Source organism: Bubalus bubalis, chromosome 1, assembly GCF_019923935.1.
Source record: "Bubalus bubalis isolate 160015118507 breed Murrah chromosome 1, NDDB_SH_1, whole genome shotgun sequence".
NCBI classification, from domain to species: domain Eukaryota; kingdom Metazoa; phylum Chordata; class Mammalia; order Artiodactyla; family Bovidae; genus Bubalus; species Bubalus bubalis.
The window spans coordinates 109,092,044-109,311,464 of NC_059157.1; the positions used below are offsets into that span (position 1 = coordinate 109,092,044).

Sequence of the window (219,421 nt, forward strand, 5' to 3'; positions counted from 1 at the left end):
TCTCAATACCTGTGGCTGGATCTCTCCCCTGCCAACCTGCCTGGAGTTCCTCTGAGAACCTAAACAAATGTGTTCCTCCATGCAGCCCTTGAACCTTGGATTTAATTCTGACCATTTGCCTGTCTTATCTCCCTGTGGACTGGTGCCCCAGTTTGGAGCTCACCTTTGCTTTGGTGCTTAGAACCAGCACTTTCAGGCTCAGCTTTTTCTGGCAACTCTTGTTGCCCCTGGCAGACAGCCTCAGTTCTCATGGCTCTCTCCTGACACTGAGCAGTAGCAGCAATGAAAATAATACCAAGACAGACTGTAGAGTACAGAATAAGAGCAAGGGCTCTGGAGCCAAACTGAAGCTGGGGTTCAAATCCCAGCTCGGGCCCTTAGTGAACCTATGACGTTGAGCAAGTTATGGAGCCTTTCTATGCCTCAATTTTCTCATCTTCAAAACATGGATAAAATGGGCCTGTTTATGCGTGTGGATTTCCCCTCAGAAGGAACCCTGGGAGAGGGTCCCAGCTGAGCTCAATTTTCCCAGGGTAACACTACCACAAAGTGTTCGCTGGTGGTGTTATTCCCGCTGGCATATGCATATAAAGGTTTTTTGTGTCGTTACCGTTTACTGCTTATATTACACTCCACTAGAGTGTAAGTCCCTAAGAAGGTCTTAGGACACCCGCATTATGCATAATTTACACAAGTTGTCACATAGGCGTTATTTAAGCCACATAACAAACCAGTTGCATAGGCAAGGGAGGTCTTATGACCCACAGAAAGGTTACTGAGCTGTAGGTCGCCTGATTCCAAGGCCAGGGCACCGCATTACGCCCTACGCCTCTCTCGCCACACGGTGGCAGCACAGAGCACAGTGTGGTCGCTGGACAATGTCTGTTAACTCGCTTAGAATTCCGAGATGTACAATTAAGCAAGAATGTGGTGTGTGGCGGCACAGTGAAACTGGTTTTCATGGGAGGTTGACGGGATTAGTGTTATTACTAACCCATTACACCTCAGACCCCGCAGAAACCCAAGTGTGGAATTTTAAAGAGATGCAGTTCCTACAGTGTGCAGCAAGTGTCATCCGAGAGCTACTGAACAACCCAGGTCACCCCTGCCTGAGACCTAAAAGTTTAAAGAGAGAAAACTGGTGTCGTGCGTATCATGTAACACAGGACACCGGTACGTATCAACCGGACTGAACAATCCTAGAAAAGAAAGAAAAAACATCGTACCATCGCAGACCACAGCTTTTAAGGAGATTAGGTATAACCCATCCTACATTGCCCCCTTCCCAATTTTAAATCAGGAAGAGTCTCCCAGGGGGCGCTACTTGTAAAGAACCCGCCTGCCAGTGCAGATGTAAGAGACACGGTTCGATCCCTGGGTCAGGAAGATCCCCTGGAGGAGGAAATGGCAACCCACTCCAGTATTCTTGCTTGGGAAATCCCATGGACAGAGTAGCCTGGGGGTCACTTGAAGTCCGACACTACTGAAGCGACTTAGCACGCATGCACATCACCCCCTCCACCCCAATATCAATCAGGAAGTGTTTCTAGGATAAAGCAGTGTGCTAAGTGCTGGGGAGTGGCAGGAGTGTCTCTCAAAGCGGGATCCTCTTTTCTAACTCCATTTTCCTGACTCTAGTTCAATTTCCCAGCATTTCTTATCTGAATCGTTGAAATAACCCCTAACTCATTTCTAAAGCTTAGTTTCTCCACCATTTTGTCTTTCTATAATGTAAGTCTTATCACTTCTTTTTCTGCTTTTTAATCTTACAGTGCTCCAATTCATAAAGACCCAAAACTCTGCAAGGCATATAAACACCTTGAACCCTGGCCCAAGCTATTTGACCAAATTCCTGGTCTTTTTCAACAACCACCCATACACAGCACTACCTACCATTCCTCAAAATTAATAAGTACTTCTAGGACCTCTGGCCCAATTCATTTGATTATTCTGTTTTTGGTGCCCAGAATATGCTTTCCTCCCTCAGTGAAGGCCTGGGATTCTCATTACTCAGGTCCCAGTCCTAAAAAGTCACTTCATTGTGCCATATATTATTGCAAATGAGGTAACTTGCTGTAAACTTTCTGGATAATAACTTGGCCAAAAAAAAAAAAATCAAGAGGCTGAAAATGAATATCTTTTACCCAAGTATTTGCCACGTCTGTGTGTTCTGAGGGAAACAAACTCAAAAAATTATTAAGAGGGAATTATCTGGCAGTCCAGTGGTTAGGATTTCACACTCACACCGTTGAGGTTCCACGTTTGATCCCTGGTCAGGGAACTAAAATCCGATGCAGAAGAAAAAAAAAAATTATCCACAGAAAAATACATTACAGTATTACTTACAACTATAAAAAATATAAGTAACCGAACTGTCCTGCTTTTGGAGAATGTTAAAGACGGTAGCTTTTAAAATTTTTTGACTGTTGTATATATATTCACACACCAAACATACGTTTGCATGTTTATATACAGATATATATATAATCTGAAACAAAAGCTTCATGAGACAATACATGTCCTTACTACATACAATACATTCAATTTCATTTTTAAAGTATTGATTGCAACTCACCTAACCTATTAGTGAGTTGTGAGCTATAATCTGAGAAACACTAGATTAAAAATGTGATGACACTATAATGGAATACTATGTAGCTACACAAATATTTCTTAAAAACCACTGAATAAGAATAGATTAATGTAAGTGATTAAAAACAAGTTACCAGTTATCCATACAGCCTGATTTTAATATTTTTTAAGCATGTGTGCATTGGGATGATTCTCTGGGGCCATAGATAAGAGATAAGAGTACTTTTTCGCATCCACAATTTACCTAATATTTCTTTGCCATAGTTTCTTGCAGGAAGCAGAACAGAAGAGCCTATGATTTACAGTCCTGGAGTCCTATGTGGAGTCAAATTAACTGTAAACTAGATTCTTTTTTTCAGTAAACATTTATTAGCCATAAACAGTATGGGCTGAGTACTCAAAAGCAAAGATGCTGCAAATCTACCATAGGGGTGGCAGACATTGGAAGAAATGAACGTGCTGGTGCTGCAGATGGACATGAGATGTACAATGGACGTCCAAAAGAGAGAGTCCTCATTTCTGCTGAGAGGTGATTCCTGAGCTGAGGTTAAGGATGAGTTTGCCCCCAAGGAGCAGAGAAGAAAAGAAGAGCATTCAAGATAGAAGAATGGAGCAGTGGGGGGCAGAACAGGGAAGGGTGACTCTGCAGGGTGAATTGTGAGGTATGAGGCATCTTGGTATGACAGGAGCATAAGGTAAGGTAGAGGTTGCAGTGAGGAGTGAGGTTGAAGAGCTGAGCAAGGGCAAGGGCACAGAGGGCCTGTGTGCCATGCCAAGGGCCCAGACACTCTGGGCCCCTGGATCTTAACAAGGATGCACAGTTTAATCTCCTGTGTAGCTTTACAAGCTGCAGGTGCCTGACTCACCCCCAGTAATACTGGGGTAATTCATTGGTCCTTCATGAGATCTACCATCTTTCACTTTTTGTTCAGTCTCTTTCTGTAGGCAATGAGAGGCTAGTTAAGGAGTGTAATAAGCAGAAGTGTTATATCACATTTCCAACCAGCAACAGTGTAGAGAGTGGATTGGAAGTGGACAAATTGAAGGCTGGAAGCCCAGCTAAAGAGCATCATGATAGTCCAAGTGAATAAGTGGGAAAACAAGGCAGCTGGGAAAATGAGGAGGAGAAGGATCTTGAAATGCCAAGTCCCCAGCCTAGGCTTCTATGGAGGCAGTGGAGGTGGCAAAGGGCAGGTTGTGGGCTGGGAGGAATAGCTCCCTCACAGTCTCCTGCAGCCCTCCTAAATAAACAGGTGAAATGAAACCAGGCATTTACTATGCTATCAGAATTATAGGAAAAATCTTCCCCTTTCCCTTCTCCCTCTTGCCTACTCTCCAATAGATTGCCACACCCAAGCTTCTTCCTGAAGCCGCTAGTGTCTGGGGGTCGAGAAGGGAGACAGGAGGTGGAGAGAAATCAGGATGACTGCCTTTTCTAACACCTTGGGGAAAATAATACTTACCTCATGGATTCAAAGTGAGAATAAATAAGAAAATGTATGGACTGTGTCTGGCACATGTAAACTCTTGATAAGTCATTCCCTTTTTCTGGACAGGAGTGACTAAGGCTCCAGTCCTCCTCTTGTCTGATGAATATTTCTACCTAGCTGTTTTCCTCTCTTAAACATATTTATAAATTTTCTAGTGCAAGACTAAAATGACAAGTTTTCACTTTCTTTTTCAGGCAGAAACGGAGGAACTTTTTTCATCATATGGAATAATTAAAGTCAGAGCTAGGTGAAAGATTTTCCCCTCTTTGGGCTGTGTTTCATCAACTGAGAAGAAATTCTCTTTCCTGATAATCCTCTCTGAAATGTAACATTCTTTTCACCTATATACTCAATGAAAAAAAAAAAAATTGCTAGCAACACATCGGAAGATTCCTTGTACCCATCTACAAGTTAATTCCTCTTCAGTGCTTGCAAGTAACCCAACACACTGCACTTCAAAAAAAAAAAAAAGGCTGCAGAGGCCTCTATTAAAGCTGTTCTTTTTATAAAAGTGCAGTCACAAATCAATGCATTGTTAAGGAAGAGTTTTCCTCCATAGGCCTCCGGAGATGTGGAGACTCAAGACTTGCTCATGACTTCTCACTGGGGGCAGGGGGCTGGGAGTTTACACAATGGGAGCTTTCAGTTCAACTTATTTCAGAAGAACCTAGCCCAAGAAGTCAGATACCCACATCAGCTGTGTCCCCTCCTTTCCAAGTGTGAAGCCCAGATTTTTTAAGAACTGGGGAGAGGGGTGTGCTGATCTAAATCATTCAAATTTTTCTCTTAATTTAAAAATGATCACAAAGGCACATTTCTCCTTCTCTGGAAGCATCAATATCACAAAGCACTATACACAAGAAAACCCAGCAATTAAGAGCCCGTTGCCTACCATTTGACTCTTGGTCCCAGCGCTGCTACTAAGTACCCTGGGGCTACTTAATTCATGGAGCTACTAGAAATGGTTTGTTCTTGTGATAGAGATCCTAAATATTGGACCACAGGCCAACTAACGCCCACAGACATGCATACTTAACTTGAAGAAGGTTTAACTAAATACTTCACTGCCAACTTACACGATTTAGGAGATAAACAAATCAGTACTTCCTGCTTCTCTTGAAGATTCCAGAGATTTGACCACCCTGGGTCTTGGGGTCTCCTGGCAAGTCTCGGTGGGGGTTGAGTAGCTGCTAAACTGTGGGCACAGAGCCAGTCTCCAGGCTGGCTGAGGTCTCCAGCCACTATCACCCATCTGGTCCAATTCTCTCATTGCCTTAAACTCTCTGGGCATTTGCAGTTGTCATGTCAACACTAAAGGGACTGCGGCTTGGAAAAGCACAGCCTCTACCAATATCATCATAAAGGAATGGCTCTGTGAAGTTGGAGGGGTGGACATGGCCTAGCCACTTGATGATTGGGCAAAGGGAAATGAAGAAGATGGAGCATGACGAGCTGGTTGTGCATGAGACTCAGATCTTCTGAAGTCTCTCCACTGGAACTTTTCTCCCCTTCCTTATAAAATTCAAATAAATGACTTACAAAGTTAAAACATCAACAGCTCCAACTTGTTGACTACGCCATTTTACATGCATTATCTAATCAAATCCTCAGAACCATAATGATACTCAATTTAAAGATGAAGATAAGGCTAGAAAGACTAAGTAACTTTACCTAAATTCAGTTAGAAAGTGATGAAGCTCAGGGTCCAGCATAATCAATACGAACAGTTAGCAATTTCTACCAAATTCACCCAGTGCCTTTGTTAGGTAGTTAGAATAGGAAAAAGGAGTACATAATGGCGATGGCTAAAAGACAAAGAAAGGAAAAAGCCGCAAAAACAGAACAAAGGAAGGTCCGAGGACCAGAGTGAGAACCTCAGGTAAAACAAACAGCCTCCTGGCTAGCCCAGTTCACATAGGGCAGGCTCAGGGGGAGGGGAAAAGCACATATAAAAAGAGGACACAAAATTGAGCTGGGGGCTTCTCTTCTCTCCTCAGCTTTTGGGTCGGCCTGCCCTCATGCCTTGAAGATGTATTTTCCTTTGCTTGCCAAATAAAACGGAGCTATAACATCAGTCCATCCATCACTTTGAATCTTTGCTGCAACGAGACAGAACCAGGGAAACTACACACCCCCCAACACCCTTAAGGACATTTTGTCCCCCCTCAAAACTTCTCCCCTAAGAGAATTTCCTCAAATCATCTTCCTCTCATAACAGCTCTGTGGAGAGTAAAGGTGGTGAGGGGATCAATATATTACATAAAAAGCAAATACACTAGGAGACCAATGAAAAAAAATGTAAAAGGCTGTGGAACTCCCTAATGAATACGGGTTAAAACGTAAGACTCAAAAACTTGACTCTGTAGAGAAAAATAATTTCTAGAAGGTCAGAGATGGAACTCCCCAACCATTAAAAAACACCTGGACAAAGAATGATTAAAAGGAATTCAGAGTCCTGTCTATGCCATGTCAAATTTGAGGCAATGCCAAGACTTTAACATTTATCAGCTATCTTAATGGAGGAACAGTCTATGAAAATACATGAGCAATACTGTGGGCTCTATAACTTCCTGGCTTTGTGACCTTGAGCAAATTACTTAACCCAAAGCCTTGGTTTCCTCATCTGCATGATTAGAATAACACTGAACATGTAAGTGTGTTGTGATGACTGAATAGGATGCACACAAAGTGATTAGCATGCTCTGTGGCATACAGTTGGTGCTCTGTAAATGCTGATGTTTCCCCACCCTCCCTTTTAATTCTTCTCAGTGATTTAAAATTGATGGTAACCAGAATATAGATCTACTATTTTCTAATAAAATGTGGGAAACTAGGAAGCAAGCATTTATTAAACTACCGAGTCTTTTCCTTTCTCAAAGAATCTGAAAGGGCTAGTTTATATGCACCAGCAGTCAAATAGCACCTCTGGCAAGAAGAGTTGGAATACTGAGTAGGTATTCCAGGTAAAAGTAGGTAAAAGACCTAACTATCACCTGGAAACTTAAACTTCTGAACTACTACTGCTGCTGCTGCTGCTAAGTCACTTCAGTCGTGTCCGACTCTGTGTGACCCCATAGACGGCAGCCCACCAGGCTCCCCCGTCCCTGGGATTCTCCAGGCAAGAAAACTGGAGTGGGTTGCCATTTCCTTCTCCAATGCATGAAAGTGAAAAGTGAAAGGTAAGTCACTCAGTCGTGTCCGACTCTCAGCGACCCCATGGACTGCAGCCTACCAGGCTCCTCAGTCCACGGGATTTTCCAGGCAAGAGTACTGGAGTGGGGTACCATCCCCTTCTCCGAACTACTACTAATAATGGCTAATATTGAGTGTTTGGGTTTCACTGGTGGCTCAAACAGTAAAGAATCTGCCTGCAATGCAAGGAGACATAGGTTCGATCCCTGGGTCGGGAAAAATGCCTGGAGAAGGGAACAGCTACCCACTCCAGTATTCCTGCCTGGAAAATCCCATGGACAGAGGAGCCTAGAGGGCTACAGTCCATGGAGTCACAAAGAGTCAGACACGACTGAAGTGATTCAGCACGCACCTTTAAGATTGTGAAGACTCCTGAAATAATGGATGTAAAGTGAATAGCATAGTGTCTGGCTGTAGTAAATACTCAATGAGTGTGTGTGTGTGTTAGTTTGGGTTAATTAGGGATCTTCCCAACCCAAGGATAGAACCCATGTCTCTAATGTCTCCTGCATTGGCAGGTGGTTCTTTACCACTAGCGCCACCTGGAGTAGCTACTGTTATCTCTATTTTGTAGAATTTGAGCCTTCAAGAATTTTTTAACTTGTCCTATTAAATGGACAACTACAAGGCATCCATGTACTTATACACAGATGTAAAATTTGTTCAAGCCCAAAATATAAATCTGTAAATCTGATGAACATAGGGAGCATTGATGGATGGTATAGAAATGTAGCTTCAGTGGAATTTTTTTAGTCTAAATTATCTAGTTATCCAACCTGCCAAAATTATATATCAACTGAACTCAGTGTTAAATACACAGCAGGCACTCACACTTATTGCTTTAATACTTTTGTCTCTATCATTAATGTCTTATGATTAAGTCAGAATTTTGTACCCTGCCTTTACTTAAAATAGGGATGAATACCTTATTCACAAGGGAGCTGTGAGGAAAAGCTATAAATAACTATATACACATAAAATTTACAAGTCTGCATTGCATTCACCTCTCCATATTTTACTGTAAGACTGAGTATTATTTTACTAAACACAAGTTAGATGGCTCTCTGAAAGAGGGCCCTTAGAAGGCAAAACAGTTAGGACCCCAGATCTCTCCTCCAGACATGGGTTCCTGGCAGATTACTGACGAGTTTGGCCAAACTGCTTAACCTCTCATAGCCTCAGCTTCTGGAATTGTAAAATATAACTGATGGTTATCTTTTACATAGGACTGTGATAAGGTGAAATGAATTAATGCGTGCATGCATTTTAAAAAGTGCCAGCCATGTAGAAAGCACAAAACAAGTAACAGCTATTATTATTATGTAAAACACTTCACAGCTACTTTACATGGGTTTCTTCCTAATCAACGTATTTATTACGTTACCTCTACAGCTTTTGCAAAGAATACTGCATCCCTAGTGTAACAGCAAATACCACCAAGGAAAGTGATAAAATCATTTGCCCCTTGGGTTAATGACTCTGATGCACCATTACTTAAGGAATTTACTGATACTTGACTACTACTTTTAACACCTGAGATTAAGAGATCAATCCTATGTTTGGTTTCATCAAGTTAGCATATCCCTCAAGTACTTTCTCTGAGCAAAGCAATGTGCTAAGTGTTGTGACCACAACCACGATGTAGAAGAAATCCTCTTCTACAGAAGACAGAAGAAATCCTCCTGTCTGCTTAAAATTGTGTGTGTGTGTGTGTGTGTGTGTGTATATATATATATATATATATACACATATATATAGTCATATAATTATGATACTAACTGTAATTATTTGCTTATAGGTCTGATTCCTCCTGTAATATGAGCTTCTCAAGGACAGCTGGGGTCACTGATTTTCTCTTTTACCTCCAACACCTAAAACAGTGTTTAGAACTCAATAAGGGATCAAAACTGATTCTGGCATAACTCAAGTTGTAGTCTAGCAGAGTTCAATCTTGTATGCAAACACATGATTACATGCATACAAAAACAGGAATGTAATACAGACTATGATAATTCCCTCATGGGTAGTAAATGCTGTATGGACAGTGAGAAGTAGTAGCACTTCTCACAAGACTGAAAAAGGGTTTTTTAATGGAACGCAGAGTATTTGTACTTGTGGTTCAGGAAGATTTGGGTGGGGATAAGTGGAAGATGGGGGCTTCCCAGATGGCACTAGTAGTAAAGAACCTGCCTGTCAATGCAGGAGACTAAGACATGGGTTCGATCCCTGGGTCAGGAAGATTCCCTGGAGGAGGGCATGGCAACCCACTCCAGTATTGTTGCCTGGAGAATCCCATGGACAGAGGAGTCTGGCAGGCAACAGTCCATGAGGTCACACAGAGTCAGACACTACTGAAGTGACTTAGCATGTAGGCAGGTGGACGATGTAGGAAAAAAGGGAGTAGGGAAAAAAAAAGAGGGAAAAAAAAAAAGAAAAGAACAAGCAAATTCAAGAAAAGATAAACAGATCTGGAGCAAAATTTGCATGTAGAAGACTAGCAGACATTGAGAGTGGAAAGATAGTGAACCACTAGCAGAACGAATGGGATGAGTCACACCGAGGAGTAAGAATTTTATTTATGACACAATTGAGAATCCTTAAAGGTATCAAACAGTAGAGTACTATAAGATGTGTTTAAAAGTGAAAGTGAAGTCACTCAGGCGTGTCTGACTCTGTGACCCAGTGGACTGTAGGCCACCAGGCTCCTGCGTCCATGGGATTCTCCAGGCAAGAATACTGGAGTGGGTTGCCATTTCCTTCTCCAGGGGATCTTCCCGACCCAGGGATCGAACCGGGTCTCCCGCATTCCAGGCAGACGCTTTAACCTCTGAGCCACCAGGGAAGTCCATAAGATGTGTTTAACTGCTGATTATTTTAAAAAGTAAAGTTCTAGGATTTCTGGTTCCAGCCAAGATGGAGTAGCCCCGTTACAAGTCCTATTGTAAGATACATTTTCCCTCTTACAATGAAAAAAACCTGGACATACCACAACATACAAGCACAGCAATACTGTGAAGTGGGAAGACAACTCACAGGACCTGAGTCGGGAAGCGGAGCCTACATTCACACCTGGCACCAACAAGGTGAAACCAGATGATACCAAACAGGTTACTTGACACTCCACTTCCCCCTCCCCGCCCCCTTCCCTCCCAGTTTCAGCAGGCCCAGCAGGGAAGGGCAGTCCCCACCCCATCCACCATGGTGAGGTAGAGTGAGGAGCACTCCTGGCCCCTCCTCCTCCACTGGTGGACACAGGGCAGAGCTGAGTTTCTGTTGCCACCCTGAGGCAACAAGTGGAGTGAGTCAGCACTCTGCCTCCTCCTTCCTGGGTGCCAGCTGGCCCAGCAGGAGCTGAGCTTACACTCCCACTTGAAGTCCATGCCCTACCTTCAGCAAGAGGGTGAAAGTGGGCTTAGGGGGAGCATCCTTCTACCCCATCCATCTGCAGAGAGACCCTGTCAACACTCCACTTTCACTGATGTGGGGCCCAGCAGATAACACATACACTCATCTGGCTCTGGTGCCACACCTCAACAAAGACAATGCCTGCTAAAAGATAAAATAGTAAAAAGAGGTTCTAGAATCTCACAATATCCAAAATTGTTCAAGAAAAAAAATCACACACTACCCCAAGAACCAGGAAAATCACAACTTGAATGAGAAAAGATGATCAATAAATGCCAGCATCAAGATGAATCAGAGGTTGGAATTATCTGACAAGATTTTTTAACACATTCATAATAAAAATATTTCAATAATTCTTCAATAAGCAATTATGAATTCTCTTGAAACTAACTGAAAAACTAGAAAATCTTGTAAAAAAAAAAGGAATGAAGTTATAATACATGCTACAATGTGGATGAACATAAAGCATATTAAGTAAATTAAGTCAGTCCCACATATACACATACTGTATGGCATCATTTATATGAAATCTCCAGAGTAGGCAAATCTGTTGAGACAGAAGGTAAATCAGTGGTTGCCTGGGGCTGAAGGTGGTATGGAATAAGAAGTGACTCAGTGGCTACAGGTTCTTTTGGGAGTGATGAAAACCATACTAAAATTAGATTTTGGTGATATTTGTGCAACTCTGTAAACATACTAAAAACTACTGAATTGTATACTTAGATAAGTGAACTTTGTTGTGTAAATTATATCTCAATGTAATATAGATTGAAATTTAAATTAATAATTAAATTTTCTTTTAAAAAGGAATCAAATGTAAGTTATTAAACTAAAAAATAAAATACAGTAACTAAAAAACTTGCTGGCTGGGCTTGACAGAAGAGTGGAAACAATAGAGGACAGAAATCAGTAAACTTGAAGACAGCTCAGGAGGATTTACTCTGAACAACAGAGAGAAAATAGACTGAAAAAACGAAGAGGGCCTTCAGAACCTGTGAAACAAAAGATTCATCATCAGAGTCTCGGAAAGATCTGAGAGAGACAGTGGGGCTCAAAGAGTATTTTAGGAAATAATGGCTGAATACTTTCCAGATTTTTCAAGGGTAGAAAGAAAAGAACTGTCAACCATGAATTCTATACCCAGTGAGGAATGAAAGGGAAATAAAGGCATTTTTTGGACAAAAGAAAACTAACATAATCTGTTGCTTGCAGACCTACCCTTACAAATTGGCTGACAGGAGGTCTTTAAACAGAAAAAAGAATGATTTTTAAAAAGGAATATTGGACCAAGAGGAAAAAAATAAAGAAAAATGAAAAAGTACATTCTTGAGTATATACAATGAACTTCTCATGAGTTTTTAAATTGTGTTTGATGATTTAAATGAAAATCATACACCATCTTATGATCAAGAAAAAGATATTTAAAAGTGGGGACAGAAAAGGGATATATGTGGAATCAGTGTTCACACTTCACTGGAAATGGTAAAATGCTGATACAAGTAGATTGTGATGCTATATATGCTTATTGTAATTCCTAGAATAAACACTGTAAAAATTATACAAAGTGATATACTCAAAAATACTAAAATACAGAGAAGAAATCCTAAAAATTATTCAAGTAATCCACAAGAAGGTAAGAAAAGAGAAGCAAATAATAGAAAATCGAGGAGAAAAAAGGAGGGGAAAAAATAGCAGCTTTAATCCCTGAATATATCAACAATTACCTTAAATGTAAATGGTGTAAATACCCCAATTAAAAGACAGGTATTTGCAGATACAAAAATATGATCCAACCAATGTGCTGTCTATAAGAAACTTCCTTCAAATACAATAACAGTATAAGAGTTGTTGATCAGTCACTAAGTCATGTCTGACTCTCTGTGACCCCAATGACTGCAGCACACCAGGCTCTTCTTTCTTTCACCATCTCCCCGAGTTTTCTCAAATTCATGTCCATTGATTCAGTGTCAGACTTCTAATGATAAAGAATTGAGCTGGGCTTGCCTGGTGGCTTGGTGGTAAAGAATCTGTCTGCTAATGCAGGAGGCACAGGTTCAATCCCTGGTCCAAGAAGATCCCACATGCCCCAGAGCAACGAAGCCAGTGCATCCCAGCTGCTGAGGCTGTGCTCTAGAGGCTGGGAGCCCCAACTACTGAGCCCATGTGTCACAACTACTGAAGCCTGTGCACCCCAGGGCCCGTGCTCTGCAACAAGAGAAGCCACAGCAACGAGAAGCCTGCACACCCAAAATAGAGAATAGCCCCCACACTCTGAAATTAGAGGAAAGCCCAAGCAGCAGCAAAGATCTAGCACAGCCAGGGGGAAAAAAAAAGAGTGGAACTAAGTAATTTTTGGAATACTATATGCTCATTAAAATTTAACAGAATGGAAAAATGCTTATAACGTCAAGAGTCATTAAATACAAAATCATGCGTCATTAGCATATAAGTAAAAACAACTTTGTTATATGAATAAACTTTTATTGAATTTTAGATAATTAGAAAGAATAAAGAAATACAAGATAAATGTTTTTGAAACATCTGACAGTATCATCTTTTTTGTCATTGGTATTTTCACTTTTCTTTATAAAAATTATAGACATTCATTTATTTAAATTTTTACAAAGTCAAGAACCATCAAATGGAAAATATAAGTAATGCTGAAGTAAATTCAGCTTTTCATCAATATTGGGATGGTTGCAGTGGCTAGGTTCAGAGCTTAGCCCTCTTGGAAAAATAATGTACGCGGCAGCTGTTGGTTTCCATTATTCAAATAAGTCTGAAAACCAGGAGGCCACTTCCTGTGACGACTGTTCTTGCAGGAAAAGAGGGCAAAAAGCATAGTGGGATGACAGAATGAAGGACAATAACAGGGAAAGAAAAGATAACCTGATCGAATCACAGGGTCAGAATCATAAAAAATTTAGGAAACAAATCTGGGACGAAACCATTTTTGTGTGTTGCTTAAAGTGTGGTTAAGGCGAGACTGTCACCAACACAAGCATGGCCAGGTCTACAGAGCACACAGTGTGGAGAGCCTGCGGACCACCTGGTGGGCTCCCAGGCTGGGTAACTGACCACAGAGAGTCTCTTTACAGTGGTGTAAAACGCATTTGGGCAAAATTGCAACCCTGAGCTGTGACAAGTACAGGGCAGAGCCTCCCGGGAGCATATCTGAAGACAGTCCTTTTGTCTCAGTCTTATCTCTTTTGCAAATCTAATCATTATAGAAACAAACAAAAAAAAACGACGACAAAGCAACTCCTGCCCTCCCTTTAACAACCTAGAAACCTCGACTTGTCAAACAAGGAAAGTTACCTCCCACAGTACAAAGGCATGGGGTGCTGCCCTCATTAAGAGCGACCTGGTGTGACAGCAAGGGAGACCTGGACGGCCCTGCTCTGACAGGCTGCCAGGAATTCCTTGCCACACACCTGCATGACCTAGGTCTTTCATGAAGGGCCTCCTGCCGGGTTCAATCCACATATTTTCAATGAACATGGTGTTAACAGTAGTCTTTACCTTCCTAACCCAAAGCCTCTCACTTATTTTCTTTAAAAAAAAACAACAGTTTTCTTTTTAAAAATATTTTCCCAGGAAATAAGGAACAGTAATTGTCATGGACCTACAACAGACCCCAGAAAAACATAGACAGGCAATAATCTGTCAATATAGCAGTACTCCAAATATGAAATTCATGGTCCAGGAAGAGATAAATAAATAAATATGACGGGGCTTCTCCAAGAAGTTTCTAGTTTTCACCCATTCCTTACTGACTTTTGTTGGTGTAAACAGTTTTGATTCTATGATACAAGAGCCAGCCCTGTGAAGACCAATACTCGCCATTTATGCCATTTGGCCCCTACAGCGGGAGGGGATGGGGAGAGGCCAGACGATGTACAGGGGTGCTCAGTATGTTTTCTAAAGACACCTATCTTTTTAAATAATTTCATTATTTAAACTCCATGTGGCACTTTATTCTCTTGAAAAATTATTACGTTAGGCGTGAATTAAAAAAACAAGCCCGTGTGGACTGCAGATGGGTTTTCAGTGCTACTCTGCTTTTACACCTCCTTCCTTGGCTTGGCACATCTGTGAGATCCAGGTTTCTGAATGGAATCCTGTGACCGCTCTGGTGGGAGAACGTGTCTTCATGCCGGAACATTCCAGTTCGGTTTACAAATCTTAGTGGCCAGGTCACACCACGGCCTCCTTCTCTGTGCTTTTTACTAGGATCATTGTCAGGAAACTGTCCTTCCCAGCGCTCTGCCACCCCACCCTCCCCCTGGAATGAGAGCATCCTTAGCTTTTTTTTCTGCACATTCCCTCGCCGGCGTCCTATACCAGGGACCCGGCCCGACTCTGGGCTGGCACCATGACAGGGACAGCGCCGATGCGCTCCAGGGTGGCTTGGCTGACGGTGTAGGAGTGTGTGTGCAGTGACGGTACAGGCGGAGGCCGGGCCTTCCTGCTGACGGAACCGTTGCTCCTGGACACGGCCGGCGGTGATGACCCTCTGTTGGCTGGCACTACCAGGGTCTTATGCGGGGCTGGGGCCAGATGGCTGCCGTTGGCATAGATGGCTGGTACGCTGGCGTTGCCCGAGTGGAGGGAAAAGGACTGGCGCAAGTCACCGAAGTGGCCGAACGACTCCGTGTTTCTGCGCGCTTTGGGGTTGCTGCTCCAGTAGCGGCTGTTGTAGGTATTGGAAGAGGTCAGTGTGTTGTTCTCCGAGGAGGATATCTCCGTGTGAAATGCTTTGGCAGAAGAAGAACATTTGGGTGGAAGATCATCCTCTCTGAAAATGAACAAAAGTAAAGCTGTTGTCAGAATTTACCCAATGTCCACCCTACCCTTCTGCTCAGGACTCTTTCTTCTCATATTCAGGCTAACATGTCTGCGAAATTCACCCCCTCAGGACAGACCACACTCTCAGGAAAGCAAACAAGGCAAGCACCAGGCCTCGGTGCTGACGTTCATTCCCTTTAAGACAATGCTTAAGAAAAATTCTCCCTCAGCGTCTCGGTCTCCAAGAGAAAACAAAGTAGTATCAAATATTCCAAAGACTATGTCTTCCAATGTAGTGGAAATATATATATATGCGTATATGTGTGTGTGTGTGTGTGTGTGTATATATACACATAGTGCTCTAAATAGGAAAATATTCCATGAAAAAATCCACTGAGCTAGCTGCTATAAAATAGCTAAGAAACCATCCTATGGATGTAGCAACTTCAAAATCTCCTAGGGTTGGCTTAATTTGCATTTTGGGGTATTTGAGAAATCACTGTGGTGTGCTAATGAGAGGTTTTTCCCATTAATTTTACACTGGGATGAAATCTGTCCAAACCCTTAAGAATTATAAGAGCCTAAGACAAGTTCTTAAGTTAATCTAAGATACTAACTAATTCACCTAACATTTCTTGAGTACCAGGCATTTTATTAGATGTTTCATACGAAAAAAAAAAGACAGCTCTCTACCCAAGACAAGGGCCTAAGTCAACTTATGTGAGAATGTGGTGCCTGGATTAGTCTTGGAGCTGATGGAAAAATGTATTGAAGAGATGGATGAAGACGGACCGGAAGTATGGTCCAGGAAGAGGGTGGGAGCTAAAGGAAAAGCCTCGAGGCACGAGGGAAGACAGAATAGACTGGAGCTGTGTATGTCATTTTTAATAAGGATATTGACATGATGCCATCTAAGCCTGAGCCTGAACCTCCTTATTCCCACAATACACCAAGGGTCACCTTTCTCTCAATGTCATTTGACATTCTTTCCTTACGATGTTCACATTCTTGACTCAATTGTTTTCAACCAAGTCATATTGGTTTGGTCTATCTGTACAGGTGGTGTTCTTTCTTGTTTATGATCTCATCATTGATAAATGCCAATATTAAATACACGTTCTAAAGTAATTTTCCTACTATGGCAGCCACCTAACCCCACCCACCCTGAAGCTATGGGAGGAAATGAGGGGACTCTTCGCTTGTGTCCTCCTCACTGGGCACACACTAGACTAGCCGCTGCTCCCAGTCCGTGATCCAGTAAATGCAGCTAAGCAGTCAGCCCGAAAGAGTGATGTAACTCACAAGGAACGATCATTTGGCCACTTTCACTGTCTTGGTTAAAGTCATAAGATTAGCAAAGAAACCTTAGCTGCCAAATAGAAATAGAATAGAAACACAGACACTGGATATGCCAATGTCAGGATAAATTATCTGACACACAAACCTTATTTCATTAGGAATTTCTTCTTCCTCCTCCTCTTTATTTTTGCTTCTCCAGTAAAAGAATGCCCCTAAAATTAGTGCAATGCAAAAAATGATAATAACTGCACCAGTGCCAATGGCTCCAGCTATTAGTCCAATGCTCCTGGGCTGGGCTGCAAAATATATTTAAGGTATATTTAAAGAAAAAAAGGAGAGAGAGAGAGAAATAGAATATGCTCATACAACTTCATAAATAGTTAAGACTACCCAAGAATCTTCTTAAAATGCACAAAATTGCCTACAGTATTGTACCCATCTACAGTTAAATCTTGCTTAACCTTCTGTATCCCCAGTGGCTAGGACTAAACAGGCTCACAAACATTTATTGAATGAATAAACAATTAGACAACTCACAGCTGCAGGAGAGTCACCACCACAGCAGAGCAGGAAAAAGACCATACCTGACTACTTGTCTGTGTGTGCGCACACTAAGTCGCTTCAGTTGTGTCCAACTCTCTACAACCTATGGACTGTGGCCCGCCAGACTACTCTGTCCATGGGATTCTCCAGGCAAGAATACTGGAGGACTGCCATACCCTCCTCCAGGGGATCTTCCCAACCCAAGGATTGAACCCAGGTCACCTGCACTACAGATGGATTCTTTACCACTGAGCTACCTGGGAAGCTGACTACCCGGGAAGCTGACTACCTGCCTAACCTGCCCACAATGAACCCAGCAAGCAGTGGGATAACTTAGCACCTCCTCTTAGTCAGATCATTCCCTTTTGCAGCTGGAATTCAAATAACCCAGGATTCTCAACTAGAGAAAAAACATCTGCACTACTTAGGTATGACCTGGGCACCCAACATTTTAGCAGACATAAGGGATTAGAAGAAAATACAAAAAGGTCTTGCCATGACCAGAAGGTCACTCCAAACTTTTATATGTCTCCAGCGCTACACAATCAGAACTGATTTGATTCTAATGATCCTGAGGAGAAGATATTTTACCATAAAGAACAAGTCATATTGCTCAGGCTGAAAAGTACACTAATATATTTCGGTAACATTTTCAATAATGATTAAAATCAAAACAATTTCTCTTTTCTCTTCAAATGACCTAAGTCCCATTAAGCGAAACTCTTGATTCCCTGGTTTAATGAGGATCTTGGCATTTCAGAACCAGAGTGGACATCAGAATTTCACATACTTACGAGAAATGACCTGGAGATCCAAAAGACAGGTGCTGGTCCCAATGGCGTTAGAAGCCACGCACTGGTACAAACCTGACGACAGGGCGCTGATGTTCCGGATAGTGACTGTTCCCTGGACCTGGTCTGTCACAAAAATAACAGTCAAGTGAGGATTTCGGAAAGAAAATAGGAAACCAGAGAAATCAGCAGAAGGCTATAAAAAGAAATGAACAGTGAAGAACTATCAATATCATTTTTCTGGAGAGAGTTTTTGGTTTATGAATGTTAAAGACTAAATCATAAAATAAAGTTAAAGACCTAGAGTTACAGAAAAAAGTGAAATTAGTTGCTCAGTCATGTCCGACTCTTTGCGACCCCATGGACTGTTGCCCACCAGACTCCTCTGTCCATGGGATTCTCCAGGCAAGAATAATGGAGTGGGCTGTCATGCCCTCCTCCAGGGGATCTTCCCAATCCAGGGATCGAGCCTAGGTCTCCCACATTGCAGGCAGATTCTTTAATAGCTGAGCCACCAGGAAGAGCTACAGAGGACTGTCCAAAATAAGGGCAGTCTCACAGCCTAATCTGCAGATTAATGTGAGGTCCTAAAGGTAAGCAGCCTTTCTTGAGGAAATGTTGGCTAATGCCCATTTTAGAGAATCTACGATCATAAATACTGAATTGTAATTCTGAGGAAATGCTGTAATACATAAATGAAGTTAAACCCATTATACTAATATTTGCTTCATCCTTAATGGGGAAAATATCCACTCTGTACTCCAAGGTATAGACTGTTACTCCCTTTCAGTAATGATTATAACCATTCGTCGTAAGTCCAGCTCTTCCACAAAGTGGACACCAAGACAAGCAAGAGGTTTACTGGCGGCAATGGCAGTAAAGGAAGCAGAGAGGAGCCTGGAGAAAGAAAGGAGAGGCTCTGACTGCAGTGCAGGTCTGACCAGCATGAAGGGGAGAGGGGAGAAAGGAGGGGGCGTTTCAGACTGCAGCACAAGGTTGCTGAAGCTTCCACCAAGCTGATGGGGAGTCTTGGAGACAAAGTCACCTGTTTCAGGCATCTCGCTCCTTGCAGGAACAGGCCTGTATTAGCAGCCCCGCTGAGAATGGTGACTGGCTGGGAGCAGTCCAGGCAAAGCCTGCCTGGGAGGGAAGCAGTGGTGGATGCTGGAGGAAGCCACTGAGGCTGTCAGTCATGCTCCCCACAGCAGATCTGAGCCGGGCATTTTCAAGGTGATCACAATGATATTACAAAGAACTATTTCAGTGCTTCACATTCTAGTCATTTATCAACATTAGGATAGTTTATTTATTCCTTATAAACAAAATGTAAATGACTTGATAAAAACCAAAGTTAATAGTTATTACTATGTGCCAAGTACTGGCTAAGCTTTTATGTTATTATCCTGATCATTATAATCACTCTTAGAGGCATTATTATTATTAATCCCATTGAACAGATAAGGAAACTGAGGCTTCAAAAGAGTAATAAGATTACATAACTGGGCACGAGGAATTACAGCTGGATGGAGGGCTCTCTTACCTCTTAGTTCAGGGTTTCACTGCCTCTCTTAGGCAGAACATAACAATCAGTCACCTCAGCTCCTCAAAACAGAAGCACATCAGGAAAGGCTCCTGATGGCTCGGTTTCTGGCGCAAAGTCCACACTCCTCGGGCAACACCTGGGGCTCTCGCTACCCAGTGCTGACAACCCTGACATGAAACTAAGATTGAATTACCTAGTTCCTGCTGGCAATCTTCACAGATCAAAGGCAGAAGCAGAGTCATTTAAGAAATAAATATTTATTGAGCACCTTTCTGTGTACCAGGTAATTTCTGAGGATGGGGATACAATGATGAACCAGAGAAACGCAGCCCTGTATTTTAATGAGACAAGTAGGCAAGAAATCATAGTAAGTGGGGTAAGTGCCATAACCAGAGGATATAGGATGCTGGGGAGCACAGAAGAGGGACATCTCATGATGATGAGCAAATTCTCAAAGATCCCCCAGACAGCAACAGCCGTCAGGGTTATCTCACTGCATTCTAACATAATACAAAGGATAGTGTTAACAAGGACTCTGAATCATCAAACACACTCAGAAATTAACATCAGTATACAGGCCAGGAAAAGGAGGGCTTCTTTTGTTTTGTTTTTGCTATTGCTTTTCAGTGGAAGAATGTAAATAATCCAACCCATACTACTATATGGATATTCTTACTAAATGGATATCTTACTTAGACATTTGAATTGTACTGTACACACCCAAGTCAATATACCTGGTAGTTATTTGGTTCACACTTGTATGTTATTTCCTTTTCCTTAAGAACACACGATTCTGATGGCTACCAATGTCTGGGCTTTTCAGTGAACTCACTCAGAGAGTTGAGCCGGTCTGGAGGGAAACTGTTTTCTCCTCCTCTGTGTTCTATTTGATTTCCCAGGCTCTCATAAATGTCTCTCCCATGTGTTTCCCAGTACCCTGTACTCTCTGGAACTTACCCCATTTATTATAATTTCTTACCTACGTGTCTCATTAAGATAATGGACTGGGTTTTTCTTGTTTATCATGGTATCACCATCCTCAGAAATTACCCAGCACATGGAAAGGTAAGCAACAAAGAAATAAATGGGCTATCTTCGCTTGAGTGTTTATTGTGTACCACATGCACTATACTAAGAGTTTTACATGTCTCTTTAAGTTTACAAACCTTAAGTTTTATATTCTGTACTTTTCAAAGGTGACAAAGCTCAGAGAAGCTATGCAATTGGTCCAAGATCGCACAGTACTCAAGTAGCAGCACATAAAATCAGGTCTGTCTGTGTCCAAAGCTCATAATCACCATACCACGACTTGGCTTTCTAGTAAGGTACTTAATACCATAATATTCTCTGGGGTACACCTATAGGATACTTTCTAACCTTGCAATCAGGGTCCCAATGCTGTTAGTCTTAAACTAAGCCATCTGTGTAAATCCATCTTCAATACATTAGCAAATATTATCATTCAAGAAAACCATAATCTTTGGACCACTAACCACCCCCCCCAATTCCACACACTGTATTACTGTCTTCATAAATCCTGAAAGTCTAGAAACTTGATCAGCTCACACTAAGCCACTGATTGTGTTGACATTTCTATAGAGAGAATTAGGAAAAAATTTAACAGCTGATCTAAGCAGCCTTCTGGCATGCGGAAAAGGTAAACTGTAAAGATTCATGCTGAAAAAGTTATTTTTAAAAGGTGAAGTCACTGTTTTTCCCTTTTTTCCCTTTACCTCTATAGACACCATAAGTGGAGTGATTCAAGACAGTGTTTTTCCATGAGGTGGACACACCATGCTGGAGTTAACTTGGAACAGAATCAGGGGATGAGGCAGACTCATCAATAAGACAGGACGAGCCGGAAGCAGAAGAGGGCTGTTTCTATGCAGTCAGGGCAATCAGACATGGGGCACCTCTGCCGCCAGCACCAGACTGCTCCACGCCACGGAGCAGGGCCCTTTCTGAAATGAGAGGGGCCAATCCCCCAATGGGTCACTTCACTTGGCCTGCTCTGGCACAGACTAACTTGTTGAAATGAAGTTGTAGAATAAATATTCTTTTGATATTCTTTCTTTTAAAGAATAGGTGAAGTTCAACAGGGTGGAACTACAATTTGGAAAGCAACAAACTGCATCACACTCCGCTCCATTTTAGTTCACAGCAACACTGTATCCCACATAAGATGCTGACCTCAACCAGAAAGCCCTACGGAATTTAGAGAGAAATAAATACAAGTGCACATTTCCACTTCCATCCTTTCTCCTTAGTTCCAGAATCACTTCTCTGCTGCCTAGTCAATGGTAAACTGGCTGAGAGTGTGTGTTCTAGACTCAGGGTGGAGCCTGTTCTGCCACTGGCTAGCTAGGTGGTCACAAATGTGCCACCTCTTCTTCTGTAGGCTACCGTGAGGACTAAGTGACATAATGCACAGTGCCTGGGAAGGCTTCTAGGCAGGAATTTCCTCTTGGCATGGCTTGATAAATTTATATCTTTTTCTGTTTTATAAGGAAAATCAGTCAAGAAATTGGGAAAATGCTAAATGTCTCAAAATTCCAATAAATATTAATATTCAGGATTTGAGATTGAGAGATCAGACTTAACAAAATCAAATTACTCAATATGTTATATGATTTATGCATTTCTAAAATAATAAGTGACCATAATAATTAACAGTGAATCATTTCTTATATAAAATTCAGAATAATTCTACATAAAAAATAATGAATACATGGTTTATTGTTATTTAAACATATGACATATGACATACTATATATTTTAATAATATGTAAAAAATTATTTCAATTAGATGCAAATGTTTGATAATAAAAAGTAATAAAAATGGGAATATTAACACAAAATAAAACCTATTTAAAAATTCAAAGATAATATGACAAATACTTAATATTTAAACTCTGTCATTCTAAAAGAGAATTTCAAAACATGATACAGCATTAAGTATCCAACAGCCTTGATCTTTGTTTCATGCCAAGTTTTTCAGACATAGAAAATTTTATTTCCTTTTTGTGTTGATGTTGGTTGAATTAAGATGGAGATGGAAAAGGGAAACAGAAAAATTACACAGTAGGATTGTGGATTTGTCAGTTATGTCTTCTTTTTTTCAACCTATCCTGGGCCTCTGTTGTTTATAAGTTGTTCAATTTCACTGCTTCTCTATGCCTAATATGCACTTTTGTGTTAACTGTTACTGGCTATATAACTGGTTTCTTTGCTGTTCATCTAAAGCATGGGGCACGCTCCTGCCTCAGGGACTTCATTCACCTGGCTGTTCCTTCTGCCCAGAATGCTCTCCAGCCCTGATATTCACATGCCTAACTCCTTTAACATCTTCCAATCTTTGCTAGAATATCATCTTCTCTAGGAGGCTTACCCTAAGAAACTTTTTCAAATTTCAGGTCCTCATGCCTTAGCTAATCCATTTTACATTCACCTATTTCTCTCCTAATGAATTTATCACCTTGTAACAGTCTCTGTAATTTACTGATTTATTGTGTTCAATCTCCCTCCATTAGAGGGGAAGGATTTATGTTCACTATAAGGGGAAGGATTTATGTTCACTGACGTGTCTCTAGCACCTAGAAGAGTGCTGGAAACTAGTAGGTGCCCAACAAGCATATGTTAAATTAACAAATGAATTCAGAGCAAAAATGAAAAAATAAGTATACAAGACTATACTTGAGTGAAAAAGCTAGTGGGAAACTCAACATTCAAAACACTAAGATCATGGCGCCCAGTCCCATGGCACTCAGTCTATTTCATGGTAAACAGAAAGGGAAAAAGTAGAAGCAATGACAGATTTCATTTCTTGGGCTCCAAAATCAGTGTGGACGGTAGCTGCAGCCATGAAATTAAAAGACACTTGCTCCTTGGAAGGAAAGCTATGACAAACCTAGACAGTGTATTAAAAAGCAGAGATAACAGTTTGCTGATAAAGGTCCATATAGTCAAAGCTATGGTTTTTCCAGTAGTCATGTACAGATATGAGAGGTGGACCATAAAGAAGGCTGAGCACCAAAGAATCGATGCTCTTGAACTGTGGTTCTGGATAAGAGTCTTGAGACTCCCCTGGACTGCAAGGAGATTAAACCAGTCAAATCTAAAGGAAATCAACCCTGAATATTCATTGGAAGGACTGATGCTGAAGCTCCAATATTTTGGACACCTAATGAGAAGAATCAACTCATTGGAAAAGATCCTGATGCTGGGAAAGATCAAAGGCAAAAGGGGAAGCAGGTGGCAGAGGATGAGATGGTTGGATGGCATCATTGACTCAATGGACATGAATCTGAGAAAACTCCAAGAGATAGTAAAGGACAGGGAAGCCTGGTGTGCTGTGCAGTCCATGAGGTGGCAAAGAATCAGACAAGACTTAGAGATTGAACAACAACAACATACAAAAGTATAAATAAAAACAAAAGTTTGGTTTAGGTAGGATTGATTAAAAACATAAAGATGAAAAGGAGCAACAGAATTAGGAATGAAAAGGGGAACATATGTGCATAGAGTTTTAAAATTCATGAGGGAGTAATAATAATAATAATGACAATATAAATGCTAGTATTTATTAAGTGCTTATACATGCCAGATGTTGTGCTAAACATTTTACATGTGCTATCATTTAATCTTTAGTTCACCCTGTGAGACAGTTACTATCATTGTCTCCATTTTACACAGAAGAAGACCAAGGCTGTCACACAGCCAGTGGTTCCTGGAGCTGTGATTCCAAACCACATTCTCTTGACTCCAAAACCTGCACTCTTACATACACACTTGTGTTTTCACGTAGAGAATACAACTTGATGCTACTATGCATAAGCATAGACAAAAGAGACATTTTCTAGAAAAATAAAGATATAGAAAATCTTAATAAACCTACTACATTAGAGAAACTAAATCAGTAGTCAAAGAGCTTTCAAAAAAAAAAAAAAAACCCAACAACAAAACAACAAGGCAAAGCTTTGACAAGCAAATTCTACAAAATCATCAGATAACCTATGTTTTCTTATCCATACTGTTTCACAGCATGGAAAAATGAGGAAGGGCTACACAACTCAATTTATGAGGGTTTACTATACTCTGATACTACAACTCAAGCAAGGATAATAGAAGACAGAAAAATATGGGCCATTCTCACTTATGATCACAGATGATCAAGTTTTATTAAACTTGATGAGATGTTCTATTAAACAGATGAGAAAGTTCTATTAAAATATAAGCATACCAAATATTAGTAATTTATTTTAAAATAATGACAAATAGAATTTATTCGAGAAGAGGAGGGTGGTTTAAAGTTTGGAAATATATTAATGCAATTCACTTATTGACACTGGGGGTGTATAATTCTTTATTGTGGAGGCTGACCTGTGCCTCACAATGCTCAGCAGCATCCCTGGCCTCTACCCACTGGCTGCCAGTAGCATCTTCCTCCCAGCTGTGACAACTGAAAGTGTCTCCAGACATTGCCAAGTGAAACAGTCCCTGGATCAGAACCACTGATGCATAGGCTGATGAACTGTCTCAATGCGACCTGGGCCAACTGTACAGGCCTAATGGAACAAGGGCCAAACTGATGTATTTTGCTTCAAATAATATCCATCAAATATAATTTTCACTCCTTTTAGAATATAAAGTATTTATATGCCAAAAGGACAATACTAAATCCACTTTGTAATTCCTCTGTATAAAAACAAACTGCATCTCCAAAGGATGCTGGTTCTAAATTTATTCAGTCTTTAGCATCCACATATAAACTATATGAAAACAACTTTTTGGTAACTTTTATTGTGACATAACTTTTAGTTTACAGAAAATTGAAAGAATACTACTAGGAATTCTTGTGTATCATATATCATCTACTAGGATTTAACAGTTATTTATATTTTGTCCTATTTGGTTATTATTTCCTCAGTACTTACAGAAATATCTTCCTGGACCATGTAAGAGCAAATAGAAGACATTGCACTTTTTTACCACTAAGTACTTAGTATTTCCTAAGGACAAAGATATTACATAATCACAGTACAAGTATCAAAGTCAATAAATTAAATTGCTACAACAGTATTATCTCATGCAGTTTAAACTCAGATTTTGTCAACTGCCCAGTAACATCCTTTAATAGCTGTTTCTTCCCCTGTCCAGTTTGTAATCTAGGATTCTGTATTACACTTAGTTGTTTTAACTCTTTGGTCTCTTTATTAACTTTGTATTTTGTACTGGGGTATAGCCAATTAACAATGTTGTGATAGTTTCAGGGGAACAGCGAAGGGACTCAGCCATACATATACATGTACCCATTCTCCCCCAAACTCCCCTCCCATCCAGGCTGCCACATAACATTGAGCAGAGTTCCCTGTACTGTACAGTAGGTCCTTGTTGGTTACCCATTTATACACAGCAGTGTGCACCCGTCCATCCCAAACTCCCCAACTATCCCTTCCCCCATCTCCCCTCGCCCTCGCCTAGCAACCATTAAGTTTGTTCTCTGACTCCTCAGTCTCTTTCAGTCTAGGACAGTTTGCCTGTGTCTTCATTCCCTGCTGGATATTTCCTCGTGATTGGACTCAGGTGATGTGTTTTGACAGAAACACTGAAGCAATGATGCTGTGTCCTTCTCAGACCGTAAGACATGAGGCATACAACAGCAGTTTGTCACAACTGGTTGTGTGGTTACAGTGGTGTCCACCAGGCCTCTCTACTATAAAGTTCCTATTTACTCTTTGTGATTAGTAAGTTATTTGTGGGAAAATACTTTGGAACTAGTAAACATGTTTCTCATCAAACAACAGCTCCTATTTTGACATTGGGGATGATTTTCTAACTGTCATTCCTTCTACCAACATTGGTAGCCATTCTAATGTAAGAAAATGCTCTCCTTTCTCCCCCATTTATTTATGTCTATCAGCAGGGATTCAGGGATTCTCACTGTATTCAGTGGATTACATTATTATTTCAATGATCACACTGTCCCAGATTTGTCCTAGAAGGAGCTCCTTCAAGCTAGACCTATACATAGTCAATTCTAATCCCCAAATATTATGCCCTGTCACTACTCAGACTTCTGGGGTGCCCTCTTCTGGAGTCACTCTTTTCTCAGGAATGCATACTGAATTTATATTAAGGATATGTATACACATTACTAAGATAAATCTTCTAAAAGAATTCTAAGTTATTTTGGAATTATATGCTATTTTGTCTATTGCATTAATGCAGATATTAAGAGGTAAATTTAATTAAAAATCAGACTCATTTAATGTGTATTATTATAATAGATGAAGTTATCCAAAGTTAAGTCTGACAACCAATTCAGAGTTGGAATTACAAGACACATGCTGTCATCTTTGGCAATCATGTTCACTTTTACAGCTCAAGTACCAAAGAATATGCAAGTTGCAAAGAAGATATCAAGAAATTTGGCTAATATCTATTTATTCAGAAACAAGTAGGTATGGAAGGCTCTTTCTACAGATACTCACAAGTTACATACAACCATTTTTAAACTTTCATTTGTAATTCCAAACTCAGCCCAATATTTCAAAGAAATGTTATAAATCATTAGAATCTTAATGCTGATACAGAGGTGTTGGAGATGATATTGTTAAATCCCTTTATTTTACAAAAAGACAACACACACACAAAAAGGGTAACACAGGCCCAAAGAGGTGAACTGTCATAGAAATAGTTACTGGAAAATCTAGGACTTGACTATAGTTCTCAGGATTTAAAGACAAGAGCTATTCTAAACATGCCAATTACAACATTAAGATTAATAGATCAGTCCACACACACACACAAAAAAGCTATTTAGCCTCACAGTATGGTTAAAACATCTAGCAATAAACAGTCAGTAGGGAACAACAGCATTATAGTAATCATTATTAGAATAACCCAGAAGTTATTATGGTGAAAAAAGGCTTTTTAAAATAATACTGGGATAGGTTAATTAAAAAGTGATAGGAAGATCCATTAATAATTTCTGTGGGGATTTTTAAAGGAAACTGAAAAGCTCTTAAGAGGCTGGTGATCTTGGTTCTTTAATGTCCAACTTCACCATAGAACTTAGGACTTTTCTTCCCATGACAAGTATACACCATCAATATGATTCAAACTTATCAAGCATAACTAAGGTTGTTTGGGACCTCTCCATTAATTGTCAGCTCCTTAAGTTAAGATCTGTAAATCTTCACTGAGAATGCTAGAAGAGATATGATCTGTTTTAGAGGTGATATAACACACAAGATAGCAAAAATTTATTTCTTTGAAACAGAAATTATATGTATAATTCTAGAATTTCCCTCATTTCATAAATTTTCCTCAGTTTTCAAGAGTGTTTCCTTTAATATCAAACCTAAGCAGCTGGATTTACATGCAGAAAGCCCTTGATGATACTCATGCCTCCTCCATCTTTACCTGTCTGCTGTGATCAACTCCTGGATCTCCCATGATCTGAGGCCTTTTCCTGCTCTCTTTCCCATCTTCCTCCTCTAATTAGACTTGAGGCTGAAAAGGATGATTAACCCCCTCATGACTATGTGGATGTTTCTCATACTAACATAGGCAATCGTTTCTTAAGTAGGAAGTAAATTCTCAGTTATAAACTTCAAGGATTATTTTACAGTTAGCAATTCAAAGAAACTACCAATTAGCTATTTTAAATCTTCACTACAAAGAAACAGAATTTCCATATATAGTTACCACTGGATAAGATACATTTCATAAAGTCAGCAATGAGAAGATGAAAGAAAATATTTTTATAATCTTTAAAGCTAAAAACACAAAACAATCCTGATAGCTTTTCAGCAGTTACAAATACAGTGTGTTCTTTTTCAAAATCTATTAAAGTTAATTACTTTGTGAATCACCTGAGAATTGAAATTTTTCCATGATAATGAATTAAATAAACAAAGCAACATCATACATACCCTGAGTGGCTGTTGGAGGTAGTTTGAGGGTATTGTCTAACTTCTCCCAAAGGTAAGTTGGTCGAGGAATGCCTTCCTCTGAGCTACAGAGCAGGATGACATCGCTGCCGATATCCTGTGACCCTTGGATTTGGCAGTGTGGGGCAGAAGGGGGAACTGTAACAGCAAGAGTAAGTAACAGAGGATACATTTACCATGAGCCAGAGGATGACAGCAGAGACATCAACATTCAGCACACTGGAACCTCAGATAGCACTGTTGGGGAACACGTACCAGAAGACCACCTCATGAGCAAAGCCAGTGAACACTGTACTATTCACAGGACTTGGTCACGAGTGCAGGGCCAACAACTTCAGCTGGCAGGGAGCAAATATGTAAAAAGGGCAACAGCTTCTGATTATATTTTCAAGATACCTTAGGGCTTTAGTTTCACTGTTTTTTTCCTCCAAAGATCTATACTCAAATAATTTTTAAAATCCTTCTGTCAATCCTTCAGTAATTGCTTTTAAAAGCATTAATGAATTCACACACGTTCACAGAGGCATTATTCACAATAGCTAAAAGGTGGAAATAACCCAAGTGTCTATAGATGGATGGATGAACAAAATATAGTATGGATATACAATGGAATATTATTTAGCCTTGATAAATAAGGAAATTCTGACACAGGCTACAACATGGGATGAAGCCGGAGAATATAATGTTAAGTGAAAAAATTCAGTTATAAAAAGACAAATAATGTATGACTCCACTTATATGTGGTCCCTAGGGTACTCAAATTCACAGAAAAAGAAAACAGAACAGTGATTTCCAGCAGCTGAGGGGATGGAAAAATGTCATTTAATGGGTAGAGTTTTATCTTTGCAAGTTGAAGAAAGTTCTGGAGATTAGTCCAAACACCACTGAATTGCTCACTTAAAAACTGGCTAAGATGGTAAATTCTTGTCATATTTTACCATAATTAAACTTTTTTAATTGATGAAAGAGCCCATTTGTAAAGAAGATATTTCAAGGAACAATACCCACTTACCCTGCCAGCTACTCTTGGCTAAAACCACCTTAACATTGGTCTTAACTCTAGTTAAGAACACAGTTAACTCTACCAACAAAACCAGACACACTAACTTTATACCAACTTGTGTTCTATAGTAGGGGGAGTCACAATGAGGTTCAAGTGTATCTGCTACTTGATAGTAACACATGGACATTTTATTATCATTAAGAAAGACAAGGACACAAAGGATGTGAAACACAAACTTTTCCAAGAAAGAACACTAAAGGAAGAAGGTGGTAGTTTATAGTAAAAAAGCAAGCAAATAAAAATATAAACTAAGCCCATGGCTTGGACTCTCATATTAGGTAATGCGTGCAGTAGAGTTTAAATATAAGTGGGTGGTGCACTTGAAATGCTAGTGACTTTTCAATAAATGTATTCAACCCTGAAAAAAATGAATGAATGAGTAGAACATGAATGCTCTATACAGAGGAACCAGGAGAGAAAATGGGTGGGGGGAGAGAAAACACTGAAAGGGTACAGGTAGAAAGACTGAAAAATCTCAGGGGATCTCAACTGCTGTAATGGGATAAACCAACCTCAATTTACTGACTTAGCACTGCCACTGTGATGCTACGAGAGGAAACCCAAAATAATTACTTGAAGGTGGCATTAACTTCATATGAATTAAGCATTTTTTTCCCTTCTTTAAAAATGAAAAAGTAAACAAACCTGAATCATGTGGGAAGCTCATTATCTACACTATATGTGTGAATATCAAAATAATGTTAAATCTCAACAGTATTCTGTATTTAGTACACAAGAGTGTTTTAAAATCTGTGTAAGTTTAATATATTTGAGCAAATGATAGTTTGAAGACTGTGAGAACAAGGCCCCGGAGCTATAGCATTTTCTCATCTGAAGAAGGAAAACGGCAAGAACCGCCAACACTGGTATCCCCGAGTGACTCAGCGTGGAAGGGAAAAGAGGGAGCATGTGCCAGGGAATCCCGGAGTCAACTCTTAGACCTGAGTAGGATGGAGGACAGTCCGGAGCATCTGTCTTCTCTAAGTACTTCTGTCTCCCCAAGTGAGCTCAATGTACCCACTTCCACCACAAATACCCACTTATGAGGCACCACTTTATCTCAGAGGCAGCAGAACTGAGAAATAAAACATGTTTAGGATGAACTTAATTTAGCATGAGATAGTCTACCTGCATGGTATAACGGAAAGAATACTGGTTTGAGCAAAGAGATCTGCATTTTAATCCGAACTTTATCGTCATTCATGGTCTACACAACCTTGATGTTGGTGGCTGTTGGTGGTTTAGTTAGTAAGTCGTGTTCAACTCTTGCAACTCCATGGACTGCCATGCTCCTCTGTTCATGGGATTTACCAAACAAGAATACTGGAGTGAGTAGCCATGTCCTTCTCCAGGGGATCTTCCCAACCCAAGAATCAAACCTGGGTCTCCTGCGTTGCAGGCAGATTCCTTACCGACTGAGCCACCAGGGAAGCCCACATAACCTTGGAAAAGGCTCTAAATCTATTTGGTCTCAGTATTAAGACTGAGTTGATCATATAATTTATCATTCAAACAATGATATTTTTTAAAGTAAAAGGAGGTATTATTAAAATTCTGCCAGAACAAGAGTTAAAGCTTAGAAGAGTCGTGGGCCTATTTAGCATCACATAAATAAGAAGTAGTAGCAAATTTATTCTCATGTGTGCGAAGCTCCCTGCTCCCTACACATTATCAAATATTCATGATTTAATTTGCATCCAACAATGTCTTATCCTATAAAAGCTTGGGCTTCCCAGGTAGCACTAATGGTAACGAACCCGCCTGCCAATGCAGGAGATGCAAGAGATACGGGTTCAGTCCCTGTGTTGGGAATATCAAATGGAGGAGGGCATGGCAACCAACTCCAGTACTCTTGCCCCAAGAATCCCATGGTTAGAGGAGCCTGGTGCCACAGTCCACAGGGTCGCAAAGAGTTGGACATGACTGAAGTGACTGGGCACACACATAAAAGCTTAGGAAAAGTGAGGGGCTACTTTTGATGGTATTTTTACTGCTTTTCTCCACCTTCAGGAAAAGTCATTTAAGAAGTAAGCTTTTGAGAACCACCTGAAATGGAGTAATGGGTGTAGAGACTATATAAGGAAGCACAGAGAAGCAGAGTCCAGATGTGGCTACAAAGAGAGAGGACAGGAAAAAGACACAGCAGTCAGAGTATGCAGAAGAAATGGCAGAAGTAAATGTGCTTGGGAGTAAATCTGTAAGTAAAGCCAAAGTACCTGGAACATGTCCTGTCACTCACCTAAAACTGTGAGACCAGTGACCCCAATATTCCTGCCACCTCTATCTGGAAGGTTGTTAACCAAACACTGGTAGGTGCCTGTATCTGACAGCTGAGTGTTGTTAATGAAGATGGAGACATTGGTGGCTGGCATGGTGCCTGTAAATCCTACCCGACCATGGAACCGGGGGGCACCGTCAAACATCTGTCCACCTTGATAGAGAATGACCTGCAAAGGAAAGCAAAAGAAATCATTTGGCCAGTGCATCTCCTTTTAGACACATAACCATAACTATACAGTAAAGAGCAGACTATACAAACATGGGGAAATTTTATTTCTAATCTTAGAGTTGTCACCAACTTCTTACTACAGCACCTTCTGTAGGTATCCAGGGGGTTAAATTCCTACATACCAAACTGGAGCAACACTGTATCCTTACCTAGCTCATCAGAATATATAAAGTGCATTTTATGATACCTTACTATTGGTCCATAAATATTTTTACCAGTTCAAAAAATTAATTGCACAATAAAAAGTTAAACTAGCACTGACAGTCTCATGCTTACTAGGTCACAAAATGATAAGATCAAGTTATAGACTGAGTATAAATGAATGTCAAAAAAGGGAAGAAGAGTTACAATCCATGACTGCTTTTCTTATATCAATTTATTTATTAAAGTCAACTATTCATGAAAGAGGACTCAGAATGAAGTTGCAAAAAGCTCTTTGGGCTGACAGTGAGGTACCTGGTTTTATCCAAGCTCTCTCTACCTGTAAATATTTGGGTGTAGTCAAGTCTTTCCTTGCCTTTATCACTGACTCCTCAAATGATGAGGTTGAACAAAATGATCTCAGTCTAATTATGAAAGGCCCATGGACTAAAGAACTAGAAGAAATTACTGTTAAACACATCTATTTAAACTTCCTATCAGAAAACCTGGCTTATCAAATATTTTTAGGCAGTAAAAATCCTATTGAAGCAGAGAAACTTCATAACAGAAATTAAGTTAACTGGGAAGGAAAGGTATAGTCATGGTCACAATTCACTAATTTTCTGAACATTATTTTCTGTAGTGGGTATCACATGTAATGCGGTCTTTTACCTATAACTGATATAGCTTATGAGGTAGTAGCTTCTATTTGAACTTCCTGGAAGATGACTAGTGTGCCTGGCCTTATTTTAAAATACTTCTGCAATTAACCAAATAAATCAAGTACTATTGATACTATCTAAAGTTACTTCCTTAATACTATTATCCACCTATGTCAGTGCTAGTCCCTTCCTGTCAAAATATACCTTTCTTTTACTGTCTCAGTATTTCCTATCAACAATGTCTTCTGATAAGATTCCAGATTCCTACATATTCCTCAGAAGGATCCTCCTGACATGTGTTAATTTTTTTTAGTCTTTCAGAAAGAGGATAGCTTCTTTTGATAGTTGGCTAATAATGTAGGAACAGGACTTAAAACAGCACAGGCTGAAAGTATCACCTTATTCTAGAAATCAATATGTATTCAAGACACTTTCCTACCCACCTCTTATAAAAAGATTAAAATTTCAGTGGCAGCACAGGATGGAACAGAAGTACCTGCTCAGGCTGGTTTGCATTGGAGAGAGGAATGACCATCCAAATGACATTGAGGTTAATGAGGGCGGCGCTGGTGGTGAAAGTGCACGGCAGGACTGCTGTCTGACCCCGGGCAACTTGAACACTCCCAGGGCTCTCAGAGACTTCCAGGGAAGCTGCAACACCTAGAGAAGAAGGACAGGAGGTCATGTGATAGACCAAATCCCTTCCGAGAAAGTTTGTGTTTTATGTTGTCAGTAACGTAGACAGACTGACATGATGGTACTTATTAAACATCTACTGACCATTCATTAAGTCAAAGTAATAAAAACTGTTCACCCCTTTACCTCTTAGAAACTATAAATAAAAAATTTTAGAGGCTACTTATTTATTTTATAAGACACTATATTTGTCAGATTCGAATACAAACTCGGAGAAATTAACCGAAAGCATTTGAGCAAAGTTTTAATGGTGATGAGGGATGAGACATAGACCGAAAATATTTTGAAGCCTCATTGCACAATAGAACACTGTAAATTCAACAAAATATGTCCAGGATCTATACTCTGAAAACTATAAAATGCAATGAAAGAAATAAAAAAAGACTAACTAAAAGGACAGATATGCAACCCTCATGAGTTGGAAGATTCAGTATTGTTAAGACACCAATCCTACTCTAACTGGTCTACAGATAGAGAGTAAAACCAATAAAAATTGAAGCAGATTTCCTGTAGATACTAATTATAAAACACATGAAAAGGCAAAGAACTAGAACAGCCAAAAGAATACCAAAAAAGAACAAATTTGGAGAAGTTACACTATCTGATTTCAAAATTTGCTATAAATTGGCCATAGCAATCAAGACAGTGCAGTACTGGCATAAGAACAGAGCCCCAGACAAACAGCACAGGATTGACAGTTCTGAAATAAACCCTGTATTTATAATCAAACGCTTTCAACAGAGGCAGAAGACAATTAAATGAGGGAAAAATAGTCTTTTCAACAAATCATACTGGAATAGTTCAATATTAATATGCAAAAAGTTTAACTCAGACCTTACCTCACCACATACACAAAAATCAATTCAAAAAATATATCATAAACCTGAATGTAAGCATTAAAGCTATAAAACTTCTAGACACAAATATAGGAGAAAATTTTTGTGGCCTTGGGTTAGTCAAAGAGGTCTCAGATGTGTCACCAGGACCATAAATTGTAAAAGAAAACAATAAACTAGACTTCATTAAAATTTTTAAAAAGCTTGTACTTCAAAAGACTTAATTAAGAAGATAAAAAAATCAAAGTATAGAGTGGGGAAAATATCTGTAAATTACATACCTGATAAAGGATTTGTATATAGAATATATAAAGAACTATTACCACTCAATAATAAGAAGACAAACAACCTAATATTAAAATGGGCAAAAATCTGAGTAAATATTTTAACAAAGGTAATTAGTAAGCACATGGAAAGATGCTCAGCATTATTACTCGCTAGGAAACTGCAAGTCGAAACCGCAATAAGGTACCATCACACAGCCACTGGAATGGCTATAATCCAGACAATAGGAAGCGCTGATGAGGGTGTAGAGAAACTGGACTCCTCATTTACTGCTGGTGGGAATGTAAAATGGTACAATAACTTCAGAAAATAGTTTCAGTTCCTTAACAACATTTAACATAGACATGGAGTAAACTTACCATACAACCCAGAAATTTCATTCCTAGGAATCTACACAAGTAAAATGAAAATATATGTCCATGCAAAGACTACGAATGCTTATAACAGCATTACTGATCTCATACTTGTGGATGGAAAAAATATAAATATCCATTAGCTGATGAATAAACAAAATGTGATATATCCATACAATGAAATACTATGCATAAATAAAAAGCAACAAGCTACTGATACATGTTACAACATGGATAAGCCTCTCAAAAACATTTTGCTAAGTAAAAGGACCCCAGATTCAAAAGCCTCAGTTCAGTTTAGTTCAGTCGCTGAGTCATGTCCAACTCTTTAATACATACTGCTGCTGCTGCTACTAAGTCGCTTCAGTCATGTCCAATTCTGTGCAACCACATAGACGGCAGCCCACCAGGCTCCCCCGTCTCTAGGATTCTCCAGGCAAGAACACTGGAGTGGGTTGCCATTTCCTTCTACAATGCATGAAAATGAAAAGTCAAAGTGAAGTCGCTCAGTGGTGTCCGACTCTTAGTGACCCCATGGACTGCAGCCTACCAGGCCCCTCCGTCCATGGGATTTTCTAGGTAAGAACACTGGAGTCGGTTGCCATTTCTTTCTCCAATGCATGAAAGTGAAAAGTGAAAGTGAAGTCACTCAGTCGTGTCCAACTCTTAGTGACCCCATGGACTGCAGCCTAACAGGCTCCTCCGTCCATGGGATTTTCAAGGCAAGAGTACTGGAGTAGGGTGCCATTGCCTTCTCCAAATACATACTGCATTATTCCACTAATACGAAAAGTCCAGAAAAAGCAAATCTACAGCGAGAAGAGGCAAATCAGTGGCTTGGCTGCATGGGACTAGAGAGAAAGGAAAAGAGACTGATGCAAATAAGTTCAATGGAACTTTCCAGGGCAATGGAAAACTAAAACTGATTTATTCTGATGGCTGTGTGACCCTACAAATCTACTAAAAATAACTTAATTTTATATTTACAATGGGTGAGTTCTTTGTAATATAAATTATACCCCAGTATCGTTATTAAAATTCAAAAAAAGAAAACAGTAACTTACCAGAGCTAACTCCTGGCAAGTCAAAATCAACTGTTATCTCTTCTGAAAAGAATGCCCGCCCTCTGGGACTATAGAACAGTATGGGAACTACAGGAGGTTAAGTCAGAGGAATCCAACAAAGAATTTATTCTAAGTATGAAAAATACATTAAGTCCATGGCGGTATCTCAAACTGTTTTATTTTGAAGTGATATTATCTCAATTCTCCCAAAAAAGTAACAAAATAACATATTGTTATGATTACAATTAGTATTAAAAAAAATGTTCATAGCACCTTTCTTCTATAAAACTTCCTGTTCTTCACATATAGTCTGATGAAACTCTGGGGAGTTAAATTTGCAGGATAAAATGTTTCATAAAATGAGCCATCTGTGGTAGAATATAAAGTACTTGATAACATCGGGAAAAGTCTTTAAGTTAAATAACATTAGAGAAAGTGTCTCAATTTTAAAAAGGAAAGTTGAAAGAACCTAAGAGGCAAACAGCGAAGGTTATTTGATCACAGAACAGGCAATGGCAGGAAAAAGCCACCTCCTGGGTAGAAATAGGTAAAGGGAGGGTATTTGTTCCAAAGATTATTATAAATGTGGTGGAGATTTGTTTTTTTAAAGTAAATGTGGGTGCTTCCCTGGTGGCTCAGTGGCTAAGAATCGGTTTGCCAATACAGAAGACACAAGTTCAGCCCCTGGTCCAGGAAGATCCCTCATGCCACACAGCAACAAAGCTCATGCGCCACAACCACTGAGCGTGTGCTCTAGAGCCTGAGAGCTGCAACTGCTGAGCCCACAGGCCTAAAGCCCACTCTCCACAAGAGAAGCCACCGCCATGAGGAGCCCACACACCACAACCAGAGCAGCCTCCACTCACCACAGCTAGAGAAAAGCCCGTGCCAGTGAAGACCCAGCAGAGCCAAAACTCAATAGATAAATAAAATTTAAAAAGTAACTGTGGACACCAAACTGGCACAAAACCTCCATCACTTCATTCTTGAGATGTTACTCCAAAGAAGCACAGGGGATGCACCCCATCCCCTTTAACTGTACAAGATAACGTACACCCTCCACCCTCAAATCACTAATTTCAAGCTGAAACTTACACAATCTTTGACACAAATTTTAAAAAGAAAAAAGCAGGGGGGGGGGGAGTGAAAGGTAAAGAATGAAAGATAGAGATGTATGTGGGAACACTACCAAAATACAGCACGATTCTAGTAAAGGAAGAGGAGATTTGCAGGACCGGGGTGGGGGATGAGAAGTAGGAGCAGGTCTGCTGGCAGAGGGCAGACTCCAGGGTGGCAAAAGCTGTGCAAGACACTTCATTTACCTCGCGTTTTTTAATTTTTTTTTTCCTGAAGTACAGTTGAATTACAATGCTGTATACTTCTCTTTTTTACATAAGGTTAACTATAATCTCAGGCACTGAGATAACTGCAGAAGAAATATTCTAGATAAGCTGCTTTCAAAACTCATAAAAGCATACATTTGAAGTTGGATAAGGCCTAGTTTGAAATCTGACTCTTTTATCTGCTTTGCTGTGGGGCCTCAAATAAGTCACTTATTCTCTGATTACACCACTTATTTGTAAAATAAGGCTAATACTTTCATCATCAGAAGTGTGTAATGAAGGCGGTGCCTGACGCTGATGGCTGATGGTGACCACTCCCTCAGTCACTACTATAGCTGACGACACACACAGCAAGTCCACATTGCTGTTGTTCAGTCACTAATTTGTGTCCAACTCTTTTTGACCCATTAACTGCAGCATGCCAGGCTTCCCTGTCCTTCACTATCTCCCAGAGTTTGTTCAAACCCATATCCATTGAATCAGTGATGTCATCCAACCATCTCATCTTCTATCACCCCCTTCTACTCCTGACCTCAATTGTTCCCAGTATCAGGGTCTTCTCTAATGAGTTAGCTCTTTGCATCAGGTGGCCAAAGTACTGGAACTTCAGCTTCAGCATCAGTCCTTCCAATGACAATTCAATTAAGCACTAAAGTGAAGAAGAACTAAAGATGAAACTTTAAAAACAGAAGAACTCTTTTAAAGAACTTTTGTAAAGAAGAACTCTTGATGAAAGTGAAAGGGGAGAGTGAAAAAGTTGGCTTAAAACTCAACATTCAGAAAACTAAGATCACGGCATCTGGTCCCATCATTTCATGGCAAATAGATGGGGAAACAGTGGCAACAGTGGCTGACTTTATTTTGGGGGGCTCCAAAATCACTGCAGATGGTGACTGCAGCCATGAAATTAAAAGATGCTTACTCCTTGGAAGGAAACTTATGACCAACCTGGAGAGCATATTAAAAAGCAGAGATATTACTTTGCCAACAAACATCCATCTAGTCAAGGCTATGGTTTTTCCTGTGGTCGTGTATGGATGTGAGAGTTGGACTGTGAAGAAGGCTGAGCGCCGAAGAATTGACGCTTTTGAACCGTGGTGTTGGAAAAGACTCTTGAGAGTCCCTTAGACTGCAAGGAGATCCAACCAGTCCATCCTAAAGGGAATCAGTCCTAAATATTCTTTGGAAGGACTGATGTTGAAGCTGAAACTCCAATACTTTGGCCACCTGATATGAAGAGCTGATTCATTTGAAAAGACCCTGATGCTGGGAAAGATTGAGGGCAGGAGGAGAAGGGGACAACAGAGGATGAGATGGTTGGATGGCATCAGTGACTCAATGGACATGGATTTGGGTGAACTCTGGGATTTGATGATGGACAGGGAGGCCTGGCGTGCTGCAGTTCATGGGGTCGCAAAGAGTCGGACACGACTGGGCGACTGAACTGGAACTGGATATATAAACATATACATGTGCATACACATACAAACACTCTCTCTCTCATTTAATACTATGAAGTATTTTATGGCTTCCCAGGTAGCTCAGCTGGTAAAGAATCCTGCAATGAGGGAGACCTGGGTTTGATCCCTGGAGATCTTATGTATTTCATAGCTCATATATAAGATATTGAGGCCCAGAGAGAATAACAACCAGTTCTAGGTCACATAGTTCAGGGTCACATAGAAAGTGGTAAGCCTTGGGTTCAAATCCAGACACTTTATCTACAGAGAATGTATACTTAACTACCACACTTAACTAATTAACCACCACATAGCACATAGAGATCAGTCCATAAATGTTTATTATTACTCTCACTACTCTATTACAGAATCACAAAATTTTAAATTAGTATGGATTTTTGCATAAAGTCATCAGATGAAAACTCCCTCATCTGCTTCCAAACCTACAAGTCAGCTTCGATCTGCCTAGTCCTCTTTTTCCTCTCTCCTCTTAGAGAAGCTCATCTAAGGTGAACCCCACCCCCTCATCTGAGCATATTTTTTATATTCCATCCTCCTGGCCCTCTTAGTAACCTTATCACAGACTGTCCCCTCTTGTGTAACCTCAACCTCCCCCCTCCACACTTAAGACTTTCTGACAGCATTTAAGCATACTCAAGTATTTCCACTTAGTGCAAAATTCCTCCTTCCCTCCAGCCCATGGTTTCCTCCAGGGGCTGCCCTCTCTCTGCTACCTCACCACTGATCTGTTTGAAAGAGTGGCCTATACCCACTCTCTCCAGACTCTTCTACCATTCAGTCTTTAATCCACTCTGGCCAACATGACTTCTTAACAACAGTTCTCCCTAGGTTTCCCAGAGATCTCCTGATGGCTCCAAAACTCTTTAATTCATTCTTGGACTCTCAGGAGCATCTAACAGTGATGACCATTTCCCTCTCCTTGAAACACAGTTTTCCTGCAGCTTTGGTGATACAATTTATTTCTGGTTTTCTTTCCATATCTGAAAACTTCTCATATCTTCAAGTAGCTATCTCAAAGGTACCTCAAGTCAACTTGTCCAAGATCAAATTCTTGATCTTCACCCCTATGCCTGCATCCCCTATATACCTATCTGGCTCCTTTCTAGAGTTCCTTGTGCTAGCAAAGGGCTCAACTAGCAAACAAGTTGGATAAGTCAGAAATTTATAAATCTTCATTGATTCTTTCTACTCTCTTACCATTACCCAAACCCAATCCATGATCAAATCTGATCCATTTTACCAATTAAATTTCTCTTGACTTCTTCAGTCAGAGCCTTTGCCCTGTCTTCTGCCTTTCCTCTGATTTGCTCTGCTCCACACCCAATGCTTTACTTAATAACCTCCTACTCGTGCCAGCAAATTTGGAAAACTCAGTAGTGGCCACAGGACTGGAAAAGGTCATTTTCATTCCAATCTCAAAGAAAGGCAATGCCATGGAATGCTCAAACTACCGCACAATTGCACTCATCTCATACAAGAGTAAAGTAATGCTTAAAATTCCCCAAGCCAGGCTCCAGCAATATGTGAACAGTGAACTTCTAGATGCTCAAGCTGGTTTTAGAAAAGGCAGAGGAACCAGAGATCAAATTGCCAACATCCGCTGGATCATCGAAAAAGCAAGCGAGTTCCAGAAAAACATCTATTTCTGCTTTAGTGACTATGCCAAAGCCTTTGACTGTGTGGATCACAATAAACTGTGGAAAATTCTGAAAGAGATGGGAATACCAGACCACCTGACCTGCCCCTTGAGAAACCTATATGCAGGTCAGGAAGCAACAGTTAGAACTGGACAAGGAACAACAGACTGGTTCCAAATAGGAAAAGGAGTACATCAAGGCTGTATATTGTCACCCTGCTTATTTAACTTATATGCAGAGTACATCATGAGAAACACTGGGCTGGAGGAAGCACAAGCTGGAATCAAGACTGCTGGGAGAAATATCAATAACCTCAGATATGCAGATGACACCACCCTTATGGCAGAAAGTGAAGAAAACTAAAGGGCCTCTTGATGAAAGTGAAAGAAGAGAGTGAAAAAGTTGGCTTAAAACTCAACATTCAGAAAACTAAGATCATGGCATCTGGTCCCACCACTTTATGGCAAACAGACTGGGAAACAGTGGCAACAGTGGCAGACTTTATTTTTCTGGGCTCCAAAATCACTGCAGATGGTGACTGCAGCCATGAAATTAAAAGATGCTTAACTCCTTGGAAGGAAAGTTATGACCAACCTGGAGAGCATATTAAAAAGCAGAGACATTACTTTGTCAACAAAGGTCCGTCTAGTCAAGGCTATGGTTTTTCCAGTGGTCATGTATGGATGTGAGAGTTAGACTGTGAAGAAAGCTAAGCGCCGAAGAATTGATGCTTTTCAACTGTGGTGTTGGAGAAGACTCTTGAGAGTCCCTTGGACTGCGAAGAGATCCAACCAGTCCATTCTAAAGGAGATCAGTCCTGGGTGTTCACTGGTAGGACTGATTTTGAAGCTGAAACTCCAATACTTTGGCCACCTGATGTGAAGAGCTGACTCATTTGAAAAGACCCTGATGCTGGGAAAGACTGAAGGCAGGAGGAGAAGGGGACAACAGAGGATGAGATGGTTGGATGGCATCACTGACTCAACAGACATGGGTTTGGGTGAACTCCGGGAGTTGGTGATAGACAAGGAGGCCTGGCGTGCTGCAGTTCTTGGTTCACAAAGAGTCAGACACGACTGAGCGACTGAACTGAACTCATTCTTCCTATTAACTCAAGTGTTATCTTCTAACAGAAAAGTCTTTCCTAACACCTCATGGAAAGATCAGGGTCTTGTAAAGCAGTGTTCTTTCATTTTGAACATATTCAACTTGTCATCATATTTTGATCAGTGTAATTAAGATAATTTCATTAGAATGCTGTGAGGTACACGAATAACTCCAATACAGTAAGCCCACAATTAAAACTCAGTAAGTCAATTTGCACATGAAAATACTATGGTCCAAAGAGACAGTCCTGCCAAAGGTCTTAAAACTAGGACCTATTTCTTCTGACTTTTGATGGAGTATATTTTCTACCATTTCAAACTCTTCCCCAGAGCGTACCTCCAAAAGCAAAGGATATTATTACTTGTAGTATGATTAAGGTGATGGGGCACTTCTTTACCAACAAGACCAAAACTGAGCAATTAAAAACTCAATTTATTTGTAAACATTAATGTATCTGCTCTCCTGTCAGTCTCACATACACAGAACTGAACATAAATAGTCTGCTATGTTCTCGAGCTATCAGAATTCTCTATGAACAGAATTTGGCAAGTCATCCAACACCCTAAATGTCAGATATAAGATACAAGATATCAAAACAAATTTTAAGACTGACTATACTGAAGGATTTGCACAAAGATGGCTGAAAACTGGAAATGCAACTTTTAGGACTACATAGAGAATAAATTGCTGAGGTGTGAATGTCAGTAAAGAAACTCTGTGGAGAGGTGTGGTGTGCAGTCAGTTCCATTCCACTCCTAGCCAGCAAAGCACAGATTCCCTGAATTCAGATTCCCTGAATCTGTCACGCAAAGCACATCTGAGTGGATGAGAAGTGAACGCACGTAAGAGCTGGTGCAGGGTTGCCTTAGATTCTGTCTGAAAGGGCTGTCTAATGAGACTTCCGGCAGAAGGAAGCTGGAGGCTGACCTCTGGACTACTGAGTGTATCACTAGCATTCTGAGAACTATACATATATATCTGTATATAAATTGAGATTTTCTTGCTTTATTTTTAAACTCAGAGTAATAAAAAAAAATGTGTAACCTGCTTAAATTTTCATCTCGAAAAAGTGGATCTTGAATAAATTTAAACAGACTCTTGGAAAACAAAATGTTGCTTTGTGATTGTGTCTCAAGATTCCTATTTAACATACGGAATAAAAATGAAAATTTCTTCAAAAGAGTAAAGAAGGAAGGAAATGAATGTGTTTCAAAATTTAAATAATTAATTTTTTCTATTTTATTATTTTTTTAATGAAATACTTTCTTTTAGAGTGTATTTCCATGTTTGAAACTCTAGGCAAGAATTTAAACTTTAATGCTAAATAACTGAATTAAAAATTCATTTAAAATATCTTACAATTTGCAATGTTTACATGTAAAATGCATAATTTAAGAGTTGAACTGGCAGCATTTTGCAGACTTGAATCTTTTCTTAGTACTTTTGCCCAAGAAAAATTAAGTCAACTCATGAATTCTGAATGACTCTTAGCAATTAAACAAGAAAGACATAAAGCACATGGCCCTGTTTCCTCCCAAGAGTTGAAACCATAAATAACAGTTGTCTATACTCTTTCTTTAGAGCACTATTTCCCAAGATTTAAAGCAGAAAGATTCACATTTTCTCAGACAAGAGGTACATGTTAGAGGGGAAAAAAGCTGGCAGCAAAGAATCCTTAGAAATCTGAAGAAGGATCATCCACACTACACAGCCAAGAGAACAGAGGAATTTGACAGTGATGGGCTGGACTCAAAGGACACAGGCCTCCCCTGCAACTCCATGAGAGCCAGAACACCCGAAGTTCAGAAGCAGCATTGGCGCAAGCATTCCAACTGAGATGTTGAAATAGTGTTTGCCGATGTCTACAGAGCATGTTTTCATGTTTCAGTATCAGCCCAATTCCCAGAACACTGCTCTGGGAATATGGTTAGCAAAGCATCAAAGGATTTTATGGTACTTGGGGAGACCTATGCTGTACTTTCACCCAAAATGTTAGTATCAGCAGTCACATAATGTGTATTGGCTTATATGATTCCCACGTGATTTCTTGTGTTATTTCATGGATATAAAAGTTGTAAAATTCACTTAGTTTGTTCAAATTCAGCTTTTTAGTTCTATCAAACTGAAATAAATTTCAAAAAAAACAAAAATTTTATGCTATACTCATTTCCCGGAAGAAAATATGGAATAACACAAGTCTCTAATGTCGTAGGGATTTTTAAAGAAATCATTTTCTCTTCATATATTTCAAACAATTTTTAATCAGATGAAATAATCTATCTTTACAATTGTCATTATTATATAACATTAAAGTGAAAGTCTTACTCGCTCAGTCGTCTCCAATTCTTTGCAACCCCATAGACTGTAGTCCACCAGGTTCCTCTGTCCACAGAATTCTCCAGGCAAGAATACTGGAGTGGGTTGCCATTTCCTACTCCAGAGGATCTTCCTGACCCAAGGCTTGAACCCAGGTCTCCTGCATTGTAAGCAGATTCTTTACTTTCTGAGCCACCAGATGTTCATTATATAATATTAACTGCAATCTTAACTAGAAAACAATGTGTTAATTGATATTAAATTAGGTGCTGGCCATCAACACAGCACTAAACTAAATGAAGAGTAAATATTTGGTTAATCTGATCAATGTAGATGGCTCTATTATGCACAGGTCATCTACATTAATCAATTTACAGGATCACTGCCAAGTCTCTACTTCATTTTATGCCATATTAAACAATATGCATACTTTATTGTTGGTATACAAAGGCAGGCTACCATAAAATTACACATCTTCATCTTCTGACTGTATACATGTCCCATGGTATTACAGTGTTATAATTCCATGGTATTATGGTGTCTCTTTAAAGGTCACAGCAGTGCCTTCTCACTGACTCCTCCTTTACAACAACAAGCATTCCTCAAGAAACATGCCAAGGACAAACAGCATGCCAGGGGCCCCAAATAATGAAACTATTTCCTTAGAGCAGGCCCGGAGGTGAGACAGAGGTCCAGAGGGAGGTCAAGGCCTTGTACTGAATCAATGCTCACACTCTACATTAATTAGCATGCTCCTCCATGACTCTGCAAGCAATCAAAAGTATACACACATGACTATTTGGCCCCTTCATGACATGGCATATCTATTACATGGGTGACTTCTACTCAGCAATAACTCCTAGAATGTGATGTGACCTTATCAGAATCTTCTAGAGTGAGTCTCTCACTACAATCACCCTCTTCTGATTTTACGCCTGGCTTAGGGCACAGATGTTCTACTCCATTTAGGAATTCCCTTACAGGACTGACGACAGACTAGCAAAGTTACAGATGAATTACACAGATATTCTGTTTGGCTTATATTATATGACCCACTCAGCATTTTTAAGTACTTTAAATTACAACTAAATAATATAAAACTCAAGATTACCAACTTATTTTAAAAACTGTAGGTGTTAGTAATATTGGGCTTCTATTTCTCGTGGCAATTGATTAATACTGCCTCTTCAGACCAATTATGAGCTCTCCCCATTGCCACAGTCCCCACCACTCCCTACTGTTTACAATATGGTCCACTTTACTCAGTCAAGATACCCGCCTGTCTGCTATGAACATCTGGGTTTGCAAATCCTTTTGTAAAACTGAGTAATGTGATTAAAATTATATGTATAAAGAAGCAAGCCACAAAGATAGACCCAGTTCTGCAATGTCATGATGAAAGTGATAATATGATTGTTACTATAATCAAAATCCCCTTCAGAGAAGGCAGAATGAAGCAATTCCTGAAACACAGATCACCATGGTTTGCAGCACAGGATCTCATTCATATTCTGGATACAAGTGATTGTGCCAGGATTCAGCACCACAGATCAGCAGCTGTTCATGAGGTAACTGTCATAAGATCCTTGTCAAAAGATGTACCAAATACAACAGTGCTTGGCAAATCCAATAGGACCTTTCTCCTGTTGGACAGTTTGAGAAAGAAGCAGCAGGTGAAGAGAGGAGAACTAGATCACCAAAAGAGGAACAGAGAGGTACATTAAATAATAAGTGGGTCAAAATCACTAAGAACATAATAGTCTTGTGTATGCACCTAACAACAGAGCTTCACAGTTCATGAAGCAAAACCCGATAGAACTGAAAGGAGAAAAAAAAATCCAAATCACGGAGATTAGAACACTCTTCTGTCATTAACAATTACATAAAATAACTATATAAAAAATCAATAACAAAAGTAACAAACCAGTAAAAATACAGAACACCTAAACAACCTGCCTCCTGAGAAATCTGTGTGAAGGGCAAGAAGCAACAGTTAGAACTGGACATGGAAAAATAGACTGGCTCCAAATTGGGAAAGGAGTACATCAAGGCAGTATATTGTCACCCTGCTTATTTAACTTAGAAGCAGAATACATCATGTGAAATGCTGGGCTGGGTGAAGTACAAGCTGGAATCAAGATTGCTGGGAGAAATATCAATAGCCTCAAATACACAGATGACACCACCCTTATGGCAGAAAGTGAAGAAGAACTAAAGAGCCTCTTGATGAAAGTGAAAGAGGAGAGTGAAAAAGCTGGCTTAAAGCTCAACATTCAGAAAACGAAGATCATGGCATCTGGTCCCATTACTTCATGGCAAATACATGGGGGGGAAACAATGGAAACAGTGAGAGACTTTATTTTGGGGAGGTTCCAAAATCACTGCAGATGGTGACTGCAGCCATGAAATTAAAAGACGCTTGCTCCTTGGAAGAAAAGCTATGACAAACCTAGACAGCATATTAAAAAGCAGAGACATTACTTTGCCAACCGAGGTCCATCTAGTCAAAGCTATGGCTTTTCCAGTAGTCACATATGGACATGAGAGTTGGAGTATACAGAAAGCTGAGCACCAAAGAATGGATGCTTTTGAACTGTGGTGTTGGAGAAGACTCTTGAGAGTCCCTTGGACTGCAAGGAGATCCAACCAGCCCATCCTAAAGGGAATTAGTCCTGAATATTCATTGGAAGGACTGATGCTAAAGCTGAAACTCCAATACTTTAGCCACCTGATGCGAAGAGCTGACTCCTTGGAAAAGACCCTGATGCTGGGAAAGATTGAAGGCAGGAAGAGAAGGTGATGACAGAGGATGAGATGGCTGGATGGCATCACTGACTCGATGGACATGAATTTGAGTAGGCTTCAGGAGTTGGTGATGGACAGGGAGGCCTGGTGCGCCGCAGTCCATGGGGTCGCAAAGAGTTGGACACAACTGAGCAACTGAACTGACTAAACACTACCAATGAACTTAACATAACTGAGATTTTTTTAAGAACACTATCCAACATCATGAAATACATAGTATTTTCAAGTGCACATGTAACATTCACCGAGACAGGTCATATTCTGATCTATAAAACTTTAACAAATGTAAAATAATTAAAAATCACACCAAGAATATGAATTAAATTGGAACACAATAACAGAAGGAAATCCAGAAAATCATCAAATGTTTATAAAAATCCACTTCTAAATAATTTATGGGTCAAAGGTGAAATTTTAAGAAAAATCAGAAAATTTTTTGAATTGCATAAAAATTAAAACACAAAATATAAAATTTTATGGGAGGCAATGAAGCACTATTTTAAGGAAAATTAATAGCATCTAAATGCTCACAGTATAAAAGGAGAAAGGTTTATAATCAACAACCTTAGCACCTACCTTGAGAAACTAAGAAAAGTCAGAAGCAAGTTGAAAGAAGAAAAGTATAAAATAATATAGAATTCAGAGCTTCCCTGGTGGCTCAGTGGTAAAGAATGCATCTGCCAATACAGGAGACACAGGTTTGATCCCTGGTCCAGGAAGATCCCACATGGCATGGAGCAACTAAGCTTGTGCACCACAGCTATTGAGCCTGTGCTCTAGAGCCCGGGAACTGCACCTATTGAGCCCATGTGCTGTAACTGCTGAGGCCCAGCCACCCTAGAGCCCATGCTTTGTAATTTGAGAGGCCACCACAATGAGAAGCCGTGTACTGCAACAAAGAGTAGCCCCCACTCTCTGCAGCTACAGAAAAGCCTGTGCCCAGTGACAAAGAACCAGCACAGCCAAAATAAATAATTAATAGAATTGTTTTTTTTTAAAGATAATATGAAATTTTAAAAATGAAGACAGGAAAATTATTAATGAAGTAAATCACTAAAATCACAAGCTGGTTCTCTGAGAAGTCAATAATTGATAAATCTTCAGCCAGACTGATTAAGAGTAGAAAACAGAAGATATAAATTACCATTATGAAAGAAGGGACATAACTACAGATCCCAGAGACACTGAGAGAATAAAAAGGGATATTATAAACAACTTTATGCTAATATACATTTGGAAATTCAGATGAAATGAACAAATCCCTTGAAAGACAGAAACTACCAAAGCTCTCTATAAAACATATGACCTGACTAGCCCTATGTTCATTTAAAACAATGAGTTAATTTGCATTTAAGAATCCATTGACCAAGATAATACCAGGTCCAAATGGCTTCAATTGTGAACTCTGCCAAATGGTTAATGAAAATAATGCTAATTCTATATATAAATTCTTCCAGGAAAAAAAAGGGAACACTCCCCAACTCATGTTATGAGGCTGAAACTACCCTGATACTAAAATCCAACAAAGACAAGATATGCTAAGAAAATTACACACTAACATCCCTTCTAAATGTAGGCATAAAGCATTTAACAAATTATTAGCAAATTGAATCCAGCAATATATAGAAAAATAATTAATCTTGACAAGTGATATCTACCCCTTCAAATGCAAGATTCAGTATTTGAAATCAACATAATTTATCAAGGCAATATACTAAAAAATATAAATATGTGTATGTGTGTGTGTAGTCTTTTCAATGAGTACAGAACTGCTTTGTAGAAACAAACTGCTTCTAAAATGTATATGTAAAAGTGAAGATTAAAACAGCCAAATTCTGAAAAACAAAGAAGTCCAAGAACTTGCAATATGTGATTTTTAAAATATACTGTAAGCTACAGCACTTAAGAATAGGACCAGCTAAGCTAGTTCAAATTCTAAAAGATGATGTTGTTAAAGTGCTGCACTCAATATGTCAGCGAACTCAGCAGTGGCCATAGGACTGGAAAAGGTCAGTTTTCATTCCAATCCCAAAGAAGGGCAATGCCAAAGAATGAAACTACTGTACCATTTGCACTCATTTCACATGCCAATAGGTTATGCTCAAAATCCTTCAAGCAAGGCGTCGGTAGTACATAAACTGAGAACTTCCAGATGTACAAACTGGGTTTAGAAAAGACAAAGGAACCAGAAATCAAATTGCCAATATTTGTTGGATCATGGAGAAAGTAAGGGAGTTCCAAAAAAAACATTTACTTCTGCTTCATTGACTATGCTAAAGCTTTTGACTGAGTGGATCACAACAAACTGTGGAAAATCCTTAAAGAGATGGAAGGATTAGACCACCTCACCTGTCTCCCGAGGAAAGCAACAGTTAGAACCTTAAAAAGAACAACTGACTCATTCAAAACTTGGAAGGGAGTATGACAAGGCTGTATATTGTCACCTTGCTTATTTAACTTTATGCAGAGTACCTCATGTGAAATGCCAGGCTGGATAAATCATAAGCAGGAATCAAGACTGTTGGGAGAAATATCAACAACCTCAGGTATGCAGATACCACTCTAATGGCAGAATGTGAAGAGGAACTAAAGAGCTCTTGATGAGGGTGAAAGAGAAGAGTGAAAAAGCTGGTTTAAAACTCAACATTCAAAAAACTAAGATCATGACATCCAGTCTTACTACTTCACGGCAAATAGAAGGGGAAAATGGGGAAGCAATGACAGATTTTATTTTCTTGGGCTCCAAAACCACTGCAGGCAGTGACTGCAGCCACAAAATTAAAAGACACTTGCTCCTTGGAAGGAAAACTATGACAAACCTAGACAGTATTAAAAAGCAGAGACATGAGTTTGCCAACAAAGATCCATTTGGTCAAAGCTATGGTTTTCCAGTAGTCATGTATGGATGTGAGAGCTGGACCATAAAGAAGGCTGACTACCGAAGAACTGATACTTTTGAATTGCAGTGCTGGAGAAGACTCCTGAGAGTCCCTTGCACAGTAAAGAGATCCAACGAGTCAATCCTAAAAGAAATCAACCCTGAATATTCATTGGAAGGACTGATAATGAAGCTCCAATACTTCGGCCACCTGATGTGAAGAGCTGATTCACTGGAAAAGACTCTGATGCTGGGAAAGACTGAAGGCAAAAGGGGAAGGAGGCAGAAGAGGTATAATAAGGTTAGACAGTATCACTAACTCAATGGACCTGAATTTCAGCAAACTCCAGGGGATAGTGGAGGACAGAGGAGCCTGGCATACTGCGGTTAGTATTTAACCATAGTATCCAAAAATTCTAATCCTAGGTATTTCTCCAAGAGATGTAAAAACATACATCCACACAAAAAAATCTTATATACAAATGTTCATAGCATTTTTACTCACAATAGCAAAGAAAAATTGGGAAAAACTCAAATGCACAGCAACTCGAGAATGAAAAAAATAATTGTGGCATAGCCATACATTGGAAAATTACTCATTAACAGAAAGGAACCAAGTTCTGACACATACAACACAGATAAATATCAAAGGCATTAAGCTAAGCAAAAGAACACAGAAACAAAAACTATATACAGTATGCATTCACATTTTTAAAAATTTGTTATTGTGGTAAAAGGAAAACCATGGGGGCAGAAAATGGGCTTGAGCTTGGGCAGAGAGGAAAGGGCATTCGGAAGACTACATGGGGGCCTAACTTCTTTGGGCCATCAGTTCAGTTCAGTTCAGTCACTCAGTCATGTCCAACTCTTTGCGTCCCCATGGACTGCAGCACACAAGGCCTCCCTGTCCCTTACCAACTCCCAGAGCTTACTCAAACTCATGTCCATTGAGTCAGTGATGCCATCCAACCATCTCATCCTCTGTCATCCCCTTCTCCTCCCACCTTCAATCTTTCCCAGTATCAGGATCTTTTACAATGAGTCAGTTCTTCGCATTAGGTGGCCAAAGTGTTGGACTTTCAGCTTCAGCATCAGTCCTTCCAATGAATATTCAGGACTGATTTCCTTTAGGATTGACTGGTTGGATCTCCTTGTAGTGAACAGATTCAAGATTAATCTGATTTTCAGTTCACACAATCATTGAGACATCCAGAAAAACAAGCTCAGGGCTAAATTTCTTGGGAAACACCCAAAACTGTTCTGAAACTGGCTTGATAAGAAAACTGCTGTATCTGTCCGTGTCACCAAACCCCAAATGTCAGAACCCTACTGCAACTAATACTAACACCAGGTCTCCACCAGGCACTCAACCCTACACCACCACCTCCCCCAGAGCCACACTCTCTGCTGCGGCCTACGCTCAGCACAGAGCCCGTTTCGCGCATGGTTCTCTTCCAACTCACAGTTTCACCTCAGTGCCTCCAACTGGAGAATGAGGTCTAAGCAGCAGAAGAGACTAGAAATTTGAGTTCTATTTCTGACCCAGGGAAGATGGATCCATAATGTGGACATTTCTCCAAATGCAGAAATGATGCTCAGTATATAATGACCAGACATGAATAGGACAGATGTTGATAACAACAGGCTATAAATGAAAACACTAAAAGTTCTCTCTCTTTCTTCTCCCCTACCTCTTCTAAGCCTTTCTTTGTTACTTAAGCACTCTGTATTTCCTCACCTCAGAAGCTTTTGCAAGCTGGAAAGCTGGAACTAGCAAAGACAAATCGGCTTCCTATCTCTAGGGAAAGCCTGGGCTCACTGAAGAAACTGTCCTGAGGAAGAGGAGGCAGCAAGGGCTCTCTCTGAGCTTGAGAGAGGAGAAATGGGGCTAGTAAAGGGCATGGATGCCGGCCAACTTCCCAGAGAAGAGGGGCTCCAAGCTCTGTTACCTCAGAGGCTGAGGGAAACCACAGTGCCTCAAAAAAGACGGCTGCCCCTCCCCCTGCAGCTCAAACATGGGGAATGTTAGTAGTTATGCCACAGGGGACCAGAGGGGTCCCTCTGCCTGTGTTTTGGCTCTGTACGAGCCTTTGCAGCGTGGAGGAGGGAGCCCCAATAATAACTGATATTAAACTTACTGCCAGCTTGATAAGAGAGCTTCAAATTTGAATTTAACTTAAATAGATGAATAGCATTTCTTGCACACCTCTACAGGTCCTAAGAATAAGTATGATTTAAAAGTAAATCTGAATGCCCCAAGGATTATATGATAGGCTTTTTTTTCCTTAATCTCCATGCTTTCAAATTTCAGAAATCACTATTTACAAAGAGGGCAGGGCATAGGGAGAGAAAACTGACATTCTATGAGCTTTTTTTTTTTCAGTGTTTTCAGTTTTCAGTGTTTCAGGATTGTCTTTTAGTAATAGGAGCAACCTTTTGCCAAATCTGAACATGCAAGTCATTGGCCTTTTCCAGGCAGTGGAAAGTAAAAATGTTTTTACTGTTTAGCTTTCTAAAGAACTTCTAAAATGTAGGCTTTTAACCCAGACAATGACTAGGGTGGGAAGAATGTACTTTTCTTTTCTGGTGTAGTTTTGTTGTGTTCTCTAAAGAAATTACAGAGTTCTTTAGTTTATATTTTTATAGGCCTTTCTGACATTGTGATACTATAGCTAAACGCCAGTATCAATGTGGTTGGCAGACTGAAGTTTTATATTGGGAATACTAACTAGAGTTTCCAGATGGCAAAAGGCCAGATAAATGGGCTTTACTGTTAAATACAACCACGTCCTCTCAGCTTCACCATGTGGTTGAATATGGTCCCACTTGGCTATAATGAGCAAGCTCCATTTGTTTAATGAAGCATTCATATGATAAAAGAGGCTAAATCAAAAGTCGAGTTATTTATGAACCAATAAAGCCATCTGAAGCCATCAGGAAGGGTGTTATATTCTGAAACCAATTAAATTCTTTTTTAAAAAACGATTCAACTGAAATTTTATTCTTGTTCACCTATAACACTGCCTCTTTCCAAACTAAACACTACTTTTTAAACATTTTTCTTGATTTGCAGAATATGTTTGTGTCCATAACAGCTTATCTAACTAGTTTAAAGCATTCTTCGGTGTGTACAACATGAAAAGATAAGAGACTTAAAATGTGGAAGAAGTAAGATCAGCAAAACAAACAGACAACCTACAGAATGGAAAAAATATTTACAAATCATATATCTGACAAGGGGTTACCAGCCAAAATATAAAAATAACTCATGTAATTCAACAGCAAAAAAATAAACAAGCAGTCCAACTGAAAAAGGGGCAGAGGATCGATCTTTCCAAAAAGGATATACAGATGGCCAACAGGTATATGGAAAACCTCACCTTTCATCAATCACCAGGGAAATGCAAATCAAAACCACAATGAGATATCACCTCACACCTGTAAGAATGGCTATGTGAAAAAGCCTGGAAATAAAAATTGTTGGCAAGGATGTGGAGACAAGAGAATCCATGTCTGTACTGTTTGTGGGGATATGTTGATAAATTGGTACAGTCACTATGAAAAACTATATAGAGACTCCTCAAAAAATTAAAAAATAGAACTACCATATGATTCAACAATTCTGCTTCTCAGTATTTATCTGAAGAAGATGAAAACACTAATTTGAAAAGATTTCTGTACCCCCATGCTCATTTCAGCATTATTTACAATAGCTAAGTCATGGAAACGACCAAAGGTCCACAGATGGATGAACGGATAATGAAAATGTGACATATATGTACAATGGAATATCACTCAGCCATAGAGAATGAAATCTTGCCACTTGCAATAACGTGAATGGACCATGAAAACATTATGCTAAGTAGAATCAGACAGAAAATGATAAATATATTATCTTACTTATATGTGGAATAGAAAAAAACAGAAACACCAAGGTCAAGAATATAGAGACCAGAGTATTAACTGTCTAAGGCAAGAGGGTGGTCCAAATACGGGGTCTAAAGGTACAAATTTCTACTTCTAAAGTCATGAGGATACAATGTGCAGCATGATGACTAGAGTTAAAAAACTTTATTGCATATTTCAAATTTCAAAAAAATTAGCTAGGAGAACAAATCTTAAAAGTTCTGACCATAAGAAGAATAAATTTTATGTATGGTGACAGATGTTAACTGGACATACTGTAGCGATCACTATGCAATGCGCTCTTGTGTGTGCTCAGTCACTCAGTCACGCCCAACTCTTTGTGCCCCTATGGACTGTGTAGCCCACCAGGCTCCTCTCTCTGTCCATGGGATTTTCCAGGCAAGAATGCTGGAATGGGTTGCCATTTCCTTCTCCAGGGGATGTTCCCAACCCAGGGGTCAAACATACGTCTCCTGCATTCGCAGGCGGATTCTTTAGCACTGAGCCACTTGGGAAGGCCCTTCATTTTGCAGTATACAAATATCAAATCACTGTGTTGTACACTTTAAATTAATACAATGTTTATATCAATTATATTGCAACTAAAAAATGTGAAAATAGGGAATTTTGTTATCTATCCTAATAGAAACTTAGAAATCTAAGAATGCAGACAGGCAATATGACATCAGAATTACATCCTGACACAATGTGTCTAAGTACTCTCCATGACCTTCAGACCCTGCTGAATATGGCCTTTGCCTGTTTTTCTAACCAGTCTCACAGCCCTTTCTCCCTCATGGACTTTTCTCAGGTCCAGGAATACAGTGCCTCACCTGGATTTATATGTTCTCTTCCCATAGCTTGAAACAGTCACACGCACACCCCATAATGATCCTTCTAATTCCTAGTTATAACTCAGATTTCAAATTTTCCCTGGCCTCCAGAACTGTTACATTTCCCTTGAAATGCCTTCACAGCAGTCTATACTTCCTTAAAACTGTCAGACTTCCTCAACAGATTCTGAGTAGAAACTATATGCCCAGGTCTAGTATGTTCAATAATACAACAAATGTTCAATATGTGTTTGATAATATTCATCAAGAATTTATATGCCAAATACTCTAAGTACTTTTATAAGCCTAGCAACTAACACGGAGAAGGCAATGGCACCCCACTCCAGTACTCTTGCCTGGAAAATCCCATGGATGGAGGAGCCTGGTGGGCTGCAGTCCATGGGGTAGCAAAGAGTTGGACATGACTAAAGCGACTTAGCAGCAGCAGCAGCAACAAACAAGACTGGGAAGTGACAGGATTAGTAATCATATTTTAAACATAAATGCCAAGGTCTAAAGATGCTGCTGCTGCTGCTGCTATTAAGACGCTTCAGTCGTGTCCGACTCTGTGCGACCCCATAGAAAGCAGCCCACAAGGCTCCGCCATCCCTGGGATTCTCCAGGCAAGAACACTGGAGTGAGTTGCCATTTCCTTCTGCAATGTATGAAAGTGAAAAGTGAAAGTGAAGTCGCTCAGTTGTGTCTGACTCCTAGCGACCCCATGGACTGCAGCCCACCAGGCTCCTCCATCCATGGGATTTTCCAGGCAAGAGTACTGGAGTGGGGTGCCATTGCCTTCTCCCTAAAGATGCTAAAAAATACTAAAAAAAAAAAATTCCCAGATAAAACTGGGATTCAAATCAGTGTCTAGTCTGACTCCAGGGCCTTTCCTAACCACTACTTCATAAAGCCTCCTAGTAACAATGGAAAGAGCACAGGACTTAGAATTCAGGGACAGCTACTTACTAGCTATGTAACTTTGGACATGTTCAACCTTTGAGTCTTAAGTTTTCTTGCATTTTTAAGAAAGGGACAAAAATGTCAGTCTCACAGGGTCACTTGGATGAAGTGTACCTTAAGGACCTGGCTTAAAGGAATCCCTTAATGCATAATAATTGAATCTGATCTCAGGAAGATAACCAAAAGTAGTATTAAGTAATAAAAAAGAAGAAAGTATATATTCACTTAGGATCACAATTGTCTGAATGGCATGAAACTCCCCAAGAAAATTATGGGCATATACTTATTTTTGACATATATCTACAGCTGTGATATTTTAAGTATTAAGAGCTATACAAAGTTAGGCCAGATGTCATGATCTTAGTTTTTTTTATATACAAAGTTATACTTAAGCATATAGTTAAGAGAAAAATGCTTTTGGTAAATGGATTACTGCATATTCATATCCTCCATGACCCAAGTGAAAAGGTAAAAGACTGAATACATTCACATGACAAAGCAGAACTGAAGTTCAAGCATTTAAATATAAAGTAAAAGTATCAAAAAAACAGTAGAAAACAACCCAGTAGAAATAAAAAGGCAAATCTAAATGAAACCAAAGACTGCACAGGAAGGACAAGCCAGAAGAGAACGGGGGAAGGTAATGGGGCTAGGAGGCCCTGTATTGTTGACAGTATCTGAGCCACTGATTAATGTTATTTCTAAGCAGATTAACCAAATCCCAACTGTTCTACATCAGGTCCTTTCTCTAAGCCTGTCCTCTCTCTGACTAGCAAATAAAGAATAAATTAAAATTTTAAACACACAAATAAAACAGAAGAAAAAAGCCCACCCACACAAAACAGAAATGTACCAAGTGACAATTCACCCTAATTTCCTATTATTTCCTTTCATTCTGTGCCTCTACTAAAATGATAACACGACAAAGCTGACAAGTAAAAACAGAGGAGAATTAGCTCTTCTGTGTAATTTTTAAACCACAGCAGGAAGCCATCCACTGTCAGCAATAGGTGGTGCAGTACTGGAGATCATCACAGGAGTGGGAGGGCGTAAAGAGACGGTGCAGGGGGAAGGTTATTTCTGTCCCAGAGGCAGGAAGAACTCTTAACCTTCTGATGCTTTTCCTTATCATAACCTTCTCCATAGCAACCACAGAATTGCAGTGGCAAGAAACAGATGAGAAGATAAGAAATACACGTTATACATGCGTGTGCACACACACACACATACACACACACACACTCTTACATATAAATCCTACAAAACTGCAGAATTCAGTAATGGTTTTTTAAAATATTACACAGTCCTTTATAATCTCATATTTCTGTGGAAGATTAACCACTAAAAAATAGAACTAAGCAAGCATGGTATACTTGTTTTTCTTTGGCACTTATATTTGGCAACTTATTTATAGCACTTCACAACAGATTTAATCTCTAAAATGAGCCTATTTAACTAAAAAAAAAAAATTTTTTTTGAGGCTTAACAGATGTCCCAATGTTTGGTCCAGAAAAACAAGCGTTCACCTCACCTACTATTCCTAAATAAGAGTGTTATGACAGTAGTGTAAGACTGTGACTTTGTGTCCATTGCACATTATACAGGAGTGAAAAGTTTAAAACTAGAAAAACCAGAGAATGAGAAAAGCTTACTCCACTGACAAGGGCTCTTATGCAGGTAAAAGCGAGAAAGGACTATAGTCATTCTTTGGGAACCAACTTGCCCTAGTTTGCAGTCACTGTTCCCCTATTCTGGCTTAACTTTGACATTCAAGTTCAGGATTAACAGAGGCACATAAAGCATCAGGTTTCATCATGAAGAGGTCCTGCACCCAGGCAGCTGTCGGGAAGCATGATGTCATCAGAAAAAGCATGGCATCCCAGAGCACCACTGCCTAGAAAGGAAAAGAAGTTTTAGGGTTGCAATGGGAATGGCAACGTTAGATGAATGAGTGTCCCCTGCAAGACCTACTCCTTTGAGGAGCAGACTGTATTATACATCTTCTCACTGCTGCCATTCCTACTCTCTGGGTGCCTCTTAAAACCTACACTAGAATTCAGCAGGTCTCCCCATGAGGAATTTTGGGATGTTTTCTCACCAGTAGGTTCTCTGACTAAACGGTGAAGTCTTATAACTGGCTCAGTTCAGATATTTACATCCGGTAATTTGCATGTCACGGGAAGATAAATTTTTATGGATCCCCTTATTAAAATATAGGGAAAGGAAAGGTAATAAAGGATTTGGACAATACAGGTTAAATGGATGAGGAATAGGGAGAAAGTATGTTAATGAAAGGTATATTATTATTTAATAGGAAAGAGTATCACTAATTCTTTCTAGGCATGAGAAGGGAACTAAGCCAGAGTACTGGTGTGTGTGGTGGGCAGAAGACAGGGGAGGCGGGGGAGAGAAGGACGAGGCACTGGCTGGGGCCCAGGGTCTGGGAAGCATGGGAGAAACATACTCTTCATGCTCCACTCGGCCCCGAGGCTCACGGGAGCCCTGGCTGACCACATTTTACACGTTAATTCAGGCAGCCAACCAAATGCCAGGCACCAGGACGAGTGGCAAACATGAGACACAGTTGCTACCCTCACGGAATCTACAATCTAGCAGAAATACAGCTGTCAATCAACCAAATACAACAGTGATAAATGGTATACAGAAGATCCCACTTTTGATTCTCTCAGCCTATGTACAGTGCCGAGTCCTCAGGTCTCAGGAGAAATACCATGGAAGCAGGGTTGACTCATGGTCTGCAACTGCCTCACAAGAGCCCAGACGGTAAACTGGAGGGCACGAGTCTTCCCTGGAGTCCTAGGACTATGTGCCCAGCGCAGAGGGTGTGTGGGCGCCCACTCTGGTTATCCAGCCCTTTCAGAGCTGCCTCAGGTTCAGAGACGATTTCAGTTGAATTTTGATCAAACGACCTTCAGAGGAAGCCCAGACAGGCTGGTCGAGGGGTGTTTCCTTTGGCATGAGAAAAAATGATGGTGAACTGGAGACTCTGAGCAGGAGAGATAAAACTTGCCGCACAGCTGCCACTTCTCTGCAAAAATTAAGCGGCTCCCTGAGAATAATGGCTTTAGAGTGAAATTTCTCCAGCCCCACTGTAGTCACAATGAGACAAGCTGCATACAAGAACATACGTGCTTCCACCGACTTCTAAGGCAAAGGACTCTGAAAATTATAAGCGCACTCAGATATAAGGTAATACAACTACTTTTACAACATGAGTAATACGTTCCTACCATGTGATTCTTAAATTTCTTCGCTCGTTTTCTCCCTTCCCCAAACAGCTTCCGGTGGGAGACTAGAAGCAGCAGCAGTTCCAGGCCCTAACAACTTACCCTTGTATACTGCATATCATCTTAAGTCCCGAACCCAAGAAGGCTGCTCCCCCAATGCTCTATAAGCTGGACAAAGAGTCTCACATCATTCCAACGTAATCCTTCAGACAATTCCTTGGCTATTCAAATTTGTCTGTGATTTTCAGATTCAGTCACACAAAAGGAGACTGCTAAGTCGCTTCAGTCGTGTCCAACTCTGTGCGACCCCAGAGATGGCAGCCCACCAGGCTCCCCCATCCCTGGGATTCTCCAGGCAAGAACGCTGGAGTGGGTTGCCATTTCCTTCTCCAATGCATGAAAATGAAAAATCAAAGTGAAGTCACTCAGTCGTGTCTGACTCTTAGCGACCCCATGGACTGCAGTCTACCAGGCTCCTCCATCCACGGGATTTTCCAGGCAAGAGTACTGGAGTGGGGTGCCATTGCCTTCTCCTAAAAGGAGACTACTAGGAACAAAATGGCTTTTGACTGAATAATTAAAAACCATAGGAGCACCGGTGTCTATACACACATACACACACATGAACACATACATATACACACATAAACAATCTGAAAATTTGGAGATAAAAATCAGTTACCTGGGTTGGATACCCCAAAAAAAGAAAAACGAACAGTATTAATAAAACTGCATGAATAAAGTAGCTGCTAAGCTGAAGATTAGGAGAAAAATAAGACTGCCACATTACCTACAATTTTCAAATGATTAAATTTTTTTCCATGGCACACAAAAAAAGGAAAAATTGGAGGCCATTCTCAACCTAGTTTTCTAATGAAAATAATCCTCAAAGGTAACATCTTTATATCACTTCTCTCCTTGAAGCCAGACTCCAGTAGGGACCATCACCTCATCAGAGAACTGATCGATAAAGGGGAAAGTGACTCTGAGGCCAGAGGTCCAACAATCCCCAATCTGAGTAATCCACTCCTCAATTACAAGGTTATGACCAGTCTCAACATTACATCTCAAGTTTATGTGTGTCTGTATAAAACACTAACAACAGACAAAAATGCCTGAAGAATGAAGGCCGAATCAGATAAACAGCTCAACTTAAAGTCCATTAGCTGTTCTACTTAAGACAATCATTTCCTTGCTTTTTAAACTTTTTATTCTATACTGGAGTATAGCCAATGAACAATGTCATGACAGTTTCAGGTAGACAGCACAGGGACTCAGTCATACATATACATCTATCCATTCTTCCCCAAACTCCTCTCCCACCAGGCTGCCACATAACATTGAGCAGAGTTGCCTGTGCTATATAGTAGGACCTTGTTGGTTATCCATTTTATATAGAGTAGGGTGTACATGTCAATTCCACACTCCCATCTCTCCCACCCCCATTCTTTCACCCATGGCAACCATAAATTCTCTAAGTCTGTGAGTCTGTCTCTGTTTTATAATAAGTTCACTTGTATCATTTTAGACTCAGCATATAAGAGAGATGTCATATGATATTTCTTTCTCTGTCTGACCTCACTCCAGCATGACAATACCTAGGTCCATCCCATGTTGCTGCAAATGGCATTATTTCTTTCTTTCTTAATGTCTGAGTAATATTCCATTATATATACATATGTACACCATCTCCTTTATCCATTCCTCTGCTTCCATGTCTTGGCTATAGTAAACAGTGCTGAAATGAACACTGGGGTGCATGATTCTTTAAGACTATGTTTATCTCTGGGTATATGCCCAGAAGTGGGATTGCAGGGTCATATGGTAGCTCTATTTTTGGTTTTTTTAAGGAACCTTCATACTGTTCTCCACATTGGCTGTGCCAATTTACATTTCCACCAATAGTGTAGGAGAGTATTTCCTATTTTTTAATTAGGAGCGGATAGAAATAGCCTTCTCCAGATGCCCATACACCAATATTTAGTGGCAAATGTTCTTAGACAAAACTGTAACTGTGCCAACTGAGATGGGAACATGGTCTGGAAGAAAAAACAATCAATTCAGACAATATCTTTGAGGTTTGACAAAAATGACACTCTCCCACCAATCTAGTGGTGGGGTGGTACACTTACTCAATTGGCTTTTAAATCAAAGAGTGGGAAGATGGCGGAAGAGTAGGATGGGGAGAACACTTTCTCCCCCACAAATTCATCAAAAGCACATTTAAACGCCAAGTAAATTCCACAAAACAACTTCTGAATGCCGGCAGAGGACATCAGGCACCCAGAAAAGCAACCCAAGTCTTCGAAAGGAGGTAGGAAAAAATATAAAAGACAAAAAAAGAGACAAAAGAGGGAGGGACGGAGTTCCATCCCGGGAAGAGAGTTTTAAAAAGAGAGAAGTTTCCAAACACCAGGAAACCTTCTCACTGCCGAATCTGTGCAGAGCCTTGGAAGCACAGAGGGCAACATAACAGGGAGGAAAAATAAATAAACAATTAAAACCCGCACATTGCGAGCCCTACGGTAACTCCCCCAGCGGAGAAGCAGCGCAGACGCCTGCATCCGCCATTAGCAAGTGGGGGCTGGGCAGGGAGGCGCGGCGCGGGCTGCATCACAAGGATCTGGCCTGAATACCCTGAGTGCTATCTAAGCAAAATAATTTGGGCTAGCAAACCAGACTGTGGGATATCTACCACGCGAAAAGCCAGCCCTAACCTAAGACACTGCCAGACCCACGCACGGAACAAAGGACTGAACAGAGATAGCCGGTGGCAGACCATCCCCCTCTGGTGATAGGCAGCCAGAGCCGGAAGGGGACAATCGCAGCCCCAGAGAGACGTTATCTATAAAACTGTAAGCAGGCTTCTTTACTAACTAAAACTTCTTGGGGGTCTGGACGGTCAACATCTGCCTGAGAAGGTGCGCCGGTGCACACCTAGATAACCGAGCGGTGTGGAGGCAATAAGTCGCAGCAATCGCACGTGCCAAATACCTCATCATCTGAGCTGCTCGGATCTGGGAAGGGCACAAAACGCAGGCCCAACCAAGTCTGCGCCTCTGAGGACTATCCACGTCCTGAACCTGAGCGGCTTCGACCTGGGAAGTGCAGGCAGCCCAGGGCCAGCCACGGATGGTTCCCTGCGGAGCAACCTAGAGCCTGAGCAGCGTGGGCAGGGAGGCTACACGCGCCTTGAACGGCGGGGGCAGACCCTGTGTGGCTGAGGCACTTCGAGCACACGCCAGTGTTACTTGTTTGCAGCATCCCTCCCTATCTCCCCTCAGAGCGACTGAACAAGTGAGCCTAAAAAAAAGAAAAATAAAAACTGTCCTCCACTGTCCCCTTTGTGTCAGGGCGGAAACCAGACACTGAAGAGACCAGCAAACAGAAGAAGCTATAACAGAGGGAACCGCCTTGGAAGCTACAGGCAATAGATTAAAACCCTGTGGTTAGTACCAACTACATAGGAAGGGGCCTATAGATCTTGAGAAATATAAGTCGGACCAAGGAACTAGCCAAAAATGAACTGAACCCACATTACTCACAACAAAACCAGAGAAAGTCCTAGATATATTTTTACTATTTTTTACGATCATTCTTTCTTTTTTTAATTTTTTTTAATTAAAAAAAATTTTTTAAGTCCTCTATTATTCCTTTAATTTTCACTTTTATAACCAATTACTTTGCAAAAAAAAAAAAAGACCCTATTTTTTTTAAAGCAAACTTCATATATATATATATTTTTTTTATAATTTTTTTGACCTTGTTTTTTTTTTTTTCCTTCTTTTCTTTAACATTGTATTTTTGAAATTCCAAACTCTACTCTAGATTTTTAATTTTAGCTTTTTGGTATTTGTTATCAATTTTGTACCTATAGTTTTTTTTTTTTTTTTATAATTTCTGTGACCCTTTTTTATTTTTCCTTTTTCTTTTTCTCTGTTTCTTTCTCTTCTTCTTTTAAATAACATTGTATATCTGAAATTCCAAACTCTACTCTAGATTTTTAATTTATGCTTTTTGGTATTTGTTATCAATTTTGTACCTGTATTTTCTTTATAATTTATGTGACTTTGTTCTTGTTTGCTTTTTTTCTCTCTCTTTCTTTTTCTTCTTCTTTTTTTAACATTGTATTTTTGAAATTCCAAACTCTACTCTAGATTTTTAACTTTTGCTTTTTGGTATTAGTTATCAATTATGTACCTATATTTTCTTTATAATTTTTGCAACCTTGTTTGCTTTTGTTTGTTCGTTTTTTCTTTCTTTTCCTTCTTCTTTTCTTTAACATCGTATTTTTGAAATTCCAAACTCTACTCTAGATTTTTAATTTTTGCTTTTATGTATTTGTTACCAATTTTGTACCTTTAAGAACCCAATCTTCAGTACCCATTTTTCACTAAGGAGCGACATTACTGGCTTAACTGCTCTCTCTCCCTTTGGACTCTCCTTTTTCTCCACCAGGTCGCCTGTGTCTCCTCCCTAACCTCTCTCTACTCTACCCAACTCTGTGAATTTCTGTGTGTTCCAGACGGTGGAGAACACTTAGGGAACGGATTACTGGCTGGATCTGTCTCCCTCCTTTTCATTCCCCCCTTTTATCCTCCTGGCCACCTCTGTCACCTTCCTCCTTCTTCTCTTCTCTGTATAACTCCGTGAACAACTCTGAGCGGTCCAGTTGTGGAGTGTACATAAGGAAGAGATTACTGGATAGCCCACTTTCTCCTCTATTGATTCCACCTCATCTCATTCGGGTCACCTCTAACTCCCTCCTCCCTCTTCTCTTCTCCATATAACGCTGTGAACCTCTCTGGGTGACCCTCAGGGTAGAGAAACTTTTCATCTTTAATGTAGATGTTTTATCAATGGTGCTGTATAGAAGGAGAAGCTCTGAAACTACTGTAAAAATAAGACCGATAACTGGAAGCAGGAGGCTTAAGTCCAAACCCTGACTCCAGGGAGCTCCTGACTCCAAGGAACATTAATTGACAGGAGCTCATCAAATGCCTCCATACCTGCACTGAAACCAAGCACCACACAAGGGCCAACAAGTTTCAGGGCAAGACATACCAAGCAAATTCTCCAGCAACAAGGAACACAGCCCTGAGCTCCAAGATACAGGCAGCCCAAAGTCATCCCCAAACCACAGACATCCCATAACTCATTACTGGACATTTCATTGCACTCCAGAGAGAAGAAATACAGCTCCACCCACCAGAACACTGACACAAGCTTCCCTAACCAAGAAACCTTGACAAGCCACCTGTACAAACCCACACAGAGCGAGAAAATGCCACAATAAAGAGAACTCCACAAACTGCTAGAATACAGACAGGACACCCCAAACTCAGCAATTTAAACAAGATGAAGAGACAGAGGAATACCCAGCAGATAAAGGAACAGGATAAATGCCCACCAAACCAAACCAAAGAGGAAGAGATAGGGAATCTACCTGATAAAGAATTCCGAATAATGATAGTGAAATTGATCCAAAATCTTGAAATCAAAATGGAATCACAGATAAATAGCCTGGAGACAAGGATTGAGAAGATGCAAGAAAGGTTTAACAAGGACCTAGAAGAAATAAAAGAGTCAATATATAATGAATAATGCAATAAATGAAATCAAAAACACTCTGGAGGCAACAAATAGTAGAATAACAGATAGGATCAGTGAATTAGAAGATAGAATGGTAGAAATAAATGAATCAGAGAGGATAAAAGAAAAACGAATTAAAAGAAATGAGGACAATCTCAGAGACCTCCAGGACAATATTAAACGCTACAAAATTCGAATCATAGGGGTCCCAGAAGAAGAAGACAAAAAGAAAGACCATGAGAAAATACTTGAAGAGATACTAGTTGAAAACTTCCCTAAAATGGGGAAGGAAATAATCACCCAAGTCCAAGAAACCCAGAGAGTCCCAAACAGGATAAACCCAAGGCGAAACACACCAAGACACATATTAATCAAATTAACAAAGATCAAACACAAAGAACAAATATTAAAAGCAGCAAGGGAAAAACAACAAATAACACACAAGGGAATTCCCATAAGGATAACAGCTGATCTTTCAAGAGAAACTCTTCAGGCCAGGAGGGAATGGCAAGACATACTCAAAGTGATCAAAGAAAATAACCTAGGGCCCAGATTATTGTACCCAGCAAGGATCTCATTCAAATATGAGGGAGAAATCAAAAGCTTTTCAGACAAGCAAAAGCTGAGAGAATTCAGTACCATCAAACCAGCTCTCCAACAAATACTAAAGGATATTCTCTAGACAGGAAACACAAAAACGGTGTATAAAATCGAACCCAAAACAATAAAGTAAATGGCAATGGGATCATACTTATCAGTAATTGCCTTAAACGTAAATGGGTTGAATGCCCCAACCAAAAGACAAAGACTGGCTGAATGGATACAAAAACAAGACCCCTATATATGTTGTCTACAAGAGACCCACCTCAAAACAGGGGACACATACAGACTGAAAGTGAAGGGCTGGAAAAAGATTTTCCATGCAAATAGGGACCAAAAGAAAGCAGGAGTAGCAATACTTATATCAGATAAAATAGACTTTAAAACAAAGGCTGTGAAAGAGACAAAGATGGTCACTACATAATGATCAAAGGATCAATCCAAGAAGAAGATATAACAATTATAAATATATATGCACCCAACACGGGAGCGCCGCAGTATGTAAGACAAATGCTAACAAGTATGAAAGGAGAAATTAACAATAACACAATAATAGTGGGAGACTTTAATACCCCACTCACACCTATGGATAGATCAACTAAACAGAAAATTAACAAGGAAACACAAACTTTAAACGATACAATAGACCAGTTAGACCTAATTGATAGCTATAGGACATTTCATCCCAAAACAATGAATTTCACCTTTTTCTCAAGCGCACATGGAACCTTCTCCAGGATAGATCACATCCTGGGCCATAAATCTAGCCTCGGTAAATTCAAAAAAATAGAAATCATTCCAAGCATCTTTTCTGACCACAATGCAGTAAGATTAGATCTCAATTACAGGAGGAAAACTATTAAAAATTCCAACATATGGAGGCTGAACAACACGCTGCTGAATAACCAACAAATCACAGAAGAAATCAAAAAAGAAATAAAAATTTGCATAGAAATGAATGAAAATGAAAACACAACAACCCAAAACCTGTGGGACACGGTAAAAGCAGTCCTAAGGGGAAAGTTCATAACAACACAGGCATACCTCAAGAAACAAGAAAAAAGTCAAATAAATAACCTAACCCTACACCTAAAGCAACTAGAAAAGGAAGAAATGAAGAACCCCAGGGTTAGTAGAAGGAAAGAAATCTTAAAAATTAGGGCAGAAATAAATGCAAATGAAACAAAAGAGACCATAGCAAAAATCAACAAAGCCAAAAGCTGGTTCTTTGAAAGGATAAATAAAATTGACAAATCATTAGCCAGACTCATCAAGAAACAAAGGCAGAAAAATCAAATCAATAAAATTAGAAATGCAAATGGAGAGATCACAACAGACAACACAGAAATACAAAGGATCATAAGAGACTACTATTAACAATTATATGCCAATAAAATGGACAACGTGGAAGAAATGGACAAATTCTTAGAAAAGTACAACTTTCCAAAACTCGATCAGGAAGAAATAGAAAATCTTAACAGACCCATCACAAACACGGAAATTGAAACTGTAATCAAAAATCTTCCAGCAAACAAAAGCCCAGGTCCAGACGGCTTCACAGCTGAATTCTACCAAAAATTTAGAGAAGAGCTAACGCCTATCCTGCTCAAACTCTTCCAAAAAATTGCAGAGGATGGTAAACTTCCAAACTCATTCTATGAGGCCACCATCACCCTAATACCAAAACCTGACAAAGATCCCACAAAAAAAGAAAACTACAGGCCAATATCACTGATGAACACAGATGCAAAAATCCTTAACAAAATTCTAGCAATCAGAATCCAACAACACATTAAAAAGATCATACACCATGACCAAGTGGGCTTTATCCCAGGGATGCAAGGATTCTTCAATATCCGCAAATCAATGTAATACACCACATTAACAAATTGAAAAACAAAAACCATATGATTATCTCAATAGATGCAGAGAAAGCCTTTGACAAAATTCAACATCCATTTCTGATAAAAACTCTCCAGAAAGCAGGAATAGAAGGAACATACCTCAACATAATAAAAGCTATCTATGACAAACCCACAGCAAACATTATCCTCAATGGTGAACAATTGAAAGCATTTCCTCTAAAGTCAGGAACAAGACAAGGGTGCCCACTCTCACCACTACTCTTCAACATAGTTTTGGAAGTTTTGGCCACAGCAATCAGAGCAGAAAAAGAAATAAAAGGAATCCAAATTGGAAAAGAAGACGTAAAACTCTCACTGTTTGCAGATGACATGATCCTCTACATAGAAAACCCTAAAGACTCCACCAGAAAATTACTAGAACTAATCAATGACTATAGTAAAGTTGCAGGATATAAAATCAACACACAGAAATCACTTGCATTCCTATACACTAATAATGAGAAAACAGAAAGAGAAATTAAGGAAACAATTCCATTCACCATTGCAACGGAAAGAATAAAATACTTAGGAATATATCTACCTAAAGAAACTAAAGCCCTATATATAGAAAACTATAAAACACTGATGAAAGAAATCAAAGAGGACACTAATAGATGGAGAAATATACCAAGTTCATGGATTGGAAGAATCAATATAGTGAAAATGAGTATACTACCCAAAGCAATTTATAGATTCAATGCAATCCCTATCAAGCTACCAACGGTATTCTTCACAGAGCTAGAACAAATAATTTCACAATTTGTATGGAAATACAAAAAACCTCGAATAGCCAAAGCTATCTTGAGAAAGAAGAATGGAACTGGAGGAATCAACCTACCTGACTTCAGGCTCTACTACAAAGCCACAGTTATCAAGACAGTATGGTACTGGCACAAAGACAGAAATATTGATCAATGGAACAAAATAGAAAGCCCAGAGATAAATCCACGCACATATGGACACCTTATCTTTGACAAAGGAGGCAAGAATATACAATGGATTAAAGACAATCTCTTTAACAAGTGGTGCTGGGAAAACTGGTCAACCACTTGTAAAAGAATGAAACTAGAACACTTTCTAACACCAACACAAAAATAAATTCAAAATGGATTAAAGATCTCAACGTAAGACCAGAAACTACAAAACTCCTAGAGGAGAACATAGGCAAAACACTCTCCGACATACATCACAGGAGGATCCTCTATGACCCACCTCCCAGAATATTGGAAATAAAAGCAAAAATAAACAAATGGGACCTAATTAAACTTAAAAGCTTCTGCACAACAAAGGAAACTATTAGCAAGGTGAAAAGACAGCCTTCAGAATGGGAGAAAATAATAGCAAATGAAGCAACTGACAAACAACTAATCTCAAAAATATACAAGCAACTCCTACAGCTCAACTCCAGAAAAATAAATGACCCCATCAAAAAATGGGCCAAAGAACTAAACAGACATTTCTCCAAAGAAGACATACAGAGGGCTAACAAACACATGAAAAGATGCTCAACATCAATCATTATCAGAGAAATGCAAATCAAAACCACTATGAGGTACCATTTCACACCAGTCAGAATGGCTGCGATCCAAAAGTCAACAAGCAATAAATGCTGGAGAGGGTGTGGAGAAAAGGGAACCCTCTTGCACTGTTGGTGGGAATGCAAACTAGTACAGCCACTATGGAGAACAGTGTGGAGATTCCTTAAAAAACTGGAAATAGAACTGCCTTATGATCCAGCAATCCCACTGCTGGGCATACACACTGAGGAAACCAGAAGGGAAAGAGACACGTGTACCCCAATGTTCATCGCAGCACTGTTTATAATAGCCAGGACATGGAAGCAACCTAGATGCCCATCAGCAGATGAATGGATAAGAAAGCTGTGGTACATATACACAATGGACTATTACTCAGCCATTAAAAAGAATACATCTGAATCAGTTCGAATGAGGTGGATGAAACTGGAACCTATTATACAGAGTGAAGTAAGCCAGAAAGAAAAACACCAATACAGTATACTAACGCATATATATGGAATTTAGAAAGATGGTAACAATAACCCTGTGTACGAGACAGCAAAAGAGACACTGATGTATAGAACAGTCTTATGGACTCTGTGGGAGAGGGAGAGGGTGGGGAGATTTGGGAGAATGGCATTGAAACATGTATAATATCATATATGAAACGAGTCGCCAGTCCAGGTTTGATGCACGATACTGGATGCTGGGGGCTGGTGCACTGGGATGACCCAGAGGGAGGGTGTGGGGAGGGAGGAGGGAGGAGGGTTCAGGATGGGGAGCACGGGTATACCTGTGGCGGATTCATTTCGATGTTTGGCAAAACTAATACAATATTGTAAAGTTTAAAAATAAAATAAAATTAAAAAAAAATAAATCAAAGAGTGGTCTACAAATAGTTTCTCAATTTTATAAACTGAAGCTTAAAGAAAAAAGCATTTAAGCTGTACAGACTGCTTCAATCTTACCTTATTTACTAGCTTTCATTTCCCAGTTGTATTAAGCTTAGGGAACTCTGAGATTGCTATTCTTGCCTACAGTGAATTTTCTGTTCCTTAAAGTATCAGTCACCCAAACTGTATTCAGAAACCAAATCAGTGACCAGATGGCATTTGCCATCATTGCTCTTCTGTCTTCTTTCATTAAGAGTCTCTTGAAAGTGTTTATTTTGGATGGCTTTGTGTGCCACCCTTTATGTGCCATTCCCTACAGAGCTCACAGATTCTTTAACTTTTCATGTAAAAGTAAAGGTAAATCCTAGATCATAGTGGCATTTTAATGTTCCATTTTTCATTTGAAGTTTTTCAGAATTTAAAAGAGTAGAAAGTGACCTTAAATATCATCTAATCCGATCCATTTATTTCATAAATGAAAAACTTCCCCCACAACAGGGAAATCACAGGTCTGAAATCACCGTTAGTTCTAGAGCTCAAGGCCCAGTTCAGTGTCTTTTCCACTGTATCAGATTTATCGTACAAAAGACAGAAAAGGAAATACCCAGGAATAAATCTCAAATATTTATAAATAAGTCTGAAATTTATGTTTCTTTATCTTTTGCACTGTTATTTATTTCATTATTCATTTGGACATTTACCAAATGATGGATGATATAAACAAAGAAAATGACTGTGAAATCAGCCCATTCTAATAATTTCTAGGAAACTTAGTTATTTTAAAGCTTTAGGATGAAAAGAGATTAAAATTATAGAGATGACATTAAAATTGGTAGTTTAAATAATTTCAATTATCTACGTTTCATGTCTCCCTACCTTCTAACATATCAGGTCAGAATCCTCATGAAAACATTATTAAATATTCTCTAAATTAGAAACTCAAACATTAGTATTAATGTTTCTGCATGAATTCAAACGAAACAGATGTTTGAAAACTTACTCTATCATAGGGAAAATACAAAAGCTTTTTGGCTATAATTAATACCAGAATATTCCATTTATGATAATCTCATTACACTGTATAAAAATTCAAATGTATTTTTAAAAGTTCTATAACTATTTTGAGAGTTGAATTCAGTAAAAAGTGTAAAGCATAAAATATATAAATGCCATGTACCATAGTTATATGCAGCTGAATCTGGTCATATTACTGTAAAGATAAGTTCTGTTAAAAACCTACAAGTAACTCAACAGCTGTTTAAGACATAAAAGTATGATTACACTAGATCAACATCTGGTCTAGATTCTGTAAATGAAGCTTAGTATAATGTACAATTAAAACATAGCATACTATTGGATAAAGGCAATGATTCTACTTGAAATGGTTAGGATAAAGCTGTTACCAACTATTAGTAAAAAAAAAAAAGTATATATTATATATATATATATATATCATTTCTACTACCAGCCATAAAAGACCAAACAGTATCATACTCTCCCTCTCATTGTGCACAAACAGCTATAAAACAGAGCAAAATACATGAAGCAGTTGTTTTCAGAACTTGGAAAAGGGGCATCAGAACTGTAGCAAGGTGAGTCCCATGACGATCCCAGTCTCCTTCCTGAAGGCTGGCTCATCCTAGACTTAGTGAAGACAAGTTGAATACAAGCAGAACACAGCACACTCCTTAAGCTAAGAAGGCAGACACTCAAATTCGGGGCTGCTGAGGTGGGTGGAATTTGTGGAATAAGTCTTTAAAAGCTGTAAAAAGAGAGTAAAGCTGTAAAAAGAATGAGTTCCAGATTCTATACAGGGTTCCCCTCAAGTCTTTGACTGAAGACAAGCTGTGCATACAAAAGGTGTTTCAGTGCAGCTCAAGAAAGAAGAGCTTGTGGGGAGACAAAAAGAGATACTGCAGGCTGAGACAGTCCAGAAGGTTATGGCTCAGGCCTAGATGAGCCTGTTTCCAGATCTCAGAATCTAAGGGCAAACAGCGTGGAGCCCAGGAGGCCAGCTGACAGAATCAAAAATCAACGGACAATGGTGGGCAGTTTGGGTGGTCCAGACATTCTAGGAGGCATGAGAGGAGGTTGCTAAAGCCTCTGCAATTAAGAAGTCTTGGGGTGGGAGGAGAGGCAACAACGGGAGGGCCACTGTGTTGCCATCTGGACAGATTTCACAGCCTTTTGTTGTGCAGCCCATTTCAGATGGGCTGGTTTGCAAGTAACAGCATATATTCACTCAAGTAAAATTCTTTAATGAAAAATATGTTGTCTCCAAAGCCCAGAAAGATGTTTAGCCTATTTGAACATTTGTGGGCGCTGCAAGAGTCATGAGCTGCTTCTTGACAGTGTCAGAGATAGAGTGGCTCTCAGCTTATCAAACAATTTTCAGGATTGTTAACCAAGGTTGCAGGGCCCTGCACTATGTGTGGGGCAATGGCCCATGTCCTTTGTATTAGAATGTCCTGAATAAGTGCGTGAAGTGGACCTCCCTGGAGGAGAATGTCACCAAGGCAATGTCATACTTGTGCTTTTGTAGAAAGCTGGATGTGGTTACGATCTTGCCCGCAAAGTCTGTGTGCAATAATAGGACTAATGATGGACCCCGAGGAGAGCTGGCCAGAGGTGTACTATCTCCCTTCAAAGATAGAGGCATACTACACTGCAGAGGCTGCTGAAACAGACTCTGAACAACACATATTAGCCAAATCTCCAACTATAAGCTGTTGATTAGATGGAGTCAGTAATCTCCATAATATTCGGAAGGGAAGCCTTAACAGGTAGGATCATGGTTCAAGGGTTATGACAATCCACTGCGAGGCATTCATTCTATCTGAGTTTAAAAACAGGTCAGATTGCACTGTTAAAATGTGTTAACTAAAAAGGTACAAATCATCACCCTTTCTCTTAAAAGGTCTTATATATGGGTTTTAGTTCTTGAGGGCTTTATTCTCATTTACATTGGGCAATATTAGCTATTTTAATAAAGGGGTGGGGAGAAATTCAAGGAAATCCTATGTTTCCAAGTCAACTGTAAGTGCCAAAAATGTAATTCAATGTATCATTCATTGGGTCAAAGCATTCATGCTAATCTCAGGATATTTGGGAGCAATAAATGCTATGACCATGGGGAATTTAGGCAAGGCATTAATTCCAATGCGTACAGTAAGACATGCCTTTTTTTCTCTATTATATATCTGGTAATTTCTCTAAGATTATAAGGGGTACTTTATTAAAATTTAACAGGATCCCCATGTTCAGGCTTACCTTGTTTAAATTTATTAGGATCCTCAGGAATAACCATAATTTGAGCCCCAGCATCAATTAAGACATGAAGTGAAAGTGCCTTTCAGCAGATATTAAAGTTAATTCAGAACTTATGTTGTAGAGATGCAAAAGTCAATCAGCCTTTTTATATTTTCATTAAATTCTTTCAGTAAACTTTGTATTTCCAATTGGGCCAAACTGAGGATCTCTGATTCAGTTTTTATTTCTTTCCCATGTATCCAGGTATCTGTTTAATGACTTTTTTCAGTGATTCCTAACATACTTCAAGGAGATTCTCTCCACCCAGCTCGAATGCCTTAAAAAAAGTATAATCAAGGTGAAGGCTCTTTCCTATGGCAATGATGGGTCAGATTTGAATTAACCCCTTGGCTTTCTCATGGAATGCCAAAGGCGTTTTTCTCTATAATCCTGACATATTTGGAATGCAGCCAAACTAGGGCTTACAGGAAAATGTATAGCTCTGAATGCTTGTGTGATATCAGCAAATAACAAAATAAAGCAAATAAAATTTATAATCAGTTCAGTCCAGTCACTCAGTCGTGTCCAACTCTTTGCGACCCCATGGACTGCAGTACACCAGGCCTCCCTGTCCATCATTAACTCCCGGAGTTTACTCAAACTCATGTCCATTGTGTCAGGGATGCCATCCAATCATCTCATCCTCTGTAATAGTTACGTTTATAATCAGGAACAAAATTAAAGAACAATAAATTTCTTTAAATTGACAGATTAGCAAGAAAAATTATTTACAAAAAGTAAATAAATCCAACACTTACAAATAAGATAAAATTAGCTATACTTCATATTTTAATGTAAAACTTTTGAAACATAAATATACAGAAAAATGCACATATCTCAAATATATGCCTCTGCATACTTCACCTCTTAGAGAAGGGATATAGTCACTTAATGTGAGTGTAATATATGTAATCAGGGCTTCCCTGGTGGCTCAGCTGGTAAAGAATCCGCCTGCAAAGCAGGAGACCTGGGTTCGGAAGACCCCCTGGAAAAGGGAACAGCCACCCACTCCAGTATTCTGGCCAGGAGAATTCCATGGACTGTATAGTCCATGGGGTTGTAAAGAGTCAGACATGACATAGAGACTTTCACTTTCACTATCTGAAATTAATTCACCAATAAAAATCAGTATATGTGGTACAGTCCTCAAACCCAAGGTTCAAAATAATTTAATTAGGTTGGAAGGTGAGGGGACAGTTGCCAATGAAAAAGCTTAATAAAGAGTCAGAAAACAAAGAATTCAGTTCAGTCAGTTAAGTTGCTCAGTATGTCCAACTTTTTGCGACCCCACAGACTGCATCACATCAGGCCTCCCTGTCCATCACCAACTCCGGAAGCTTGCTCAGACTTATCTCCATTGAGTTGGTGATGCTATCCAACAATCTCATCCTCTGTTGTCACCTTATCCTATGTTCAATCTTTCCCAGCATCAGGGTCTCTTCCAATGAGTCAGTTCTTCACATCAGATTGGAGTTTCAGCTTCAACATCAGTCCTTCCAAAGAATATTCAGGACTGATTCCCTTTAGGATGGACTGGTTGGATCTCCTTGCAGTCCAAGGGACTCTCAAGAGTCTTCTCCAGCACCACAGTTCAAAAGCATCCATTCTTTGGTGCTCAGCTTTCTTTATAGTTCAACTTTCACATCCATACATGACTACTAGAAAAACCATAACTTTGACTAGACGGACTTTTGTTGGCAAAGTAATGTGTCTGCTTTTTAATATGCTGTCTAGGTTGGTCATAGCTTTTCTTCCAAGGAGCAAGCGTCTTTTAATTTCATGGCTGCAGTCACCATCTGCAATTATTTTGGAGTGAAAGAAAAACAGTCTCTCACTATTCCATTGTTTCCTCGTCTATTTGCCATGAACTGATGGGACCAGTTGCCATGATCTTAGTCTTCTGAATGTTGAGTTTTAAACCAAATTTTTCACTCTTCTCTTTCACTTTCATCAAGAGGCTCTTTAGTTCTTCTTCACTTTCTGCCATAAGGGTGGTGTCATCTATGTATTTGAGGTTATTGATATTTCTCCTTGACAATCTTGATTCCAGCTTATGATTCATACAGCCCGACATTTCACATGATGTACTCTGCATATAAGTTAAATAAGCAGGGGGACAACGTACAACTTTGACGTACTCGTTTCCCTATTTGGAACCAGTCTGTTGTTGCATATATTTATTGAGTCAGGAATGGGAGTACAGATTTGTTCAGGAAAAACTGGTAATGCCCTACCCTCCAGGCACATATATTTGAGGCTACCAGCTCTTTCTAAAGAAACCATAGCCATACACATGCTCCCTCTATATTCTTCCTTTGTCTAAGGAGTAACATATGGGCTCTATCATGATTGGAAATAGAGATATAATCCAATCCACTAAGCTGAACAGCGCTAAGGAATCTGATCTGTTACATCACTCCATCACCTGTTTAAGCTTCCTCCAGTTGTTTAACATAGTGAAAATTTTTCAAATCGTCATTAAATGATTAAAAGTGTTCTATTTCCCATTATACTTGGTAAAGCATTATTTAGGCAATAATAAACACTGGTTGTGGTCCATGGGGTCGCTAGGAGTCAGACACAACTGAGTGACTTCACTTTGACTTTTCACTTTCATGCATTGGAGAGGGAAATGGCAACCCACTCCGGTGTTCTTGCCTGGAGAACCCCAGGGATGGGGAAGCCTGGTGGGCTGCCATCAATGGGGTCACACAGAGTCGGACACGACTGAAGTGACTTAGCAGCGGCAAACACTGGTTACCAACATGAGATGCAGCATTATCATTATGACAGTAAAAATGTACAAGGCAATAAGCATTTTATAAATTCTATGAAGAATATTTAAGTTTCTCACTGATGTATTTTTTTGAGTTAGTGGGAAATACACATAAATGCAAACACATATATACCCCAACTCAATTTTGCCATTCATCCCTGGAAAGACACTGGTAATGTATTCTTTGAAGTCCAGTGGGAAAAAACACCCTTTCCATTCCCCTAACCCTATAGAATTTTCTCCTCAACAAGATTCACTAATGTCCAAAGCCAACAATCACCAAAAAGCTTTCTTAAAAATACTTCAAAAACAAACTTATAGACGTCTGCTAAAGAGTGGATTAGTAGCTATAATGTAAAAATCAACCAGAAAACAAACCTTCCCAGTTCCATACTACTGTAAACTACTGGTCCACCGCCTTTGGCCTGACCATTTCTCATGAAGGCACATGTGAATTTGTGGAAAGTAATGTGTGAATATTTTTATAAGCCATTAGATCATTCTCCACAACAGAACTTTCTGTAATGATAAAACTGTTCTATATATACATTATCCAATATATTACTAGACACATGTTACTACTGAGCACTTGAATTGTAGCTAGTGAGACTGAGGAACTGAATTTTTATTTTAACTAATTTAATGTCCATGTATGACCAATGGGTAGCATAGTTTTAGGCTCTTATGTCTTTCTGTAAAGCTAAACTATTCATCATGCATATTTCCTCCATACCAGAGATTGCAAACAAGTGAGCCATGGACCAAACTTGGCTGAAAAATGGGTTTGGTTTAGTGATCACAGTATTTTATGCTCTTAATCTAAATTAAACACTTTCAGACAGGGTACTCTCCAGTTGGCCATTGTAGCTAACATTTCTTGATTTCCCTAGACACATATATACAAGCATTAGACTTTGCTACTTATACAAAATGGAGTGGTATTATTTTTCTGATTTCTTTTCACAAAGCAGTGCATATTTATGTATTAGAAAGCTTCAAGTGATGTTTCTGTTTAAAATAATGATATTTTTAATATCATCTAGCCCTTTCATGAACACTAGCAATGTATTAAGAACCATCCTAAGTTCACATGTAATAGATCAATCTTTACAGCCTTTAAATAAGTATTGTTACAATTAATATACAGATAAGAAAAGTGAGACAAAGAGGGCTTAAGTAATTTGCAATTCACTGAAAATAAATCACAGAGCCAAATTCTAAACATAAGAAGTCTGCCTCCAGAATCTAAGCATGCTCTTAACTACCATGCTCTTCATGCCTTACAGATGAATTTATTTCCTCCAATCATCACTTATTTTACAAGCAACATATTTCAAACAAAGTTTTCAATGCAGTTACTAGTCATCTCTGTTTTACACAGTAAAAGTAATTTCTACTTTGAAATAGCAACCACCTGCTAGGAGAGGTTTCAGAGGAAAGTGCCTTCTCTACCAGCCAGAGTAAAGGAATAGGTGGTTTTGTTATCAACCAGAAGAGGACTCAAGAAACCATTATTCCATTTTTTAGCTCCAAGAAAGGACATCACCAAATTTCCTTACTTTCCTACTTTCTCTGGGCTACTGAGGCTGTTACATATCTCTGGTTTGATTAGGAGACATTAGCAAAATGAGTGATGTTGATAGTAGCTGTACAGCTCTTTTCCTAAAGTCAAAGGTACTGAAATCCAAAGCTGGAAATTCAAAACAAAATGGAAATCATAAACATTACATTACTTATTCTATAATCACTTGCAAGTCACTTCTTTCCTCAGAATCACAAATATTTCTGCAAACTCTTCTATAATATTTCACAAGATATGGAACTTTTAAAAAATTCAAAGTTGCATAAAAGAGGGGTTAAAGTTCACAACTAACCTTGCCACTGATGAAGATCATTGCTGTTCTTTAATGAAGGAAGAAGAGAGAAAAGTTGATAAATGTGGCAGTGGACCAGAATCCAGAAGCCATCATAATTACCATCACTGTGATCACTACTCATGCTTTTAAGAGGGAAAAGCAAGAGGGGATGTAGCTGTATTTTGTGATTAGACTTGGTAATTTAAATACATAAATAAATAAATAAACAAACTTGGTAATTTAATTTTTCCCTTTCCTTACTTTATCACAATGTACACATAGATGTCTTATATGAGAGCCTAGGGATCTTGCAGTAAGCAGTGCATTAATCTCCAACATTCCAAATCAGTGAAAACAACAAAACTGGTGTAATAAGAGGAATCACCTCGCACTAGTCAGAAAGGTCATCATTAAAAAGATCTAAATGCAAGCGATAAATGCTGGAGAGGAGGTAGATAAAAGGGAACCCTCTGCACTATTGGTGGGAATGTAAATTGATACAGCCACTATGGAGAACAGTATGGAGATTCCTTAAAAAACTAGAAATAAACTACCATATGACCCAGCAATCTCATTACTGGGCACACACCTTGAGAAAACATAAATGAAAAAGACACATGTACTCCAGTGTTCATAGCAGCACAATAGCTAGGACATGGAAGTAAGCTAGATCTCCATCAATAGATGAATGGATAAAGAAATTGTGGCTCATATATACAATGGAATATTACTCAGCCATACAAATGAACAAATTTGAGTCAGTTCTAGCGAGGTGGATGAACCTAGAGCCTGTTATACAAAGTAAGTCAGAAACAGAAAAATAAATACTGCATATTAATGCATATATATGGGATCTAGAAAAATGGTACTGGTAAACCTACTTGCAGGGAAGGAATGAGACTCAGGTATGGAAGAATGGCTTGTGGACACAGTGGGGGAAGGAGAGAGTGGGATGAATGGAAGAAGGTAGCATTGACATATATACACTACCATGTGTAAAATAAACTGGTGAGAAGTTGCTGTATGACACAGGGAGCCCAGCCTGGATTCTGTGATGACCTAGAGAGGTGGGGTGGGGGGAGAGGGGAGGGAGGTTCAAGAGGGAGGTGGTATATGTGCAATCATGGCTGATTTGTATTTTTGTATGGCAGAAACCAACACAACATTATAAAGCAGTTTCCTCCAATTAAAAATTAATCTTAAAAAAAATAGCAAAAAAGGAGCAAAATAAAGAACATTATTACAAAGGGATATGTGCATATTCACAACAGTAACCTCAAGAAATGAAAACATTTGATAGCCATGATTGCTTCCGCCACTGGATGATTCAAAAATGAAGAACACTAGATTTAAGTGCAGTGAGTAAAAAGCTGAGTTAATGACAAGATCAGATGGTGACCTGAAGGATTAATAAGCATACTTTGAAACAAATATTCTTCAACACTTCACTATTACAAAAGACGTTATTATAACAGTAAAATGAAGTACAGATGAACAGAGAACAGATATTTATCACGGGTAAATTTTGTCCTTAGTGCTGAGTTAAGTATGATGAGGAACACAAAAGCAGCAAACGAGGACTCCCTACATAAACAGAAGTAAACATCCCATTTCATATGTTCCAAGTGATAACTCCCCTCTTTCCTCCCAGCAGTAATTTTACTTCTGCTGAATGCTATGGACTGCAGAGACACCTGCAAAATGTGTGCTGAGAGAGAGAACTCCACTTTACTAAAAAATAAAGTTGGATATACCAGATTTCACTGGATGTTAAAGACTGGAGGCAATGTCTGGATTAGGTAAGAAATGAAAACAGGTTATCTGCCCTCCGATATGTATGAAGATTTTTCTTTAAACAAGGAGTCAATTTTGATTCTATCTGGTTATCTATCGTGAACTGTAGGCCATGGGGCTCTGCTTAGAGAAGATCCAAGCCACTAGGTTAAGATGTCTGACTCAGATTACATACGCTGCCAGATGTCAGAAAAGAAGAAAACTGACAGGACTTAAAAATACAGGGAGAAGAACAATTCAACAGCAAAGAGGTAGGACCATACTCCACACAAGGCAAACAGCAATAAATTCCTCAAAGAAATATGTCGAGAGTTATTCTTCATGAGTAATAGGTGAGGAATAATATTCCAAGATATGTGACTCTGCCCAAGAAGTGACTACCAAAGCCATTCTTAGCTGGCCATCTGAATTCATAGAGGAAAGTAATTAATATCAGGAGAGGTCCCTCACAGAGAAAAGACAGACAGTAGGTGGCCTCAATTTTTAGGAGAGGACGGATTGGAAAACCTTGATTAGATAGAACAGTTGTGTGTGTATGTGTGATGTGATGTGTGTATGCATACACATACATGTGTGCACATAGGTTGGTATTTTAATTGTTGCTGTTGTTTTTTATTCAGAAATAACAAATGTGTGGAATGAAAAGGCTATATTCAGGTAATGTAGCTCAGCCTTTAATCAAGGCTTCGGTAGACAGATTTCATTGCTCAGCTGTGTCCAACCCTTGCAGTCCACGGACTGTAGCCCACCAGGCTCCTCTGTCCATGGGATTTCCCAGGCAAGAATACTGGAGGGAAATGCGGGGGTTGCCATTTCCTTCTCCAGGAGATCTTCCCAGACCAGGGGTCAAACCCAGGTCTCCTGCATTGCAGGCAGGCTACCGACTGAGCCACCGGCTTAAAGGATCATTAAAATTAACTATCTACTACCTAGTATTTTGAAACTGTTCCTATTTCCTGGCCAGTAATACCAGTTCAAGGAATCTATCTCAAGGAAACAATCAAAGATGCAAAGATTTACAAAGAATTGTATCACAGGATTATTTAAAATGGTGAAAATTTTAAAACAACCTCGATGTCCAGCAACAGTCCAAAGAAATGCTGCCTCAACAAACTATTACACAACTTTTTTTAAAAAATGCTTCTGAAAAACATTTAGGGAAAAGGGAAAATGATCACGTTCTAATATTAGGTTATAAAAAACAGAGTATGTAATTCTATAAAAAGCAGTGTGTTAAATTTGTACATATAAAATTTATACCATACAACTGTGTAATAATGCATATATATCCACATCCAATAAAAAAATTATTAGTTCTGATGACTGATTTATTATTTTTAATAAAATTTGTTTCTCCTAGCAATTCAGATGATAAAAGAGGAAAAAACGAAATACCATACACAGGGGCTCACAAGATCTTTCCAGTGAGGGGGAGAAGAGGGCCTTGATCTGCGTACTGAAGTATTGGTGGCTCTCTTCCTTTGACTGGTTCTTGCTGACATGTGGATGGTCCTGGACTAGTCTGGAAAGAGCTGCTGACACTTACTATGGAGCCTGTGGTCCGAACAGCTGGCTATGGTGATGAAGCCCTGCAGAGAGACCTCGAGACTCCAGCATAGGTGTCACAGGCCCCCAGCCTCCCTCACTCATACACCATATCCATTTCTCAAAACTCACAGCACTATACGCTAGAAAAAGGGTTAATTTTACTGTATGTAAGTCACTGCTCAAAAAAAAAAAAAAAAAAAAGCTATTTTATTAAGTGGTAAAGGGAAATTTGCCATAAATGTTTATGTTAGGAAAAAGAAAATCTCAATTAATGAATTAACCATATAATGGAAAAGTTTAAAAAAGAATAACAAAATAAACTCCAAGGAAAAAAAAAAAACAGAAGGAATTTTTGAATGTGATTCTAAGGCTTCTGGCTTGAGGTGAACATGTGAAGGCAGGATCCAGTGGAATAGTAAGGACACAGAAATGAGCTGAGGGCTTCCCTGGCAGCTCAGCTGGTAAAGAATCCAACTGCAACGCAGGAGACCTGGGTTTGATCCCTGGGTTGGGAAGATCCCCAAGAGGAGGGCATGACAACCACTCCAGTATTCTTGCCTAGAGATCCCCCTGGACAGAGGAGCCTGGCGGGCTACATCCATGGGGTCACAAAGAGTCGGACACAACTGAGCAGCTGAGCACAGCACAGCACAAGAGTGGGCTCTACAACACCACGGTGCACTGTTTACAGCCAACTTAAAAACAATACAAGAAAAAAGACAAAAGTCAGCTTCTTTTCACTATGAACCAGTAATTCTAAACAATATTATTATTAATAAACTACTCTCTGAGAAGATGTGCTGGTCTAAACAACCACCATGATTATTATTAAGTTTTAGTAATATAATACGTATGGAAACACTGAATTGGCATATTTTTATTACTTAACCTTTAATAAACATTATATTCCACATAGAAGTTATTTTATAGAAATCACGAATTATACAGGATTTACATCTATGTAATTTTACGGATGGCCTCTGATACACACTTATTTTAAAGAACTGGAACTCTCTTCAAGTGCAGTTCCTGTCTCCTACCCACGAATGTTTCCAGCTGCATGGTCCTGTGTTTGAAAAGTAGAATCCTAATAAGCATCAATTAGCACAGTGATTTTTAAGGGAAGAAATACGACTTGAATTATTTCAATTTTGTGCTTCTACTTGCAAATCAGTCTCTGAAACTTGTGAATTTCACTCTTCTGGAAGTGTTTTTTCACATACTTTCCCTCTTTTTTCAATTATTATATCAATATAATCTTATTACTGTGATTCAGAAGTTTTCATTTTGTATTGTAGTATTTACTTTGTTATTGGCATGACTATATTTAATACAAATTTCAATGAGAAAAATTTATTTCCTACCCATTATAATGTTTCATTTCATGATTGTTGCTGAAAATAATTTTATATAAAAAAGGAAAGGTGTCAAAAAATAATCTGCTCTGGTTATCAAGTACTTTGGGTAGGCCGCTGGTGGGATCATTTACTAAAACATGAAAGATAGGTAGAAGAAGGGTTTGGGGGGAAATGATTTGGGGTTCAGTTTTAGACACTGAGTTTGAACATTCTACGGGACAAGCAAATGAAAATGCTCAGGAGGTAGCTGGGAAATACAGGTCAAGGGCAAGATTTAAGAGTCACAGACAAACAAAGGGGCCATGAGGTCATAACAATAAACAAAAGGTCATTCAAGAAAAGACAAAAATAAGAGCCAGAACTTCATAGCACACCATGTTTCAGGGGCAGGCAGAGAAAGGGGAACTGGAGAAAGAGAGTAATGATGAACGAAGAAGGGTAAGACAACTACCAGGAGAAGGTAAAAACAAGGGGGCAGGGGAGTCAGGGGGAGAGTAACACAGGCACACACACACAAAAAACACAAAATCAATTTGTACTTTAAAGTCAATATATTATGAAACCTGAAAGTCAACCACACTGGATTTGGCAACCAGGTCTTTGGTGGTCTTTACAAAAGCAGCCCACAAAGGTAGCAGATCTGGCCACTTTGCTAAATCATAAAACTGCAGAATGAGAAGCCCACATTCCTAACCTAGGTGAGCCAGAGAGGGACTCACTGGGCTCCAGTGACCTACAGAGACAAGGTCCCTGAGCCACACGCACCAGGATTATCTGAGACATATGCTGATTCAAGGATTGAACTTCAGAATCAGAACCTGAGGTGGTAAAAACTCAAACCTAGGTATCTCTAATAAGCTTCCCAGGGAATCCATGCATGCTAAAACTTGAAGATCGCCGGACTACATGCTCGTCTCGGCCCATTCTACCACTGACATTCTGTAGTTCGGTGGTTTGTCTCTCTGAAAAGAGCATGCTACAACAATGATCACTAGCATTCACCCAGAAGTCAAAAACTACATAATAAACATACAATAATCAAAGTACTTGGGACAGAACTAACACTCCTCCTCTTCATTTACATCAGCTGTTTTGATTATGTGGCACCATCATTCTAAAGAGGGTTGAGGAAGTACACTAGCCGTGGGGGAGAATTGTGTTCCTGAGTAGACAGGGGACCATGGAGATGGGTGATGAGGGCCCGATGAACCATGTGAACAAGAATGAAAGACAAAGCTCTGTTTGATGGTGCTGAGGTGCTATAAAGAAGTCATGCAACCTAAAAGCACTAGATTACTCTTATTAGATACATTAAAGATATTCAGTGTTATTACTTTTCTTCTGGTTTGGGGGAAAAAAACTACATTTCTATTTATTTATATAGAGAAAGAGAGTCAATGTTTTTATCTATATATAGAAACAAAGAATCAATGTCTTTTCCCTTAGGGAGGGAGTAGTTTTAATTAATATTCCCTAATTGGTATTGATTTGAATTGACTAATGACAGTCTTATGATGGGCATCATTGCCAGGTTTCCTGGGTCAGGAGCACAGTGAGCTCCACTATGCAGAGAAACCTTTTGTTTTCAGTGGTCCCTGGCTAGGCAACATTTTTTAGGTCTCAGAATATTAGAGCCAGAAAGATCCTTGGGAGGCTCTTTAGTTCAAACTTCACAGTTTCCTAAAATCACTCGAACACTCCACCAGCTCCCCCACCCCCAGCCCTTCCAAAGCCTAAAGGATGCACTCACTTCTCTTGAGTTCTTCCAGTCACTCCCTCTTGACTCATCTGCAGCATTCTGTATATTGGAAAGATGGTCTTGGGTATCCTTACATTCTGGGTTTGCATACTTTCTTTGCAGATTTGTAAGTAAAATAGCAAATAAGTGGGAAAAAATTCATAAAGTTGAATGAGCTATATCTATGATGGTGTATTAACTACAGCATTTCATAAAGTGTGAACATAACGCAGCATTTCATAAAGTTAACATACACATAGATGATGAGGGTGGGTTAAAGAATGAACAGTACGAAAGAGGAAGGGAAGGGGGTCAGGGTTGTGGACTTCCTCCCAGTATGTCACAGGCTGAGAAAAGGGTTTGAAAACACTAACTTAAGGTAAGTGTGCATATAACAGCAAATATACAAGTTACTTGCAGAAAGAAAAGCAACACAAGAGAGAAGGTGCAAACCAAAAGAAGAAAAGACATTTTTTTAATTTAAATTTATTTATTTTAATTGGAGGTTAATTACTTTACAATATTGTGTTGGTTTTGCCATACATCAACATGAATCCACCATGGGTGTACACTTGCTCCCCATTGTGAACCCCCCTTCCACCTCCCTCCCCGTACCATCCCTCTGGGTCATCCCAGTGCACCAGCCCCAAGCATCCTGTATCCTGCATCGAACCTGGACTGGAGATTCGTTTCTTGTATGATATTATACATGTTTCAATGCCATTCTCCCAAATCTTCCCACCCTCTCCCTCTCCCACAGAGTCCAAAAGACTGTTCTATACATCTGTGTCTCTTTTGCTGTCTTGCATACAGGGTTATCGTTACCATCTTTCTAAATTCCATATATATGCGTTAGTATACTGTATTGGTGTTTTTCTTTCTGGCTTACTTCACTCTGTATAATAGGCTCCAGTTTCATCCACCTCATTAGAACTGATTCAAATGTATTCTTTTTAATGGCTGAGTAATACTCCATTGTGTATAAGACATTTTATACTTTTAAGCTATTAGATTTTCTTTTTTAAGACTCTGAGCATATGGCTCTTTCACAGGTAATCCAATCTCACTTCAAATAAGATCACTCTTAAACCACCCCATACAAATAAAATTTGTCTTATTTATGAGGGCTTATTGAAGGTTACACAAACTCATTCTTGTAGGCAACTTCTACTTCCTTATCACAAAGCTCCAATTATATACAAAAGGACCTCCAGACTTAGGCTAGTACAAAAGTAGCACTGAAACAGTACATCAAAAGACTATGAAAAAGTGAAAGTGTTAGTCACTCAGTCACGTCCAACTCTTTGAGACCAGGCTCTTCTGTCCATGGAATTCCCCTGATAAAAATGCTGGAGTGGGTTGCCATTTCCTTCTCCAGGGGAATCTTCCCAACTCAGGGATCAAACCTAGGTCTCTTGCACTGCAGGTGGATTCTTTACCATCTAAGCCACCAGGGAAGCCCAATATCAAAAGAGTATATATTTACCCAAATAAAAAGCAGTTGGATTATACTAGTAAGGGCCAAATATAGATTTAAATTTAAGACAGCCAAGTGAAAAAATATTCACTGCTTCCTAATCTCTATATCAGTTTATTCTTTCATAAAGTGAGCACCCGCATCTTAACCCGCCTGCCCAGAGCTCCTTCCTCTCCTTTCATCTCACTTCCATGCCCAGGATATCTCTGGAATGTGGGGGGATCTGTCTGCACAGGAGTTGGTAACACAGCACCACGTCTGGAAGAGACACCTGCTCCCGTTGCCTTCTGTAATTCTACCTTACAGATAAGCTGGGGAAGGGAAAGGAGAGAGGGGAAAAAAAGACACACGTTCTAACGTTAACTGAGTACTGAAAGAAGGGTTCTAACACAAACATATTGTTATATTCTCAGTGAAGTAACCCAAGTTCTAAAGGTTACTAAACATATGGGGAAGCCAAGAAAACTGACTTTCAAGAATTAATGCCAGATATATACATATCGATAGATACAGATAGATAGAGACAGATACATAGGGACTGCAGCCATGAAATTAAAAGACGTCTGGCTCCTTGGAAAGAAAGCTATAACAAACTTAGACAGTGTATTATAAAGCAGAGAGATTACTTTGCCGACAAATGTCTGTATAGTCAAAAGCTATGGTTTTTCCAGTAGTCATGTATGGATGTGACAGCTGGACCATAAAGAAGGCTGAGCACCAAAGAACTGATGCTTTCAAATTGTGGTGCCAGGGAAGACTTGAGAGACCCTTGGACTGCAAGGAGATCAAAACAGTCAAACCTAAAAGAAATCAACCCTAAATTTTCATTGGAAGGACTGATACTGAAGCTGAAGCTCCAATGCTCTGGCCACTTGACGCAAAAAGCCATCTCACTGGAAAAGACCCTGATGCTGGGAAAGATTGAAGGCAAAAGGAAAAGGGAGCAACAGAGGATAAGATGGCTAGATAGCATCACCAACTCAAAGCACATGAGTTTGAGCAAACTCTGGGAGACAGTGAAGGACGGGGAGCCTGGCGTGCCACAGTCCATGGAGCTGCAAAGAGTAGGACACAATTCAGCAATAGAACAACAACATATACATATATATCAACTAAATGTCTAGGTATTCCACTCATTAAAGTAAAAGGTTTATAAACGATACTGATCTCAGTATGACCTGTGTTAAATCTCTCCTCTAGGCTTGCTTTACATTCTCTATTAAGAGTCAGACATGACTGTATAAGAATCTACTGTTCTGGCAGACTGATGATTCAAAACAAACTATTTCACTTTCCACAGCTATTTGTCAATCCTGAACCTAAGAATCATCTTTTAAAAGTTAAACATAAGCATTTCTAAATGAAGCTGCATTCCAGCACCTGCCACTCAGCCCCTCGGTTGCCTTGTCAAATGTCCAGCCCTCAGAGGGTCCTCCAACACACACAGCCATTTCCCACCTTCAAGGCAACAACCCCTTCTTCCACCCTTTACTCTGATTCCTATTAGCTTTGCAAGTGTCAACTGAGACATCATTTCCTTAAAGAGCCCTTCTCAGAAAAGCCCCCTTTCCTGTACATTCTTTCTCATAGTACCAAGTGCTTTTCCTTAACACTATCTATTGAAACACGTTAAATAAGTGCATAAGCAAGCAAGTGAATAAATGTAGTTGTACTCCTTTTCTTTGTAGAGGATTTTCTGTTGATTTTATTTAGTTCTTTTTTAACTAGTCACTGGCAAGCAGTTATCATTTAAAGGGGAAGGATTCTTCCCAAAGTTAATGCATCTTCTTCCTTACTCTCACAATAAGGGACAATTTCTCATAACCCTACTGTGACAGGCTATTACCAATGTCATTACTGGGCAGGAAAGTGTGTATGTGTGTGTGTGTACACATGCACGCACATATGTATTTGTGCACGCGCACACACACACACACACACATCACATCATTTTTTTGTTTGCTGTCCAGTTGCTAAGTCATGTCCGACTCTTTTGCAACCCTATGGACTATAATACCCAGACTGATCTGTCCTTCAGTATCTCCTGCACTTTGGTCAATTTCATGTTCATTGAGTTGGTGATGCTATCTTTTTTTAAAGCTGCCTAAGTAAAAAAAAACTCAGATAAGACTCCATTAAAAGCAGAGAATTAAAAAACTCAAATTGTAAGGGGTCATTTGAAATTTTAAAAAATATTAGATGTACTACCTACTTTTACATGTGAAAAAGGATACATGTTTTATAGGTCCTCCCTATTTGCACTTATCTCACACGCTAGTAAAGTAATGCTCAAAATTCTCCAAGCCAGGCTTCAGCAATACGTAAACCGTGAACTTCCAGATGTTCAAGCTGGTTTTAGAAAAGGCAGAGGAACAAGAGATCAAATTGCCAACATCCGCTGGATCATCGAAAAAGCAAGAGAGTTCCAGAAAAACATCTATTTCTGCTTTAGTGACTATGCCAAAGCCTTTGACTATGTGGATCACAATAAACTGTGGAAAATTCTGAAAGAGATGGGAATACCAGACCACCTGACCTGCCTCTTGAGAAGCCTGTATGCAGGTCAGGAAGCAACAGTTAGAACTGGACAAGGAACAACCGACTGGTTCCAAATAGGAAAAGGAATACATCAAGGCTATATATTGTCACCCTGCTTATTTAACTTATATGCAGAGTACATCATGAGAAACACTGGGCTGGAAGAAGCACAAGCTGGAATCAAGATTGCCAGGAGAAATAGCAATAACCTCAGATATTCAGATGACACCACCCTTATGGCAGAAAGTGAAGAAGAACTAAAGAGCCTCTTGATGGACATGAAAGAGGAGCATGGAAAAGTTGGCTTAAAGCTCAACATTCAGAAAACGAAGATCATGGCATCTGGTCCCATCACTTCATGGCAAATAGATGGGGAAACAGTGGAAACAGTGCCTGACTTTATTTTGGGGGGCTCCCAAATCACTGCAGATGCTGGCTGCAGCCATGAAATTAAAAGACGCTTACTCCTTGGAAGGAAAGTTATAACCAACCTAGACAGCATATTAAAAAACAGAGACATTACTCTGCCAACAAACGTCCATCTAGTCAAGGCTTGGTTTTTCCAGTAGTCATGTATGGATGTGAGAGTTGGACTATAAAGAAAGGTGAGTGCAAAAGAATTGATGCTTTTGAACTGCAGTGTTGGAGAAGACTCTTGAGAGTCCCTTGGACTGCAAGGAGATCCAATCAGTCCATCCTAAAGGAAATCAGTCCTGGGTGTTCATTGAATGACTGATGTTGAGGCTGAAACTCCAATATTTTGGCCACCTGATGCAAAGATTGGACTCATTTGAAAAGACTCTAATGCTGAGAAAGATTGAGGGTGGGAGGAAAAGGGGACAACAGAGGATGAGATGGTTGGATGGCATCACCAACTTGATGCACATGAGTTTGAGTGAACTCTGAGAGTTGATGATGGACAGCAAGACCTAGCGTGCAGTCAGGCACGACTGAGCGACTGAACTGAACTGAAAGAGAGACAGCTGACCAACTTCTGCAAAACGGGTTTTGTGTTCTCCTGTGGACCTGGGGAAAACAGATGCACAGCCAGTGAGGGTGAGAGGAGGAATGGGATCATGTCCCTGCATGCCTGACGCCTCTCAGCTTTCAGCTCCTTCCTTCCTTTCCCAGGTCTTGCCTGTCCTGGGCCTCCAGTGAATTATTACAGTCAGAGAGGTAATATGGGAAAGGAAGAGCCAACCTCTCCAAAATCTAATGGAAGATGATCCTCCAACAAAGAGGCTCTAAACATTGAATTAAAAAGGAATACAGATCAGGGCAGGAAAGCAGTGGAGCTTCTTTCAAACAAATAAAACACAGACTGAAATCCATGATAAAATTATTCTTTTGAGGTTGTTATCTACAAGGGATGCTAATTAATGTCAGGTAATTTTGCATAGTGCTAAGTCGCTTCAGTCATGCCCGACTCTTTGCGACCCCCTGGACTGCAGCCTGCCAGGCTCCTCTGTCCATGAGATTCTCCAGGCAAGAATACTAGAGTGGTTGCCATTTCCTTCTCCAGGGGATCTTCCCAACCCAGGGATCAAACCCCTGTCTCTTTTGTCTCCTGCATTAGCATGTGGGTTCTTTACCACTAAAGCCACCTGGGAAGCCCTAATTTTTCATAATTAAAAAAAATTAACAAAACACTTCAGTAACTATGAGCAAGTAATAACTAAAGAGGTTAAACCTATAGGTGCCCATATTCCAAAAGTCTTTGTACCAAAGTATACCACTGCATTAAAACACTCAGAGTACTTATTCAGCTACCTATTTTTAGGTGACACTTGAAAAAAGAACACCATCAAGCTTTCTAAAAATATAGCAAATCAGTTTTGTTTTACTTGTCAGAGACATGCACAGTGCATCCACCCACTGCTGCTTCTTTAACTGCGAGAGTGGTAGAGATGTAGAAATACACAGAGTAAAACAGATAAAATTCGTCTCACGTACACAATGTGTATGATGCAGAAGCAATGGCTTCTACCCTGCTAATTAATGAGTAATTTTCCATCAACTACTCTATGCCCATCGTGTGCACAGAATATTATATTCAAGAGAATGCAAGAAAAATATGGGGGCGTACAACCCATATTCCCAAGAAGCATATCTTCTAGTTGGATAAATAAAAACTAATGACTGTAGAACAAAAATCAAGACACAAGTAGCATTATGTAACTAAGTACTAGGCAGTACTGTAATTTTTTTTTTAACCAAGACTGTTGTGACTTTGAAATTTAAAAAAATCTGGGCTGAACCTTGAAAATGGATAGGATTTAGACTGGCGTTAAGAGAGGAGAGGCACTATCCTTGTCTGAATATAAAGAGGAAAAATATAAGCAAATAAAGAGCAGCTGGGTGGGAAGCTAAGAAGTTCTCTGGCAGATATGAGACTAATGAAGAGACAGGCCTGCAAAAATGAGAGGTTCAATTTGGAAAACAGTGGGAAATGATAGGGTGGAAACAGACTATGAAGAACCTGGAAATCCAAGCCACGTATTGCAAACAGCCAGGTAGACTCTGTGGAAAGAGCAAGATTAGGAAGGTGGCACTGGAAAAGAGCTAGAGTAACAGGTACACATACTGCCAAGCAGCACTTCAAGCATGCAAGACATTGGAGTCCATTTCTGTACGACTGAACTGAATGTCTGTCTGGGGGCCACCATTCCACTGAATGGTCAAACTAAATGGGTAATTGCAATTGATTTCTGGTTTCTTCTTTCTCAGAGGCTGCAGCTAAATTCTGAAAGTATTACAAACCACTATATTTGGGGGATCTGGAGACAGGAAGGGTGAAGAGCATCACTTGCCTTGATCCCTACAAACATCTGAGGCTCTTCCACCAACAGGTCTACCCAGATCGTGCCCTCATCGTCCTCATCCCTCCCACAAGCCTTCTGCAAGTCTGGCTCTCTCCTGGCCACATTCATACCCCTCCCTGCACACAGGCGTCTCCCTGTTGCCTCCTAAGTTATCCCGGCCATGGACACTAGCAGGGCTGTCTCAGGTCCACCTCTCATGCTGGGCACAGGGGAGCTCTGCGTCACCACGCCAAGCTCTACTTTTCTGAGGACTGGAAGAGCAGATCTGGCATCTTCCTCACCAATTCCCTTTATGCCTCGAGCTTGACTTCTAAAACTGAAAAGTTAAGAACTTGACTCTTTTATTGTATGGACCAGCTGTGTTTAACCTTTTCATTAAAAACAATAAGACAGATCGCCAAATGAAAAGAGGGCAAGCATAAGAGAAAAAGCAGGGAGGAGGCAGGCACTGGCCAATACTGCAAACATCACCACGTCAAACCAAGTGGGAGGGAGAGAGGACCTATACCGGGGATCTTTGGAAATGTAGAGTACATAAGCAAGGTGAGAGACATCAACAGGAAAAACTGATAGGAATGTTTGACAGAAATAGAGGATACTGAGTAAGAAAGAAAACAAAATCAACCCATGGTTTTTCTAGGCTTTGAGATTAGGAAAATAATGGCATTATCAAAACAGATGCCAGTTTAGAGTGAAAGGGTTCTGATGCTGGTTCTGAATCACATTCACATAGGTTTTTCTGGTTCAAGGTGACAATTTAAATGCCAGCAGAAAGGGATTTGAGACTTAAAATCTAGGACTAGAATACTATATTATCAGTAGTATTAGTACCATTAAGTTGTTTCTCAGCAATACATTCATTACTATGGTTTTCAACTACTATCAGATCTCAAATAGATAAACAAGTTTTATGAAAGAGCACAACTGATCTTTTAAAAAAGTTTTTAAAATCTTTAAACCCTAAAATCTGCCTTTCCATATCACTTCTCTATTAAACAGTCTCTTCTTTTGCAGGTATAGGCATATAGGTTATTTATTTGGGAAGGGTGGGGGGAATGTACCTGAAAAAGAAACCAAGAATAATGCTGTGCTGTGTCCACACACAACACACTCATGCAGCTGGGCAGCTGAAGCAGAACAGGCTGACACAAAAGAGCCTAGCCCAGCTCTGCACACCCCACCAAAGCCTGGAGGCACATCTTGGCGAGCCTTGGCACTGAAAGATGTACTGACTGCTACCTCTCTAAATAAACGTCTGCCCAAAGGACAACCTGAAGAAACAGAAGCAGAGTCAATTACAGTGTTAGAGAGCAAAAAGCACTGAATAACTGAAGTACATAACAGGCACACTTGGCACGGATACAGCCAGGGCCGAGAGCAGAGAGCGACTTGCACGTTGTAAATTCCTAGGTCAGCTCTAGTCAGATTAGCCAACTTTGGGGAGTGAAAATCCGGAAACAGAAAATAAATACCTAAAGGGAAAAGGTTTAATGTGTGCATATGAAAAACAGCACATCAAAAACTGAAGATTATGCCAGGCCATGTGGTTTGATCTTGACTCTGAAATACAGTTCCTCATTTTAGTAACACTGAATGTCCTAAAGAGAAGTGACAGGAAGAAAAGGGGAGAATAGGAGACTGAAAGTAGAGTCAGTTGATAAAGGAAACACATGCTTTCCCCACTCACTGTTTTAAGCCCTTCTTTGCACCTGAATATTTCAGTGTGTAAATAAAGAATGAAGAATGGTATTTTCAGGAAGACGTATTCCCCAACTCATATTTCAATCTATTCAATAAAAAAAGCATTTAATCAAAAATACCTAAAACTCAAATTATTACTGCTGTATATTGAAGACAAATATTAGAACAAGAAGAATTTCTACCTTGAAGGAGCAAGTCCATGAGAACAGAAAGGGAGAATTCAGTGTTTTCTCTGCTTTGGAGCCTCTTCTCACTAAATTTTGATCCACAGACTTGAGTTGGGAGGGGAGGTGGTTATTCCTGTCCTTTCCAGTCCCAAATGGACAGGACTAAACAACCAATTATTCCTGTAGGGTCCAGAAACCAGGATGTGAATGCACAACTCCTCCTAGTCCATGAAAAGGTACAATCTCTTCAAATTACATATTTTTTTAAATGTAAGGTTTAAATGTATTCAAATAGGAAATATTAATCTATATTCAGGCTCATTACTTCCTTGCCATTCTCTCCTTTCTCTGTTGCTCAGTGCACACATCAGCTCCTAACATAGCATATCCTTTTTTTTTTTTTTTTTTTACTGTTTATTGTCTGTCTCTCTGCCAAAATGCAGGTTCTGTGAGGACAAGGATCTTCACATTTTTCATACCAGAGAATACTTGCTTAATAAACAGCTGTTGAATGGATGCATTTGCACAGATGTGCAATTCCTGCAGCATGCTAAATAACTTCAGTTGAGTCCAATTCTTTGCGACCATATGGACTATAACCCACCAGGCTCCTCTATCCATGGAATTCTCCAAGCAAGAATACTAGAGTGGGTTGCCATGTCCTCCTCCAAGGGATCTTCCTGACCCAGGGATCAAACCCATGTCTCTTATGTCTCTTGCATTGGCAGGGGGGTTCTTTACCACTATTACTCTTAATTTGCCATTCTGAAGCAATAAAATCTATGTGCTGGAAACATAAAGTATGGTTATAGCACTGAATAGCTGTATCCTGGTCACTCTGGGCAGATGCCATGACTATAAAAGCTATAGCTTAATGCTTTGGAGGTATAATTCAAGGATAAATGAAACAGTTTCAGAAATGCAGATCAGGGTCTCACTGGCATAACTAAAATACAGAGTTCAGTAACTCTGGAGAACTAAAATATGGACACCTTTATTACAGAGTTAACATCTTTTTAAAGTAGAGCTGGGATAAGGCGTAGATTACACTGTAAATGAGAAAAAGGTTGGAGTCAGTTACCTCCAGGTGATACTAGGATCCAGATAAAGATTCAAGATACCGAGAAAGACAACCCTGCTCTCCCTGGCTGCTTCAACCTGGAACGTGGTGCCAATCCCCTCTGGTTTTGTGTGTGTGTGTGTGTGTGTGTGTGTGTGTGTGTGTGTGTGTGTTTTAATGCCTCCTTTTCTTTCTGCTCCTACTGCTCACTCCCAGTCTCTCACTCCCAGTGTTTTGCCCCTCTGCTGCTCTCTCACCCCAGCATGTGCCCCACCCAGCAGGAGCAGAACTTGTCATATGTGCAGAGCCAGCAGGCTTCCCCTGCCCACCAGCATGTGCCAAGCTCAGCAGTGGCCTGGCACTCATAAATAAGCTCTGATCTGAATAGAGCGGAGCACGGACAGCCCCTAGAATTAACTGTTCCATGCATGCAGCCCCGGGCACCCACCCAGAAGCTAAACACACTCAGAGCATCCAGGATAAGTCCCCTTAAAACTAGAGAAAATGGTCGTCTCTGTCAACTGCCTGAGCACAATGGAATTCAGTGCCACCAGGGCTCTGTCAGAAGGTTAAACGAATAAACGAAATAAAGACCCAATTCATTTCTTTCAGCTGACTCGTCTGTCTGAGTTCCCAGAGACCTGGTGCCACAACCACTTGAAATTCAGAACAAGAAGGGCCATCTCGATCTCTAAAGTTCTTCCACTTACTTTAAAGGTGCATGGTTCAATCACCACCAACTGTTCAGCCTCCATTACATTATGAACAACTATTCTGAGCACTGTACAGACTATTAAATAAAAACATAAAGGACAATAGTGGTAGAAAATACTGAGGATATTTAAGTACTGAGGTGGACCATGGATTAAGACTTAGAGAAACAAGGAGGGTTTCAGAAAAGAGCACTGTACAGACTATTAAATAAAAACATAAAGGACAATAGTGGTAGAAAATACTGAGGATATTTAAGTACTGAGGTGGACCATGGATTAAGACTTAGAGAAACAAGGAGGGTTTCAGAAAAGAAAAACAGCTCACGTGGAGAATCAGCAGCAGACATGTACATGAACCATTCTTAAGACAAGGAAGACACTAAACTAGCTTCAAATAGTAGGGTTCATGCAGAAGAGCTATGGATGATAACGTGGGTCAGTCTCCTTTCAGGAGACATGAACACTAGGATTCATATACCCTGAATGACAGGATAAGAAGTGTGGCATTTTGGAGAATGCAGAAAGCACGTGAATAAAAAGAGAGACGGAAATGATGTTTCATAAAAATGTATTTATTTGGTGGTCACAGGTAGACTGAGTGGTAGTAGATAATGGTTTAACAAAGATCAGTTGGAAAATAACACAGCAGTTCAGTTGTCGGTAATGAGAATCACCACTAATGTATTAGTAACTGCAGTGAAGACGAAAGAGCGAGGAGGAAACAGAGCCGCAGGGAAGAACTCTCAGTCCCTCCCAGGTCATGGAAAAGCACACTAATTCTACCTGCGTATGTTGAGGGGCATGCAGTCTTATTCGAGGGGGTCCCACAATTCTCTAGCATATCCTTGTTACAGCACCTAATCCGAGTGCTCTTATTCAGCACACAAACCACATTCATGTGACTGGTTCCCCCAAAGAGACTTCAGCACATCTCTAATCAATGTGTCTCCTTTCAATTCTCCTGTTCTCCATTCCTTTCTTCGAACAAGCAGTTCAGTGTCAAATTTGGGGGGAGAGGCTTCTACCACAATCAGCACTCCACAGAGCTCATCTCCTCTCTGCTCTTCTACAATCTTTCTTCTCCATTATCTTCTGAGTTAATTTCATTAAAAACCATATTTATCAAGATACCTCATCACCACAGTGATAAGAAAGCAACACTGCAGAGAAGAGAAAAAATTGCCCTTCTTTGAGTAAACGTTTCTCAGTTTCCATCAGTTTACAAAAAAGATTAGACCATTAATCTCCAGTCTCTCAAAATAAGCCTGCAAATAGATCAACCCTCTTTCCAAGACCAATATATAGTGCAAGCCTCATCCTAATTGCTCTAATTACAGAAGAACATAATGAGATACAGCAGCAGATGGCTACAGATTAAATTTGACAGAGAAGAAATTCTCCTCTCTTATCTTTTTATTGAAGAAACTTTGCCCGGAAAAAGAAAAATTATTTTGTTCACAAAGCCAAATATATATTTTTAAAGTGCCATTCTACTTTTCTATTTTTATCAGTAGTAACTTTCCTTAAAAAAAATTTTTTTACTCATTTCATGTAGCTTTCATTATCATATTTAGCAGATAAATTTGTACCTCTTACTGTACAAAAGATGTGCTCATAGAAAGTTTGTCCAAAGTTTATATAATAAATCATATATTTCCACAAACTTGTTCTAAAATTTCTAAGATATGTCCTATCAAATATAAAATCAGGGACTGGGGTTATTTGAGGGTAAAAACAAGAAGTCTTCATCTAAAGCACTCTTAGCCCAGCTTTCAAAGGGAAGTAGAATGTCACACTTCCAACTACCATGTTAATACCCTTCAAACTCAGTGTCCAAAAGTGAAGTCACTACCTTCTCTTTATAAATAAATTTATTTTCCCAACTTTTTTCTCTGGCTAATGGTAACAACAAGCTCTAACTTGGGCACTATCTTTTCAAACTCCTCTCACGCTGATGTCAGTACTATCAAATGGTATCTGATGATGTGCTTAAGTCACTCAGTCATGTCTGACTCTTTGCAACCCCATGGACTGTAGCCCTGCAGGCTCTTTTGTCCATAGGGATTCTCCAAGCAAGAATACTGGAGTGGGTTTCCATGTCCTCCACCAGAGATCTTCCCAACCCAGGGATCGAATCCAGGCCCTCCACATTGCAGGTGGATTCTTTACCATCTAAGCCACCAGGGAAGCCCATGACTACTGGAGTGGATAGCCTATCCCTTCTCCAGGGGGTCTTCCCAGCCCAGGAATCAAATAGGGTCTCCTGCATTGCAGGCAGATTCTTTACGAGCTGAGCTAACTCACTGACTAATAAAATTATCAATCACCATTCCAAAACACTAAGATCATGGCAGCCGGTCCCATCACTTCATGGCAAATAGATGGGGAAACAGTGGAAACAGTGCCTGACTTTATTTTTCTGGGCTCCAAAATCACTTCAGATGGTGATTGCAGCCAGGAAATTAAAAGACGCTTACTCCTTGGAAGGAAAGTTATGACTAACTTAGATAGCATATTAAAAAGCAGAGACATCACTTTACCAACAAAGGTCCGTCTAGTCAAGACTATGCTTTTTCCAGTGGTCATGTATGGATGTGAGAGTTGGACTATAAAGAAAGCTGAGTGCCAAAGAATTGATGCTTTTGAACTGTGACATTGGAGAAGACTCTTGAGAGTCCCTTGGACTGAAAGGAGATCCAACCAGTCCATTCTGAAGGAGATCAGTCCCGGGTATTCATTGGAAGGACTGATGTTGAGGCTGAAACTCCAATACTTTGGGCAACTCATGCGAAGAGCTGACTCATCTGAAAAGACCCTGATACTGGGAAAGATTGAGGGCAGGAGGAGAAGGGGACGACAGAGAATGAGATGGTTGGATGGCATCACTGACTCGATGGACATGGGTTTGGGTAGACTCTGGGAGTTGGTGATGGACAGGGAGGTCTGGTGTGCTGCAGTTCATGGGGTGGCAAAGAGTTGGACATGACTGAGTGACTGAACTGAACTGATTCCAAAACACAACTGTTTGAAGTTTAACAAGATACAAGAACCTTTAAAACAAGTAAATTTCTATTATAGGATATGGGGCAAGAAGAAGAAGGCCAAAGAATTTCATCACCCAGACATAAACTTTCATGTAACCTCTTTGAAACAGAAAAATTAATGTCCGTCTCTTAGCCCTGTTTTCTTAGTAAAATCCCCTCCTCTCTCCTTAATGCCTTCAATGAAAAGGCCTCTTGACAGTTTCTTTCATTTAGTATTTAACTAGTCAATAATCATAATAGCCATAATATTAATCTTCATAGACTACATCATGCCCTATGGTTAGGCAAATTAACCCTGAATTCTCAGCAGCTTTAAACAAAGTTTACTTCTTGCTCACACAATATTCTCTGTAGATCCAAAAGTCCTCTACTAAATGGCGACTCAGGCATCCAGTCTAGTATCACCTTGTGATATCATCAACTCAACATGTGGGTCTCTACAATCCATATGGCAAAGTGCTTTGGCTCATAAATGACACCTGTCACCTCCACTTATAATCTACTATTTAGAATAAATAAGCGGCCCCAACCTAAATGCCAGAAAGGCAAGAAAAAGCAGCCTTGGCCTGGCTCTAAAAAGAAAAATAAAACAGGACTAGGTAACCATGTACCACTGTCTCTGTCACCAAGAGGCACTTATTCTGTGCCTAGTTAACTACCTTGCATCTGAAGTCTTCATATGTATTAGTATCTTTAATATCCACAACCACTTCTAGATAGGTATTATTGTCATTACGCCATTTTACAAACAAGGAAATTGAGGGCCAAAGAAGTTAGGTAGCTTACCAAAGCTTGTAAGAGGCCTAGCTGGGATTCAAATCCAGGCAATGGACTCCAGAATGCACAATGTCACACTGCTTCTCAAATATGCAAGACAGCATGAGGCACTGCCAAGGATACTCGTCTTCAAGTATATGCAAGCCCGTAAGATGAAAGAAGTATTCAGATATGTTCTATTAAGTCTTGAGAGGACAAAATAAGAGGCAATACTGAAAGAAAAAATTAAATGAAAAGAATATTTTTGAGTGCATATTACTAAGCCAGACATCACTCTAGAGACTGTATGCATCTTTCATCTAAGCATCAAAACACTTCCACGAGGTGGGTATTTTTATTCCAGTTACACGAATGAAAAAAGCAGACTCAGAGAGATTAAGTAACTTGACTAGGATATTACATGATTTAAACCGAAATTAAACTGGTTTCTAAGCCTGTGCAATTTTCCACTGCATCTCACTGTTCTTCAAAATAGAGATAATATATACAAATCTCAGTCTACATATCAGAAATGTGCAAGAAATGTGATAACTTCACGCTGCTGAATAACCAAGAAATCACAGAAGAAATCAAAAAAGAAATCAAAATTTGCATAGAAACGAATGAAAATGAAAACACAACAACCCAAAACCTGTGGGACATGGTAAAAGCAGTCCTAAGGGGAAAGTTCATAGCAATACAGCACACCTCAAGAAACAAGAAAAAAGTCAAATAAATAACCTACCCCTACACCTAAAGCAACTAGAAAAGGAAGAAATGAAGAACCCTAGGGTTAGTAGAAGGAAAGAAATCTTAAAACTTAGAGCAGAAATAAATGCAAAAGAAACAAAAGAGATCATACAAAAATCAACAAAACCAAAAGCTGGTTTTTTGAAAGGATAAATAAAATTGACAAACCATTAGCCAGACTCATGAAGAAACAAAGGGAGAAAAATCAAATCAATAAAATTAGAAATGAAAATGGAGAAATCACAACAGACAACACAGAAATACAAAGGATCATAAGAGACTACTATCAACAATTATATGCCAATAAAATGGACAACGTGGAAGAAATGGACAAATTCTTAGAAAAGTACAACTTTCCAAAACTTGACCAGGAAGAAATAGAAAATCTTAACAGACCCATCACAAACACGGAAATTGAAACTGTAATCAAAAATCTTCCAGCAAACAAAAGCCCAGGTCCAGACGGCTTCACAGCTGAATTCTACCAAAAATTTAGAGAAGAGCTAACACCTATCCTGCTCAAACTCTTCCAGAAAATTGCAGAGGAAGGTAAACTTTCAAACTCATTCTATGAGGCCACCATCACCCTAATACCAAAACCTGACAAAGATCCCACAAAAAAAGAAAACTACAGGCCAATATCACTGATGAACATAGATGCAAAAATCCTTAACAAAATTCTAGCAATCAGAATCCAACAACACATTAAAAGATCATACACCATGACCAAGTGGGCTTTATCCCAGGGATGCAAGGATTCTTCAATATCCGCAAATCAATCAATGTAATACACCACATTAACAAATTGAAAAATAAAAACCATATGATTATCTCAATAGATGCAGAGAAAGCCTTTGACAAAATTCAACATCCATTTATGATAAAAACTCTCCAGAAAGCAGGAATAGAAGGAACATACCTCAACATAATAAAAGCTATCTATGACAAACCCACAGCAAACATTATCCTCGATGGTGAACAATTGAAAGCATTTCCTCTAAAGTCAGGAACAAGACAAGGGTGCCCACTTTCACCATTACTATTCAACATAGTTTTGGAAGTTTTGGCCACAGCAATCAGAGCAGAAAAAGAAATAAAAGGAATCCAAATTGGAAAAGAAGAAGTAAAGCTCTCACTGTTTGCAGATGACATGATCCTCTACATAGAAAACCCTAAAGACTCCACCAGAAAATTACTAGAACTAATCAATGACTATAGTAAAGTTGCAGGATATAAAATCAACACACAGAAATCCCTTGCATTCCTATACACTAATAATGAGAAAACAGAAAGAGAAATTAAGGAAACAATTCCATTCACCATTGCAACGGAAAGAATAAAATACTTAGGAATCTATCTACCTAAAGAAACTAAAGACCTATATATAGAAAACTATAAAACACTGGTGAAAGAAATCAAAGAGGACACTAACAGATGGAGAAATATACCATGTTCATGGATTGGAAGAATCAATATAGTGAAAATGAGTATACTACCCAAAGCAATCTATAGATTCAATGCAATCCCTATCAAGCTACCAACAGCATTCTTCACAGAGCTAGAACAAATAATTTCCCAATTTGTATGGAAATACAAAAAACCTCGAATAGCCAAAGCGATCTTGAGAAAGAAGAATGGAACTGGAGGAATCAACCTACCTGACTTCAGGCTCTACTACAAAGCCACAGTTATCAAGACAGTATGGTACTGGCACAAAGACAGAAATATAGATCAATGGAACAAAATAGAAAGCCCAGAGATAAATCCACGCACATATGGACACCTTATCTTTGACAAAGGAAGCAAGAATATACAATGGATTAAAGACAATCTCTTTAACAAGTGGTGCTGGGAAATCTGGTCAACCACTTGTAAAAGAATGAAACTAGAACACTTTCTAACACCATACACAAAAATAAACTCAAAATGGATTAAAGATCTAAACGTAAGACCAGAAACTATAAAACTCCTAGAGGAGAGCATAGGCAAAACACTCTCTGACATACATCACAGCAGGATCCTCTATGACCCACCTCCCAGAATATTGGAAATAAAAGCAAAAATAAACAAATGGGACCTAATTAACCTTAAAAGCTTCTGCACATCAAAGGAAACTATTAGCAAGGTGAAAAAACAGCCTTCAGAATGGGAGAAGATAATAGCAAATGAGGCAACTGACAAACAACTAATCTCGAGAATATACAAGCAACTCCTACAGCTCAACTCCAGAAAAATAAATGACCCAATCAAAAAATGGGCCAAAGAACTAAACAGACATTTCTCCAAAGAAGACATACAGAGGGCTAACAAACACATGAAAAGATGCTCAACATCACTCATTATCAGAGAAATGCAAATCAAAACCACTATGAGGTACCATTTCACACCAGTCAGAATGGCTGCGATCCAAAAGTCTACAAGCAATAAATGCTGGAGAGGGTGTGGAGAAAAGGGAACCCTCTTGCACTGTTGGTGGGAATGCAAACTAGTACAGCCACTATGGAGAACAGTGTGGAGATTCCTTAAAAAACTGGAAATAGAACTGCCCTATGATCCAGCAATCCCACTGCTGGGCATACACACTGAGGAAACCAGAAGGGAAAGAGACACGTGTACCCCAATGTTCATCGCAGCACTGTTTATAATAGCCAGGACATGGAAGCAACCTAGATGCCCATCAGCAGATGAATGGATAAGAAAGCTGTGGTACATATACACAATGGAGTATTACTCAGCCATTAAAAAGAATACATCTGAATCAGTTCTAATGAGGTGGATGAAACTGGAGCCTATTATACAGAGTGAAGTAAGCCAGAAAGAAAAACACCAATACAGTATATTAACGCATATATATGGAATTTAGAAAGATGGTAACAATAACCCTGTGTACGAGACAGCAAAAGAGACACTGATGTATAGAACAGTCTTATGGACTCTGTGGGAGAGGGAGAGGGTGGGGAGATTTGGGAGAATGGCATTGAAACATGTAAAATATCATGTATGAAACGAGTTGCCAGTCCAGGTTCGATGCACGATACTGGATGCTTGGGGCTGGTGCACTGGGACGACCCAGAGGGATGGAATGGGGAGGGAGGAGGGAGGAGGGTTCAGGATGGGGAACACATGTATACCTGTGGTGGATTCATTTTGATATTTGGCAAAACTAATACAATTATGTAAATTTTAAAAATAAAATAAAATTTAAAAAAAAAGAAATGTGATAACTTCATTCTCTACATTTTTTTCAGTAACTAAACTTAACTTTGATCATAGGCCCCCATCTTGCCGAGGGCCAGAAACGTAATCTTTGCAGTTCTGCTATGAAGTCTTAAAGAGAAGTCCATCTTCCTCTAGATTTCATCAACCCTTCCCAGAGGTCCTCTCAAGCACAGGGCCAGTATCTGGGCTCTCTCAACTCCTGTGAGCTTAGTTGCTCAGTCATGTCTGACTCTTTGCGACCCCATGGACTGTAGCCCCCCAGGCTTCTCTGTCCATGGGGATCCTCCAGGCTAGAATACTGGAGCAGGTTGCCATGCCCTCCTCCAGGAGGCTCTTTCTCAACCTGTCTACAAAAATCTTTTCTCCTGACTTTTCCAAATTTAGTTTTACAGTCAGACCCAGACATTGTAAATTTCTGAAATTCAACAACCAAACACTTGCCTCTTCTCTGCATCCTGCTGATGTATCTCTTCCCTCCACTGCTAATTAGAGAAAGCAAAACTGTCAGAGGGCAGTAGGGAATACCAGGGAGAGAAAGTACACTGGTTAATATATCACAATATCACTGTGTTACATAAAGAAAGCATTTTGACAACTGAAGCTGCTGAAGATGAAATGAGCCATATGAGACAGTGAACATCCCAGTATAAGAGGTATTTAAGCAAGTGTGGTTGGTCGTGGAGGTAGATCAATACAGTACAGAGCCTTAAGAGGTAGGTGGGGGCAGGGGAAGCAGCAGTGATTGAACCTAGAGTACTTGTCATGTTAATGGACAGCAGGAAAGAGAGAAAGAAAAATTTAAAACAGGTAAAGCTATAATTTCTAGGAAACCAGAGCAGCATGGCTGATTTTCTATTCATATTCAAATGGAAGAGGATAGTATAGGGACAGGTTACCATCAATCTCAACACCGACAAGAAGAAAACTAAGGAAAATATGTATAGACCACAAACAAACAGAATGAAAACATCCAAGAATAAGATTTCCTAATTTTACTGAAGCAGGGTGAAGAAAAGAAGAGGGAATGGCAGGAAGAAAGGTGAGGATATGGAAGATGCTCCAAAAAGGTATGAGCTGCGAGCACTTTGTGAGTGAGCACTGCCACTCAGTAAGACTTTGCTTCTGACCTAAAACTGCAGAGCCCCCAGGGGACGGAAGGCAGGGCGTGCCAAGGGAGAGGACAAGAGGCCATGGCAGCCCAGACAGTGCACTTATCCCTTCTATAGACTAGAGAATACATCCTGATTGTCCTAATAATTTTCTCTCAACTTTTTTTTCTGAGAGCTAATGATAATAATAATAATAAATTGCTGATAAGGACTCCCAGAGGTATCAGAAGTTATGCGAAGCCACATTAAAATGCAGCTGGAGTTATGCAAAGTATCACATTAAAATCTAAGACTCTTCAAAGTTCAGTCTTATTTAATTTCGAAGCAGTATTTCAAACGAAAAGGCACTATGGGGATTGAGAGAGAAAAGGGAGATAACAGGATCCTATCTCTACAAACGAGAGAACTGAGGTAGGAGGGGAGGGGTATCTACCAGACATTTTTAATGACAGCTTCATTTGTGATATATTCAATATTACAAATGCCTGTCCCTCTGTCACAGTACCTGAACAAAGGAACCATTTCACTTGCTTGTTGCATCATCATTATTGATCAAGATGAAAAGCTACATCTCTGGCTCTGACCTCCTTAAGCCCTAATGCTAATGCTAAGTCACTTCAGTCGTGTCCGACTCTGTGCGACCCCATAGACGGCAGCCCACCAGGCTTCCCCGTCCCTGGGATTCTCCAGGCAAGAACACTGGAGTGGGTTGCCGTTTCCTTCTCCAATGCATGAAAGTGAAAAGAGAAAGTGAAGTCGCTCAGTCGTGTCCGGCTCTTAGCGACCCCAAGGACTGCAGCCTACCAGGCTCCTCCGTCCATGGGATTTTCCAGGCAAGAGTACCGGAGTGGGGTGCCATTGCCTTCTCCGGCCTTAAGCCCTAGACCCACATATTGAACTGTTTCCTAATTCTCCCTTCCCTTGGGTCACGTTTTACAGGCAGCACCAATTCAATCTGTCCAGAACTGAACTTATCATCTTTTTCCAAAATCTGACCTTCCTCCTTTATTCTCCATTCCTATGCACCTAAAACAAGAACCTAGAAGAGTCCCCTAGGTTCCTTCTCATCCTTTAAGATGAAGGAATCACAGATCTCACCTCCTCTGTTACTCAGCTGGTGTCCTTTTCATCCCTCCCGCCATGCGCTCTCTAAGTTCAGACTCTCATCGTCTCTCCTCTGAACTCCCGCACCAGCCTCTTAGCATCTGCCCCCCACCCCCTGCTCTCCACATTGTATCTCTCACCAGTAGATTCTATGCTCTTGAACTGGAGCAATACTGGTAACATGTAAATGTAAAACCATAATGGAAAAAATATAAAAAAAGAATGTCGATGTGTGCATAATTGTCACTTTGTTATATAGCAGAGATTGGTACAACATTGTAAATTAACTCTACTTGAAGTACAAAAATTAAAATGCAAATTTGAGCATGCCACACCCCAGAATAGGGCCTTGGATGGCGAGCCCTTTCTCCATAAGACACAAGTCAAGCTTCACAGCATGACAGAAAGGCCTTCTGTGGGCCTGCCATCAACAGCTTCCCCTCCCAGCCCTGGCCACATCATTACAATGAAATAAGCCTGAATAACTTGCTACACTCTCCATGCTACTTTGCACTTTTTTGTCTTTCTGGTATACTCCCCGTGTAGTCCCCTCTGCCTGGAACCTCCTTCCCCTCCTCAACAAGCCACAGTTCAAATATTTTATTTTATTTTATTGGCCACGCTGCAAGGCACATGGAACTTCCCCAACCAGGGATCAAACCGATGCCCAGGGCAGTCTTAACCACTGGACCACAGAGGAAGTCTGGGACTGACATAAACACACTACTCTCTATAAAATAGATAACTAATAAGAATCTGCTGTATACAGAGGACTCTACTCAATATTCTGCAATGGCCTATATGGGAAAAGAATTTTAAAAAAGAGTGGATATATGTAAAACTGATTCACTTTGCTGTACACCTGAAGCTGACACAACACTGTAAATCAACTGTATTCCAATAAAAGCTTTTAAAAGAACATTCCTTTTGGAACCCTGCCTGACCTTTTGCCACCGCCTCTGCTCTTCTCACTGCAGAATGAGTGCCCTCCCTCCACACCCCCGCAGCACACCCTCTGCAAACGCCTGCCTGTTTCTCTGTATTACCATTAAGACTGCGAGCAGCTCGAGGAAGCCGTCTTCTCCTCCACTCACAGTGCCTGGTGCCTAAGAAATACTCACTACATTTTTTTCATTAAGTCCCTCCATTTCTACTTGATGCTATTTGTAACATCGTCTCCTAGTTTTCAGCACAAATATACGTGAAGGATTTATACGTTCAATTTCACGGGAAAACAACAAGGAACCTTTCTTAGATTTCCACAGGTCAGCCGGAACCCACACCAAGTACACACCTTCACGTGATGCTTAATGTTTAATATTGCCACATAAGTTGAGTAGTGACAGTATCTTGTTTTTACAAAGAAGGAAACTGCAGCTCAGATAATAAATTCTCCCAAGGCAACACAGAAATTAATTGGCAAGAAAAGGCCATATAAGGATGAAAAAAGGGAAATTTTCGACTCAGGGCAATGGGGTTCTTCTAAGACCACAGCTATTACTTAGAGCACTGTGTTAAGGAAACTTAAGGCTAGTGGTTCTACAAACTTGAGCTTAATTAGTGTTGTCATTCCACCATATTCCATCTATTAAATTTCTAACCTTGTGAACCATTTTGCAAACACATGGATCAGGAAAATGTGTGTAGAGGCTCAGTTTTAATCTATCACCACCATCGCAATATAACTCAAAGTACAAACCTTCCTCATGGCACCTGAACACTTTGGTGTATGAGAGATCTTACAGAGAGGCACAGGGTTCGGTTCTGCAAACAGGATGTGCAACGAATACCTACCTAGAGAAGCTAATGAGCATGAGGGTTAGTCCATGAGCTCACCAAACAGGACGAGGGGTTCTCTCCTCCAGGACAGGGGTGAGGACAGGCTGCTGCACATGCCACACTGGTGCACTCTGTGGGCTCGGGACATTCTGCAGAATGCCATGGGGACTGAGGACCATGGGCTCAGTGTTCGAGTCATGGCTGCAAATCCTGCCAGGTAATGTGGTGGCAAAGAAACATGCTTTGCCTATTCAGTTGAGGTAATCCAGCCCCAGTAAAGACTGCATCAGCGGCTCAACAATGTTTGGAGTTCACCACCCAGAGAACTAAAAGAGCTACAATTCAGGGACACCAGGCAGAAAGCCCAACAACAGCAGCCTTGAAAAAGATGAGCAAGGAAAAATGTAGCAGCCACTCTCTGGGCATGTGACTTGCGATTCTTGGCAGGCTGTCCCGCAGGGCTGGGAAGGCTGTGGGCAGAGAACTCACATCTTTCTCTCAGCTTCCAGAGGCCAAGACAGACCAGACAGAGGACTACCAATTCAAAACCCTTCATCAAGCTAATAATCACCGAAACCCTCCAGAGGAGAACAGTCAAAGAATAACCACAGCTCTCACCTGCTGTACACAGCCATGTGACTGATCAGCATCACTCCAGCTGCGTTTCATGACGTCCACAACCTGGAACAGCTCTGCAATATATTAACTGGATATCAAATATGCAACCAATGCAAGGTTCCTCCCCTGGTAGGCATAGTGCTAAACAAAGCTCTGTAGCAAAAACAAAGGACAGAGGGCAGCTTAACTAGTCAACCAACATTAACGGGTATGAACTGAGACACCATAGAATAGGTAACACAAAGATGAATAAGACGTCTTTGAGGAAACTACAGTGTGCTAGGGGAGGGGAAAAAGCAAAGAGAATGCCAATATAATATGGTAAATGCTGCCACAGTACACGTATGACAGTATATGACAGCCACCAGCCAGAGCTAAAGGACAAAAATCGAAACAGGCAAACATCAATTCCCACAGGGACCAAAGGGAAGCATTAAAGGGCAAACCCTACAAATAATCTAGTGTGGATTTTCAATCGAGGACACAAGTTATAAAGGGAGTATGACTTGCCCAGAGTCATACAATCTGCTAGAAGCGAGGCCGGGGCTGGAACTCAGGTTTCCAGGGCTTGCCACCACAGTAGAACCCTGTTTTGAAATCACAGATATGCAGCAAGCTCTCAGCTCCTGAGCTGGGTGACTACAACTTTCAAAAAAAGGCAGATCCTGAAGACAAATGGGCTAATGAACTGTGAACCGGGTGTGAGGGCTGGAGGTCCCCAAGGATCACCCAGAAGACCTGGCATGCACACGTGATATGTCAGCAAAACCAGAAAAATCAGAAGCATTCCACTTGTAACTGGCAGCAAACATTCTCCTCAAAGCAACTATTTGCTAAAAGGTTGCTTCAGTGGTGTTACTAGCTCTCTACTCCTCCTCTACAGCACAGAGCTATTTTATCACTTGTGCTAAGAATGTGGAGATGTCCTGCGTGCACGCAGAGACAACTGAAATTAGGCAGAGTGCAACATGACTGCGTGTACTGCACACTGAGCCAGCAAGCCCCTTCCCCAACAGAACTTCACTACGGCATCACCAAGTTCCAAGTACTTACTACCTGTACGAACGAACACAAAGCTCTACCCACGGGACTCTGCAAACTGAAGCGCAAGCCAGTTGTGATCAAAAGGTAATGAAACCACTGCTACACTCAATTCACTCAACATTCACTGATTAATTGTGTCGTGTACTATTTTAAGACCTAGTTTGGGGTTGGTGGGGGGTTGGGGAGGGGAGGGCAAGGACTAGGGGACAAAGGAGGAAAAGCCAGACAAAGCAAAACACAAGATAAACAAGATGCAGCCCCAGACTAGTCAGGAAAGCAAACACACATGCAAAGAACTGGAAAACGGATAAAAGTTATAATACAGTGCTACTCAAAATGCAACTTAGTTAAGTCCAAAATTGAGCATAAACATTTAGAAACTGAGTAATTTTAGGTCTGTTGAATCTAATAATTTTGAAATGAGGTTTTCTAGTCTCAGTCTTCTTTATATCTCACTTTTTTATTTCATTTTTATTACATTTTACAGAAGTATTGGTACACAGAACAATAAAGTGATATATCAGAAGTGCTATATACAATACGATACTGTGTGAGCACAGATGAAGACAAATAGCCTGTTCAGAGAGGCTCCAGAGAGGAGATAACCTTTGAGTACAAAGGATACACCAGACACAGTGGGACATGAAAGGAATCAGGGGGTCATAAAAGTAGGCAGTATGTTTAGCACACAGACTCTGAGACAAAGCAGCAAACAGTAAAAGTGCAGAAAGTTAAGCCACCAAGATTCAAAGAATGACTTTACAATTTAGACTTTACCCAAAACACATGGGAACCACTGGCCATTTTTCTAACCAGGAGAAGGATGTGCTTGCATTTTCATTAAAGTCATTCTTTCAGAAGCAAAGTAGGTAGATTTGAAGGGAGAGAGAACAGGGAGGGATAGAGACCAGTTATGAACATACTGGAAAATAATTTAGGTGGGAAGTGAAGAAAACCTGCATCACATCAAGGAAAACTGACAAGAGAGAATGACTTAAAGAAATGTTTAATTTTTTATTTTTTTAAGTAGCAAACAATAAGTCATTTTTATTCAGCAGAATACACCTAGAATGTGTTGACCTGTTGGAATCAGAACTATTTTCAAGGAAAAAAAAAATCACTTGTCATATCACAGATCATACTCAAATAAGTAAATAATTATCAACTATTACACATAAATTTAGATTAGAATTAAAGTAGGGAAATAAAGGAATTTAGAGCCACATCCCAATTCTTGGTGGGAAGAGTTGTTTTTAATGTGTAGGGGTACAGAGTGTGTGTGTATGTGTGTGTGTGTGTGTGTGTCTGTCTGTCTGTCTGTGGTGGTAGATGGGGAGGAATCAGTAGAGATGTAATATTGTGTATGTGTAAAATGACACTGAATCTAAGATAAACGTTCAAGTATACAAGAAGAAAACATAAAACCGCCTCTAAGAGCATTAATTGTCATTTTGTTATTAGAAAAAGAACAGATTCTCAATCAGTGTCTATCATCTCCAAGATATTATTGGGACTCAATGGAAAACAAAGAGGTCTACAATAAAATAAAAAATAAAAATAAAAAAACAAAGAGGTCTACAAAAATTATCTACAAGGTCTGGCAAAGATCGAGAATAGAACTGCTTAATACCAACAATGTATGGAGGTAAGCAGAGGAGAAGCTCTGCCAAGCCTTCATCTGTTTGTGGGCTACCTAGAGAGAGAACGCAGACAATCTAAACCTTATGAAGATAAGTGCTTCCTGAAACGTGCCTGGGGCAAGACTGAGTCCCTCAAATGAAAACTGTTGAACCAGCCAGCTCCTCTGGAAGCACCCAGTCTTCAGGGCAAGAGCAGCCCTCCCAAATCCACTGTAAACTCCACAGAGATCCAGAGCTGGGCTTCCTCTTAGAATACAGGTCACAGGCTTATTCAGTGAGTCCCTGAAACTCAGTGACTGTTCAAAGAAAGCAACAGGAGTGAAGAATGCAGAGCAAGTATATACCAAGACAACCCATAAAATGAGAGAAAATATTAGCAATGATACAACTGACAAGGGATTAGTCTTCAAAATTTATAAGCAGCTCATGCAGCTCTACATATATTTAAAAAAAATCAAAAAAAGGGACAGATATCTAAAAATAAGATACTTCTCCAAAGAAGACATACAGATGTCCAACAGGCACATGAAAAATGGTCAACACTGCTAATTATTAGAGAAATGCATATCAAAACTACAATGAGATACCACCTCACAACAGTCAAAATGGCCATCACCAAAAAGTCTACAAACAATAAATGCTGGAGAGGGCGTGGAGAAAAGGGAACCCTCCTACACTGTTGGTGAGAATGCAAATTGGTACAGTCACTATGGAGTAGAATATGGAGGTTTCTTTAAAAACTAAACACAGAGTTACCATATGATCCAACAATGACTCCTGGGCATGGATCCAGAGACAAACATGGTTCAAAAGGATACAGGCACCCCGATGTTTACTGGAGCGCTGTTCACAATAGCCAAGACAGGGAAGCAACCTAAATGTCCATTGACAGATGAATGGATAAAGGAGATGTGGCACATATATACAATGGAATATTACTCAGCCATTAAAAAGAATGAAATAATGCTATTTGCAGCAACAAGGATAGACCTGGAGATTATCATACCAAGTGAATAAGTCGGACAGTATCATTTAATATCACTTTAAAAATTATACAAATGAACTTATTTACAAAATAGAAACACACAGACTTAGAGAATGAATTTGTGATTACTAGAGGGAAAGGTATAGATTGGGCATTTGGGGTTGACATGTACACACAGGATCTACTGTATAGCACAGGGAATTCTGCACAATATTCTGTAATAATCTAAATGGGAAAAGAATTCAAAATACATGTGTATGTATAACTGAATCACTCTGCTGTGATACAGTAAATATAACATTGCTAATCAACTATGCTCCAATATAAAATAAAAATTTTTAAATATATATTTTGAAAAAAATAAGCCTGTTATAAGATGCAGTCAAAAACAATTCAAATATTATTCTATCATGGATATTCTATCATGGATATGTATACCCCCATTTGGTCATAACTAACACACACAGGGAACAGTACTTATCCTAACACTATTGCTGTGAAACACTCCCAATATCCATGATATGGTGATCTGATTGTGTTCTAACAGGCCCTCATAATAAGTGCCTGCTACGTTTCAGGGCACATTATTTTTCCAAAGTATATAATAGGCTTAGTTTTATAACAACTTCAACTACCTTCTAGTCATGGGCTAGAACAAAAAAACTCCTTTTCTATCTGAACATCTCTATCTACATGTGAAATTCCACAATTAATCCGAAAATTTAATCTAATTATTCAACAAGTATACAAGATTAAATATAAAAAAGTTGAGTTTACCTAGAGAGTAATAAGCTTTGAATCTAAGATCATCAACAGCCATTTCATTTTATTTTATAGAAATATAATATTGTCCATGTCTGTGTAAAATGACACTGAGTCTAAGATAAATATTCAAGTATACAAAAATAAAACATAAAACTACCTCTCAGAGCATCAATTGTCATTTTGTTATTAGAAAAAGAACAGATTCTCAATCAGCGCCTATCATCTCCATGACACTATTGGGAATCAATGGAAAACAAAAAGACCTAATTATCCACAAGGTCTGGAAAAGATCGAGAACAGAACTGCCTAATACCAACAGTGTATGGAGGTAAGCAGAGGAGAAGCTCTCCATTCAAAGTCCCCAGGATCCTCGGCAAGGTCCGTACAATGCACCAGCACGGAAAGTAATGAATAAGCTTCATTGAGAATAGTGGCCACGTCATGGCTGGCTGAACATTCAGTCCACAAACAGAAGGCTTCTTGTATTTGCTCGAATCAACCATAGGAAAGTTTCAGCAAAAAAGACTGTTATATTCAAATGGAAATCAGTACTTTCCAGCAAGAATGGACAATTAGCAATTCCTTAAACTGGCACTAAAAGGAAGAACAGGGAATTGCACCAGAATCATCACAAACATATTCCAAAATGTGAAATAAAGACTATGAGGGCTACTCACATTTTGAATAATTTCACATAGCAGACATGAATCTGGTGGTATGGGTCTCCCAGTTGTTAACTTACACTGGTAGACTTCACCCAAATACTCCCCTTTTGTAAATATCTTACTACATACATGTAAGTGTAAAACACAGTCCAAGATTCCAGCACACAGTTAATTTAGATAGTATTCCTTAAACATTTGGTGAAAGATTGCAAAGCCTGTTTATACAACATCTGGATCTACATTTTAAAAGCTTTTATTCACCAGATTAAAAGATTCTAGCAAATACCTCTTCCAGACAGCAAGACAAATAGTTACCATCCTCACCCCCACCTCCAAGCACTGACGCAATTTTGGTCTACCTGATTTATGGACCCAACATTGTGAAACGGGGACTATAAAAAGTCACAGGCTGTCAGATAAATTACAAAGATTCCATGGCCACTTTGGGAGTGAGGAAAAAAGTTCAATGGAAAAAGAGAAGTTTAAGAAATTGCACCAGAGTTAAGCAATGATTTCTTAGATAGGTACCAAAAGCACAGGCAAAAAAGGGAAGAACTGATACATTAAACTTGATCAAAATTTAAAATGCTTGTGCTTCACACCACCAATCAAGTGAAAAGGCAATCAACAGAGTGAGAAAAGATATTTATAAATCACATGTCTGATAAGGGACTTGCATCCAACATCTACAAAGAAATGTTAAAATTTAATAATAAAAAGACAAAAATAATTAAAAGAACTGACAAAGGGTTTGAATGAAACATTTCTTCAAAGAAAACATACAAATGGCCAATGAGCACATGAAAATATGCTTAGCATTATTAGAAAAGTGCAAAACCACAATAAGATACCACTTCAAACCTTCCAGAACAGCTACAATACAGGGAGCTCAGCTCAGTGCTCTGTGACAGTCCTAGAGGGCTGGGATGGGGGGGGGGGGGGGGGGGGGGGGGCGGGGGGGCGCGGGGAGGCTCAAGAGGGAGAGGATATATGTACAATTAGGGCTGATTTACGTTGCTGTATGGCAGAAACCACCACAACACTGCAAAACAATTATTCTCTAATTTTAAAAAAATGTCATGTTCCTGAAGAAAAAAGATAGTAACAAGTATTGGTGAAGAGGTGGAGAAACTGACACCCTGCTGGGGAGAATGTAAAATGGTGCAACCACTTTGGAACAGCCACTCTGGAAAATAGTTTGGCAGTTAAACAGAGGGTTGCCTCAAGATCCAGACATTTTACTGGATATATATCCAAGAAAAATGAAAACATATGTCTACATAAAACCTGTATGTCAACGTTCAAAGCAGTATTTATAAAAGCCAAAAAGTGGAAACAATCCAAATGTCCACCAACTGATGAATGGATACACAGAAGTTAGCATATCCACACATGTAATATTATTCAGCACTAAACAAATGGAATAAAGTACTGATACATGCTAAAATATGAATGAACCTCAAAAACACTATGCTAAGTGAAAGAAGGCATTCATAAAAGACCACATATTGTAGGATTCTACTGATATGAAATGTCTAGACAGGTAACTCTATGGAGACGGAAAATAGGCTAGAGGCTGCCCAGTACTAGGAAGGGGTGGGAGAGGGTGGAGAGTGACTGCTAATGGGCATAACTTTTCTTTCTGGCAGGCTGAAAACATTCTAAAATTACACTATGGTGATGGATGCACAAATATGTATACTGAAAAGCACTGTCTAAATGGGTAGATGTTATGGTATGTAAAGTATATTGCAATGAAGCTTTTTTTTAATGTGCCAAACTGAAAATCTTTATGCACTCCTAAAAGCCACCCCACAAGCTACTTGATATCAGGTGGGGCCTGGCACAATCAAAGTAGAACAATTATCACACCAACCAACATGTGTTCACATCCCAAGTATTTGTCTAGAATAGGGCTGGCTCTGGGGGCACCAAAGAACCCAGTATTTACATTCCAAACACCTTGAATCTCTAAGAATTAACAAAACCTAGCAGCTCTTGCTGCCAATTTTGGCTGCATTTACATCAACAAACACTGACGGAAGTCCACCACAGGCCAAGGACTGTGTTTACAATACATAGACAAAGGATACCGTGGCCCAATGCCCAAGGGGTTTATAGCCTGTTAGTCTAAGACAGCCATGTATGCACATGTTCAGGTCCAACGCCCGGGGTGCAAACTAGTATAAGTATGGGGGCAGAGAAATGGTACAGAGAAGGGAGGAGTTAATTATGTCCAGAGATGACCCATAACTGTTTCATAGTAATGACAACATCTTAGAAGGGTCTCAAAGGACTGGTCAAAGGCAGTGGTGTGGGAAAGTGGGTGGAAAAAGGGAAGCAAACCAGAACCAAGCCAAAGAGGCTCAGGGGACTGAAAGAAACTGGGAACAGAACCGGTGAGAATGTTCGAAGATGAACCACAAAAGGTCTTACAGATATGCTATAAATTTTAAACCTTACCCTACAGGTTGTCAGGCATTGAAAGGTTTTCAGCAGTAAATGAGATGATCAGATTCGTTTTAGAAATATCATTCAAGTAACTGTCTGTAGGATGAAAAGTCAATAGGTGAAGAGATTTTCCAGTTTTGACTGACCTATGTTATGAATTTAAATGTACTTTCAAATGAAATTTTACACAGAAACCCAAGATGTTAAAAAATCAAAGCTCTTCTGGTTGAAACAGTGGTAGAAGGGCCTGGACACTGCCCCTCTATCCTCACCCCCCGGCCCCCAGAACAGAAGAACCCTTTGTGATCTGGCAGAAGAAGGTATGGAGAACTCTGGACTGAAGAGAGGATCACAGGAAACTGAAGATTATTAGGAAGCTAGTGCAACAGTCCAGGGGAAATGGCCAATGCTTAAAATAAGCACTAGTAATGGCAAGAGGGCAGAAAAGAGTCCAGAAAGCTCTCAAGAGGTGTAGAATTGACAAGACTTCTACTGAATGTAGAGAGCAAGGAAAATGAAAGAATTATGGATAACTTCTGGACTTTGCCTGCATGAAGAGGATTAATGTCATTGATAAGAGGAAATGTACAAGAGACAGTTGACTTTCCTAAAGATATCTCAAGTCTAATAATTCTCAAAATTGAACTCTTGCCCCCACCTAACCTGCTGTCGAGTGTGGGGTTTCCTGTCTCAGCATATGGCACCAGGCCGATGTTAGTGCTTGAGTCAGAAACCTGGGAATCGCCTTTGATCAGATCACCAGAGCACCCCCTCCCCCAATTCCCACCTTCAGTCCATCACCAAGTGCCACTGATTCTAACTCCAAACTTTGTTTCATTTATCCACCATTTCTATCACCACTGTTGCCACTCTGGTTCATGCCATCATCATCTCACTCCTTGATTTCTCCAATCATAGCCTGCTCACCACTATCCTTGACTCACTCTGATCCAGTCTACGTACAAGGATAATCTTTTTGAAGTGTAAAGCCTTCCATAAATCTTCCCTTGCACTCAATGTCCAAGACAGAACGTGTCTTTATTCATCCTAAGGTACTCAGTGCCTACTGCCCTGAAAGAATGAGAGAAAGACTATCAGGTCCGGGGCAAGATGACGAGTTACACACCGGCTGGGTCTGAGGTGCCTATGGGACATCTAAGCAGAGTTCCCCTCCTGGGTCTGGATCCCAGTGACATTTGGCTTCACTATTTCAGAACTAACAGAAGTAGAGTTGTCTATGGTAAACAGGACTAAGACTATTTTAGATAATCATGAACTAAGTTAATAAAGCTTGAAGCAAGCTCAGCTTCTTAGAAAAGATTAAAGTGTCTCTCTAATCTGAAATTCTGCAGCTCCAGGTCAGGTCTAGGTTAGCATTTCAAGGACAAGAGAAACCACTGAGATAGCACCGGAGTTGTGGTTGGGATCTTTACAAGGAGTGATTTGGTGGCAAAGCCTATGATTTGGGCACTTCCTTCAAACTGTTTTTGCAATAACTCTGTTATCCGATGTCCTCACCAATTTCCAAATGCCTTTTCAATGAGTTAATCATAAATCATTCCTGGCTCTCAGATAGTACATCTGGGGCACTGCCTGGAAGTTCATATTATGACAACTACTCCAGGCGATTTCTCAGTCTGAGGATGTGACTGAGTTAAAACGGGTTAGGGAACAAATACAAGAGCTACCTCCTTTCCTCTCCCCTACTAACCCTAGAGAGCTGACTTAGAATGTGGCTGCTACAGGATATTTAGACAATAATAATTGAATTATGACTTACGTGGTCTTCCTACAGTACTGTGCAAAGCATTTAACATTAGGTATTGTACATGACAAATAAACATGACAAGCGTCCAGAGAGTTTAAGTGACTTACTGTTCCAAATGCAGGTGAGGAGACACTGATCACAACTTCCAAATCCTTTTTCTTCTTTAACTTTTCCCAATTTCAGTGTTTCTTAACTACTGTATACAAACCCTTCACGTTCAATGAGACAGTATTCAGTTTTTAAGTCAATAATAAAATAGGTATCCAAATACCTAAACTTTTCAAACAGAACTTCCGAGAACCTCTTTCTACACATTCAGGGAGCACAGATGGCTATAATGTAAGAGGGGTTCAGCTTATGACCTACTGTTCAGTTGACTGTCTGTTCAGGGGACCACAGACTGGTGACTTTGACAGTACAAAGGTTTTAAACTGATTTATGTTTAGTCATATATCATTTATTGATATCTATTAAGAACCACTGGTTAACTACAAAAAACATAAGAATTATTGAAATATGTCAATAAAAACACAAACATTAAATCCTTCAACTTCAACTCAAGACAATTTTTACCAGCTCTATATATTGCATTATTTGGTCACATTTCTCAGACCTTGCAAAATGTCTCCAATACTTCAAAATCCACTGGGGAAAAAAGGGAAGACACAGAAAATATAACATCAAAAGTGACTCTCCATCAACGGAGAGTAAAGACAGCCACCACAATGTGTTATCTGCCCAAAAAGTACTTACACATAGCTTGAAATATTTGTAAGCTTGAAATATTTATTATCTATTACTGTATTCAAAATGAAAGCCTCAAAATAATTTTTTTTAATTTTATTTTATTTTTAAACTTTACATAATTGTATTAGTTTTGCCAAATATCAAAATGAATCCGCCACAGGTATACATGTGTTCCCCATCCTGAACCCTCCTCCCTCCTCCCTCCCCATTCCATCCCTCTGAGACAAAATACTAGACGGGGTGACAAAGTAGATTTTTATTTATTTTTGATGCCTCAGTACAACCCTGTATTTCAATCTGCACTTTCTGTTCATGTCCCAAAGCATGTAATCTTAAAATCTGACAAATGGTGCTTTATTTAATGTGATTAATTTAATTCAGCAACCTTGTCACACATGGAAAATAATGTGTGTGTATGTGTATATACATAAATTTATTCATCTTAGCATTTTTTTTTTTTTACAATAGTAAAAGATTAGAAACCACCTAAGTATTCATCAACAGGGAAGACAAGTTATGGTACACCAACACAATGAAACATTATGCAGACTAAAAAAAATGAAAAAACATAGGTAATGTGCTACTACTTATGCAGGAAAAAAAGGAGGGGGGCTGTACATATATTTGTATATGCTTTAAGTAACTCTAAAAAAAAAAACAGCTAACAATACACAGGATGCCCTGTGGAGGAGACATGCTGGAGGAGTGGGGTCAAGGAAAACTTTTCAATGAACCATTCATTTATTTTTATTTTTATTCTTTTATTTTATTTATTTAGGGCTTCCCTCATAGCTCAGTCAGTAAAGAATCTGCCTGCAATGCAGGAGACCCGGGTTCGATTCCTGGATCTGGAAGATCCCATGGAGAAGGAAATGGCAACCCACTCCAGTATTCCTGCCTGGAGAATCCCATGGACAGAGGAGTCTGGCAAGCTACTGTCCGTGAGGTCGCGAGAGTCAGACATGACAGCGACTAAACCACCACCATTCTTTTATTTATTTTTTTCAAATTTGAGCTATGTGAATGCATAACCTTATTCCAAGAAAGAAATGTTTAGTAACATTTTTTAAAAAGCCATTTCTAAGATTATTTTAAAAGAAATAAGCACTTTCAAAAATGTGGTACTCATAATCACAGTGATAAAACCATTTTGTAAAGGAACTATCACAATCACATCTGTAATCTTAAAACTGCTCAATGCACGCCTGTTTGAATCACATGGAATACAGCAATCTTAAAGAATTAATTTTGTCTCAGATCCTTTCTATGTCCCACACCAATGGCTGAAACAGCAGCTACAATGGGTTCCTTCATTTCATTACAATGGGTTTCCTTCAGGGCTACAAGGAAAAGGCAGTAGAATCATGAGCTCTTGAAAAATTCTCATTAGAAATGATTAAGCAGAATGTTATGAAAATATTTAATTTTTCTAATCATACTGCGTATCACTTGTTAAATAAAAAAGTCAAAATGTCTCTTCATTTATAATGCTAAATCAAAACATAAACTTTACAAAAATACTACTTAATAACAGAGTGTTCATTTAAGATCACTTTTATTTTAACCATATTAGCTTGTACTGGCCCAAAATTACTGAATGCTTTGTAAAAATTAATTCATAAGGTGGTTCTTAAGAAACAGGGTCTCGGGTTTAAAAAAAAAAAAAAAAAAGGTGAGAAACACAGCAAGGTGCGTACACCACCAGAGACCAACTGACACCCGGAGTTGTTGGGGAACAAAAATCACAGATCGAAAAATATAAGACAAAACCAACAAAAAAGTTTGTTTGAAAGGTTGCTTTTTGATTCACTATACAACTTCAGATGGATATTCCCATTATTCATCTCTCACTGAGTTTACAGCAGACAGTCTTTAACAGCTCTTCCCAAAGATTCATCTTTCTTAATTCCTTTCTCATCCTACTCTTTCCAACTCCTGGCAAACACTTCACTTTTTACCTTTTCTAGAAGAAATTCAAGACGTTCTCTCTACCACACTGTGGTGTCCGTCTTTTCAGCTTTTGCCCTTCTCTCCTATCCCACAGGAGGTAGGGTAACTCCTTCCATGACTTAGAGTGTGTCTCAACCTCCACCAAGATTTTGTTTGTTTCACCAGCCATCCACTTCACATTTCAGGTGCACCCTTTTTTAGGCTCTCTCCTTCACGGCTTCAAGAAAGCAAAGATCTTTGTTTTGTTGAAAAGTATCTTTTGACCCTGCTGACTCTTCTAACTACTGTCATATTTCTCTCCTTTTTCTGGTCAAATGGCCCAAATATATAATTCATATTCATTACCTCCTCCTTTTTCTTTCAGGATGCTTCAGTTTCAAACCCTCTACTAAAATAGCCTTATCAAAGCTCCCTGCTGTGCTGTGCTAAGTCGCTTCAGTCCTATCTGACCCTTTGTGACCCTATGGACTGTAGCCTGCCAGGCTAGTTTGTCCATGGGATTCTGCAGGCAAGAATACTGGAATGGGTTGCCATGCCCTCCTCAAAGTTCCCTAGTGTCCTCCTAATCATTGAGTCAACGCTGACAGAGACTTTCAAGCTTATCTTCTCCATTTAGCTCATTATATGGATAAGGAAGCTGACACTCATGAGCGATTAATTTGACCAATGTCATACAGTGAATCACTGTGGGCTGGAATCTTGACAGTCTTCCATCCAGAAGAATATACATTTCTTGGTTTTAAAAAAATAACTAAAGCCAAGATGACCCCTACTCAAGATTACTTATTTCAGGTATCTCCAAGAAAAAAAAAAGAAAGAGCAACATTTATAATCTGCAATGAGGGCCAAAACAAATAAAGAAACAGACAGTTCAAAGTTTGTTACAGTTAGCTTTGGAATGTGGCCTTGAACTCAATCAATTCCTAAACATCTAAAGCAAAAAATGAAGTTTCACTGTGAAATCTTTTCAGGAAAGTCAACCTTTCTCCTACTTTTCTCTATTCCTCTCTCTGCCACGCATTTGTCTGCAATTCACAGTCTAAATCTGAGTGCTGAAAGATCCTGCATAGAAACTGAAATCAGAGTAGAAGAAAGAGAAAGAGAAGAAAAGAATCAAAGAGTTTCCAGGATGAGGAAGCTGTGCTGAATGTTAATTGTGCACATCGTCCCCTAACAGACCTCTTTCAGATATTGTTGGTCATTCTAAGTCTCTGAAGTTTTCTTGAATTAGGGCTTAGCCTCCTTTACAAATAAACACGCCCATGAGCCTGAAGAGTATACATTCCTTAATCTATTTGTAATCTACCTGTGCTCAGTCTCTCAGACTGTAAATCCTACAGGCCAACCAACAGTGTTAGAGTAAGATATTTGAAATTCTTCTACCAAAGCTTTCTCCCCATCTAGCACCTTCTTCCATAACACACCCTTTGAAACATCCACAACACCACCAAAATAAAAGCTAACATTAATAATAATTTAGGAGTTTGAACAGAGAATCTATAGGAATTAACAGATAAAAAGATTACTTTGTTTACACTCAGCCTTTCCAGGTTAATTCCATTCCCACAGAATTGGGAGTTCATGGACTTTCTCGCTCCACTTCCTACTGTTTTGTCACACTATTTTCAGCTAATCTACAAAGTGAGGAAGGCTAGGTTCTATAAAAGACCTAACATCTACCTTAAAATATATAATACCTAGATTTCAAATGAAACAGACAATTTAAAAAGATAACTCAAATGAAAAAGACAATTTAAAAAGATAATGTTTTATTGGCTAGGAAACATAAGATACTACTTCGATATGATTTTTAATATTAATCTAATAAAATTAATCAGAAGAATGAAGAGAGAAGAATGAGCAAACAAGGGGAAAGAAAAGATGGAGGCTTGAGGGATAAAGGGAAAGCAGAGGAAGTTAGGAAGGGAAGAGTCATCCCAGAGGCTGCCCTCAGGGGCTCTGCATGTTGTCAGCCAGTCTCCCTTCCTTAGATTCCAATTTCAGAGCCAACTGGACTTAGAGCCAGGGGACAGCCACGCACAGAGTATATCCAAGTACAGGGCTTCCTCTGGCAAAGCGGTATGCATGAGGTCATGGAGATTCACCCGGGATTCCCAGCAGCCCTGATTAAAAGGAATAAAGATGATGAACAGAGCAAGAAAGGGATAGGCAAGAAAGATGGGAGCAAACACCAAGATGCTTCTCTTAATACCTCAACACTCAAGAAGGGTAGCCAAGAACAGGCCATATGGTCACCTTTAGAAAATATAATTTTGAACTCAAGGAATGATACTAGCTAAAAATGAACTAAGAAGTGATTCAACCCATCCTTCCTACTTAAAAAGTTATTGAGATAAAGGTACTTGGGGAAAAAAAGAATCATTGTGAGGCCTATTTCCAGTTTGGAAGAGTAAACCTCTATAAATTAATCCTCCCACAAATAGCAACTAAAACTCTGGACAACATATGAGGAAACAACTACCTGAGGGCTCTGGCAAGTGAACAAAAGAAAACGTGTCTGGAAGGGAAGTCTAACCTTGGAAGAAGCGATGGTGTGATGTGAGTTTCAAGTCTGCAACTTTGCCATGAAAGCAGCCACAGTGGTGGTGGAGGAGCTGAACTGCTAAACTCTCACTTTAAGAAACCCATCCCTCTTCCTGAACCAGGGAAAGAAGTTCAGGGAAACCAGAGCGATCAGACAGTGAGGGAAAACCCTGATAAGGAGAGAGCTAGACAAGCAGAGCATGAAACTCTTAACAAAAACCGCCCTAGTCTCTAACAGACTTCTGAAGCATATCTGTGTGGGACCCAACCAAAATTAGTGTAAACTATGAAATGAGCCGCCACTCATCATGGCCAGAACACGTGGAGGTTAAAAATCCTACTGAAAAATTCACCATCTTTCTGGCAGAAGATATCACAGCCCAAAGCAACAAAGGAAAACAGAGAGTGAGGGAGACACCCTGCAGAGGATAGAGGAAGACAGTCCAAAGTTTGTACAGGTACTGTACGAGTCTGTGGCTGACACCCAAACCACGTATGTACAAGGCAAAGCTAAGACAGCCTAGAATGAGACCGGTGCCACTGTCATCACCACAGGGATAGCGAGCTTGCAATTTGAGTCTAACCAACTTAAATGTCTGCTTACAATAGAAAAAAAAATCAATAAACTTTCAGAGCAGGATAAGAGAAACAGTCTCCATAATGTAACATTCACAATGTCAAAAATATACTCTAAAATTACCCACATATAAAAAGTTAAGAAAATTTGATCCATTCTCAAAAAAATAACTGACAGATACTAATCTCAAAATGAAGCAGACAAGGATTTTAAATTAGCTTTAATAAGAATGTTCAACAAAAACAATGAATGTATACTTGTAATGAATGAAAATAAAGGAAATCTTGGCAAATAAACATTTTGAGAACAAAATTAAAATTTTAGAACTTGGAAAATATCTGAAATTTAAAAACTCAGAGAAGGAAGAAATGAAGAACCCCAGGGTTAGTAGAAGGAAAGAAATCTTAAAAATTAGGGCAGAAATAAATGCAAAAGAAACAAAAGCGACCATAGCAAAAATCAACAAAGCTAAAACCTGGTTCTTTGAGAAGATAAATAAAATTGACAAACCATTAGCCAGACTCATCAAGAAAGAAAGGGAGAAGAATCAAATCAACAAAATTAGAAATGAAAATGGAGAGATCAAAACAGACAACACAGAAATACAAAGGATCATAAGAGACTACTATCAGCAACTATATGCCAATAAAATGGACAACGTGGAAGAAATGGACAAATTCTTAGAAAAGTACAACTTTCCAAAACTGAACCAGGAAGAAATAGAAAATCTTAACAGACCCATCACAAGCACAAATCAAAACTGTAATCAGAAATCTTCCAGCAAACAAAAGTCCAGGACCAGATGGCTTCACAGCTGAATTCTACAAAAAAAATTGAGAGAACAGCTAACACCTATCTTACTCAAACTCTTCCAGAAATTTGCAGAAGAAGGTAAACTTCAAAACTCATTCTATGAGGCCACCATCACCCTAATACCAAAACCTGACAAAGATCCCACAAAAAAAGAAAACTACAGGCCAATATCACTGATGATACATAGATGCAAAAATCCTTAACAAAATACTAGCAAACAGAATCCAACAACATATTAAAAAGATCATACATCATGACCAAGTGGGCTTTATCCCAGGAATGCAAGGATTCTTTAATATCTGCAAATCAATCAATGTAATATACCACATTAACAAATTGAAAAATAAAAGCCATATGATTATCTCAATAAATGCAGAGAAAGCCTTTGACAAAATTCAACATCCATTATTATAAAAACTCTCAAGAAAGCAGGAATAGAAGGAACATACCTCAACATAATAAAAGCTATCTATGACAAACCCACAGCAAACATTATCCTCAATGGTGAAAAACTGAAAGCATTTCCCCTAAAGTCAGGAACAAGGCAAGGGTGCCCACTCTCACCACTACTATTCAACATAGTTTTGGAAGTTTTGGCCACAGCAATCAGAGCAGAAAAAGAAAATGAAAGGAATCCAGATTGGAAAAGAAGAAGTGAAACTCTCACTGTTTGCAGATGACATGATCCTCTACATAGAAAACCCTAAAGACTCCACCAGAAAATTACTAGAGCTAATCAGTGAATATAGTAAAGCTGCAGGATATAAAATCAACACACAGAAATCCCTTGCATTCCTATACACTAACAATGAGAAAACAGAGAGAGAAATTAAGGAAACAATTCCATTCACCATTGCAATGAAAAGAATAAAATACTTAGGAATATATCTGCCTAAAGAAACTAAAGACCTATATATAGAAAACTATAAAACACTGATGAAAGAAATCAAGGAGGACACAAATAGATGGAGAAATATACCATGTTCATGGATTGGAAGAATCAATATAGTGAAAATGAGTATACTACCTAAAACAATCTATAGATTCAATGCAATCCCTATCAAGCTACCAATGGTATTTTTCACAGAACTAGAACAAATAATTTCACAATTTGTATGGAAATACAAAAAACCTCGAACAGCCAAAGCTATCTTGACAAAGAAGAATGGAACTAGAGGAATCAACCTGCCTGACTTCAGGCTCTACTACAAAGCCGCAGTCATCAAGGCAGTACGGTACTGGAACAAAGACAGAAATATAGATCAATGGAACAAAACAGAAAGCCCAGAGATAAATCCACGTACCTATGGACACCCTATCTTCGACAAATGAGGCAAGAATATACAATGGAGAAAAGACAATCTCTTTAACAAGTGGTGGTGGGAAAACTGGTCAACCACTTGTAAAAGAATGAAACTAGAACACTTTCTAACACCATACACAAAAATAAGCTCAAAATGGATTAAAGATCTAAATGTAAGACCAGAAACTATAAAACTCCTAGAGGAAAACATAGGCAAAACACTCTCCAACATAAATCACAGCAGGATCCTCTATGACCCACCTCCCAGAATATCAGAAATAAAAGCAAAAATAAACAAATGGGACCTAATTAAACTTAAAAGCTTTTGCACAACAATGGAAACTATAAGCAAGGTGAAAAGACAGCCTTCAGAATGGGAGAAAATAATAGCAAATGAAGACACTGACAAACAACTAATCTCAAAAATATACAAGCAACTCCTACAGCTCAATTCCAGAAAAATAAATGACCCAATCAAAAAATGGGCCAAAGAACTAAACAGACATTTCTCCAAAGAAGACATACAGATGGCTAACAAACACATGAAAAGATGCTCACCATCATTCATTATCAGAGAAATGCAAATCAAAACCACAATGAGGTACCATTTCACGCCAGTCAGAATGGCTGCGATCCAAAAGTCTACAAGCAATAAATGCTGGAGAGGATGTGGAGAAAAGGGAACCCTCTTACACTGTTGATGGGAATGCAAACTAGTACAGCCACTATGCAGAACAGTGTGGAGATTCCTTAAAAAACTGGAAAAAGAACTGCCATACGGACCCAGCAATCCCACTGCTGGGCATACATACCAAGGAAACCAGAATTGAAAGGGACACGTGTACCCCAATGTCCATTGCAGCTCTGTTTACAATAGCTGGACATGGAAGCAACCTAGATGTCCATCAGCAGATGAATGGATAAGAAAGCTGTGGTACATATACACAGTGGAGTATTACTCAGCCATTAAAAAGAATACATTTGAATCAGTTCTAATGAGGTGGATGAAACTGGAGCCTATTATACAGAGTGAAGTAAGCCAGAAAGAAAAACATCAATCCAGTATACTAACACATGTATATGGAATTTAGAAAGATGGTAATGATAACCCTATATGCGAGACAGAAAAAAAGACACATTGTATAGAACAGTATTTTGGACTCTGTGGAGAGGGCGAGGGTGGGATGATCTGAGAGAATAGCATTGAAACATGTATATTACCATATGTGAAACAGATCACCAGTCCAGGTTTTATGCATGAGACAGGTACTCAGGGTTGGAGCATTGCGATGACCCAGAGGGACAGGATGGGGAGGGAAGTGGGAAAGGGGTTCAGGATGGGGAACACAGGTAAACCCATGGCTGATTCATATCAATGTATGCCAAAATCACTACAATATTGTAAAGTAGCCTCCAACTAAAATAAATTTTTAAAAATAAATAAATAAATAAAAACTCACTGCGTAAGCTTAAAAGCAGAATAGGAAATAAAAGAAGGAAAAAAAATGAACTTGAGAACAGAGTAATAGAAACCATCCACACTCAAGGAGAAATAAAAGATTTAAAAAACAGGAACAGAATCTAAGAAATAGGTAATGTGTACCAATTTCAGAATGCTAGCTTACAGTAACCATATTTCAAGAGAGAACAAACGGGGCAGAGAAAAATATATGAAAAAACAATGACCACAAACTCCCCAAATGCGGTAAATGGCATAAACTTACAGACTCGAGAAGCTCAGTGAAACCCACACAGTATAAATTCAAAGAAAACTACACGTAAGAAGTCACAGTCAAAATGCTTGGGGGGAAAAAAAAACAAACCTAAGAGAAAAATTTTAAAGTCAGTCAGAGAAAAGGAAACATTTACATACAGATAAGAAATTATCTCAGTGACTACAGATTTCTTATCCAAAATCACAGAAGGCAGAAGACAGCTGAACAATATTCTTTGCGAAAGGGAAAAAGAAATTCTAAAAGCTGCCAACCTATGGTATTTCCCTCGTGGCCCAGTGGCTAAGATTTGGTGCTTACAATGCAGGGGGTCCTGCTTTGATTCCTGGTCAGGGAATTAGATTCCGCATGCCACAACTAGGAGTTCACATGCCACAACTAAGACCCCACAGCGCAGCCAAAGAAACAGATAATTGTTTAAATTGCCAACCTAGAAATAGGTTGGCAATGATATTCAGCAAAAATACCCTTGAAGAATGAAAGAGCGACAAAGACATTTTCTGACAAAGAAACCGAAGAAAATTTGTCGTGAGCAGACTAGCGCATTAAGAAACGCTAAAGGAAGTTCTTCAGGCTGAAGGGAAATTGAGACAGAGGAAAACCTGGATCTTCATGAATGAATGAAAAGTATCAGAAATGTCTATTATCTAGGTAAACATAAAACAATATTTCTCTCTCAATTTCTTTAAAATAAGTATGACCATTTGACACAAAAATTGCCTTTTAGGTTTACAACACATGTAGATGCAAGACATATGTCAATAATATATAAAGGACAGTGAGAATTATAGTAAATGGATTTTTATATTTGTAAGGATTTTATGGTGTTGGAGAAGACTCTTGAGAGTCCCTTGGACTGCAAGGAGATCCAACCAGTCCATTCTGAAGGAGATCAGCCCTGGAATTTCTTTGGAAGGAATGATGCTAAAGCTAAAACTCCAGTACTTTGGCCACCTCATGCAAAGTGTTGACTCATTGGAAAAGACTCTGATGCTGGGAGGGATTGGGGACAGGAGGAGAAGGGGACAACAGAGGATGAGATGGCTGGATGGCATCACTGACTCGATGGACGTGAGTCTGAGTGAACTCCAGGAGTTGGTGATGGACAGGGAGGCCTGGCGTGCTGCGATTCATGGGGTCGCAAAGAGTCGGACATGACTGAGCAACTGAACTGAACTGAACTGAAGGATTTTATATTTTAGGTAAAATGGTACAATATTAAATTTAAATGTACCACAACAAGTTAAGGATGTATATTATAATCTCTAGAGCAATCACCAAAAAAAGAATTATGTAAAGAAGAATAGCTCACAAGTGGGATTCCCAGATGGCTCAGTGGTAAAGAATTAGCCTGCTAATGCAGGAGATGCCTGAGACATGGGTTCGATCCCTGGCTCGGGAAGATCCCTTGGAGGAGGAAATAGCAATAAACTCTAGTATTCTTGCCTGGTAAGTCCCATGGACAGAGGAGCCTGGTGGGTACACTCTGTGTGGTTGCAGAGAGTAAGACACAATTGAGCAGCTTAGCAAGGACGCACAACAGATAATCATCAGAATACACTGAAAGCAAGACACACCTACATGCTACCTCCAAGAGATATGTGTTAAATATGAAGACACAGATAGACTGTAAATAAATCAATGGGGAAAACACACCATATAAATAAATAGCAAGTGTAAGAAGTCTCAAGGAGATACAGTAATACTACACGAATAGACTTAAAGACAAAACATATAACCAAAGATAGAGAGGGACGATGCATAATAATTATAAAAGAGCTAACTGATCAGGAGGACATCACAATCTAAGTGTGTAAGAGCCTCATAACAGACATTAAAAGCACATGAGCGAAAACAGACAGAACTAAAGTGAAACAAATAATTCCACAACAATAGAAGATTTTAACACCCATCTTTCAGCAATTGAAAGAGATAACAAAATATTAATAATTAAAAAAAAAGAGGATTGGAACAGCATTATCAACCACCATGACCTCCAATAATTTCAAAATATACATTATTTTCAAATGCACATTGTACATTTGCCAAAAGCTAGTATGTGTTTCCCTATAAAACAAGTTGCAATCAGTTTAAAAGGAATGGTTTCCCTGATAATTCAATGGTAAAGAATCTGTCTGCCAATGCAGGAGATACAGGTTTGATCCCTGGTCCAGGAAGATCGCACATGGTGTGGAGCAACCAAGCCTGTAGGCCACAACTATCAAGCCTGTGCTCTAGAGCCTGGGAGTTGCAACTACTGAGCCCACGTGCCACAACTACGAAGTCCATGCGCCCCTGCTCTGCAACAAGAGATGCTACTGCAATAAGAAGCCCTGCAGTTTAGAAGCCAGAGAGTTTAGCCTAGTTAAATTACTCCTTTAACTAGGAAGTAGTTAAAGCTATACCTGCCTATGTTGGAGAGGAAAAAAGTTCTAAAACAGTAACTTAAGGTTCCACTGAAAGAAGCTAGGAAAAGAAGAGCAAAGACTAATTAAATAGAGTGAAAGAAATAATAAGGATATCAGATAATTCAACAGAGGAAAAGAACATCATTTAAACAAAAAGTATTAGGAACAACTGAATATTTGCATTTTAAAAAAATGAATATCTACCTTTAACTCACCTTGAATTACAAAAATCAATTCCAAGTATTACATAGACATTTATGTAAAAGCTAAAATTATAAATCTCATAGATAAAACACAGGAGAAAACACCTGCAACTTTTGGTAAACATTTCTCAGATAGGACACAAAACACAAAAACTATAAAAGAAAAAAATTATAGAGGGCTTTTCAAAATTAAAACCTGCTCTTCAAAAGACACCACTCTTCAAAAGCAATCCACAAAGAGGCAAAAAATATTCACAATACTTATATTTGACAAAAAAAAAAAAATGGTATCCAGAGTATACAAATAACTCTTAAAACTCAAGACAAACAAACCCTTTTTTAAAAATTGGCAATCGAATTTGAACAAACATTTCCCTAAAGAAATAATACAAATGGGTTTGATCCCTGGGTTGGGAAGATCCCCTGGAGAAGGGAAAGGCTACCCACTTCAGTATTCTGGCCTGGAGAATTCCATGGACTGTATAGTCCTTTGGGTGGCAAAGAGTCAGACGTGACTGCAGTCCTTGGGGTTGCAAAGAGTCAAACACGACTGAGAGACTTTCGCTTTCACTTCCCTAAAGAAATGACACAAATGACTGTTAAACAAATGAAGAGATGCTCAACGTCACTAGTCATCGTGGAAATACAAACTAAAACCATGAGAACACACTACACATCCACCAGAATGGCTAAAATTTTAAAACACTGACCATAACAAGTATTGGCAATAATGGAAAACAACTAAAATTCTCACACACTAGTAGTTGGGGTAAAAAAAAAAAAGACTCAACTGCTTTAGAAAACAGTTTGGCAGTTTCCTTAGAAAGCTAAACATCAACCGTTCCACTAAAAATTATTTACCCCAAAGGACTGTGTTCACACAAAGATTCATACAAGGACAGCCCCCAAACTGGAAAATAACTCAAATGTTCCTCCATAGGAGAGTGGAAAAGCAAGTTGTAGTATATCCCTGCAAAAGGGTTCCACTCAGCAATAAAAAGCAACAAATCGATGCATGCAACCACATGGCAAAATTACCACACTGAGTGAAAGAATCCAGCTACAAAGGAGCACATACTGCTTAATCCCATTTACAAAAATCCCAGAAAATGCACACCTATATACAGTGGCAGCAAGCAGATCAGTGGTTTCCTGAGGCAAGAGACAGAGGGAGTGAAGGAGGGATGCAAAACGAGACAGATAATCTACAGGGGGCAGTAGAAAAGTTCCATCTCCTGACTTCAGTGGCGGGTCCAGAGATATATACAACTGTCATCAAACTGTATACTTTAAAATGGATGCAGATTTTTGTACTCAAATTGTACCATATCAAAGTGGATTAAAAAAAAAAATCAATGTCCACTCATCTTCTACAGTAAGATGAGTGACCTAGTCACAGGCAACTCACCATCTTACCACCTTCCATAAAATCATGGTTCAGTAAAGGCTGTAATTACCTCAACCAAGCTAAAGAAATAAATCATGTTCCATTCCATACCAAAAATACCCTAAGTAAATTTTTAAAAGCCATTTCTCTGTGGTGTGTGGGAGGGAAGCTAGAGTTAATAAGGCTTCTGCTGCTGCTGCTAAGTCACGTCAGTCATTTCCGACTCTGTGTGACCCCATAGACGGCAGCCCACCAGGCTCCGCCATCCCTTGGATTCCCCAGGCAAGAACACTGGAGTGGGTTGCCATTTCCTTCTCCAATGCATGAAAGTGTAAAGCGAAAGTGAAGTCACTCAGTCATGTCCGACTCTTCGCGACCCCATGGACTGCAGCCCACCAGGCTCCTCCGTCCATGAGACTTCCCAAGCAAGAGCACTAGAGTGGGCTGCCATTGCCATGTGATTCCCCATTCTACTCACATTCCAATGGAGGTTATGTGTATATTCAAACCTCCTCACATATTTGGATATTGCTTTTTATGTTCCTGGATGACTGCTGATCTCCTCAGCTATAAGACACAGGAAAAGAAATATATACAGTTATTCTAATAGGGACAGGGTGGCTATAAAACACTTAGCTCTGAAATAATTTGCCCAGTGAATTTTGTAAATTGAAAATGTAAGACTGTATTGATTCTTTTGATAATGTTTATTAAATATCTATTATCTGCCAGGCACTGAGCTAGATTTTTCGGCCACAACACTGCACAAAATAATTTAAATACAGATAATTTTCAGAAACAAAGAACATTATAACTGAAAGGTATGTTAAGAGACCACTGAGGCCAGTTCACCCATTTGATGGCAGAGTATCTTGTCCAAATTCACCTGGCTAATTAGCTGCAAAGTTAAGATACAAGAAACTGCTCATCTAACATCTCTTTCCTATCCTTTCCCACTAGTTAGAAAGAATTTTGAGTAATAAGACAGATTAAACACTGTTTTGGTTTAAGACACTATATAAATTTCACCATTTTAAAATAATATTCACCTATATGTGAAAATAGGCTTGACGCTACACTTTCAGAAAGGGAAGCAGTGACATAAAACAAATCCAAAGGGAATGAAATAACAGAGACCCAGAAGTGGAGATGAGATTCATCTAAGTCAGCAGATGACATCTATTTGCACTCGTTAGCACTGCCTGGCATGTGCTACACCACCCCCTCGGGTAATTTACATTTTTTTTAAAGCATGTATTTCTAAATTTAGGAAGTTAGGATAATCAGGGTGGAAAAGCCCATCTGTTTGACGTTCACTCCAGCTGCTACAGATTCTGAAATGAAATTTGCGTATTTTCTTGTCTGCTTCCTCTTACCCAGTCTAGAACAGAAGACATGACAGAAGCATAATACTAGCTAAGGGCGGGGAATCTAATATATATATATATATACAATAAATATATATACAGACACACATATATGTACATTTATATATAGTGCACACAACACCTCCATTGTGTTTAAATGACCCTACCACAATCACACAAACACATGTGCTGTTTATTCACACCTGTGTACACTCATGGTATATGTACAATTTTCTCGTGTAATATTTTGTTGAGGTGGTGGTGTGATAGAGATAGACACTAGGAAGACATGATGTTTGACTTTACAGCAGCTAAAATTAGTGTGAACAAGACAGAAAAAGTAACTGAAACATTGCTTGGCCTTTATTGGAATGAGCATTAACCTAGATTCTGGTCTCAACTCTGCCACTTACACTTCACTGTTCCTTATTATACAACCTGAATAGTGCCAGAATAGAGGCAGGAGGGGAAGGAAGAAAGAGGTGAGCAAAGACAAGAAATGAGGGACTGATGATGCTTACTGGATCTACCACTCTGGGACTGTAAGACAGCTGCAGAAATGTTCTCAAAAAGCCCCTGCAAGCATAAGAAGTTTCCCCTTCTAGTATGAAACGTTCAATAGTAAACCCGAAAGCAGATCAATCAATATTTATTTATATGCTTTTTTATTACCATTAAAGTATATGTCACATATGTTGGAAGGTAAGTATTCAGCAAATACTAAAACAACTTAAAAGTATTTTTAAAATAAACACAAGTGAAACAACGATTTTACATTTCTAAAGTACAAAAAATAAGGTAAAAGGACAAGAGAAACAAGCATTATCCAGGATGCTGTTTACAGCTGGTGATAAACATCGGCTATAACTGTTGATAAAGCCCCCTAAGCTTATTTCTCAGAGAAATAACCATTTTCTGGGTCCGTAAACCTTTCTTGAATATCTTCCCAGCATAAGCTACTGTGGTATAAGTAATACTATAGCAATAACAGTCTCAGACGAAATTGTTAACATTTTTATTACTGCTCTTAGCAACAGGGAGCCACTTAATTAGAGATACAAACCATACAACTAACAGGAGTCAGCTTCAAATTCTTATGTTAAGATCCAGCTTATCTAACACAACTCCAAGTGTTTCAGAGACAGAGACCCAGCACAGACTGTAACCACCACCACTGTGTAACTTCACTAAGAAAACTGATCTGTTGGGAGGATGCAAACACCAATCACAAGGTCATAAAAGCTTTAAAAAAGCATGTTTACTGTGACTTAAGGAGACAGGAGACTGAAGTTCTTAACATAATTTCTTTCTCTGTCCGTTATAAATACATTATTCCTAGCCTACCAATGCATTATAAGTGAACAGGCATTTTAAGATGACACGGGGACTCAGTGTTAACAGATTCTTTCTATGCACCACATGCATTAGGGCCATCTCTTCATCTAAGTCAGCCACTCAATGGTGGAGTTGTTTTGTGCCTCACATTCCAATGAAGAAAAAGATCTGAAGGCTAAACAAACCTGACCTAAGAAGAGAAGGAAACAGGGAACCCTCTGACCATCTAGTCTACCCACAAGAGCTGGGCTGCAGGTGCAAAAGTCCTGCAGGCAGAACATTAAAAGACAAGTTGTCTGAGACCAGGAGAAAGGCTGAGCTGGGAAGGCTAGCAACAGAATGAACAGCGCACGGGAAGAGAACAAGTACACACACACACACACACACACGCACGCGCACGCACGCGGTGTCACCAGTTGGACCAAAGCTAGGCAGGAGGCACAAAGGGTGTCCCGCTGGACTGCTGGAGCCCGTGAGGGAGGGTGGGAGGTGACTCCCAGGGGTGAGGGTACAGGGGCCCTAAGAACCAGGGAAATCAGGGAAACCAGGGAGGTGTGTGCCATGTGTTCAAAGCTCCTCAAAGGAAAGACAGCCTAGAAATATGTCAGTAGGAGCAGATGATGGCATGAACGTTAGTGACAAAGATGATGGTCATTTATGGTAATTTATTAGTCGGGCTGTCATTCCTAATTCTTTTTTAAATCATCTTTAGAAATCTAAAGGGAAAAGCCAATTTTCACCAGAAGGAAGAGAACGCTGTAAATATAGAACTATTGACTATGCAGGAAAATGTTTAGAATGCTGAAGCAAATAGTTCAATGGGTACAGATTACAAGCATAATAGAGTTTCAAATGAGTTGCCATAGCTACAAAAAGATAATTAATTTTGAGGAAACAAAAGAAAAGAGATATCATTGGGGCAGTTTTCAAAGAGCTGAAATAATAAATGTGGTATCCAAATTTAACTCACGTTGCTTCCTGACAGGAGCCAGCCATGCTCCTCTACATGGAACCACTTCCAAGGCTGCCCCCCTCCCACTCCCACCCTCCCCAATCCACTGGGCCCCGTCTCCCCTGGGCTCAGCTAAATCCTTCTCAGACCTGGAGAGAGACTGCTAGTTCCCAGTTGCTCCATAATGTCTCTCGGAAGTTCAGTTGTCCGTATAGCTTGAACTGTACAATCATCACTTAGTTTTTATAAAGCAAGTATCTATTAAGCACTGGCTGTGTGCCAGGCACAGAGCCTAAAGGTAAGGAAGGAAGAGGGTAAAACAAAGAAGTGAGTGTGCAGATTACAGAGACCAGGATAACAGGATGGGCTGAAGTCTAAACGACACGCTACGGATTTAGGGAGGGAAAAAGCCAACTCTAGGAGACCACATGGGAGGTGACATCCAACCTGGGTCCGGAAGCGCAAGCCTTATTTTCCAGGCCCGGAAGGAAGAGGAGAAAAGGGGATTTCAAGCTGAAATGACTGTGTTTTCTTGCTCTCCTTTTCCTGAAGTGAGAAGAGGGTAGGTTTTGGATACCAAAGACATAAGAGCTGTGGCCTTATTTAACCTTTCCTTGTTTATAAAATGGAAATATTCAAGGGTGTGGTAAAGATTAATTATATCCTGTATATTTTAAGGGCGAGTATCTAGTAAGCATTCAAAAAAATGTTTCCTCCCTCCCCTCCCTGGAAACTGTCAACTCAATGCAGGCAGGAGCGGAGTTGTGTACTTTTACCAGCTGCAGTGTCTAACCCACAGGCCAAGCACAGTTTCTTCTTGGAATAATAATTTTTCAATCATTCCCCTTTGAATTTGAGAACTTACAAATCTTCCATCATGCCAACTTATGTGAAATACATAAAAACAAAGTTCTAAACTCTCTTATGGCTCATGCTGTACTATTCACCAGGCACACCAAGCAAATACATAAGGCACCAGCAAGGTAGAAGGGGAGAGAGACAGAGGGAAGGAGGCAGAAAAAGGGGTTTTTAAGGTTCATATCTGATACATGAGAGCAAAGATTAAAGCAGTCCTCTTGAAGGGAAAAAACACAGCTGTGTTGGACTTGCTTACTCCTGCTTCACAGTTTAGGTTTCATTTTGACTTTCGCAGGCTGGAGCACCATAATCTCCACATGCTTAGGTTCTAAAGCATGCTCAAAGTCCTGCTCAAACAGCTCAAATAGATGTTCCCCAAATTCTTGTCCAGTGAGGTCACAGAATGGGGACAAAACCACCACAAATTCAGTTTAAAAGAGAAAATGTAATCCAGTCACTGTCGAGCCTGATACAGCACTAGGCACTTTAGATATTATCTTACTTACTCTTCTAGGCACTTACTCTTCTAGGTACTGAAATGCATTCACTCTCCAACCACACAATCAACTTTCTTGCTTGGAAACAGGGTTAATATTCATCTATTTCACAGGCTTGTCTTAAGGATCACCAAGTAAACATACCTAAAATGCCTGGGCACTGGCACGTGGCACAGGGTCCCCAATCATGGCAGCCACAACTTTAATGGAAACTTGACATCTAGACTGGAAACTTGGACGCTAAAAGCAGGAGAAATGTGCTGACTTAGAGAGGCATCCAGAAGTGGTGGAGCAGCAGAGCTGAAGCCTGGCTGGGCTGGCTCTGGAGACAGGATGGCTTGGCTTGCTACCCCTTGGCACATGTGCCCAGAGCCTATTCAGCTCCAACGTTCCAAGCTGTTTAACCACATTCAGTTCACTGTGGGCACCTCAGTATCCAAAAAGCCTGCCAAATCCAAGTATTTTTAAAAAGCACTCCAAGTGATCAAGCAAATAAAGAGGCTTTTCTTCAAAGAAAAGATCATTTATTGAGATTCAATAAACCACTGTAGTATGGTTCCTGCAATTGCTTACACATTTGCTACCATGTTGGTACATCAGCTTAAGTTAAAAACTAGGACAAAGCTCAATACCAGCGCATCTGGCCAGAGGAGGCCATTAGATTCTGTGGGATTGGCCATGCATCTAAACCTAATGTTATCAAGAGGACAGCAATAAGTAAATTTGTATTTCTTTGTTAATAAACAAGTATATGCAAAAAAAAGTCTATTTTCTCTCAAACTGATATGATCTTCTTACCACTTCTCACCTCCCAACAACTCACCCCAAAACAGGATGGATAGTGGGCATGAAGGGAGTAACCAAATTCAGCCCAATCTACTCCTCTAAGGCTGATCTAATAATCTGAACAACTTCTTTAAGTAATCTTACAGATGTCTCTTTTAGATGGCTCACATAAATGCTCAGTCTTAAATTTCCTTCCCCTCATCCTGCTTTTCTTCAAGATGCTATCTGACTGCATGAAGGAGAGAGTTCTCAAACTACTCCATGGCAAAGAAGAGAGCTGACCCTCACAGCCACACAAAGTCCTCTGGGTCTTTACTGGCCTCTCTCCCATAAAGTATTTTAACTCACTGCTTATTAGTCTAGGAGTAGCAGGTTAAGACTGGTGCTCTGCGGGGTATTCTTCCCAGTGGTGGTACTGAATGGCGAACAGTGTTGGATATGTGCTGGTTCTCATCCTTACACAGGGGTACTGGCCACTTGTCTCTGATGCTGAAATTCCTACAGATCTCTTCATTCTAACCTAGGACCTCTATGGTCCCCTCGCCAGGATGCACAAGCACTACCAGGTCTCTCTCACACTTCATGCAGGCCCCTGGGGACCAGGAGCACCACCTCAGAGGCCACCTGCCTTCTGCCAAAGCCTCCAAGCCATCACCCCAGTGCATGTTCAAGGTGGCTGGCTGCAGAGCTGGCAGACCCCAAGAACCATACCACCTAGGAAAATGACTTGGTGTGTCAAAACAACAAGGACTGAGAAGAAGACAAGACTGCATTCATACCATTAATGTAACAAATTAAATAATAATGAGTTCAATCATGTTGTCTTTTAGACTAAACTCACAGAGTCCTAAAGACTAGACTGTATACTTTTTAATCCTTCTATCCTCAGATGCCTGAACCATAATAAGCCTGTTTTTTGCTTTTTCTCTTTAAAAACTGCTAAGTACAGAAAAAACAAAGGTGTTCTGCCTCATCAACTGGGATGAAGACCATATGAGCAGTGCACACGGCCTCTATCTTCTTCCACTTGACACGTTACTACATATATCTGTACTTCAGTTCCTCACCTGATTCTGACGTGTTCTACAATTATTCCTTTTCTGATTCACATAAATCTCCAAGCTGTCACTGTGCTTACAATTCTAACCATAGCTACCAGTCCATCATAAAGGAAATCAGTCCTGAATATCCACTGGAAGGACTGATGTTGAAGCGGACACTCCAATACTTCAGTCACCTGATGCGAGGAACTGACTCATTTGAAAAGACCCTGATGCTGGGAAAGATTGAAGATGGGAGGAGAAGGGGACGACAGAGGATGAGAAGGTTGGATGGCGTCACCGACTCAATAGACATGAGTTTGAGTAAACTCTGGGAGTTGGTGATGGACAGGAGGCCTGGTGTGCTGCAGTCCATGGGGTCACTAAGAGTCTGACACAACTGAGCGACTGAACTGAACTGAACACGTGTGTTAGGTTCTTTAAGACCAGATACCATATCAAATACTCTGTATGACCCACAATGCCTAAGTACAGTGGTGTACATAGTATGGGCTTATGAACAGTTTATTGGAAAATTAAAGAATAAACTTTTAAAGGCTGAGATATCCTCACTGAGAATACCAAACACAACACAAAAATTTCTGTGACATCTCTGAAAACAATTTTTGGACCATGGATTAAAATTCCTGGGACAAAACAAATGGAAGGTGACATTGTTATGATGCAAGGTACTCAACAATATAAAATACTATTATAAAACTAAAATTAATACCTTAAAAGAAGAGTACTACATAATGGGGAAATTAAGATTGCGAGATTTAGAACTCAACTTCAGTTCCAGATGTTGAGGATGGTATTAATGAAGGAGAAGGATGACGATGGCAAAGACAGCAGTGGCAACAGAGGAGGAAGAGGGAGATAGGTCTCCAAAATATGGTGAGAAGAAATTAATGCTATAAAGAGGAAATTAATATATGAATGCTATTTAAGAAGAAGTGGGCTTCCTTGGTGACTCAGTGGCAAAGAACCTGCCTGTCTGCAGGAGATGTGGGTTCGATCCCTGGGTCAGGAAGATCCCCTGGAGAGGGAAATGGCAACCCATTCCAGGATTCTTGCCTCGGAAATCCCACAACAGTGGAACTGGGCGGGCTATAGTCCATGGGATCACGAAAGAGTTAGACATGGTTTAGCAACTAAACAACAACAGTTTAAGAAGAAAGTTACATTTCATACTGTTCTGTATGGGTCCCTATGTGTCTTTTGGGAAATGAGCCTTTACAACCTGACCATTATTAATAAGCATTTACTTATCTCTTACCAGGTGCAAGGCAATATGCTGGTTCCTGGAGGTAAAATGAAATATAAGACCAACTCAAAGCACTTATTTAACCAAGAAGACTAGACATAAATGTAAAAAAGTAAACTACCACAAAAAGTACGCTTTAGTCCTTGACTCCCAATTCTCATCACACACATGAAAAACCAATTTCGGGGGACTACAGGTCAAAATATAAAAGATAAGCAATACAGATTTTAAAAGATCACAGGCAAAGATATCTTACCAAAGACACAAAAAGTGCTAGTCAAAAAGAAAAACGGGTCAAAACCAAATAAATTACAATCAAGAACTGTTCTTTAAAAGACACTAAAGTATGAAGGTGAAAAGGCAAATCACAGGTAAAAGATTTTGTGACCCATATAACCAATAAAGTGCCTGTATTTCAGCAAAAATATTTTCAAAACCTATACAAATCAAGGGGAAAAAAAGACACACAGACTTTCAAAGTTTAAAAACTGGCAAAAACCCAAGGGTTTGTCAAAAGGTAAATAAACAAAAGTAGCATATATATAACAATGAAATATTACTCAGGCCTTAAAAGGAATGAAGTTCTGATACCTGCTGCAACATGGATGAACTCTGAAATCATGCTAAGTGAAGAAAGTCAGTCACAAAAGGACAAATACTGTATGACTCCACCTATATGAGGAGAAGGCAATGGTGCCCCACTCCAGTCCTCTTGCCTGGAAAATCCCATGGGCAGAGGAGCCTGGTGGGCTGCAGTCCATGGGGTCACGAAGAATCGGACACAACTGAGCGACTTCAATTTTCACTTTCATGCATTGGAGAAGGAAATGGCAACCCATTCCAGTGTTCTTGCCTGGAGAATCCCAGGGATCGGGGAGCCTGGTGGGCTGCCATCTACGGGGTCGCACAGAGTCGGACACAACTGAAGCGACTTAGCAGCAGCAGCAGCAGCCACCTATATGAGATACCTAGAATAGGCAAATTCAAAGATATCTAAATAGATCAGATGTTACCAGGGCCTGGGGGAAGCAGGAACAGGCAGCTATTATTTAATATTTATTGAATTTCTGTTTGGGGTGATAAAAATGTTTTAGAAATAGACAATGATGATGGTTGTACAACAGTGTGAAAATGCTTAATGCCACTGAATTGCACACTGAATAGCAAAATGGTTTGCTATTGTTCAGTTGCTTAAGTGAAGTCGCTCAGTCGTGTCTGACACTTGGCAACCCCGTGGACTGTAGCCTACCAGGCTCCTCCCTCCATGGGATTCTCCAGGCAAGCATACTGGAGTGGGTTGCCATTTCCTTCTCCAATTGTTCAGTCGCTTAGTTGTGTCCTATTCTTTGTAACCCCATGGACTGCAGCATGCCAGACTTTCCTGTCCTTCACTATCTCCCAGAATTTGCTCAAACTCATGTCCATTGAGTCGGTGATGTCAACCAACCATCTCAGCCTCTGTAGTCCCCTTCTTCTTCTGTCCTCAATCTTTCCCAGCATCAGGGTCTTTTCCAATGAGTTAGCATCATGTGGCCAAAGTATCGGAGCTTCAGCATCAGTCCTTCCAATGAATATTCAGGGTTGATTTCCTTTAGGATTGACTGGTTTGATCGCCTTGCTGTCCAAAGGACTCTCAAGAGTCTTCTCCAGCACCAATTATGGAGAAGAATTTGAAAACATCAGTTCTTCAGTGCTCAGACTTCTTTGTGGTCCAATTCTCACATCCAGACATGATTACTGGAAAAACCATAGCTTTGACTATATGGACCTTTGCTGGCAAAATGATGTCTCTGCTTTTTCATATGCTGACTAGGTTTGTCATAGCTTTTCTTCCAAGGAGCAAGTGTCTTTTAATTTCATGCTGCAGTCACCATACAGAGCAATTTTGGAGCCCAAGAAAATAAAGTCTGTCACTGTTTCCTCATCTATTTACCATGAAGTGATGGGACCAGATGCCATGATCTTCACTTTGTGAATGTTGAGTTTTATGCCAGCTTTTTCACTCTCCTCTTTCACTTTCATAAAGATGCCTTTTAATTCCTCTTCACTTTCTGCCATGTGAGTGGTATCATCTGCATATCTGAGGTTGTTGATATTTCTCCCAGTAATCTTGATTCCAGTTTGTGCTTCATCCAGTCCAGCATTTCGCATGGTGTACTCTGCATATAAGTTAAATAAGCAGGGTGATGATACACAGCCTTAACATACTCCTTTCCCAATTTGGAACCAGTTTTAACTGTCGCTTCTTGGCCTGCATACAGGTTCTCAGGATACAAAGCTCAACATTAAGAAAACTAAGATCATGGCATCTAGTCCCATCACTTCATGGGAAATAGATGGGGAAACAGTGGAAACAGTGTCAGACTTTATTTTGGGGGGCTCCAAAATCACTGCAGATGGTGATTGCAGCCATGAAATTAAAAGACTCTTACTCCTTGAAAGGAAAGTTATGACCAACCTAGATAGCATATTCAAAAGCAGAGACATTACTTTGCCAACAGAGATCCGTCTAGTCAAGGCTATGGTTTTTCCAGTGGTCATGTATGGATGTGAGAGTTGGACTGTGAAGAAAGCTGAGCGCCGAAGAATTGATGCTTTTGAACTGTGGTGTTGGAGAAGACTCTTGAGAGTCCCTTGGACTGCAAGGAGATCCAACCAGTCCATTCTAAAGGAGATCATCCCTGGGTGTTCTTTGGAAGGAATGATGCTAAAGCTGAAACTCTAGTACTTTGGCCACCTCATGCAAAGAGTTGACTCCTTGGAAAAGACTCTGATGGTGGGAGGGATTGGGGGCAGGAGGAGAAGGGGACAACAGAGGATGAGATGGCTGGATGGCATCACCGACTTGATGGATGTGAGTTTGAGTGAACTCCAGGAGTTGGTGATGGACAGGGAGGCCTGGCATGCTGCAGTTCATGTGGTCACAAAGAATCAGACACAACTGAGCGACTGAACTGAACTGAACTGAAGGTGGTCGGATATTCCCATCTATTTAAGAATTTTCCACAGTTTGTTATGATCCAGAGTCAAACGCTTTAGCATAGTCAATGAAGCAGAAGTTTTTCTGGAATTCCCTTGCTTTTTCTATGATCCAACAGATGTTGGCAATTTAAAATTTAAATTTAAATTTAACATTTTACCACAATTCCTAAAAATTACCAATGTCATACACCAAAAATCACTGTATACTTTAAACAAGTGAAAAATATGGTATGCTAATTATATCTCAATAAAGCTGTTTTTTTTTAAACTGGCAAAAGAGTTGAACAGACAGTTCACAAAAGAATATACCTAAATGGCCAGTAAGAAGGAGAAAAGGTGAGCAACCTCATTAGTAATCAGCCAAGTACAAAATACCTGCAAACTAGGCACACACAGTGTGACACCTTTATTTGCCCATCAGAATGACTGAAGTAAAACCAGCTGACAACACTTGATATTCACCAGGATGTAGAGAAAATGGATAAACTGCTAGGGGGGTGTAAAGATCAGCACAGTCACTTTGGGAAAATGGCAGTACCTACTAAGGCTGAATACGTGTAATTTGTTTCTTAGGTGTATTCCTAATTCTGATTATGTGTCCAAAGACACATACAAGAATGTTCACAGCAGTGTTGTTCATTGTCAAAACTAGAAACCACCCAAACATCTATGAGCAGTAGGACGGATAAATCCATATAGTGGTATATTCATGCAGTGAAGTGCTATACTGTAACAGAGGTGAAGAAATTACAGCTGCATGTAGCAGTGTGGATAAATCACATAATCAGTGGTGAATTTTCAAAGGCAGACACAAAGGAATACATACTGAATAAGAATTATTCTACTTATATAAATTTTAAAAACAGACTAATTTCTGGTATTAGAAGTCAAAAAGTGGTTACCTTTGTCGTTTCCAAAAGTAATAGAAATAAAAGCAAAAATAAACAAATGGGACCTAATCAAATGTATAAGCTTCTGTACAACAAAGGAAACCGTTTACAACAACAACAAAAAAAAGACAACCTACAGACTGGGAGAAAACACCTGCAAATGATGTGACCAACAAGGGCTTAATTTCCAAAATATACATACAGCCCATACAAACTGATAACAAAAAAAAACAAACAATTCAATCAAAAAATGGGCAGAAGACCTCAACAGCCTTTTTCCAAAGAAGTTATACTGATGGCCAATAGACACATGAAAAGATGCTCATCGTTGCTAATTATCAGAGAAATGCAAATCAATAATACAATGAGGTATCACCTCACACCAATCAGAACGGCCATCATCATAAAATCTACAAATAGTAAAGGCTAGAGAAGGTATGGAAAAAAGGAAACCTTCCCAACTGTTGGTGGGAATGTAAACTGGTGCGACCACTATTGAAGACAGTGTGGAGGTACTTCAAAAAACTAAAAATAGAGTTGCCCTATGACCTAGCAATCCCACACCTGAGCATATTCTCAGACAAAATTATACTCTGGAAAGATACATGCAACCCTATGTTCAAAGTAGCGCTATTCACAATAGCCAAGACATGAAAAAAACCTAAATGCCCATCAACAGACAAACAGGTAAAGAAGATGAGGTATATACACTGGAGTATTAGTCATGGAAAAGAATGAAACTGTGCCATTTGTAGCAACATGGATGGATCCAGAGATTATCATACTAAGCAAAGTCAGAAAGAGAAAGACAAATACCATATGACATCGCCTATATGTAAAATCTAAAATATGACACAAATGAACCTATCTATAAAAAAGAAACAGACTCACAGACATAAAGAATAGATTTGCAGTTACCAAGAGGGAGGACAGATGGGAGATGGAAGGATCAAGAGTTTGGAATTCACAGACTCAAACTATCCAATGCAGGATGGATAAACAACGAGGTCCCACTGTACAGCACAGGGAAGTACAGCCAATATCCTGTGATAAACCACAGTAGAAAAGAATAACGAAAAGAATACACATGCACAACTCAATCACTTTGCTGTAGGGAGAAGTTAACACAACATTGTAAACCAGCTATACTTTCAATAAATTTTTTAAAAAGTGGTTACCCTGGGGGAGCAGGGAACAGTAGGATGATTGAGAGGGTCTCTGGGGGCTACTGGATGTGGGCAATGCACTGCCTTTGGATCTAGATGATGGTTACCTAAGTATGATATGACTTATGATAATTCACTAAGTACTACTCAATATTACTACACTATTTTGTGTATATTATGGTTTAAAAAATTTTAGTCCTGGTCACTACTCTCTTTTCGCAACTTTGAAATATAATCCCCAAAATAACTATGTATGTCATCATTCCTCAGTGGACTGAACAAAGTACAAATTTTAGAAAGGCAGCAGGAACATGTTAGGAGAAAGTGGGAAGCTACTGTAAACTTAGCTCACATAAAGGAAAAGGCTGAGTGACTGTATCAAAGGTTTTCAGAGTATGCAGTTGTTATTGCTATCGAAGGAAGGGAGAGATATAATGAAAACAGTGTTTGACAGGAGAGCAACCTGGCACAGAATAAAGGATGGATCAAAGAGAAGAAAGGAGAAATAAAGAACCACTAGAAAAGTGTCAGAATAATGCAAACTTAAGGATATAAATTAATGAAGGTAGTGAGGAAAGAAAGGAGAGCAAGAAATTAAGAACACTAAGAATAAATGGTTTAGATTTGGTGGTTCTCAGATGTGAAAAAAATAATTATTATTATTATTATTGCCTAGGCACAGGCCATGGGATTATACACTTGCCCAGTGTGATGCTACCACACTGTCCCAAGTCCAGACAATATCAGAAGCTTGGGCCACATACAAAATCAGTCTGCCTGAGATTTAAACATAAATGTGTGTGTGTGCATGCAAACTGCAACATGTAAAATTAGATAACTGTGTGTATGTTTCTATATTAGCAAGTATATATAAAGCAGAAGGGCAAGTACAGGTTTTGTGAAGTTTAACCTGGATGTGGAAAAGCTGAAGAAGAAGTTTACTCACTGTCCCTGAGTGAGTAACTACATCACAGGGAGTGGGGGAACAGCTCCATTACCCTCTGACTCAAGTCAAAGAGAAAGCTGGCATGCCAACTTCCACTGTGTCAAGAGAATCTTGGGTGAGAATTCAAGAGGAAGTGCTCAAGATTGCAAATTATTTTCGTGCTCATGGTCAACATCATCAGTTTATAGAAAACTCGTTAGACATTGACGGAGTAAGCAGATTTGATTTATTTCAATGCAGGCAGATGGCTTGGTCGTGGAAATTGTGAAGAGATTTGCTGAGCGGCTTCATCAGATCAAGGACATTATGGAATTAAAGGGCTCTAAGAGACCTCAGTGGTCCAGTTCCCCATGGCTCACAACATTACAGTTTCTTACTAATGAGAAGGACAATTCAACCACGTGAATCCAAAGTAACTAGGAAGGGAGGAGGGAAGAGCACAATTTATTTGTCCAAAGAAGTACAAATGTTAACATGGAAACTGGAGACATCAAAGGGCAACTGAAACATGCTTTGCTCTGAGGACAACGAAATCACAAATTAGCAAGAATTCCAAGTCACATTTTCAGCAAGTATTTTTATGACAACGAATCATGTTTAAGTTTCTATAACTATTTTGGAGGACAAACCTTAAGAATCTTCTCTGCTAGCGTGTTTTAGTTTCAGAAAAAAATTTAATCTGAAAACAAATCATACCAAGAAAACACAGTGGGCAGTGAGTTTACAAAATCTTATAATTATTTTGGAAGTTCTGCCAATGTGACTAACTGTCCATTTGGGAGACCACCTGGTTTTGCATAAAAACATCCTCTTTCATGAAAATGCACAAAGAACAGCTGGGAAACACTATCAGTGACATAAGTCAGAGTTACGACATGTCCAACCACACCCCTCCAAAGCTTTCATCACTACCTCCTTGACTAAAACCCATTGTTTTTTAAAAGCTCACAAGCTTTTCACTTTTAATCAACAGCAGCACTACGAAAATGTCTATATACATCATGTAACCCAGTCCAGATACATTTTAGACACCGGTGGCTCGGTGATAAAGAATTCACATGACAACACAAGAGATGTGGGTTCAATCCCTGAGTCAGGAAGACCCCTGGAGAAGGAAATGACAAACCACTCCAATACTCTTGCCTGGGGAATCCCATGGACAGCGGAGCCTGGCGGGCCACAGTCCATGGGGTCACAAAGAATTGGACACAACTCGGCGACTAAATAACAACAAATGCCTGGCTTAGACCAAGAGCAGTCATTATCCGATAAAGGCAGAGAAAGGTCCTAAAAATCAAGTTAAAGGACCAGGATACAGTGATTATGGTAAAATGTTTTTTCATAAGTCTGTTCACAGCTGACCCTCTCCTGGCACATACAATACCTATCTATGCTACAAAGGATTTAAGAAAATAAAGATGTATGTACACAGCCTGAGCTAAAGTGAACAGAAATTAATTTTAAAATATAATTCTTTATATTTGAAACCACTTTTTATAATCTTTCTACAACACATGAAGATGGTTTTAATTCCTAGAACAGGTATCACCAAAAAGTCTTATTAAATTGACAGGGGGAGAGGGCATGGCAAGTCAAATAACTATTTTAGGAACAGCTTTATAAATATGTTAACATCAGTCATATGCTTTCTCCAGGTTATTTTATTGCCAATACTCTCAATACTTGGGAGCCAAGTTAAAGAACCATGAGGACACAGAGCTGGAAAAGAAGAGATCACCTAACCACCTAATCCCTCATTTTGCAAAAGCAAGCAGGCCTGGAGAGCCAGCAGTTTGATGGGTCCCAGGTCACACCTCCACTGGTATCCCTGGTTAGGGCTCTTGCTTCCTGACTGAACTGGGGTTTAGCAATCCTTATGACTAACTGCCACTAACCAAGCATTTTCATTTTCTACTTGCCAGGCACTATGCTACACAGTTGAGAGACGTGTCATCTCATTTAATTTGGTGCTTCCCAACACACTGAGAAGGTTATTTCCACTTTACAAGATGATCAAGCCCAAGCTCAGGACATCAATAACATCCCAAAGTCATAGAACAAATAAATGACATGTCAAGAATTCAAATCTGAGCTGTCTCACTCTACAAACCCATAAACTTTTACGTGATGCTAAACGTGTACAACCAAAAAATTTCACTTTGGGCAACCTAGACTATAAAAAGTTCTACACAAATTTATAGGTTATATGTCCAAAGATGTCTGCTACATAGTTAATATAAGAAAAATAAGAAACAACAGTAATATACAATAATGGAGAAACAGCTAAATAAATTATACATGCTGTGAAATACCAAATGATCACTAAGGATAATGTAACAGATGTGGTAAGATACCATGTAATAGATGTGGTAAGATACCCATATTAAATTGTTATGTTTTAAAAATAAGTTACAGAAGAGTATTATGGCATTATTTAAAAAAAAAAAATACATACGCATGCAGGCTTTGTTTGTGGTTCAAGAAAGGCCTGGAACAATGCACAGTAAAAGCAGAGAATTCAGTGGGTGGAGGTGGGTTTGAGTCAATTCTTAAACATTTCTGCACTGTTTGAATTTTTACAGCTAAGATATGCTACTTTTATAATTTAAAAATTTATACAAAAATAAAGAATTTTACAGTATAGTATTTATTTTTTAAAACGCATACATACTCCATTTAATGCCATCCCCCATAACACAGAAAAATTGTGCAGCTATTTGTGTCTAAAACTTTTTTCAAAAATAAAAAAAAAATACTAACATCTCATTACACTATACCAGCATTTCAAGACTAGCCCATAGATCCATGGGGGTCTCCAAGATCCTGTCAGAAAGTCCAGGAGGTACCAGCTTTTTCCTTAATGCTGGTAAAGTGTTGTCTGCCTTTTTGCCCGAGTTGACATTTGTACTTGTGGTGCAGAAGCAGCGGTGGGTGAAGCTGTGGGCGCCTCGGCATAAGTCAAGGCGCTGCCACGAAACCGTACAAGGCTGCAGTCATCACCATCACGCATTCACGGATAAAAAAGGAAATCCAGTTTTTTTTAAATGTCTTTGTGAAGCAACAACAGCAGTTTCATTGCATCCTGACCTTTTCTAGTATTCTGTGTAACCGAATGGGCAGCATGAACTAGGAATCCCATATGCGGCTACAGAGTCAAGTGGGGTCCTAAGGAGAAGCGCTGGGCCAGCAGTTAGAGCTCAAGGCTAACTCAACCATTTGCTTTTCCCCAGATTAGCCCTTGTACTTGAAAGAACAACTCACAGACTAATCAGTCAGACTTAGGAATGTGGCTGACATTTTCTCAAAACCAAACAAAGCAAGACTCTCATTTTGAGGGAAGTAACCAACAACTATCTGTTGCCAGTGATAAAATTGGAATAAATATTAAAATTTTGGAAAGCTTGTATCTGCCACTGTGAACTTTAACAGTTTCCCAACACTGAAAGGCTGTGCTCGTGAGCTCAATGGTGATATTAAATGTGATTATCTTTTTACATTTTATAAAATGCAATACATGTCAACATCTGTAAGATCTGCATCAGTGAATCAATATTTTTCAAACAAACAATAAATAATGTTACAAAAAGAACCACACATGAGTATAAGATCCATTTAAAGTGCAATGTTTAACATCTATTAAAGTGGACTTTAATGGAATAAGAAATGTTTACTGATATGGTTTCAGAATCTTCACTGCAACCAATCTTTAAGATGTATGTGTGCCCAGCTGCTAAGTCGTGTCTGACTCTCTGCGACCCCATGGACTGTAGCCCATCAGGCTTCTCTGTCCATGGAATTTTCCAGGCAAGAAGACTGGAGTGGGTTGCCATTTCCTCCTCCAGGAGATCTTCTCAACTCAGGGATCAAACCCTGTCTCTTGTGTCTCCCGCATTGGCACGTGGGTTCTTTACCAGTGAGCCACCTGGGAAGCCCAATCTTTTAGATACTACCTCTTAAAGTGTTTTGGTGGAATATCAAAGAATAAACAAAATTATCTGAAAATGCTATCAACATACTCCTTCCTTTTCCAAATACATAGTTGTAAGAGGCCAGATACTCTTCATGTAGTTCAACCAAACCAATACATCATAATAAATTGAATACAAAAGCAGATAGGAAAATCTAGCTGTCTTCCAGTGAGCCTGACATTTCTAAACAATGCCACTCTTCTAGCTAATATTTTTTGGCTTGAGAAAAACCCGTATGTGTCACGAAAATGTATTATGTCAACATATAATGAATATATTACTGTTATTTTTAAATTGATTAGTACATATTTTTTAATTTTCTCACTTTTGGCTTCTAATATGGTAAATTTGTGGGCTTCCCGGGTGGTGCTAGTAGTAAAGAAGCCCGCCAATGCGGGAGACACAAGAGATGTGGGTTCAATCCCTGGGTTGGGAAGATCCCCTGAGTAGGAAATGGCAACCCACTCCAGTATTCTTGCCTGGAAAACCATGGACAGAGGAGCCTGGCGGGCTATAGTCCACGGGGGTCACAAAGAGACAGACCCCACTGAGCAACTAAGCACAGCACATGGTAAATATTGACAGATATAACCCACAGAAACAAAAGCACTTCTGGCCCTCAATAATCTTTAAGGTCCCAATAATCTTTAACACCAAAAAGTCTGAGAATCTTTGTAGTGTACTGTTAACACATTTTTCATGTGTTCTTCATACTGTCTTAAGTCTTGGCCAACAAGTACAAGTACAGCAATCTGTATTTATACACAGACAATACACATAAATTAACTGTACTATAAACTTTCTTAGCCAATGAAAACATCAAATGCTAGCTAGCCTGATTTGAATATGTTCTGCAACAAGTGATGTTCACTACACGTCAGCCTTTTCATTTGCCACGAATTTTGTGTTCTGGCAAATGTTCTTGTCCAATGAGGGCTGACAGAAGTTGTATAGCTGACAGTGATGTGCCTGGTCCAAAGAAACAAAGATTAGTATAGTGATACTTAAAACTGAAAATACTTAAATTTAAAGGATGATAACATCAAGGCATTTGCAAGCACACTGCTGAGGATGCAGCTATGATTAGAAAACAACTTTGGACATTTTGAGAGATATAAACATCACTGCAGACTGAAAGGATGATACCTAAAGGAATGGATCACAGCAGCAAGAAACTGTGGCTTGAAGTACACAGACTTCAGGGGAAGGGAAGGGAATGAGAGGGAAGGACAACTAGCAAGCTCCACCAGGAGGAGGTTATAATGCCTCCCATGTGAGGCTGGCTGAGTAATGCTCCTATTTCCTAAAAAGCTTCTGCAGTACTGTATGCACATGACATGGGGAAGGGGAGAGAGGGCTTAGACCATGCATGTGCATGCTCAGGCGCTCAGTCATGTCCAACTCTTTGAGACCCCATGGACTGTAGCCCACCATGCTCCTCTGTCCATAGGATTTTCCAGGCAAAAATACTTAAGTGGGTTGCCATTTCCTCCTCCAGGGAATCCTCCCCGCTGTGGGATCAAACACACCTCTCCCAAGTTGGCAGCCAGTTTCTTTACCACTGTGCCACCTGGGAAGCTTAGACCATATGAGATGTTAATTAATTATCTCCATTCTTGGGAGACTAGTTCCAACATACAGGCCTTTAGGACTAAGAACACCAGTGATATAAATGGGAAACTTCAAGGTTCTAAATGGATTCCCAAAAGTCCAACATCACTCTTCAGTACATGGAGCAAAATCTTTAGAAATTCCTTAGGGAGGGAAAAAAAAAGTCTTGAGATGGACAACTTCAAAGTTTTAGGATTAAAGAGATGCTAAGAAGCAACTTTAAAAGGTCTACAAATACAGCATTTCTACATAAACTTCTAAAGTCACAGAATTTGAAAAGACTGTGAAAATAGAACTCTTTCACCTCTATTTCACAAAACATACAGCAAGGTTTAAAGATCAGCTGAAGCTGACAATCAAACCAAATCCCTGAGGAAAATTTTAAAGAAATTATTTTTTAACAGAAAAAAAAGGATGCTTTTCAGGCACCCCAAGCACAGGGGAGTACCACCTGCTTTAGTAACCACTCATTCATTCAGTCACAGTTATTTACTGAGCACTTACTCTATGCCAGGCATGGTACTGTCTTTTAGGGGAAATGTATATACACACATATACACACACACACAATTATATGATAAAGTTAACCTCACGGAACAAGGGGAAACTGTAGAACTAGGTCCACAGCTCTCATACAAGCCCACCAATTCTAGCTTCTAAGGTGATTTCTGGGTCTGCCTGGTTGGGTACAGGGGTTTTATTTGTTGATATCAATCCTGGAACAGGTAAAACAGAATAACCAGAAGTAACTAGTAGCTAGATTTATTTACTTAAGAAGAATCTGACGCTACTAACAGAACGTAACATTCTTCAAAATGGAAGAAGATGGGAAGGAAAGAGAGAAAAGAAACAACATTAATGAGAAAACAAATGTAAACATTGCTTAAGCTTCCACTGATGTGTTCAACAGACTTTGGTGGAATTTTAAATTTCTTTTCATTTAAAAAATTTTGGATTAATGAGTCTTCTAATAAATCACAGCCAAGATCCTCTATGATCCACTTCCTAGAGTAACGGAAATAAAAACAAAAATAAACAAATGAGACTTAATTCAACTTAAAAGCTTTTGCATTATGAAGGAAACTATAGGCAAAGTGAAAGACAACCCTCAGAATGGAAGAAAATAATAGCAAATGAAAGAACTGTCAAAATTAATCTCCAAAATATACAAGCAGCTCATGAAGCTCAATACCAGAAAAATAAACGACCCAATCAAAGAGTGGGCAAAAGACCTAAACAGACATTTCTCCAAAGACCTATAGATGGCTAATAAACACATGAAAAGATGCTCAACGCTGTTCATTATTAGAGAAATGCAAATCAAAACAACAATGAGGTATCATCTCACACCAGTCAAAATGGCCATCATCAAAAAGTCTACAAACAATAAATGTTGCAGAGGGTGTGGAAAAAAGGGAACCCTCTTATACTGTTGGTAGGAATGCAAACTGCTACAACCACTATGGAGAACAGTAGGGAGATTCCTTTAAAAAACTAGGAATAAAACTACCATACAGCCCAACAACCCCATACTGGGCATATACCCTGAGGAAACCATAATTGAAAAAGACAAATGTACCCCAATGTTCACTGCAGCACTGTTTATAATAGCTAGGACATGGAGGCAACCTGGATGTCCCATAGCAGATGAATGGATAAGAAAGTTGTGGTACATATACACAACAGAATATTATTCACCTATAAAAAGGAAAGCAGTCAGTTTTGAGTCAGTTCTAATGAGGTGGATGAATCTAGACCCTCTTATACAGAAGGAAGTAAGTCAGAAAGAGAAAGGTAAATATTGTATAATAACACACATATATGGAATCAAAAAAGATAATACCAATGATCCTCTATGAAGGGCAGCGAAGGAGACAGACACAGAGAACAGACTTTCTTTATGTCTTTCAGTGGGAGGAGGAGAGGGTGGGATGATTTGAGAGGACAGCACTGAAACATACACATTACCATACGTGAAACAGACAGCCACTGCAAGTCTGATGTGTGACACCAGGAACCAAAGCAGGTGCTCTGTGACAGCCTGGAGGGATGGGGTGGGGAGGGCAGGGGGAGGGGGATTCAGCAGAGATGGGACATGTACACCTATGGCTGATTCATGCTGATGTATGGCAGAAGCCATCACAATACTGTAAAGTAATTACCCTCTAATTAAAATAAAAAAAACTAAATTTAAAAAAAGAAGAAAGAATGGTCCAGAAGTGGCACCATTAGACTTACATTCACGTCAGACTGCATTATTATTACATAGTGTGATCCTCCATGAAAAAAATTTTTAATTTCCCACAAACCTACTATACTTTAACCATCATCCCAACCCTAAACCCTGACCCACTATCTTTCTCAGCCGCTAATGTTAACCTAGTGAAGGACAGGGAAGCCTGGCGTGCTGCAGTCCATGGGGTGGCAAAGAGTCAGACATGACTTAGCTACTGAAAAACAACAACAATGTTAACCTAATTCTCTGAAGATTCTCCCAAAGAACTTTCTGTGATACAGGAGTTTCCTGAACTCAGCACTTCTGAGACCTCACCGTCTTCACAGGAGGCAATGCTCTTCTAAATAAGCGTGCATCTCATCTGTTGGTTTGTTACCTCTCTCAAGATGAAAATGCTAAACGAAGAGAAACCAGTAAGTATGCGACTTCTAAGAATGTTTTATTGAATAGACTTCTTGTTCACACTGGTAAATTGCATTAATCTTGTTCTACAAAAACAGAAAATTAATCATATTTATGAAAACGTGATCTCCTTATAACACATCAGTGAGGCAGAACCACACCCTATAGCATTCTACATAGGACCTAATAATGATAACAATGAACCGATATCAGATGAATGAGTGAGTCTATGAGTTATGAAATTAGGAAACAGATTTTTCGTTCTTTGACTTCACATTTCTGCAATTTTAAAACCATCACAGATGCAAACTACTACTACAGTCCTTGTTACGTGCTGGGAAACCAGGCACAGAGGAAATCAATTACCCAAACTGGAATGGGAAGAAATCCTTCCAGTTTAGTAAGATCAGCTTAACTAATAAGTAAACTAATTAACTTTCCACTTTTAAGACCAAAATCAGCGCAAATCGGATGCCATGTTGAATACCACCCAAGAACTGACAACCTCTCTTAAACTAGCTTCTCTCCAAATACAATCAAGGGAGGATTTCAGAGCCTCCAGATGTTCTCAAGCTGCTCTCAAAACACAGGGTTAGATGCGTAAGTGCCAGGGAGTCCTCATCGAACAAGGGAGGAGGAAATTGAGGGGCCCATGTTCAGCTGAGGTCATCAGACTTCCAGAAAAGTCAGTAATCCCTCAAACTGCCCAAAATATAAACTGATATCACAGGTGTAGATCACGGACTCAGAATCCCTCTTCTAAATCAACCAGTTACAGATGAGAGTTTTAGGGGAACGCCACAATTTTCCCAACTTCACTTCCAGAATGGTGTTCTGTATAACTCAGAGCAGCTAAAGAATCTTGTGCACCAGCACACCACCTTGTTTGACACCAAATCACATGGCTTAAGTATGAAGATTCAAATGAGACTTTTCATTACAAATGCTTCCACTATCAAAGTGTGAAAACACATTTGAAAACGTGCCACATACTGTTGCTGGGGGGAAGAAGTCTTTACCCATTGCATCATTACCTTGGGTCTGACAACAGTTCTAAGCATAACATTTTTGAAGCGCTTGCTGATTTAATATGTAAACTGCTTCCTGAGTAGTCTGTGTTGAATATTGAATTTAATTTCTCTAAAATTTTCACCCAGTGGCTGTCACCTTTCATGTAGGTCAAACTACAAAATTTTTACTAAAAAGTGAATCCTTCCCAAAAGTTCCATAATTAAAGTTAAAGCTAGGCAGTGGAAGTTCACAGTAAATGTTTCATAATGTTAACACTCAGGCACATAAATCTTCTCATTTTCATTTCATGTTGTCTTTTATGTATTTTCTCCAGATTCTGGAAGGTTACCTGCTATTTTAAGGAACCACAAGTAATACAAGAAACACTTTAGATATACCTAACCCACTGGTACTCCTTTCCTAATTTGGAACCAGTCTGTTGCTCCATGTCCAGTTCTAACTGTTGCTTCTTGACCTGCATACAGATTTCTCAGGAGGCAGGTCATGTGGTCTGGTTCCAAATCAGGAAAGGAGTACATCAAGGCTGTATATTGTCACCCTGCTTATTTAACTTATATGCAGAGTACATTATGAGAAATGCTGGACTGGATGAAGCACAAGCTGGAATCAAGATTGCCTGGAGAAATATCAATAACCTCGTATATGCAGATGATACCACACTTAAAGCAGAAAGAGAAGAACTAAAGAGCCTCTTGATGAAAGTGAAAGAGGAGAGTGAAAAAGTTGGCTTAAAACTCAACATTCAAAAAACTAAGATCATGGCATCTGGTCCCATCAGTTCAGTTCAGTCGCTCAGTCGTGTCTGACTCTGCAACCCCATGGACCGCAGCACGCCAGGCCTCCCAGTCCATCACCAACTCCCAGAGTTTACCCAAATTCATGTCCATTAAGTCGGTGATGCCATCCAACCATCTCATCCTCTGTGGTCCCCTTCTCATCCTGCCCTCAATCTTTCCCAGCATCAGGGTCTTTTCAAATGAGTCAGCTACTGACACCAGGTGGCCAAAGTACTGGCATTTCAGCTTCAACATCAGTCCTTCCAGTGAACACCCAGGACTGATCTGCTTTAGGATGGACTGGTTAGATCTCCTTGCAGTCCAAGGGACTCTCAAGAGTCTTCTTCAACACCACAGTTCAAAAGCATCAATTCTTCGGCGCTCAGCTTTCTTTACAGTCCAACTCTCACATCCATACATGACTACTAGAAAAACCATAGCCTTGCCGGTCCCATCACTTCATGGCAAATAGATGGGGAAATAGTGGAAACAGTGACTGACTCTATTTTGGGGGGCTCCTAAATCACTGCAGATGGTGACTGCAGCCATGAAATTAAAAGACACTTGCTCCTTGGAAGAAAAGTTATCACCAACCTAGACAGCATATTAAAAAGCAGAGACATTATTTTGCCAACAAAGGTCCATTTAGTCAAAGCTATGGTTTTTCCAGAGGTCATGTATGGATGTGAGGGTTGGACTATAAAGAACACTGAGTCCCGAAGAATTGATGCTTTTGAACTGTGGTGTTGGAGAAGACTCTTGAGAGTCCCTTGAACTGCAAGGAGATCCAACCAGACCATCCTAAGGAGATCAGTCCTAACTATTCATTTGAAGGACTGATGCTGAATATGCCCCTGCACTTTCGACTTCATATCCTACAGCCAGGCTGTTCCTTTGGCTTAGAAAAACAAACACTCCCATCTCAGCCAATTCAAACTCTACTCAAAGTCCAGATCAAAAGACTTTTCCATGAAGTCTCCCTTGATATCACCACCACCACCAACAAATGGTACTCATATATATATTCTTTGTATCATAACTCACTTGTGCATGCTTGCAGCTTGTCTGAAAACTGAAAACTCCTTACAGGAGGTGGACAAATTCATGTATCTTTGTCTCCCACCACCATCCTGCCCCACCCAAGTGCCCAGAGTGGAGGCTCAGTAAACACTCGTTGAACAAATGAACACAGTTTTTGGAGAGTGACAAGTGCCTCTACAAAAACAGATTATCACAAAGGCTGAGATGTCCTTGGAAGTCTTTAAAAACATCCCAGTATGTTTAGGAATAGTTCTGCTGAAGGAAAAGAAACACATCAGATGACCTTGTAAGGCTGATTCTGCAAATTTCACCAACTCTTTTAAAAAGTACTGCCTAATAATTCAAAACTCAACCATACACAAACACTATTTACAAGAAGAGGGTGGCATTTATTGTAACAGATGAAGGCTAACAACGTATTTTTTACCAAAAAAGTCAGCTGTTCTTACATTAACATTTAAAACAGTTTCAGTTGTGTCCGAGGGATTATTTAAAAGTTCAGTTACTCTATCTTATTTCACGCTTAAAAAAGTAGGACAGAGAAAAATACTGGCTCACTGAAAGTAGTGACCAAAGTTAATTGGGAAGCACATGTTTATATAAAGCACATACAAATGTCATTTTGTACATCATCACCAAATATACCTATTGAGGTCCTTAAAAGTTATCTGTAATTTTGAACATTTCCTTCTCTCGCTCCTATGGAAAAGATATGCAAGTTTTGTATTTCTCCCTTCCCTTAAACTGAATCTGTACAAATTTAAGTCGGCTAAAATTAAGTTACTTCAAGATCTATGGGTACATTAACAGTTCAAATAAGGTTATAAAATTATGGGAAACATACCACTATCTTCAAAAAGAAACAGTATTAACCACAAAACTCCATAAAGCAGTTATCCTGCTTTTTAAATAAAAGCCTTCAGAATAAATCTCAGTAAATCTCAACAATGAATTAAATGGAACAGAAAACTTGATTCCACAGGACAGGAAACACACACACACACACACACACACACACACACACACACAAAGTCACTTGTATAAAATGAAAACAGGGTCTCAACACGACAGCTAGTCATAGAACGTAAAATTTAAGATTAAGTAGAAATCAAAATTTAAATTGATATTTTTAGAAGACAGTTAACAAGAAAATTAAACACGTTTATTTCTTTTGTTCTAATATGGCTATGTTCAATGTATTTTTGTAAGTCGACTTAAATTCCTTGGGGAAGAAGCTCGACCATTAAAAAATAAATTGTTTTCAAATCTAGTGTACGTACTGTAGAGTTTGTGTGTGTGTGTTTTTAATAAAGATCACATTTTTAGTCATAACCTGCACGTGCTCTTTAAAGATTTGGTGAAAACTGCAACTTAAAGTGTTCCAAATTAAACATTTCCAGTGTTCCTGCAGCCGCCTCGTAACGGAAACGATTCTAAACCCCGTTTCTCCCCGGATCCAGAAAGTAAGGGAGTTCGTTATCTAAAGGGGGCAAAGAGCGCGGTCACAGTCGGAGTCCGGTTCAGGATCAGCGGTAACCGGGCGCGGGGCGCAGTCACCTCTCGGATCCTAACACCTGAGCCGGAGCCGTGCGGGGAGCTGGCAGAGGGTTCTGCGTGGGAGCGCGAGCCTCGCCGACAGTCACGAATATGGCCCCCGAGAAAGTTGGGTTCCCAGGACCAGCCCCGGGGAGACAGCCTTCTCCGGCCTGCCGGCCCCGCCTGGCCCCACCGGGAGGGGAGAGGATGGGAGGGCCACTCACCGTGCAGAGAGAAGAGCAGCAAAGGCGCCAGAGGGGAGCCCCGACAAGTCATCCCGGGGCCGCGGGGAGCGCGCCCGCCGCCCGCCCGGCTCCTCGTTGCAACAGCCGAGGCGCGGGCCGGGCTCTCGGCGCTCTTGGGGCAGCCGGAACTTCCCAGACTAGCCCCCCTGGCCGCAGTCCGCCCGGCGGGGCTGGGACGGTGGGACCTGCAGACGAGACAAGCGCGGCTCCCGCGCCGCCCGGCTCCGCAGAGGCTGAGCTGCGCGCAGGTGCGTCCCGGGCTCGCCGGCCTCGCCCCGCGGCGCCACGGCCACCTCGCACTGCCCCAGGACCCGCCGGCCCCTCGCGCCGCCTGGGGACAGCCACTCCCCGCCAACTCTCGCCCGGCTACTCGGGCGGCAGCCCGGCTGCGGCTCGGCTCCGCGCCGCCCACTCGCCCCTCTCGATCTCCAGGGCAACCGCGGCTCCGGCGCGACGCCTGGCGGCCCACACGCGGAGCGGGCGCTGCGCGCAGCTGGCGCGGCTCTGGCCACCTGTGAGCTGAAACGCCCGCTCTCCGCACGCCTCCGCGACCGCCGGGGACCGAAGGCGGGCGTCCTCCTCGCAGGCAGCCAGGGCTCCTCTCCTGCCCGGATCCACTCCCCGGACCCGTGGTGAAAGTCCTGAACCCCAGAGAGCTCGACGAGGCACTTCACCACAGCCTGGGTCCCAACCTCCAAGACTCTTTTCAGATTTCTGTTTCGCTCTTTCACTTTCTCCCAGTCCTTTCTTTTGTAGCCTAAATAGTCCAAAAAAAAAACAAACCTGACCCTGGCAAAGGTAAGAGTCGATGAAGTTTGTCCTATATTTTTTATTTTTCTAACTACCCCTTTCTTCCTTCAAAGGAGCGTAGGGGCTGTACACCGTGGAAGACTTAGATCAACTTAACAGTATTTAAAATTTTTGTTTTAAACCTTTTTGCTTTCTTAAACTAATTTCAAGTATTTGTTGAGTAGTAAAACTAGAAAATTTTATTTTCATGTTAACTAGAGATGTTTTTGTTGTGGTAGTTGATTACTTTGGTTGGGTTTCTATTTTTTTGTTTCTTGTTGTTTTGGTTGGGTGGGAAAAGAGACCTTCATGGCATCTGAAATTATTTTACTTTAATATCTACCTACATTTTTCCTTATAAAACCTTATCTTCATTTCTCTAACAATGAGGTTGTTGCTCTCTTTCTTAAAGCCCATAGTCCCATTCTACTTAAGTCTCCCACTCAAGCCTTCTAGATTTGAGGACATACATACCGCCCTCTGTAATGTCAGACTGTCCTTGTTAATTTCTACAGCAGCATAGATTAGAATTCTTGGAGCCATTCAGAAATTCTGAGCCCCCATCTGGCAGATGCAATCCTCCCAGGGCAACTCAGAAACGAAAATAGGATGCACAGAAGAAAGACAAAAAGAAAAACAAAATACCTATACATGTGGACAAAGATTGGGAGACATACATAAAAAATAAAGTAGTATCAAGATGGTGGAATTAGGGATGCATTTTTTCTTTTCTGAAAATGTTGCTATTACAATTTCAAATTTAAAAAAGAACCATATTAAGAAATACCAATCACTTTTAATAAGAATACCCTGAAAAGATAGTTTGTTTATGAATTTTAAATCCCTCAACTTTGCTATTTCCAGTGTGGTAGAATCCATGACTAGATCTCTAATGGCAAGAAATGAATGACCGTGTAGACTTTTTTATATTAACAGAAATCTAATATTTTAAATATTTTATCATTTGCTTCATTCCTTTAAACTCCACAGTAAGGACTAGATTTCTTTTTAATCTGTCCAGTTCAGTTCCTGACTTTGTCTTGTACATATTCCTACATTCTAACCCAGCCCCAGGTAGGGTATAAGAGTCAGTAATATAAGGAGAAGAGCAAGGTGTTACTTGGGGCAGAACTTTGCTTCACTCTAATCCTACATTTAAATACAGAGATAGAATACTTATTCTATAATTAAATAATCTAGTAATTGAGGCTGAAAAGCCTTGATAAAGCAAGTTACCTGATATGATACACTGTTTTAGCAATTCAGTTCAGTAAATATTTACTGAGTACACTGTGTAAGGCACTGGGTTGAAGGCTGAACACAAAATATATGACCCTTACCCTTACAAGGCTTCCAGTCGCACTTGGGATACGTCTACAGTGTCATGAATCAGCACAGAAAGAGAGCTGTCCTGCCTCTTTGTCACCACAGTGTACTTCTGCCTTCCCAAACAGGAGCTAGTGTGTTACTGAGAGGATAGAGAGCTCACAGTTCAGTGGAACAGTCCTTCTAATTGAAAAAGAAGCGTGGCTTCTGAAGGGAGACTGGGACTGATCAGATTTCAGGAGGCAATCTGGCTGCCCAGAAGCATGGGGGCAGATGGTAGATGGTGGACTCGAAGCAGATCAGAGTACTGGAAACTCCAAGTGCTGCACACAGAGGCGTTCAAAAGGACACTCTCACAGGAAACAAAGAGAAAAAAATGTGCTATTTAATTCACAGAGCTTATACTCCTGGCATGTGCTCTGAGTAAAATTTTTATTAGTAATGAGTTTTACCAACTCTTTTATCCTAGTCTGCTTTATAACCACAGTAGGATTTAAATCTCTTAATTATTCTGAGTGCTAAAGCAACAGACAGCATCTTTCATTTGTATAATACTTTATAAATTTCAAAGGGCTTACACATATATTGTCTGATTTGATCTTCACGGCAACCCCAGGGAGTATGTAAGGCAAGTAGTATTACCCGTTCTTCACTCAACTAAGACATTAAGTCTCCAAAAGATCAATGGACACCAATGGGCAGAGCTGGAACCAACCCAAAAGTTTTCAACCACACCACAGAGTCTTTCTTTTATCTCTTTATAGACCAACATGTAAAGAAATTTATATCCACCATAATGTCTTAAAGCTATTTGTGGGGAACGCTGCTGTTGCCTCCCCAACATTCCTCCCACTGCCACCACCACCCACCAGCACAGGAGGAGCTGTAAAACTTGAATAAGACAAGTGCCACCCTCACCTCTGGAGGGGCTAGGCTGGTTCTATCTGACCAAGGAAGAAATGCAGAGAGAAACAACTGGGGCAAGGGACTCTGTTATAGTGAATATTAATCTTGGATCAAAACCACAGATGACCTGGTCTTCCCTGGTGATCTTCTTACAGTGGCTAGGACTTCGCCTTCAAATGCAGGGAGTGTAGGTTCAATCCCTGATTGGGGAGCTAAGATGTCAAGTGCCTTATGACCAAAAGACCAAAACATAAAACAACAGAAGCAATGTTGTAACAAATTCAATAAAGACCTTAAAAACGGTCCACATTAAAAAAAAAAAAAATCTTAAAAAAAAACACTGATGACCTTCAAATACAGTCAACCTGTCAATATTTAAATAGGAGTTATCCAAATTCAAATTTTAGTCCTACACCAGTTTTTCTCCTCCACCCATCAAAATGCGAGATCATCTCTTTCCACAGTCAGTTACTCTGCATTCAAGAAGAGAAAATTAAATTTATGATTAGTTTAGGAGAAACATAATTAGGAAAGAAAAACTATGGAGGGAATTATAAGGCTTTACAAAGCTAAATATAAATTATTTTAATTAGCTATTTTAAATTATTAATAACACCTATCCCTCTCCATTCATGTATGTAATTAAAGGTTAATTTATGTTTTGAGAATGTCTATGGAATATTTTATAAGAATATCATTCATAAAGTTAGAAAATTTCTTTTTGATCCTTGTTTGAACCAGTAACTCATTCTGTAACTATTTTAACCTCACTGCTTATAACCATATATAGTCTAGAGCAGAGCCTGGTCCTTTCTTTTTTCCAGTTTGTATTGGAGTATATTTTATTTACAATGTTGTATTAGTTTCTGCTATACAGCAAAGTGAATCAGTTATATATATATATATATATATATATATATATATATATATATATATCTATCTCCACTCTTTGATTCTTTTCCCATATAGGCCATTACAGAGTATTGAGTAGAGTTCCCTGTGCTATACAGTAGGTCCTTATTTGTTACCTATTTTAAATACAGTAGTGTGTATATGTCATTCCCAATCTCCCAGTTTATCCCCCCTCCCTACTTTCCCCCTGGCAACCATAAGTTTGTTTCTACATCTGTGAATCTATTTCTATTTTGTAAATAAGTTCATTTGTACATTTTTTTTAGATTCCACATATAAGTGAAGCACTTCTCTGGTAGCTCAGCTGGTAAAGAGTCCGCCTGCAATTCAGGAGACCCTGGTTCGATTCCTGGGTTGGGAAGATCCCTTAGAGAAGGGATACACTACCTACTCCGGTATCCTGGCCAGGAGAATTGCATGGACAGAGGAGCCTGGCAGGCTACAGTTCACGAGGTCGAAAAGAGTCGGACACAACTGAGCAACTTTCACTTTCCCTATGAGTAATATAATATGATATTTGTCTTTCTCTGATTTCCTTCCCTCAGTAGACAATCTCTAGGTCCATCCATGTTGCTGCAAATGGCACTGTTTAGTTCTTTTCTTATGAGCCTGATCCTTTTAAAAGTAAAGTTTGAGAGGAATTCTTCTCCATTCCCCTTTGGGAAGAGGCAGTAAAGTCTCTGAAATAATAATAATGGAGTAGAGAAGATAATCAGAGAAGGCAGTGGCAACCCACTCCAGTACTCTTGCCTGGAAAATCCCATGGACGGAGGAGCCTGGTAGGCTGCAGTCCATGGGGTCGCGAAGAGTCGGACACGACTGAGCAACTTCACTTTCACTTTTCACTTTCATGCATTGGAGAGGGAAATGGCAACCCACTCCAGTGTTCTTGCCTGGAGAATCTTAGGGATGGCAGAGCCTGGTGGGCTGCTATCTATGGGGTCGCACAGAGTCGGACACGACTAAAGCGACTTAGCAGCAGCAGCAGCAGCAGAGAAGATAATAGTGGAATCATTAGAGTAAATCAACAAGCAAACTAACAAGTGTCTGTTGTATGTTGACATAAATAGATCATTTATTATTTTAAAACATCCTCCTCAAATTTTGGATCAGTTTATAACCTAGATAGACAGGTTGCTGCTGCTGCTGCTGCTGCTAAGTCACTTCAGTCATGTCCGACTCTGTGTGACCCCACAGACAGCAGCCCACCAGGCTACCCCGTCCCTGGGATTCTCCAGGCAAGAACACTGGAGTGGGTTGCCATTTCCTTCTCCAAGGCATGAAAGTAAAGTCGCTCAGTCGTGTCCGACTCTTTGCGACCCCATGGACTGCAGTCTACCAGGCTTCTCCGTCCATGGGATTTTCCAGGCAAGAGTACTGGAGTAGGGTGCCAATCACCTTCTCCAGATAGACAGGTTAGTCTTTCTTATATCTGTTTTTGCCTACACCTCTGTTAATACTTGCTAGACAAGACTTCAGTTCAGTTCAGTCGCTCAGTTGTTTCCGACTCTTTGCAACCCCATGAACCACAGCATGCCAGGCCTCCCTGTCCATCACCAACTCCCAGAGTTCACTCAAACTCAGGTCCATCGAGTCTGTGATGCCATCCAGCCATCTCATCCTGTGTTGTCCCCTTCTCCTCCTGCCCCCAATCCCTCCCAGCATCAGGGTCTTTTCCAATGAGTCAACTCTTCCCATGAGGTGGCCAAAGTATTGGAGTTTTAGCTTTAGCATCAGTCCTTCCAATGAACACCCAGGACTGATCTCCTTTAGAATGGACTGGTTGGATCTCCTTGCAGTCCAAGGGACTCTCAAGAGTCTTCTCCAACACCACAGTTCAAAAGCATCAATTCTTCGGCGCTCAGCTTTCTTCACAGTCCAACTCTCACATCCATACATGACCACTGGAAAAACCATAGCCTTGACCAGATGGACCTTTGTTGGCAAAGTAATGTCTCTGCTTTTTAGTATGCTGTCTAGGTTGGTCATGACTTTCCTTCCAAGGAGTAAGCGTCTTTTAATTTCATGGCTGCAATCACCATCTGCAGCAATTTTGGAGCCCCAAAAAATAAAGTCTGACACTGTTTCCACTGTTTCCCCATCTATTTGCCATGAAGTGATGGGACCAGATGCCATGATCTTAGTTTTCTGAATGTTGAGCTTCAAGCCAACTTTTTCACTCTCCTCTTTCACTTTCATCAAGAGGCTTTTTAGTTCCTCTTCACTTTCTGCCATAAAGGTGGTGTCATCTGCATAACTGAGGTTACTGATATTTCTCCCGGCAATCTTGATTCCAGCTTGTGCTTCTTCCAGCCCAGCGTTTCTCATGATGTACTCTGCGTATAAGTTAAATGAGCAGGGTGACAATATACAGCCTTGACGTACTCCTTTTCCTATTTGGAACCAGCCTGTTGTTCCATGCCCAGTTCTAACTGTTGCTTCAGGAGGGCAAACAGCATCTCCGCCCCGCACCCTCTCACTGTAGCCAATCCCTGTCACTATGGTGAGTATTGCCAAAGTGAAGTCCCACATCTTCATTCATCTTGGGAAAAGTTAGGTCTTTTCCCTGAAACTATTTTAGTATAAACACATTTGTTTTTAGACAAAGCCATTCTCTGAGCAGGCTTCAGTTTAACAGTGCTATTGAATTCATTGTAACAGCAAATTTTAAATAGAACCGCTAGGTTTTTTAGGACTTGAAAAGGGCAATAGCATAAGAAGCATTTTACGACACCTGAAAATTTTTTGTATTCTCTTTCTTATAAGGAAAATAATTTTGAAGTATTCTTCAAATTCTCTTTACCAGTTTTCACGAATCTAAAATAATCTGTTTTAACCTGTCACTTGATTCTATATATTGGGGTATTAGCAACGAATAATATGTTTTTCAAATTCGATGAGTTTTTCATAGAAGTTTAAAGTATAGATCAGACTTTAATTGCTGACAACAAAATAGATGAGAGACCTTGACTTACAAAAAATGTGAAATTATTTTTTTTATCTTACATGAATTGATGAGCTCTCAATAAAATATAGAAAAGTCAAGCTAAAATCTAGAAGAATGAAGGAATCCTCTATTAATGGTATGTGCTATTCTCACAGAGCACTCAGAGTGAACCTATTAGGTCAGGTCAAGTCACTGCTCTACCAGAGTCCTGCCAATGGCTTCCCGTCTCACTGAGAGTGAAAGTACAAGTCCTCGCTATAAACAAAAGTGCTTGTGTTAGATTCCTATTGCTTCTGTAACAAATCAACGTAAACGTAATGGCATGAAATCACACAAATTATTTGATAGTTCTGAGGTCAAAAGTCCAAAGTCTTATATGGTAGCTTTCTCATCTACAGAGGGCAGCAGGGCTGTGTTCCTTTCTGGAGAATCCATTTCCTTACATCTTCAGCTTCTAGAGTCTACCTGTTTTCAGTGGCTCATGGCCCCCTTCCTCCATCTTCAGAGCCATCAACATAGACCTTCTCTCACCTTCTCTCACTGCCATTCCTCTGACTGTCTCTCCTGCTTCCCTCCACACTTAAGGACTCTTGTGATTCGAGTGGGCCTACTTGCATCATCTCCTCAAATCCAGTTCAGTTGAAGAAAGATCTTATCTCCATCTGCAACCATAATTCCCCTTTGCAATGTAAAGCAACATATCCAGGGCTCTAGGGGTTAGGAAGTAGGCATCTTTGGTGGGGAGAGGGACATTATTCTGTTTACCACAAGGCCTTGTGCGATCTAGTCCCCTACTATCTGTCTAATCTCTTCTGTTTTCCCCTGGCTCATTCAGCTCTCACTAAGTGATCTTCCCAGTGTTTCTTGAATAAGCAGGAACATGTTTACCTCAGTTCAGTTCAGTTGCTCAGTCATATCCAACTCTTGGTGACCCCATGGACTGCAGCATGCCAGTCTTCTCTGTCCATCACCAACTCCCAGAGCTTACTCAAACTCACATCCTTCAAGTCAGTGATGCCATCCAACCATCTCATTCTCTGTCGTCCCCTTCTCCTCCTGCCTTCAGTCTTTCCCAGCAGCAGGGTCTTTTCCAAGTCAGTTCTTCGAATCAGGTGACAAAAGTATTGGAGCTTCAGCTTCACTATCAGTCCTTCCAAGTGAATATTCAGGACTGACTTCCTTTAGGATAGACTCATTCGATCTCCCTTCTGTCCAAGAAAAGTTTTCTCCAACACCACAGTTCAAAAGCATCAATTCTTCAGCGCTCAGCTTTCTTTATAGTCCAACTTTCACATCCATACATACCGCTCCTTTCACTTCCTTTAAGTCCTACATGTCACCTGAAGTGAGGCCTTAGCTGACCCTTCTGTGTAAAATAAAATTTTAAAGACATTTTAAAATACCTTTCCCTATTGTATTTGTTTTAGCACTCCATCTCTAATACACTACAGTTTACTTAATAATCATTTTTGTTTATTGTCTGTGTCACTCAATAGAGCCATTGAGGACTGGGACTTTGATCTGTCTCATTTATGGCTGAAATATTGGTACCTTAACAGTGCTTATTACATACTTGTTTTGTTTAATCACTAAGAAATGTATGCTAAGTTGTGTACGACTCTTTTGCGACCCCATGAACTGTAGCCCACAAGGTTTCTCTGTCCATTGGTATTTCCCAGGCAAGAATACTGGAGTGAGTTGCCATTTCCTTCTCCAGGGGATCGTCCCGACCCAGGGATCAAACCTGCATCTCCTGCATTGGCAGGCAGATTCTTTAACATGGAGCCACCTGACACTGAATAACCATTCTAATAGATAGATCAGTGATTGAAGCAAAATTTCACAAGATTGAAACTAATCAGAATGCATTCTCTGGCCACAATTATATTAAGCTGTATATCAATAACAGGATGAATACAGATGCACATTTGGATGCTAATAAAGCCACCTCTAAATAATTCAACACAGCTAGAATATATATATGGAGGGACACTTAGAGCCTTAAATGTTTACATGAAAAAAGATGAAAGCCTAAAAACATTCTCTGACATAAATTGTAGCAATATTTTCTTTAGATCTGCCTCCCAAGGCAAAAGATACAAAAGCAAAAATAAGCAAATGGGACCTGATCAAAGTTAAAGGCTTTTGCATAGCAAAAGAGACCATAAATAAAATGGAAAAAAAAAAAAAAAAAAACACTACAAACTGGGAGAAAAGAGTTGCAAATGATGCACCCAATATGGGGTTAATTTCCAAAATATATAAATACCTCATACACCCCAACATCAAAAACAAAAGCACAACCCAATCAAAAAGTGGGCAGAAGACCTAAATAGACATTTCTCCAAAGGAAATATACAGCTGACAAACATGCACATGAAAAGATGCTCAATGTCACTTATTATTAGAGAAATGCAAATCAAAACTATAATGCACCACACTCACGTCTGATGGCTATCATCAGAAAGTCTACAAATGATAAATGCTGGGGAGGGTGTAGAGAAAAGAGAATCCTCCTACACTGTTGATGGGAATGTAAATTAGTACAACCCCTGTGGAGAACAGTATGGAGGTTTCTTAAGTTAAAAATAGAGCTACCATATTATCTAGTAGTCCTACTGCTGGGCATATACTCAGAAAAGACAAAAATTCTAAAGCAAAAAGATACAGGCACCCCAATGATTATAGCAGCGCTATTTACAATAGCCAAGACAGGGCAGCAACTTAAATGTCCATCAACAGATGAATGGATAAAGAAGTACTATATATACATATAGACACAATGGACTATTAGTCATAAAAAAGAATGAAATAATGCCAATTGCAGCAAAATGGAAGAACTTAAAGCTTATAATTCTAAGTAAAATTCAGACAGAGAAAGACAAATATTATAGATATCACCTATACATGGAATCTAAAAATAATACAAATGAATCTATTTACAAAACAGAAGCAAACTCACAGTCATAGAAAACAAACTTCTGGTTGCCAAAAAGGAAAGAGAGGGAGGGGGATAATTTGGGAATATGGGATTAACAGATACACAATGCCATATATAAAAATAAATAAGCAACAAGGTATAACATAGGAAAATGGGCATCCCTGGTGGCTCAGCTGGTAAATAATCCACCTGCAATGCAGGAAAGCTGGGTTTGATCCCTGGGTTGGAAATATCCCCTGGAGAAGGGAAAGGCCACCCACTCCAGTATTCTGGCCTGGAGAATTCCATGGACTATAAAGTCCATGGGGTCGCAAAGAGTCAGACACTACTGAAAGACTTTGAAAAAAAATAAATAAAACAGGAAGCAATATTCAATATCTTATAATAACCTATAATGAAAAATAATTGAAAAAAATTGTATATGTAACTGAATCATTTTGTTATACACCTGAAACTAACATAGTATTGTACATCAACTATACTTTGATTTTTTTAAAAAAGGATGGAAGCCTAAACACTAATGAATTAAGATACAGCTTAAGAAGTTTGACAAGGAAAATAGGGAAAGGGAAAGGGAAGTCGCTCAGCCGTATCTGACTCTTCGCAACCCCGTGGACTGCAGCCTACCAGGCTCCGTCCATGGGATTTTCCAGACAAGAGTACTGGAGTATCCAAAGAAATTAGAAGAAATAAGATAATAGAAGGGTAAAATTAATAAAATATTAAACAAACATATAGAGAAGATAAACTCAGTCAAAAGTTGGTACCTTGAGAAGTTTCATTAAATTAACTAGACTAGTGAGACTAATCAAAAATTAAAATGAGAGAAGGAAAGCTCTCAAGTAATGTCAGAATAAAAAAGGAGAGACATCACTATAGATGCTGCAGACATTTAAAAATAAGAATAATGAATAATTTTATACCAATAAATGTGAAAACTTGGAAGAAATTAACAAATTCCTAGAAAATATATAACTTATCAACTCTTGCTCAAAAATAAAGAGAAAAACTGAATAATCTCATATTGAAATGTTGTTGTTGAATCACACAAAGACACTGGGATCCTTGGCCCCTGGAGGAGAAGAATTCAATCCAGGGCCAGAGACGAGGCTTGATCGCTCAGAGCTTTTGTGTAATAAAGTTTTATTAAAGTATAAAGGAGATAGAGAAAGCTTCTGACATAGGCATCAGAAGGGGGCAGAAGAATACCCCCCTGCTAGTCTTCAGCGGGATGTTATATAGTCACTAGCAGTCTGTTAATGAAAGAAAGGACTGTCTTCAAATTCAGAATGGCACCAGGCCCCTCACCCATAAGATGCATTTTGGGATAATCTTGGCACCAAATGGTTTATCCTGGGCCATAAAATGATTAACTTGAATCTTGAAGAAGGGCAGACCACCATACAAATAGTTTCATTTACATAGATTAGGGGAACAACATCTGAGTATAACATACTGGTTTGTCAAGTAGGTTCTGAGCCAAGAGGCAGAACCGACTTGAAGACAGAGTTTGGGGGCATAGTACATTAGCATAGCTTAAGACAAACATTTCCATAAGAAAAAGGCATTGGTTATCTTTAGGTTTGAGAACAGTTAACTTCAGGTGAAACCAGGTGTCTTTATGGCAACACAGTATTTGAAGAGAAACCTCCTTTTAAATTTGTATAGAGAAGGAAAAAATATCATTAGTTTGTTTCCTTCTGCCGCTTAAGACAGATAAAAATGTCTGACACTTGCAGGCTATTTCCTCCGTTTGGAGACCCCTGGCCTTCCTGCCTGTTACCCTCTCAATATGAATAAGGTAATTAAAGTAATAGTTTAAAATCTTCCTACGAATAAATCTTCAGATCCAGACAATTTTAACAGTACTTTTTATCATATATTCAGGAAATTTAAAATTCCAATCTTTTGCAAACTATGAGAATACAGGAAACACTCCTCAACTTATTTTATGATCCTAGTATTATACTGAATATCAAATATTGGCAAATACAATGAGAGAAAGGAAAAGGGTCCAACTTTCATCATCTCAAGAGATGCAAATGCATGTTAGCAATCAAGTCCAGTGAAATATGAAAAGGATAATACATCACACCAATTGGATTTATTTTAGGAATATAAGATTGGGTTATCTGAAAAATAGTGCTATTTACTACATTAAGAGATGAAAGGAGGAAAAAAATTATACAACCATTTCATTAAGTTCCTATGAAACCAAGGCTTTGAGAAAGCTGGTTCCCACTCTTGGAGAACAGTAAACTCAGCATGAAGAACTATAGGGTAGGACTACTTTTAATGGCACTAGACTGCTTAAGGTAAGAAAATTACATGCTTAAATTCCTAAATTCTGGGCTCAAGGCATGAAACTCAGATGCTTTCTAAGAGTGTACTAAAATAACCTCTAAGATTTAGGGTTGAAAAAGATGCATTTCAGAAATAAGGTCTGTAACCTCAATAATCTCATTTCTTCCTGTGTCATTTATATAGTTATGATTTTAACTAGATTTCTGTTTTTTTTCCTTTTCCTTTACTATTTTATTTAGACGTGATAGTGGCAGGTAACTTTATAGTCAGTCCACAGACTGAATAATATCAAGACAGAAGAACAACCCATTGAACTTAAATCTGGAAAACGTAACTAATATTAGACTTTGGGTTGTCTTCTAAAATGGAAGAGAAGAATTGGGTTATTTTTCAAATGTAAGGAAGATACACACATTATGTATTTTTTAAGTATTGTTTTTTCCATCACTAAGTAATGTCCTACTCTTTGAGACCTCATGGACTGCAGCCCACCAGGACTCCCTGTCTCTCACTATCTCCTGGTGTTTGCCCAAGTTATGTCCACTGAACGAGACAACTGGATGACAACTGGGTGAGTTTGAGCAAGCTCAGGGAAATGGTGAAGGACAGGGAAACCTGGAGTGTTGCAGTCCATGGGGTCCCAAAGAGTCAGACACGACTGAGTGAATGAACGACAGTGTCCATTGAGTCCGAGATGATACCTAACCATCTCATCCTCTGCTGCCCTCTTCTCCTTCTGGATTAATAGCTGGCTAGGAATTCCAGGGGTCCCGTTGCTAGATCCTTATCTATTCCTGAACTGGCTGTGGCATACTGCCACCTGATAGTACCTCAATTAAAGTTCAGCTATTGGGAATGGTTTTAAATATGTGCTGTGCTGTGCTTAATCGCTCCATCATGTCTGACTCTAAGATGCCATGAACTGTAGCATGCTAGGCTCCTCTGTCCATGGGGATTCTAGTTTTTAAGTATGTGCTGTGCTGTGCTGTGCTTAGTCACTCCATCATGTCTGACTCTGAGATGCCATGAACTGTAGCATGCTAGGCTCCTCTGTCCATGAGGATTCTAGTTTTTAAGTGTGTGCTGTGCTGTGCTGTGCTTAGTCACTCCATCATGTCTGACTCTGAGATGCCATGAACTGTAGCATGGTAGGCTCCTCTGTCCATGAGGATTCTAGTTTTTAAGTATGTGCTGTGCTGTGCTGTGCTTAGTCACTCCATCATGTCTGACTCTGAGATGCCATGAACTGTAGCATGCTAGGCTCCTCTGTCCATGGGGATTCTAGTTTTTAAGTATGTGCTGTGCTGTGCTGTACTTAGTCGCTCCATCATGTCTGACTCTGAGATGCCATGAACTGTAGTGCACTAGGCTCCTCTGTCCATGGGGATTCTAGTTTTTAAGTATGTGCTGTGCTGTGCTTAGTCACTCAGTCGTGTCTGACTCTGTGACACCATGGACTGTAGCCCACCAAGCACCTCTGTCCATGGGTATTCTCCAGGCAAGAATACTGGAGTGGCTTGCCATGTCTTCCCCCAGGGGATCTTCCCAACCCAAAGATCGAACCCAGGTCTCCTGCATTGTGGGCGGATTCTTTGCCATCTGAGCCACCAGGGAAGTGCAAGAATACTGGAGTGGGTAGCCTATCTCTTCTCCAGGGGAACTTCCCCACCCAGGAATTGAACCAATGTCTCCTAAATTGCAGGCGGATTCTTTATTAACTGAGCTACCAGGGAAGCCCGTTTTTAAGTGTAAACATAAAGAAAAATGTGTGGGCAGATGTTGGGTATCAGAAGGGATAGACTCAAATGTTTTGATTGTTAACATTTTTTGACTGTTAAGCGTCAAGACCCTCTTCCAGTGTTCATAGAATTCCCTGAAGTTTGATTCTCAATGGGCAGCAGAACACACTCTCCACTGCAGAAGCCAGAAGTGCTTCCCCGCCTCCCAGCCACCAGCGTGTAGTCAGGGCAGCCCGTACGGCTTCCAGTACACGGTGCCTGCAGCAGTGGTACCAGGAACTGTCCAGTGAGTCCTCGCTGGATTCTTCCTGCAGTGTCATTTTGGCTACCTAGCTTCCATGGGCTGTGGCTTCTTTTCTGATCCTTTAGACTTCCCATCTTTTCCACGAGTTACCCAACATCCTAGACTTTCTCTGCTTTAATTAATCACCATCCATTTCTGTTGCTTGCCACAAAGAACACTGTCTTTAGGATTAAAGTGTTCTGAGGTTTTTTCCTTTCTAGAAGGGCGTTAGAGATACTAACATACTTCAAATGGGGAAGGTCGTTCTTGATGACAGCCATCAGAGATCTTTCTAGGCTAGTACTCAAAAGATATGAAGAAACAAGCCATGACAAGAACCAGATATTTCAAAAAGATGGCCTCTGGTCTGGTAACATACATATCAGTATGTGGATTGATATACTCAGTTGGGTATACATTTCAGATTTAATTTCATCTATATTTATGGCATACTTACTATATGCTACGGAGAAGGCAATGGCACCCCAGTCCAGTACTCTTGCCTGGAAAATCCCATAGGCGGAGGAGCCTGGTGGGCTGCAGTCCATGGGGTCGCAAAGAGTTGGACACGACCGAGCGACTTGACTTTCACTTTTCACTTTCACGCATTGGAGAAGGAAATGGCAACCCACTCCAGTGTTATTGCCTGGAGAATCCCAGGGACGGAGGAGCCTGGTTGGCTGCCGTCTATGGGGTCGCACAGAGTTGGACACGACTGAAGCGACTTAGCAGCAGCAGCAACTATATGCTAGGCACCATGTTATGTATTTCAGTGTATGTAGTCTCATATAAATCCTTACAAAAAAAAACCGTATGAGATACATGGTTTTACTCATGTTTTCAACTGAAGAAAACTGAGATTCAGAGATGCTTTGAACTGCTTTGTCAAGATCACTCAACTCTTTTAAGTAGTAAAAACCACATAGTAAAACCCAACCTTTCGGACTCAAAGGCCACTGTTCTTTCCACTAGACCTTGATATCTCTATTTGAATTAGCAACCTGATTAACTATCGGAACTGATAATACTTCTGCTACTTTTTAATATTAAAAAATTGTTGATTTAGATGTTATACTGTCTTCTGAATCTGTTCATGAATATTCTCCCTTAAAAGATATAGACTTACATAATTAAATGGATACATCCTGCTTAAAAATTAATCTAAACTTTTATAATTAATGAGCTTGAAGGAATCAATAATATCTGGATTTTGTGCACCATTAATAATAAAATCATAAGTAACCCATAAAAATAGAATTCAAATTAAAAAACAGTGAGGCACACTGATGTTTATAGTAACACAATAAGGAAAAAGTTAGATGGCCTAAAAAATATTTTAATTCTAATAAATTGGTTCATAGCTTTAATACCATTTTAGAAAAATTAACATGGATTTACTCATTATTACCAAAACCCACGTGTTAATACTCTATAATTCTAAAGGAAAGGCCCAGTATTAGAGACCTTTCTTGTGCCCTATTTCAGATCTTTTCCGCCCTTCTACCTCTCATTCCAGCCTTTGCTGAAGGCTTAGCTCAGCTTCTCACTGAATAACCTGACAGTGACGTGCTTCAGAGTGGCCTCTACCAAGTACCCCTCCCTGCTCAGGAGCTTCTCCGACACTGTTGCCTGGGACGCTGGCAGGAATCTGGTAGCACAGGGATGTCCACACTTACAGGGACACTTCTTGACCAATGTGGGATGGAGTCAGTGGATAATCCTTCTCCCTTGCATACAAGCTACAGTTCTCAGTTCGAAAGCTCCTCAGAAGGTGCTGGCGTGATCAATAGTAACCAGCTGACAATGAACACAACCTAACTGGCTTTTCCTCCCTCCCTTTTCACTCCCTCATCAATTAACCCTCTCTTCTGAAATTACTTTTTAAATAAGCCAACTCCAAATATGCCTTTGACTCAAAACAAATATTCATGGGAACCCAGGCTAAGAGACCTACTCTAAAGTAAATTTTATATATCTATAATATGGCTCTTACTAAGATTCTACTGTAGCTTTTTAAATAACCAGGTGTTTTTATATTATACATCAAATTTCTGGAAATAGTACACTTCTTCTTGTCCTATGGGTCTTGGCAGGTTTCTATCATGTGCCTTTTTGATATCTAGAGTCAAATATGGCAAATGCAAATGTAGAGTTTGCATTTGAACTTCTAAATGACAAAAGGTTTGCTCAGTTTCAACTCTGCTTTATTTTTTAGTAATTTTTAGAAAGTCACTTAGTTCATGGGGTCGCAAAGAGTCGGACGCGACTGAGTGTCTGAACTGAACTGAACTAACCTCTCTACGCTTCAACTATATCCTTTATAAAAATGATTTTATTTCCTACTTCATGGTTATCATAAGGATTCAATGAGGTAACATATGTGAAAATGCCTATTATAGGGACTTCCCTGGTGGCTCAGATGGTAAAGAATCTGCCAGCAAAGCAAGAGACCCAGGTTTGATCCCTGGGTTGGGAAGATCCTCTGGAGAAGAGAATGGCAACCCACTTCAGTATTCTTACCTGGAGAATCCCATGGACAGAGGAACCTGGAAGGCTACATACAGTCCATGGGGTCACAGAGTTGGACGCGACTGAGTGACTAACACTACTACTACCACTGGGGACTGGCAGATAATTGACCTGGCAAGTAATGTTATCTGCCGTTCTTGTTATCATTAGTGTAGATCACTGACTCTATTTGAAAATCTGCCATCATGGGGATAAAATATCCATTTTGTGGAGTTTGTATTTTCACCAAAAACTTTTTGCAGCCATAAGCAAATATTTGAATTCATTTAGTGTTTGGAATCAAGATATATCCATAGAACAAACTGAGCAAACTTGTGTATGATCTTTGAAAGGAGAAACTTCAAGGCTTACTTGCTTTAACAAACACTTTTGTCTCAGAACCAACCCTACCCTGTCCTTCCCCCACTACTAAAAGTGCAGAACTTCCATGCAGTCCCTCACCAATTTAACAGGCATGGAAAAATCCAGGCATAACTGTTGAGTGTAAAATAAAAATTATAGCATGTTAAATGCATAGCAACAGTAGTATGAGGTTAAAAAAAATAGCTGGGTTAATACATTGGCTAACTGGCCCGAAATTCCAGAGGTCCTGTTGCTAGATCCATATCTATTCCTGTCCTCGCTGTGGTTTAGTGCCACTTGGTGGTACCTCAAGCTAAAGCTCAGCTATTGGAAATGTTTCTTGGGTCCTGTATTGATTGGTACTTCCAGGACAGTCTTGCTGATTCCAGGAACAATGAATTGGCACTTGTTTCATCAGTTTGATGCAAGAATGCTGGGCCATAACATACGAAGACACACCCTCTGCTTTCTAAGACAGAACTACTTGCCATCTAACCTTCTTTGTGAAATAACTTCTTTACTGATCTCTGAACCTTGACCTTGGTCACAGATTTCTACCAAACTGCTTTTAAGGAATTAGGTTTTCAGTACAATCTTTTAAAATATGTTTTATGTGGAATATATTATTTTAAAATAGCATTATAGTATGTAATGTAATAAAAGGACAACAGTCTATTTATCTTAGAGAAGAGATTCTAATTGTAATATTTCTTAATAGAACATATAAAGATATATTTTATTAGTGATGACAGTCTATCAATACATCGTATCATTGGTAAGAGAGAGAAGAGGCTTAAGTTTCAGTAGATTGGGTTGCCAATTAAAGCCATAACAACTGTGAGGGACTGAAATATATTACTACAGAAATTAACTGAGTCAACTTTAGGTATGTCAAATCAAAGAGGAGAAAAATTCCTCTTAGAAATAATCCTATCTGGAGGGTGAAAGAAAGACTAGACAACTATTTTAACTTGTAAAGATTGTAAAGTATAATTTAAATACAACTGAAAATGCAGATACTGACTTTGCAAAGGTCTGAATTTCAGATAATAATAAAACCCCCAGTACATTCTTCAGTATTCTGCAGCCAGCAATTAAAAGGTAGGTGACAATAATGTATTAGATATCACTGCTAACATTTACCCAATCAAAAAACCAGTCTCCATCCTTTCCTTTTGATCCTTTCACAGTAAACCACTAGGATTAGTGACACTAGTTAAAGTGAAGAGGGAAAGAGGAGGAAAGAAATCACGTACTTGCCACCCATTAAAAAGGTGCTATTTGTTAACAGTTGCTCACTGCTTTGGGAGGAAATTTTTCACGTCTCTGATTCTGTTGTCATGGCAATGGCAATGGAGATCTCTATCTTCCCAGCACTGCAATTCCATATAGCAACGGTTCTCTAAAGTGGGAGACAACTCAGGGATAAAAAGCGCTGGGTAGGAGGAGAAGGCAATGGCACCCCTCTCCAGTACACTTGCCTGGAAAATCCCATGGATGGAGGAGCCTGGTGGGCTGCAGTCCATGGGGTCGCTAGGAGTCGGACACGACTGAGCGACTTCACTTTCTCTTTTCACTTTCATGCATTGGAGAAGGAAATGGCAACCCACTCCAGTCTTTCTTGCCTGGAGAATCCCAGGGGCGGGGGAGCCTGGTGTGCTGCCATCTCTGGGGTCGCACAGAGTTGGACACGACTGAAGTGACTTAGCATAGCATAGCATAGGAGGAGTGATCATTGTTGAGCCTCTGCTGGGGTGCAGGGCGTTTTGCATTGTCTCGTTTAATCCTGACAGCAATACTACTGGGAAGTATCTTCCATTTACAAAGGCAGAAACTGAGGTCCCTAAGGCACCTTAACCAAGACTACGTAAGCTGTGAAGTTTGGAATTCAGATGTTCTGACCTTAGAGCACACACTATATTACAGTTCTTCTAGACCAAAGAAGTAAATAGTCTAACTTTTAACCCTAGGTCCTCAGCAAGAGGATGTGCAGGATGGTTCTACATACACAATTTACTCCTCAGCACAACTCAGGAAGAAGATGAATTATGTTCATCACAAAAAGGTGAAGTGACATATACAGGGAATGTAATTCCTGTTTGTAGAAATAATGGGGAATTGACACGTCTGTCTGACTATAAATTCCATCTTCTATCCACTCTCCCACTCTACCTATTATAACACGAAGTGGTGACAACATGTAGTGTGAAACCAGCCTATTAAAAATAAACCATGTATAAAACAGATGCAGAAGTACCAGCGTACTGCCCTATATTTATCTACAGCATAAGTGTTTAATATCATCCGGATCCTGGCTCTCAAACTGCTAAGCAATTTTGTATATTCTGAGACTATATGGGATTCAGAGATACTTCTGGCTATGTCAAAGTAACCAGTGCTAACGCATTCTGCTCTCTATCACCAATGGAGCCAAGCAAAATTGTGTAGCTATAAAAAGATCTGATCTACTTGAATCTCGTTTATGCTATCTGGGGATATAAAGAAACTGATACCAAAATAAATGTTCATACTTCTGAGAAAGGCTTAGTTTGCATAATCAGAAGTCCCCCAGGTGACCATGCAGGAGTTGCTATCTGTTGATGGCTGCTCTCTCAGAGGAAACATACAAGAAAACATGAATAGAAACACTGATGGTTATTCATGGCCAGCACAATGCCACAGTCGAATGAGAGATCTGATTAAGACTGAGGCCACAGACTAACCCTTATCTGAAAAATCACACTCATATAGCAAAAGTTTTATTAGAAATCCAGAGTATCAGATTTAACTACATAAACTCAGTAGTTCACCCCCTATCAAAAGTTCAAAACTAAGAATACCAAATTTAAAAACCATTTGCCATGTCAGACGGTAAAGAGCCTGCACACTATGCGGGAGGCCTGAGTTCAATCCCTGGGTCCAGAAGATCCCCTGGAGATGGAAATGGCAACCCACTCCAGTATGCTTGCCTGGAAAATCCCAAGGACTGAGGAGCCTGGCGGCTACATATAGTCTATAGGATCCCAAAGAGTCGGACACAACTGAGCGACTACACTTTTACTTTCCCCTTGTCACTTTCATAGATTCAGCTTGCCTCATCTTCCTAGGTAACCGTGCCACAAAGAATTGTAATATATCTAAGCATGGTTGTTTCAATCTTTCAAGAAGTGAAAGGTAAATCAGTTAGGTAAAGGAGAACCTAATTAGGCACTTTTCTTGGTGTTTCTTATATCTCATTGAACTCTCCCAATATTGAGATATACAGAGTATTTTTGTATTAGAAAATAACCATCAATTACTCTCAAATTACATTTTTGAGAAGCTGTGACCCAGTTTGGGAGACTTCAGTTCAGTTCAGTTGCTCAGTCATGTCCAACTTCTTGCGACCCCAAGAGACTCTCAAGAATCTTCTCCAACACCACACTTCAAAAGCATTAATTCTTTGGTGCTCAGCATTCTTTATAGTCCAACTCTCACATCCGTACATGACTATTGGAAAGACCAAAGCTTTGACTAGATGGACCTTTGTTGGCAAAGGAATGTCTCTGATTTTTAATATGCTGTCTAGGTTGGTCATAGCTTTTCTTCTAAGGAGTAAGTAATTTCATGGCTGCAGTCACCATCTGCAGTGATTTTGGAGCCCAGAAAAATAAAGTCTCTCACTGTTTCAATTGTTTCCCCATCTATTTGCCATGAAATGATGGGACTGGATCCCATGATCTTCATTTTTTGAATGTTGAACTTTAAGCCAACTTTTTCACTCTCCACTTTCACTTTCATCAAGAGGCTCTTTAGTTCTTCTTCACTTTCTGCCATAAGGGTGGTGTCATCTGAATATCTGAGGTTATTGATATTTCTCCCAGCAATCTTGATTCCAGCTTGTGCTTCATCCAGCCCATTTCTCATGATGTACTCTGCATACAAGTTAAATAATATATTATTTATTGTTAATAATATATTATAGAAGGATGACAATATACAGCCTTGATGTACTCCTTTCCCAATTTGGAACCAGTCTGTTGTTCCATGTCCAGTTCTAACTGTTGCTTCCTGACCTGCATACAGATTTCTCAGGAGGCAGGTCAGGTGGTCTGGTATTCCCATCTCTTGAAGAATTTTCCACAGTTTGTTGTGATCCACACAGTCAAAGGCTTTGGCATAGTCAACAAAGCAGAAGTAGATGTTTTTCTGGAACTCTCCCACTTTTTTGATGATCCAACAGATGTTGGCAATTTGATCTCTGTTTCCTCTGCCTTTTCTAAATCCAGCTTGAACATCTGGAAGATCACAGTTGATTGTGATTCACGTACTGTTGAAGCCTGGCTTGAGAGCCTTAGATGTCACATTAAATCCTTCCCTCATGGCTCCCAGTAAGTAAGCTAGAGTCACCCCAGGTCAGAAAATATGAATTTTTTTAAAAGCCTCATTGAGGCTTAATTCATCTATCACATTATTCACCAATTTAAGGTGTACAACTCAATGATATTTAGTATAGTCACAAAGTTGTACAACCATCACCACTGTAATTTTAGAACATTTTCATCACCCCAAAGACACTCCATATTTATCTGCAGTCACTCTCCAATTCCAGTGCATAGGTAACCACTAATATACTGTCTCTATCCATTTTTCTACTCTGGACATTTCGTATACACAGAATCATACAGTCTGTGGTTTTCTATGACAGTTTTCTTTCACTTAATAGTTTGTTTCAAGGCTCATCCATGTTCTAATATGTATCAGAACTTTATTCCTCTTATGAAATCGTTATATGGATATACAATATTTTGTTTATCCATTCTTTGGTTGATGGATATGTGAACTGTTTCCATGTTAGGCTATTACTAATAATGCTTCCATGACCACTCATGTACAAGGTTTTGTGTTTTGGTAGTAGAGTTGCTGGGTCATATAGCAAACTCTGTGTTTAACATTTTGAGGAACTGCCAGACTGTTTATACAAACAAAGTGGCTATACCATTTTACACTCTCCCTAACAGTGTTTAAAGTTTCCAGTTTCCTTACATACTAACCAACATTTATTATCATCTCATTGATTATTCTTACCTCTTTGATTATAGTTCCTAGTAGGTGTGAGGTGGTATTTTCTTGTGGTTTTAACACGTGTTTTCCTGATTCTTAATGGTGCTGAGCATCTTAATGTATTTATTGGCTAGTTGTGTATCTTCTTCAGAGAAATGTTTATTCAAGTCCTTAGCCTATTTTTAAATTGTGTTACATTTCATTTTGAGCCTTTTTCTCTTGCTGAGCTGCAGGAGTCCTTTATATATTCTGAATACTAGACCCTTATCAGATAAATTATTTGCAAGCACATCCTCCCATTCTATGGATTGTCTTTTCAGTCTTTTGATAGTGTCCTTTGATGTACAAATATTTTTGTTTTGATGTAATCCAGTTTACCCGCTTTTGCTTTTTTTTTTAATTAATTTTATTTTATTTTTAAACTTTACATAATTGTATTAGTTTTGCCAAACATCAAAATGAATCCGCCACAGGTATACATGTGTTCCCCACCCTGAACCCTCCTCCCTCCTCCCTCCCCATACCATCCCTCTGGGTCGTCCCAGTGCACTAGCCCCAAGCATCCAGTATCCTGCATCGAACCTGGACTGGCAACTCGTTTCATATATGATATTTTACATGTTTCAATGCCATTCTCCCAAACGCTTTTGCTTTTGTTGCCTGCACTTTTGGTGTCATATTTAAGAAACCATTCCCTAACAAGGTCATAATGATGCAGACTAATTTTCTTTCTGAGAGTTTTACACTTTTAACTTTCTGTCTTTGATCCATTTTCAGTTAATTTTTGCATGTGCTACAGGTAAAGATCCAACTTCATTCTTTGGTGTATGAATATCCAGTTGCTTCAGTGACCCCTATTGAGACTATTCTTTACCATTGAATATTCTGGCATCTTTGTCAAAAATAAACTGACCTTAAATGTACAGATCTATTTGGGGAGTCTCAATTATATTCCACTGGATAGGTCTATTTTCACACCATAACCGCACTGTCTTGATTCCTGTAGCTTTATATTAAGTTTTGAAATCAGGAAGTATGAGTCTTCCAACTTTTTTTTCAAGATAATTCTAGTTCTCCTGGGATTTCTATGTGAATTTTAGAGTCAGCTTGACAATGTATACAAGAAAAAAAAAAAAAAAGAGCTGGAATTTTGATAGGGACTGTATGACTCTCCAGGTCAATTTATGGAGTATGGTTCTCTCAACAATATTAAGGTTTTGGATCCACAAACACAAGATGTACTTCCATTTATCTAGATCCTTTTTAATTCAGGAAATACAAATCTTAAGACAGGAATCATAAATAAGAGAATCTAGGAGAATATCCAAAGAAAAAGAAAAGCTGTCTATAAACTTTCCAGTTCTATAAAGCTGGGCTCTATTTAGTGTGTGTGTGTTCCATGGGATTCCTTTGTTTCCTTATAGGAAATCTGCTATGCTTAATTGAACTTGAATGGATTTCTGCTCCTTGTGATCAAATAAATGCTTCTGGGCCAAGGCATTATCAAAGACTTTGAAAAGTTCAATAACTGTCTGAAATCAGAGCACTCATAAATGGCCGAGTTCGGATTTGAACTCAGGTCCAGCTGACTCCAAAGTCCATGTTCTTCCTATTGCCATCCTTTATGAGTCCTTGGAATTAACCATTTGCCAATGCAATGGCACCCCACTCCAGTACTCTTGCCTGGAAAATCCCATGGACGGAGGAGCCTGGTGGGCTGCAGTCCATTGGGTCGCTAAGAGTCGGACACGACTGAGCGACTTCACTTTCATGCCTTAGAGAAGGAAATGGCAACCCACTCCAGTGTTCTTGCCTGGAGAATCCCAGGGACGGGGGAGCCTGGTGGGCTGCTGTCTATGGGGTCACACAGAGTCGGACACGACTGAAGTGGCTTAGCAGCTTAGCAGCAATGTACCTTTAAGAGTTAGACCAAACTGTAGACCTACTAAGTAACTACTTTTCAAATCACACATTTTGCCTTCTTGAGAAATTTTTCTTAAGTGGTATTTCTAATTTTACATTTGACGTCTAACTGTACTTATTCTTGTCCTTCAACTGTAACCCCTAGAAGTTTCCCTTTTTAAGATTTTACTATATGCTTAGTGGTTGAAGCTTTGATTCTTCACACTCAGAGAATTATAGGAGAAACTGCTGCTTTATTCTTGAATTATTATGCTTCTATTAATATATCCCAACATCATGTTGTCTTTTAATAATAGCATGATTCCACAGTACCTCTTATCTTGCTCCAAAAAAATTATGGACATTTGCAAACCACAGCTTTATTCCAATCAATATGACAGTGTGGGGGAAAAAAAGTAAACACTAGCCACACAATTTCAGCAGACAGATTTTCTTCTCTTCTTTCTTCATAACAGTGGGAAGTCTTCTCCACTAACAAATAATGCTAAAGAGACAAAGCCCAGAGAGGAGGGGCAGGGACTGGAGATGGTGTATTTTTAGTCATTTTGATTAAATTATGGAGATGTGAAGTTGATAATTTATTGAAGGGGAGCAGGGAAGTCTATGTAAATGTTTGCAGATGAATAATTAATGTGACTTTCTGACATCACTAGGCCTTTAATTAAAGCCACTGTGAAATAAAGCAAGAACCAAAGAGCACATTATTATAGCAGATAATTGTAACTTTCTTATCCGAAGTAACATTTGAGAGTCCTTGCCTAATTTGCATCTTTAAAGGAAGATAGACCCTACCTAGGGTGACAGTTGTTTTTAATAGCCCAGTGTAACTACTTCCCTGTAGACCAAAAATCTATTAATATATTAATGAAGTTCCTCCTTCAAAAATTTTTCCAGAAAGTTTTGGGTTTTATTTATTGGTTTACTTTTTTAACTGTTGGATTGATTTCATTTTAGGGTAGCATATTGGTGCCTCTCCACACTTAGAAAGTACAATAAATATCCAATTTCTTTTAGTATTAAGCATTAAATGTGCTGTTCCATCTGCTATTTACAACATCTGGTTGAACATCTGACTGCCTATGGGGGGCATTCCTCATCTCTTTCATTTATTAGTCTTCACTGTGTCTTTCTTACTTTTCATTCTCATAGTCCCACTTTATGGTCTGTTTTTACTCTGCTCCCTTTTATTCTCCTTCTTCTGTCTCTTTCACTACTACTTTTGTCTTATCTTTCCCATTTACCTCTGCTTCCCCTCACAGTCTTATCCTTTACTTCTTTTCCCTCTGCAGTTTATTGCTTCTTGTTCTCACATATTCATTTTCCCAGTCTGCCTCTTCCTGCTCTATTGGATTTCCATTCTCCTTTTCATGACCGTCATACCTAGATGAACACTGACTCCATAAGAGCTAGGTGGTTTCCCACCAGCTCCAGAGGCAACACTCCTTCAGTAGAGAATGTTACAAACGCTAAGTAGATTCTTTACTGACTGAGCTACAAGGGAAGCCCAAGTATATACTAAATATATATAATGAACTATACCATGCCATACAGTTACTTCTTTTAAAAATCTACTTTCTGATATACTTTGGGTTTTGAGTCAAGACTTCCAGTCCTGATTTTTAACATTTATAAACTGTACACCTTTGGGAAAATTGCTTTACCTCAAGGAGCCTCAATTTCCTCATTTATAAAAAGGAAATTGTTTGGGCTCTCTAAAGTTCTGTTAGTTTTATAAAGCTGTACTTATCCACAGGCATTTGCTGGCTGTCCACATAAACCTATGTCTGGTAGAATTTTAGGCAACAAGGAAGATATCTGGGGGCAAGAAGACTCCCTTTGTAACATTTCTTGGATCTGTACTGTAAGGTAAACACTGAACACAGAGACCAGGGAAGAAAAAGGAGAGAGTTTGAAGTCACAGTCCTCAGAACATCCAAGATGTGCGATGCTCCAATCAGAGAAATTATTAAGCCTGACTTCCTGTTTCCTTCTACGTTATGGGTTCTTCATATAGAGTTTAGAGAAATTTCCTGCTTCCTCATATTCAGTACCGATACAGCACAACTGAGATTGACTGTGTAAATACTTACCACTTATAATTATTTATGTGAGCTGCTCACTTTGTTTATTTGAATCTCTTAATTAAAATTTAGAGGCTCATCAAAGAATTAAAACAATATCTCACATGCTAGTAAAGTACTGCTCAAAATTCTCCAAGCCAGGCTTCAACAGTATGTGAACCATGAACTTCCATATGTTCAAGCTGGATTTAGAAAAGGCAGAGGAACCAGAGATCAAATTGCCAACATCCATTGGATCATCGAAAAAGCAAGAGAGTTCCAGAAAAACATCTACTTCTGCTTTGTTGACTATGCCAAAGACTTTGACTGTGTGGATCACAATACACTGTGGAAAATTCTGAAAGAGATGGGAATACCAGACCACCTGACCTGCCTCCTCAGAAATCTGTATGCAGGTCAGGAAGTAATAGTTAGAACTGGACATGGAACAACAGACTGGTTCCAAATTGGGAAAGGAGTACGTCAAGGCTATATATTGTCACCCTGCTCTTTTAACTTATATGCAGAGTACATCATGAGAAATGCTGGGCTGGAGGAAGCACAAGCTGGAATCAAGATTGCCGGGAAAAATATCAATAACCTCAGATATTCAGATGACACCACCCTTATGGCAGAAAGTGAAGAAGAACTAAAGAGCCTCTTGATGAAAGAGTGAAAGAGGAAAGTGCAAAAGTTAGCTTAAAGCTCAACATTCAGAAAACTAAGATCATGGCATCCAGTCCCATCACTTCATGGTGAATAGATGGGGAAACAGTAGAAACGAGAGACTTTATTTTTGGGGGCTCCAAAATCACTACAGATGGTGACTGCAGCCATGAAATTAAAAGACACTTGCTACTTAAAAGTTATGACCAACCTAGAAAGCATATTAAAAAGCGGAGACATTACTTTGCCAACAAAGGTCCATCTAGTCAAAGCTATGGTTTTTCCAGTAGTCATTTATGGATGTGAGAGTTGGATTATAAAGAAAGCTGAGTGCCAAAGAATTGATGCTTTTGAACTGTGGTATTGGAGAAGACTCTTGAGAGTCCCTTGGACAGAAAGGAGATCCAACCAGTCCATTCTAAAGGAAATCAGTCCTGAATATTCATTGGAAGGGCTGATGCTGAAGCTGAAACCCCAATACTTTGGCCACCTGATGTGAAGAACTGACTCATTTGAAAAGACCCTGATGCTGGGAGAGATTGAAGGTGGGAGGGAAAGGGGACAACAGAGGATGAGATGGTTGGATGGTATCACCATCTTGATGGACATGAGTTTGAGTAAACTCTGGAAGTTGGCGATAGACTGGGAGGCCTGGCAGGGTGCAGTCCATGGGGTCGCAAAGAGTTGGACACGACTGAGTGACTGAACTAAACTGACTGAATATGTTATAATAAAAATTAATGGGGTTCAGGATGGGGAGCACATGTATAACTGTGGCAGATTCGTTTTGATGTTTGGCAAAACTAATACAGTGTTTGAGGTTTAAAAATAAAATTAAATTAAAAAAAATTACTGGAAAGAAATAATGGCAGGGTGAAAGTAAGATGAGGTGTCAGATTAGGACAGATAATATATGCCAGAAGAGCCCTCAGACTTACTATGGGTCAGCCACAGATTTGACTCTGAGCTTCCTGACAGGTAATGTAAAGAGAAACATGATCAGTTAGAAGGTCCAGGGTTCTTACAATGTAAACAAAACAGCGGTTTAGGAGCAGCATAACTATTCCAGGTGCCAAAAACAAAGAAAAGTTTCTTCTAGGAGTACTAATACAGAAAATAATGTATAATGTATTAAATCTCATAATCTCAACATCATCCTTACAGTTAATACAATAATATGTTTTATGGATTATGTCTATACTATACTATTCTTCAACAGATAATACTTCAATGCCAAATTTCACTGCTTATCATATGTCCTTAATTTTCATGAAGCACAGTAGTGATCATGCTCATCATTTACCATTTCAATGTAATTGATATCATTTTAAGTTTTATTGTTCAGAAGATAAAATTCTGTTCACCTATGTTTAGTCTTCAGAGTTTGTATGTTCAAATATTTATAACCATAGAAAATTAATTTTACTGAAATCCTAGGAGAAGGATCTGGAAGACATGATAAACTTTCACGGAAAATGTCAATTTAGCATGCCTCTGTGACCCAAACTTCAAAAACAAGTGGGGTTCTCAAAGGTAAACAAACAGAACTATCCTGCCTCGAGGGGGTATAAAAAGAAGAGTACCAGGTAAGGATAACACAGCTTCAAAATAAATTGTTAGAATTGTGTTTTAAGATAAAACTATAATCACGAAGTCTCAACTGACAATTTAAACACAAATGTAGCACTATAAATTGTGGATTATTTTTCTAATTTCTTGAGTTAACTTCATGGACTATTTCTCTATTGTTTATTCCCATTTCCCTTCCTAGTCTTCCTGGGAATAAGTGATCTAACTGATCTCTAGGATAAGCACTCTTATCACAAAAGTTTTACATATACATATATATATATAGCCTTTGCCTGGGAGGCTATAATAAAACACCATACACAGACACAAAGGACAAATGTATGGACACCATCGGGGGGAAAGGGGTGGGATGGATTGGAAGATTGGGATTGATATATATATATGATTATATAAAAAATAGATAACCAATGAGAACCTACTGTATCACACACGGAACTCTACTCAATGCTCTTTGGGGACCTAAATGGGAAGTAAATCCAAAAAAGAGGGGATACATGTAAATACATTAGCTGATTCAAGTCTGCTGTATAGCAGAAACTAATAAAACATTGTAAAGCAACTATACTCCAATTAATTTTTTTAAAAAACATAGATTAGGTGGCTTATAAACAACAGAAATTTATTTCTTCCAGGCCTGGAGGTTGGGAAGTCAGAGACCAAGGTGTCAGCAGATTCAGTGTCTGGTGAGACCCCCTTCCTTGTAGACTGTCATCTCTCACTATCTGTCCTCATGTTGTGGATGAGGCAAGAGATCTCTTCTGGGGCCTCTCTTATAAGGGCACTAATCCCATTCACTAGGGCTTCCTTCACAACCTGATCATCTCCCAAAGATCCCATCTCCTAACACCATCACCTTGGGAATTAAGGTTTTAACCTATGCATTTTGGAGGAACATAAACATTCAATCCACTGCATACATACATATGTACATATATATATATGCACATACATATATGTGTGTGTGTGTATGTATTATTTGTTTAACCAGTAAGTCCTGTCTGACTCTTGTGACCCCATGGACTGTAGCCCACTAGGCTCCTCTATCCATGGGATTTCCCAAGAAGGAATATTGGAGTGGGTTGCCATTTCCTTCTCCAGGTGTATGTGTTTATACTATATTTTGAGATTATTAACAAACACCAGGAACTTTTAATATCAATACTCAGAGTCTTGTCCTCCACAGTAACTCAAGGTTCAGTAACAGTTTCTGTTTCCTTTCGCCTCCCGGAAATTTTACTAGTTATGATAGAATGTCCAAATTTCTTCTCCACATCAGAGGTTGCTTTTAGGGGTCTGACATCATTTGAGGTGAGGACACATCCCTAACACCAGCAAACAAATGTACCTGTGAGCTCCTTCAGTGCAGGCTTTATGGCTTATTCAACTCTGTGTCTCTGGTGCCTAGCTAACAGTGCCTGGCACAAACAATGGGACCAAAATAAGGGTTAATCTGAACTGAATATGTAAATAATTTATCATGATAAGTAGAACTACCAAGGGTATTTATTCATGTCAGCTAATCAACAAGATTGCTTCCAAGAGAGAAATCAAATTAAGATCAGAAGATATACTAGATACAATAGGGAAAATGCTCTGAAGACATTTTCAAGGATAGCTTCATAAAGCTGAAGTATTCTTGTAAAATGCCTCAGGTAGATGCGTCAGGGACAGCATGTGGCATGATTACAGTGGCCCAGCTAATGCTATAAAGAGTTATACTTGATAAGAATTTTAATGTGGGTCCTGAGAAGAGGGGGCAGAGGCAGCAAAACTTTTTCATTTTTTCAAATCTTCACATGAAAACTGGAAGGGCAACTAGATAGCAAAGTCCAAAACCCAAAAACATTTATTTGAAAGTTGAATGACAAGATACTGCTTACAAACCACAAAACACAAATGGGTGTGTAGGTAACCCATTAATAGCCACAAAACTTGTATGGTACTGGTGTCTGTTTTATGGGGAAAACAAAGGCATCTTCTGATGGATTTGACAACAGAACCCCTTTATCAGTCAGATCCTTCATGAAGGAGAAGCTGTTACAGAGTCAGGAGTGCAAGGAAAGGGCAGAACAATGAGGAGAAATAGATGGGAGTGCAATCAAAATCGAGCCAAATATGAGAAAAGGAGTAAGAATTTCTGGACCAAAATAGTATAGGTAAACAAAGCGAGAAAACCCTGGAATGCAAGCCACCATATTTTTAACACCACACAAAAGACAAAGTTCTGTAAAATTAAACAAACAAACAAAGACTCTTCCCCAAATCCTCTTCATTCTAAAGGTTCAAGAAATTTTCACATTAAAATGAACTAAGGAAGAGTATCAAAGTCAAAACAAACAGAATTATTTGAAAAAGCAAGGATCTGAATCAATCTCTCTCTCTCTCTCTCTCTCTCACACACACACACACACACACACACACTTCAGATTGTGGCTCATGCCTAGATCAGAGATACCCCCTCCCTTACACTAGGAACCATGAACTATTACAGATCTATTGCAAGGAGAATATGCACATCATTTTTCCAAGAACAGAACCAATGAACCACGTAGATCTATGCAGCTCAGAATTAGAGAGAGCGAAAGCCATCATAGGGCAGCTCTGCCTGACTCAGTATTATCCAAGTGGTACACGTGACCTTCTTGTCAACCTAGACAATGCATATTCATTCTTCAAGTCTCAGGTTACTTCCCCAAGGCAGTAAGAAATTGTAAAGTGTCTACATACAAGCTGACAAGCTAGCTTATTACTATTTAATGGTGCTGGCAGAAGACATGAGATGTCTAGATCAAAGACAGAGGACTTCATGGCGACAGAAGTGGTAGCCAAAGCTTCCTGTGTGCTGGGTCCTTGGGTCCTCCAAGGCTCACAGGGATGGCACAGGACAGTCTGGAGAGTCGTCCACATATGCAGTGGGCTGCATCACAGGAGAGGGGCACTGCACTTGGAGACTCGCCACTTTTACATTGAGTAGGCAGCAAGCCTATTTTTTGTCTCGGGAAACATTCCCTTATGCTCAAGATTGCCTGCTGCAAACCCAACCCTGAGGAAAGGTTCAGGAAAAGGGAGCTCAGAGCCTTGTATTCTTGGCATATCCAGCAAGAGCACACAGCGATGCTCTGGGGCCATTGAAGATTGCTTCATAAACATCTTTATTTTTTACTTATATCTTACTGTGTTCTAACTATCCATGTATATGTCTTTTTTTCCAAGTACACTTTGAGCTCATTAAGGACAGGAACTACATGTTTACATATTTTATATCTAGCAACTACCTAAGTGCGATGTTTAGTACTTAAAAAGGAGTCACCAAATGAGCAATGGATGTATTAAATTAAATCTACCATGGTTAAACGGACATCTCTCTCAAGCACTCATCTTGGTGAGAAAGCACCTCTTGCTGGGCATACTTGCCCCCAAGGCGTTAACTGGCCTGCTCCTCATGGCCCAGGCTCTTGGGCATATATGTGCCACTAGGACAAATGGACATATAGATGGTTTTCACTTCATAAAAGGAAACACAACTTTTATTGATGATAATAAAGTCCAGAAACTCCAAGGACTCTCCGGAGAAAGGGACTAGATAAATCAGATTTCCTGGCCCTGTATGAAATTCTTCCTTCCCTTTGGGTCTCCTTGCAGATGACTGATGCCCTAGTCACGTTTCCCTCTAGGTTGTAAAGTTGTGCTACTTTATATTTCCAAGCTACCCAATGTGTCTTTTCTTTATGTCCAGGAGCAGAGCTGGGAAAGGCTGGACATTCAGGCCTTTATTAAATGCCAGGGCATATAATAGGGAAACAGAGAAAGTGGCATCAACCTTGATGGGCTATAAATTTGTGTCACACAGGCCCCATTTCATCTCCTGGGGCCTTAGGTAAGGCAGACAGCTGTGGAGTTCCTGCTTTTTAATTCCCTGAGCTTCACTCCTTCTGATGACACCATACCCTCCTCTGGACCAGGAGTCCCACTTGCATCAAACACTGTTTTGTCAAAAAGTCTGTTTTTCCACAATTTAGAGGCCTCTACTTTGTCACATTGCCATCTGTGTGACGCTTCCACATTTAAGGGTGACCGTACACATTTTGTCTTAGCTTGAGCTGCGGTGACAGAGTACCTCAGGGACTCCCCTGGCAGTCCATGGATAGGACTCCATGCTGCTTCTTCAGGGAGCAGGGGTTCGATCCCTGGTTGAGGAATTAAGATCTCATAAGCCGAGCAGTGCAGCCAAATATGTGCACTATGTGACTCAAACAAAAGACATTTATTTTCTCACAGCTCTGGAAGCTGGAAGCCTAAAATCAGGTGCCAGTGCAGCTGAGCTCCCACGAGAGCTCCCTTCCTGGCCTGTGGACAGCTGCCTTCTTGTTTTATGTTCACAGGGCCTTTCTTCCATGGGTGCTCATAGAGAGATACTCCTCTTCTTCCAAGGGCATTAATCCCATCATGAGGGCCTCACTTTCATGGCCTAATCCAAAACCAATTATCACCTAAACCCCTTCAAATACCATCACATTAGTGGTTAAGGCTTCAACATAGGAATTGTGGAGGAACACACTCAGTCCGTACCACACCTGAATAAACCAGGATAATCTCCCATTTTACAGTCAGCAGATTAGCAAACTTAATTCCACCTGCATCATAATTCTTCTTTTTAAAAATATTTATTTATTTTTGGCTGTGCTGGGTCTTTGTTGCTGTGCGACTCTTTCTCTAGTTGCAACACGTGCGGGCCCCTCTCTAGCTGCAACACATGCGGGCCCCTCTCTAGCTGCAACACATGCGGGCCCCTCTCTAGCTGCAACACATGCGGGCCCCTCTCTAGCTGCAGTGCCCTGGCTTCTCACTGCAGGGGCTTCTTGTCGCAGAGCACAGGCTCTAGTGTGTGGGCTTCAGTAGTGGCAGCTGCAGGCTCCACAGCACAGGCGCAATGGTTGTGGCACACGGGCTTAGGTGCTCCATGGCATGTGGGATATTCCTGGACCAGGGGCTGAACCCCTGTCTCCTGCATTGGCAGGCAGATTCTTTACCACTGGGCTGCATATAAACTAACATTCACAGGCTTGGGGGTTGGGATATATACATATTTGGGGGGAACCCAATGGTTTTCTCAAAAAAAGTAACTAGTAAGTAGCTGACAGGAGCTAGAAAATATTAGAGGTATGCATTGCCACTACTTCTGGTATTTACTTTCCAGAAAAAAATTCACTGTAATTACTGGGGTCTCTCTGCTCCAAGGTGATGGAGTGATTTATCTGGTAGGTAATTTGGGGAGAATAAATTAGGCATGCTTGACCTGGAGCCTGTCTCTTTTGGGGGGTATGAGGTATCTATAGGAAAAACTCATATCACAGCTCCTTTAGGGACTTTGTTCTGCTGGGAGCAAGCACTGACTGGAAGGCTGCAGGTGAGGCTTACTAAGCCTGGGCTCCCCTTCATAGAGGGTAAAGGGGAAACTGCCAGTCCTGAGCTCAGCATCAGCAGACCCACCTGGCAAAGAGACCTGAAGCCAAATCCTGCAATTTGGCTTCTATTGGCGATAATGGTGATATTTTGGCCCCATCTTTTGTCTTATTTGGCTGCTGCTTTCGTCATATTGGGCTTCCCTTGTGGCTCAGCTGGTAAAGAATCCACCTGCAATATGGGAGACCTAGGTTTGATCCCTGGGTTGGGAAGATTCCCCTGGAGAAGGGAAAGGCTACCCACTCCAGTATTCTGGCCTAGAGAATTCCATGGACTGTATAGTCTATGGGGTCACAAAGAGTCGGACACGACTGAGCGACTTTCACTTTCACTTCACTCGTCTTATTTATTAAACTTCAGAATCCAGGTGAGAAAGACAAGTACCTTTATTGATACTCTATCATAGACCTCAAGAGGAAGCACTTAATTCATAAGACGCTATTTATTTCCCCAGGAGTCTCATTTCTCCATAAGTGATTATTTTCTGAGAATAGAACTTATTGCGGGAAATACTTTAGTAGCACAATGATGAAGAGGCCAGGTGTCATGTTATATTACCTAAATGCGAACACTGGCCCACCATTTAAATGTTGTGTGATACTTAGCAAGGCACTTAGCCTCTTTGAGCCTCTGTTTACACCTATAAACAGGAACACTAAAGCCTGATGCTTCTCAGAGTTGTTGTGAGTAGTAAGTCAGACAATGGAACATGTCTTACATGAAACACATGGAGCAGCGCCTCATTCCCTGTACGCATTCAGTGCATTATGGCGTATACATATTTGTATCTCAAACCTTTCTTTTAGTGAAACGGGGTTTTCTGAAGCTAGGATATGTCTTATTTGACTTTATATTCCCAGGAAAAGCATGGAGCCTACCACAGAGCAGAACTTAACACATGAATATATGAAATGATGAATAAAATTGAAAACTAAGGTGAGAGAAATGTTCTAACATATAGCACAATTAGTCTACTAAGCTTAACAGCTAATACTAGAGATAAATTTCCACTTAGCCAGAAAGTCAACAGAATATGTGGTTTTTAAATTAATTGCAAATGCATTTTGTCCAGTTTTGCATTGAAAACTGTCTTTCAAGAATAATCCCAAAGTATTTTACTATTGCCTGGTGCAATCAATTTCAGCTAAAGCTGAAACTCCAATACTTTGGCCACCTGATGCAAAGAACTGACTCATTGGAAAAGACCCTGATTCTGGGAAAGATTGAAGGCAGGAGGAGAAGGGGACAACAGAGGATGAGATGGTTGGATGGCATCACCAACTCGATGGACATGAATTTGAGTAAGCTCTGCGAGTTGGTGATGGACAGGGAAGCCTGGTGTACTGCAGTCCATGGGGTCACCAACTGACGTGACTGAGTGACTGAACTGAACTGAACTGGGGCAATCATGAGTCACTCCTGCCCTCTAGTGTAAAAAGTAATGTAATGCACATGAAGGCCATATTCGTATCAGCTAACTGACTCATCCTCTTAAAAAATAAAACAATTTTTTATTCAATATTTTTGTAAATACCCATCATTTGATTTCAAATTTTGTATTAATATCTACAGTAGAAAACTTATTTGTATTTGTAATTTAGTCCATCTGGGAAGTCAGTCATATTAAGTATGTTTTACTTTTTAAAAATTTGCACCAAGTGTAATAAATACATTTCAAAATAAATAGTCATGTGAAAATTGAAACAAAAAGCCACAAGTGAAGAATGCCATTTAGAAGTATAACAAGTCACTCAAGAGCACTTCTAGTCTGTTATTACTTAAATACTTATGATTAATCTCTCCAGTTTCTAACCTCAATTTTCAAACCAGTTCCATATCACTGAAGCTCTGCAGAGGAGACACAAATAGCCTCAAATTTAATCCAGATTTTTTCTGGGCATCTAGAATGTGCAAAAGTTAGGAAAGAGAAAAAGTTGGTGGAGTATACCAAAATGAAAAGGATATAGTCTCTACATGTAAAGAGAGAAGTACATATACACATACACCACTAAACTGGAAAGAAATCTACCGGAATACTATTCTGTTGGTGGTACAAACTCAAAGACATGAAAGTAAGGGAAAACTTTGCCCTGAAATCTTCCTAAAGTAAGTAGTAAATGAATAAGCTCTTGAAAGACAGATAAATCTTCAATAAAAATATACAAGGGAAAAGTTACCTCAGGTGGAAGGAAAAAATGAACTAATAAACATTAATGGAAAAGCACAGATTGAATTTTGGAAAAGATGACTAGTCAGGCATGGATGCAATGGCAGATATATTCAGAAATGAAATCAGAAACATGAGCTAGTTACAAATCATGCAAGCTGTGAATGCCCTCCAAGAAATTTGTACTTCTCATCTATCTCCAAGAACAGTTAGTGAAAAAATTAAGAGGTCACAATAAGACTCACATTTTTAGAAAAAAAAAAATTTTTTACTATAATTCAGAAGATAAAAAAGAGAAAGTCTAAAGCTAAGGAGATCAGTTTTAAGGCCACTGCTAGAGTCCAGGCCAAAGACTCTGGACTCCAGTTGGAATAACGGCAATAGAGAAAGAGACACTGACACAAGATGCTTCAGGAAAAGTGCGATCAAGACAGCAGGGCAAGAGGACATGGAAGTCACCCCCACAAAGAACACGTCGAAACTACATCAACAGGTGGAACAATTCCGACTGCAAACTGGCAGAAGGACTCCTATACAACCAAATCTGTAAGAAAGATACACATGTAATTGGGTAGGACAGAAGAAGAGATGAGTCAGGACCTGTACCCCCAGGAGGGGTCTCAGAGGAAAAGGGAGATCGGATGGGCAGAGACTCACCCCAAGGAGTGAGTGGGTTGAGCCACAGACTGGGTATCCCAGTCCTGGGGTCCTGTGTGAAGGAGCCAAGCCCCCTTGGCTGGCCAGAGAACTGTTGGGACAGAAAGAGAGGCTGGAGAAGCCTAAGCTCTACCTGTGAAGAGTGTGCACAGGATGACTTGGCAAGAGAGGTCCGCTCCAGCAGGTGATGGGCTTCCCACCTCCACCTCCAGCCCCAGCCTGAACTGACGGAACGCTCCTGCCCTGCTCACTTCACGTCACAGTGCAGCACCGGGCCTGAGGCAGCCAGAACTGGGGAGAAAAACTCAACCCTGGGACTCAGAGGAGGCAACGTAGTCCCATGGTGGAGCCTAGGAGGGGCAGCAGTGGCCACTGTTGGTGCTTCTTGAAGCAGCACCCTAGAGGCAGATTTCTGGGAGCAGCCACTTTGTCACAGCTCACTCCCTAATACAGAGAAACCTCACAGACCTCACCTCCCGTGCAGAGCAGGTTCAAGACAATCAGCAACAGCAGAGGCTGGGAACAAGAATCAGCTGGGAGTCTTGTCCCCAAGGCAGGGCAGACAGACATCTGTCCTGCAGCTGCCGAATTTCCTGCCCCAGCCCAAGCCCGGTGAACACTCCAGCGCTGAGGCACTGGATCTGGGGCAGCTAGGACTGGGGAAAGACTCCGACATAAGCTGTGTCTAGGTGGAACCACAGTCACCTACACAGGCAGCGCAGAGGACCTCTGTATGCCCAGGAGCCCCATTTGCTTCAGCACTGCCCTCCTCTGAGGAAAGGGCCAAGGGCAGGGAGAGGGGAAAGCACACGCTCGGTAACCAGCAAGGACCTGCTATACAGCACAGGGAACTCTTAACTGTTACGTGGCAGCCTGGATGGGAGGGAAGTTCAGGGGGAAATGGATACATGTGCATGTATGGCTGAGTCCCTTTGCCATTCATCTGAAACCATCACAATACTGTTAATCAGCTATACTCTAATACAAAATAAAAGGTTTTTTAAAAATTCAGTGTTAAGAAAAAGTTGAGCAAAAAAACTAAATAAAATGACTACCATGAAAAAGGGCTTTCCTGGTGGCTCGGATGGTAAAGAATTTGCCTGCAATGCAGGAGACCTGGGTTCAATCCCTGGGTTGGGAAGATCTCCTGGACATGGCAACCCACTCCAGTATTCTTGCCTGGAGAATCCCATGGACAGAGGAGCCTGGTGGGTTACAGTCCACGGGGTTACGGAGTTGGACACGACTGAGCAACTAAAAACACACACCATGAAAACAAGCGGGGGGTGGAGGGGGGGATGGGGCATAGAGCCAGCTCAAGCCTGACCTTCAGGGATTCTGCTCCAGCAACTTCACAGGGTGGTGATGGCTAGTGTGAAGAGAGGAAGCCCCTCCTCACACTCGGTGCAGCTCTAGCCTCTCCACCTCCAGCCCGCCTCCTACCAAGGTGACGGCTGCCAGCACGCCCTGAGGAAAGACGTAACTGGTGTTCACATCTAATACAGCCCTCCCACAAAGACACTGGGCACGCAGTCTGTATGGAGCCATTCCACATAAGAACACCTCTTCAAGTCCACAGTAGGTGACGGTTTCACCTAATTCACAGAACCAGAGTCAAGTAAAATGAAAAGCCAGAGGAACTTCTCTCAATTGAAAGAACAAAAGAAAATCAGAAAAGACAGATAATGAAACGGAAACAATTTGCCAAAGAATTCAAAATATCGGTAGTAAAAATGTTAACTGATTTAGAGGAAAGAATTGATCTAAACACTGATCATGTGAACAAGGATCTAGAAAATATAAAAATTACCTAATCAAAAATAAATAATTCAATATCAGAAATTTTAAAAACACACTAGAAGGAATGAATAGCAGGCTAAGTAACGCAGAAGAATGCATAAGTGATCTGGAAGTCAGAATAACGGAATTCACCCAAACAGAACAGCAGACACAGGAAAAGATACTCGCTGTCACTAGTTATCAGGGAAATGCAAATCAAAACCACAGTGAGATATCACCTAACACTTACCAGAATGACTATCATCAAAAAGATAACGAAAAACAAGTGTTAATAAGGTTGGGAAGAAAAGGGAACCCCTGTGTACTGTTAGCAGGAATGTAAATTGGTACAGCCACTACGGGAAACAGTATGGCGGTTCCTAAAAAAAAAAAAAATAGAAATGTCATACAATCCAGCAATTCCACTTCTGAGTATTTATTAAAAAAAAAAAAAAGAAAATGCTAATTTGAGAAAGACATATACGCTAAAATGTTCACAACAGCATTATTTATGGAAGGAACCTAAATGTTCATTAATAGATAAATGCATAAAGAAGATGTGGTACATATACAATGGAATATTAGTCACCCATTAAAGAAAAAGAATGAAATCTTGCCATTTGTGACATCAGTTCAGTTCAGTTCAGTGGTTCAGTCGTGTCCGACTCTTTGCGACCCCATGGGCTACAGCACGCCAGGCTTCCCTGTCCATCACCAACTCCCGGAGCTTGCTCAAACTCATGTCCATGGACTCGGTGATGTCACTCAACCATCTCATCCTCTGCCGTCCCCTTCTCCTCCTGCCTTCAATGTTTCCCAACACCAGGGTCTTTTCCAATGAGTCAGTTCTTCGCATCAGGTGGCGAAAGTATTGGAGTTTCAGCTTCAGCACCAGTCCTTCCAATGAATATTCAGGACTGATTTCCTTTAGAGTTGACTGGTTTGATCTCCTTGCAGTCCAAGGGACTCTCAAAAGTCTTTTCCAATACCACAGTTCAAAAGCATCAGTTCTTTGGTTCTCAGCTTTCTTTATAGTCCAACTCTCACATCCATACATGACCATGGGAAAAACCATAGCTCTGACTATGTGACATGAATGGACCTAAAAGGTATTATTCTAAGAAAAATGTGTTAGATGGAGAAAGACAAATACCGCATGATTTCACATATATGTGGGATCTAAAAAACAAAACAGAAACAGGTTCATAGAGAAAAAACTTGTGGTCACCAGAGGGGAAAGGGGTGAGAGTTTCAACAAAACAGGTGATAAGGATTAAGAGGTGCAAACTTGCAATTATAAAATAAGTAAGTCATGGGGATAGAAACTATAGTTAATAATATTGCAGTATATGTGCATGGTGACAGAGAGTTACTAGACTTATGGTGATCAATTTGTAATGCATATAATGTTGAATCACTATGTTGTACACCTGCAACTAATACATAATATTGTATGTCAATATTCTCAAAATTAAAAGAAGAAAGATACAGAGAAGAGATCAAAAGTATGCAAATTCATGTTCTAACATAAGGAAATTTTTAACAAAAATCTAAGTCACATATTGCTTCTGTGCCTTAGGGTTTTCATTGGTAGAATAAAATAATGAGATCATGATAAATTTCTAGGGTCCTTTTTAGATCTAAATTTGATGATTCTTTAGTCCAAAAATTAGTTAAGGATATGTATTTGAATTAACATCTAGTTGGCACTTGATAATCCAGGTAAAGGGCTTCCCTGGTGGCTCAGATGGTAAAGAGTTTGCCTGCAATGCAGGAGACCTAGGTTCAATCCCTGGGTTGGGAAGATCTCCTGGAAGAGCAACCCACTCCAGTATTCCTGCCCAGAGAATCCCCATGGACAGAGGAGCCTGCTGGGTTACAGTCTATGGGGTTTCAAAGAGTGGGACACAACTGAGTGACTAACACCTTCAATCCAGGTAATGTAGAATTTATAAAAGATATAAAAATTGTTCACAAAGAGGTGCAAATTGAAGTGGTGAAGAGGTGGAAAGGCATGACATAACAGAACTCTACAGATAGATGAAGGATGAAGCCTGTGGACAGATCTTTAGGGAATCTGAGTATCTCATCTTGTGGAATGGCACTAGCAAAAACTCAGATGCCATCTTTGACCTCTCTTCCTCACCACCCACCATGCCAACTGATAATTCTGCCACTCCATCTACTTATCTCCATCCTCACTGCCACTTTGCCAGCTCAGGCCACCATCTTCTCTTGCACCTGTGACTTAAATACTCTCTCTCTTTTAATATGTAGAGAAAAGACATACAGATACAAGGGGGGGAGGAGGGGTGGGATGATATGAGAGCTTGAAATTGGCATATATGCACTACTGTGTGTAAAATAGACAGCTAGGGAGGACCTGTTATAAAACACAGGAAGCTCAGCTTGGTGCTTTGTGATGACCTGGAGAGGTGGGATGGGAGTCGGGTGGGAAGGAGCGGATTTACGTATACATATGTCAATGGCACCCCACTCCAGTACTTTTGCCTAGAAAATCCCATGGATGGAGGAGCCTGGTAGGCTGCAGTCCATGGGGTTGCGAAGAGTCGGACATGACTGAGCAACTTCACTTTCACTTTTCACTTTCATGCATTGGAGAAGGAAATGGCAACCCACTCCAGTGTTCTTGCCTGGAGAATCCCAAGGACGGGGGAGCCTGGTGGGCTGCCATCTATGGGGTCGCACAGAGTCGGACACGACTGAAGCGACTTAGCAGCAGCAGCATGTCTGATTCACTTCATTGTGCAGCAGAAACTAATACAACACTGTAAAACAACCATATTCCAGTTTTTAAAAATGTATTAAATATTTCTTTTTAAGAAAAGTTAGTTTATGAAAGTAATGTTAAAAAATTCAAAACTTTCCCAAAGGTATACAATAAACATTTCTCTCCCATCCCAGGCCCCCAGTGACATAATTCCCTTAAAAAGAGGAGACCCAGCTAATCAAAGTTGTGTAAGTCCTTTCAGAGACATTTTATCTATACACAAGCATATATGCATTTATGTTGGTTTTCTTTCCCCTCTGTTCACTTTGTTTGGGACCTCGTTTTGTCCCTTAATAACACAAACTTTATTTTTCACATTTGCAAGTGTATCTGTGGGGTAACTATAAACTTACAATGCATTTAATCATATATTTTATTGGACAGTATCTATTATTCCATAATATCTGCTGCTGCTGCTAAGTCACTTCAGTCGTGTCCGACTCTGTGTGACCCCATAGACGGCAGCCCACCAGGCTCCTCTGTCCATGGGATTCTCCAGGCAAGAACACTGGAGTGGGTTGCCATTTCCTCCTCCAATGCATGAAAGTGAAAAGTCAAAGTGAAGTCGCTTAGTCATGCCCGACTCCTAGCGACCCCATGGACTGCAGCCTACCAGGCTCCTCTGTCCATGCGATTTTCCAGGCAAGAGTACTGGAGTGGGGTGCCATTGCCTTCTTCTCCATAATATCAGCAACTCTTAAATTTATATATTTCCATTTCTTTTTCATGCTCCTCTTTACTCTTCACCCCAATAACAGCACATTCCCATTACTTAAACTACAGAAATGTTGGGGGCTTTTTCCCCTTAGGGTATAGTGTCTTTTCTGGAAAATTTTTCTCAGTCATTTTTGTCTGAAATATGTAGATGCAGCAATTTTTTTTGTCTATTCATATTTTTACTTGACCACAGCTGTTCTCAGTAAGTTTTCCTCATATATTATGATTCAGAGCTAGAGATTTCATCTAATTTTTTTTCAAAGATTTAATTTGCATTTCTGTTTTTTGTTCTTATCTTGCATTGATTTCTGACAGAAGAAGAGTTTAGTGCCATCTTTACTTGGCCATTTAAAAAACAGAAGCCTCTATAATAAAGTTTTATTAGTCTCCCTACCTCTGGTCTTATCCTTAAACCCATTTTTTCAATTATAACAAGAATGACCTAAAATTCAGATCAGATCCTATCAGTTCCTTCAAGAAACCCTTTCATGACTCTGTATACTCTTGAGATAAAGACCAAACATCTCTATGATCAGGCCTCTGTCCATGTCTCCTGCCTTGTCTGTTTTTCTCCAATCCCTCATACCTAGTATTACAGCATAATGAGTTTCTTTTAGTTACTCAAACTCTCCATGATCTGTTCTGCCTCCAGGCAAGCAATGTGCTCTTCTCTGTGCCTGGAATATTCTTCTCCTGACCTTGATCACTCAGTTACTTCTCAACCCTTGATAATCCTTCATGGGGTTGGTTCAGTCTCTCAGTTGTGTCCAACTCTTGTGACCCCATGGACTGTAGCCCACCAGGCTCCCCTGTCCATGGGATTTTCCCAGGCAAGAATACTGGAATGGGTTGCCATTTCCTTCTCTAGGGGAATCTTCCTAACCCAGGGATCAAACCCACATCTCCTGCACTGCAGGTGGATTCTTTACCACTTGAGTCACCAGGGAAGCCTGATAACCCTTCAGCTCTCAAAATAATAATGACCATTTTTTATTGTTTACTGAGGTACTGTCGGAGAAGGCAATGGCAAGCCACTCCAGTACTCTTGCCTAGAAAATCCCATGGATGGAGGAGCCTGGTGGGCTGCATTCCATGGGGTCTCTACGAGTCAGTCGTGACTGAGTGACTTCACTTTCACTTTTCACTTTCACGCAATGGAGAAGGAAATGGCAACCTACTCCAGTGTTCTTGTCTGGAGAATCCCAGGGACGGCAGATCCTGGTGGGCTGCTGTCTATGGGGTTGCACAGGGTCGGACATGACTAAAGCGCCTTAGCAGTAGCAGAGGTACTGTGCTAAGCAATTTATATGCACTGACATTTATTTTCACAGAAAACCAATAAGATGAGTACTATTATTTTCCCCATTTCAAATATGAAAAAACCGGAGGTGGTAAATATCAAGAAATGTGTCCAAGGTGACAAGCTGGTAGATGTTGGAGCTGTAGCAGGACTGTGGCTCTGCAGAAGTCCTACAACAAGAAACTGGCCAGACTTTATGTCACCCTTATGTTACTGCTCCTCACCCCTCAGCTGAGACCTAAGTGCCTCACCTACATGCACCAACAGCTGCTTGTACTTCTCCCTTCATAGTTCTTTTTTTGGCTGCAACTGGTTAATTGCAGCACACAGGGTCTTCAGTTGCAGCATGCGAACTCTTAGTTGCAGCCTGAGGGATTTAGTTCCTTGACCAGGAATTGAACCCAGGCCCCTGCTTTGGGAGCATGGAGTCTTAACCACTGGACCACCAGTGAAGTCTCTCCCTTCATAACTCTTAACACAGAATTATAATTTCTTGCTTCCATATCAAAGATTCTTTCTAGAACATGAGGTTCTTGAGGTTAAAAACTATCTATCTTGTTTTCTACTGTATCCACCTTACCTGACACACAAGAGTATATGATAAAATTTTTTGAAATGAACATTTTTTCCCAGGATTGTAAAATGGGAGACTTTCTTTTAATAAGCGAACATGACAAAGGCTTCCCTGATGGCTCAGTGGTAAAGAATTCACCTGCCAATGCAGAAGACACGCGTTTGATCCCTGGGCCGAGGTTATCCCACATGCTGCAGAGCAACTAAGCCCGTGAGCCACAGCTATTGCGCCTGCGCTCTAGAGCCCAGGAGCCGCAGCCTCTGAGCCTGTGTGTCACAACTCCTGAAGACCATACGCCTGGAACCCGTGCTCCACAACAAAGGAAGCCTCAGACAGCAATGAGAAGCCCAGGCACCACCTCCAAGAGTAGCCCCGTCACTGCAGCTAGAGAAAAGCCTGCACAGCAACGAAGTCCTGGCACAGCCGTAAATAAGCAAATAAATAAAATTACTTTTTCAAAAGAGAATGAGACAAAAGGTCAGAATCATAAAAGCCCTTCCCTCGGCTAAGGTCATCAGAAATCATAACTGCTAATACTGCTAAAATTTTATTAAAGCCAAGTCACTCACCAGTACTAGAAAAGCAGTCCCGTAAGAGCAAAAGTCCCACCAGAGACATCTCTTCTTACCTGGGAGGGGTGAGGAAAAGGAGAAATGGAGGTTCTATGTTGTAATATAATGTAATGACATTATAAAAAATCGATTTCACATTTTAAAATTTTTAAATAGTTACTTTTAGAAAGACCTCTTTGGATACATGGGACCTATTCTATTAGACCACTGACTCCCACACAAACCAAATGGATTACTTAAAGCTAACTGACTTTAGATCTGTAGGGCATCATCGACAGTCGCCCCAACAGAAAGCAGGGCAGCAGGCTGGGTACTGCTTCTCTGTCGCAGCTGCCGCCATCCAGGGGCTCTGACCTGCCTCCTCTCCTGTGTTACTCCTTGGAGTAAGTCATCTACATGGATTTCAACAAGTTATCAGAACAGTAACACACTCATCCAGTCTTCCTCAGTAAACTATATTTCCTCTGCATAATCGGTAAGGAGTTAAATATCCAAGCTTTTTGCAGATTGGGAAACCAGAGATACTTTGAGTCTTTTCACTTCAACAGGTCTAAATCTTTGTAATCTAGGATTGGACAGTGGTTTCTTAAAGGTGACATCAAAATCATAGGCCACAAAAGAACAAAAAAATTAACTGGACTTCATTAAAATTTAAAACTTTTGGTCATCCAGCAATACCACTTCTGGGCATATAGCTGCAGAAAACCATGTTTGAAAGGATACCTGCACACCAATGTTCTCTGCAGCACTGTTGACAATAGCTAGGACACGGAAGCAACCTAAATGTCCCTCACCAGAGGAATGGATAAAGATGGGGTGCATATAGACACTGGACTACTACTCAGCCATACAAAGGAATGGAACAGTGCCATTTGCAAAGACATGGATAGACTTAGAGACTGTCATACACACAGAAGCTAGAGAAAGACATATCATATGTTACCACTCATATGTGGAATCTTAAACAAGCCAACAAACGAACTCATGTATAAAACAGAAATACAAACTTACAGTTACCAGAGGGTAAGAAGGTTGCAAACTGTGGGAGATTGGTATTGACATATACACACTACTATATATAAAACTGATAACTAAAATAAGGACCTATTGTATAGCACAGGGAAGTCTACTCAATACTCTGTAATAGCCTACGTGGGAACAGAATATTAAAATAAGAGTGGATATATGTATATATCTGATTTACTTTGCTGTATTTTTCCAGTGGTCATGTATGGATGTGAGAGTTGGACTGTGAAGAAAGCTGAGCACCGAAAAATTGATGCTTTTGAACTGTGGTGTTGGAGAAGACTCTTGAGAGTCCCTTGGACTGCAAGGAGATCCAACCAGTCCATTCTGAAGGAGATCAGCCCTGGGATTTCTTTGGAAGGAATGATGCTAAAGCTGAAACTCCAGTACTTTGGCCACCTCATGCGAAGAGTTGACTCATTGGAGAAGACCCTGATGCTGGGAGGGATTTGGGGCAGGAGGAGAAGGGGACGACAGGATGAGATGGCTGGATGGCATCACTGACTCGATGGACGTGGGTCTGAGTGAACTCCGGGAGTTGGTGATAGACAGGGAGGCCTGGCGTGCTGCGATTCATGGGGTGGCAAAGAGTCGGACACGACTGAGCGACTGAACTGAACTGATACCTAAAACTAACACAACATTGTAAGTCAACTCTACTCCAATAAAAATTTTAAAAACACTTTTGTATTTCAAATGATACCATCAAGATAGTGAAAAGACAACACACAGTATGGGATAAAATATTTGCAATTCATACATTTTATATAGGGTTTATGTTTAGAACATATAAATAATTCTTACAATGCAATAGTGAATACAAGTAACTTTAATTATTTATTAAATTTAAAATGGGCAAAGACTCTGATTAGACATTTCTCCAAGAAAGACATACAGATGGCCAATAAGCACATAAAAAAGTACATGATCATCAGCCATCAGAGAAATGAAAACCAACACCACAAAGATGTATCACTTCACAGTTACTAATATGGCTAAAATAATAGACATAATAGCAAGTGCTGAAAAGGATGTGAATAAATTGGAACCCACATACACTACTGGTAGGAATGTAAAATTATGCAGCAGTTTTGGCAAACAGTATGGTGCTTTCTCAAAATATTACACAGAGAATTATATGATCCAGCAATTCCACTCCTAGGTATAAATCAAAGAGAAATTAAAATATAAATATATATCCACACAAAAACTCATACACAAATGTTCATAATAGCATTATTCATATAGCCAAAAAGCAGAAACAAGCAAATTCCATCAATAGATAAATAAAATGTGGTATATCCAAATAATGAAAACTATTTGACGTTAAAAAGAAAATGAAGTATTGATACAGGCTACAAACCTTGGAAACATTATGCTAAGTGAAAAAGAATCCAGATACAGATCATATGATTCTACTTATGTGAAATGTGAAGAATAGACAAACCCATAGACACAGAAAATAGACTAGTGGTTGCCTGGGGTTGAGATGAAGTGGAGGAGGAGAAGGGGTAGGAATGGGGAGTGACTGCTAATGTGTACAGAATTTCTTTTTGGAGTGTTAAAAATACTCTAAAATTAGATTGTGGTGATGGTTGCAAAACTCTCCAAATATATAAAAAACACTGAACTCCACATGTTAAATGAGTGGATTTTATGGTATGTGAAATACATGTTAATAAAACTGCTTTCAGAAATACATAGTTATGTTAAAAACTTAGCCTTATGCTTAAAGAACAATAAATTCCCAGACACCAACCAAAATGAAGAATTGATGCATTGGAACTGTGGTGCTGGAGAAGACTCTTGAGAGTTCCTTGGACAGCAAGTAAATCAAACCAGTCAACCCTAAAGGAAATCAGTCCTGAATATCCATTGGAAGGACTGATGCTGAAGCTGAAACTTCAATACTTTGGCAATCTGATGCAAAGAGCCAACTCATTGGAAAAGACCCTGGCTCTGGGAAAGATGGAGGGCAAGAGAAGAGGGTGACAGAGGATGAGATGGTTGGATGACATCACCAACTCAATGGACAGAATTTTGAGCAAACTCCAGGAGATAGCTTTCTCACAAAGTAATAGATAAACAGGATAGAGAGTATAAATGAGAAAGAATGCAAGAGGGTCGGTTTGGCTTCCTATTGACCCTTTGTATGTCCTGGGTGCATACCCAAAATTTAGTGGTCTTGACAGTCCACACAGATTAGATATTGCAGGTCAGAGGAATACGAAACTGTAAACTTGCTGTTTATTTTATTATAACCCATCAGGGTCTTTTCCAATGAGTCAGTTCTTCACATCAAGTGGCCAAAGTATTGGAGTTTCAGCTTCAGCATCAGTCTTTCCAATGAATTTTCAGGACTGATTTCCTTTAGGATTGACTGGTTTGATCTCCTTGCAGTCCAAGGGACTCTCAAAAGTCTTCTCCAATGCCACAGTTCAAAAGCATCAATTCTTTGGCACTCAGCTTTCTTTATAATCCAACTCTCACATCCATACATGACTACTGGAAAAACCATAACTTTGACTAGATGGAATTTTGTTGGCAAAGTAATATCTCTGCTTTTTAATATGCTGTCTAGGTTGGTCATAGCTTTTCTTCCAAGCAGCAAGTGTCTTTTAATGTCATGGCTGCAGTCACCATCTGCAGTGATTTTGGAACCCAAGAAAATAAAGTCTGTCACTGTTTCCATTGTTTCCCCATCTATTTGCCATGAAGTGATTACAACATGTTAGAAGTGTAAAAAACCAGTCTCAGCTTGCAGGCCATAGAAAAGACAGACCATGCCATTGTTCACTGACACAATACTAGGCATGGGAGAGGGAGATTAGGTAGGTGGTGACCCTATAACATAGGAAGAAAAGCCATTTTAAGAAAAATATTTTGAATTAAATCTTGGGCATGTAGAGTTTAAGAGATCTTTGGATTGGCAAAGTGAAATTGTCTAGTAAGTGCTTGGAGATATGTGTGAGGATTTTGGACAGTTAGAGACATACAGTTTGAAATTTTCAACATCAAGATAACAGATTAAAGAGGTTATGAAAAGCATGTAGAGTAAAAAGAGAATCAATAATTCCAACACAAGATGGATAGGAAGAGAAGCATAAGAGAAAGTTCTGTATTCCTCTTTCCAACTCAGGCAAGGGAAACAAGGAGAGTTGAGGACTGTAAAATGCAACCAAAAGGAGGGGATGTTTGAGGTATAAGAAAAAAATCCAATGAATAAAAATAAAACAAAAATTTTTAATTAAAATTAATCTATGTTAAATTACATGAAAAGAGGTAATTGCTTTGAGTGAAAATGCTCAAGGAAAGTGATTAAAATGAGAAACAGATCTAGAGAGAACCCTGTGGTGAATGTCAGTGTTCAATGTCAGAGATGAGAGAGGAGCCAATCAAGATGTTTATTTGCTTAAATAAAAACTATTCTTGTTAATTTATACAAACAAAATAAATTGGCTGTTGGGCATTTAATCAGGGAAGGGATTTATTGTGTGTATCTCACAGAAACAAAAAGAAACTGTTTGAGCAATCAGTTGAGTCAGAGGGGGAAAAGAACTGGGCAATTACAGGAACCTCAGCCAAAAAAATTCATGTACTTTCTCTTGGGAAGCTAGACGTAATGGGATTGGATTACTACCAGTGATTCCCTGTTCCTGTCTTCATTCCAGCTTTCATAATTCATTTAGTATGCATCTGATGGTTCAGCTTGGGTCAGATCTCTAACCCTGAATCAATCAGTTATGACCAGGAAAGCTGGTCATAGAAACTCACCACTGTTGTATATCTAATACCATATATGAGATAAAGAAAGAAATGTGAGCTGGCCAGCTACCCAAACTGGGAACTCCTATCAGGAGCCTCTGAATAAATGGTGCAAGAGACTAGAAGGGAACTAGGAAGGCATAATACTTAGGAAAATTGACAAGAGAGAAGACAACGTGAAGAAAGAATAGCTATCATTACCAAATAGTGCAGAGACTGAGTAAGATAGGGACCGAAAAATATTTTCTCAATTTCAGTACAAGGACAGAGGCCGAAACCAGATTGCTCTGAGTTGAGAAGTGAGGGATGAAAACATAAGATTAAGAAATATGGGCTGCTATGTTGAGATGCTGGCCTATGAAGGGAAGGGGATCCTAAAGAGGGTTTTGTTAGTTTGAAACTTGAACGTGTTTAAAGTCAGCTGAAAGGGATATTGATGATGGTAGGAGTAGTTGATGGTAATTGATGGTGCAAAGCCCTGAAAAGTCATAAAAGGATATTTTAATGGATGGATTTATTAATCAGATTGATTTAATTAATTATATTACCAAAATTTAGGAGAGCAGTGTCATATTAATTTAACTAGATAATCAATAATATTAACAGTTTAGGAGAAATTCTTCAACTTTTAATTTCTTTAGAAGTATCCATTTCAATACAAAATGCATGAAAAGTTCAAAACATTCTTGCCTAATTATCAAAAGAGAGTTTCTTAAAAATATAAATGACATCTCTTAAACTGTTTATTATCCACATTTGCCACCTAACACACCTGCTTTTTAAAAAGTGCTCCAATAACTTAAACTTCCTAATGCAGATGTATTGAAAGATAAAAACATATGATTATCTCAATAGATGCAGAGAAAGCCTTTGACAAAATTCAACATCCATTTATGATAAAAAAAAAAAAAAAACCTCTCCAGAAAGCAGGAATAGAAGGAACATACCTCAACATAATAAAAGCTATATATGACAAACCCACAGCAAACATTATCCTCAATGGTGAAAAACTGAAAGCATTTCCCCTAAAGTCAGGAACAAGACAAGGGTGCCCACTCTCACCACTACTATTCAACATAGTTTTGGAAGTTTTGGCCACAGCAATCAGAGCAGAAAAAGAAATAAAATGAATCCAGATTGGAAAAGAAGAAGTAAAACTTTCACTGTTTGCAGATGACATGATCCTCTACATAGAAAACCCTAAAGACTCCACCAGAAAATTACTAGAGCTAATCAATGAATATAGTAAAGTTGCAGGATGTAAAATTAACACACAGAAATCCCTTGCATTCCTATACACTAACAATGAGAAAACAGAAAAAGAAATTAAGGAAACAATTCCATTCACCATTGCAACGTAAAGAATAACATACTTAGGAATATATCTACCCAAAGAAACAAAAGACCTATATATAGAAAACTATAAGACACTGATCAAAGAAATCAAAGAAGACACAAATAGATGGAGAAATATACCATGTTCATAGATTGGCAGAATCAATATAGTAAAAATGAGTATACTACCCAAAGCAATCTATGGATTCAATGCAATCCTTATCAAGCGACCAACAGTATTTTTCACAGAACTAGAACAAATAATTTCACAATTTGTATGGAAATACTGGACTGGAAGAAACACAAACTGGAATCAAGATTGCCGGGATAAATATCAATAACCTCAGATATGCAGATGACACCACCCTTATGGCAGAAAGTGAAGAGGAACTCAAAAGCCTCTTGATGAAAGTGAAAGAGGAGAGTGAAAAAGTTGGCTTAAAGCTCAACATTCAGAAAACGAAGATCATGGCATCCGGTCCCACCACTTCATGGGAAATAGATGGGGAAACAGTGGAAACAGTGTCAGACTTTATTTTTTGGGGCTCCAAAATCACTACAGATGATGACTGCAGCCATGAAATTAAAAGAAGCTTACTCCTTGGAAGGAAAGTTATGACCAACATAGACAGCATATTCAAAAGCAGAGACATTACTTTGCCAACAAAGGTTCGTCTAGTCAAGGCTATGGTTTTTCCTGTGGTCATGTATGGATGTGAGAGTTGGACTGTGAAGAGGGCTGAGCACCGAAGAATTGATGCTTTTGAACTGTGGTGTTGGAGAAGACTCTTGAGAGTCCCTTGGACTTCAAGGAGATCCAACCAGTCCATTCTGAAGGAGATCAGCCCTGGGATTTCTTTGGAAGGAATGATGCTAAAGCTGAAACTCCAGTACTTTGGCCACCTCATGCGAAGAGTTGACTCATTGGAAAAGACCCTGATGCTCGGAGGGATTGGGGGCAGGAGAAGAAGGGGACGACAGAGGATGAGATGGCTGATGGCATCGCTGACTTGATGGAAGTGAGTCTGAGTGAACTCCGGGAGTTGGTGATGGACAGGGAGGCCTGGCGTGCTGCAATTCATGGGGTGGCAAAGAGTCGGACACGACTGAGCGACTGATCTGATCTGATCTGATGGAAATACAAAAGCCTCAAACAGCCAAAGCAATCATGAGAAAGAAGAATGGAACTAAAGGAATCAACCTGCCTGACTTCAGGCAATACTACAAAGCTACAGTCATCAAGACAGTGTGGTACTGGCACAAAAACAGAAATATAGATCAATGGAACAAAATAGAAAGCCCAGAGATAAATCCATGCACCTATGGACATCTTATCTTTGACAAAGGAGGCAAGAATATACAATGGAGAAAACACAATCTCTTCAACAAGTGTTGCTGGGAAAACTGGTCAACCACTTGTAAAAGAGTGAAACTAGAACACTTTCTAAAACCATACACAAAAATAAACTCAAAATGGATTAAAGATCTAAACGTAAGACCAGAAACTATAAAACTCCCTAGAGGAAAACATAGGCAAAACACTCTCCAACATAATTCACAGCAGGATCCTCTATGACCCACCTCCCAGAATATTGGAAATAAAAGCAAAAATAAACAAATGGGACCTAATTAAACTTAAAAGCTTTTGCACAACCAAGGAAACTATAAGCAAGGTGAAAAGACAGCCTTCAGAATGGGAGAAAATAATAACAAACGAAGCAACTGACAAAGAAATAATCTCAAAAATATACAGGCAACTCATGCAGCTCAATTCCAGAAAAATGAACGACCCACTCAAAAAATGGGCCAAAGAACTAAACAGACATTTCTCCAAAGAAGACATACAAATGGCTAACAAACACATGAAAAGATGCTCAACATCACTCATTATCAGAGAAATGCAAATTAAAACCACAATGAGGTACCATTTCATGACAGAATGGCTGCTATCCAAAAGTCTACAAGCAATAAATGCTAGAGAGAATGTGGAGAAAGGGAACACTCTTACACTGTTGGTGGGAATGCAAACTAGTACAGCCACTATGGAGAACAGTGTGGAGATTCCTTAAAAAACTGGAAATAGAACTGCCATATGACCCAGCAATCCCACTGCTGGGCATACACACCAAGGAAACCAGAATTGAAAGAGACATGTGTACTCCAATATTCATTGCAGCACTGTTTATAATAGCCAGGACATGGAAGCAACCTAGATGTCCATCAGCAGATGAATGGATAAGAAAGCTGTGGTACATATACACAATGGAATATTACTCAGGTATTAAAAAGAATACATTTGAATCAGTTGTAATGAGGTGGATGAAACTGGAGCCTATTATACAGAGTGAAGTAAGCCAGAAAGGAAAGCACCAATACAGCATACTAACATATAAATGGAATTTAGAAAGATGGTAAGGATAACCCTGTATACAAGACAGCAAAAGAGACACAGATGTATAGAACAGTCTTTTGGACTCTGTGGGAGAGGGCAAGGGTGGGATGATTTGGGAGAATGGCATTGAAACATGTATATTATTATATGTGAAATGGATCGCCAGTCCAGGTTCAATGCATGAGACAAGGTGTTTGGTGCTGGTGCACTGGGATGACCCAGAGGGATGGGACGGGAAGGGAGGTGGGAGGGGGGTTCAGGATGGGGAACACATGTACACTTGTGGTGGATTCATCTCAATGTATGGAAAAACCACTACAATATTGTAAAGTAATTAGCCTCCAATTAAAATAAATAAATTTATTTTTTAAAGAATTTAAAGCTAAAAAAATTAAAAATAAATTAAAAAATGCTCCAATAACTTAAACTTTCTAATGCAGATGTACTGTTTTTTCCAAATTACTAAGGTTTTACTCTACTTGAAAATTTGTAAGTTACTCATAGCCTTATGATTTGCAACATAATTTAGTTCTAATCTCAAAATTTATAATAATTTTATGGCTTTTAAGTCATCTGAAATATAAATTCCAAGCTATAAAAAAAATGCTTAAATTAAACTCATTTTCAATTATCTTGGTTTCACTGTTGTATTAGAGCAAGAGATGCTAGGATTGCATATTGAAGATTAGAAAGTTATTAAAGTGAATATAGTTTCTGGAAAGAGAGCTGCACTGAAAAATAAAGCAATGTCAATTTGGTGAGTAAAGCATAATACAATTAATTTTGTTTGTTTGTCAAGTTACAACGGTGTATTCAGACTGATCCTGTCAATTTCTACTTCATATACCAGTTCAGTTCAGTTCAGTCACTCAGTCGTGTCCAACTCTTTGTGACCCCATGAACCGCAGCACACCAGGCCTCCCTGTCCATCACCAACTACCAGAGTCTACCCAAACCCATGTCCATTGAGTCGGTGACGCCATCCAATCATCTCATCCTCTGTTGTCCCCTTCTCCTTCTCCTCTTCCCCTCAATCTTTCCCATCATCAGGGTCCTTTCAATGAGTCAGTTCTTTGCATCAGATGACCAAACTATTGGAGTTTCAGCTTCAACATCAGTGTTTCCAATCAACACCCAGGACTAATCTCCTTTAAGATGGACTGGTTGGATCTCCTCGCAGTCCAAGGAACTCTTGAGAGTCTTCTCCAATACCACAGTTCAAAAGCATTAATTCTTCTGCACTCAGCTTTCTTTATAGTCCCAACTCTCACATCCATACATGACTACTGGTAAAACCTTAGCCTTGACTAGACGGACCTTTGTTGACAAAGTAATATCTCTGCTTTTTAATATACTGCCTAGGTTGGTCATACTTTCCTTCCAAGGAGGAAGCATCTTTTAATTTCTGGCTTCAATCACCATCTGCAGTGATTTTGGAGCCCAAAAAAATAAAGTCAGCACTGCTTCCAGTTTCCCCATCTGTTTGCAATGAAGTGATGGGACTGGATGCCAAGATCTTAGTTTTCTGAATGTTGAATTTTAAGCCAACTTTTTCACTCTCTGCTTTCACTTTCATTAAGAGACTCTTCAGTTCTTCGCTTTCTGCCATAAGGGTTGTGTCATCTGCATATCTGAGGTTACTGATATTGCTCCCAGCAATCTTGATTCCAGCTTGTGCTTCCTCCATCCCAGCGTTTCTCATTATGTGCTCTGCATATAAGTTAAATAAGCAGGGTGACAATATACAGCCTTGACGTACTCCTTTTCCTATTTGGAACCAGTCTGTTGTTCCATGTCCAGTTCTAACTGTTACTTCCTGACCTGCATACAGATTTCTCAAGAGGAAGGTCAGGTGGTCTGGTATTCCCACCTCCTTCAGAAATTTCCACAGTTTATTGTGATCCACACAGTCAAAGGCTTTGGCATAGTCAATAAAGCAAAAACAGATGTTTTTCTGGAACTCTCTTGCTTTTTCTATGATCCAGCGGGTGTTGGCAATTTGATCTCTGGTTCCTCTGCCTTTCCTGAAACCAGCTTGAACATCTGGAAGTTCACGGTTCACATATTGCTGAAGCCTGGCTTGGAGAATTTTTATTACTTTACTAGTGTGTGAGATGAGTGCAGTTGTGTGGTAGTTTGAGCATTCTTTGGCATTGCCTGTCTTTGGGATTGGAATGAAAACTTACCTTTTCCAGTCCTGTGGCCACTGCTGAGTTTTCCAAATTTGTTGACATATTGAGTGCAGCACTTTGACAGCATCATCTTTTAGGATTTTAAATAGCTCGACTGGAATTCCATCACCTCCACTAGCTTTGTTCATAGTGATGTTTCCTAAGGCCCACTTGACTTCACATTCCAGGATGTCTGGCTCTAGCTGAGTGTGAGAGATCACAGCATCATGATTATCTTGGTCATTAAGATCTTTTTTGTATAGTTCTATGTATTCTTGCCACCTCGTCTTAATATCTTCTGCTTCTGTTAGGTTCATACCATTTCTGTCCTTTTTGAGCCCATCTTTTCATGAAATGTTCCCTTGGTATCTCTAATTTCTTGAATAGATCTCTAGTCTTTCCCATTCTATTGTTTTCCTCTATTTCTTTGCACTGATCACTGAGGAAGGCTTTCTAATCTCTCCTTGTTATTCTTTGGAACTCTGCATTCAAATGGGTATATCTTTCCTTTTCTCCTTTGCTTTTTGCTCTCTTCTTTTCACAGCTATTTGTAAGGCCTCCCCAGACAGCCATTTTGCTTTTTTGCATTTCTTTTTCTTGGGGATGGTCTTGATTCCTGTCTCCTATACAATGTCACGAACCTCCGTCCATAGTTCATCAGGCACTCTATCAGATCTAGTCCCTAAAATCTATTCCTCATGTCCACTGTATAGTCATAAGGGATTTGATTTAGGTCATACCTGAATGGTCTAGTGCTCTTCCCCACTTTCTTCAATTTAAGTGAGTTTGGCAATAAGGAATTCATGATCTGAGCCACAGTCAGCCCCCAGTCTTGTTTTTGCTGACTGTATAGAGCTTCTCCATCTTTGGCTGCAAAGAATATAATCAATCTGATTTCGGTGTTGACCATCTGGTGATTTCCATGTGTAGAGTCTTCTCTTGTGTTGTTGGAAGAGGGTGTTTGCTATGACCAGTGCATTTTCTTGGCAAAACTCTATTAACCTTTGCCCTGCTTCATTCTGTACTCCAAGGACAAATTTGCCTGTTACTACAGGTGTTTCTTGACTTCCTACTTTTGCATTTTCCAGTCCCCTATAATGAAAAGGACATTTTTGGGGGGTGTTAGTTCTAAAAGGTCTTGTAGGTCTTCATAAAACCATTCAACTTCAGCTTCTTTAGTGTTACTGGTCAGGGCATAGACTTGGATTACCATGATACTGAATGGTTTACCTTGGAAACAAACAGAGATTATTCTGTCATTTTTGAGATTGCCTCCAAGTACTGTGTTTCAGACTCTTTTGTTGACCATGATGGCTATTCCATTTCTTCTAAGGGATTCCTGCCCACAGTAGTAGATATAATGGTCATCTAAGTTAAATTCACCCATTCCAGTCCATTTTATAGTTCCCTGATTCCTAGAATGTTGACGTTCACTCTTGCCATCTCGTTTGACCACTTCCAATTTGCCTTGATTCATGGACCTAACATTCCAGGTTCCTATGCAATATTGCTCTTTTCAGCATCGGACCTTGCTTCAGTCAACAGTCCCATCCACAACTGGGTGTTGCTTTTGCTTTGGCTCCATCCCTTTATTCTTTCTGGAGTTATTTCTCCACTGATCTCCAGTAGCATATTGGGCACCTACCAACCTGGGGAGTTCATCTTTCAGTATCCTATCTTTTTGCCTTTTCATACTGTTCATGGGGTTCTCAAGGCAAGAATACTGAAGTGGTTTGCCATTCCATTCTCCAGTGGACCACATTCTGTCAGACCTCTCCGCCATGACCCCTCCGTCTTGGGTGGCCCCACACGGCATGGGTTAGTTTCACTGAGTTACACAAGGCTGTGGTCCATGCGATCAGATTGGCTAGTTGTCTGTGATTGTGGTTTCGTCTGTCAGCCCTCTGATGCCCTCTCTCAGCACCTACCATCTTACTTGGGTTTCTCTTACCTTGGATGTGGGGTATCTCTTCACGGCTGCTCCAGCAAAGCAATATATATATACACTTCATATATACACATACATAAATTACTTACAATGAAGTATTTTATATATTTTATGAAAGGGGATTTTAATAGCTATAGTATGTTAATATGAGTACTTACTGAATGTATATCAATATTTTAGCTCATATAATTATGATAATCAGAACTTCCACAATAATTGGTAGAAAACAATTATAGGCTTAACACCCCAAAAACTTTGGCCACCTGATGCAAAGAGCAGACTCATTCAAAAAGACCCTGATGCTGGGAAAAATTGAAGGCAGGAGGAGAAGGGGATGACAGAAGATGAGATGGTTGGATGGCATCACCGACTCATTGGACATGAGTTCGAGCAAGCTCTGGGAGTTAGTGAAGGACAGGGAAGCCTGACCTGTTGCGGTCCATGGAGTCACCAAGAGTCAGACACGACTGAGCAACTGAAGAACAATATCCCAAAACAACTTACAATAGAATAAACAAAAGAGGTACTAATTTTAAAACACTGTTCAAAGAAACATTGAAAAAAATATTAAAGTATGACTCAGTAACCAAGAAAAAAAGAGGACTCAATATTGGAAATTAAAAAGGAAAAATAAGCATATGTAGAGAAGATTGAAATAATATTATAAGAAAATACTTTATGCTCAAGAAACTTTAAATTTGAGCAGAAATAATTTCCTAGTCGAATTATCAAAAATTTTTTCAAGTAGAAGGAGAAAATCTAAGTAGACCAATACCATAGAATAAATTGGAAATTCTACGAAAGATCTGTACACACCACAACCATAACTCCTGTCCCTTCCAAGGACCAGACCATGAGGTTTTATAGGTGAGCTTTAAAGGACAGATAAATCATATACAAACTGTTACAGGGTATAGAAAAATAAAGTTTTTAAAAGTATTTTGTAAAGCTAACATAATCCTGACACCAAAACTTAATAAATATAAAACAAGATAACAACAGAGCAATCTTACTGATTAATAAACTACAAACACCCTAAATAAAATATTAGCAACTTGTTCCAGAACTGCCTTAAAAGAAAAAAATAGGATGACCCACTAAGATTTATTCCAGGAATGGATAAATGATTTAACATTTTAAAATCTCTTGATATAATCACATGAATAAATCAATGAAGAAAATCATATGATTATTTCAATAGATGCTACAAATTATTTTATAAAATTCAAAGCCAATTAAAATCTCTCATAAAACAGAACTAGAAAGAAACTTCCAGATGTGTGTGTGTGTGTGTGCACGTGCACTAAAGTCACTTCAGTCATGTCTGTCTCTGTGCGACCCTATCAACTGTAGCCTGCCAGTTCCTCTGTTCATGGGATTCTCCAGGCAAGAATACTGGAGTGGGCTGCCATGCCCGCCTCTGGGGGATTTTCCCAACAGGGATCAAATGCAAGTCTCCTATGTCTCCTACATTGGCAGGCAGGTTCTTTATCACTAGTGCCACCTGGGAAGCCCCAGTTATATATATATATATATATATATATATATATATATATCTCAGAAATCAAAACTAAGTATTGCACCTAATGGGACATTCTCATTATACTTGGGAATAAAATGAAGACATCCATAGTCTTCATAGTTATTAAACATTGTTTGGGAGTCCTACTCAACATTAGAAAGGAAAAAATGAGGTATAAATATTATACAGGAAGAGGGGAAAATTATCATTACCTCTATTAAGAAAAATCAAATGAATCTGAAAATATACTTGATATAATAACAAAAAAGATGGCAGTACAAAAAAGAAACAGAAATTACCTTTTCTACATATTAGCTATTCAAAAAATACAATAGAAAAAATCTAACTCACAACAATAAAACCCAAAAATTCCATACAAATAACTTTTTATTAACAAATATGTTCAACATATAAGAAATGCAAAATTTAAACATTACCAAAGGACATAAAAAATGACTTTAATAACCTTACATTAAAACTCATAACCGAACTACTATTTACTTGCTGAATGTTAGGCACTGGCCTAAATTCTTTATTATGTCATTTATTCATCTCAACAACTCCATTGAGTAGCTGTGTTTTTCTTCATTTTACAAGTGAAAACACCACAGGTCACACATCATTTACCTCAGGACACATGGGCTTTAAATGGCAAAGACAACATTCAAACCCAGTTTTGTCTAGCTCAAGGCCTGAACTCTTAGTCGCCATGTAATACTAAAGAGATCGAAAATTAAAATGGATGGAGGAACCAATCAGGTAACTTAAATAATTAAGGGGCAGAAAGGATAGTGTGGGAAAATCGAAGAATGTATGTCCTCCCTGAACTGGGCAACTGCTGCTCGCCAGGCAATTGTTGATATGTGGAACTGTGAGCCCAGGATTGGCAGATTTTCCAATTCTTCAAAAGAAACTGGAAATCTGATGTGGGTATACAATGTCTCATTTTCAAAACTTTAAGGAGGGCTGGGGTAGGGAGTAATGATGTCAATGAAAATGGTAGAGTATGGACAGAAAATGGACAGGCCTTGTCCTTCTATAGAAACAATGGGAAAATAATCAAAACAGTAAGTCAGCTTTGCTGGGACTCTGGAAAGTAGACAAAGCTTTTCAGCAACCAAGTGAATACTTAGTCAAGAAAGAGGGAACTTTACGAAGAGTAGAAAATTATTGCAGCATTTTCACTTGTCCTTGCTCCCAGCTTTTCAACTCAGCCACAGTTTTGAAGATAGCAGTCCATGTTCACAGTGGGGAACCACAGTCCCTGGTTCCACAGGAAGCAGAATGCACTCCATTCTCAAAGAACTGTGTTTGTCTTTTGTGATTTGTCTGAAGGCTACCTGAAGGACTGACACAGATGCTGAATGGATAGAATATCAAGACAGAAGATCAATAAGAAAATAAAAGACTTAAACAACACTATAAACCAACTAGACCTCACAGATATATAAAGAACATTCCACCCAAAATAGCAGATAAATATTCTTTTTCGAGGAACATTCTCCAAGGCAGAACTTACGTTAGCCACAAAACAAGTCAATGAATTTGAAAGACTGAAATCCTAAAAAGTATCTTCTCTGATACATACCATGGAATGATGCATTCAGTAACAGAATGAAAACTGGAAATTTCATAAATATTTTGAAATTAAAGCATACAGTTTAAATAACCAATGGATGAAAAAATATTACAAGGAAAATGTATATTTTGGGATGGATGAAAATACCTTGAGATGGATGGAAATAAAAATACAACATACCAAAACTTATGGGATACAGGAAACATTATGGTCCAGAGGAAATTTAGAGCTGAAAATGCCTATATTAAAAAAGAAGAAATCTCAGTTGATAACTTTAGACCTTAAAGAAATATAAGGAGAAGAGCAAACTACTAAACACAAACTAGAAGATGGAAGGAAATTCTATTCTAAAGAATTGAGCAGAGATAAATGAAATAGTGTATAGAAAAACAGAAAATCAACAAAACGAAAATTTGATTCCTTGAAAAGATCAACAAAATTGACAAACCTTGAGCTAGACTGACCAAAAAATGTAGTAATAGTGAATAACTTAAGTCAGAATTGAAAGTGGGGACATTACTACCAAACTTATGGAAGTAAAAAGGATAAGAGAATACTATGAACAACTGCATAGCAAAAAAAGAGAGAGAGAGAGAGAGAACCTAGATGAAATGGACACATTGTTAGAAACACATATTATCAAAACTGACTCAAAAATAATAGAAAATCTCAACAGATCTATAACACATAAAGAGACCGAGCCAACAACAGCAAAAACAACATAATCAAAAAATATAAAACCACATGGCAAACAAGCCAGAAAACTTTATTTGCAATTTATATAGTGAAGAATTTAAAAGTTTTAATACATAAAAAGGTCTCACAAATCAAAAAGGATAAGACAAGGGTAAGACTAGAAAATTTACCCAAAAAATCAAAGGTTATTAAATATGTAAAAAAGAATACAAATTAAAACAAAATACTATGTTTCATTTATCAGATAGGCAAAAATTAAAAATATATACAGAACTGGACTCTGTAGCATTCTCATAAATTACTGGTGCAGCTAGAGACTGGTCCAATTTTTCTGGAAGACATTTTTAACTATAGTACCTTCAAAGAACCAGAAAGAGCACATTTCCTTACCCAGGCAAATTTATCTCAAAGAAAAAATATAAGAAGCTTGTAAAATGTTTGTACAATGACAGTCAATGCAGCACTGTTAAAAGCAAAAAATGCATATAATAAATTACATATATATTTTTAAATAGCTTTAGATATGGTGGCTCAGACTGTAAAGCGTCTGCCTGCAATGCAGAAGACCGGGGTTCAATCCCCAGGTCGGGAAGATCCCCTGGAGAAGGAAATGGTAACCCACTCCAGTACTCTTGCCTAGAAAATTCCATGGATGGAGGAGCCTGGTGGGCTACAGTCCATGGGGTCACAAAGAGTCAGACACAACTGAGCGACTTCACTTACTTATAGATATTAAACATATAGATTTGCATGGGAAAAATTCTCAAAGGATATACATCAAAATGTTAATAAAGGTTATCCCTGAGTGTTTGGGGAGCTTTTTAAATTTATGCTTGTTTTACTTACTTTTCTACAATAATTATATTTAATTTATAAATGGAAAAACAAATCTACAAAACCAACATCCCTGTAAAGTTGCAAGCCATAGCTCATCGAGGCAAATCTTTAATATATTTATATTCAACAAACACATCTTGAGCACCTACTATGTGTTAGGTGTGTGTGGGTGTTAGTCACTCAGTCATGTCCAATTCTTTGTGACCTCATAGACTGTGGCCCACCAGGCTTCTCTGTCCATGAGATTCTCCAGGCAAGAATACTGGAGTGGGTTGCCATTTCCTTCTCCAGGGGATCTTCCCGACCCAGGGATCTAACCCATGTCTTTTATATCTCCTGCATTGGCAAGTGGGTTCCTTCCCACTAGCGCCACCTGGGAAGCCCATGTGCTAGGTACCATTAGGTAAATGATTTTATTTCAGTGTGTCTAAATTCTCCTGCTCGTAAGTATGGCACCAAAGGTACCCACTCTCCCTCTCACTCCTTAATTACTACTATTTGCATTTGGATTTTAAGTTTTATCTCTAATTACCAAATGCAATTAAACCCATACTAAAAGAATATCTGGCATTATATTACCAATCCTTGGCCTGCCTCAGTGATTTAGGCTCTGGAAAGCCAAACTCTGAAGTCACCACCTCTGTACTGATCAGCTCCTGAGAATAGAGAGCAAGCTGGCCTAAAGTGGATTCTTAAGGTCTATTTCAAAAAGGGAGGGCAACTGTCAAAATGTGGACTCCACTGGCCACCATCAAGTGCAAATTCCCCACCTGTCAAATATTCCTTCTCCTATCTCTCCCTAGCCTTTCTTACTCCTTTTCTTTCTGGAACTCTGGCTCCTAACCCTAACACTCCTTTCTGCTGTAAGACCATTGGATGGTGTGATTTTAGAACCCATTCTCACTGCATTTTCTCTCCTCCTTCCAGCCCTCCAACCATATATGTCTTTGGTACCTTGAGTGTTAGAAGGACTAAAGCTTTCCTGGCACCACCAAAAACAGAACTGGCACTGTTTGTAAAGGCATTATTTTTTAAGTTTTGTTTTGTTTTGTTTTGTTTAAGAAAAAAAGAGTGGTTTTCACGACAATACCAATTAGAGTTTATAAAGAAAAATAACATTTAGCAGGACCATTTACAAGTACAGTACCCAGCAGTAATATCATACTCTGCACTACAACTGTGGTTATACAAGTAGCCAATGAATCATGGGTCTGTTTGATGGCAGCAGTAACCTCTGTTCAGGTATGCCGCCCTCGTGTGGTTGGACGCGTGTTCTGTTGATTCCAGCGATACCTGTAGGATCCTATTTCACACACCACGCTCTGGGCCTCTGCAAGAAAAAAGCCAGGAGGGGAGCGCTCTAAGGCACCATTTCACAGAGCCCTGAGGCCTGCTCACGGGTGGCGGCGACACCAGCCTGTAGTCATCCCCTCTTCTTGGGAGAAGGTGAGA

General features: G+C 39.7%; 1 protein-coding gene across 2 annotated transcripts; it reads right to left on the reverse strand.

Moving 5' to 3' along the window:
- Positions 1-13,139: 13,139 nt before the first annotated feature.
- On the reverse strand, positions 13,140-156,773 carry IGSF11 (immunoglobulin superfamily member 11). Of its 2 annotated transcripts, none has more exons than XM_025284401.3 (7): positions 156,358-156,773; positions 33,469-33,632; positions 31,900-32,107; positions 28,580-28,735; positions 18,104-18,226; positions 16,912-16,978; positions 13,140-15,477 (listed from the first exon to the last, which is right to left on the reverse strand). In XM_025284401.3, the coding sequence occupies exons 1-7, from the start codon at positions 156,407-156,409 to the stop codon at positions 15,018-15,020; spliced, it is 1,230 nt and encodes a 409-aa protein (XP_025140186.1). In that variant the 5' UTR covers positions 156,410-156,773; the 3' UTR covers positions 13,140-15,017. The 2 variants fall into 2 exon arrangements, with proteins under 2 accessions (XP_025140186.1, XP_006055057.1); XM_006054995.4 differs by having other exon boundaries at positions 16,912-17,062; positions 156,358-156,771.
- Between the last annotated feature and the right edge of the window lie 62,648 nt (positions 156,774-219,421).

Bases quoted from the DNA above. Each gene is read 5' to 3' on its own strand.
- IGSF11 (XM_006054995.4), bottom strand. From the start codon at position 156,409: ATGACTTGTCGGGGCTCCCCTCTGGCGCCTTTGCTGCTCTTCTCTCTG. The intron at 28,736-31,899 runs GTGAGTGACAGG...TTGCTGTTACAG, and splicing joins CACTGGTCTCACAGTTTTAG to TTCCCCCTTCTGCCCCACAC. The intron at 15,478-16,911 runs GTTTGTGTGTCA...GTTCATTTTCAG, and splicing joins GAAATTCCTAATGAAATAAG to AGAGGATGATCTTCCACCCA.